The following is a 285,526-nucleotide window of genomic DNA, read 5'->3' as shown; positions in this document are numbered from 1 at the left end:
ATAAACAGAAATGACTCAAGAGACAGAAAATGTGGCTTCATCCACAATAATAAAATAAATTCTGCAGTAAAAACGTCTGCGTTTGAAAAAACTGAGTGTGGTTTTGTTTTTACCTGCACTCAACAAAGGAATTTATTTACTTTCACTTCTGTTGTATCTGAAACTTAAACACCTGCAGAGAAACAACCTGACCGACTGGTCATGTGACATGTTCTCAGGAGTTCTCAGGTGTGTTTTCAGGAGTTTTCAGGTGTGTTTTCAGGAGTTTTCAGCTGTGTTCTCAGGTGTTTGCAGGTGTGTTCTCAGGTGTTTTCAGGAGTTTTCAGGTGTTCTCAGGTGTGCTCTCAGGTATTTTCAGGAGTTTTCAGGAGTTTTCAGGTGTGTTCTCAGGTGTTTTCAGGTGTGTTCTCAGGGGTTTTCAGGTGTGTTCTCAGGTGTTCAGTTATGTTCTCAGGTGTGTTCTCAGGTATTCTCAGGTGTTTTGAGGTGTTCTCAGGTGTTTTCAGGAGTTTTCAGGTGTGTTCTCAGGTGTTTGCAGGTGTGTTCTCGGGTGTTTTCAGGAGTTTTCAGGTGTTCTCAGGTGTGTTCTTAGGTATTTTCAGGAGTTTTCAGGTGTGTTTTCAGGAGTTTTCAGGTGTGTTTAGGTGGTAGGTGTGTTCTCAGGTGTTTTCAGGAGTTTTCAGGTGTTCTCAGGTGTGTTCTTAGGTATTTTCAGGAGTTTCAGGTGTGTTCTCAGGTGTTTTCAGGTGTGTGGAGTTTTCAGGTGTGTTCTCAGGTGTTTCAGTTATGTTCTCAGGTGTGTTCTCAGGTGTTTCCATTTCGTTCTCAGGTGTGTTCTCAAGTGTGTTCTCAGTGTGTTCTTTTCAGGTGTGTTCTCAGGAGTTTTCAGGTGTGTTCTCAGGTGTTTCAGTTATGTTCTCAGGTGTGTTCTCAAGTGTGTTCTCAGGTGTTTTGAGGTGTTTTCAGGTGTTCTCAGGTGTGTTTTCAGGAGTTTTCAGGAGTTTGTGTGTGTGTGTCAGTGTGCATGTGTGTGTGCGTGTGTGTGTGATTACACACGTGTTGGTGACGGCGTCCACAGCTCGTCACCACTCCCAGTGTTCGCGTGTGGAACTATGACCTCTCTTTGTCAGTATTGCTGTTTTGGACGGTGTCCAGTTTAAATAAAGTTTAAAGACATACAAAAGCTGGGAGGAGCCGCTGCCTGCACTCGTTTCTTTCTGTCTTTATTTCTTTCTTTCTCGTAACTTCCTCGTCGTATAAAACAATAGCCGTGCAGATAAAAGCGGCAGTAAAGATCAGAGAGATAAAGAGTCAGACTTTGACTTCAGAGAAGTCGCCACATACTTTCCCTTTAGTTAAGTTAAGGTTAAGTTAAGTTCTGCTTGTCATCACACAGAGAAGGAAAGGAAAGAAAAAGAAGGAGGTAGTGAAAGAAACAAGGTCAGGACTTTCCTGTTTCTCTGTCACCTGTTCACGCACGCACACACACACACGCAAGGAAACTCACTCATTTTTAACCAACAATGATTAATCTTAATCTCAATCTTCATCTGCAGACACGAAGATAAGTGGCTGCAAGTGAGATTAACACAAACACACTAAACCAAACTAGAGTTATTCACCAGGAAGCAGCTGAAGATAAATAAACACCAGAGCTGAAGAGAATGTGATCAGACTGGAGCGACACCGATTCATGTGTTCATGTGTTCATGTGTTTACTGGCTCACAGTGTCACAGCGCATTATTATGGGATATTAAAGGTCATAAAAAGGAGACAAGAGTTAGTGTTTGAGATGATTTATAATCTGAGTTCTGTGTGTGTCAGGAGCAGTAGTTCTCACAGAGTCCTCAGATTAAAGACTCAGATTAAATCTGTCGGGTAATTTTCAGACCGATTCAGATCGGTCTGGTCCTGAATGGCGCAGCATGTTCACAGGAGTCATCGAAGCGTCTCGTGTGTTGTGAAGCGCGTTGCGTCACAGATTCCAGCTTAAACGCCAGAGAACCTGTTTGTGATGTGAGCTCGTGGGATTATAAACAAACACCGTCAGCACTGTGAGAATCTGAAGCAGCTGCTGAAGTTTCTCCACTTCTGATTGACAACTTCACCGCTCGTATCAGTTTCTCTTTCTTCAAATGCCTCTCCTCGTCCAGTGAGGAAACACAGATTATATCTCAGATTATGACGTCAGTGACGTGTCAGGTTTTTTTGTTTTTTTTTTAACCTCAGTTTGGACAAACACAATCAGGATCTTTTTTGTTGTGAAGAAACTTGAAAATGACAAAGCCATAAAGGAACATCTGTTAATCTGATAAAACCCAGATTTAATCTGAGCACCAGCGTGTGACGCAGGGAACTGTTGGACTAGAATGGAAAACAGAAACATGTTTAAACTCCGTCTCCGAAAAACTGAGCCCTGGAATTGAGATGTTTTTTTAAATCCAGTCGGCGAGGATTAACCTCTGTCAGAAACGATGACTCATCACAACACAGACCTCAGAATAATCAGTTTGGCCATTGTTGCGTCCAAAGTCTCATTTGGTCTTGGCCTGCGAGCGTTTCCGTGCCAACCGTGTGTTTTCTTAACCTCGTTTGGCTCAAACTGCTCACAGACACAACGTCTGCGCGCTGTTTGACACTTTCATCATTTCTGCTCTCTTCTAGTTAAAGGTTTCGACATCAGCGGCGGCCGACGGAGCCAAATCCAGGCTTAATCCAGGCTAAATCCAGGCTTCAGTGAGCGACCACGCACAAGCTTCTAACCAGGTTCTGAAGGTGCAGGAACTCTCTGTGCTTTTATGATTCTTTTATGATTCTCTTATGATTCTTTTACGATTCTCTTATGATTCTCTTATGATTCTCTTATGATTCTTTTATGATTCTCTTATGATTCTTTTACGATTCTGCCACCAAACAACAAAGTCTCACTCTGACGAGGTTCATGTCAGGATTAGGATTAACGAGGATGAGGAGGAAGAAAAGGAGGGATGGAAAACAGAAAGTAGAGGGAGAGAAAAGAGAGACTGTATGTGTGTGAGTGTGTCTGTGTGCGTGAGTGAATGAGTGTGTGTGTGTGTGTGAGTGAGTGAATGTGTGTTTTCAGTTATTATCAGTGGCTGTAAATGAGAGCTGACAGAGGAGTGTGTTGTTAGTGTTCACAGTCAAAACACTGATAACACACACACACACACATGCGCGTTCATGTTGTTCATAAGTGGGGCTGATGAATTGATGAAAGAATCTGAAGGAATCAAACGACTCAGCAATTTATGAAGGAAAAAGTGCTGTTTAAACAGTGATGAAAGAGTGAAGTGACTTCAGCTGTTAATCACTTTGACCTTCAGTGAACATGAAGTGAGTGAACGAGTGAATGAATGTTTTCGATATCACAATGTTTTGGAAAGAGTTTTTTTTTTTGTTTTTTTTAAACAAATGACATCATCAGCCGAGCTAAAGAGAAACAGCTGATCAACAGTATTGTGTGTTTGTAACATGGTGAAGCTTTAATAGTCGTCAGAATCCTAACATTAACCACTTTACATCATCATCATTATTATTTTCTTACAAAGACAAAAAGAGTTTAACAAAATAGCTCACTTATTCATACGTTTGTATGACGCATACTTCACTGCTTCATGTGTGTGAAAACATGAAAACTTTTCCAGGAACCGTGAATGAACTCATGTGAGATGTAGACACTCGTTTAGATCTGATTTAAATCTGAATTCTCTGCAGTTTGGATTCATTTCTTCATCAAAGAGAAGTGAATTTCCTTCTTCACGCTCTGTCCTTAACTCCTCCTCCTCCTCCTCCTCCCTCTCTGGTTGCTCCTGCTCACTCAAACCTCTGCTCTCATTCTTGGACTTTATTGTGAAATAACTTAAATTTAAATGTTTCCAAATGCGAAGGTGAAACAGGGAAATATCAGTGAAACGACAGTGAAACGACAGTGAAACGACAGTCAAACAGCAGTGAAACGACAGTGAAAAGCTCTAAACTCACATCATTCTTCTCACACATAATAAAAGAGTCGTACGGAAGTGTCCAACAACAACAACGTATATGAAATATGTGCAGTGTTTTTATTTCAGAATAAAAGTTTTATTGTGGTTGTTAAATTATACACACGAATAGATCATGTGTGTCCACGTTACAAAAACTCAACTTCTAGTCCATGTCATCGATTTATGATTTAATGTGGACATTGATGTAACAACACAACGTCCTCGCTCATATGAGACACATGAGACACATGTCTCCCATCACATAAAAGCTCAACCTCTTCTTCACTTTCTATACATTTATCATCTCAGTGTTTGACTTTACCACTTTAACCACAGTGTGTGTGTGTGTGTGTGCGTGCATGTGTGTGTCTGTGTGTGTGTGACGTTGTACAGGTTTGGTCCAGTGTAAAAGAACCAAACTAAATGAACGTGTGAAACGTTTTGGCCCAATCAAACGAGTCCACCGAACTATCCCGGTGTTTCCTTCACTCATTCATCAGCACTTTATAACCATGTTGACTGAGCACACACACACACACAGCTGTAACCACATTCTAAAGAACATTCCAACGTGAGAACGCAAATATCCTGTTTTCATGTGTCAAGCTGTGTGTGTGTGTGAAACATAAGGTTTCACTCGCATTCTGCGTGAACACATTAATAATCTCCATATTTCTGCTCGTCCAGCTTCACTCTTTCATTTTTCATCATCTTCAAATCTTAAATCTCTCTGACGTGAATTCACCATGTCATCTGACGTGAATTTGCCATGTCAATTGGCAGGAATTAGCCATGTCTTCTGATGTGAAAATTCACCACGTCATTATTTGTCCCGTCATCTGACGTGAATTCACCATGTCATCTGATGTGCATTCGCCACGTCATCTGGCATGAATTCACCATGTCATCTGATGTAAAAATTCACCACATCATCTGACATGAATTCCCCATGTCATCTGATGTGAATTCACCATGTCATCTGACGTGAATTCACCACATCTGATGTGAATTCACCACGTCATCTCACGTGAATTCACCATGTCATCTGATGTAAAAATTCCCCACATCATCTGACATGAATTCCCCCATGTCATCTGACGTGAATTCACCACATCTGATGTGAATTCACTACATCTCACGTGAATTCACCACGTCATCTCACGTGAATTCACCATGTCATCTGATTAGAATTCACAACGCCATCTGGTGTGAATTCACCATGTCATCTGACGTGAAAATTCACCACATTATCTGACGTCAATTCACCACGTCATCTGACGGGAATTCACCACTTCATCTGACGTGAATCCCTCACACCTTAAAAAATACATAGAGATTGAGAAAAGACAGAAATTTAAACGGTCAGATCATCAACACGTTCTGGTGATGAAGCAAACCAAACACTTTAGACACACACACGCACACACACGCACACGCACTCACGCACACACCCACCCACACAAACACGCACGTACACAATGACGCCCTAAAGCTGACTGTAACTCGATTCTGAAATGTGGACGAGGAGCAAAACACACAGTGACCTGCAGAGAGTGTGTGTGTGTGTGTGTGTGCGTGTGTGTGTGTGTGTAATATGCGTGCGTGCTTGTGCGTGTGTGTGTGTGTGTATTTTGGCAGCAAGTTTGCTGTGTGAAGTTTATATTAGTAGTTTCAAATTAAATCTAAATATTAGTGGTGAAGGATTTGATTTTACTCCAAACTGACGACGGTGAACAAACACACACGCGCTCACCTGTGTGTGTGTGTGCGTGTGTGTGTGCGTGTGTGAGGAGGTAAAGGTTCACACCGTCGCTCTGCTCACGTTCTCTGCGACTGAATTTAAAAACACAAAAGAAAGCAGCAAACAACAACAGCTGAGATGATGTCAGGGCCACGTCATGTCATCATGTGGCCTGCGGGTGAAGGTGTGAACACGCTAACAACACGGCTCGTGTTTGAATCTGGCACAGGGAGCGTGTGACGGCGAGAGCAGGAAATAAGTAAATAAATAAATACATTTTAAAAGTTTGACTGTAGAAAAATGACGAAGTTTGAATGTAAACACAACAATGAAACCTGACTCTCCCGCGCCCCCTACAGGCTACAGTGTCATGTCAGCTGCTGCCTTATAGGACTGACATCATGTATGATGACGATGCAGGTTCATCATACAGTAACCAGGTTACCATGGTTACAGGACACTCGAAGCGGCCAGAACCTCAACATCACGTCCTCTCTGTCCTGCAATCTGCTGTCCCGCCATTAGATGTCACTCATTCTCACACACTGGACCTTTAAATCTGTACATTTGATCTCATTCACACGTTTCCATGGAGACGCAGTTGTCCAGTCGTCACAGCAACAGTCGCTGTCTGTAAATTTGACGACAGAGAAATCCAACGCGTGACTACACAAAACCAGAGAACAGAAGGTTTTTAACAAAATAAAAGACAAACACAAGAGGGTTAGGAATCCAGGGGACCACACACACACACACACACACACACACACTGAGTACATTGTTGCCTGTAAGGTTGAGTCACAGCTGTGAACCCAAACAATGATAAAAGAGCAGCTGTCCAAGAAATAGAATTTAAATCACACACACACACACACACACAGAGTTGATAATAAACATAATATTCATGTTCATGTTTCTCATGTTTATCTCTTTATATCGTTTATCAGTTTTATTTTTTAAAGTAAAAGCACTGACGTGTTTGAATGAATGTTATTTTTGTGCCGAGTCGTTAGTTTTATAAAGAAAACCGTTTATGTCACTGCGACAGAGGTCACACCAGAGGTCACACGAGCGCGACAGAGGTCACACCAGAGGTCACACGAGCGCGACAGAGGTCACACCAGAGGTCACACGAGCACGACAGAGGTCACACCGAGGCATGGCAAGAGTCACACTAGAGGTCACCAGAGGTCCTGAGCCACGACCCAGAGGTCACCAGAGAGTCACACCAGAGGGTCTGCAGGCTTGCGACAAAAAGGGAGTCCACACAAGCCTGGCGAGGAGAGGTCACACAATTGGGAGAGTCACGCGTACGCTGAAGATTGCTGAGGTTTCCTCATTTTATACTGTGTAAATTGTGTGTATTATTATTAATGTGGTGTGTGTGTAAGCTGTTTTCATTCAGACTGAGACAAAAAGACAAAAGACACACTGAACAATGAGAATGTGGTAGAAAGAGATCATACACACACACACACACACACACACACACACACACCAGTCTGTTTCCAGAATAAAAATAACTGAGAAGCAGGGAATCCCCCTCACACACACACACGCAGACACACACACACACACAAACACACACACAGCTGTGTGTTTTTGAGAAAAACATTTTTTCCAGTTTGACTTGAACACATTAACAAAAGTCCCGAGTCATTAATGATGTCATCAGCAAACGTCTGTGTCACATATTTAAGACTTTACTTTAACTCTCTGATCTCGTCACAACTCGACAACCAACGTGACTCGACACAAGACACTGACACACACAGTTGTGTTGTCGGTCCACTGCTGCCTCCATCAGTAAATAAAGCGCTCACTCTCCCACACCAAACCCCATAGAGAAAATCAGTGATTTTAACATCACAGCACACACGAGTTGTTGATCCACTGCTGTCTCCGTCACTCAGTCCAAATGTCTTATTTTGTCACTTCGGCATTTGAAATATTTATTTTAGACATTCCTCAGTGACACAAAGTGACCACACGAGGCAGCAGTGGACCAGCAGCTCCTGTGTCCCCGTGAGCTAAAATCACTGGTTTTCTCTATGAGGTTTGGTGTGGGAGAGTGAGCGCTTTACTAACTTCACTGTCCTGTTGGAAACGTCTGTCTCACAGAAAAAGACGTGGACATGCAGCGTCTCAGTCTGACTCTCAACAGACAAAGTTTTCTCTGCAGGTGAGACTTTCATGATAACGACAACAACAACAACAACAACGGTGGATGGAGTTTAGTAAAAGTGGAGACGCTTTAATCCTGTTTCTGTGGATTAAAGTGGATTAAATGAAAGGACAGGAGACGCAGACAGACACCTCTGCTCTCAACAACATCTGTAACATCTGCAACAAATGACTCCAGCATGTTCCTTTATGGATGTCCCTGAACCTGCTGCTGCTTCTGTCTCTGACACTGTCTGACTGTTGTCTCTGACACAGTCTGACTGTTGTCTCTGACTGTTGTCTCTGACACAGTCTGACTGTTGTCTCTGACTGTCTCAGACTATCTCTGACTGTCTCAGACTATCTCTGATTGTCTCTGACTGTCTCAGACTATCTCTGACTGTCTCTGGCTGTTGTCTCAGACTGTCTCTGATTGTCTCTGAATCTCTCAGATTGTCTCTGACTGTTGTCTCAGACTGTCTCTGATTGTCCCAGACTGTCTCTGACTGTTGTTTCAGACTGTCTCTGATTGTCTCTGCTTGTCCTAGACTGTCTCTAACTGTCTCTGATTGTCCCAGACTTTCTCTGACTGTCTGTGACTGTTGTCTCAAAGCTTCATCCTAATTTGTCCCCAGACTGTCTGTGACTGTTGTCTCAAACTGTCCCTGATTGTCCCAGACTGTCTCTGACTGTTGTCTCAGACTGTCCCTGATTGTCCCACACTGTCTCTGACTGTTGTCCCAGACTGTCTCAGATTGTCTCTTGTCTCTCACACAGAACAACTGCCCATAAATGCAGGACACTTGCTGACATCACACTTTAGAAAAGACACGTTTCTGTTTCTGTGCGTAAAACCAAACTTGTCTCCCCCACGCGCGCGCCCACACACACACACACACACACACGGAGGAAGTTTGCAGCTCTTACCTCTGATATGGACATGTTCAGGTAGACAAAGAGTCCGGTGGTGGAGGCGATCTGCAGAACCACCACCACGATCACCACCATGGCCACCCACATCTTTGACGGCGCCTCTTTGCGTCCAGAACCTCTGGGTCCGTCTGTCGGAACCATCATGTACGTGGTGGACTCGCTGCTGACGGATCTGAAGTAATCCTGGTGCTGCTGCTGCTGCTGCTGTGCGCTCAGAGCCATGACATTCCCGACGCATGAGGAGAGCGCAGAGGAAAACCGAACCGACGCACGACTCCCACCGAACAACCGAACAACCGACGGACCGAACAATGAGAATGACCCAGTTAGAGCTCCATGACTTCAACTCCAGCGGGAGAAGAAGAAGAAGAAGAAGAAGAAGGAGTGGAGGAAGAGGAGGAGAAGGAGGAGGTCAGAGAGTGGACGCGTCCATGACTGAAGAAGTGAGGGAGAGTCTGAGGGGCAGGACTAACCTATTCTCTCTCTCTCTGTCTCGCTCTCTCTCTGTCTCGCTCTCTCTCTGTCTCTCTCTCTCTCTGTCTCGCTCTCTCTCTGTCTCGCTCTCTCTCTGTCTCTCTCTCTCTCTCTCTGTGTAAAAGTGTTTTATACAAAACATCATTTTTTCATGATTTAAACAAAGTGAAGTTTCTGCTGAAAATCGTTTTATTGTTGAACATGAACATGTTCAAATCCTCTACACAACATTATAATATATTATGAATAATTACAATGTTATAATATAGTATAATACAATAACACTGTGTTTAGCAAATACAAATAAAAAAACTGTAAAAAAAGGACAAATTTTAAAGGATTGTTTTACATTTTAATTTACTCTGAATAAAAGCTCAAAAATAATATATAAAGGTTAAAGTAATAACGACATTAAAACAAACAAAAACATCTTTAAATTAAAAGAAAAATCAAAATAAAACAAGAGCAGATAATAAAAGAAATGAGTAATAATGTTTTTTGTTTTTACAGATCTTTGTTATTGTTTGTTTGGTGGCGTGTTGTTCTCAGCCTCATCAACAGACGGCGCTGTTGCTTTGTCTTATTTTCGACCGTTTATTAAATTCAAATTCAATCAAAGTCGAATTACTGTTCAGGATTCTTTCATCAAAAAGTCAAGAATTGATTTCCTGCTTCTTAGATAAGAGGATTTACTGCTCTCGTGATAAAACAATGAGGATGATGAGGATGATGATGATGAAACATTATTTCCTCTTAGTCAAACAAAATAAATCCACAGTTTTCTGACAATCAACGGCAGGTTTATTAAATTAAATTAAATTAAATTAAATTAAATTAAATGAAATCATCTATGTTCAGTCACTTCATATTCAAACAAATTAAAAACGAGGATGAATCGTGTTCCTCCTGAACTCTGTGTGGATCTGGGATCGACTGCTTCTGTCTCCACACGTGGCTGAGCTCGTTTATCTCAACTTTGTTCGAGTTCAGTCCGAATTAAATATTTAAAAACGCGTCAGAGCTGTGAGAGGAAAGGAGGGAAGAGGAGAGGAGAGAAGACAATAAGGAGGAGCTGAAGGTTTGTTTAGAGTTGAGTTTTAAACATCTGCCTCCTGGTTCTCCTCCTGGCTTTTCTCCTGGTTCTCCTCCTGGTTCTTCTCCTGTTCTCCTCCTGATTCTTCTCCTGGTTCTTCTCCTGGTTCTTCTGTTCTCCTCCCTGATTCTTCTCCTGGTTCTTCTCCTGGTTCTTCTCCTGGTTCTCCTCTGATTCTTCTCCTGGTTCTCCTCCTGATTCTTCTCCTGGTTCGCCTCCTGGTTCTCCTCCTGGTTTTTCTCCTGGTTCTCTTCCTGATTCTTCTCCTGGTTCTCTCATCTCCTCTCTGGAGGCTGTAGATGTACACGCTTCGCTTCCTGTGGTTGATAGACTTCACACCACGTCATTAACTCACGTCTTTCCAGACCAGAGTCCAGTTTCTTGGTTTACGGACTGAGTTTGCAGTGACCAGCAAACCGCACCCATGACACACAGGACCAGGACCAGCAGCTCCTAAACTGTCCCTTCAAACAAAGTGACTGTAGGAGGAAGATCAAGTACCTGGAAAAGAAAACCATGGACCAGGAACTGTCTCGTACTGTGGAACCTCCCACGTTTAAACCCGCTGGTTTAAATTTAGAAGCGAGGGATGAAAGACGAGTTGTTTCCACTTCCCTCACAGAAGTGTTTATTCTGTACTTGACAGTGTTTTGGTTTTGGACTCAGGTTCTTCCTGGACCACAGTGAAATCTCTTCATGAGGTTTGAAAGAGGACAATATGTTGGAAACAATATGGATCGTTCTGTGACACAGACATTTCAAATTTGTCAAAGGTTTCGTCAAATCACTTTGGTGCTTTTTTTCCTGCTTGAGTCCAAAGTCTTCAGCATCTGTTTGAAATTCACCACAGAAAACGTTCTCCAGAGCTGGAGGACGTGTTTGGCTGTGTTGAAGTCCTACTCCATGTGACGTCCGTCTCTCTGGAGACTAACAAAGCCTGCGGTCAGTTTGGATTTAGAGTGGTTTCAGTGAATTCCAGTTGGGACATGTTCAGACCAAGAAAATATGTCTTTAACTTCCCCCGAAACAAAGAGCAGAAAAGTGGATTATGATGACGACGTTATGTCGAAATCAGAAGGAGCGTGCAGAGACAGAGCGGAAACCCAGGCTCCGTCAGACACAGGTTTAATTGAATCAAATGTTCGGCTCCATATTTGGTTGATGAATAATTACATTTTGTCTTTATGTTGCGTTTCCATGGTAGAGAAACAAAAAAAATAACAACTGCTCTCTCTTTGCTGTCTGTGCAGATTTATGTTCTCAGAGTCGGGCGCCAACGTTGCTCCATAAAACTGACTGATCGCTGTTCAGCAGTCCTGGAACATTGTTCGACACCACACCTGAAGATGGATCGCTGTCACTCCCGAGACAAATGTCTGATCTTTCAGGAAAAATCCACAGCTGCTGCTTCTTTGCTGTTCATGTTCAGAAGTGGAAGCTGCTCACAGGAGTTTGGTCCGGTCACGTTTTCACTGTAAATGTTTCGACGTCGTGTCAGTGGGGATCTGCGTCCACACTAACGCGGCAGATGATCTGCGTCCACACTAATGCGGCAGGTGATCTGCGTCCACACTAACGCGGCAGGTGATCTGCGTCCACACTATGCGGGTGATCTCGTCCACACTGCTTACGACGGAGTCTGCGCACACTCTTGTGACACTAACGCCGCAGGTGATCTGGGCGCTAGCCGACGGGTGATCGCTACAAGCGGCATGTGATCTCGTCCACACTAGCAGCGGTGCGTGATCTGCATCCACACTACGCGGCAGGTGATCTGCGTCCCGTAGCGTGGCAGGTGCATCTGCGTCCGCCAGCGCGGCAGGTGATCGCGTCCGCTCGCGGCATGTGATCTCGCCACACAGCGACGGTAGTGATCTCGCGTCCACACTAGCGCAGCGATCCTCGCACTAAACGGTGCATCTGCGCCTCTAGCTGCAGTTGATCTCGTCCACACTAACGGCAGACGATTGATCCACACTACGGCGCAGCAGATGATCTGCTCCTAAGCGGCGGATGTCTGGTCCCACACTAACGTGGCAGGTGATCTGCGTCCACACTACGTGGCAGTTGATCTCCCACTAACACGGCAGATGATCTGCGTCCACACTAACGTGGCAGGTGATCTGCGTCCACACTAACGCGGCAGGTGATCTGCGTCCACACTAACGTGGCAGATGATCTGCGTCCACACTAAACGAGTTTCATCGAGTGTCTGATCATACGACAAATGAAGTGCTTTTCAAACACGGGACCGCCGTGTGGACGTGTGTTCTCGTCCACATGTGTGATCCTGGCTCTGCACCTCACCGTCTGTCAAACAGATTAAAGACGAGTGAAGGTGGATTACAGCTGTGAGTTTACAGAGAGCGGGAAACCTGCCAAAAACCAAGGCCTTACCATCCACAGGCATCTTCACCAGAAGAATTTAGCGATGGACAGAGTTCAAAGATGATTTGGACTGAATATTTCTATATGAACTATTAGTCTCATAATTGTGACTTTTTATCTCATAATTGTGACTTTTTATCTCATAATTGTGACTTTTAATCTCATAATTGTGACTTTTTAATCTCAGAATTGTGACTTTTTTATCTCAGAATTGTGACTTTTTTATCTCAGAATTGTGACTTTTTTATCTCATAATTGTGACTTTTTATCTCAGAATTGTGACTTTTTATCTCGTAATTGTGACTTTTTATTTCAGAATTGTGACTTTTTATCTCATAATTTCGACTTTTTTATCTCATAATTCAGACTTTTTATCTCATCATTTTTTTTGGGCCTCCATACATTAGAACTTAGTGATGGAGGCAGCAGTGACAGAGAGGAAGAGTTCATGAATGTTTATGCCTCTCTCTGTAATAATCCATCTGCTCCGTTTCCTTAACATTCGTGACTAAATCTGAAATCTAAACACGAAACCTAAGCCCTGATTCTAAATGGAATGGAGCCGCCCTGCATAGTTTATGTTGACACGTCCACACTGACTTTGTCTCCTGTCAAACTCGCTCCATCTGTGGCTCAGACACAAAAGCACACGCCGCATGTTTTTAATGCACAAACACTAGAAAGTAAACATCACTCTGTGTGTGTGTGTGTGTGTGTGTGTGTGAAGTGAGTCCTTGAACAGGGTTTTTTTTTGTGAATAAGTGAATGACACAGTGATGACTCACATGAACAATGAAAGTGCTTTCAAAGCTTTTCTTTAAGTGACTTTTGGTTTCATTTACCGAGTAAATCCGTGATTTAAATTAATGCCATTTATATTTCATGCAGACTGACGTCACAGTGAGTGAGTGAGTGAGTGAGTGAATTAAAATGATAACAGGTCTGTTTTTACTTTCACCTTAAACAAAAAAGACTGAAGAAAAACAAAACTTTCACAATCAGAGCCTTCACTTAAAATAGTTCAGCCTGGAAATACCCGGGAACATTGCTCTTGTGCTGCCATCTATAGGACATGTGAGGAACCTACAGTCTGCTGCTGCCTCCATCGCTAAGTTCAAAGGTCATTTATCACCTTAATTCCACACATTAAATCCTGTTCATTTCAGCTTCATGGATGGAGGAGGAGATGATGGTTTCAGCCAGTCGCTGGGCCAGAAGATGAAGATCGTTGTCATCTTCTATCTTCTCTCCGCCTCTTGACACCCAGTCAATGATGTCAGAGGAGAGAGCCTCGGCAAACGCCTCCATCTTGGCTCCTGCGTCAAGACAATCTCTCGTCAAATCCCCCGCGGACAGTGAGTGGATCAGATGTTCCATTAACGCCAGCCGCGGGTTGACGACCTCGTCCTTGTCCTCCTTCGGGGTCGTCGGAGGAGGTGAGGGCAGGAACACCTTCGCTAGGCCTCCTTTCAGCTGCCTGGCGAAGCTGCGTCTGCTCCTCTGGAGCTCGGGGAGGAGTGGCGTGGTGGGCGGGGCGTCGGGGTAGTCGAGCGACCCCATGACGGGCAGACCTGAGCAGTAGAGCCGAAGGTCACTGGAGGTCTGCAGAACCGCATCTGTTCCCGTGTCCATGTTCAAAAAACCTCCTCCTCTCCCAGATCCGTCCAGTTTCTGGGCCTGAACTTCATCCAGTTTTTCTTCAGCGGATCTTAAACACTGGAAACCGCCAACGCACACTTCCCTCAGAGCGACCGCCATCACTGCTGACGCCAGCTCCTCGGCAAACTTCTCCTGCTCTTCATCACAGCCGGACATCTCAGGTTCTACTGCTTCCATGAAGGACTGGATTATGTCCTCAGCTCTTTTCTGGGCAAACATCTCCAGAGCTTCAGTGTCCGGGGCTTCTCTCCCGGCGAGGTTTTCCAGATCCGCCTCGTTCTCCCTCCAACGTGCGCTCATTTCACGCGTCCGATCCTGTGAGGGTGAGAACAACGATCTCAATAAAACATGAAAGACAAAAAGTGACTGAACATCAACAGCGGAACATCTTCTCTGCAGCTTCAGATGGAAACATGTGACCACAGAGTGTCACCACATGAGCTGTCAGGATGAAACAAACAGGAAGTCCACGTCGCTCAGCAGACATTCGACACAACAGTAAACATCAGACACAGAAAACATACGTTCATATTGTCTCCTTTTTCAAAGAATTCAAACATAAACAACAAATGTAAGGAGTCCACATTTCTGAGTCCACAGGGACAGAAAGTGGCGCCCTCACATGGCCACTTGCCTGTATAGCACGTGTTGTTTCCCTGCGCAGCAGCTCCTGTCCAGGAAACTGAAGCAAATATGAAATTGAAATGAATGAAGTCAGACATCTGCGTCCACTTCACTTCAACCTTGGGCAGAAAAACTGGACGTTTGAAGTTTATTTTCGTGTCCATGAAACCATGAAAACTGCTATTAATGTGAATTAAGACAGAAACTCACACAAGTTCAGACTGTGTCTGATTATTCTGCGGCGGCTGTTTTAGTTTATCAAACATCATCTTGAGGAATCCTGTCACGTGTTTTCGAAAACACTGGATGATTGATGTCAGGGAAAAATGACAACATGGCATTAATCCATGATCTGTGGGATTACATCAACAAAGTCAAGGATTTCCTGCTGGTATTAATATTATAATCGAACTCTTGGAAAGAAGCGTATTTTTCTGTCTTTTGTTTTATTTGAAAATATTTGACCCACAGTTTTATTGGAGTTAATAAAAGACACACACACACACACAGTGATGAATGCTCCTCATTCATAAATCACATTAAAGTTAAAATAACAGCAGTTGAATCCCAATAAACATCAACATGTGATATTTCAATAATGATGATGTATGAAATGAATTCCAAATCAAATCCACTTATCATTCTGTATTTTCAGTTTAACATTTGTGAAACGAGCCGTGCAGCAGGTGAATCTAAACGTTTATGTTTTCATTTTCTATTAGTAGCTATGGGAGTACATGATTATATTAAATGTACATATGAACCTCTGATAACTACATATGTATATATGTATGTATATATATATATATATACAGTATATATATGTATATGACGTTTAAAACTTACCAGTTTGAAAGTGACTGATGTTTGTTCTTTAGTCTGAACTGAAAATGAGTTTATACGGAAACACTTTGATACTCAAGCTCCTCTCACTTCCTGTGTGTGTGTGTGTGTGTGTGCGCGTGTGTCACAGTGTGTGTGTATGTCTATTTCATTTCTGTTTGATACGCATGAAGAAGCGTGTTTTGTTAATTTAATCAGCGACAACAAATGATATAAAATGATCTCATACATGTTCATAAGGTGTTGTAAAAAGTATAAAGATCAACAAAAACATACTTCATTTAATTTCACCTGATGTTCGTTTTTCAACGCCACCGACCAACTGGGCGGAGCCGGTCAGAGAAACCAACGCTCCTTTCAAAACATCCGGCATTGTGAGCGGCTCTGTGATTGGTCCGCGCGGATCAAACTCCAGCCAATCAGAGGAGAGGGCAGCAGATTTGGATTCGCAGCCGAGTCACTGTTGTTTGAGCCTCAGTTTGTGAAACGTCTCGACTTAAAAAAACGGGGTTTTCTTTCATGAAAAACACGAACTACTTCAAACGAGCCCACGCGTGAATTAAAGGTGAGGGGAAACGTTGTGTTCTCAAACGTGTAACGGACCCACGTTGCGGTTACGTCTGCCTTTATTTGAAATGTTTGTGTGTTTTAAACGCTGTCCGCCATTTTGTGTGTGTTTCGTTGCTTGAAACAGAAAACGATGCCTTTAACAACGAGGAGAAAGGTGACGACAGGAAGCAGGATTCCTAAACTCAACTCCACGGAAAACAAGGTGAAACGACACAAACACGCGCGTGTTCGGCACTCTTACGTTAGCGAGAAGAAAGGAGAAACTAAACGCTTAAAATGTGATCAATTCATTTATTTGAATAGCTGTGCAGGAAACGCGTGCATGTGTTCATCACGATAAATAATCGCAATAAGCATGAATCGAGAAAATCATTAGTATTTCACGTGTGTGGCTTGAAAATACTGTTCAGCTGCAACATACAGTCCAGCCACAGGGGGGCGCTAGTTCCATCCCGTGTTATCATGATAATTGTTTTCTCGATTGATCGGTTATTTACTTGTGACCTTTTAAATGTAGGGCTGCAGCTAAGGATTATTGTTAAAGAATAATCTGCCGGGTATTCTCTCGATTAATCTAGTGCTTGTTTGGTCCAGAAAATGAAATGTTGATCAGTGTTTTTTAAACTTCAGACTGACGATGTCCTCAAATGTCTTTGTTTTGTCCACAAAACAAAGACATTGTTATCACCCCGAAAAAAAATCAGATTTAAGAAGCTGAAAAATCAGAAAACTCAAACCGATTCATCAATTATCAAAGTAGTTGATGATTAATTTAGTAATCGATAATTGTTTCAGCCTTAATTAAATGTCGATCAGAAAACCTTGAAATGATAAAATGATTCCGTTTCAACTGATATTGAAATACTTATTTGCATGTAAGTGATCTGGAAAATCAGAGATTGTTTTAATCATGTCATAAAAAAATAAATCAGTTATCAATTATAGTTTTATTGATTAATAATCACTAAATCTGTGCAGCCCCAGTTCAGTAAAAAATATGTCTTAACATTAAGTCTGCAAATAACTATGAAAATAATTGTTGTATATTTTCTGCACATTTTTATTATTTTTTTTTTTAATAGACGGACATGAGCAGTGTGAGGACATGGCTGTAATGTGTGTGTGTGTGTGTGTGTGTGTGTGTGTTGTAGGAGGAAGGTCCACAGGTGAAAAGATCGTCCTCTCCCCCTAAAGGAGCTCCTAAGAAAAGGACCGCGTTCATCGACATCACTAATGTAAGTCCTCTGTTTTATAGGGTTTCTTATGGGTCTCTATCGATAATTATTATAATGAATGTCGGGTATTTAAAGGTAGATGTTTGATTCTGAGATTTGAATCATACACACACACACACACACACACATACCTTTTGATTCTATAGTGACAGTTTTCACAGTTGTGTGTTTGGGAGAGTGAACAGTCTCCTGATCATCGATGAAACGTTTCATTCAGAGATGGAGAAGGTCGTGGTGTTCTGAGTTGTCAGTGTGTGAAGGTGAACGTGTCTAAATACACCATGTGTTCACTCTGTGGATTGTTGGCTTAAATTTAATCTGTGATGCTCGGTTTATAGTCCATGTCGCTAACAAAAGCGTATTGTATTGTGTGATGATAGGCAGTTGTTTTGCTGACGTGTTATTGGCTCTTGAATGAAGGCGTCAGTCTCCAGTCGTCCAGTGTTTTGGCAATTTTTCACCAAACTCGTAACAGGAAAAAAAATGATCTCGTCATTCTGGAGAAAACATTGTGATGAGGTTTTGAGCCAAAAATAAGGATAATATTTATAGAAATGATTTAGCCGCAGACCCGTGTGTCGTGTATAAGACCCACCGCGATAAGTCGCCCTACTTTGAAACGACCGACCTCAACATTCTCAAGGTTTAGATATTGTGGCGGGAAAGTCTGACTGTGGTCAGTGTGACTCACCTGTGTTTGCCTCCACCTGCTCGTCATCTCTCGGCGACAGGCCGTCGCTCTGTGTTTGTCAGAATGTCCGTCCAACAGTGACGGCGACGTCAGGACAGTAAGTGTTTCACTGCACTTATCCACCTTTTTCCATCACTGGTGGGAAACGGATTAACCCCATCACACTCCTGGTGTAACTGGTAACTAACTGCCCACCACTAACCAAAAAGATTCACAGTTTAAAGCTGCTAACAAATGACGTGTGTGTGTATATTAGGGATGTCATCGTGAATCCTGACACCAGAAAGATGGAATTCGCGATTTCACAATTCTTGATGTGAATCTCAACAACACGGTAAAATTAAATGGGAGTTGAGTTAATACCGGTTTAAAATGTGTGCTTTCACAGACCGGGTGGTGACAGTGGTTGACGGAGCATTAGCTTCAACCGGCAGATTCTCAGATGCTTCTGTTTACCTCCTTCTCCTCCTCCTGTGTCGTCATAGTTTTTAAGTGTGAAATAAATCCAGACTTCTGACTACTGCCATCATCAACCAATTCTGGGTCATTTCAAATCAAGAGTTCAACAAGGAACTTAATTAAACACTAAAAAAGGTTCATTGAACTGAATTTAACTTTTGTTTATATTTGAATGTGGAAAAACCAGTGATATTTGGACTCAAAGACCCTGGTCCACGTTAAGTTTTTGTCACAGCTGGATCACATGTCGGTGTTTTTTTACTGTTACTACCTCCCGCCTTGTGTTTGGCGTCGGACCGACGTGATTTCATTTCAAACATTTGGCCGATCTCGCTCTGGAAGAAACTCGACTTTGTTGGGCCGACGTTTGCCGTGGAAGAGCCGACTTTTTGTCAACGTGATTTCTCGTGACATCCCTAAAGTGTGCGTGCACTGACGGGTGAGTGATGGATCATTCCTGGGTTCTGCTGTGGTTCTGCTGTGGTTCTTCTGGTGTAAGTGGGCTCACTGTAGTTCTGCACTGTGGTGTGAACGTTTGTCACCGGGGTGTTTGTTCTTCAGATCAGATCTGACGTGCGACTTAAATCTTTTAGCTCAGTTTAAGAACCAAACACCTTCTTGTAGTCAGACATGATTTAGTGCCATTAAATGCTGTTGGATTGAGCTTTTCTTTTCTTTAATGTGGCTCGGTGTGCGTTTGTCGCGATGATAACGCTGAGCTTTGTTCACAGGCTCATAAAGTTCAGATCAGCCTCCCAGGGAGGAAAAAAGAAGCTTCAAAGAAAACCAGCTCAACTGTGAAGAAACAATCCAACGTGAAAAAGTAACGACCCTTTTTTTTTTTTCTTCCCTCGATTTTTGTGATTTTAATCCACGTCTCTTTCTCCAGTCTGACTTTTCCTCCTCGTCTCCTTCGACAGGTCCCTGTCTGTGAGCTCGGAGGGAACGACCGCCGACAAGGAGAGGAGCGATGACGAGCACAAACTCTGTGAGGAAGAGCCGCAGGGGGATGGAGCAGCTCCAGTAGAAGAGCTGGTGGCTGCGGCGCCCCCTGCTGTCTGTGAAGTGCCAGCACACCTCAAGAGACAAGAGGTAGGCGGTACCTCGTAGTCAGTGACGCTTCTGATGTGGACAAATCACAATAAATCCTTTTTCTCTGTTTTAGATCCCAGCAGAGTTTGACATCGACTCTGAAAACTCTGAGGACAGTTACATGTGTCCCGAGTACGCCAAGGACATCTTTGACTACCTGAAACAGAGAGAAGTGAGTCAAACCAACGCCTTTATGTCACTTTTATTGTCCTCCCCCTAAGCATTTATGATAATCTGATTATAGGTCGAATTTTAGGTTTGGTAAAACAACTCGTTTTCATCTCAACTCTGTTTATCGTCCACAGGAGAAGTTTGTTCTGTCCAACTACATGTGTAAGCAACCCACCCTCAACCCTGAGATGAGAGCCATACTCATCGACTGGTTAGTGGAAGTACAGGTGAGTCAGTGACGCTCATCGACTGGTTAGTAAAAGAACAGGTGAGTCGGTGACGCTCATCGACTGGTTAGTAAAAGAACAGGTGACTCTCACTGACTGGTTAGTAAAAGTACCGGTGATTCATTGACTGGTTAGTAAAAGTACAGGTCACTCATCAACTGGTTAGTAAAAGAACATGTGTCTCATCAACTGGTTAGTGACTCATTGACTGGTTAGTAAAAGAACAGGTGACTCATTGACTGGTTAGTAAAAGAACAGGTGACTCATTGACCGGTTAGTAAAGTACAGGTGAGTCAGTGACACTCATCAACTGGTTAGTGGAAGTACAGGTGACTCAACAACTGGTTAGTAAAAGTACAGGTGACTTATCGACTGGTTAGTAAAAGTACAGGTGACTCTCACTGACTGGTTAGTAAAAGTACAGGTGATTCACTGACCGGTTAGTAAAAGTACAGGTGACTCACTGACTGGTTTGTAAAGTACAGGTGACTTTCACTGACTGGTTAGTAAAAGTACAGGTAGGTGACTTTCACTGACTGGTTAGTAAAAGTACAGGTGATTCATTCACCGGTTAGTAAAGTACAGGTGATTCATTGACGGTTAGTAAAGTACAGGTGATTCATTGACGGTTAGTAAAGAACAGGTGACTCATTGACCGGTTAGTAAAGTACAGGTGATTCATTGAGTAAAGTACTGATTCATTGACTAAAAGAACAGGTGACTCATTGACTGGTTAGTAAAAGTACAGGTGAGTCAGTGACACTCATCAACTGGTTAGTGGAAGTACAGGTGACTCAACTGGTTAGTAAAGTACAGGTGATTCATTGACTGGTTAGTAAAGTACAGGTGATTCATTGACTGGTTAGTAAAAGTACAGGTGATTCATTGACTGGTTAGTAAAAGTACAGGTGACTCACTGACTGGTTGTTTGTGCAGGAGAACTTTGAGCTGTACCACGAGACGCTCTACCTGGCCGTGAAGATGACCGACCACTTCCTGTCGCACACTCCGGTCCACAGAGAGATGCTGCAGCTCGTGGGCTCCACTGCCATGCTCATCGCCTCCAAGTTTGAGGTCCGTCTTATTGTTGAGTCGTCACTTTTTCAGTAACACAGCGACCGTAGTGATCAGTGCCTTTTATTTTATTTTGAAGGATAATTATGACGACTTCCTCCTTTTCGTTCATGTTTGTTTGAAACTTTGTTGCAGGAGCGCAGTCCGCCGTGTCTCGACGACTTCCTGTACATTTGCGACGACGCGTACAAGAGGGAGGAGCTTATCTCCATGGAGGCCAGCATCCTGCAGGCGCTGTCTTTTGACATAAACATTCCCATTCCATATCGCTTCCTACGACGCTACGCTAAGGTGAGCGCGAGTGTTTATGACCGAAAGTTTATAGATTTGTAAATTTCTAAATATTCACACTTGAACGTAAAACGGACAATATTGTGTCTTTTTTTTTTTCCTTTCCTCGTTCATTCTGTTTCCGTTATTATCTGTAATGTTTAAAAACGTCGTCTTCTCTGTTTTTGGTGTAACGTCACAGTGCCACCCACAGGCCTGTCGTATGTAGTACAACTTCCTGAAACGACGGCGTGTTTTTGTGTTTTTTACGGGGGGAACTTTTTGAAAACAGCAAAGAAAAAGGTTGTTTATGTTTCTTTGGTGTGGTGTGAGAGGGGGAGGGGCTAACTGTCAGCGGACAAGAAGCCAGTTCAGAGATGATTTTCTGAAGCGGAACAAAAGTTGACGATACATGGTGCAGTGTTAGTGTGTTACTCCTGTTATTTGTTGTGTCTTCAGCGTGTGTGTGTGTGTGTTCTCTGCAGTGTGTGAACGCGGGCATGGACACTCTGACTCTGGCCCGGTTCTTCTGTGAGATGAGTCTGATGGACATGAACCTGGTTGCAGAGCGAGGCTCTCTGCTGGCGTCGTCCTGCCTGCTGATGGCGCTGGTCACTAAAAGCCTGGGAGGATGGGTACGTCGCCGTCGTTGTCGTCATTCTTAATTTGTTTTTCATCATGAAGCATGTTTAACGTAGAGCGCGAGGAAGAGGACACGGTAAACGTGGTTGTTTTGTTTCTCTGCGGCTTCAGTCTCCGATCCTGCAGTTTCACTCTGGATACCAGACCTCAGATTTAGTCCCAGTGGTCAGGAAAGTGTACGAGATGATGGAGGCTCCTCCTGACGACAAGCTGAGAGCCATCAGGAACAAATACTCTCACAAGTAAGATTTCTATACATTTACATAACATTCAACCTTTCATCATTCATTTCTTTTCTTTCATATTTAAAAATGTATTATATGGTGGATGTGATTGTGTCCATGGTGTGTCTGTTAATCTGTGTCTGTTAGTTTTGTCTTAATCTTGTGTCTGTTAGTCTTGTCTTAATCTTGTGTCTATTGATCTTGTCTGTCAATCTTGTGTCTGTTAATCTGTTGTCAAAGTTCTTTTGTGGAGTTCTGTCTCCTGATTGGACAACGTAGGAAGAGCGTTGACGTGTTTAACACGGATGAGAACTGAGCATGGCTCATAAATGACGTCATGTTTGTTTTAGTCATTTATTATTATTATTATTATTATTATTATTATTATTATTATTACTATTATTATTATTAATAATATATTATAATTTCCATTTTTTTTAATTCCTCAGGGTGTTTTTTGAAGTGGCGTCTCTGCCGTTGGTCAGCGTGGACGTCTTGGACAGAGTTTTGCTTCAGTGAGACGTTGTCGTCCTCAAATGTCCAAAACAATGATTTTGTTGTGTAAATATTGTGTTAATATGTTAATATTTATACATGTAGTCGATCTGTCTTTTATATGTTTGACATGAACGTTTGTTTCCTGGTTTTGATGGAGAAGAATTTTAATGTGGGCATTTTAAAAGTGTGCCAGTCTTTTTTATGTTTGTACCAGGTTAATAATATTTTTAAAATGTTACATTTAACTCCATTTATTTTACAACTTTTTTTGTATGAAAGTTAAAAAAAGAGCATTTTGTGAGCCCGTTCAGTCAGAAAGTGACTTTTATAACTGAAGCGTTTGGTTCATGTTAGTTTTCACTGATGAATTATGGACTGGTCCACACAGGTTTCACTTAGTGTGTGTGTGTGTACAGCGTTTATCATGTTTCGATCATTATTATGTTTCGATCATTATTTGTATAAAAGATGACCTGTGCTATTTTTAAATAGCTGTCATACGTTCTCTTAAAATAAAGATGTGTTTTATATTTCATTTCGTTCACCTTGTTATTCATGAGATAGAGAGATATAGATAGATACGATTTTAAAGTAACTAGAAAACTCAAACTCCAGTTGGTCTTGTGTGAGCTGTAAAGAGGCTGCAGTTACATGACTCGGCCATGAGAGGGCTCTGACGCACCGTGTTCCTCACGTCCAGCTGAGGTTTGAAATGTTCCCTCAGATTTGTGTCTGCAGTGAAACTGCAGCTGCTTTTCCAGGAAAAAAAAAAACCTTCAGTATTTTATCCTCTGATTTAACTGAACTGTGCTCCTGCTGCTCTGTGAGGCTTCAAACTGTGTGTGTGTGTGTGTGTCCATGTCACATTGTTGGACAGTCAATGGACTCAAAGAGACATTAAATAAAAGAGGCTTTAAGACCACGTGAAGAAGTCTGATGATGAAGATGATGGTGATGGTGATGATGAAGATGGTGGTGATATTGTTGGTAATGATGAAGATGATGGTGATAATGGTGAAGCTGATGGTGTTGATGAAGGTAATGGTGATGTAGAAGATGATGGTGATGCTGATGAAGCTGATGGTGTTGATGAAGGTAATGGTGATGTAGAAGATGATGGTGATGATGAAGATGATGAGTCTCAGATATTTACGTCTGCAGCAGAAAGAAAAGCTGATTCCTGCTCAGTCACTTCCTCATATGAAAATGTGTCATTTAAATATAAACATCTCTCTCTGTCTGTCTCTCTCTCGGTCTGTCTGTCTCTCTCAGGAGTTTAACAGAGTTTAGATCTCGTGTCGCCCCGGTGACATTCCCAGGCTGCACATATCCTACATGTCGGTCATTCTCTCTGAACCCCCTGAGAGTGAGCGCTGGTAACTTGACTCCAGTTCCTGGAGAGCACAGTAACCTGTGCACTGACTCTAAAACAGTGACTTCCATTCTAATCAAAGGGATTAATGAGCACAAACAGTCACAGTGTGTTCGTGAGAGAAAAGTCCACCAACATGATTGTTCAGCTCCGAGACTGAAGCAATAAAATGCCACCACAGCTGCAGAATAACAATTAGAGGCTTTGGTTTGCTGCAGGCTGCTTCACTCATCCACCACACACTGCCCAGATTTACAGAGACTTCCTGTTTGTGTTTGAATGTGGAAGAAACAAAGACAATCAAATCACATTTTAAGGACAGAGACACGCGTAAGCATAAACGGACACAAACTGTAGCTGGGAGTGTTTCAGGTTTGTCATTGTTCTTTGTGCCAGGGTTGTTTTTTTGTTTGTGGGCGGGCCTTAGAAAACTGTCTGCTTATTGGCTACTGAGTTTTGGAGCGACCGCTCAATGGACAAAGAACAAATGGATTTGCGTCTTAAAAAGTCTTGTTTGAAATATAAACTTATAACTCTTAAATTGCAAAGTTTAATAAATGAATTATTTTCAATATAATTCATGTAAACTGGATTATTTTTGTTTATATGTATTAACACACCTGGAGTGTGCTCATGAAAAAATGAAGCTATAAAATGTATATAAATTATTTCGGTCCTCATCATACATATCAAATATCATTGAATAATTGTAACGTTTTTGACCCTTAAAGTTTGTGTCACGATGCATCAAAAACATTGATTCGAATGAGGACATTTTTGTCCGTAGGTGTGCTAGGTGTGAGTATTTTAGTTAGCGTTGTTTACAACAGACTAAAAATAAAAAATGCACAATACATTTTTTTTTTAACAATATGCATGAATTGTTGTTGCGTGTTTAAGGGTTAAAAGGCAGCCATTTAAAATGATTAAGTTCCAGCTATTTTGTGACAAAAAAAGCCAGTTTTTATTTTTATGTTTTTTTTATGAGTCCCAGAGTGGACTTGGAGTGAATTGAATTTCCACAGCACATGATGATGAACAGTCACACAGTAACAGGCAATGAATCAATGAGCTAGCATTAAGTAAGCATTCAGACAGCACCGTGCGTTTATTTAAAGTAGGGACGTAACAATGTCACGACACCTTAACAGTCCACAGTATGATGTTTATGGGTAAATGTCAGACGTGGAATAGAAGCAGGACAACTGTACCATGAATTATTGCCAAAATTGATACATAGACGTGTCAGTCTGTCCCAATCTTCAAAGATCTGCTGCCACCTAGTGGTCGGAGGCTTAAACACAAAAGCAAAAACCGATCGATACAATATCAACACAATGAAAACGTTGCAGCGTTGCATCCCATAATCACTAATTCAAGCCCCATCCCATTTCTGATTATAGCAGGTGTGTGTTTGATAGACACGTAAATGTTTCCTCCTCTTCCTCCGTGGACGTACATTCAGACAGTGAATGTCTTGTTTCCTGTCACGCGTGGATCAGTGCGTAGAGCGACAGCAGCAGGACGCCGACGGCGGACACGTGGGAGACGTGGAGGGCGCTGGCCGCGCCGAACACGCTGCCGCCGTCATCGTGCTCTTCGTGGTCGTCGTACATGACCGCGTGACCTGTGGAACACGTGACGGTTAACTTTGCCTCAGGCCGGTTCCACTTCAATCATCACCTCAAACTATTCAAATCATAAATGTTATTCTAAAAAAAATTTTTAATTTCTAACACTGAATGTTTGAAATCAGGCTTTAAATTTTAAAAGCCGTCACATTTCAAGCAGTGATTTATTTTTCAATGTTAAAATAAATTCACTGTAATAGAATTCGATGTCACAGAAAACTCAATCAAAAAAGTTCAATTTGTTTTGACTGAATTTTTTGAGGTTTAATTTTTTACACTGAATTTTTGAGACATCAACATTTTAGACAGATTTTTTGTAATTTAATGTTTTTAGTGAATCGTTGGACTGAATTTATGTAGAATGTCTTTACACTGTATTTTTGAGACATTGAATTTTACGACTGAATTGACATTGAATTTTTTTTACACTGAATTTATTTGAGAATGAACGTCAGTGCTTGAAATTTGAGGGCTTTTAAAATTCAAAGTCTGATTTCAATGCAAAAAAAATGTCAATGTTCAAACTTCAAATTCAAACTCAGATGGCACAGATTTACTTCCGTACGTTTGGTTCAGGATTGACACAGAATACCATCGTCTTGTTCCTTCAGGCTGAAGAGTTGATACTTGACATTTCTCTGTAGGTGATTTTAGGAGCACATAATATTTTACTTACCATAGCCTGAGTCTGACTGACCACCTGAAAGAGACAGAGAGGGAAACGAGCAGAAATTACCTCCATCCTTTAAAATCTTAGTTACAGAATGTAAGGAATGCAAAAAAAAATAAAAGAAAACATTAAAAATATTTAAAACAGTAGTTTTGAAATCAAACAAACAAATGAATCCTGACACATTTTGTCAAAAATAAACAAATGATGTTCAACATGATTTAAAACCGATGTCTTTCGTCTCAACACTTTTCTTCTTCATGGCGATTCACGATGGTTTTAAGTGGAGAAAAAGAAAAGTGTGCGACTGATTTAAGACACTTTGTCCTTTTTCATTTCGTCTTAAAGAAAATCACTGAAAAGCACAGTGAGAGTTTCTTACCCTGGCAGAAGAGAACGAGGGTCAAAGCGACAGCACACAGAATGTGTTTGACGTTCATTTTCACTGTGTCTTCTTCACCTGGACCTGTCTTTGTCTCTGTCTGTCTTCACGTCTGTCTTTATACTGTGCTCCACCCACAGATTCTCACCTTTGTCACCACTGTCCTCCATCAGCGATCTAAACATCACCTTTTCAAAAATATTCACATGCTTTTGTCTGAAAACAAACATCAAGACCAACAGGTTTGTCTGCGGACGCTCGTTCCCTGACATGGCTCAGATATTTCACGTCATAACTGCTGCTGTCAAGAGATTTAAAACATTCACACATTCATTCATTATGATAATTAAGTCCATTCATTGTTTTAATCTCACCTGGAAATAACTTAGAAAAGCCCTCAATTTAAGGTATTTTCATTTAAATTCATTAGTACATTATTGCGGCAGATCAAAGGTTTGTTATATAACAAAAAAAGTGGCTTTAAAAAGTCATTGTATACAAACATTCCAAGCCTAGTAGCCTGTCGACTAGTTCCACGTCTACTTGTACTAACTTGAACTAGTACTACTACTTCTACTAGTTCGCTTTCTGACCCCAAACTGCGCGCGCTCGTCTCTGTGACGTAGCTCTTGAAAGGGTCTTATAACGTTTTGCTTTGCTACGGCTCGCTAAATTGCTAACGTCTTCGCCGCTAGCGTTAGCTGAGTCACAGAGTGCATCTCAGCAGTAGGGGGCGCTCACAGCACAGTGAGATCTGGCTATGTTTCAGTACATGATACAAACACTTCTTTTTTTTAACTCTTAGATAGAAATAAGATATAAAAGTTTTTTCTAGTTTTGTTTTTATTGTTTTAAACCAACATCAATCCTTTCCGTCAATATCAAATATTGATACATTTTTTAAAACTTTTAACTCTTAAGTTTTTGCACATTTTATGGTCTAACCCCCCCCCCACACATACACACAATAAATGAATAATTTTCAGTATCATTCATGTAATCTGGATTATTTTTGTTTATATGTATTAGTATTTTTTGTTGTCATATTTATTGTCATATTTGTTTTTTTATGTCATATTCCATACTCACATGTTAACACACCTGGAGTGTGCTCATAAAGAAATGAAGCTATACATTTTTATAAATTATTTCAGTCCTCATCATACATACAAATTTTTAAAAAGTTTTTAACCCTTATACAGTTTTTGTCACGATGCATCAAAAACAGTGATTCGAATGGGGACTTTTTTGTCCGTAGGTGTGCTAGGTGTAAGTATTTTAGTTAACGTTGTTTACAATAGACTAAAAATAAAAAATGCACAACCTGGCATAAATTTTTTTAACAATATGCATGAAAAAAAATGATACAATACAAAAATGTGACTAGGTGACGTGTTTAAGGGTTAAACGGCAGCCATTTTAAATTATACAATTCCAGCTGTTTTGAGACAAAAATGTATGCTGTGAAATAAAAAAGCCAGTGTTTATGTTTTTATTTTTATGTTTTTATTTTTTGAGTCCTAGAGTATACATATATGGACTTGGGGTGAATTGAATTTCCACAGCACATGATGATGAACAATCACACAGTAACAGGCAATGAATCAGTGAGCTAGCATTAAGTAAGTATTCAGACAGCACTTGTGTAATAATCAGTGAACACAATGACTGATGTCACACACAGGAAGCATCACAGGTGTCCTGTAATCAACCTGATCCACTCATCGTACACAAGACGCCTGAAAATTCACCGTACGTTTATTTAAACGACACCTTAAAAGTCCACAGTATGATGTTTATGGGTAAATGTCAGACGTGGAATAGAAGCAGGACAACTGTACCATGATTTACTGTCAAAACTGATACATAGACGTGTCAGTCTGTCCCAATCTTCAAAGATCTGCTGCCACCTAGTGGTCGGAGGCTTAAACACAAAAGCAAAAACCTCTGGCAGGAATTAATCGATACAATATCAACACAATGAAACGTTGTATTGATATTTTCTCTGCGTAACCTTTTATCTCTTTGTTATTTTGTCATTTTCCAATCATTTGTTGTCTTTTGTGGTGAAAGTGAGGCTGTGGACACTTTCTCTGAACGTCGCCGGGTTTAAATTCACCCTCGCGTCCATAGACGCAAAGGATGATGGGTAGTCATGTGACCGCGGCCTCTGTAGTTGCCGCTCTGCTGCACTTGCAGCTGAAAATAAACTAAATTTAAAGACTTCGTCGTCTCAAAGAACTTTGCGTGATATGATAGCGACAGCGTTGCATCCCATAATCGCTAATTCAAGCCCCATCCCATTTCTGATTATAGCAGGTGTGTGTGTGTGTTTGATAGACACATAAATGTTTCCTCCTCTTCCTCCGTGGACGTACATTCAGACAGTGAATGTTTTGTTTCCTCTCACGCGTGGATCAGTGCGTAGAGCGACAGCAGCAGGACGCCGACGGCGGACACGTGGGAGACGTGGAGGCCGCTGGCCGCGCTGAACACACTGCCATCGTAGTAGCCGCCACTGTGGCCACCGCCATAGTAGTCGTAGTCCGTGGTCGGGTGTGGTCCAGTCGTGTTGTGTGAACCTGTTGAATATGTGACGGTTAACTTTCCCGTTAGAAAAGTCACTCACTTCAAGTGAGGGAGCGTAAAGAACAAGTAAGGAACTTGTTCTTTACGCTCCCTCACTTGTTCTTTGCGCTCTCTCACTTGTTTTTTGCGCTCCCTCACTTGTTCTTTGCACTCTCTCACTTGTTCTGTACGCTCTCTCACTTATTCTTTGCACTCCCTCACTTGTTGTTTGTGCTCCCTCACTTGTTCTTTACGCCTCCCTCACTCACTTGCTTTTCGCCTCACTTCTTCTTTGGCGCCTCTCACTTTCTTCTTTGCTCCCTCACTTATTCTTTGCACTCCCTCACTTGTTCTTTACGCTCCCTCACTCACTTGTTCTTCCTCCCTCACTTGTTCTTTTACGCCCTCACTTCTTCTTTACACTCTCTTCTTCTTTGCACTCTCACTTGTTTTGGCCCTCACTTGTTCTATACACTCCCATCACTTGTTCCTCACTTGCCTTTTCCTTGTTCTTTTGCACTCCTCACTTGTTCTATACACCCCATCACTTGTGCCTCACTTGTTCTTTGCGCCCATCACTTCTTTACGCCCATCACTTGTTCTTTACACTCCCTCACTTGTTCTTACGCTCCCTCACTTGTTCTTACTCCATCACTTGTTCTTTTGCACTCACTTGTTCTTTGCGCTTCCTCACTTATTCTTTTATGCTCCATCACTTGTTCTTTGCACTTCCTCACTTGTTCTTTACACTCCCTCACTCCCTCACTTGTTTTTGGCGCCCTCACTTGCTCTTTACGCTCCATCACTTGTTCTTGCGCCCTCACTTGTTCTTTACGCTCCCTCACTCCCTCACTTGTTCTTTGCGCTCCCTCACTCCCTCACTTGTGAGGTATTATTGTTGTTATTCAACACACACAAGCTGAAGAGTTGATACTTGACATTTCTCTGTAGGTGATTTGAAGAGCACATAATGTTTTACTTACTAAAGTGTGATGATGATTGACCACCTGAAAGACAGACAGACAGAGACGGAGATGAGCAGAAATTACTTCCATCCTTTAGAAACTTAGTTACAGAATGTAAGAAATGCTAAAAAAAAAAAAAAAAGTAGAAGAAAACACTAAAATATTTAAAACAGTAGTTTTGAAAGCAAACGAACAAATGAATCCTGACAAAGTTTTGTCAAAAATAACCGAATGATGTTGAATATGATTATAAATCATGATTTGAACACTTTTCTTCTTCATGGCAATTCATGATTGTTTCAAATGGAGAAAAAGAAAAGTATGTGTTTCAAATCAAACAACGATTTTATCATGTTTCATTTTCAGTGAGAGTTTCTTACCTTGGCAGAAGAGAACAAGGGTCAAAGCGACAGCACACAGAATGTGTTTGACGTTCATTTTCACTGTGTCTTCTTCACCTTGACCTCAAAGCTCTGTCTGTCCTGAGATATCTCTTTGACTGTCTGTCTGTCTGTCTGTCTTCACGACTGTCTTTATACTCCACTCCACCCACAGATTCTCACCTTTGTCACCACTTTCCTTTCATCGGCGATCTAAACATCACCTGATCAAAAATATTCACATGCTTCCGTCTGAGAACAAACATCAAGACCAACAGGTTTGTCTGCAGGGACGCTCTTTGACGCTCTTTCCCTGACATGGCTGAGATATTTGATGTCACAACACACACACACACACACACACATGCAAGCACGCACGCACGCACACACATAGTTTAAAAATGATAATCTGAGCTGGATCAACAGTTGATGAGAGACGAGCCTGAGGACAGCTGCTGATGTCAGTTACCATAGCAACCAGGACCAACCAATACATGATGGAATCATGACACACCAGTTTTTACAGTGACAGTAGTTTTTACAAAGAGTGACACAGTGTTTTTTTTTTACAGTGACACTGTTTTTTTACAGTAACATTGTTTGTTTTTTTTACAGTGACAGTGTTTTTTTTTTACAGTGACAGTGGGTTTTTTTTACAGTGACACTGCGGTTTTTACAATGACAGTGTTGTTTTTACAGTGACACTGTTGTTTTTACAGTGTCACTGCAGTTTTTACAGTGACAGTGGTTTTTTTTACAGTGACACTGTTGTTTTTACAATGACTGTTTTTTACAGTGACACTGCGGTTTTTACAGTGACAGTGTTTTTTTACAGTGACACTGTGGTTTTTACAATGACTGTTTTTTACAGTGACACTGCGGTTTTTACAGTGACAGTGTTTTTTTTACAGTGACAGTGTTTTTTTTACAGTGACAGTGCGGTTTTTACAGTGCCAGTGTTGTTTTTACAGTGACACTGCGGTTTTTAACAGTGCAGTGCCACTGCAGTGCAGTAACTGAGCTGTTCTGCGAGCTGTTAAATAATACTACACGTTTTGTTGAACATTAGATTGTTAATAATAAAAAAAAGTTTCTTTAAAAACACGCACAGTGTCACTGGCAGTCACTGGAAAAGCAGCTAAATAGCGTTGAACCAGTTTGAGGAGCTGAAACAAAGACGCACCCACACAGACAAGATTTGGCAGCAGCTCCGGTGTTTTGACACGGAGACAGAAGCAAAAATGTGAGACTGATTCGTGATGGAATGAATGTGAATCCAGTCCCTCAAACACCGCTTTCACACAAAGGACGTGATGTTTTTTTTGTTTATTTGAGGAACGCGGAAAACAACTCAATGTAAATCAACAGCTGCACTTAGTAATAGTGATTAACAAGAACTTGGAGAGGAAGAATTACGTTTCATATTCTGTCAGGAATTGTATTTTTGCACCGTTAAACACTTTGTTTTGATATATTCCTTATAAATAAAGATCACACTGTAATTTAAATGTCATCATCTTTAAGTTAAAGCACGTTATATATAAATGTAAAGATTCAAGACGGCGCGTGAGAGGATTTATCGTGACCTAATATTCAAAATGCATTCACGTCGGTAAAGGACAGAGTGTGAGATTGGTTTCAATGATACTGATCAACTGATGCAATCGTATGAAAGCTTATATCTACACACACACACACACACACACACACAGCATACATACACAGTGTGTGTGTGATCTTTGTTCTTAGCATCACGGTATTACTTTTGTTTTATTACTATTTTAATTCCTCATATTCAGCAGATTATAAAGTGATTATAAAGTCACAGTCTGTACATTTATCTGCTCGATTAAACGATCGCCTCTCAAACAGAAGCGGTATTGATCTTCTGCAGACTCACACACTGTGTGTGTGTGTGTGTTCAATCCTCATCCTCTGCTGCTTTTACCTCAGGTGTGCGAGGATTATTGTACAAACTCTTTTTTTTCTGGATCACTGAGTCTTACAGGTGACCTGTAATCAGATTAGAAAGCTAACGCGAGGTTTGTGAGGACATTTTGTATCTTTGTATGACATTGTAGCTGGTCCTCACTTTGTGTCACACCTGTTCATGGGATTAAACCTGGGTTTATAGTCAGGTTTTGGTTAATCCCGGGAATGTTGTGTCTATTGTGTCTACACTAAGACTGTACTGTACAAGACTGTGTGTGTGTGTGTGTGTGTGTGTTAATGAATGGAATCATGGAGGCTGCACAGTGAACTTCCACTTACTTTCTTTGTTTCTGTGAGTTTCCACAAAGCAGTGATGACTCATGCAAGTGTGTGTGTGTGTGTGTGTTTGGTATCTAAAGACTCATCAAATGTAAAAGTTCAAACTACTTTCAAACTTTGTTAGTCTCAGGATATTAGTTTTACATCCTGAGAATTTGGAATTTTTGGAACACACACACACAGATTTTCAGATTTACCACAGTGACACAAATTAACCACACGAGGCAGCAGCAGACCCTGCAGCTCATGTGTCTCCGCGAGTAGCAACGCACACTCAACAACTTTGAGACAGATTCACATCTGATAAAGCATCCGTTTTATATTTTAGTGTAAACAGAAGGACACAGTGGTGTGTGTGTGTGTGTGTGTGTGTGTTCCTCTCAGCCACGCTGTGTGTGTGTTCTCAGCTGTAACGCAGTGTGTTCGCCTCAGCTGTACGCTTGTGTGTGTGTGTGTTCCTCACTGCTGTAATGTTGTGTGTGTGTGAGCATTAATTTAAATGTCCGTTCAGCTGTGATTTATTCTCTCAGTTTATCGCTGCAGTGCAGCTCTTTGACTGTGATGTTTAATGTTGCTGAGTCACATTCAGTATAAGATGACACGTCCACACACAACCACAGAAAATCAGTGTCTTCAACCTGTGTTCACTTGAATGGCCACCAGGGGGCGAATCCAGAGGTCATTTGTTTTGCAAGTCTGGATGCTGTTGTGTCAAGGAAGCAGCCTGTGTTGTGTTGTTGTGTTGTTGTTGTGCCGTCGGTGTGTCGTCGTTGTCATAGTTGTGCCTTCGCTGTGCCGTCATTGTGTCGTTGTGTCATCATCATGTCGTCGCTGTGTGGTCGAGGTAGAATAGGGAGGTATATCTTGGGGGTAACACAAGGAGGTAGAACATGGAGGTAGAACGTGGAGGTAGAACAGAGAGGTAAAACATGGAGGTAGAACAGATAGGTAAAACATGGAGGTAGAACACATGGGAGGTAGAACATGGAGGTGTTGAGGATACAGAGGTAAAACATGAGGTAGAAAGAGGTAGAAACAGAGAAAACATGAGGTAGGTGAGAAATGAGTACGGAGGCAAAACATGTGAGTAGAACAGAGAGGTAAAACATGGAGGTAAAACATGGAGGTAGAATATGGAGGTAAAACATGGAGGTAGAACGTAGAGGTAAAACATGGAGGTAGAATATGGAGGTAAAACATGGAGGTAGAATATGGAAGTAAAACATGGAGTTAAAATGTGGAGGTAAAACATGGAGGTAGAACATGGAGGATTCTGTACCAGTAACAAAAACTAAACTGTGGTTACATTTCAGGTTATAATGAAATTCAACAAACTGGACCATTTTTGTCATTTTGATTTAAACGTGATACAAATTAGCTCTTCACGCACACACACACACACACACACACACACACACAGTGTTGTTGTTGGTGTTGGTGACCTCTGGACATACACAGGTCGACAGTGGGCGGGGCTTTACCTGGAAACCGATGTGTCTCGCCAAACTTGTTCCACCAGAGAGAATGACAAAGCGTTACATGAAACAGGTGCAGCAGTCAGGTGTTATCTCACACTCACACACACACACATACATGGTACGGTCTATCAATGTGTGATGATGTTTTGATATAAATGCTTTTGTTGTGATGCAGGACTCAACAGTCACGTTTCATTCATGATAAAATGATCGAATGTCGACGCGAGAAGATAAAACCGGATATAAACTTAGTTTGACACCAAGACGCAATATGACGTTTGTTTTTTTTTTAATTTTCTAAATGGTTCAACAACTAATTTATAAAACGCCGACTCACCAGAAGAGACATTTAAACCTTCGCTGAATTAAATCCAAGTCGTTTAAAAACTGATTTATGATCTTTTTAATCTGATGTAATGAGAAACGAGGGACATGAACGATCCACCGGTGTCGACGCTGATTTCCTTCTCACGCGTAACTGGGATTTTCTGCTTTCAGCGGCTGATTGAAGGATAACTTTGTTTGGTAATAATATTTTCTAACAGCTAACGATACGACGACAGCATTTGTCTTTAGAAATCAACGAGGCAGGAAAAAAAGCCATTTCTACGTGTCTGTGTGTGAGTGTGTGAGTTGCTCCTGACTGCTGTCGCCCGCTCACCTGTGACACTGATGTGGATGAGTCACGCTGGCTGCTCTGTTGTTAATATTCTTCCTGTGACCTGCAGCACAAACACTCACACAAACGGCTCCTCTTCAGTCTTTATCTGAAACATGAGCTCATTTCTCTGTAAGTCCCACTGATTTAAATAGTTCACACTTGGTTTGAAGGTCAGTTTTTCAGTGAGGTTTGGAATAGTCGAGAAGATGTGGATCCGTGTGGTACTGTGTGCTCTTGCAGTCCACTCTCGTAGACTCTCTCGTAGACACTCTCGTAGACACTCTCGTAGACACTCTCGTAGACTCTCTCGCAGACACTTTGGTAGACACTCATAGACGCTCTCGTAGACGCTTTGGTAGACGCTCCCATAGACGCTTTGGTAGACACTCTCGTGGACGCTCTCGTAGCGTCTCTTGTAGCGTCTCTCGTAGCGTCACTCGTAGATGCTCTTGTAGCGTCTCTCGTAGACACTCTCGTAGACGCTCCCATAGACGCTTTGGTGGACACTCACGTAGATGATCTCGTAGATGCTATGGTAGACACTCTCGTGGAAACTCTCGTAGCGTCTCTCGTAGACGCTTTGGTAGACACTCTCGTGGACGCTCTTGTAGCGTCTCTCGTAGCGTCTCTTGTAGATGCTCTTGTAGCGTCTCTCGTAGATGCTCTTGTAGCGTCTCTCGCAGAAGAGGTCGCTCTCGCAGATGAGGACGCCGTCTGTAATTGTCAGTCCTTCAGTTTGCTCGGTCGGTCTAAATTCCAAGTCTTTTCAACATCTATAACATTTGTCCTCAGCTTTAACAGATTCTATTTACTTGTTTTCACATTCTTCACCTGCGGCTGTTTCACAGAAGCACAAACATGAATATCACCATCATCATCATCATCATCATCGTTCATGAACTGCAGGTCAGAGGTCAAAAGTCTTTAAGCAGGAACATTCTTCATCAACGCAGCATTGAACAGAACAAACCCCTGGACTTTGGCTCCTCCCAGTGGTCACATGTAAAAACGACACTTCAGACTCTGCAGCTTTAAGAGGGAATTCAGGAGGTTCAATATCAGCCTGTGAGGCAGTAGCTGGTGACATCCCATAATTATGCGATGTAGGTTCAGAACTCACCCAACACGAGGAGACAAATATTTAAAGTCAGTTTCAAACATTTTAAATGCTTATTTATTGATAAAACCTTGTGGTGCCAAGGCGCTGTTCATAGTCTCAATAATCTCCTTAATCTCCATAATCTCCACGTGATTGTAATGAAAACCTTTACTTTTCCAGCTTGAGAAATCTCTAAAGCGCTTTGGTTCAGAGGATGACTCACCTGTTCTTAAAGATGCGTCGTAAACAGCATCACTGTTCCTCAGACTCCTCCCCCGTCTCGATCGCTCCCAACCGTCTCCCACTTTTCCCCTCGGCTCCTGAACTCGTCTGTATTTTTAGCTTCACTGTCCACCATTTTAAATGTTCCATTACTGTCATGGTTCTTCAGTGCTTTTACGCGCGTGAGTCACCTTTGCTATTATTCTGTTTCTGAAAACCCAATCATGTGCAATCATGTGTGTGTGTGTGTGTGTGGTAGTTAGTGAATAAAAAGGCAGGTACGTGTAGAACAGAGGACGCTCCTGTTTGTGAGCAGATAAACAGCGAGACACACACACACACACACACACACACGGCCTTTCCTTTAATCCAGTGTAGAACCAGATCAATGGAACCAGACTCGCGATGATCGATAGATTTTCATTGATCACTTGTTTCTTCCTCCTCTTCAGTTTCAAGTAAACACTTAAATCCTCAGGAAAACACGTTTGTGACACGTTAAACTTTAAAGTTCAAGCTCAGCGAGTTTTGGGTGCGGCGGCACGTCTCACCTCCTCCTGCTGGTGGCGCTCTCATCAAAGACGCCTCGTATCCATATTTTATTCTTGCTGATTCTTCAGTTGTGAAAAGTCATTTTGTGGAGTCAACGCCGCTGTGTTTTTTATTTCTTACATCTGCCAACTCGTCTCTCTCCATCCACAAAAGTCGTGTGACAACGCTGGCACGACGTTCCGTTCACACAGAGAGAGAGAGAACATTTCCATTTATAACCCGAGAGTGGGAGAACGCTTTTTAATCAAACTCAGCTTCAACTTACAAATATGGAGGAAAAAGATAGAGGAAAAGAGCCAAACAACAACTTTGTTCAACTTTCACTTTCTGAAAGAGGTTTCTTTCGTTCACACAACGTTCACTCGTTCACAGCGTGTCCTTCACCCGCGCGCTACGTTCACTGCTGTAAAAATAATCCACTTTCCTTCTGCATTCATGTGAGTCACAATAAAAGTCATTTACACTCCCTCACTTGTCGTTTACGCTCCCTCACTTATTGTTTACGTTCCCTAACTTGTTGTTTACGCTTAAGTTGCTTCTTACGCCCTCACCCTGTCGCTTTCACGCCTCACTCCTATTGCTTCACGCCTCCCAACTTGCTGTTTACGCCCCTCACCGTCTTCACGCCCTCACCCCTGTCGCCACGCCTCACCTTCTGTCGCCACGCCACCACCGTCGCCACCCTCACCTGTCGCCACGCCCTCACTTGTCTTTACGCCTTTCACTTCAGCTTATGCTCACTAATTGTTTTACGCCCCTCACTCTGTCATTTCACGCCTCACTTCTGTCTTTACGCCGCGCTTCCTCACTTGTCATTTACACTCCCTCACCTCTGTTGCTTACGCTCCTCACTTGTCATTTACACTCCCCTCACTTGTCCTCTTACGCCTCCCCTCACTTGTCATTTAAATCCCCTCACTTGTCTTTTTACGCCCTCACTTGTCATTTACACTCCTCACTTGTCATTTACGCCTCCCCTTTCACTCTGTCATCATTTACGCCCCTCTCTGTCTTTACGCCCTCACCTGTCATTTACACTCCCTCACTGTCATTTATCACGCCCTCCTCACTTGTCATTTACGCCTCCTCACTTGTCATTTACACTCCCTCACCTCTGTTGTTTACACCCTCACTTATTGTTTATGCTCCTCACTTGTCTTTTTACGCCCCTCACTTGTCATTTACGCTCCCTCACTTGTCAATGCTTATGCTCCCCTCACTCTGTCATTTACACTCCCCTCACTTCTGTTGCTTCACGTACCCCTCACCTCATTATTGTTTACATCCCTCATCTTCTATTGCTTACGCCTCCTCACTTGTCTCTTTACGCTTCCCTCACTTGTCACACGCCCCTCACTTGTCTTTACGCCTCCCCTCACTTGTTGTTTACGCCTCCCTCACTTATTGTTTACATCCCCTCACTTATTGTTTACTTCCTCAGGCTGTCTTTACGCCCTCACTTGTTGTTTACGCTCCCTCACTTGTTGTTTACGCTCCCTCACTTGTCGTTTACTTGTTGTTTGCGCTCCCTCACTTATTCTGTTTTTTGTTTGTGGTCCATTGAGCTGTCGCTCAAAAACTGCGTCACCTGGATTTTTAATCCCATTCATTATTTTACTTTCTGAGCCGAGTGCAGAGAAGCAGCTGCTGACATGATCGAGGACGAAGGACGGTGGACACGTTTACATCCCACTCTGTCTCTTTGACTTCCTCTTTTACTTCCTGTCCGCAGTCTTCTGTCTATGTGACTGTCTCGATTGTCTCACGTCGATAATAACGAGCGGCTTTAAGTAAACTGACCTTCTTTCTTTCTTTCTTTCTGCTCAACATCAAACTTTATTTTAACAAATAAATGACTGTGATTCACTCTCATGTGTGTGTGTGTGTGTGTGAGGGGGCTACAGGTGCAGGTACAGGTACACACACACACACACACTCAGTTTAAAAGCAGAGTTGATGCCAAACTCCAGTGAAACAAAGGGCAGACGATGTGTGACGATTTCACAGCTGCTCTCTGTGACACAGACACCGGGAGATGAGATCATCACTCAACATAAACCTGACGTCAAACTTCAGCGTTGATGCCGTTTTTCACACTGTGGGTTTGTGTCACTCTGAGGAAACACACAACCTGTGTTGTTGTCGTTGTTGTTTGTTGTTGTCGTTCAGGCTGGTTCTGTTGCGCCGAAAGTAGAATAAAGAAATCCAGGATATCTGAGAAAGTGAGTTTTAATCTATGCTGTTAAGTTCATCCTGACTTAGATTAAACTGTGACACTGCTGCGACTGTAAGAGATCGTGATTATTTGTGAAATTATTACCGATAGAAATATTATTCTAAAGTGACATTTGTGTTATAGCAGGTCATGGCCAGTAGGGGGTGCTGTAGGGTTTTCTGCATACTGTTACTGAAGAGACGTTAGCCGCATTTCATGTAATTTGATATGAAGTGAAATCACAGTGTGTGTGTGTGTGTTTAGAGGTGAAATGGGTGAAATAAAAGAGAGACAGACACAGAGAGACAGACAGCAACACAGAGACAGACACAGAGAGAGACTGAATGTCAGATATCCGCAGCATCTGGGCACTGATTGGTCTGAAGAAGGTTAATTTGATTTATTCTGCTCATAATGATTCATTACGTGGCTGCAAAAATGATTTATAACAGTCTGCTGTAATTTATCTGCAGTTGATTTATTACATTAGAGCAACAGAAGGAGAAGAATGAGGGAAAAAAGCTAATAAACGTAAATTCTTTTGTATTAAAAACCTGTCCTGTGACATTTATATACGTCCTACACGTGGAATCAAACTATTCTAATAAAACTACTTTTAATACAGTCAGAGACCATGAACCACATGAGTCCACGAAGATCAGGACAGGTCCTTCGTGTCCTGGATCTGGACAGGTCCTTTGTCCAGATTTGAAGACTTAGTTATAGCTGCATGTGATAATTAGATTAGAGAGATGACAATGACAGGGTGAATGACACGTCGTCTAAAGATGAAACCATGAGGAGGATGAGACCAGAGACCAGAGACCAGAGACCAGAGCCCAGAGCCCAGAGACCAGAGCCCAGAGACCAGAGTCCAGAGACCAGAGGCCAGAGAGCGTAAACATGAAGCTGCTGCGTCATCACTTCATTGGAAAAGAAAAGATTAAAAGTGACCAGACATCAGCTGGTTGACTGAATCACACTCTCTGCTGTGGACGGATGAGTGAACACATGAACACATGAACACCTTCTGCTGCACGCATGAGGTGAACGCGGCGTCTGCTGCATCAGTGAACAGCAGCAAGAAAATCAACATCAGAGAGTCAGAGATCGAGACTCGAGGTCTGGACTGGTTACAAAGTTTCAGAACCAACAGAAACAGCGTCAGTCTTTTCACTTCTTCACTTTTTCACTCGTTCATTCACGGAGTCTGAGCAGGATTTGAGCGGTATCTTACGACTGAGTTCATCAGGCAGCCACCGGGGGGCGACACGAATGGTTTGGCTCTGGTTACGCTAGACTGTGACTCTTTGGTTCCTGATGTTGACACGCGTTCAGTGGGATTACAGTGACATAATCTGGCCAAACGAATGTAAACAGATTACATTTACAGATTATGGTCACATGGTCCCGATCAACACATTTGACAGAATCCAAACGAAACACTCTTTAATCCCCGAATGACCAGAAGAGCTGATGACCGGGGGAGATTGAAATTACAGATAAAGCGGCGACATTTCATTTTTTTGTATCAATAATTTAGCTTTTTTTAATCTTGTGACGACCGAGTTATTAAATCAGAATTTTCTCTCTCTGTAAAAGAAGACTGAAAAAACCCCTGCACACTTGTGAGGAGAACAAATGTCCCTCTCCCTCTCTCTCTCCCTCTCTCCCTCTCTCCCTCTCTAAAAGGTGAGTGCTTACTGCAGTTAATTCCATTACTGCAGAGAAACAGCACTCACACAAACAAACGGTGAATCCATTCTGGGTCTCAGTGAGTCTGAGATGAAGGTTTTGATAAAAAAGACAAAAGTCAATAAAAAAAAAATGATTCCCTGAAAAGAGGGGAAAAAAAGAAAAGAAGCTGCGCTGCTGTAAAACATCACTATCTGCTGCAAGTAAATCTGGATTAAAGCCTCCGTCCAAACACCCAGACAGACCATAATTTCAGCTCTGGGACCGTTGCCATGACAACAACAGCATGAGAGCAGCCCCTTTACAAGAAATCGCCGCTTTGTCTTCCATTCACAGAGAAAAGAAGGCGTGTGTTTTTATTGACGTCACTTCATCGTCCTCTCACCTCGACTTCGCTTGGACTGAGAGGTTCCTGCTCAAATCAATGACTGCATGAGTTACGATGAAGGGATGAAGAGGACAGGAGTCGCCACAGCTGCTCAAAACACGCTACACGTTAGCATCCGATTTGACGACGTGATTTATGACGCCGTTCAACTTTATCGTCTCGGTCACCAGTTTCACGTCATTACAGCGTGTGTTTCCACTGTGTTTTCACTGTTTCCACTGTGTTTCCACCATGTTGTCACTGTGTTTCCACTGTGTTTTCATTCTGTATTTCAACGTGTTTCCACCGTGTTTCCACCAGTTTCACCAGCCACTCGTGTTTCCCACCGTGTTTCCACCGTGTTTTCACCGTGCTTACCGTCAACGCCGCCTGCACTGTGTTTTCACTCGTGGCTTCACCATGTTGTCACCGTGAGCCTAATTGTGGTGTCACCGTGTTTTCAATTGCTCAATCGCGTTTTCACTGTGTTTCCACCATGTTATCACCGTGTTTCCACTGTGTTTCCACTGTGTTTCCACTGTGTTTTCACCGTGTTTCCAAGGCGTTATAGTAATCCTTATTATTATATCTATGGCTCTGTGGTCATTTTCGAGGGGGTTAACATGCATAAAAACTCTTGAAACATTGCATTGAGGTCAGGTCTGGCGAAATAGTGATATTTGCATAGTTCCCACTATAGCGCCCCCCTAAGGTGAAAACAGAGGCAAAATTGAGTTCCACCGAATTTTCCGAAATTTGGTGGGAAGATGTTACAGACCAAGATGAAGAAAAAAGTCGACCGTAACCATGGCCTCAACTCAACAGGAAGTTGGCCATTTTGAATTTTGCCCTCCATTTTGGCGACTCCCCGACCTGCGTCCTATCATGACTGCGTGCAGTCCTCGTTGTAAATTCAGGCTTTGAATAAACGTGAATACAACTGAAGTCAACGCTGGAGAGACATCAAGGTCACTTTTGTCCCTCTTCACTTCCTCTACCACGAGGTTTTTCCACTTTTACAAATGAACCGTAAGCAAAGAAGTGCAGTCAGCAGCGAGGCTCTTTAGACACTTCTTTCAGGAAGGTAATTACAAGCTGAGCTTTGGAGCGAAACATTATCCAAAACACTGAGGCTCTCCAGGCAGCGTGGAGAGCAGAGAGGAGGCGCAGCCGCAGGAGGAGACGTAGGTTCACACACTCAGCTCTAATGATTCTTTAAGGAGCAGCAGCTGGAACTGAAGTCAGATTAATGAGTGATGAAAGAAATCACACTCTCAGTCCAGTCGGCACAAAAATCGGCACATTAAAAATTCTAGTAATGTCACAAACACTGAAGTCATCGTTTCGTGACTTCATTATAAACACACTCGTCTTTTAGGGATCAGGTGAAGTGGACGCTCTAAACTGACCGTAGGTGTGAGTGCGACAGTGGACGCTTGGTTGTCTCTGTGATGGACAGGTGATCTGTCCACGTGGGGGATAAAGTGATAGAAGATGAACGGATGAATGGATGGAGGTTCTTTTAACGTGGAGTTTGTGATGATGGTGATGAAGATGATCAGAGAGACAGAGTCAGACAGAGATTCACATACAAACATGTGTTTGTATGTTTTTGGGTGTATAAGTACGTGTGTGTGTGTGTGTGCGTGTGTGTGTGTGTGTGTGTGTGTCAGTCATTCTTCAACAGCCTGCTCATTACTGCAGTGCTGGTGTTTCAGCTACTCATATTTATCTGCTGCTGCAGACGTGACCCCGTGTGTGTGTGTGTGCCCATGTATTGCTGATGTTGTGGGGACCTAAACCTGTTAACACAGTCACATTATGGGGACTTGTCTTCCTTGTGGGGACAAAAATCCAGTTTTTAAGGTGAAGATATGTTTTAAGGTTAGGGTTAGGCTAGTAGTAATTGTGGTTAAGGTTTGAGTGAGTCTCCAGGAAATGAATGTAAGTCAATGCAATGTCCCCTCAAGTCATGAATGTGTGTGTGTGTGTGTGTGTGTGTGTGTGTGTGTGTGCGCCTCGCCATCTGAGATTTGGAATTTCATGATTAGCTTGTGACTGTGGGCAAGGGCATGAGACTGACGTCTGACTAAGCGCGCACACACACACTAAACAAAGCGATATCACCAACCTTAACCATAACCAGTTAATGACTAACTCTACCCTTAATATAACCACAGATAAATCTCACACCTGGTGGACGCGTGAATCTGTTGCATCTGTTTGAATGTTTGACGTTTATATGAAAACAAATGGAGTTACCATGTAATCTGTGATGTAATCTGTGTCTTCACCACCTGGTCGCAGGCTACATTACAGGCCATAGTCCTCCACTGATTGTGGATCTTTCCTGTCCTCGTCTCTCTGTGGACGTGGATCTTTCCTGTCCTCGTCTCTCTGTGGACGTGGATCTTTCCTGTCCTTCTCTCTGTGGACGTAGATCTTTCCTGTCCTCATCTCTCTCTCTGTGTTGATCTTTCCTGTCCTTGTCTCTCTGTGGTGGATCTTTCCTGTCCTCCTCTGTGGACGTGGATCTTTCTCTCCATGGTCTCTCTGTGGATCGTGGATCTTTCCTGTCCTCGTCTCTCTGTGGACGTGGATCTTTTCTGACTGTGGATCTTTCCTGTCCTCGTCTCTCTGTGGGGATCTTCCTGTCTGTGTGGGTTGGATCTTTCCTGTCCTCGTCTCTGTGTCAAAAGTGCAGCAGAGAAATAAATGAGGAGGAGTTTTAATGATAGCAACATGATAAAAGTGACATTTAGTTTAAATGAATAAATTAAGTAAAGTCCCTGGTGAACAAATCAGTGATGTGAAAATCTGACGGATTAAAAAGAGGCGTGGCTTATCACAACACTGATTATTGTTCAGAGGCATCGTGGGTAATAAATGAAGGAATATTAAGGATTAGTCTCTTAGTTACTATTCTTAGTTACATTATGACATACTTTTATTTACTTACTTTCATTTACGTGTTTGTGTGTGTGTGTGTGTGTGTGTGTTTGTGTGTGTGTGTGTGTGTGTGTGTGTCCTATCTTTGAGTTGAGTGGATTAAGCAACCAACACAGGCATTTGGGAAGATTTATTTCTCTCCTGGTTTCATCAACCATCTTTCTGCTCGGTCTCTGTATGCGTGTTAGTGATGATATTGTGTGTGTGTGTGTGTGTGTGTGTGTGCGTGTGTGAAAAATCAGGACATTGTTGTGATAACACACCAACAATATCAACCACACATCTCCTTGTCTCAATAAAAAATAAATAATAAATAAATATTGAAATAAGCAGAGACACATTTTACATTGAAACAATGTCACAAACAAACAAACCCAATAACAAACATATGAACAGTAAAGGTTTAGTAGAAGAAGAAGAGTTGGACAGTTAGGAGACAGGAGGAGACAGTTAGGAAGTCAATCTCTCTCCCCTCACTGTGAGTCTGTTTATGTGGTAACACTGTCCACTGTCCTCTGTCCTGTCTCTTTCAAAACTGTCTTCTTTGATGTCTTCGCCTCGTCTCGTCCTTTTATTTCACCCGTCTTCATGTAGATCAGTGAACATGGGACAAAGCAGATAATGTCTCCAGTAATTCTACAGAGAAGCGTCCTCTCTTCAAGAGACTGATGCGAGACATCGTGCCTGAGATGAAATATTCTGGTCTTCTGTCTTCTGTCCTGGGATTTTTCCTCCTGACACTTTCAGTCAGAGCTGAAATAAAAAAACAGGGGCTTCAGTGGAGTTTTGATCCCACAACAACGTCCGTCTCCTTCACGCTCCGCTGTCCACTCTTCAGACGAGAAGACACAAACAGAGAGAGTGAAGACAGAGAGTGAAGACACAAACAGAGAGAGCGAAGACAAACAGAGACTGGAGACAGAGGAGAAGACACAGGTCTCACATTAATCCCATCTATGATTGTTAATTTGTCTCCAAACTCTTTTTTGTTTGACTTTGAGGAAAATGAGGACAAAAACTCGAAATAGTATTTAAAAGACCTCTTCACACGTGTGGTGGTGATCGTTGGAGACGTTGTTGTTGTTGTTGTTGTTCGTCTCCAGGTGAACACACTCATAATTTTAGTGGATTTACTATCATTAAACATTCAAATATATATATATATAGTAAATATGATGTAGACTGTTGTCGCAGTCCTTTTATACGCTGTCTTTGTTTGAGTTGAAGTGCTGAGTCAGCAGTTTTGTCTTCTTCTTCTGCTCTTTGTCTTTATTTTATCTTCTGCTGTGTTTGTTTATCTCTCCGTAAATTCCTCTGAGTTCACTGTGTGTGTGTGTGCGTGTGTGTGTGTGTCGTCCTAGAAATGTTGCTGTCATAAATCTGGTGAGCGTCTGAAAAGACTCAAAACTCGGTGGTTTCAATTTATTTCACCACTACATTTTATCTGAACTGCACTGACTGGATTATGTAATCTGAACCAGAGATCTGGGTTTAAATACAAGTGTGTGTGTGTGTGTGTCACTGTGTGTGTGTAACATTTATGACACTGAAGGATCAGCATCTTCTTTTCAAATCATCATCATCATCAGGACCGAAACGTCCAAACACAACCTCACACACCAAGTTCATCTGAATTCTCACCAGAGGCGTTTCAATCTCCTCTCGGGCCTCGGGTTAAAGGGGCCCAGGTTCCCACAGTCACACACTGTGTTAGTCACTTCTGAAGCTCATGACCATCATCTGTCCGTCAGAGACTAAATCAAAGCTCTTTGCAGTGTGAAACAAACCGAACAGTAGAATACACTCAATTATAATCTGGTACTGGGATTAACACCCTGGCATTTCTTTCCTGTAGCTCATCCAGTAACTTGTTTCAATGTTGATTCTTCATCATTGTTTTTATTCTATTAATAAAATAGTCCTGATATTGTTGTTGGCAGCAGCCGTCATTGTGCAGACACTTCAGAGATGAATCTGCTCCCAGTTTTCTGAGCCCAACGTTGGCACAAACCAAAGATCCAGACCTGATTTATTCTTTCCTTCTTGGGTTCTTCGGTCTCTTAAATCCAGGTTCAATTGTCCTGATATTCCTGCTCAGATTAGGACTGAAGTCTAAGTCTACCCCTCAAAACCCTCCCTGTATATATCAAATATTCCAGACTTCTTCTTCCAGCGGAAGAATTGTGTTCCTGATGAGTCCCAGATGTGAGCGAGACGTGTTTGGAATGTTGTGTCAAGCCAACAATGGTTCCCCTGATTCCTGTCTCAGCGTGAAATTCCAGTAAATCTATTTGAAGCCCAGTGATGAACAGACGGTAAAAATTATGAACACAAGGTAAAAATTATGAACAGAAGGTAAAAAAAACATGAACAGAAGGTAAAAAAACATGAACAGAAGGTAAAAAAAACATGAACAGACGGTAAAAACAATAAACATACGGTAAAAACAATAAACATACGGTAAAACCATGAACATACGGTAACGGTAAAAAAAACATGAACATACGGTAAAACCATGAACATACTGTAAAAACCATGAACATACAGTAAAAGCAGACATACAGTACAAAAACCATGGTATACTGGTAAAAACCATGAACATCGGTAGCGGTAAAAACATGAACATCGCGGTAAAACCATGAACATACTGTACTTGGTAAAAAACATGAACATACGAGGTAAAAACCATGAACATATGGTAAAAACCATGAACATGGTAAAACCATGAACATATGTACTGTATGATTAAAAACATGAACATACGGTAAAAACCAACGAACATATGGTAAAAGCAAAAACGACATACGGTAAAAACCATGAACATACTGGCGAAGCCGCGAACATACGGTAAAAATCAGCGAACATGCGGTAAAACCATGAACATACAGTAAAAACCATGAACATGGTAAAACCATGAACATGCTGGTAAAACCATGAACATACAGTAAAAACCATGAACATACGGTAAAACCATGACATCTGGTAAAACCATGAACATACTGTAAAACCCCATGAACATCACCGGTAAAGAGCTATGAGCATACAGTAAAACCATGAACATCACGGTGGAAGCAGTGAACATACTATAAAACCATGAACACTTAGCACAGTAAACATGAACATACGGTAAAACGCGAACATACAGTAAAACCATGAACATACGAAAACCATATCACGGTAAAACCATGAACATACGGTAAAAACCATAGTGCTCTGTGGTAAAACGTGAACATACTGTAAAAACCATGAACATACAGTAAAAACCATGAACATCGGGTGGAAACCATGAACATACAGTAAAACCATGAACATACAGTAAAAACCATGAACATACGGTAACAGTAAAAAACCATGAACATACAGTAAAAACCATGAACATACGGTAACAGTAAAAAACCAAACCACAGACTCCATAACAAACGTGTACAGTGAAGCGTTCACCCTGTCACTCCATCACCCTGTCACTCTCTGATTTACTGTCAGTGCTCAGTCGTTTCATTGACCCGCGGTCCTTGAAGGAAGCAATAAAAGTGAAGCGTCCTCTGATGGAAGGAACGCTTCCACACACACACACACACACACACCGACATTAACATATACACAATCTATTCTGGTCTGTACTGTTTTTGTAAAAGAAGAAGAAGAATTTATTTCATCTGATTATAATAATAATAATAATAATGATGTTAATAATAATGTGGAAGTATGTGATATTTTTAACCAGAACCAAATGTTTTAATGTCTGACTTTATTATATTTGTGTAAAGTGACTCACTTTCATTCTCTCTTCTCAGTGTTCCGTACGGCTCCACTCGTGTGTCGGGGAAAAACGTCTGCACATGGAAACATATGGTAAGTCTGCGTGTGTGTGTGTGTGTGTGTGTGTCTGTGTGTCTGTATCAACACATACACATCCCACCAACGTGTGGATGAAAATTCACTCTGTTGTTTTAAAAGAAATCTAAAGCCTACAGCGACAATGACGACGTGCAGTTTCCAGTATCTTCATTGTATTCTGTGTTTCCAGTATCTTCTGTATGTCCAGTATCTTCAGTATCTTCTCCAGTATCTTCTGTATTTCCAGTATCTTCTGTATGTTCAGTATTTTCAGTATCTTCTCCATTCTTCTGTATGTCCAGTATGGCTAAGTATCTTCTCCTGTAAAGGTATCTTTCCTGTATTTCAGTATCTTCTGTATGTCAGTATCTTCAGTATCTTCAGTATCTTCTCATCTTCTGTATTTCCAGTATCTTCTCTAGTATCTTCTGTATTTTGTTATCTTTCTCTAGTATCATATGTTCCAGTATCTTCAGTATCTTCTCCAGTATCTTCTGTATTTCCAGTATCTTCAGTATCTTCTCAGTATCTTCTAACCCTTTCCCGGTATCTTCAGTATCTTCTCCGGTATGTATGAACATTTCAAAGTGTCTTCTGCATGTTCAGTATCTTCAGCATATCTTCTCGGTATCTTATTTCCAGTATCTTCGAGTATCTTCTGTGATACTCTGATGTCTTCTCCAGTATCTCCAGTATTTCCAGTATCTTCAGTATCTTCTGTATTTCCAGTATCTTCAGTATCTTCTGTGTGTTGCTTGTGTAAAAATGGCTGCTTATTGTTGAAGGTAATTCCGTCCCACTCTGTTTAAATGAGGTCGGATAGAACAGCACCATTTTCCTGTCACAGCAATAATGTTTTGTGTGTACGTGCGAAGCCTAAAATGATCATTACAGTCATTTGGGAGTGTTTTTCATAGATCACAGGTTGTCGGTGCAGACTGCACCTTTTCTCCCTGGCAGGTGGTTAATTGTCTCCACCAGGTGCAAATCAGTGTGTGATTAGATAGCTGGAAAAGAAAAGTGAAGGGCTGCGGATTGATTAGAGGTAATCAAAGCCATTTTTATTTCACTCTGTTCACTGACGCTGCCACATGGAGAATTCACTCACTCACACACACAGAAACGTGTGTGAAGCTGGTGATGAATCTGGTGATGAATCGACAGACACGTTTGACTTAAAGGTCCTCTTTAAGACAATATTTAGATTCTTATCTGGTTAATTTGACTGTCAATGTTCGACGCGTTTCATCGGAGACGAGCTGATTAAAAGTCGTCGACTTCTCTGTAAAATGTTAACTAATGTGTTCTAAATGAAGTGAGAAGAACCAGCTTTTCCTCAGAGAATCACATCAGTTTCACGTTAGACTGACTGATTGGATCATTTGCTGGACTAAAAGTAAAGTACAGTAATAAAAGCCAACCTCAGAACTCGTCCTTGACTCTGTGAGGTTCAAAAACGAAACAGTGCGACGTGTCAGGTGAAGTCGTTCGTCTCAGAAATGATGAAACCAACGACTTTGTCCATTTTTAACTTCTTCTCCCGCTGAAGAACGAGCCCGTTTCACGTCCAGACTCTGAGTCACTCCGTCACTCTGCTGCAGTTTTACCCGAAAGACCGAGACGTTTGAGATGAGATTGTTTTTGCCGCTGGAAGGAGGTTAACGGTGCGGGTCATAAAACTGTGTGAGCGCGAAGATGCAGCACAGACACAGAAACTTCCTTCAAAGGCGACAGTCTCTGCTGCTGAATGTCTTCATCTTGAAAAGATCAAGTTCTCACATTCTAAAGTCCAACTGGGGAGAAGCTCTTTAAGTGACTCGTGTTTGAACTGCATCACAGCACGACTTCAATAAATGAATCAATGTTTGTGTGAGTGACTGTTCTGATGTCACAGACTGAGGTTGGTGTTAATGGATGCACTCAGGAGGAGGTTTCTGAGTGGGTCTCACTGCGACGACGTGATGATTCTTCTTCTTCTCAGCTTTGGTTTGTCATAGACAAATAGACAAATCCAACGATCATTCGGTCCTAAATGAATCCATGTTCATGTTTTACTGATCTGACTGAGAAGAGCAGACCATAATAATCAGAGGAGAAAGCGTTCGACGCCGGGTTCCCTTCCCTCCGGTGTCTGTCATAATGTTACATATGAATAAATGAATCAGCATCGTGATGAAAGATTCACCGACTGTTCATTTCACTGTCAGATGTTGAGCGAGTGTTTGTAATTATTGATGTGAGAGAGTGAATCTGTGAAGACTGTGACTCACGGCGAAAGATTCATGTGACATGAATATTTATTTTCATCTCATTCAGGAAGAAATTTCTTCCTCTTTTTGGCGTTTGTTTCTCGTCGTTATGAGATGAAAGAAACGTTTTTATCCTGGAAACAAAAGGAGAGGTTTGATGGAGGAGTTCACTCAGGGTGAGCTGATACGATACTCAGTATCGGTATCAGTATCAATATCTGTATTGGTATCGGTATTGGTATCGGTATTGGTATCGGATATATAATATATAGTAGGAAGTGCCTGATTTGTTCTTTGCATCATGGTTTTTTGTTTGTGGGCGGGCCTTAGGAAGATACCTGCTAATTGGCTTCCTAAGGCCCGCCCACAAACAAAGAACCACAACGCAAAGAACAAATCACGGAAGAACAAGTGTATTTTCAAACAATAGAATACAACATTTTTGAATGACTAAATGGATGTTTTATTTGCTTCTTAAAAAGTCTCGTCCCTGTCACAGTCAGAACACAGCGTCCTCTGCTGGTCAAAGTAACAATAGTCGCGTTGTATCGCCGGTGACGCGTGCTCTTGTGTCGCATGGCGTGACGAAATAGACGAAACATTCTCTGCGGCGCGTGACTGCGTTGGTGACGACGTGACGAACGATCGTGATGGAGAACCAAACTGAAGACACTTTTAAAATTCTGCCTGTCTTCATCTGCAGCGGGAAGACAATCTGAAGCATCTGCACGGACCGAGACGCGAGGGAGACGGAGGCTGAACAACAAGACGACGTGAGACATAAATCCTCTCATTACATTCTGTGTGTTTCACTTTAAAAGACAGGATTCTTCTCTCAAGGCTAATTAATTTCCAAGCTTAGGTGATGATGAGAGTATAATTCCTCTTTGAATTGACAGTATTACAGTCGTGTGTGTGTGTCTCCTCTTGTCCTTCTGTCTTTGTGGGGACTGGTGTGTTTCTTTTTCATATTGTGAGGACATTTCTGGACATTTATTCGTCCGTTCGTACGTCTGGGATTAGCTTGTGTTCACATGAAGTTGTCAATCAGCGCTAACAAGCACCCGTATGAATACACAGGTCATGTATTAGTACAAAGGTCAGATGTATTAGTACACGGGGCATGTATTAGTACTCAGGTCATGTATTAGTACACACGTCATTTATTAGTACACAGGTCTGTTGTATTAGTACACAGGTCTGTTGTATTGGTACAAGGGTCATGTATTAGTACACAGGTCAGATGTATCCAGGCTACCGGGTGTGTATAGTACACAGGTCAGATAATATCAGTACAAAAGTCGTAGCTTATTGTAGTACACAGGTCAGAAGATGTATTGGTACACACAGGTCAGATGTATCAGTACAAGGGTCATGTAGTACGGTCCGAATGTATCAGTACAAAAGGGTCATGTATTAGTACAGGTCAGGAGTAATGATAGTACAGGTCAGATGTATCAGTACAAAAAGGTCGTATGATAGTACATGGGTCAGATGTATCAGTACACAGGTCATCATGTATTAGTACACAGGACAGATGTATCCGTTACAGAGATTAAGTATGTTAGTACACAGGTCAGATGTATCAGTACAAGGGTCATGTATTAGTACACAGGACAGATGTATCAGTACGAGGGTCATGTATTAGTACACAGGTCAGATGTATCAGTACAAGGGTCATGTATTAGTACACAGGTCAGATTGTGGCAATAAAATCATCACTGGTGTTGTTTACGTTTACTGAAGCTTTTCCTGCCAACATGGCGGGGTCATGTGACATGGACATGGACATGGACATCTACAACAACTTCTGAGATGATCCATGTTTGGAGACAAATGTACACATGATTCTGTTGCAGCAGAAAATGGAATATTAACAGATTATTAGGATTATAATAATAATCTGAGTGGCTGTTTCATGAGCAGCTGCAGAAATGTGGAATTTGTGTGTGTGTGTGTGTGTGAGAGAGTGAGAGAGAGCGTGAGAGAGCAGGAGTGGGTCTGCAGTCTCTCTCTCTCTCTGTTATTCGGTGTGTGTGTGTGTGTGTGTGTTTAAACTTCTCTGAATGAAGACGCGTTTTTTTTTTCATCGTCAGAACAAACGAACCTCCGCTGACTATTATTTTTCTGTCTGGACCTTCACGCACGAGGATTCATTCATTCATTCATTCGTTCGTTCGTTCGTTCGTTCGTTCATTGTCTCTGGTCTTGTGTCTCCGCTGTTGGCGCAGGACGCGTCTCTGTGCGCGCGGACAATAATGGACTGCAGGAAGTGTTCTGAGCGTCCGGGTCGGTTTTCTGTCCGCGCGTCCGGAACCAAGTGAGCGAAAGAAGCGGCGCGTGGATCCGAACCTCCACGCAACGCCCGCGCACTGAAGCAGCACGCGGGACTGATTGTGGATGATGGACGTGGATACAGAGGCAGGGACACCGTAGAGGAGGATCTCCACTGGTGAGTGGACATTTTCAGTCTCACGCTGATCCACGAAGGTCACACTGAGCCGAGAAAAGACCACCTGTGTGTGTGTGTGCGCGCGCGCGCGAGAGAGAAAGAGATTTCAAGGAGGATGAGCCGATGGAGGTCAGTATGTGCGCGCGCGCGTGTGTATGAGGTGAAAGTTTATTTGTGTTTATTGTTTGAAGTTTCAACTAAAAACCTCCTTCTTATTTTATGTCCACGTTCAATTTTCTTCCATTTTGTGATGAAATAACGTCACGGCAGTGGATTTTTCCTCGTGAAGAGAATCTGTGGCTTGAGTGACGTGTTCTGTGTGAGTGTGTGTGTGTTCGCGTGCTGTTTACGCGTGTCATTCATAGAGAGAGGGTGTGGCTGCTCGCGTGTCCACCTCTGCTCTTCAGCAGTATATAAATAAAAACCTGCTGCAGCGTGGACTCATCCTGTTGTGTGTGTGTGTGCGCGTGCGTGCGTGCGCGTTCACTCAGTGAAGGTCCCGTTAATTCACTTGTCCTCGGGTCTAAATGTCCAAATGTCCTCGGGACTAAAAGCGTTGAGGACATGTCCAGCTGCTGTTTGACTCACTGATGGAATCTTCAACAGTTTGACACAGACTGAAGTCTCTCAACCACAGGGGGCGGAGCCTCAACACACGCACAGTCGTTCTTAGTCTGCTCCCTCTTTCCCTGTCTCTCTCTTCCTGTCTCTCTCTCTGTCTCTCTCCCTCTCTCCCTGTCTCTTTCTCTGTCTCTCTCCTTCTCTCTCTGTCTGTCTCCGTCTTTCTCTCTGTCTGTCTCTCTCTCTCTTTGTCTTGTCTTCCACTCTCTCTCTCTGTCTGTCTCTCTCGTTGTCTGTCTCGCTCCTCTCTCTGTGTCTCTCTCTCCCTGTCTGTCTCCCCTTCTGTCTCTCTCTGTCTCTCCCCTCTCCCTGTTCTCTGCCTCTCCTCTCCTCTCTCTGTCTGTCTCCGTCTTCTCTGTCTGTCTCTCTCTCTCTCTCTGTCTGTCCTCCGCGTCTGTCTCTGCCTCTCTCCCCTGTCTGTCTCCCCTGGTCTCTTGCTCTGCCTGTGTCTCCCTGTCTGTCTCTCTCTCTCTCCATGTCTGCCTCTCATGTCTGTGTCTCCCTGTTCGAGCCCTCCCCTGTCTCCCTCTCTGTCCCTGTGTCCCCCCCTCTCTCTCTCTCCCTGTCTGTCTCCTTGTCTCTCTCTCTCTGTCTGTCTGTCTCCCTTTGTCTCTCTCTCTGTCTGTGTCTCCCTGTCTCTCTCTCTCCCTGTTTCCCTGTGTGTCTCTCTCCCCCTGCCTGTCTCCACATGAACACATGGTCAGTGCTGAGGTCGAGGGTTCGATTTCCACCCGTGCCCTGGTCTTTATTCACATGAATAATTCAGAACCTACCTTGTTCTTGACGTCCGAGTGAAGGTTGAGGGGTTCGATTCCCGCCTGTGCCCGTCTCATAGACATGACACCTGTGTGCGTCCTGCAGTCCTAAAGGTCGATGAGCTGAAGATGCAATCGTGGTCTGAAAGTGTCACACGTCTGCGTTCAAACCTTCGTCTTTTGATCCATAGAAACACTGAGAGTTTAGCGCCGCGTCCAGCGCTTTGTTCTTTTCTGTCTCGATTGGAAAAACAAGCAAATTGTGGCGGAAAATGGATTTTAAAGTGGAGCGCAGTCTTTCAGGGAATGAGCTTGAACTTTGTGAGGTGATGCTGTTTGGTGCATTTGTATTCATCGATTTTAGCGTCTGTGAGAACGTGTGTGTGTTTGTCTCCAGGCCGTGCTCGTGTTTTGTCCGTCTTTACGAGGACAGCGTGTCTTCATTTGTTGAAAAGGTGACATGAAATCAGTGTGTTTTCCCCTGATCACTGTGTGTTGTTGTGGATATTTAACACTGCAGCGTCTAAGTGTGTGTGTGTGTCATTTACAATCTTCTTCTCTCCGTCTTCTTCTCTCCGTCTTCTTCTCTCCGTCTTGGCTGAGACTCACAGGTTCAGTCATGTGAAACATTCGTCCTTGGATGTGTCAGACAGTCAGATCTTTTTTGACAAGCACAGGAGCTTCATTTTTTTTATATAAAAAAAAACCCAGTGAGTGAATCAATGTCAGCTGCTGTTTGTGGATTTGGAAACAAACTGACGTGATTTACATCGTCTCTGTAAATGAGGACAAGGTTCAAATGTGTAAATCTGTGACTTTTGTGGTTTTTGATTTAAAGCATTTGAGAAATTCATCCAGTGTAAAAAAAAGAAGAGAGCAACTGCTATGAAATCATTACTTTTTAAATGAGATATGAACTTGTTAAATAGTCTGGTTTTCTTAGATCTGTAAATATTGGACATGAATATTTTCAGTCTTTGGAGAAAATGAAACATGTTTGTAGAAGATTGTCTGGAGATTTGTATGAAATTAGATTTGTGTCAATATTTTCAAACAACACAAGCGAGGGAGAGAAAAGAACTAGCGAAGGAGAGCAAAGAACTAGCAGCAAAGAACTAGCAAAGGAGAGCAAAGAACTAGTGAAGTAGAGCAAAAGAGCAAAGAGAAAAAATAACTAGCAAAGGAGAGCAAATAACTGGAGGGAAAGAACTAGCGAGGGAGCGCAGAAGGAGAGCAAAGAACAGGAGCAAATAACTAGTGAGGGACAGCAAATAACTAGCAAAGGAGAGCAAAGAACTAGCAAAGGAGAGCAAAGAACTAGCGAGGGAGAGCAAAGAAGTAGCGAGGGAGCACAAATAACTAGTGAGGGACAGAAGCAAAGGAGAGCAAATAACTAGCAAAGGGAGAGCAAAGAAGTAACTGAGGAGTGCAAATAACTAGAGAGCAAAGAAGTAGCGAGGCGCAAATAACTAGCTAGCAAGGAGAGCAAATAACTAGCTGTAAAGAACTAGTGAAAATAACTAGCAAGGAGCAAATAACTAGTGAGGAGAGCAAAGTACTACTGGAGTGTAAAGAACTAGCGAGGGCAAAGGAGGGAGAGCAAAGAACAAATAACTAGGGAGAGCAAATAACTAGCAAAGAACTAGCGAAGTAGCAAAGAGCAAATAACTAGAGTGTAAAGAACTGAGGAGTGCAAATAACTAGCAAAGAGAGCAAATAACTAGCGAGGCAAAGAACTAGAGGGTGCAAATAACTAGCAAAGGAGAGCAAATAACTAGCGGAGAGCAAAGAACTAGCGAGGGCAAAGAACTAGCAAAAGGAGAGCAAATAACTAGAGGAGTGTAAAGAACTAAGGCAAAACTAGCAAAGAGGAGCAAAGAACTAACAAATAACTATAACTAGCGAGAGGAGAGCAAAGAACAATTAAATAACTAGCAAAGCAAATAACTAGCAAAGCAAATAACTAGCAAAGGAGAGCAAATAACTAGCGAGGGAGCGCAAAGAACAAACATATTTTCAAACAATAAAATATAATATTTTGGAATGATTAAATCGAATCAGTGCGTGAAAAAGTGAATGTTGATTTTTGACAAACTATTGAGTAAATTAAAGGGATAGTTCAGATGTGTCTTCTCCCTTTAACACGTTCAAACGCGCGTTTCTTCGTCACTGAAAGTTTCTCCATCAAAAGAAGTAAAAAAAACTCTGTGATGAACTTGTTTTTATTTTCCTGCGTCACCTCCGCCCTTGATTTACTTTTAGCTTTTGTGTCACTCTAAAGATTTTAAGAGTGAATGCAAAAATACAAACAAAGGAAAAAAGCTGCGATAAAAAGAAAATAGCTGGAGCCTTGAACAGTTTTATGAATCCTTGAAAAAGATTCTTCGCCGCGAGAAAGTGGCAAACAAACGTCACAGGATTTCAATCCAGAGTAGAAAGCAGAGATGGTGTTTAGAGAGTTTGGGTTTAATAAATTCTAATTTAGAATGAACCGTTATGACTTTTCCTCACATTCAAATGTCTTTAAATGTCACGACTCTGTGCAGACACGAGTTTAAGAAAACTCTTCTGTTTGGTTGCCTGACCTCTGACCTCATGACCTCTGGGAAGCCTGACACATAAAAAATTCACCGTTTTTCCAACTGAGACGTTTTGTTGTTTGTTTTTGTTTGTGGGCGGGCCTTAAGCGATGTAAAGACTGTCTGTAAATCTGTTCATTGATTCTTTCGCTACAATCATCGCAACAGCAAACGCTCTGCGCTCGCTTTTCCCCACAGGAAGATGTTCATTCCTGCTGAGAGAAGCTGAAAAATCCCACAGTCCCTGAACGACACGCACTGTACTGTATGACTGTGTGTGTGTGTGTGTGTGTGTGTGTGTGTCACATGACTGTCACTTAACAATGCAGCCATGACGGCAGCGTCACGCTTGTGTGCACACGCAGATGAACGTACGCCAATGTTGTTCCTGCTGTCAGACACACACGCACACACACACGCACACACACACACACACACGTCTCTCAGGTTCCCAGGGAGTTTCCCTCACTGTGTGTGTGTGTGTGTGTGTGTGTGTGTGTGTGTGTGTGTGTGTGTGTGTGTGTTCATACATGCAGATCTTAAGCCCCTCCAGCATTTGACAAATGACATCAGGGAATTGTGGAAATCTCATCCCTGCTTTAACAAAGAGGAGCACACACGCACACACACACACACACACACACAGATAAAATGTTAATAAGCCATGTTTTTATTTAAAAATGATTATTATTTCTACAATAACACAAGTGTTTGTGAATTTACTGAAATTCTTTCCTTGATTCCTCAGTCCTTTCTGCCTAAAGTCCAGCTTCTCCAGCTTCTCCTCTCCCTTCCTCCCTTCCTTCCTTCCTTCCTTCCTTCCTTCCTTTCTTGACTTCAAACCCACTCTCTCCGGTGATCTGTCCGTTCTTTGATTCTTACCTCTTCCTTTCCTCTGCTTGTTCATCTGTCTCTCCTCCTCCTCCTCCTTCGTCTCTTATCCCCCGTTCACATGCAATCCGTCCTTCTCTGCCTCATCTTCCTCGCTTCATCCTGTCCTTTCTGAGCCTTTCTCTCCGCTCACGTCTTCCGCTCATCCTCTTTCTTTTCACCTGCTTTCCTTTTACTCTGTGTCTGTCCACAGTCTGTCCAAAGTCTGTCCACAGTCTGTCCACAGTCTGTCCAGAGTCCAGAGTCTGCTGCTTATTCTACGTTCTCTGCTGTTTGAGTGAATTTCTCCTGAGAAAAGTGAGAAATGAGCAGCAGGTAATTGAAAAGTCTCTTTTATTCGTTCACTATTAGAGAAGCAGGTGTTTAGCTTCGTGCTCACGTGCAACAAGAATATATTAAATCGTCAGCGTCTCACAGCTGACGGTGACTAATGGAGCTGTTCGCCCGCTCTCTGATTCTCTCTCCGACATTGTGATTCCGTACTTTCTTCATTTCCGTGAAGAGAATGTAGAATTTGACGCATCAATCACAACAGCTGATTGTGACGCAGCTGAAAATGAGATAAAAGATCATAAATGAGTTTTGGAAAAGAAAACGTCCAGAATGTCGCCGTCATTAAAATAACATGACATTTACGTGTTGTTTACATCAGAGACAAAAACATGTGTCATAGTTCAGTTTAAACACAAACCAAAACTCCTTGAGCTGAAATGAAAATGAAAGAAAAGGAAGGACAAAGGGAAAAAAGGGCGGTAAAGAAGGAGGTGAAGGATGGACAAAGAAAGGAGGGGAAGAGAAAAGGATGAAGACACAAAGTATCCGAGGTTCATACGATTGACTGTTTTAGGATTGGAAGCACGCACACACACAATCAATGAAACACAACAGACGACGGAGAAATAACGAGAAATGAAAGAAGAGACGCTGAAACAAAACATCAGGCAACGTTTTAACGAACACGGACAGATGCACGGGAAACTTACCAGGGAAAACAAGTCCTGCTTTCTCCTGGTCTGTTCTGGTCTGTTCTTGTTTCTCCTGGTCTGTTTGTTCTGTTTTCTCCTGGTCTGTTCTGCTTTCTCCTGGTCTCTGTTCCTGGTCTGTTCTGCTGTGGTTTCTCCTGGTCTGTTCTGGTTTCTCCTGGTCTGTGCTTGTTGTTTCTCCTGGTCTGTTTTGTTCTGTTTTCTCCTGGTCTGTTCTTTGTTTCTCCTGGTCTGTTCTTGTTTCTCCTGGTCTGTTTGTTCTTGTTTCTTCTGGTCTGTTCTGGTTTCTCTAGTCTGTTCTGGTGTATTGGTTTCTCCTGGTCTGTTCTTGTTTCTCCTGGTTTATTTGTTTCTCCTGGTCTTCTTGTTTCTCCTGGTCTGTTCTTGTTTCTCCTGGTCTGTTCTTGTTTCTCCTAGTCTGTTCTGGTCTGTATTGGTTTCTCCATGCTGTTCTGGTTTCTCCTGGTCTGTTCTGTTTTTCTCCCTGGTCTGTTCTTGTTCTCCTGGTCTGTTCTGGTCTGGAGTGTGTTCTCCCTGGTCTTGTTCTGGTCTGTAGTAGTTTCTCCTGGTCTGTTCTTATTTCTCTGGTCTGGTCTGTTTTCTCTGGTCTGTTCTTGTTTCTCATGGTCTGTTCTGGTCTGTTCTTGTTTCTCCTGGTCTGTTCTGGTCTGTATTGTTTCTCCTGGTCTGTTCTGGTTTCTCCTGGTCTGTTCTGGTTCTCCTGGTCTGTTCTTTATTTCTCCTGGTCTGTTCTGGTTTCTCCTGGTCTGTTCTTGTTTCTCCTGGTCTGTTCTTGTTTCTCCTGGTCTGTTCTGGTTTTTCTCCTGGTCTGTTCTTGTTTCTCCTGGTTTGCTCTCATTGTTTTTTTACTGACACAATCATGTGTCTGATGTTGTCAGTGATCATGACTTCACTGTGTCCTGCTGTGGCACATGACTCTGTTACTCTGTCTCTCTCCTCTCGTCTCCTCTCCTCTCCTCTCCTCTCCCCTCGTCTCCTCTCCTCTCCTCGTCTCCTCCCCTCTCCTCTCCTCACCTCTCTTGTCTCCTCTAGTCTCCTCTGTCTCCTCTCCTTTCCTCTCGTCTCACTCTCCTCTCCTCTCGTCTCCTCGTCTCCTCTCCTCTCCTCTCCTCTCCTCCCTCTCTCACCTCCTCGTCTCCCTCTCCTCTCCCTCCCTCCGTCTCCTCCTCGGTCTCCCCTCGTCTCCTCGTCTCCTAGTCTCCTCCCTCTCGTCTCCTCTCGTCTCCTCTCGGTCTCCCTCTCTCCTCTCCTCTCCTCTCCTCTCTCCCCTCTCGTCTCCTCTCCTCTCGTCTCCCCTCGTCTCCTCTCCCCTCGTCTCCCTCTCCTCTGTCTCTCTCTCCCCTCGTCTCTCTCGTCTCCTCTCGTCTCCTCTCCTCTCCTCTCCTCTCCTCTCCCCTCGTCTCCTCTCCCCTGTCTCCTCTCCCCTCCCATCTCCCTCTCTCCTCTCGTCTCACCTCCCCTCTCCTCTCCTCTGTCTCTCTCCTCTCCTCTCCTCTCGGTCTCGTCTCCTCTCCTCTCCTCTCCTCTTATCTGGATCTCCTCTCCTCTAGCGTCTCCTCTCCCTCTCCTCTCCTCTCGTCCGTCTCCTCCAGTCTCCTCGTCTCCTCCCCTCGTCTCCTCCGTCTCGTCTCCTCTCCCTCTCGCCTCCTCTCGTCTCCTCTCCTCTCTCGTCTCCCTCTCCCCTCGTCTCCTCTCTCCTCGGTCTCCTCTCTCCTCTCTCCTCTCTCTCTCCTCTCCTCTCTCCTCTCCTCTCCTCTCTCCTCCTCGTCTCCTCTCCTCTCCTCTCCTCTCCTCTCGTCTCCTCTCCCTCTCCCTCTCGTCTCCCCTCGTCTCCTCTCCTCTCTCCTCCCTCTCCTCTCGTCTCTCCTCTCCTCTCCTCGTCTCGTCTCTCTCGTCTCCTCTCGTCTCCTCCCCTCTCCTCTCCCTCTCCTCGTCTCCTCTGCGTCTCCCCTCTCCCTCTCCTCTCGTCAGAACAGTAAAATAACGACAGTGAAGGTGTTCATAATAAATGACTTGCATCAGCAGCGTCGACTCACTTCAAAGTCGTCGTCCTCTGCTGCTTTTCATTTATATGGTTGTTTTTTTTTCTTCTCTAAATTTAATTTCACTTTTCTCAGGTTCAAGGACATGTCGTCTCCCTCCCTCTCGTCTCTCTCGTCTCTCTGTCCCTCTGTCTCTGTCTCTGTGTCTGCATGGACGTTATCGCAGCACAGCCTAAAAACCCTGACGTCGCTGATGTTGACATTCGTCCTCTTATCAGTGACGTGTTTGTGCTCGAGCTCACGTTTTGTGTCACTTTCTCTCTGCGGCTTGTTTTGGACGATTAGTCTTATCAGCTGTTTTTGTCCCACACACACACACACACACACGCACACACACACACACACACACACACACACACGCACACTCTCTCTCACGCTCGCTGCTGATAACGTTATTAGACATTTATCAGCAGGATCCTGATGCCGTTTTCTGATGATGAGCCAAAGTGAATTGTGGGGGTCAGGGGTCAGAGGTCAGAGTTGAAGGTCACTCACTGACTTACGAGCACTGTAAAGAAAAAAGGCAATTTTTCAGGTTTGTCTCGACTTGCAGCCGCATTTCAAAGCAAACAGCTGTCGCCACTTGCCGTCCTGTCTTTAGTTCGTCACAGGAAAAAGATCATAGTGCTACACACACACACACACACACACACACACACACACACACACACACACACACACACACACACACAGGGAGAGAGGGTCAAATGAATGAACTAAAAACAAAAACCAAAGGACTCTTCACTTATTCTTCTGTCGTGAAACAAAGCGACTCAAACGCTCCAATCGTGCTTGTGAGAAATTCTGACGTGAGGGAGTGAGACGGTCGTGAACGTTAGTGCGGCGCGAGACACAAGCGATCGAGGAGAGACGAAGGTTTTCACGGAGGGAATCACAGTGAGCAGAGACGAATTTAAAAACTGACAATAATCCTCCTCCACAATCCAGGATCCATATTTTCTATTATCTTCACTTTACTTCTTTTTTACTTTATTTTACTTCTTTTTATTTTACTTCTTTTTGCTTCACTTCTGTTTACTTTATTTTGCTTCATTTTACTTCACTTTATTTCTTTTTTTTACTTCTTTTTACTTCACTTTACCTCATTTTACTTCTCTTTACTTCACTTTGCTTCATTTTACTTCACTTTACTTCTTTTTTACTTTATTTGACTTCTTTTTACTTTATTTTACTTCTTTTTACTTCACTTTATTTCTTTTTTTACTTCATTTTACTTCACTTTACTTCTTTTTTACTTTATTTGACTTCTTTTTACTTCACTTTATTTCTTTTTTTACTTCATTTTACTTCACTTTACTTCATTTTACTTCACTTTATTTCTTTATTTTACTTCTTTTTACTTCACTTTATTTCTTTTTTACTTCTTTTTACTTCTTTTTACTTCATTTTACTTCACTTTACTTATTTTTTACTTTATTTGACTTCTTTTTACTTCACTTTATTTCTTTATTTTACTTCTTTTTACTTCACTTTATTTCTTTTTTTAACTTCTTTTTACTTCACTTTACTTCATTTTACTTCACTTTACTTCTTTTTTACTTTATTTGACTTTTTTTTACTTCATTTTACTTCACTTTGCTTCATTTTACTTCACTTTATTTCTTTTTTTTTTACTTCATTTTACTTCACTTTGCTTCACTTCTTCTTACTTTACTCCACACACTGATGTGAGTAGTTTGTCTCTCGCCCTCTTCACCATATGGACACTCCTGCTGTTGCTCTCTCTCTCTCTCTCTCTCTCTCTCTCTCTCTCTCGTAGTAGACGAGCAGACGGAGGAAGGAAGTGTGAATCCGGGCCACACACACACACACACACACTTCCTCCTTCCTTCTCTTCCTTCCTGCCACGCTTTTCATTTTATTCATTGAAATTCATTTCACGAAAAGTGAGTGCACGTTTCCCTCCAGCCAAGAACATGACTGACTGTGAGGGGGCGGGGCTTCGTGCATGACATCACTGTTGTCGCACACGTGCAACAGAGAGCACAGCGGTGGACGTAAGAACTGTGACCGTTGGCCGTCGCCATGGTAACAGCTGATGCTGACGCCAGTCACATCTGTTACACGCAGAGGGCGTGGCCTAACCCTCAACCGCTGCATTTGAATTCATTTCATGACTCAGCAGTTTGAGAGACTTGGTGTGTGTGTGTGTGTGTGTGTGTGAAGAAGTCTTTTGTTTGTGAGCGGTTTCATCAATATTTCATGTTTTTATTGATTTCAGACGGTTTCTCAGGGAGGAGCTGCAACATCACACCATCACACGGACAAATCACTGATTAATGATGCGATGATTAAGTTAAACTGCCGCTGAAGGTGTGCGATGGTTCACAGAGAGTTAGACAATGGACGGACAGAGAGACAAGGACTGATGGAGACGGAGACAAAGACTGCCTCATTAGAGTTGAAGTCAGTCACTGTCAATGAAATCCAATGCTTCACTTTTAATGGTCCTTCAGACACACACACACACACACACACATAATGTTTATTGACATCTGCACAGTTAGACCATTGATCCAAACACTATTGATCTTTTCTTCTTCTCTGTAAAATGATATGAGTGCCACACTTTAGCCTCACGTCTCACTGTGGTTTACTATGGCGTCACGTTTGTGAAGCACAGAAATGACATTTCGAGGAGAAATGATACGCGAGAAAACGCGATTAAGCGCTGCGATTGGAGACGATACAGCCAATCTAAATTGATATAGTCTCCGACTGGTTGATTTCGTGGCAGATTTGGCAGCGGAGAGATTTGAGAGCGAGCGTGCGGCGGATTGTGAGGGCAGTAAAACTGAGCGAGAGGGCTTATTGTCGCGCGTTAAAATGAACAATTGCAAACATGCAAATACATGTACTGAGCTGAAATTCTGTGCTTGCAAAATGAAATTTTCTGTGCTCAAAATCTCATAAATCTCACTTGTGGTTCTTCAGTAGTTTCTTTACCATGAAAACAATATTTAGAATTACACATTAAATCTCCTTCTGCGTTTGAGTCTACAGTAGATCTGTGTCTGTGTATCCTGCACCGTTATGATTATGGGATGTCAGGAGTCGCAGTGTGTGTTTGTGGATTCTTGGAGCACGAAGTCACAGTGAGCTCTTCTGTTTTGTGAACAGTGTTGTTATTGTGAAGACTTGTGGGCTGTGTCTGCAGTGAAAGAGAAACTTTACAGTGTGTTATTTGGTTTTTACAGCATTGGTAAAAACACACAAACCCATATTTTTATAAAGCGATACATGACGACGGGTTTAACAAAGACAATTCAGGAGTTTGATCTTTTACAGCTACACACACACACACACACCTGTCCTCTCCTACATAAATATTGAGCGCACTTTACCTCACAACCTCCACCCACACACACACGCCAAAGAGAAAACAAACACACACCTACGCTGATTGTTAAATGAGTTTGTGAGAGAAGTCAGTAAAAGAACATGAATCTTCTCTTTCGCGGCGTTACAAAAAAACGCTGACTCAGCATAAATACAAACGGAATATACTGAACATAGTGTATCTGCTGGGAGACGTAAAGCCTGATGCCGTGAGTTCAAGTACCTGTTGCTGTGTTTTTATTTTTAAAAATGTCCTTTAACTTTCATCATGTGTCCACTTTGATGAAACAATTCAAATGAATGCAGGGGATTGGCTTTTGGCCAGTGATGATACTAGCTTATTATTAATGATATTAATAATATTAATGTTAGTATGAATATTAATATCAATAATTATTAACAATAATAATAATAATAATCATTATACGGCACTCTCTCTGAACGATAGCTACTCCACGTTGTTATTGAGTGTAGGAAGGTGGAAGTGGTTTATTTTAAGAGGGAAAACTGACAAACTTTTCTACATTAATTCTACATTAGGACCATTACGTGAATGGGCGATGGAGAGAATTATGGGCTGTGTTTCATTGGAAGTTACTTTTTTGAAAGCAATATCCATAAATATCCAGAGTGCATATGAATGAATGCATGAGATCATTTAATTCTCGGAATGACAAATGAGGTTTTTCCCCAACTGTTCATTTACAGGGAAAAATGTGTTATAATAATAATAATAATAATAATAAATAATAAACAACTAACCTGCAGTAAAATATACATGTGGTGACACATTCATAATACACACACATGCAAATATGCTTTTCTGCCCTAAACACACGCACATATATTAATATTAATATCAATAATAATTATTATGACTAATAATAATACTACTAATAATAATAACAATAATAATAATAACAATAACAACAATTATTATTATAATAATAATAGTAAAAATTATAACAACAATAATAATATAATAATAACAATAATAATAGTACTAATAATAACAACAATAATAATAGTACTAATAATAACAACAATAATAATATAATAATAACAACAATAATAATAACAATAATAATAATAATGATAATAATAATAATAATCATCATTATAAGGCACGGTGGCGGTGCTATGTTGTTATTGACAGTAGTCTCAGAACTTTGTAGCCACAGTTTTGACGAGGCTAAAGTCCAGCGTGACAGAAGGTGAAATCCCGGTGCTACAGTTTGAAGGTGAGATGACAGTTTGCAGCAGTCGGTTGTTATGGAAACAAAGTGCATCGGTGATGACTCTTGTCAAAGAGTCATGAATCAGTGGGAGGATATTTAGTGTTTTTTGGGTCGTTCGCTCGTTTGCTTCTTCCTTCTTCTTGTGGTAGATTTTCAAAAAAGATTTCTGAATCACCGACCGACCCCGGGAGAAATGACGGATATAACTTTTCAGTTTTCAGGAAATTCCACCACAACTACGCACACGATGCACAACAGTTTGGACTCTGTCGCCCACGCCGTCCGATCCCACCCGGAGTAAAGCGATGGCGAGTGCGATGCACATTGATTTATGTATTTCTTGAGCTTGAAAGTTTGCCAAATGGATTTTAATCTCCATTTTTCCCCTGTGGACTCGCTCTGTCTGTCACATTCTCCTTAAGAGACGATTAAAGCGCACAAGCTGTGACGCCGGCGTCGTCTTGATCTCTCACGTGTGTCAGTCACTGCTGATGGTCATTGCGCCGTACGCGGTCGTCGTAGCATGAATGTGGACATGAGTGAAAATGTCTCCGCTCTGTCTCTGAGGCGTCTTTTCTTGTCTTTGTTGTTCTTCCCGTCGACAAACGGGACAAATGACACACGTGTGTGTTGCGTCCTCCTCATTGTGCATGCTGTGTGTGTTTCTGTGTGTGTCACACAGCGCCTGCAATGTGGAGGCTGAGACACGCAGAGACGAGGACGAGTTGTATGAAGATGAGTTTTTTTGTTTTTTTTGCACATGAGCTTCAACCAATTTGAACATTTTTGGTGCCAAAGACTCCGCCTCTCCCCTTTTTGCATCACCTGCTGCAAATGAGTGGATGTGACTTCCTGTGTCTCTCCACATGTGGGCGGTGTCAGTGACAGACCTGTTCCTCTGAAGTGTGAAGCTTCCTCTGCCGCTGCTTATTATTGTGAACCGCAGTGGCATCATGGAGCCGTGGTGACACGACGACTGCGCTAACATCACAGCTCTGCTCATAAGAAGAAGAAAAAAGAAAAAAGAACCACATGGTTATTTGTAGCATTAACTGGAATTATTCAAGCAATTTATTTCCTGGTCTCCCAGGGTTGTTCCTGCTAACACCCACTCAAGTCTGAAGAATAATCCCTGAGCTTGTGTTTCATATCAGATTTAATCCTTAGACTTGTGTTTCATATTAAATTGAAGAGATTAACCCAACACATGCTCAGTGTTTTCTCTGAAATGAGCCTTTTCTTGTTCCCCCCTGATGACAGTAACCGCTTACGTCGCTCATCCCCATGTTTCCTCAGATTTCTCCTCCTCTTCCACGTCTGTCATCCTTCGTTCCACTCACACAGCCAACACCGCATGCTAATTAGCTTAGTGTGGCGCTCGCCGATCCCATGGGAAGTGCCACTGGGTAATTAGCTTGTGGCTAATAACCATAGCAGTGGCACAGTGGAGCCAGAGAGGAGACTCGCGGTCACGTCCACGTGATTGTTTTGTTGTGATGTCAGCGCCTGAATGTTGCGGTGAAGGAGCCGTTTCGCTGACGACCGTTTGCTACTGTAAAGACTGGACATCCCAGCATAATCATTGTTATGAGGACAGACATGCTGTCTCAACACGACAAGACGCACATCAGACAATATGTCAAGACGGTGAATAGATGTTGTTGGAGACACGTTAACAGGCTAATGGGCTAGCGGGCTAATGATGTTGGCAGATCTCCACAGAGACGTTGGGGGTGAATCTCAGACACGTGGACCTCACAGTGAGCAGGAGACGGATTCAAATCACGGACTCAGACTAGATTTACCGAGAGCTATAGCAACATTAACACAGCACTTATTTACATTACAACGGAAGTGTGCTAACAGGAAGTGCTCCTTGGGTTTTCCAGGGAGAGACAGTGGAAGTGATTTCTGTGAAGTTGAATCTCAGAGAAACACAAACACGACTTTCATGGTTGTGTTTGCTTGTTGACACTTCGACTCTCCTCTCATGTTTATGGCTCAGTGCTTGATGTATGGTGTTTTCTCTCCGAACGATAGCTACTCCACGTTGTTATTGAGTGTAGGAAGGTGGAAGTGGTTTATTTTAGGAGGGAAAACTGACAAACTCAGGCAATTCTACATTAGGACCATTACGTGAATGGGCGATGGAGAGAATTATGGGCTGTGTTTCATTGGAAGTTTCTTTTTTGAAAGCAATATCCATAAATATCCAGAGAAAATGAATGCATGAGATCATTTAATTCTCAGAATGACAAATGAGGTTTTTCCCCAACTGTTCATTTTCAGGGAAAAATGTGTTTAAAATAATGAACAACTAACCTGCAGTAAAATATACATGTGGTGACACACACACACACACACACAAATATGCTTTTCTGCCCTAAACACACGCACACGGACAAATTATTCATGTATTCAGAGGAGGCTGACTCATGTTGTGGAAATACTTGTGCAGTGGTCCACTCCACGCTCCATTTAGTGCATGAATGAGTTATTGGCTGTGTAAATGGACAGCGCTGCCACCTTTTTATACAGACAGTGGACAGTGTTTCTCAGCAGAGGCTTCACTCCATTAACCACCGGTTTGACCTCATTACAGCCAAACAAGCCACACAACATGTAATGTCATCTAACGTCATGTAACGAGATGTAACGCAGATGTTATGTAACTTTCCCAAAAGAACAAGTATTTTTTATTTTTTTTTTTTTGCTTTATGTAACGTTGGTAATCAGGTGAGAAGAGAACAAAACGAAAAACCTGCCAGAATCAGGATCAGGAAGTTCAAGAGAAATCGATGAAAATCAGATCTCTAAAGTATTTATCACGTCGGAGATGTCGGACTCCAGACTCATAAGTTTGAGCGGGTTCTGGTTTAGGGAGGATCGGATCTGTGGAACATCATCTTCTACACTTGATTCAGAGTTACTTCTTCAAGCGTCTGTCTCCGGTCGCTGCAGACGTGTGTAAATGCAGATGATCGGCGTACGTGTCGGTCTGTGGACGTCTCAGTCCAGGACTTTCCACTGTGGGCGGTTCCACTGGGAAAATGAGGCGCTAACATTGGCTGTTTGTTCTTAAACACGGACACAAACGTTTCCTCTGGTTTTTTGTCTCGTCCATCTTGATGATGATGATGATGATGATGATGAAGTCTATGCAGCAACAGCAGGACAGAAATGTCCAGATATGTGGACCAAATTGTTTTACATGCATATATCATCCTCTGCAATACTTTGATTTCATTCTTTTTAACTTTCTCTCTCTCTCTCTGTCTCCCTCTCTGTCTCCCTCTCTGTCTCACTCTCTGTCTCTCTCTCTCTCTAACACACTGACACTTGGCAGCAGACTCCACCAGGCAGATTAATTAAATACGCTGTTTCAAAATGGAGACAGAGTGAACAATGTTGAGACTCAAACACACACACACACACTGTGTTGAATGTGGATTCATGTCTCTTACGTACATTTTATGTTTTTATCTTTATTTTTTACTCTAATCTTCCTCTCTTTAGTTTTCCTCCTCTGTCCTCTTCTCTATCTTCTGTCCTCCTTAATCTTCTTCTATCGTCCTTGTCTCCATCTTCTTCTGTTGTCCTTGTCTCCATCTTCTTCTGTCCTCCTTAATCTTCTTCTGTCGTCCTCCTCTCCATCTTCTTCTGTTGTCCTTGTCTCCATCTTCTTCTGTTGTCCTTGTCTCCATCTTCTGTGGTCCGTGTCTCTATCTTCTTCTGTCCTCCTCGTCTCCATCTTCTTCTGTCCTCCTGTCTCCAACTTCTTCTGTCCCCTCCCTCCATCTTCTTCTGTCATCCTCGTCTCCATCTTCTGTCCTTGTCTCCATCTTCTTCTGTCCCTTGTCTTCGCCCTCTGTCTCCATCTTCTTCTGTCCCCCCTCCTCTCCATCTTCTTCTGTCCTCGTCTCCATCTTCTTCTGTCCCCTCCTCTCCATCTTCTTCTGTCCCCTCCTCTCCATCTTCTTCTGTCCCCTCCTCTCCATCTTCTTCTGTCTCGTCTCCATCTTGTTCTGTCCCCTTCCTCTCCATCTTCTTCTGTCCTCCTCGTTCCATCTTCTTCTGTCCTCCTCCCCTCCATCTTCTTCTGTCCCCTCCCCTCTCCATCTTCTTCTGTCCTCCTCCCCTCCATCTTCTTCTGTCCCCTCCTCTCCATCTTCTTCTGCCGCCCTCTCCATCTTCTTCTGTCCCCCTCCTCTCCACCTTCTTCTGTCCCCCTGTCCTCTCCATCTTCTTCTGTCCCCCTCCCCTCCACCTTCTTCTGTCCCCCTCGTCTCCATCTTGCTCTGTCGTCCTCGTCTCCAGCTGAGACTCTCATTAGATTTGAAGACCCTAATGAAAAACAAACAGGATGGAAAACACCTCCCCTCTCTGTCTTTTTCACTGACTCCTCTGTCCTCCTCCTACACTCGTCTCACCTCTGCAGACGCTCTGTCCTTCTCTGCTTTAACACACTGAAATCCACCATTTGGAAAAGAGGATAGAAAAGGGATTGAAAGCAGCTGCAGTTCTGACAAAATGGCTGCAGACAGTCATTTATGGGAGTGTAGAGGTAACAGCAGAATAAAAATTAAAATCTCACACATTTCTGTTCTATTTTGTTTCCTTTTTTTCCCCCTCTCCCTGTTGCATCTCATCAGTTCCTTCCTTATTCCCTTCCTCCCTTCCTTCCTTCCCTCCCTCCTCCCGCATTCCCTCTCTCCTGTCTCTCAGTGGCAGTGAATACTGAATCAGTTGGAGACAGACGGTGCGTGGGGTTTCCCCTGAGGAGGAGTGATAAAAACACACACACACATATGCTCAAGCAAGACAACTCTCTGTCTCTGAGCAGAAGACACACACACACACACACGTGCACACGCACACACACACGCACACACACACACACACATGCATGCTTGGGTGAATTTTGCACTGATAAACTCTGACAGTGTAATTTTCTTTATCGAAATGTGCAGCTTCTTCAAACATGACTTGAAACCAGGAAGAGTCTCAGATGAGATAAATGTAAATCACACACACACACACACACACACAGTGCAGCCTGTTTGTCTTTAATCACACGTCTAAAGATTGGAGTGTTTTTCTCTGACCTTCTCTGTCCGAGACACATTTCATATTGTCTTTAAATATCCGGGAAACAATGAATTGTTTTGCGTTTCATGTCTTAAAAACGTCTTATTTCACAAACCCCCACAGATTACGGCTCGGTCGTCTCCATTTGTGCGAACTGTCTGCCGCAAGTGCAGAAGACATTTTGTGTTTTACGTGAGAGAACGTGGACATTGAGCGCAGTCTTTGAGACGCTCCTCATCACGTCTGTCCTTTTACACAGAGACAAAAGACATAGATTTGTCTTATTGATGTCGTGGGTCAATACATTTATACTGAGCTGGACCTGCAAACAAATGTCTCTCTGTCTTCTTTCTCGCTCTCTCACTTTACATAAACACCCACATGGAATACGCTTGAATACTCTGTCTCTCCTGTCTCATTGTCTCTCTGTCTCTCTGTCTCTCCACTCTTCACTGACTCATTCAGCCACTTCTCACTTTCAATCTGAATTTATTCATATTTGTGTTGTCATTTGAGTCACAAACACCAACTCAGTCACATTCAGGAAACAGACACAGCTGGTTGAACGTGATGATGTCAGTCGTGATGATGCTGAATATATAATATATAATATATGTATATATATATACATGTTTCTTTATGTAAAACGAAACGTCCACACGTCTGCCATTTCTGAAAATGTCAGCAAAAAAAAACATCAACCGGTGAAAAATGTAATTCACTATGTTGTGAATAAGATGCAAATATGGTCAACACCATGTTCACGTGTGAAGGCATCGATACATCAACGTGCACAACGTAACCTTTGTTAGATTCCCTGAAGCAAAGTCTATACGGTTTCATGTGTAATCTATACTGTAGTCTAACACACACACACACTCACACACACACACACATACGTCAGTTCAGGACAGTTCTGGTCAGTTCTGGTCAGTTAAAGTCAGTTCTGGACTGATCAGGATTTTCTGGACATGAAAACGATGATAAAAGTTGTTTCTGTGTTCATGTGTTCACATGAGCGGGGACTTAAACGAAGATACGCGCCATTTAATCCGTTCATCGATGGCTCAGGTCGCGTCGTGGACTCTGTGTCGACACATTGACACTATAGAGACTTTAGATTATAGATTACCGTAGATCATACTATGTATTTGTGTGGCGTTTCTGCTGAGTCAGCAGCTCTCCGCAGATCCTTTAATCATGACTTTGCATTTAAGTGATTTAGCACAGTATTGATTTAGCATTGATGATTTAAATGATGAGGAGTGATCACTGCAGCGTGAGCGTGTAATCAGCAGAGAGCTTCTGCAGTGGAATTAAGTGTTTGCACACGGACCTTGTCAGGACCAGTAGTCCTCATGGAGACCAAAACCTGGTGGTGCTAATGAGGCAGAACCTCATAGTAGTGTGTGTGGCCACATTCATCACAAGGTCATGGCTATTATTGACCTGATTTCCTCATATTCCTCAGTCACAAGCGATTAAAACACAGTCCCAGTCATATGCACGTCTGCAAACATGATATTTATGGATTGGATTCCGAATTCTACAAATGTCCCTTGAACAAATCTTGGCAACAGCTCTGGAAGTCGCTCCCTCCCTCTGGCCGTTCGCCAGGCACCGACTGTGCTGTGGGTTAAATCAGTGCTGAAGCGACACTCGTTCCCGCAGGTTTTTGCCACCTGATGTTTGTTCGTTAGTGTTTCTGTTCCGATTCGTCTTTTTTTTTTTCTACAGGCGCCCTATAGGTCAAACTTATTGTTGTTGTTATTATTATCTGTGATTTGCTGAAATGTTACAATAACAGTGAACTTTAAGGCTGGGGGTTTCGTCTTTGTCAATGATCCTTCAAGGATGGATGGATGGATGGATGGATGGAGGTCAAACATGCTTGAGACACAGTTACAGTCCTGTGTATTTTAATGTGTTTGGTGGATTGAGAGAACTCGGTCAGTGTGGACGTCAGTGTGGACATCAGCTGGCCAGCTCATGCTCTGGTTTCCAGGTGATTTTTTCATTTAAAAATAACCCAAAGTCTCTGAATCCATCTACGTCACAGAGAACGGATTATTTGACATGAAGGACGCACATGGTGAGGACAGAACATGGTGAGGACAGAACATGGTGAGGACAGAACCTGAGGACAGAACAGGGTGAGAACAGAACAGGAGGACAGAACTGGAGGACAGATCATGAGGACAGAACACGAGGGCAGATCATGGTGAGGACAGAACAGGTCCTGGCTTCTTTCTCTTCCTCTCAGATACAAACACACATGTATCCATTTTGATCTGCTCGTCTGTTCTCAGCTAAAAGAAGAGGAAACACAGAAAGTGCCGCGCTTTAATTCGGCCCCTGCTTTCAGCTGCCAAGGTCACCTTGAGCAGGAAGTTAATGTGATTGAAATGTTCATTGTGATGGATTATCTTCTGTTGCTCTGCACGTTTGTGTGGTTGTGTCTTGAAATCAAAGGAGGAAGAAGAAAAAACACTGGTATGCTCCTTTAATTCCCTGAAAGTGACAGCACCAACACTCAGGTTATTCATTATGTATATCATGTGACTTCAGCCTGAACTTGCTTTTCTATGATTAAATGATGCCATATATGATCAATTATAGAAAAGGGTTTTTTTTTCCCTCAAAGTAAAGAAGTTTTTACATCAAACTAATAAAGTCTCTACGGACCGGGGGTCAAACTTGAAATCTCAAAACGGACTTTTCTAGATTTGCCACTTTAATCTCATAAATCTCGACTTTTTCAAGAGATTTGCCACTTTAATCTCACAAATCTGCGACTTTTTCCTCGTGATTTGCCAATCTCATAAATCTGCAACTTTTGCTCTCAAATCTGTGATTTTGATTTTTAAATCTCATAAATCTCGACTTTTTCTGGTAGATTTGCCACTTTAAATCTCATAAATCTCTGACTTTTTCTTGTAGATTTGCCACTTTAAATCTCATAAATCTGCACTTTTCTTGGATTTTAAATCATAAATTGCGACTTTTTCTGGTAGATTTGCACTTTAAATCTCATAAATCTGCAACTTTTTTCTTGTAGATTTGCCACTTTAAATCTCATAAATCTGCGACTTTTTTCTTGTAGATTTGCAAATTTATATCTCATAAATCTTTTTTCTTGTAGATTTGCCACTTTTAATCTCATAAATCTCAACTTTTTTCTTGTAGATTTGCCTCTTTAAATCTTATAAATCTAGACTTTTCTAGATTTGCCGCTTAAATCTCTAAATCTGCACTTTTTCTTGTAGATTTGCCACTTTAAAATCTCAACTTTTTTTTTCTTAGATTTGCCACTTTTAATCTCATAAATCTGCGACTTTTTCTGATTTGCCACTTTAATCTCAAATCTTATTTTTCTCCACTTTAAATCTCATAAATCTGTGACTTTTTCTTGTAGATTTGCCACTTTAAATCTCATAAATCTGCGACTTTTTTCTTGTAGATTTGCAAATTTATATCTCATAAATCTCGACTTTTTCTTGTAGATTTGCCACTTTTAATCTCATAAATTTTTTCTTGTAGATTTGCCTCTTTAAATCTCATAAATCGCTTTTTCTCGATTTGCCACTTTAAATCTCATAAATCTGCGACTTTTTTCTTGTAGATTTGCCACTTTAAATCTCATAAATCTCGACTTTTTCAGATTTGCAAATCTAAATCTCATAAATCTCGACTTTTTCTTGTAGATTTGCCACTTTTAATCTCATAAATCTGTAACTTTTTTCGTAGATTTGCCACTTTAAATCTCATAAATCTACGACTTTTTCTGTTGCCACTTTAAATCTCATAAATCTACTTTGAGATTTGCAAATCTAAATCTCATAAATCTGCGACTTTTTTCTTGTAGATTTGCCACTTTTAATCTCATAAATCTTTTTCCCACTTTAAATGTAGATTTGCAAATTTCTCTTTTTCTTAGATTTGCCACTTTTAATCTCATAAATCTGACTTTTTCAACTAAATTTTTCTGGTAGCACTTTAAATCTCAAGAGACTTTTTCTGGTAGATTTGCCAAAATCTCAACTTTTTTCTCGAATATTACCCCCCTTTTTTCCCCATACTTGGCGGCCACTTTTAATCTCATAAATCTGTGACTTTTTTCTGGTAGATTTGCCACTTTAAATCTCATAAATCTGCAACTTTTTTCTCGTAAATATTACCCCCTCCCCCGCTTCCGTGATTTTTTTCCCCATACTTGGCCGTAATACGCCGTCGTAAGTCTCAGACGTTATGAAAACAAAATCAAACTGTTTTCATAACTCAAACACAAACACAACGCCAAAATGTGGCGTTGTGTTGTGACACGTTTTTGAATCTGCTTTAACGTTATCAACAACACAAAGCCTTCGCTGCAGCCAGGCAGAGATCTGATGATTATTCACATTTATTTGGAAATCCATTTCAGACCTTGTGTGAATGTGAAGCTGAGATAATCTGTCCTTCATGGAAAAAATGTTGACTTGCAAATGTTTGCTCTGAACTTGAAAGTGGCTAGCTTCTCTGTGGCCTTTGTCAAATGTAGCTCTTTTTAAATAGATGATATCAACCACACAAGGTCCCTTCATGCTGTAGGTTCATGGAGTTAGCCTTAGGACGCTGCCTGCTGATGGAACACAAAAACAACTCACCAATTCTCCTGCTCCTAAAACATCCAGGCAGTCTGTCAAACACTGCCCTCTACAGTTCATATAAAAATATAATAGATGCATTCAAAAAAAACACATCTAATGTAAAGTCAATGCATCAGTGATAATATCTTTTAGAATTTTAGGTAGCTTTAGTTTTGTTATGGGTTAGGGTTAGAGGTTAAATATTTGATGTAACGTGAGGTTTCTTCTTCTTCTTTCAAATATAAATTCTTCAGATTGAAATAATATGTTCTGTTGAGAATGAGTGGTCCTGACTTAGTGAGACAACGTGTGGACGACAAACAGAAGACACAGCCTTGACTGTTGAGACCCAGTCTGTGTGTTTACTGTGATGGACAGTAGACAAATGTCCTCAGAGACACCAGGAGCACAGGTGAACTAACGCCCGTCAGGGTTCGTTTACAGCGAGGACAGAGATGTTGTTAATAATCAGAATAATAATGGCATTGGCTCTGGATCTGGATCCTGCAGACCTGGAGTCACAGGTTTGTTTACAGCGAGGACAGAGGTGTTGTTAATAATCAGAATAATAATGGCATCGGCTCTGGATCTGGATCCTGCAGACCTGGAGTCACAGCCACGTGTGACACTAAATATAAACACTGTTAATTGACATTCTTTGTTTCCGTTTCAGCTGAAAAAGCACAAGCAACATTTTGGACACGTCACCAGTCTGGAGACTCCACAATCTGCTAACACCAAGGGTGAGTTCACCAGGTCACACACACACACACAGTTACAGCTGCTCACGTGTTGTCTTCCTGCAGCATTTCCTCTCCAAACATCCATCTTTTGTGCCTTCTGTCACACACACACACACACGCACCGTCTTTGTTTACTTGTCTTGTTCTCAGTCGTTCCCGTCGACTTTGTCTTCTTCACATTAATTAAGTCACTTGTTTGTTCTTTGTGCGGCTTGGACAAAAAAAAAAGAAAAAAGTGCCGACTCATGTGTTGACATTCAGAGCTCAGTGCAAACATTGTTGTTGTTTGGTTACATCGCCACGGACACAAGACGAGATGCTAACTGCTCATTTTTAGAAGAAAATGATTCTTCCTCACCCTCTGCTCTGGAGGATCTTCTCTTTGTCTCTCTGTCTCTTTGTCTCTGTGTGTCAATGTAAGTGAATGTGTGTGTGTGTGTGAGAGAGAAATTGATTAAAGAATGTAGAAACATAAATGATGCATGATGATCTGAACAGTCTGTTCTCTGTGACAATGAAATATAAACCAAACTGCAAATTATGTAACAAGTTATTGTCACAACTATTTCATTAGATTTTTGAAACTAAGGACGAGGAACGTCCAAGGACAAGACTGAGCTTCAGACATTTGATCAAATCTCCTGAAGTCTGTTCACTGACGCTGAGATAAGATCTGTTACAGCAGGAAAAATCAAAGAATAAATACATAATATAATCGTTTCACTACTGATATATATAATCTTTTAATCTGTGAAACCACGAGTGAGTGGTTACAGAAGCTGAAATCCAGCTATTTATGGCGTATATGATACATACAGTAACACACAGGAGTTCGATGGTGTATATACATACACACAGAAGCAGAGAGTGAAGGAGGACGGACGTAACGACGTGTGACCAGTGTAGCGTTTCCATCACATAAAGCAGAGACACTTAAGTTAAGTCGTTAAAAACCTTGTTTCCTCGGGAATCGATTAGTGCTGATGAGGATCTCCCCGCTGCTTTTACTGTCTGTTATTTCCTCTCGTCTAACCACTCTGTCCGTCAGTGTCTCCGCTTTAGGACAAACAAAGTGCAAGATAATTGAATAACGTGAAAAGAAAATCTGGGGGAAATATAATAATAATGTAGATCTGGACTTTTATGTCAACAGAAATGACTATTTTGATGTTTGACGACAGATAATTCCTTCAGGGGGTTTATGTCCATTTCGTCTTCTATGTTTAAATTATGGATACATGTATACATGGATACCAGTGCTGGGTATCACGTATGATGCAATTCTCACATTTGTATTTGTGAAAAAAAAACTACTCCAAAACTACTCTGATCATAAATGCACTTTACAACACTGGATTATTACATACACGCATTTACAACACTGGATTATTACATACATGCATTTACAACACTGGATTATTCCATACATGCATTTACAACACTGGATTATTACATACATGCATTTACAACACTGGATTATTCCATACATACATTTACAACACTGGATTATTACATTTACAACAATGGATTATTACACATGCATTTACAACACTGGATTATTACGTACATGCATTTACACATTTACAACACTGGATTATTACATACATGCATTTACAACACTGGATTATTACATACATGCATTTACAACACTGGATTATTACATACATGCATTTACAACACTGGATTATTCCATACATGCATTTACAACACTGTATTATTACATGAATGCATTTACAACACTGGATTATTACATACATACATGCATACATACATACATTTACAACACTGGATTATTACATTTACAACACTGGATTATTACATAGATTATAAAGGTGCGCTGTTTGATGACATGTTCACTGTTAAATAACGTTTGATAATTAAACCTTCACATGATCACGTCCTCCGACGTTCATTTACTGTTTTTAGAGACTCTGTCCTTTTACATCAGACTTCCACACACACACACACACACACACACACACACACACACACACACACACACACAGAAGACTTATGAGGAGAAGAAAGTGGAACGAGTGGGAGGAGGATGAGTGGAACCATGTGTGTGTGAGTGTAGATGTTCACAAATGTGTATGTGGGCAGTTTTTAACTCTACTCTTCATCAGGGGACGTCGGTGGATACTAAACAAAAGAGCACACACACATACAGAGAGAGAATTCCTGACATGTTCTTGACGTGCCTTTGTTATAAAATCTAAAGCTGCAGAAACTCACGAGGGAAAGTTTATTGTGAGCTTCTTTGTCATTAGTGTCATGTTGAATGTAAGTTAGTGAGGAGCGACTGTGTGACTTTATGAGAGTGTTTTTTATGTGCGAGTGTTGAAGCATATGTGCGGGGTTTATCACGTCTTCCATCTCATTAGTTTTAGCGCTTTTGCTCAAAGACGCGTTAACCTTGACGAGGACACGCGCGGCCACATTTTCATAATTAGTGTTTTATGCTCCGCCGTCACATCATGCACACTCGTGTCGAGATCACAGAGAGTGAATCATGACGAAAAGCTGCTCACGTTTGTCCACCGCGTGGCGACAAAAAAAACAATAATGAGTTTTTTTACATTTACGCATTTACAACACTGGATTATTACATACAGAACATGCATTTACAACACTGGATTATTACATACAGAACATGCATTTACAACACTGGATTATTACATACATGCATTTACAACGCTGAATTATTACATTTACGACACTGGATTATTACATACACACATTTACAACACTGGATTATTACATAAAACATGACACATGATTCAATTTTCATGATTGGTTTGATTGTCAGGAGGAGGATGGAATTATTATATAATTATTATAAAGTATCTTCCAAAACAAACTGTGGGGGGTTGGGTTGGCACACATTTTAATCTGGAGGCAGATCAAAATTTAGGTTTAGTTAAAAAACTAACTATTAAGGGTAATTCTTTTACATACATATATATATATATATATATACTGTATATACAGTATACTTTATATGTGTGTGTGTGCGCTCACTTTAGCATGTCACACTTAAATCCTTGAAGACACACTTTTACTTTTCTTGTTAACACAAAGTCATCTTGAACGTGAACCTTTTGAGACTGAAGTGGCGTTCACGTATATTTCTGTGTATTATGTAAATCCAATTTTTTTTCATCTTTTATTCTGGAGTCACAGACTTTGATGAATAAACTCTTCTTCACTCACTCGATGAATGATAAAGTCATTTTTATATAGCGTTGCTTTCAGAGGAGAATCAGCGACTTATAACGACTGAAGTGTTTGAGGAATAATAGACTGAATTAACGTCCTAATTCATTTGTATATACACACACTCACTTCATTTGTCTATACACACACTCACTTCATTTGTATATGGGCCATTCTACCGAATTCGTGCAAATTGCTGTCCCACAATAAAAAAACTATTTAACAAAACAATTAAGAATTCAGACCTTCAATATTTACTAAGATTATGTTATGATCTAGTTAAACACAAGACTGTAACTATTTAGTAATTAAGCTAAATATATACAAAATCATCATTTATGCTACCTTCCTAGGTACTTTCTATTGGGAAGTAGTTGTCCCAATCTCTAAGCCCTAAATTTCAATCCATGAAAATAATACTTAAAAGAATTTTGTCATTTTTTCCAATGGTGTATTTTAAAATATATGTTTGGTTTCTTTTAAACAGAATGTAAAACATTTAGATTCATTTTGAAGTTTTTTTTTAAATTACAAAACATGCTTTAAAAAATGCTGTCCCACACTTTCATGTCACAACCGTAACACGAGTTGTTTTACCACATGGGTGGAGCCTGGTTTTAGTCACACCCCAGAATTTCTGACCAAGAAATGACACTGCATCCCTGTCCCTCATGGCTGCATGGTGAGATATTACCTCTCATAATTTTTAAGTAAATGGGCTCCAAAGTCTGAAAATCAGCATGTTGCATTAATAATTGTCACAACCGTACACATATTATCTGCAAGTAAATACACTTTTGGGGGCTCAAAACAAAATATTATGTTTTGTTGTGTGTACAACTGTTCAAACATCTGTTCCTAGCCATTTACTTGTTAGCATGTTTGAGTTATGCTAGGAATTAGCTAAAAATGTCACAACCGTAACAGTCACAACCGTAACAAATTGTAACGTTACGGTTGTGACATAATCATTATGGTAGTGACAACATGTAATGTTCCACATATTTAAGGACATTTTTCATCATTATTATTACATTATACTCTTAAAACATAATAATAATAATAATAATAATAATATTGTTATTATATTTGATTTGTAAAGCACATTTCATTCTTAAGAATCTCAGAGTGCTAAATAATGTTTGATATGAGAAGGAAAGAAGGAAAGAGAACAAAACTAGAAACAAAAGAAAGGCGGAAAGATCAAATCTATCAGTGATTTATCTGACAGGGAGCAAAGGAAGGTCAGAAGATCATGGCGAAAAAGACAGCAACATCACAGGCTATTGGTGAAAAGTCAAAGAGAGATGGAGAGATTGTGCACAACTTCCACGCCACCTCCCACACCCTCTGCCACGCCTTCTCCTATGCCGCCTTACCTTCCACGCACTTCTAGTGAGACTGTTACTCCACACACTTCTAGTGAGACTAATAAGAGACGTTGGAATGCGTGACCACAGAAAAATAAACTTGAATGGAAGAAAGAAAAATATAGAAAACGGTGCCATAGATTGTGCGTGAGGCCAGAGAAGTCAAACTGTTCCGCAAGAACAAAAACTCAGAAGGAAGTATGGAAGCACAGAGTTCCTGTGCATATCAGAAAGACCCTTCTTTTTCATAACACACTCATGCACAATTTGCAGAAAAAAATACAAGTCTGCCAATTATAAAGAGAAACATGGATTAAGACGTGCATTGACAAGCAGGTTGCTCAGAAAATACTATCTTGTTTCTATGCTCAGAGAAACACTAGGCAGCTCCCACAGGCAGCTCTCAACACGACTGCAGACAACCCACATCTAAAGTTCACATATCAGAGACATAACATTTGTGTTTGTAAAATTCACATTAAAAGGCAGGTTATGAGTTAATATTAAGCAATAAGGTTGAGGGGATATAATACAACCTTGCAAACAAAATACTGTGGTCACAAGCAAAACAGTGCAGTCACTACCGTAACAGTGCGGTCACTACCGTAACACTGAATGTTTTGTAAAATAAAATAAGAATTGAGTCATTAAATAACATTTTATGATAACTATTGGTTAAATATACATTCAATGTAATAACTAATGAACTCTGAGATCTCTATGATCAGTGTAATTCATTTTACAAAAAAGATTGCATTTAAATTTTGATGAGTCTTAGAAAATAAACTTTGAAATTTGATAAAAAAATTATTTTAATTGATTTAGTTGTAAAACCCTTCATAATAAATTACTAAAATTATTCTTTAGAGGGTGTATGGACACACAATATTAACAGATTAATATAATGGTTTTTATTGCAGTGTGTTGCTGTGTTACGGTAGTGACAAATTTCAGGAGTTGAAAAACATTTCAAGAACAGGCAGACATTAATATATGAAATTTGACTGCGCCTTTACTAGATATGTACCATTGAAATATGGTACAATATATGTATGGACGAGGTTTTTGGAAAAAAACAACTTTTGAAAATGTGTTTCCAACTCTGGACTTTGCACGAATTCGGTACACACACTCACTTCATTTGTATATACACACACTCACTTCATTTGCGTATACACACACTCACTTCATTTGCGTATACACACACTCACTTGATTATACACACACTCACTTCATTTGTGTATACACACACTCACTTCATTTGTATATACACACACTCACTTCATTTGTATATGCACACACTCACTCACTCACTCACTCACTCCTAATTCATTTGTATATAAAGCCAAAAATGCAGACACAGATTTGCTCAAAATTAAAATTGGCTATAAACATTCTCTTTATTCTTTTTCTGCATCTATATTTGTCGACTCAGACTTTTATCTTATCAAAAAAGTAACTTACAGATCAAAGTTTATTTAACAGGAAGGAAAATTGGATTCAAGAGAAGGAAAGTCTCACACACACACACACATACACAGATGGGGGCGGGATTACCACTGTATCTTGTCGTTAATGTATTTTTTTAAATCATTCGACACAGACTCAACTTTGACACTTTGACCCGCCCCCCCGTCTCTCTTTCCCTCGTCTCTCTTCAGGCAGATGGACGACGCTGATCCCTCGCTCTGGAGGTGTGGAGAGAGAGAGAGGGAGGAGCGAGAGAACGAGAGCATGAGACCATGGATGAGTCACTGAAAAGGTGAGTAAAGTCTTTCTTTCTTTCTTTACACAGATTATGTGACTGTGTGTCGTTATGAGGATTAAATCAGACGGTGGGGGGAAAAAAGGAGAAGAAGACAAAAGTTAAATTCCCTTTAATCTCTCTCTCTCTCTCTCTCTCTCTGTCTATCGCAATCTCTTTATCTGTCAAAGCTTTTCTCCATGTAACCTTCCACCTCTGTCTCTCCATCCTCCTCCTCCTCCTCCTCTCTCTTCATGCTCTCTCTCTCTCTCTCTCTCTCTCTGGCTGTGATGTGTTGTGGTATCACAGCACTTATGTGGTTCACCTGCAGAGCCTCTTCAGTGTCCGTGAACAACGTTAATGCTCTCACTGAGTGACTGAGTGAAGGTCTGACCTGAACACGTGACACACAAACACACATGAAGACACGTACACAGAGAAATAGAGTATAGAGTTGGATCGCGTCGTAATAGTTCAGCGAAGCCGAACAGAGAAGAAATTCAGAGCAGACATTTTATTATTGTGCTTTTATAAGTGAAACTCTCACACACACACACACACACACACACACACACACACACACACACAGTTGTGTTTATTATTAAACCTTCACCGGCACATCAATGCGCTCTGAAATATCAGAGGTTTTTATCTTGTTGCACCTAGCCTGCTTAAGATGTCCTCTGCACCACACACACACACACACACACTGCGCGCAACATAAACACACACACACACACACAGTGATTCTTCCAACTCTCCTTGAAGACATTTATGAGGTGTTAAATCACTAAGCTGTCTGAGGTGGTGGGTTAAATGGAGGACAAGCTGAGTTGTCATAAATAAGTCTGAACACCCATACACACACAGCATAGCCACACAACACTTACACCACCTTGCCTTTTTACACACAGCCACACACACACACCACCTGGCCCTTTTACACTCCACACACACACCACCACACAGCACGCACACACACCCAGCACACAACACACACAGCACACACAACACACACACAGCCACAGCACACACACAGCACACAACACACACCAGCACACACAACACACACCTTGCATACACCGCGCCCACCACACATGCCTTTTTCCCAGCACACCCCAACACACAACTGCAGCACACACACCACACACACCACCACACACACACAGCCTGCTGGCTGCCCCACACACACACACAGCACACACAACACACACCACACACACACACAGCGGATGGATGCGTTACGCTTTAACAAACACCGCGAAGCCACAGCCATGCACAGCACAGACGGGCCATACGCCTTTTACGCCCCACACACATGAACGCACACACATACACGGTAGCGCATACACCAGCACCGCGGGCCTTTTACGCCTTACATGGGCGCATGCACCGCAGCACACTGCAGCACACACACACACACGGCAAGCACACATTTAAACAGACCAAACAAAGTCTTTTCAATTCCAATCTTAGTCCTAAACTCAGTTCCTCAGAAACGAGGTTCTGCCACATTAGGACCAGGTTTTGTTATCTTCATGACAGGAAAAAACAACAAATACAAGACGACACACAACCGTGTGTAAATGACGATAGCTTATGACAGCGATGGTGATTCTCTGAACATTTATTGGACATGAATTCATCTGGAATAATAATGAGGCTGGAAAGATCAAAGTCAGATTATACACAGGACACAAAGGGGAGGATGATGAAAGTGTGATTTATTTATTTTTTTTAACCAGTAGTAATTATCTGATCTTTTCCACAGAACAAAGTGATCGTCAACTCTGACCCCGACGAGGAGAAAAATCCCTTTTCAAACACGTCGGATCCAACAAACGTCACCTGGGAAATTCCAGGACAAATTCAGATACTGACTCTAAATTGGAGCCGATGGATTCACCGGGCGCCCGTGGTGGATATGGAGGAGTTGATGTTCAGCTCTTTATCTGGGACGCTTAGCGCCTTTGGAACCAGACGTCAACAAACAACACGGGATGTTTTGTCTCATCGGGAACCTGAAGAACTTGTGTGTCCAATTAACTGACGACTGGCAAGAAATGGTACTTTAGTAGAATTCAACTGCAGGTCATTTGTTCCCTGTTTGTTGTCCTTCCCTTTTCTAACACTTAAACCATCGCTGGTGCAAGTAAAACCGGAGGATTCAGCTCCGGTGTGGTTTTTGGGATGAGAGGGCCAGTGAGATCCCTTCTGGGCGGGTTCAGCTCCAGCACCACCACCTCCTCCTCCTCCCTGGAGGCTGGCGGCCAGATGTCTTGGCCAAGCAACAGCCCCCTGGACCTCAACCAAACCCTGCCGTGGGGGAGCGTCGGAGGTGGTGGAGCGGCGGCGGCGGTCATGAGCGCAGGTGTGGAGAATTTCACCCAAGAGTCTGTCATCAGAGAAGTGATCAAAGAGAAAAACTGGCCGGCGCTGCTCATCCTCATCATCATTGCGCTGACGATCGGCGGCAACATCCTTGTCATCCTGGCGGTGTCGCTGGAAAAAAAACTCCAAAATGCCACTAACTTCTTTCTGAGGTCGCTGGCCGTGGCGGACATGCTCGTCGGCATCCTGGTGATGCCGATCTCCCTGATCAACATCCTCTACGGTGAGTCGCGCGGACACAGAACGTCGCCGAGCGCTCGGTAGTTCACGCGGACGTTACGTGGATAGTGTCGTGTTCGTATTTTGAGATATGAGAGGAAACTTCTAGACAGTGAAAGGGTTTATTGTCGAAGTGAAGAACACAGCGAAGACATGTCAGCGAATCAGAGTAAGCCACGCCCAGTTTGGAGTCATTGTCTCAGATATGGCGCCCACGTCTCTCCGGGGCGCTCTGTCTCAGTGACTCTCCCATTTGGGTTAGTTTTGCCGAAGCTTGGTGGGAAGGTGTTACGGACCAAGACGGACAAAACAAGTCGACTGGTACCGTGGCCTAAACTTAACAGGAAGTCAATGGAATGTAAAGTACAAATACATCAAGTAGAATTTTCACATATCTGTACTTTACTTTGTTATTTATATTTCTGGCAACTTTTACTTTTACTCCGCTACATTTCCCTTGTTTACTCGTTACTACAGAATAAGAGGTGGTGACATAATGCCTGTTTGTTGTCGCTAGTTGTTTTTAGCCGCTCAGCTCTTTAACTTCTACCAAAGTCGTTTTCCGGTAAGATACTTTTGCTCAAGTATCGCTTTCAAGTACTTTATACAAGACTGCTATCATGACTACTTTTTCCTGGTTTAATAGTTATCATCAGCCACACACTGTTTAAAAACGGACCCTTTAATTGTATCAAACTTCATGTGTTTTACCACTAAGTTGTGTTGTGTGGACATACACAGTTTGTCAGGTTAGTTTTTATCGAAATCCACAAAGTGATGACAGTCACCGTTTGTTCTCATGTTACATAATGATGCTGCGCAGCGTCTTATCTGCTAATTGAAACAGACGTTTCCCTTTAATCCTCGGCCAATATTTAAAGAATGCTCACTGCAAATATCTTCGGATCTTGAACGTCCACCCACTCCCCGGTCGCTGCCAGCTCACGGTCACATGCGCCATCCTTTCTTTTGCTTTCACGTTTATTACTGGGAAGAATTGTTGCTTCCCCGGGACGTTTGCGCTCTCGTATTTCGTGACTGCCTCGAAAACCGGCGGATGCCAACTTTATAATTGCAGTATCACACCATTTATCAGCTGCTGTTGTTGCTTTTACGATATCATGCCAGGAATCTGCACGGACGCCCACGTTAGCTTAATAGGATGGTGGGTTGTTACATTGTGGGCTTCATGTTGAGATAATTTTTCAATGTTGTGTTAACACATTTAAATAAATAAGAGGTTGTGTTCCTCTTACAGTTCTGCCAAGTCTCTGCATCCAAAGGAAATCTACATTTCCTACAGTCATTGTCGGCATGAAAAAAGTGAACTCAGTTAATATGATTTTCTGCAGTTATAGATGATCTGTAGAGTTATAGATGATCTGTAGAGTTATATATGATCTGTAGAGTTATAGACGATCTGCAGAGTTATAGATGACCTGTAGAGTCATAGATGATCTGCTGAGTTATAGATGATCTGCTGAGTTATAGATGATCTGTAGAGTTATAGATGATCTGTAAAGTTATAGATGATCTGCAGAGTTATGGATGATCTGTAGAGTTATAGATGACCTGTAGAGTTATATATGATCTGTAGAGTTATAGATGATCTGTTATGGATGATCTGTAGAGTTATAGATGTAGAGTTATAGATGATCTGTAGAGTTATAGATGATCTGTAGAGTTATATATGATCTGTAGAGTTATAGATGAAATGTAGAGTTATAGATGATCTGTAGAGTCATAGATGACCTGTAGAGTCATAGATGATCTGCTGAGTTATAGATGATCTGCTGAGTTATAGATGATCTGATGAGAGTTATAGATGATCTGTAGAGTTATGGATGATCTGTAGAGTTATATATGATCTGTAGAGTTATATATGATCTGTAGAGTTATAGATGATCTGTAGAGTTATGGATGATCTGTAGAGTTATAGATATAGCATGCATGCATGTTTCTGTATGAATGGGTGAATGTAGGTTTAGGGCAAAGTCATTTAGAATATTGGAAACATTAATGAGTTCCACATCAACATGAACAATAATCAGTATCCATCACTGATGGTGAAAGTCATTTGTTGATCCACGACGTCCTTGTTTGAGTGTTATTTATCCAGCAAACACGGATACATCACATCGCCGCCATGTCGTAATCTACAGGAACACAAACTAATCCCGTCCTCGTGTCGTGTTGCCGGTGCTCAAACTGGAGATTTCACATTTATGGACGCATCATTTCTTCCCTTCCTTTTTATTTGAGGGAATTTATTCCCTTTGCCTTGAGCTTTGATGTAAAAGAGTGGATTAAAGTTCAGTCAAATGTCTGTACGGCTGTATTTAAATCTGTAAACCCGCCCCTCCCTCTCCCTCTCCCTCTCCCTCTCTCTCTCTCTCTCTCTGTGTCCATGCAGATTACGCCTGGCCTCTGCCCAGTTGTCTGTGTCCGATCTGGATCTACCTGGATGTCCTGTTCTCCACCGCCTCCATCATGCACCTCTGCGCCATCTCCCTGGACCGATACGTTGCCATACGCAACCCCATCGAGCACAGCCGCTTCAACTCCAGAACCAAAGCCATGATGAAGATCGCCGCCGTTTGGACCATATCTATAGGTGAGAGCGCAGGATGTGGAACAGAACCCTGAAGCGTTCTTTACTGAGTTCACTCCCGACTGTTGAAAGTTGGCTTCAAGATAGACACAATGTCTCCTCTACATCATTCATTCATTCATTCATTCACGGATTCTCAAACATTCAGGTGGAATGTTTACATTTCTTGCAGTTGAATTCATCTGCCTTTGATCTCTCTCTCTCTTCTTGTGTGTGTGTGTGTGTGTGTGTGTGTGTTGTTGATCATTAGGTCCGGATTTAGCTTGTAATGGCGGCTCGGTCAGCAGCTGTGCAGGAGGAAATGACGAGCTTTGATCTTAAGTCAATTACACCGTCGCAGACTTTTGTGTCTTTAATACTAGTTTACTTGTGTCATTGATAACTAGTTTACTTGTGTCAGCCATTGATACAAGTTTACTTGTGTCATTGATACAAGTTTACTTGTGTCAGTCATTTATGCTAGTTTACTTGTGTCTTCAGTACTAGTTTACTTGTGTGAGCGATACTTACTTCTGGGGAGGGGCAGAACAGCTGATCACATTGTGACAATACATTAACGAGAAACCCTCAAATGTCCTTGTCGCTATATATATGTATATACACACACATATATATATATATATATATATATACATATATGTATACATATGGTATATATATGTAACCCTAACCCTAACCCATGTACACATACTCATATATATATATGTACAGTATATGTATAAATATAAATATATATATATATATATATATATATATATATATATATATATATATATGTACATGTATATGTATATATACACACACACTGTTTCACATATATACATTAATGGTAAAAGATTGTCCCGTCCTCTGTTGTTGACTCCAGGTGTCTCCATGCCAATCCCTGTCATCGGCCTCCACAATGAGGACAAGGTCTTCGTCAACGGCAGCTGTGTCCTCAATGAGGAACGCTTTATGCTGATTGGCTCCTTTGTGGCCTTCTTCATCCCACTGGTCATAATGGTGGTGACGTACTGCCTCACCATACAGGTGCACTTATCTTCTTACTTACCACTCACAAACTCAAAAACTTAAAACTCATCTCCATCTTCTTCTTCTTCTTCTTCTTCATCATTAACTCTGCAGGTGCTCCAGAGGCAGGCCACTGTCTTCCTGTATGAGGCAAAGTCTTCCTCCCAGCAGCCTTTGCACACACCAGTAATGACAAACACGTTGCAGCCTCCATCCAGCACCTTCCACCTTCCTCAGATCAACACACCAGACTCACAAGGTAAACACACACTCTGACTGTGAATTTACAGCCAATCATCTACAACAACACTAGTTTACTTGTGTCTTTGATACTAGTTGTGAGTTATACTAATTATGTTTACGCGTGTGAGTTACATTACATTACATGTCATTTAGCAGACGCTTTTATCCAAAGCGACTTACAAAAGTGAGTTATACTAGTTTACTTGTGTGAGTTATACTAGTTTACGCGTGTGAGTTATACTAATTATGTTTACGCGTGTGAGTTATACTAGTTAAGTATGTTTACTTGTGTCATTTATACTAGTTATGTTTACGCGTGTGAGTTATACTAGTTATTTTTACTTGTGTGAGTTATACTGGTTAACTTGTGTGAGTTATACTAGTTATGTTTACTTGTGTCATTTATACTAGTTATGTTTACTTGTGTCATTTATACTAGTTTACATGTGTGGTTATACTAGTTTACTTGTGTGCGTTATAGTAGTTATGTTTACTTGTGTGAGTTATACTAGTTATGTTATGTTATTTATTTATTTTAGTTTTATTTATACTAGTTTACTTGTGTCATTAATGCTATTTTAATTGTGTATTGCATACTAGATTACTTGTGTGAGTTATACTAGTTATGTTTACTATGTTTAACTGTCATTAATACGAGTTTACTTGTGTCATTAATACGAGTTTACTTGTGTCATTAATACTAGTTTACTTTGTGAGTAATACTTGTTATGTTTACTTGTGTCAGTTATACTATTTTTCTTGTATGAGTTATACTAGTTTACTTGTTTTATTTATACTAGATTACTTGTGTCAGTAATGGCCTTTTTTCAAACCCCGTAATAGTCAGTTGTAGTAATATTGGTGGTGAACACCACTCTTGCTCCTCCCACAGAGTTGAAGCCTCCGCCCCCTCAGAGCAGACGAAACACCCTGAGCTGTCTGAAAGGGGTGGAGCCGAGCATGTTGCTCAGCGCCTCCACGTCAGACAGCATAAGCATCATTCCCAGCTCTGAGGCGGCGTCTCAGCTCAGCTCACCAGCCACGGGGCCGGGGCGAAGTGACACGGCGGGTTGCCACGGGCGACGGGGGATGATGCAGGCCATAAAGAACGAGAGGCGAGCGTCCAAGGTGAGACGGGGCAGAGTGGATGAGGTTTACATGAAGAACTGAGTCTGCAGTGGTTTTACTCGTCATGTTGTTTGAGCTTAAATCAGGGTATGAGCTTAAATCAGGGTATGATCGTAAATCAGGGTATGAGCTTAAGTCAGGGTATGAGCTTAAATCAGGGTATGATCGTAAATCAGGGTATGAGCTTAAATCAGGGTCATCAGTCATCATCTAACCGCTTTATCCTCCACCAGAGGGTCGCGGGGGGTGCTGTGCCAATCTCAGCTACATCGGGCGATAGGCGGGGTACACCGTGGACAGTTCGCCAGTCCATCGCATGATCGTAAATCAGAGTATGAGCTTAAATCAGGGTATGATCTTAAATCAGGGTATGAGCTTAAATCAGGGTATGATCTTGAATCAGGGTATGAGCTTATATCAGGTATGATCTTGAATCAGGGTATGAGCTTAAATCAGGGTATGATCGTAAATCAGGGTATGAGCTTAAATCAGGGTATGAGCTTAAATCAGGGTATGATCGTAAATCAGGTTATGATCGTAAATCAGGGTATGATCTTAAATCAGGGTATGAGTTTAAATCAGGAGCTTGAATCACTTGTTTTGTCTTGTGCTCTCAGGTTCTGGGAATCGTCTTCTTCCTCTTCCTCATCATGTGGTGCCCGTTCTTCATCACAAACGTCACGTTCGTGCTGTGCAGAGGCTCCTGCAACGAGTCACTGCTCAACGACCTGCTCAATGTCTTTGTGTGGGTGGGTTACATCTCGTCTGGGGTCAACCCTCTGGTCTACACCCTCTTCAATAAGACTTACCGGAGAGCGTTCTCCAGCTACATCAGGTGCCAGTACCAGACGGGGACAAAAGCTGCCGGACAGAGCTGCAAAACGCTCCTCGTCCCGCAGCCGTGTCCGTCGCATGCCGTGACCCCGCTGCTGATGGGAGGTCACGGGAAAGCGGCCGTGGACCGCAACAGTAACTGTCGCAATGGCAGCAGGGGGGACAACGGGAGACTGACAGTAGACCCGGAGGACACGACGGACGACGGCACGCAGATCGGGACAGTGTCGCAGAGCCTCTCTGAATCCCACGTCGGCGCGCTGTCGGAGGCGGAGCCAGAGACGGAGGTGGAGCAGGAGCTGTCGCTCATCGGCTCCAGAGAGCACACGAGCAGCGTGTGACGGGGGCCGAGAGGAGGAAGCTGTGAGTGACGTAAACCTGCAGGAGACGGAGTTGTTGAGAAAGGACAAGTTTCACTGGAGAAGCAGCATTTACACCGTTAAGCAGAGAAATCAATGAAAAAATGTTTTCCCCCTGGTTACAAATGGATGAATTCTGCATGTCACTGAACCCTCTGTGTTATAACCTGGTGATGGAGTCAAGTGGGTCCAACCACACAGATCCCCACGGTCCAAGAGTCAAAATGCAGTCTGAGCTCTTGTGTGGATTCTCTTACAGCCAGAATGAACCATTTCACAGAGGAGGGGAGGAAATCCTTCCCCGGGTCTGCTGAGGAAAAACCCAAGATCAATGTGCCAAGATCAGTGGCCTCTGATAGACTCACAGTGCCATCTAGTGGTCACACGAGTGAAGAACATAGCACAGACGCCAACAAAAAGCTCCTGCTTCCTTTTTCTTTCTTTTTTTTTTTTTAACTTAAAGTTAAGTTTTGAATCAAAATAAAATCTCACATTTTTATAGGAAAGAAAAAAGGAAATGAAAAATATCTGGGCTTCATTATCATCGGCGACTTATTTTTAACCGTTAAACGATGACAATTATTTCGCTTTCATGAAACAATCAAACAAATCACCAGGCTCAGACTTCAAATTAGACACATTTAAAGCAACACAATGTCGGATTTCTGCCTTCTAATGATGTCGAAACGGCTCCTGGGACGGATTTGTGCGATGAGCCTATTGTAATCCCTCAGATTATTATTCTATCCGTGGTTTTACGGTCATTAATGACCGTAACCATGGCCTCAACTCAACAGGAAGTTGCAACCCTCTGCGTCTGGGCGAATTTCGACCATTCGCCACAGAACGTATGACTTTTGGCGTGCGTTGAGTTCCACCGAATTTCCCGAAACTTGTTGCGAAGATGTTATCGACCAAGACGAACAAAAAAGTCAACCAGAAGTAACCATGGCCTCAACTTAACAGGAAGTCCAAAGGCCATTTGGAATCCTGGCTTCCATGTTGGCGATTTGAGCTCGACACATCGAGACACGTCGAGAGGTTTTGTGGATTCAAAAGTGACGTCAGGGAGCTGCTGCGCGGGGAGGCGAGGAGTCCTAGTTATTTACTGTTTAGACAAGGTTTACACAGTGATTAATAAGTTACATAGTCCAGGTTTATCATGGTTACTTTGTTTCTGACATCTTGTCTCGTTACCGTGGCAATACTGTTTCCTGACTGTAGGGGGACGCTGACACCTAATCCTACATTGTGTTGCTTTAAATCACCACAAATAAAAAATATGCATAAAAGACGCAGATTGTTTGTCTTTATACGAACACGCGGCTCGAGTCGCTGTGTGAACATATCACAGGAATGGATTTACATATCAGAGTATTCACAGCAGATTAAATCCCCGCCCTTTAGGATTCAGCGTGTCTCTGAAATGAAACAAGGAAACTGTTTTTGAGTTACCTCGTGTACTTTTTTTTGTATTATTTAAAGCAGAATTCAGTTTTTCTTCCTTCGCACACGTCGACGTCCGTGGAGCCGATAATCAAACATCTTGACGTTGATACAGTAACAGACAGAAGCTTCATTCATTCATTCATATTAATATTTCATAACAGTGTAATCGACATAGACCAGATCAGTTTTTTATTACATTTGAGGATTTTCCACAAAAAAAACGCATCCCAAAGACAAAATCTCCCGTCTCTACGCCATGAATCCATAAAGAAATGTTTTCTATGCATTGAACACTGAGGGACCGTCTGCAAATGAAAAGAACACAAAAAACACAACTCCATGGAAATTGCAATATGTTTTTTAAATATTTATATATATATAGATATATAAATGATGGAGTCTGAAAACCTGAGTATTAAGTTGTTATTCTTTATCTATTTTTATTTCATTTTTAACAGAGGTGCATTAAAGAGTCTTCCCAGCTTTTTCTTTTTTTTTTATCAAAGTAAATAAATATAATCTCCGTAGCCAAAATACAAAACACCTGAATGTATTTTAAACTTTTTACCCGTGACCACTTGCGTCAAGGTCAGAGGTCAGATGCCTGAGTTCTGCTTCCACACACGTGGAGACACTTTTGTATAACTGACGTACTCATGAATATGCATGTTTGAAGTTTTTGTTCTGAAATAAACCCGAGGTTTGAAGAGGAGAAAAAAAACAAACACACAAAGCAATCGACGAAAACAATAGCAACATAAAAATGCAGGAGCCACAGACAGACCATAATAGCAACGAAGAATAACTCTATGTTTGGTTGACATTGGTTCAGTCATGTTTCTTTAATCATGTCTGGGAAAACTCGACTGAACGTGTCGATCCTTTGTTTGTTCCGCTTCATCATCATTGTTTCAAATTTTACGGGAATTTTCTTTATTTTTGACGACGCGACGGAGACGTAAAAAAAACGTGCGTGAAGACGAATAAAGTCGATGATTAAAGCTTTAAATCAGGATATAAAGTTGGGGGAAAAACAGTTTCTTCTAAAGAGACGAAAACCAAAGATGCCGTAAAACTAGAATTATATTTGTGTCAATATTTTCAAACAATAAACAACTTAAAATATTGATTTAATCATTCAAAAATATTGTATTTTATTGTTTGAAGATGCACTTGTTCTTTGCCCTCCCTCACTTGTTCTTTACACTCCCTAATTTGCTCTTTACACCCCTTCACTTGTTCTTTACACTCCCTAATTTGTTCTTTACACTCCCTAACTTTTTCTTTACGCTCCCTCATTTGTTCTTTACGCTCCCTTGCGTGTGAGTTCCAGACAAACAGCGACTCCAAGACGGTGACGTCCATTCAGCTCAGTCACTCCAAAACTCAGTAGCCAATCAGCAGCCAGCTTCCTAAGACCCGCCTACAATAAAAAAACATGGTGCCAAAATACAACAAGTGTATTTTATTTTATTTGCTTCTTAAAAAGTGTTGACACAAATCTAATTCCACCCGAAACTAAGTACGATTGTTTGATGAAACAAAAGTCATCCATGACTATAATATATACATTATATATTTTTCACGTAAAGAAACAAAGTTCTCTTCACGTCATCGTGGTCTTATTTCTCCAGGAGAAACAGGTTTGTTGAGGAGTTTGTTGAACTCCATCTTTAAACCAGCAAACACGTGTCGATGCCTGTTTGTTTCTTGGCTCTTGTGGATTAATGAACTTTTTACGTGTTGAACCCTCTTCTGTTCTGCAGTGGCTGTTTGTTTGTTTTCAAATACCATCTTAATTGTGAATGTTTGTCTCTAAAATAGTAATAATAGAGTTTATAGGATTATGCCCTCTTCCACACAATGTATATTTTCTTTTCTTTTTTTCTCTGTGTGATGCTGCTATGTATTTATTAAAATATTACTCTAATTTGCAGACAAATTACTTATTTGTATAAAAACCATCATTTTCTCCAGGTTGTTCTGGATCTTCTGAAGACACGTGGAGCAGTGGTGAGGAGTTCCTTCATAATAAATGAATTCACGGCTGTATTTGAACTGAATATTTAAATAAAATATGTTTATTTTAATCAGGCGATCATTTGCAAAGTTCCCCATGTGCGACAATCTTATTGCATCCAGCTCATTCAACGGGACCTGGTGACATCAGCACCATGGACAGCGACAGTCATAGAGCAGCAGGTGAGAAGCGTGAAGCAGCAGCGACACCATGTGGTGTAACTGGAGTATGACAAGCGGACAATTAGTGACGGTGGATTTGACCTCTAACCACACACACACACACACACTCACTCACTCACACACACACACACACATAAAATGTGAAGCATCTCCGATTCATGATGCTCGATGCAGTGTTTCGTGGCCTCGGAAATCCCCGGACATGTTCGTAGAGCTTCGGTTGCGCATGCGTGGTTACACCTCTTTCCCTGGTCTCGCTGGTTTGAAACATTTGTCAACTTCGCAAGAAAAGTAGCGCGAGAAAAGGATGGAAAACACTCTGTGGTCAAATTAAAATCACTCTGACTGAATATCAGACATTCATGTGTTCATTAATGTTTGACAGATTATAATAAGGCAACACGTGTGTTTCATTTCCGCCACAACACAATGAAGAATCAACACATCGTAGCAGAGTAGATGTAAATCAGTAAATATAAGATAAAAAAAACACGTCTATTTTGTTTCCCCGTGAAAATCGACTTTGGACATTTATTTTGAAATGCAGGGCGGAAGTGTTCTTTGCTCGGAGCAGGACGCAGCTCGACGCTCGTCAGTTCCACGGACGCTACCGTGGAAACAACCTCAATCTAATCCACAGCTGCGCCGCGCTCAAGGCCCACATTTCTTCTTTTCAAAGGCTTTCCGTCTCCTCCTCCATCATCCATCCACCCGTTCATCCGTTCATCCACCCACCTGTGCTCCACCGAACATGGGGCTGAAATAAAATGCGAAGCCGCGGCGGAAGAAAAGGAGCATTAAAATCAACGAAAGACGCAGAAAAAAAAGACAGAGAAGGACGAAGGTGAGTGCGTTTACGTGTGTGTGTGTGTGTGCGTGCATGTGTTTGTTATTGTTACTGCATCGTAAACGCACGCGCGCACAAACCACACTGGCGGATCTGCGTGTTTTTTTTTTTAATTAGAGCCTAATTCATCTCCAGGCGTGGACTCCAGACACACACACACACACACACACACGCGCGCACTCCGCGAACACCGTCGTCGCAGATTACTATGACGTGATCATGTTAAAATGTTACCTGTGTGTGTGTGTGTGTGTGTGTGTGTGTTCAGCTCTGCGTCAATGACTCGTTCTTTATTTGATGGTTAATTATATCAATGTTCATGGACGTGAATTCCTGTGAAGCGTGTGTCGATATACATACACATATATACCTTTGTGTGTGTAGATATATATACTTATATGTGTATATATACATATATACAATAAATGTGTATATACTGTATACATGGATCGTTTTTTACCTCTTCATGTCTCGATCTCTTTTATAACATTTGCTTAATTGAGCTGCTTTTGCTTTTAGACACAGATAATATATGTGTGATGATTCACAGCAATAATCACATTTAACTCTGATGAACTTTTTAGATTATAAACAGTATAATATGTAATAAATATTATATAATAATATTGATCCGTCAAACTCGACTATCTACTCATACTGATATCGATTTCACAAACTTGAGAATCCACTGATACCAATATCATAAACTCGAGTATCTACTGATACCAATACCGATATCGCAAACTTGAATATGTACTGATACCGATATGACAAACTTGATATCGGTATCTATTGATACCGATATCGCAAACTCAAATATGTACTGATATTGGTGTCACAAACTCTAGGATCTACTGATACTGATATTAGTCTGATTCAGTCATTTCGGACATTTGTGCTGAGTCATTTCAAAGACACAAATCTCCAACTGTGTAACAAATAAGAAGAAATAAACCGATGAAACATGACTCAGCTAAAATGCTTTTGCTGATTTTCACCAACACTGATTCACATCCCTAGCAACAACACACACACACACAGTAACGCTTGTGTGTCTTTATCAGGAGAGAGTAAGAGACACATCATGTGAACCTCTAAAGATGGACTGTAGCTCTGGTCTCCTGCACTGACATCGTTCACTGTTTAGTCTGTCGCTGTGTTTTTATATGAAGCCAAAGCACAAGTGTTTATTCCACACATTCTGTCCATTTATAATACACACACGCACATCTGTACGTCATAATACACACATCTGTACGTCATTATACACACACACACACACATCTGCCATATTATACACATCTGCGTCATAATACACACGCACATCTGTAATATCTCTGTACATCATACACACACATTGCACATCATAATACACACACATCTATGCGTCATAATACACACATCTGTACGTCATAATACACATCATGCGTCATTACACACACACACATCTGTATCGTCATTATACACACACACATCTGTATGCGTCATTATACACACATCTATGCGTCATAATACACACATCTATGCGTCATAATACACACATATGCGTCATAATAAACACATATGCGTCATTATACACACATATGCGTCATAATACACACATCTGTCGTCATCATCTCGCCACGTCATAATACACACATAATACACATCTGCGTACGTCATAATACACACATCTGTACGCACATCTGTACATCACTATACACATCTGTATGTCATACACACACACACTGTACGTATTCATCACACATGTACGTCATAATACACATCTGTACATCATAATACACACATCTGTCATAATACACACACATCTGTACATCACTATACACACATCTGTATGTCATAATACATAATACACATCATGCGTCATAATACACACATCTGCGTCATAATACACACACCTGTTTAATGCGTCGTACATCTGTACATCATAATACACACATCTGTACGTCATAATACACACATCTGTACGTCATAATACACACACCTGTACGTCATTATACACACATTTTAATGAGTGTATATACACAGTATGATGTAGGAGAGTGAGTGAGTGAGTGAGTGAGTGGAATATTTCATGTGTCATTCTAATAATTCTATTAAAAGGCATTTTTTGAGACTTGTTGAGGACACCAGCAGAGAAGCAGAAGAAAGCAATCAGAACGTTGTCATGGAAACCTGACAGGGAACCCACTCTGCTGCATGAAAGTGGAGAAGACATTTTAAAGCAGTATGAAGAGGACGAACGGACGAGCCTTTGAAAGACGGCTGTAGTATAAACTTTAAATTCTGATTTACTTGATTTAAATATCTGACTTCTGAGATCGTTTGTTACTTAAGATTTGACATTTGGACGCCATCATAGATCACAGTGTTTCTACAGACGAGCAGAATGTTTTTTTTTTGTTGTTTTGAAGAAGAAGAAGACGCTTGATACACAAATCAATGACAATGTCCTCGTATTCATTTCTGCTATTCCAGATTATTTACAACAGTCTGCAGCCTCACTCTCAGTCGTGATCAGAAAAACAATGCATTTATCATGAAAAGTACATTTCTGTTCCATCTCACTTTATTCCCAGTAAACAGGTCAGTGTGTGTGCGCGTGTGTGTGTGTGTGTGTGTGTGTGTGTGTGGACAATGCTCATGCTTCTCCCTCACAATTAAATGTGTCAACCTCAGCGCAATTTCAACACACACGCACACACACAGACCACGGACATCAGGACGTGGACACATTAACGCTGAGCTGTGAGGACAGAGATGTGTCACAGTGTCCCAGATTCTCTGTCCCAGTTCAAAGTGCGGAGAGGATGAAGAATCCAGAACAGTCTGGATCTGGTTAAAGGACATTTTTATTTATGAAACTAAAGCTGTAGTAGTATGAACAAGCACAAACAACAGCAATGATTTATTGATGATTGATTTATTAAAGGTGACATTGTATCGCACATATATGTTAGTTATGGAGGTTGACTTACAAATATTAACTTGTTTTCATGGTTAAAAAACGTCTTATTCGCTGCAAACGAGCCGATGGAAATATCTCCTCACTGTCAGCCGTGCTGTTTCAGACCAAAGTCACGCCCCCAGAACGCAGACTGTGTTGTGATTGGCCAGCCAACGAGAGCTTCCCCACTGTCCTGTGATTGGCCAGGTACCTGGAAGTGACGTAATCAGCGCGTCAGCTCTCAGCGCTGCGTCTCAGCAGCTACAACCAGAGTCCTTGGCCGTTTCTCAATATCCATACTTGTGCGTACTTGTGCGTACTTGTGCGTACTTGCGTACTCCCGTACTTGTGAAAACGTCATCAGCCTCAGTCCAAGTGTTGTTCCAATTCTCAAGTAAGCAAACAGCGAGGACGGTTCTCAAACCCGGAAGTGTTCTCGCTCCGCCCATGTTTACCAAGTATGCATCGGAGGTGACTTAAGCGTACTTGGGATGGCCATGTATCCCAGAATACATTTCGGCGGAGCATAGCAGCAGATAATAGAAATATAAATCTGAAATAAATATTTTTCTGTGTCCCGGAACAAAGTTTTAAGATCATTTGAGGCGAGAAATGAGTCTTTTAGAATTCAAATACGTGGTTTGTGTATGAACATATGACGTATTTATAGTTTGGCAGCGACGTTTGTCGGAGGTGATCAGCTCCACCTCTGTGGGCGCTCGGCGCTCACTGTGCCCGGCACAGAGCAAAGCAAGTACATACTTGCTAACTTGAGTATTGAGAAACGGCCCTGCTTCTTCTTCAGTGTTCTACAGTGTCTGCTTCTTCTTCTTCTTCTTCTGCGCTTGAATGTGCACAACCGGATGTGCCCGGACTTAGCCCGCACCAGGAGGAGCTGCAGTGGTGAGAGGAGTGGTGAGGTTTACTGATGACATCATCAGTAAACGGAAGTGCCCAGGAAAACAATCAAACCCTATTTTCTCAGCAGTGGCTGAACTGTTTGTTCTGAAACTTGACGCAGATAAACACACAAAACCTTCCGGTCTATGTCGCCTTTAATAATTTATTGATGATTTATCGATAATTTATTGATGATTTATCGATAATTTATTGATGATTTATTGATAATTTATTGATGATTTATTGATAATTTGTCGATTATTTATTGATGATTTATTAATAATTTATTGATGATTTATTGATACTTTGTCAATTATTTATTGATGATTTATTAATTATTCATTGATGATTTATCAATGATTGTTGATGATTTATTGATGAAAGCAGAGAGAGGGAAAACATTAAGGAAAGTGTGCAGGACGCTGAGGATGAAAAGTAGACTTTACACATTACTCTCTGTCTCTCTCTCTCTCTCGCTGTCTCTCTCTCTCTCTGTCTCTCTGTCTCTCTCTCTTGCTGTCTCTCTGTCTCTCCAGTTCATTAACTCTGTGTAGAAAAGCTTTTCTGGCTCATTTCACTCTTGGCTCGTCGTCTATGCCACGTTGACATTAAGCAGCACAGTGACGCTGTCTCTGTCCTCTGAGTCTATCTCTCTGTCCTCTCTGTCTTCCCTGTCTCTGTCCTCTTTGTTTCTGTAGTCAGGACGTTTGTCTCTAATGTTTACACGGGACATTTTGGATGTGATGTCACTTCCTGTCCCGTGTCCTGTGTCCAGGCGTAGAGCAGCATGCCGCTGGTGAAGAGGAACATCGAGCCGAGGCACCTGTGCCGCGGGGCGCTGCCCGATGGAGTGACCAGTGAGCTGGAGTGTGTGACCAACAGCACGCTGGCAGCCATCATCAAGCAGCTGGGCAGCCTGAGTGAGTGACTCACCATCAGGAGACAAGAACTTCAAGTGTGACTGAAGTTCAAGAAGTTAGTTAGTTAGTTAGTTAGTTAGACAGAGAGAGACTCCAGTGGTCAGAGGACAGGGAACCTCACATGGGAAGAGTCTGGACTGAAGGATTGTTTTGTGCAGAGAATCCAGAGAAAGACTTTTTATGGTGATGGTGATGATGATGGTGATGATGATGGTGATGACATAGACATGACAAAGTGTGTAACTGTCGACATGTTGTGATGATGGACCAAAAAATGAACATGGACGTGTTCCATTTATGAGATAAATGTTTGTGTGTGTGTGTGTGTGTAGGTCGTCATGCGGAGGACATATTTGGTGAACTCTTTAATGAGGCCAACAGCTTCTACCTGAGGATGAGCGGTCTACAGGAGAGAGTGGACCAGCTGGCTGTGAAAGTCACACAACTCGACTCCACCGTGGAAGAGGGTGAGGACAGTGTGTGTGTGTTTGTGTGTGTGTCGTACACCCTCCCTGTATCACCTGTAACTCTCCGTCCTTCCTCCCGTTTGCTCCCAGTCTCCCTGCAGGACATCAACATGAGGAAGGCCTTTAAGAGCAGTACCATTCAGGACCAGCAGGTGGTGTCGCGAACTTCAGTCCCCAACCCCGTGGTGGAGATGTACCATCGCTGCGACAAACCTCCCCCGCTCAACATCCTCAGTCCGTACAGGTGAGCAGTGTCGTCCTTTAGTCATGTTTTCTTTGTAAAAGCGTAGTAAAACATTGTTTGTTTGTTTGATTGTTTGTTTGTTTTGTTTTGTCCACGCAGAGATGACAAGAGGGACGCTCTGAAGTTTTACACCGACCCCTCGTACTTTTTCAACCTGTGGAAAGAGAAGATGCTGCAGGCCACCGAGGACAAACGCAAAGAGAAGAGACGGCAGAAGGTGCGTGTGTGTGTGTGTGTACTGCATATGTTCACAGTGTTTGTATGTGAGTGTCTTTGTATTGATGTACGTGAAATGCATTCATCTGCTGCCTGTATCTGCTCGTCTGTTCATTTCCTTTCTATTTTTATTTTATGCAAATATTTCACGGTACGACTTCCTGTCCCTGTGCTCACTGTGGAGCTTTGCTTTGTTGTGTAGCTGGTGATCGATACAGCAGCAGCTGGGCAGGTTTGAACACTCTGACAACACATGAGTGACTATGAGGACATACATGGAAGTAGATACTACTAAGTATACTATTTTATTGTTTGAAAATACACTTGTTCTTTGCGCTCCCTTATTTGTTCTTTGCGCTCCCTTATTCTTGCGCCTTATTTGTTCTTTGTGCTCCCTTATTTGTTTTTTGTGCTCCCGTATTTGTTCTTTGCACTCCTTTTCGCTCTTTTTGCGCCCCTTATTCATTTTTTGCACTCCCTTATTTGTACTTTGCACTCACGTGTTCTTTGCGCTCCCTTATTCATTTTTTGCACTCCCTCATTTGTGCTTTGCACTCACTCACTTGTTCTTTTTCCTTATTCATTTTTTGCACTCCCTCATTTGTACTTTGCACTCACTCACTTGTTCTTTTGCACTCCCTTATTTGTTGTTTGCGCTCCCTTATTTGTTTTTTACACTCTCTTATTTGTACTTTGCACTCACTCACTTGTTCTTTGCGCTCCCTTATTCATTTTTTGCACTCCCATATTTGTACTTTGCACTCACTCACGTTCTTTGCACTTATTAATTTTGCACTTTATTTGTACTTTGCACTCACTCATTAATTTTGCACTCCTTATTTGTACTTTGCACTCACTCACTTGTTTGCACCTCTTATTTGTACTTTGCACTCACTCACTTGTTTTTTGCACTCCCTTATTTGTTCTTTGCACTCACTCACTTGTTTTTTGCACTCCCTTATTTGTTGTTTGCGCTCCCTTATTTGTTTTTTGCGCTCCCTTATTTGTTCTTTGTGCTCCTTGATTTGTTCTTTGCGCCATGGTTTTTTTTTTTGTGGGCGGGCCTTAAGAAGCTGCCTATCCAGCATCAGCAGACAGCTTCCTAAGGCCCGCCCACAAACAAAAAACCAAGTGTATATTCAAACAATAAAATACAATGTTTTTGAACGATTAAATCGATATTTCATTTGCTTTGAGAAAAGTGTCGTTTGAACATATTGACACAAGTCTAATTCCATAGATCCTGATGTGATATCACAGCTGTTCTAGCGCAGTCTTGTCTTGAAGCAGCTCCAGAATAAAATGTTTAAAAACATTTTTTTTAAAGTTTAGTATCTCCTGTGATCTGTCGGGTAAAGACACAGGTGTTTCACACTGTTGTCTCTCAGCACATTTGAACACTCTTTTCATTCTGGATAGTTGATGTCACTTCTAAAGTACAATGTCAATGTCTTTATTCACTAATGTTAATCTTACAAAGTCCAAAGTTTCCTCTCATCTGAACCTTTTCGTTAAACATGTCCAAATACAGATGGACTTTCAATATATTAAAGTTATACGTGATACATTTTCTTTTCCTTACGATGACGACGTGGTTATTGTACGTGGATCATTTTGAAACATTGTTACAGACAGACTTTTTCTCTTTCACGTTTACTGAAAACCTCTGAACATCTGCTGTTGTATTTTGTTTTTAACGGCGATCACATTTCTCTCTGTTCCATCCTCCTTCAACCTGGAAACGCCATCAAAGATAATAAAAAAAGTAGTTTTCACAAAGCTTTAAGAGGATAAACAGATCTTCTCCGGATTTTCTTTCTCTCCTTCTCCCACACACACCCCACCTCCTCCTCCTCCTCCTCTTCCTCTGCTCAGTCTAACACAGCAGCTTGTTTTTCTCCCATGTTTCCATAGGGCTGTGCTGCCCACCCCGACAGGCCCCACTCCAGACAGGCCCCACCCAGGAGCCCCCTGTCCATCTCTGTAAGACAAACCCCCCCCACTACCACACACATTAGACATTAAGCATTTTTTAAAGCACATTAACACAGGTACGACTCATTCCTATACACACACTTCCCTCTGTTTGTCTCATGCGTGTCACGTTTGTTTGCAACCGTTTTTTATTCCCTCTCTTTGTTTAGTTTGTTCTCAGTTTTGATGTCCACTCAGTGTGTGTGTGTGTGTGTGTCGGTGCTGTGTGTGTGCATGTGTGTGTGTGGCAGGTATTAATTTTACCCCACGCTGAAGAAGCTGATGACGTGTAAACCTTTGCCCCCTTTTACACGAGAGGAATGAAATAGAAGTCAGAAGTGGTTTTTCCCTTGTTGTCCATCTGTCTCTATAAATGTGTCCATGTCTGTCCGTCTGTGTTCCAGGAGCAGCAGAAGCAGGTTGAAGATCCGGGCAGAGAGGTGAAGAAGGTCTGTGGTGATTTATTGTACAATTATTTCACATTTAAGAAGCTGAAAAAATCAGAAAACTTGGTTCAATTCCTTAAAAAACACTAACTCACAATACTAAAAAAAGGGTACGACCATGCCGTGTCAACTACTTGTCCTACTTGGCACCACTTTTTGTGAATTGTGAAACCTTTCTGTCCTTTAAAGGTGCGCAAGGCTCGTAATCGGCGTCAGGAGTGGAACGTTTTGGCCTACGATAAAGAGTTCAGACCGGACGCGAGGCTCACGCCCTCACCTTACCATGGCATGTCCTCAGAAGGCTCCCTGTCCCCAGATAGCAGGTATAAACACGCACACACACACACGCTGGTTTTGTGAACTTTACACTAACCCTAAGACCAGGTCTTAATCCTTAGAAAAACATTGTTAACATTAGAAATCCAGAGGATTCACATTGCAGTTTATATAATCATACAATTTCTAAATATACGTATTGTTTTCTTTTAAAAAATAACAAAATATGTAATCATAAAAAATAAAATGGTGAATAAGAACATCGTTTAAAATACTCATGAATCCATTTTGTCAATAAAAAAAACACTGTGTCACAGTTTTAGATTACAGCTCTTTGTTGCCCTCTTCTGGTGAAGGCAAGTTTCACACGGTAACAAGTTCTATTGAAAAGTGGAAAAGTGCAATGTCGTCACCTCAGAACCGTTTCCAAAGACAGGAAGTCCGAAAACATATTTCACTCACATTATGGGACTCGTATTGTTCCTCCTCCCACAGATCAATGGCGTCGGACTCCTACCCAGCCAGCCCCAACCACCCCTCCACCCAGACCCCCAGCGCCGCCCACCTCGCTGACCACCACGCCAGGGATCACCTCAGCGCCACGGCACAGACTCAGTCGCTGGACCGCGGCCTCAGGCCGGCCAATCAGCCTCCCGGGCCTGGAGGGCCTGCGGCGGCGGGGAGGAACGTGGCGTCCCTGGGTCGGACCCCCTCTGGACACGGGGTCCCGGCTGGTGGAGACTCGACCGTAAACGGGCCGAGGCAGCAGTTAGTGAAGGATTACCGGGCTGGACACGGGTAGGTTTCACCCCGGCGTTATCTCCCGCCTGTGCTTATGTGTTAACGCTCAACAAATCCTTTCTCCTTCTCTCCGACTAGTGGTCAACCCTCCACCATACCGGAGTACTACATCCCACCGGCCCCGCCCCCGCCACCTCCGACCATCCCCTCCGCACAAACGGCGTTTGACTCCACCACGTCTCCGCCTTCAGCTGCCGCCGCCGCCGCCGCTGCTGCGTCCGCCGTGCCCCCAAACTCCGCCGCCCTCTCCCGCCCTTACTCCCCGTCTCCTCCTCCTCCCCCGGCCAACTACGTGCCGTCTCCCTCTCACCCGCCGTCAGGCGCGCCGCCCGCTGCTCCCCCGCCGCCACCGCCTGGAGCGCCCGCTGGACACCTGGTGCACTCGCCGCCTCCGCACGCCGCCATGGGCCAGCAGGCGACCGGCGACGCGCCACCCATGACGAGGAAGTCCACCATGATCGGGATGATCCCAATGAGCGACGCCCGCTCCGACCTGCTGGCCGCCATACGTAGAGGTACTAAGGGGGTGTCAGTTTTCCTCCACGATCCCACGTTTGAACTTATCGTAATTTAAAATTAAGACTGCTTTAGAGACAGAAGTTTGAGTCACTGCTTTTCACTGATGTCTGATTGTCCATGTAGACTTTTATCAAAAGACAGCGGACCAGTAACGAACGTCACTGTCATTTCCTCCTTCTATCTCGTCAGGTATCCAGCTGAGGAAGGTCCAGGAGCAGAGGGAGCAGGAGGCGAAGAGGGAGCCCGTGGGCAACGACGTGGCCACGATCTTGTCGCGCCGCATCGCCGTGGAGTACAGCGAGTCCGACGACGACTCCGAGCTCGACGAGAACGAGTGGTCCGACTAACAAAGAAAAAGAAAAAAGAAAAAACAAAACTGGGCTGTGAACGATTGTGAACGCTGTGGTGATGATGAACGGGTTACTTTAATCACTGATGCATCGTTACATTGACGAACATCCTCCACGCCACCTGCCTCTCTGAATATTAAGCACTTCAACTGACGACACTCATTTATTAGAGCGCTCTCCCACCTCCGTCCACTCGTATTTAACCACTCACTAAATGCACCGAGCTCTTTCTCTGCACAGGTTCTGACTTTTAAAGTGTAGGCAGGCGAGGCCCCCGCTCGGTGAACGAGTGAATGAGAGTGGGCTCATGTGTTTACAAAACACATGATATAGCATAAGGTAAAAAAAAAAAAAAAGAAAAGTTAATTATCGTGCAATCTTGACGTAAATGCCAAATGTTGTGAAACAAGTCGTGGACATTCAGGGAAAAGAGACGTTTTAGCGGGAGATGGCTCCACTTGGCAGGGCTGCGACTGTGTTTAAAACGAGCGCACTCTCCTGGTGCGTGGTTGCGCGAATACAATAGAATTAGCTCCTCCAAAGATGCAAACATGCGGCTAATTAATTATACGCACGTCAAAAAGAAAGAAAGAAAGAAAGAAAGAAGCTGCAGACGAAACAATCCACACAAAAAAATGATATATTTTTTAGATTATTCAGTGGTTTATATTTAGCAAGTATAATCAATGTATAAAGATCACAAGTCGTACAATGTCCAACGTCCTGTCGGTGAGGACGCGTAATACAAATGCCAACCACCAGGATTAAGCTGGTTTGAAAGACAAACACCAGCGTCGTCAAGAGTTTAGCGATGAAATCGTTCAAATCTGCAGCCTCCAAATGTCGGAATTGAACATAAGATTTAAGCGAGTCGAGCTTTTGCTGTAGTGATTTTCTCATGACTTCACATATGTGACGTGCTGTGGTATTGATTGATTTGTATTTATTTAAGTGAGAGGCGCTTTCCACACAAAGCATTCTGCTTCAGGGTCAAAGGTTAAAGCCTAACAACCTGTCTGTGGTGACTGTGGTAGTTTTTTTTTTTTTTAAACTGTGGAGTGAACACATGAAATGGCAAAATAATACATAAGAGTAAGAGAAACATGCGTCAGTAAAATATGATAAAACCTCAGTATGAGCGGATTGAAGTGTTTTTACAATGTGTTTTTATTTTTTGAAATGTGCTATATATATTATTTATAGTTGTCGCTACTCTCAAGGCCAGGATTAGGGTACAAGATTATGGAATTAGATGTGTGTCAATGTAGCAAACAGCGCTTTTTAAGAGCAAATAAAGCTAATAAAAAAAAAATCAATTTCATTATTCAAAAAAATTGGTATTTTATTGTTTAAAAAAAATACACTTGTTCTTTGCGCTCCCTCACGAGTTCCAGACGAGTTCCAGTCTATTGAGCTGTCACTCCAGCTACCTAAGGCCCACCCACAACCAAAAAACAAATAAGGGTAGCGCAAAGAACAAGTGTATTTTCAAACCATAAAATACAATATGAGCAGGTGTTTGAAAATATTGACACAAATCTAATTCCAGACAAGAGAGACATTGGTTGGACGATAATCTCAACTTTTTCCCCCTCCATAAATCCACCGTCAAGCCAAAGCAAAGATCGCACAACTGGATTCAAAAATCGTCATCCGTTTCATTTATTTCATACGTTGCAGCTAACCTTGTTTTTTTTTTTTCTTTCCCACAATAATAGTAAACATTCTGTAAAGTGGAGTGTTTCTAATCCAGCCTGTAATCCAGCCTGGAGCACTGCAGCTAATGCTAATGTCTCAGCTGTATTTAAGATGAAAATGCTCAGTGCTTCTATTTTCATTGTAATAATTAACTTTAGCTTTCATTTGTTAATTAGTGCTGGAACAGTTCAAGCTCATATTCGGTTTACATTCAAAGTGGAGCAGATTATAACATATTCTTTGTTCTGGTGGGTGAAAAAAAAGAAAAGTCAAAGACATATAAGTATATATGTTTGCATTGAATTACAAATGCAACACATATTGTATTTCCTTCAACGCTGTCTCTGTTATGGCTGAAAGGTTAATCACATATTTTTAACAATATTCAGCTTGTGATCGTAGATGTTTGTTTATTTCCGTGTGTCTTGCTAACGTATGAATCCGGTTATGGACCTTTTGATATTGCAACAGTCAAAAATGTAGATAAAACAAGTTTTTACCAAACATGTCTGAAAGACATTTGACCAGCAAAATCCCCCGTTTGTGTTTTCCTGGATTATTTGAACCCACAACAATGACTCCGGCTGTGTCTAATGTGAGAGACTCATATTACTGGGTAGTTGTCGGTTATTTTTTGGTGGATTACTGAAAAAAATACACTTGTATTCATGGATATTATTCCTGAATTTAAAAGAAAGCACATATGGACCAGAGAACATCAATATATATATATATATATATATATATATATATATATATATATACAGTATATATCCAATACTCAAAAATACAGCCAGCATCTTTCTGGATTTAAGCACTTAATGGCCTTTGAGTGTCCCCGAATGTAAACTAGTGACTGTGAAATACTTTTGTCTTGTTGGATGTGACAATAAAAACACGTGGTCCGTATTTCACAACTGCAAGTACTTGTCCACATGATATGCCAAATTTGGTGAGACGAAATAAACCTTGTTTTATATATATTTAAAAATAGAAATTCAGAGATGAAAAAAAACAACAACCATCCCTTATGTATCTATGGCTACTGACTTGTGTTTTTCTGTGTTGAAAATGTGAGAAATGAATTATAATGTATGGAGTTTTGTTATGAGGCAGCCTGTCGAGTTAAAAAAAACAACAAAAAATACATTTGAAGTAATATAACCTGAATAATGGAACACAATAAAACTCTGTATTGCACACTAAGACCAACTGTAAGCAAGTATGCATGTAACTATAGACAATAAATGGTGAATATAAATCCTGTGTTTTCTGTATGTTCCTGCGTTACATAATACCACAGGTGGAAAGAGTACTGAAATATTTTACTCAAGTAAAAGTACCACTATTTTGATAACATTCTACTTTTGTACAAGTAAAAGTATTGGTCTAAAATGTACTTGAGTTCATGTAAAAAAGTAACTTGTTTAAAGTAAATTTACTCTTTTTATACTTTTTTTAAAACAAGGTTCTTTCTTGTGTTGTGCAAAAAAGGACAAGGGGACACAAATGTTTGAATTGTTTTTCCTGTCCTTGTCACTCACCACCTGTCATCATCATTCACCTGTCCTCATCGTTCACCTGTCTTCATCATTCACCTGTCTTCATCGTTCACCTGTCTTCATCATTCACCTGTCCTCACTGTTTACCTGTCCTCATCACTCACCACCTCATTTATCTTCCACTGTATTGCCTTCTTTAACTTTATTAACATCATTTGGACACGACAACACAAGAAGAGAAAGTTTAGACCACGACATTTAATGAAATAAACGACATATCTAATATTACTTACGTAACACGAGCACTTTTGACGTTTTGTATTTTATTTTGAAATTCTTTCCGTCCTTACCCGTCGGATACGACTTCACTTCCGGTTGCAGTTTGTACCCACACCTGCTCGTCGTTAGTCGCGCACTCTTGTTGTATTAACTTGTGTTTGTTGTGTTTCGCCTTCACCACCTGTATCGCGACCACAGGTAAGTCCAGCCACAGTGAAATAACTTTTGTATTTGACACCGGACACAGTCACAACCTCGTTTTAGACGCTTTTAAAAAAAAGATAGTAGGACTCACAGTCAGTGGCGGAGCTAGACTTTTATCTGTGGGGTGGCCAAGGCTTTTTCAGGGACTCCACTGACGATGACAATGATTGTGTTTCTCTAACAATCAATTGCAATCAGAGTCTGTTGAAAATGAATATTTAAGCAAATATTACAGCTTAATATGTACTTACTTTACAGGGCATATAGATCACTGTAGATGTATGTTTTAATATTAAAACTTTGTTGACAAGCCAGCTAGCATGAATCAGCTAGCTGGCTCATTGTCTGCTAGTTTTATTCCTCTAAAATCATTGGAGGAATAAACACATAAATATAAGCAGCAACCCAAACTAAAGGTAGATGTGGACCAGCGGCCACTGTTTGAACTGATGGAGCTCTTCAATCAGCTCACTTTCTGAATAAATATCTAGACTTCTGGGTCGGCGAGCTAATGGAAGTACATTAGAAATGTGTTTGGAATCATGAGCGCAACAAGTGTACCATGTTTGGTTAAAATCAGAGCAACTACATGCGACTTAGACACGATGGAAAAAATCCCAGATTTTGCATTTAATGTCATTTTCCCCATCTGACGACTTTTGTCTTACATTGACCCAACTTCTGGGGGCGCTATAGAGCCCTGGGGCTACGAACGGGTTTCTGCCGTATGCCACTATTGCATGTTTCGCCGACCTGACCTCCAGGTCAAATTTCAAGAGTTTCTGTACACGTTAACCCCCTCAAAAATGAGCAGCGAAAACAATACTTATACCTGAATATCTGAAATTTGACAGCCATTTCCTATTTTTTCCACTTTTTTTCCAGCGTGTTTTCATACATAAATTGATCCACGTGTGTCGTGACTATCAATGGGAGTCACAAGTACATCAAAGTGTTATTGAAGTGCAGCATAGTTTAAAAATGTTATGTTTTTTTTCCCAGCGTTTGTCACACGCCCACCACTGTCAACATGCTCGGTTCCAGGTTCCTGCTGTTGTGGGTTTTGGCAGCGTAGAGGAGGAACCAGCTGGTGCTGTTTCGGTTTGGGAACAGGAGAGGAGACATTTCGAGACACAGATGGTGACACAACAGAGAGACAGAGACACACACAGAGAGACAGAGAGAGAGAGAGGTGAGTGGAAAATTCATTGAACACAAATGTTACCCATGTAACCCTGAGAGGATATTTGTGACTTAATCATTTCAAACATTCTGCAATAAAAACTCCATTTAAATACAAAAGTAAACAGGATTTGTCCGACGAAAAGGATGAAACTGTGCCTGGATCGAGACACAACCCTTGTTCTCTGGCTCAGTATATGTTAAAAAAAAAAGAAGTTAAATTAAGTGTTTGTCAAACCTGGAAATAATGAGGTTAAGAAGCTAAAACCATCAGAAAATCTTGCTGACGACAGTTGACGATTAATTTAGTAATTGATGTGTGTGCGTGCTTCAGTTTTACATGTCTTCACTTTACAGTACTTGCCTCTGGCCTCATGGTGGAGCTCTATCATCTCCTTGTAGAGGAAAGGAGAGTAACACACACTAACCACAGAACCTGTATATCATCATATCATGCACACACACACACACAAACAAAAATGTGTCTTTTTCCCTCCTCTCACTTTGTCTCTCGCTCTTCTGTGGTTGTGTTGTGTTGTTGTGGAATCAGGAAGTGGTTTAATAATAATATATATAATGTATATATATATATATATATACATATATATGTATACATATATGTATACATGTATATATATATGTGTGTATATATATATATATATGTATGTGTGTGTGTGTATATATATATACACAATGTGTCGTGATGCAATATCATAAATACATCTTATATAAATCCAAAGTTGTTGTTTTCGTCCAAAAACGATCTGAATGATGTCTTTGTCACATGGAGCAAAGAAACCGGGAAAATAATCACATTTACAAAGCGGAAATATTTGAAAACCTGCTTTTTATTTCCATCGAAAATAGTTGGCGATCCATCCATCCACCGTATCACATACAGAGCTGAAACAATTACTCGGTTTGAAGCTTATTTTCATGATGAAAACAAGGTTTCGCATTGTTTCAGCTTCTTAAATGTGAATATTTTCTTTGCTCCGTAGAAACAGAGAAATCATTAAAAAAGTGAATCATTTTGGTTTGTGGACAAAAACATCCTCACTTCACCATAATATGAACACGAACACGTATATAAATCACAAATGTCGTCTTTATTTGGCAAATTATTCTCCACTTGTGTTGGCTTTATTTTTTCTCTCTCACTTATTTACATTGATATGAAAAATAAATCTTTCTCGTTTTTTTCTTCTTTTTTTTTTTTTACATTCAACATTTACAAGTGCAACGTGTAACATTTTCCATCCCATAAAGTGCATTTTGTACTCGAGATCATCGCCGCCCCATGTTTTCACAAAGACAAGAGAGACAGTGATAGAACGTACAGGACGAAATAAAAAGATGATTTAGTTTTTTTTCTGACATCACAGTATCATCTTCATCATCATCATCATCATAAACACTTATTTAATCAATGCATAAAACAATTGTATGAAGGCCGTACTTGGTCCGATACAAAATTAGCTCTGTCATGGATTTTTTTTTTTTTTCATTTCCTTCATTGAAAATATTTGCACGACTGAATTGTTTAGTAGTTTAGGGACAAAAAGCGTAGCTTTGCCTAGCCTAGCCTGATTGATGGGGGTTCTTACTCGACTGGGCTGAAGTCCAGGCTCGAGTCGCCAACCCTGAACCCTGATTTGACTGATTTTATGTAAACGCTTGTGCTGAGAAAAGAGCAAAAACGGAGGGGAGGAGAAATTTAGAGATGCACCGAAATGAAAATTTGAGAGCGCACTATTCATTGTTGTCAACCTCTTTGTGTAGAAGACACTTCAGTGCTGCAAATAAGGGAATAACGTCTCTTTAGTTGGCTGCTCAAAGGGAGCGAGAAGAGAGAGAGAGAGAGAGAGAATGTTCTCTGGTGTAGTGACGTGATTGTCGTGTTGTATGCGGCCAAGTTTCACTTTTGCCCAGAGGGACTTTCCACCGCTGTTCCACCGTGTACTCACATCTTTGGTGATCCAAACTGATCTAAGCGGGAATAGACCTCCGCCTATGGCAGAGGATAAAGCGGTAGAAAATGGATGGGTGGATGTTTTCGGTCGCCTCATTTTTCGGTGCATCTCTAGTGAAATTCTTTCCTCCTCTCTTTCCATTCTTGTACCTGCTATTTTTAGACCGAGCCTGGTCGGCTTTATTCCTGCAGGCCAAGGATAGCAGAGTGTTAGATGAAAGGAAGGAAGGAAGGAAGAAAGAAAGAATGGAGGGAGGGGGGGAAAATGAAGGGAAAAAGGATGGTGATATGTGAAAGAAAAAGAGATTTGTCTGTCACGACGATGTGCAGGAGGAGGAGGAGGAGTGAGAAAGCGGAAAAACAACCTGCTTCCATCGTCACGACTCAAAGTGACGTCACGTGCAGTCTGACTGTGCAGCGCTGTCTTACACAACGCTGCTCGAGCGGCGTCACCCCCGTCCCTCTGTTGTCTTTCATCGCCGCAATTCAAGCGGGAACAGAAATCACCGCATCACGTCTCATTTTCCACAGCAAGAAAAACCAAAGTTACAGGGTTTGGGGTCAGTCGCGTGGATTCAGAAACACACACAAACCTAATAAGTACACTACATTTGAAAAGTATGGCTCTCTCTCTCTCGCTCAGCATCTCTGACACAATCGTTTTTTTTCTCTCTCTTTTTCCTCGCAAAAGTAATGTTTGACTTTTATTTATAGGAAGCAGCGGCGGCGGCGTGCTGTGACTCATACCCTGACGAAAGTTACAAAAATAACATTATTTTACAGCAGCGTGTAAGAAAAATAATGCACACTCTATTTATTGTTGTTGTTTTTTTTTCTTTCTCTCTTTCTTTCCCTTTTGTGTGAAGTGATGGACAAAGTCAGTTTGCATGGGTCTGTGTTTGCAGTTAGTTCATTTTAAACGACGGTGGTTGATTACAAATGGCTATGATTCCAGCACACACACACACACAGTGAGTGGTCATTTCCCCCGCGCTGCAGGACACATGACTGAGTTTAGTGGTGTATTCACAGGTGATGTTACTCGTTTATTATGTTATTCGGATGGCGCAGGACCGTCTCGGTGAGGGATACTGGATTGCAACACTTTTTGGTTTCACTCGTTCATGATTTTCTTCTTCTTGCGTTTTTTTTTTCCTCTCTGAGAAATAAGTGTCCGTAAATTTTGCCCAAAAATTTAGCCCAAATAAGAACAGATTTTGTTTAGTTTATAGTTAATGAACGCTAAACCGTTAAGATATGACAAAATAACTGCTACATCCGTGTCAGGGTGGTGTTAAGTGAACAGTGTAGCCTAGTTTCCAGCCTCCTCCTCCTCCTCCTCCTCCTCACAGTGAGTGTTCCCAGGGTAGCAGTGCTCTGCAGTGGCGCTGTCCTTGGTGCTGAATTCAGCTCTCTTTCTCTCTCTCTCCCCCCTCTCTCTCTCTCTCTCACACTCTCTCTCAGCGTCACAGCAGGGGAGGGGGGGGTGATTTCGTGGGAGGGGGTGCGGCTCAGAAACTTGTTTTTTTTTCTCCAGCAGGGGGCGGATTTTATTCCCACACACACACACACACAAGGACAAGCAAACGTCGACCTAAATATGGAAAACCCACTCCAGGTGTCTGCCTATGCATTATGACACGGGCAGATTAGATTAGATTAGATCGGATTGGGACGATGTATGATTGACCTTTTTTTTTTTTTTCTTAAACGACAACCTTTACACAACCGTCGTCATTCTCTCACTCACTGTCTATAAATAAACGGCTGCAAATGTAGTTCACTAGATCATCGTCGCCGTAACGTAGCTCCACGTCTTTGTCAAAACACAACCATCGTGAAATCATGTACCTTGTCGTTATTATTATTATTATAACAAATATTATTATTATAATAATAAGACCACTTCACTCCCTCTGATTGCATAACCACACCGTGTTCCCCAAGCTGAGGTCCTGTGGAGAAATCATCATACTCGCATATGTGCTACCCAGGACCCAGTTGGCAAACTTATCAAACACCACTGTTGGTTTTCTTCAAGCGGACAGGACATGGTCTTGAATTAGCTTTATCTCTTTGTCCTCCCTTCTCCCTGTGGACCAGGCGAGGTATTTGCCACCAGGAATGCCGTTACTTGGCTGTAACCTTCCAACCTTTCGCCGGTTTTCTGTCACGCCAAACAAAAAACTATTTCCTGCGCTACACGTCACTGGAAGTCCTGGGTCTGAGGGAAAGGTTGGAAGGGATGCACCCGCAGCACGCCATCCACAGCGACTTCTGGATGTCCGGGTTCCGGAACGCGTAGATGATGGGGTTGATCACGGAGCAGCAGGTCGCCGGGAGCACCGTGGCGTAGGTGTATATCACAGGGTAGCTGGAGTCCGCCACGATGGAGTACATGGCAAACGGCAGCCAGCACACCCCGAAGGCACACAGGATGGCCGACAGCGTGGAGACACCTTTGGTGGTGGAGATGGCCACGAACTGGTGCTGCACCGCGATCTGCTGCGCGTGGCGGAAGGCAATCTTGCAGATCTGAAGGTAGAGCTGCATCATTAGTGCAAAGACCAGGAGGAAGGTGACCGCCAGCGCCACGGCATTGTTCTTGGTCACGGGGCGGCAAACGCTGCACGCGGACTCGTCTCTCAAGCAGTTCCAGCCGAGCGCGGGCAGCAGGCCGAGCGCGAGACACGACACCCAGATGCACGCCACCATCACGTAGGTGAAGGTGACTGTCCGCTCGGTGTGGTAAGTCAGGGCGTTGTACAGCGACAAGTAGCGGTCCACCGTGATGGCGAGAATGTTCAGGACGGACGCCGAGAAGGCCGAGATGAGGAGTCCGACTGACAGCAGCATCACAAACTCCACCGAGTTGTCCACCATGTACGTGAAGACAAAGTTCAAGATGAGGCCGAGGCCCGCGAACAGGTCTGCCACTGCCAGCGATCCGATCAGGATGAACATGGGGGCCCGCAGTGTGGGCGTGTAGAACAGCACGGCGATCACCAGAGCGTTCTCGCAGGAGATGAGCGTCCCGGTCACGCACAGCGCAATATCCCAGGGGCTGACTTCCTGGACAGCCACGACGGTGGTCGCCGGCTGCAGGTCGGGTATCAGAGTTCGCGCGACGGGCTCCACGGAGGAGTTGGACGGATCTTCGCCGAGGTTCCAGGTGGAGTCGAACGGGTCGAGGGGGGACGAGCTGTTGAGGCCGCCGCCGTCGCCGCCACCACCGCTCATGGCTTTTGCTGCGGCCAGAGAGAAAATCATGGCTGGAGAGATGAGAAGGAAGCAAGCAAGGAAGGGAAGGAAGGAAGGAAGGAAGGAAAATGAGGTGCATGACAACAACATTGTAATCAAAGAAAGTCGATGACAATGATCATTGTGTGTTTTTGAACAGTTTGATTGAAAACGAATTAAGAGCAAGTGGAGGATGATGGTGAAGGTCAATGATCGCACAATTGAAACTCAAACATGACAAAAAAGAGCCAAGAGGACAAGAGGAGGAGCAGCAGAGACAGGTTTATGAACGAAAGGATGAGGAAGAGCAGGGCGTGAACAAGGGGATAAAACACGGGATAAAGTGACTGTAACATCTGTCTCCGTTCTTCAAAAAGCAAAGACAATGTTTCACACCCATTCGCTCCTTTATCTGTTATTTAATCACAGAATCAACTGGACACTGACGTCACCGGCTGCTCTGACGCTGCACACTGACACCGATGAGCAGTTTCAGGTGTGTAAACAACACCGACGCCATAGATGGATGGATGGATTTTCGTCTTGAAAACAACGCAGCAGAGTATGAATGGAACAAAACAAAACAAAAAAACATGTGACGGAAAACAAAGACGCCACATTCCGACCTAAATGATGCCTCACTGACGAGGAGCGCGTCACTTTCCACTCAATCAAAAACAATAATTCATAATAAATTCTATTTTTAGATCATTTCTAAAAACAGCGCGTGACGTCCTTGGACATGGCTGCGCGGTGGTAGCTGGTATCCGCTGGTGGCGCGTGCTCAGGCGTGCGTGCGTTCAAGAACTTCTGTTGATTTGGATTCTAATCCAAACATTAAAGTGTCGCGCACGCAGACACAAAAATAAAAGCAGCGCTGGGCTAATTTTAGCTCAGTCAGCTGTGGCTGCCAGAGCGCGCGCGCGCGCCAAAACGATGTGGAGCTTCATTCACAAAAAACCTCCCCCTCTCTCCCACTTCCACCCACCTCCACCTCCCCGACACACCCCTCCTCCCTCACCGCTCCGCCTTATTCTTCATCCGTCTCCGTCCTTGTCTCGCACTCTCGTGCACGCACACGTGCACACCGCATCAGTGACTGCAAACGACCGATGGAAGGTCAGCAGCAGCGGGGGAGAAGATCCACGTCACTGCGGTATCACGAGCTCGTGCAGCCCGCGAGCATCTGCCTGTTTAATTTAACCACAACCGAGCGACGTGTCACGAGCTGGTTGTGTGTGTGCGCTCGTGCGCGCGTGCATGTTTTAGCAGAATTAACAAGAGCATATTACCGTCACTTTAATTGAGCTGCAGCAGTGCAGTGTCTGATCCAGCGCGCGCCACACGCACACAGAGGACCACGCCACAGAGAGAGGAAACAAAGATGATCTTACCAGCGCCTTGATGTTCTTCTTCCTCCTGCAGGAACCTCTCTCTTCTCCTCTTAAAGTCCACTTCACATAAATGTCCACGTCTTCTTCTTCTTCTTCTTCTTCTCCTCTCTCACTCTCCCTGATCAGCAGCGCGCGCCACAGTCCTCGGTTGGCATGGTTATTAGCCTTCTGTCGGCAGCTCCGTCCACGCGCTGCGCATCCTCTGCTCCTCATTGGAGGCGCTTGTCATTCTCCTCGCCTGACGTCACACATCTCCGCTCCTCCGGTCACCGTCATCACGGGCCGTGTGTGTGTGCGTGAGAATCACGGCGAGAATATAATGAGCAAAATTTATGTTTTTTTTTTTGTTTGTTTTTTTTAACCTGTGTCATTTTTTATTATTTTTATTTTTCATATATTTAATATTGCTCTTTTTTGTCGCTCGCGCGCGCTTTGTGTGTTCCCGTGTATGTATGTGTGTGTGGCAGGCAAAGCAGCTATGGAGATGGCTGTATGGTGGTTATGCAATCTCGCAGCGCTGCGGGGTATCCTACTGCATTACTCACGCGCACGCACGCACGCACACACACACACAGCAGTAACAGTGTTTTATTTGTGATATGTGTGACATGAGATTCATCATGAGATTCAATTAATCGTCAACTATTTTAATAATTGACTAATCGTTTGGAAGCTTTTTTTTCAAACAAGATTTCCGATGAACGTCATTTCTTTTTTAAAGTTTTCTCATTGACCAAATGATTCACTAGATTAATCGTGAACACAATCGTCAGTTGCAGCTCTGAATCCAAATAATCTATATCTAACGTTACATATTTACAATTATTCTGTCAGATGTGGACGGGGAAAACTTGGGGAACAAGTTCCAGACATGGTGTCTGTTTTTATAGATATAATTCAGTTTTGTTTTCAAATAAAGTGCCTTGCCAACATTACAGTGGCTGTATTTACTTGAGAGGGTTTGTAATAACAATAATAATAATAATGCACATGTTAATAAGCTGAGGTGTACATAGGAGCATCATAAATCAACCTGGAGCATAATATTTGGAAACTAGTATTTCTACTGTACAGTGAACGATGCTACACCACAGTAGTATAGTATAATAGTATTGATTATATAGTGTTGTCAGTTGATATTTTCAGTAGATTTAGTTCGTTATAATTGAATAAAATCAGCATTTTCCTTCATTTAGTGTATTGTGTGTTTGTATGCTGCCCCAATTTACACCAAAACAATAGAGTTCACTGGCGTTTTTTTATAAAGAGATAAAAGTGAATATTGAGCAGAATTAATTCAACCCGTTGGTCTGGCCCTCAACAATATTTTACGTCTCTCATGTGGGAGTCTCTTGGGGAAATAATTGCCCACCCCTGGCTTAGAGGGCTGTGGTCTACTCAGCATTGAGTCTCTCTCTCTGGAGTGGTGGTCCTGAGTTTGTGGATCCAAATCCTTTAAGCCCTCTTTCTCTGCCTGCAGGTCCAGCGTTCTCCAGGCCCGGAGACGATGAGATGCTTGGGGCGGAATGCAGTCGAAAATGGTCGACCAGAGGAGTATAACGTCTGCCCTCCCCAATGTTGTAGGGGTGTGGTCTCAGCTGGGTGAGTACGAGGTGTATGCTTTCGCCAATGTGGCGATTATATAGACGACATTGCTACTGCTGAGGGAGAAGGACTGGGCTCTGTTGATTGGGATGGTTGATGTTGTAATCTGGAACAGTTGTGTTGTGTGTGGTTAGGCGAGATTAAAGGCCCAGGCCGCGTCCTCCACACAAACGCGATGACAAATAAGAGGGACAACCAGTTTAGGATTGGAATATAATTTAAATTTAAACATTATGATTTGGGATTGAGGTCCAATCAGATTTGGTTTAGGTAGAAATTGGTTAGGGTTAGGATTAGAATTCAGGGTCAGGGCTGAATAGAGAATATAATCAGGGTTAGGGCTTGAGGTCAAATTAGGTTAAGAGTGGAGCTAAGGAGGAAACTGGTTCCAATTTGTCTTTAAAAAACATGTGCGGTGCTGAAATGTTGGCCTTCACTGAATAATCCTGCAGGTTCCTATATTCCTCCTGTAGGCAGCAACAATATGATGATTTTTGAGTATTTAAGAGTCCTAAATATTAGTATAAAAACTCTAATAATTTAGTTGCAGATCATGGAATAATTGGTTATTATTGGGAGAAGCGAGGAGGCCCCAAAATGGGGCTTGGTCTGATTGAAAATCCGGACTTTCGAAAGTGGTGGTGTCAAAGGAAATCGTACCGAGGTCAAGTTGAATGTAGCTTTAAGCCATGTTCAGAAGGTGTAGTGAATCGTCCAAGCTACGCATGTCCAGACCCACATGTCATCCAAGAACCTGACATAATGATAAAGTGGCTTTTTGGAGCAGGTGTGTCGTGCTGATTGTTCTGTTTTTAATGTTCCTGAATGTCAGTACAGAGGCTATCTACATCCACAGTGAACAGAAAGGAGTCCGGAGGAAAGGATAGTTGTTTTAATTCATGTAGGCACACTCACTCAGTACAGGGACGTGTCCTTTGCCACAAGGTGGCGCCAGAGTCCTTCCTATTAAAGTTGAAGTAAATTTACCAAACATCACGTGTATATGACTTCCCCCTTGACAGTCAACAGGTGTCTTGTTTAAATGGTTAAATAGATACTTTTCCCTCTTAACCACACCCCTCAACAAAAGATGGTTACATGTAAGTCACTAACATTCATTCCATGCATACCTACGATCACAGTGAAAGACATAGCGTGTGTCCCTCTTGTGTACATTCTACCACAATAATAATAATAAAAAAAAACACCAAATGTTGTACCTGCTCTGTTCTTGAGCATCATTAACCGTTTTTGTAACCGAGCATTTTGGCTGCTTTTATTCCCCTTACTATGTTTGAACATACAATATGTACAGAGCGTATAAGATGTGGAGTGTCTTACATCCTTTTAAGCACAACGTTGGCATTCTGATGAAAAAAAAAAAAACCCACACATTTCAGCAACTATGTAAACACACCTGAGCAAAAAGTACTGTATTAATGTTTAAAATCTGATTTTAATGTGTGATATTTGGAAATACGTCACAGTTCCACTTGAAAAGGAAAGAAAAACGGGTCTAATTTTGTGACTTCTGCACAATTATTGCCGCTTTATATAAAATGAATCATAACTTTGACTCGACAAACACATAAGAAGGTGAACCCCACACACACACATTTTTTTAAAGCCTGAATATGTGACCCACAAACACACCCCCCAGGATGTCCAGGAGTTGTATATTATTGCCAAGGCAATTTATCATGGGTGCACTACGGGTTAACCCCAGTGCCACTTTTTAAGCGTTAGAAAAGCTTGGTACCCTCTGTGTTGTTGTAGGTAAGCGCATGTTTTGCAGGCGTGTGTTGTACCAAATACTGCCCTTTCAACTTTATACTTTTTTGTCCATTCAAAGTATTTCATATATTCAGTATCATTTCGGTCGAGGTAAAGTAGCCTGTCTGCCAGCTGCTTTGCTGTGGGGAAGTCATCGACATGAATGAAAGAATCACCTGGGACATTGTCCTCATAGTTTTGCCTCGGAGGGCCCAGAGTAACGGGTACAGTTCCTAAGTTCATAGCGTTGAAGAACTTCTCTGAAATGTAGTCTTTGTGCACAGAGTTTTCAAAGGCCAGGTAAAATTTACAACTGGGTACAATGTGATTATATTCTTTACGATCGATTCGTTGTCTAAAAGCTCGTCCATAAACAGTTATATTCACATGTTTTTTCAATTCATTGTAGAACTGAACTCTTCTGAATCGCTCATTCCAGTGGCTCACAATCCAACAGACCAGCTTGTCCTTTGGTGGCACTTGGAAAGTCTCCTCTCCAGATGCTCGTGGCTCCAAATGTCCATAAGGCACAGAGATGTTTGAATCCAGGTGATAACTGCAGGTCAAGTTGAATAATTCATCAATGTGAGATACTTGCTGTGAGTTTGTTGGTGACTCCATGTTAAACCACACCCACTTCTGGAACCAGGGACGAGGATTTTTTGGCAAGTTGCCCCATCTGATGTCCCTGTGGTGGATGAGAACACCATGGGCTTCATCATAGCGTGACTTGTTCGCCGTCAAGACGCATCTTTTGAAATTGTGTCTGTCGCACTTGAGATCAAACCTAGCACCAAACGGCCAGAACCAGACCAAGACAACAGTGTCGGGCTCAGTGTCCTCCTGGATCTTCTGGACGTCAGTTGGGGCGATCTGCGGCTCTGAAGAACAGTTGGGGTTTGATCTCTGCTCCACTGCGTCCACTGGACACTGACAAGAGTGGTCACCTCTCTCCGTGTGAACGGCAAAAGTGGGGAAGTTGACATCAGGCTTGTAATACATGAAGAAAAGTCCAGCGAAACACAACACCATGATGCAGCTGAAGACAAACATGCGCATGGAAGTCGTCTGACCGACTGTGAGGAGCATGATTCACCTGTGGAGAGAAAAAAGATGTAACTAATGAATTGTGTGACACGTTTGTGTAAGATTTTAAAAGCTTGCCATTTTTTTCATTCATTCATTCATCTTCTACCACTTTATCCTCCACATGAGGGTCGCAGGGGGCACTGGTGCCAATCCCAGCTGTAGGCGGTGACGTTGCCTCACACATAACTGACTACACGGGTTCAGCTTCAGAGATGCCTCGTCATGGTATATTGCAAATACTCATTCAAATTAGGGATGCACGATATATCGGCATTAATATTGGTATCGGCCGATGGTCGTCATTTTTTAACATATCGGCATCGGTCCAATGAGTAAAACTGCGCCGATTTTAACAACCGATGTTTATACCCGTCTAATTGCTGTTTGTGTATGTGTGTCGGGAAGGGGAGGCTATGCGGCATTTGTTTGGGCATATGACACCGTCAGTGACGCAAGCGCAGCACAAGGTGTGTGTGTGGGTGTGTGTGTGGGTGTGTGTGTTTGTGGGTGTGTGTTGAGGAGAGAGAATGTCAGCGGTGTGGGCGATTTTTCAGGGTGTCAATAGAAGATACGCAAAAAGCATTATGCAACACTTGCAAAGTCGAGGTAATGCGCGGAGGGTTCCGCGTCAAGTCATTCAATACCACAAATTTGATTATGTCATTTGAAAAACCGCCACCCTGAAGTACACAAACAACAGCAGGAAGCTAACGCTAGTAACATTAGGCAGCAGACAAAAAAGAAAGCAGCGTAGCTGGGACTCGACCAAAGGAAGACATTGGCCAGGGCAATAACGATCAAGGTAATGGAAATGATTGCTCTTGACGACCAGCCCAGGGTTCCGACGGTTGATAGCGCATATTGAACCCCGCAACAACCTGCCAAGTCGGCGCTACTTTTCCGATGTTTTGCAATCTAATAAATATCTGGTTGCCATGAATACTGGCAAGTTTGATAAAGTATTTTAACATGTTTTTTTTTATTATGGCAGCTCTTAGTAGAGCTTGTCAGGTATTGTTTCTCATATCTGTTGTGTAGTTTTATTGTGAAGGGAAGTGGCGCGGTTGTTGTTGCCGGGAGGAAGGGTTGTTGACTTTATTTACGTACCCAGTATAGACGCCCTTATCTCGGTTACAGTAACTTTGGCAGGGTATTATTTTTATTTATGTTCATGTTTGTAATTTATGATCCAAACTTTCTCACAGGAGTTTAGTGAGTTGAGGGAGTTAAACTGTACTTTAATTTAGTTACACACTTGCTACAAGTGGTAAAGGTTTCTAAAAACCTTTACTTGTAGTTGGTTACTTGTGTCTTATGTGACCTTGTTATTTGGAGGTAAAACATGTTTTGAAAACAAAGGAAGACATTCAAAGTCTTCATTCTGTACAAACTTTTATCATCTCAGAAACTATTTTTTTAAAACATATATCGATATCGGTAGATATCGGTTATCGGCCATAGCAGCAATATTAATATCGGTGGAAATAGTCATATCGGTGCATCCCTAATTCAAATCATCTGTCACTTCTGTAAGTTTTGCAAATGTGTGTGTGGAGCAGTGGTAAGCGAGGAGCTTGTTTGCAAAAACTAATCTCCACTAGACTTAAACATATCGACTTTTTAACTAAGTTAAAGTAAAATATTTATATTGGGCTACTTGTGCATTCCGTCAGTCCATAGTTACTTAGTAGCATAGTTTTTTTTCCAGATATCCTGGACAATTAGATAGCACTGAAACATACGTGAGATTTTAGCCAGAAATAGGAACCAAAATTCTCACCTTGATGAAGTGAGACGCTGCAGCATTCAGTGAGTCCTCTTCCCCCGTTCTGTGACTGACAGATAATGGGTCATCCTCGATGAAACTTTTATTTGATACAAACCCACGACTGTGGTTGGCGTGTTCAACCAGTTTTTCAGTTATGTCCTTAGCCACACCTTTGGAACGCAAATACTGATGTGGTTCAGGAAAATAAAGCCTTACCTGGGCTTTTTTCCCACAGTGGCTGTGGTGTTGAGCATCCAGCTCAGGTATGATGTGACCTGCAGTCCCAGGATTTTGTAGCTGTCAGCCCTCTCCACCTCAGTCCCTTTGATGAGCGAGGTTTCTTCCTGAAATCGGTGATTATCTCTTTGGTTTTGTCCGTGTTGAGGATGAGGTCGATCTCCTCATTCGCCAGGGTCCTGTACCCCGACTCGTCCCCCCCCCTTAATGAGCCCCAGGATGGTGGTATCATCAGCATATTTAATGATGATGATGGTGGTGCCCTGACACAGTCATGAGTGTACAGGGTGAAGAGTTTGGGGCTGAGGCAGCAACCCTGTGGGGGACCCTGTGTCTGACTCCGCAGACACCCGTCCTCCCACACTCACCACCTGTGGTCTTTCTGTCTGGAAGTCCAGAATCCAATAACAGGTGGGAGTAGGGACAGGATCAGCTTGCCCGTGCAGATGGTGTTGAACGCAGAACTGTAGTCCAGGAAGAGCACCCTGGCATATGTTCTGCTACTTTCCAGGTGCTGCAGGGCAACGTAGTTGGGGTCAAAGAGTCCAAATTGACTGCGCTCTCTCAGCTGTAGTAAGGTCATTTAATGCTGGAAATCATTTATCATCTATCATTTCGAGCTGTGAAAGGAGGACAAGAATCACGTCGTTTGAGCACCACTTTCTTCATCACAAACGCCAGATCAGCTGAGATGCAGTGTTACTTTTGGCAGCTACTAAGACTTCTTCTTTGTCTTTAGATGAAAGAGTTGAAAATTAGTTTTAGTTATTTTGGGCATTTGATTAATAGTTAAAGTAAAAATCAGTTCCTGAGCCTGAGTCAGCGGTTCGAGGAACAAGTTCCAGACTGATCAGCAGGCGGCTTCTTAAGGCCCACCCACAAACAAAAAAACCACAGCGCAAAGAACTAGTGAGGGAGCGCAAAAGAACTAGTGAGGGAGCGAGGGAGCGCAAAGAACTAGCAAGGGAGTGCAAAAGAACTAGTGAGGGAGCGAGGGAGCGCATAGAACTAGCAAGGGAGCGCAAAGAACGAGTGAGGGAGCGCAAATAACGAGTGTATTTTCAAACAATAAAATACAATGTTTTTGAATGATTGAATCCATTTTTTTTGCTTCTTAAAAAGTGTTGTTTGAAAATATTAGAGCTGCAACTACCGATTATTTTCATAATCGATTAATCTGCCGATAATTTTCTCAAATAATCGATTAATCGCCTGGTATTCAGAATATCAGGAAACCTTAAAAAATTTGTCAAGCGCGGTGTTCGAGCTTGACGAAAACCTGGAAGTGATGATGTTCTCAAATGTCTTGTTTTGTCCCCAAACCAAAATGATTGATTTTAATGATTTCTTTGTGATCCGGAGCAAAGACAGAGACAGAAAATATTCACATTTAAGAAGCTTAAACAATCGGAAATCTGGTTTTAATCATGAAAAAAAAGCATCAAACCAATTATTCAATTATCAAAAGATTAATTTTAGTGATCAATTAAGACAGCCGCTCTGTGGAACTGTTAATCTACAATAAACTGGGCTTTGAACCGCACATTGATGCTGTATGTAAAAATAAAAGCACACATATGTGTTTTTATGACCACGTTTTACTGAATCTGTTCTAACCTTGTCCTTTATCTGCAGCAACATTGCCGGAACAGTCCTGAACAATCTCGCCAACCTCTATCAGTTCAGGTGTTTAAGAAGAAAGAAAGAAAGAGGCAACATAGATCTTAGCAGGCAGGGCGGTCCGGGCGCTCGCTCACACATTAACATCAAGTTAATGTGTGACCGAGCTCTGTCAACCAAATTGCTTCCTTGTGGAACAATAAAAAATGAAGATACCACGCAACTTGAACCTTGAATGTTTGTGTTGTGTTTTAAAGACATACCCTGCTTTTAAATGAGTGCCGTAAAGCAGGATTTCGTAGTCCTCTTTTGTGGCATTATACGTTGTTGTGCCATCAACACAAAGCCACAGACGGATTTTATGATTGTATTTGCAAATGAAACACTACGGCTCACCTGTGTTTGCTTCCGCCCTCCTACCTTATCACCTGTCACAATAACCTTTCCCCACATCCTGGCACTGTGTTCGACACACTCACGCTCAGACACATCGTTGTGTGTGCATTTAAAGGATCTGGATCAGAGGGAGTGTAAAGGTGCACGGTTGTCAAGGTGAGACTGCAGTCAACGTTTCTTCACAAAAGTACTGAACAAAGCTATGAATAAACTTAATAATTCCATGTTCCAGAGACTGAAAAGCTGTTCTTGAAACGAAAGGTTGGGCAATACATATGTTTTTCAGAGCAAAGTGGAAATCACTGTTATTTCTTTTTTATTTCTGCTGTTTTTTCGTTACCTTCTGTGATACTTTACCATTTATTTTTTTGCTCTTTTGAGATTTGCTAATGTATTCCTTAAATGTTATAAATTCATTTCCGTCACTATAGTTACACGCCCTCCCTGTGTTGTGTCAAAGGTTTCTTTTTATTAACACAGAAAAACTTACCACTGTTTACCCTTCAGAACGCTAAATCTGTAAATGAAAAGCACCAAAATAAGCAGATGACACTGAATTCAATTACATTTGAAATGTGCTTGTCCATTGGAGAGAAGACAAAAGACAAATGAGTGATTACAGGTTCTGTCTGCACTTGTTTTCTCTCCACAGGTGAATCATGTCCCTCGCAGGCGGTCAGATGACTTTCTTGCCCAAGTGTGTCTTCAGCTGCATCATGGTGTTGTGTTTCGCTGGACTTTTCTTCATGTATTACAAGCCTCATATCAACTTCCCCACTTTTACCGCTCACACGGAGAGAGGTGACCACTCTTGTCAGTGTCCAGTGGACGCAGTGGAGCAGAGATCGAACCCCAACTGTTCCTCCGAGCCGCAGATCGACCCAACTGTCGTCCAGAAGACCCAGGAGGACGCTGAGCCCGACACTGTGGTCTTGGTCTGGTTCTGGCCGTTTGGCTTTCAGTTTGATCTCAGCTGCGACACATACAACGTCAAAAGATGCCTCTTGACGGCGGACAAGTCTCTCTATGATGAAGCCCATGGTGTTCTCATCCACCACAGGGACATCAGAGGGGACAACTTGCCAAAAGATCCTCGTCCCTGGTTCCAGAAGTGGGTGTGGTTTAACATGGAGTCACCAGCAAACACACAGCAAGTCCCTCACATTGATGAATTATTCAACTTGACCTGCAGTTATCGCCTGGATTCAAACATCCCTGTGCCTTATGGACATTTGGAGCCACGAGCATCTGGAGAGGAGACTTTCCAAGTGCCACCAAAGGACAAGCTGGTCTGTTGGATTGTGAGCAACTGGAACCCAAATCATAGACGAGTTCAGTTCTACAATGAATTGAAAAAACATGTGAATATAACTGTTTATGGGAAAGCTTTTGGAAAACCAGTCAATAGTGAAGAATATAATCACATTGTGTCCAGTTGTAAATTTTACCTGTCCTTTGAAAACTCTGTGTACAAAGACTACATTACAGAGAAGTTGTATCGCCCTCTGATGTTAGGAGCTTTACCCGTTACTCTGGGCCCTACAAGGCAAAACTATGAGGACCATGTCCCAGGTGATTCTTTCATTCATGTCCATGACTTCCCCACAGCAAAGCAGCTGGCAGACAGGCTACTTTACCTCGACCGAGATGATACTGAATATATGAAATACTTTGACTGGACAAAAAGGTATCAAACTAAACTGTCGGCGCTTGGTCAAGATCACGCCTGCGAAACATGTCGCTTCTTACAACAACACGGAAGGTACCAAGCTTTTCGAAATCTTAAAAAGTGGTACTGGGCTTAGAAAAAAAGTCAAAGCCAAAGCAGTCGTCCCTCCCCGTGATTTCACGTCAAGTCCCAAGTGCAAATCACGATGCAAGTGTGTATGTGTTATGTGCTGTTTTCCTCTGTGTGGTGGTGATTTGCACTCCAGGGCCACCGTACCTTTATTTCTACACACAACACCTCAGTTGAACAAATACATAAATAAAATAAATAAATGGCCAGTATGTATATATATATATATATATTTATATATATATATATACATATATATATATATGTATATCATATGAAATAATGGTCAAATATGCGCTGTTGTATTTACATTTCAGTGAATGTTTGCTTCAACTCCATGTATATCTACCTCAACACCTCTCCTCTGTGCCCCATTTTCCCTTTCACCCCAACCTGTCTAGGCTGGTCAGATGGCCGCAACATCTTTGAGTCTGGTTCTTCCCGTTAAAAGGGACTTTTTTTGTTTGTTTATTTTCTTCTCTCCACTGATGCTTAAATGTTGGAATTTGGCGCTCTACAAATAAAATTGATTTGAATTGAACTAAACGACGAGTTCGTTTGGAATCGTTTGTTTATCACAGGCCGCCTGGCTTCAGTTGTTCTCAACGCGACATCAGCGAGCGAGCGAGTCGGTGACCGGACAAATGCGGTAAACCTTGTTATTTCCAGGGAAGCCCAGCTTCTCTGGGCGAGATGACGTGTGATGATTGGAGAACCTGTTAGAAAGGCGAAAAAAAACACTTTACGATCGCCGGCATTGTAAAAATATAAATGACACAGGGGACGTTTGTTTTCCGTCTCAGTGCCGTGCAGTGTTTGCAAAGTGAACTGGAGAAACAGTTATCGGCCCACTGTGTGTTATTTGACGTTTGTTCATATTGTAATCTGTTACCTGCTCTAACCGCGTAAATGATTGTCGTGGACATCCTGGTACAATATTTGACAATCGCACCCACCCAAGGGAAGGGTTCTGAGTTCTGAGAAGATGGGTTGTCTTTGGCTCTGAATTCATTTGAATTTTATTTAAACGGTCATGGAGAAACGACAGAGAAGCAGACGAGGCTGCCGGGCAGCACATGAGAGAAAGCATCATCTTCCTCTTGACTTGAGTGTAAAAACAGCCAACCTTTGGAGAGGATCCCTCCACCCATTTCCACTCCCACTGCCACCAGCTGCTCACCTGATTCCACTCACTCTCAATCAAGACCAAGCTTTTATCAACGGCCCGTTGCCGTAGTTTGTCTCACAATGACACGGGCCTAGTGTGACGTGGTACTGCGTCTCAGATCCACGCCTAAGGTTACAAGCAAAAAAAAAAAAAAAAGGTGAGTTCCTGTGATTGTATTGATTGATTATCTCTTGATTGTGCCTGTATGCCCCGACCAGTTTAGACAATATTGATGTTAATGAAATGCAGTTTTGCCTCAGACTCAGAGTAAGGGTTTACAATTGTGTGTCATGTTCATCTTCAGGCCTTAAAGAACGTGTTGTTGAGTTTTTTTTTGTTTTTTTTTTAGTCGTGCAGAAGTTCCAAAATGAGCCAAGCATCTTTGAACTGTGACGTATTTCACTAATTTAACAAATTCAATCCGATTTCTTTTAAAGATTTTGAGATAGATTTACTTCTTGCTCAGGTGTGTGTGTGTGTGTGTGTGCGTGTGTGCGTGTGTGTGTGTAGCTGCCCCCTGAAACTGCACAGTATTATTCCTATAACCAAAACTGGTCAGACGAGACAAAGACCATAATCTTAGCAGCTGCCAAAAGTAACCACAGATCTGACCAAAGATGGTGTAGTTAAGAAAACGATTAATCAAGGCAAATTACGTGATTCCTGTCATCCTTTATCAGATCTCACTGATAGATTTCCTGGTGGTGATGAAAAGGAGCCTGAATCCAGCCGCACGAAGGCTTTAGGACAAGTGCGTTCAAATACCATTGGTGCGCGTTGGCGTTCAAATCCAACACCGGGATTGTGGAAATCGGTGAGTCCAGGCTCTATGTTCAGGTCCTCCAAAAATCATTTTGAGAGACTTGCACCCTCCGCCGTTGAGCGGCTCGTCTTTCAACTTGAAGGTTGTGGGTTCCGAAGGTTCGGGCTCCGCTAGTCTACGCGCCGATGTGTCCTTGGGCGAGACCCTGAACCCCACATGCTGCACATAGATGAAAGTTTGAGCTGTTAGTCATTAACCCGGTTGAACTCAACTGTGTTTGCTCTCTTTATGTAAAACGGCTAAAATGTGTTAGCCTCATCACATCCCATTGTAAATGATCGTTCTGTATTATATCCTGGTAAAGTAACTGTCACTCATTCTCAGCCTCACAGAAAGAGACGAGGACTCACAGGAGCTGGATCAGAGGCAGCCTCTTTGCTTTTCGGCGTTTTTTTGTCTTCAAGGTGAGAATTTTGTGTCCTCTTTTCTTTCCGACGCTCTGCTTAATTCATCTGTATTTAACACGTCTTCACCTCACCCTCGGTCTTGAGCCAGCATTTCCATTTTCTTTCTTTATGGCACTTTAATATTTGAACGGCCCGCAGTAACCTTTATGGGTGGCAGCCGTGTCGCAAATGATCAAGAATCTGCCAAAAACTGCAGCTTTTCAGAATTGCGAAGATGTTGAGAGTATTTGTGAGGACCTGTTTGCAGTCCACCTGCGCTGCCTATGCCACGCTATCTTATCTGAACCGACAGCTTGTGCATGTGCTTGTGTGTTGGATGGTAAAAACTGTCCTGTGTGTGTGATCTTCTGTCCCTGCAGAGGTGAGCCATGTCGTGTCCGTGCAGCCAGACGACTCTCCTGCGCAGGGTCGCCCTCCGCTGCGTCGTGGTGTCGTGTTTCGCCGGATTCTTCTTCATGTATTACAAGCCCGACATCAGCTTCCCCAGTTTTGACGTCTACATGAAGAGGGACAATCGCTCAAAGCAGCACGCCAACGCGACGGACGTCCAGGAGGACGCTGAGCCCGAAACTGTTGTGTTAATCTGGATGTGGCCGTTTGGCTTTAAGCTTAATCTCAGCTGCGACACATACAACGTCAAAAGATGCGTCTTGACGGCGGACAAGTCTCTCTATGATAAAGCCCATGGCGTTCTCATCCACCACAGGGACATCAGAGGAGACAACTTGCCAAAAGATCCTCGTCCCTGGTTCCAAAAGTGGGTGTGGTTTAACATGGAGTCACCTTCGAACTCGCACGATATCCCTCACATCGACGAGTTATTCAACTTGACCTGCAATTACCGCCTGGATTCAAACATCCCTGTGCCTTATGGACATCTGGAGCCACGAGCATCCGGAGAGGAGACTTTCCAAGTGCCCCCAAAGGACAAGCTGGTCTGTTGGATTGTGAGCAACTGGCACGTGCAATTCCGAAGAGTTCAGTTCTACAACGAGTTGAAGAAACACGTGAACATCTCCGTTTACGGGAAAGCCTTCGAGCAGCCCACGAGCGAGGAAGAATACGATCGCATCGTGTCCGGATGTAAATTTTACCTGTCCTTAGAAAACTCTGTGCACCAAGACTACATTTCAGACAAGTTGTACCGCCCTATGATTTTGGGAACCGTGCCCATTACTCTGGGGCCCCCGAGGCAAAACTACGAGGACCACGTCCCAGCAGACTCTTTCATTCACGTCGAGGACTTCCGCACAGCAAAGCACCTGGCAGAGCGGCTGCTCGACCTCGACCGAGATGATGACGAGTATATGAGATACTTTGACTGGAGGAAGAGGTTTGACGTTACGAGGGCAGACTTCGGTCGAACACACGCCTGCAGAACATGCACGTACCTGCAAAGAAACAGAGGCTACCAAGCTTGTCGGAATCTTAAAGAGTGGTTCTGGGGTTAATGCTGCAGGGTTTGCTACTGATGCTCAGAGGGGTTCTTCTGTCGGACGGATTTTTGTTGAAATGACCAAATGTGTTGACTCTGTATTTGTTCATTGTGGTGGAATAATGCGCTTACTAATAAAGTGGCGGGACTGGCACTCGTCTAATTCAAGTTACCTTTTTTCATTTTCATTTGTACACAGTTTTAGTTCACGAGGGACAATTTCTTTGGGTTTAGACACTTTTATTTTGAGCGCAGACGGTGTTTGCAGTCTGCCCCTTGAAACTGTGCCGTATTTTTACTTGCGTCTAAAATAACTAAAAGTTTTATCATCTATCATTTACTCATCTAAAGGCAAAGAAGAAATCCTATGGTCCCAGCTCGGTTTAGGTTAGTTTTCCACGACTGAAACTGCCGTTTTGCACGTGACACACAAACGAGTGACTTGTAAAGCACTTGTTTTCAGTGTAACCGAGTCATTGGAATCACTTCATTAAAACTATTTGATCAGCACTTCCTCCTTGCTCCGGAGGGCTGACTCCGCCTGACAGTCACTGGACTGAAATACAGCGGCAGTGGTTTATTTAACCAGACTCCTCTGTCAAATATTGACCTTTTAGACATTTCCCGTTAAATGTTGGCGATTAAGCCTTAAGTTTTTAAGGATGGTCTAGTCTTTTTCGCTGAGCAACAGGTCGGCTTGGTTCTCTTGTCGCGCATAGTATCGCCTTGGCTCGCTTGAAACCTCGCCAGATGAGGTACTAAAAAAAAAAAAAAAGTACCAGTATTATGCCAGTGGAAAGGCAACTTAATTATGGCAATTGATGTGATTCCTGTCATCCTTTCAAAGATCTGAATGATACATTTCCAGCGTTTAATGACAACGGCAGTCGTCTGTGAGGAGCATGATTTCACCTGTGGAGAATGGACAAGCACACTTTAAGTACCATGTGACTTTTTAACATATTGTTTTGAGAGTGCTTCATGAGTTATTTGCGTTAAAGGGTTGCCGTTTATTTAATGACGAACATTGTTATTCTTTTCATTGTCAAATGTCAACATTTCACAAACGGAGGTTGTAACCACAGTGAAGGAAAGTTACTAACATATACAGTACAGCGTTGTTTTCGTCAGCGACGGCGCTGTTATATCGTTGACGCCCCCTTGTTTTTTTCTTTCCGTGGCGATAACGAGACGAGATGAACATGGGTCTTTGATGACGAAAAAACATGACGAGACTTTGTCAGTAATCTCCAATAGTTATTGACTTAAATGAAGTTGTTGTACAACACACGCCTGCAGAACATGCTCTTACCTACAACAACACAGAGGGTACGAGGCTTCTCGGAGTCTTAAAGAGTGGTTCTGGGGTTAATGTGAAACAGATTTAATGTCACCTCATGTGCAAGTAGAAGGGAGTTGACATGTCGTGTGTTTGTCAGAGTGTTTGGCTTCTTTTCATGGTGGTGGAATGTACCCTCTAATAAAGTGGTAGGACTGGTAGCAGGTTTTGGTGTCACTCCAGCAACCCAAAAGGTGTGGAGATGACGAGAAGCACACGTTTTGTTTTTTGTTATCATGAAGTCAACGTGTCATTTGTGCAAGGGACTAATCTTGTTTTTGGTTTGTGGTTCAGGGAAAACGATTGATGCAACAATTTGAACAGAAGCCCTTTGACTGTCAGTGTTAGCCTGAAAATTGCACTCAATATGAAGTTATAATTATTTTTTTCAATGTTTTAATACGTCTACATTTTTACAGATTAATTTAGCATCATGATTTGTTTTATTGTGGACTATATACACGCACATGCTAACCATCCTACCAAGAGATCCTGTGTTTCGCTCATGTACGTTAAACCCCACAGCAGCAGTTTTTAGCGCCACTTTGTTTTTTAGCTCCTCCCCTTTCGAAATGATATCGTTGACGGCCTTTTTTTTTTCGTGACGATGACGAGACGGTGACGAGATGAACATGGGTCTTTGATGACGCAAAAACATGACGAGACTTTTCAGTAATCTGCAATAGTTATTGACTTAAATGAAGTTAAACTAAAAAACTATCACATGACCAAAATGTGACTAAAACTAATAAGCATTTTGTCTGCCAGCAATGACGCTGCTACAGTACCTTGTTTTTTTAAATTCTAAAAACAAAGGTGGTAACAAAGAAAGTGCCGTTGTTTTTTTTTTAGAAAAGCGATGCGAGGTTTCCAACATGGAAGGAAATAAATAGTTTAAAAGAGTAAAAAAGTAATAGACTGTGTGAGCTCCATGGAGTTGTTAGTGATGCCTGAGAGGGTTTCTCACAGTTTACAAAAGATCTTACTCCGTAAAGCGATTATTCAGAATAATCCCAGTATATTATGAAACAAGTCTGCTAGAACATACATAAGAATGTACTGAGGTGTAAAAAAAAAAGAAAAGGACAAATATTAAAAGCAAACAATGGAATTTGTAACGATGATCCTTTCATCAAATATCACCACACACACATTTAAGTGACTGCTACACTTCCTGGTACTGCTGCTATAATCTCACCCACCATCAGAGAAAGGGAATAGGACATTTTTATGCTTCTTCTTCATGGTGAGAGTGTTGGTTCTTTTTCATTCCTCAGTCCATTCTTATGTATGTTGTTGCAGACTTGTTTCACCCTATACTGGGATTAAAAAAATAAAAATAAATACTGTGTAGTCTGAATAATGCAGAATAAGATCTTGTGTAAACTCTGTGTGAAACCCTCTCAGGTATCACGAACAGCTCCACGGAGCTCACACACTCTATGTGACAAAGACTTTTTTTGGAAACTTCCCATTGCTTTACTAAAAATATAAAATGTCCATTACAACAGACGTAAGATGTTGTGAAGATCACTGCACTTTCTTTGTTACCACCTTTTGTTTTTCAGAATAATAATAATTAAAAAAATGGTTTCACTAAATGTCACAAATTCTGTCAAAGTCCTGGATGTGTCGGTACTGGTACTGTACTGTGGTTACAACCTCTGTCTGTGGTTCTTTTCATTGTCACGTTAAATAAATGGCAACACTTTCAATCTACATGTTAAAAAGTCACATCGTACTCAAAGCTCTGCTTGTCCGTTCTCCACAGGTGAATCATGCTCCTCACAGGCGGTCAGACGACTTCCATGCGCACGTTTGTCTTCAGCTGCATCGTGGTGTTGTGTTTCGCTGGACTTTTCTTCATGTATTACAAGCCTCATATCAACTTCCCCACTTTTGCCGTTCACACGGAGAGAAGTAACCACTCTTGTCAGTGTCCAGTGGACGCAGTGGAGCAGAGATCGAACCCCAACTGTTCTTCAGAGCCGCAGATCGCCCCAACTGTCGTCCAGAAGATCCAGGAGGACGCTGAGCCCGACACTGTTGTCTTGGTCTGGTTCTGGCCGTTTGGCTTTAAGATTAATCTCAACTGCGACACACACAACGTCAAAGGATGCCTCTTGACGGCGAACAAGTCTCGCTATGATGAAGCCCATGGTGTTCTCATCCACCACAGGGACATCAGACGGGACAACTTGCCAAAAGATCCTCGTCCCTGGTTCCAGAAGTGGGTGTGGTTTAACATGGAGTCACCAACAAACACACAGCAAGTCCCTCACATTGATGAATTATTTAACTTGACCAGCAGTTATCGCCTGGAGTCAAACATCCCTGTGCCTTATGGACATTTGGAGCCACGAGCATCTGGAGAGGAGACTTTCCAAGTGCCACCAAAGGACAAGCTGGTCTGTTGGATTGTGAGCCACTGGAACCCACATCTTATAAGAGTTCAGTTCTACAATGAATTGAAAAAACATGTGAATATAACTGTTTATGGACGAGCTTTTAGAAAGCCCACAACTAAAGAAGAATATGATCCCATTGTATCTCGTTGTAAATTTTACCTGGCCTTTGAAAACTCTGTGCACAAAGACTACATTTCAGAGAAGTTGTATCGCCCTCTGATGTTAGGAACTTTACCTGTTACTCTGGGCCCCACAAGGCAAAACTATGAGGACCATGTCCCGGGTGATTCTTTCATTCATGTCCATGACTTCCCCACAGCAAAGCAGCTGGCAGACAGGCTACTTTACCTCGACCGAAATGATACTGAATATATGAAATACTTTGACTGGACAAAAAAGTATAAAGTTAAATGTTCACAGTTTGGTACAACACACGCCTGCGGAACATGCTCTTACCTACAACAACACAGAGGGTACGAGGCTTCTCGGAATCTTAAAGAGTGGTTCTGGGGTTAATGTGAAACAGATTTAATGTCACCTCATGCGCAAGTAGAAGGGAGTTGACATCGCGTGTGTTTGTCAGAGTGTTTGGCTTCTTTTCATGGTGGTGGAATGTACCCTCTAAAGTGGTAGGACTAGTAGCAGGTTTTGGTGTCACTCCAGCAACCCAAAAGGTGTGGAGATGACGAGAAGCACACGTTTTGTTTTTTGTTATCATGAAGTCAACGTGTCATTTGTGCAAGGGACTAATCTGGTTTTTGGTTTGTGGTTCAGGGAAAACGATATATGCAACAATTTGAGCAGAAGCCCTTTGACTGTCAGTGTGTACCTCCCTGCGCTCCGTTGGGTCAACGTTAGTTAGCCTGAAAATTGCACTCAATATGAAGTTATAATTATTTTTTTCAATGTTTTAATACGTCTACATTTTTACAGATTAATTTAGCATCATGATTTGTTTTATTGTGGACTAGATACACGCACATGCTAACCATCCTACTAAGAGATCCTGTGTTTTTGCAGAACATCTGTACCAAGTTTCGCTCATGTACGTTAGACCCCACAGCAGACGTTTTTGGCGCCACTTTGTTTTTTTAGCTCCTCCCCTTTCCACTTTGCCACGCTTTTACAGCGAACGACTTTTCAGACGTAGCTTTATACCGGGATTGATGCGGTCCTGGAAATCCGTGAGTTTTGGGCTATGTTCAGGCCCTCCAAAAATGCGATCATTTGGAGGAATCAGTTTGAGAGACTTGCATGCTCCGCCGTTGAGCGAGTCGTCTTTCAACTTGAAGGTTGTGGGTTCCAAAAGTCCGGCCTCCGCTAGTCTACGCGCCGATGTGTCCTTGGGCAAGTCACTGAACCCCACATGCTGCACATGGTTGAAAGTTTGAGCGGTCATGGAGACTAGAAAAGCGCTTTTATAAATACAGACCATTTACCTTTAGTAGAGTTAATTGGGAAAAACCCGGTTTGAACTCAACTGTGTTTGCTCTTCATGTAAAACGTATGAAATGTGTCAACCTCATCCGCAGATGTTGGCGATTAAACCACGTTTTTAAGGACGGTGTCGTCTTTTTCACTGAGCTACAGTTCGGCATTGTTCCGCTCGATTCTCTTGTCGCGCATGGCATCGCCTCGGCTTGCTTGGAACCTCGCCAGAGCAGGTACTAAAAAAAAAAAAAGAAAAAAGTATCAGGTACTCTGCCAGTGGAAATGCAACTTAACTGTGCCGAGTGATTCATTATGGCAAATGATGTGATTCCTGTCTTCCTTTCACAGCTCTAAATGATAGATTTCCAGCATTTCATGACAACCGGGGTTGTCAGTTGAAGCCCGAATCCACAGTTTATGCCACCTTTCAGTGGATTTCGATTAACAATGATCATTAAAATGACATCTTGCGGTGCCGGGCGACTCAGGCGAGACGAGCCGGTGGAAAAAAGGCAACCAGTGCGAAATCCAGAGAAATGGGCGGGTCAGGAAGAGCAGAGGGGTGTAAAAAAAAAAAGAAAAAAAGAACAAATATGAGGATGACTGAAAAAGCGCACACAATGGATTTGTAACGATGTTCCTTTCAAAAAGAAGTTGTTTTTGTTTTTAAGGTAAAGTCTTTGTCCTTGCACTATTCATGTCTTGTGTGTACAGTTGGGGTTAGTGATGCATCTTCATCGTGTAAAACAAACGTGTAGTTCATAGAGCGCTCGGGGAACAAACCTGACAATCCTGTTTTTCATCAAGATATGTTCTGCCCAACAACCTGTTACACTTCCTGTTACTGCTGCCACAATCACGCCCAGCATCAGAGAAAGGAATTAGGACATTTGTTTGCTTCTGTACGATCCGGATCAGCCGAAACTTTTCCTTTTGTTCCTCTTTTTTCTTCTTCATGGTGAGTGTGTTGGTTCATTTTCATTCCCCAGTACATTCTTATGTATGTTGTAGCAGACTTGTTTCACCCTATACTGGGATTAAAAAGAAATACTGTGTAAACTCTGTGTAAACTCTCAGGTATCACTAACACACACACACTCTATGAGACGAAGACTTTGTTTTTGGAAACTTTGCATTGCTTTACTAAAAATATAAAATCTTTCTTTGTTACCACCTTTGATTTTCAGAATTTAAACTAGGAAAAAAGGTTTTCACTAAATGTCACAAATTCTGTCAAAGTCCTGTATGTGTCGGTACTGGTACTGTACTGTGGTTACAACCTCTGTGGTTCTTTTCATTGTCACGTTAAATAAATGGCAACACTTTCAATCTACATGTTGAAAAGTCACATCGTCCTTAAAGCTCTGCTTGTCCATTCTCCACAGGTGAATCATGCTCCTCACAGGCGGTCAGACGACTTCCATGCGCACGTGTGTCTTCAGCTGCATCATGGTGTTGTGTTTCGCTGGACTTTTCTTCATGTATTACAAGCCTCATATCAACTTCCCCACTTTTGCCGTTTACACGGAGAGAAGTAACCACTCTTGTGAGTGTCCAGTGGACGCAGTGGAGCAGAGATCAAACCCCAACTGTTCCTCCGAGCCGCAGATCGCCCCAACTGTTGTCCAGAAGATCCAGGAGGACGCTGAGCCCGACACTGTGGTCTTGGTCTGGTTCTGGCCGTTTGGTGCTAGGTTTGATCTCAGCTGCGACACATACAACATCAAAAGATGCGTCTTGACGGCGGACAAGTCTCTCTATGATGAAGCCCATGGTGTTCTCATCCACCACAGGGACATCAGACGGGACAACTTGCCAAAAGATCCTCGTCCCTGGTTCCAGAAGTGGGTGTGGTTTAACATGGAGGCACCAACAAACGCACAACAAGTCCCTCACATTGATGAATTATTCAACTTGACCAGCAGTTATCGCCTGGAGTCAAACATCCCTGTGCCTTATGGACATTTGGAGCCACGAGCATCTGGAGAGGAGACTTTCCAAGTGCCACCAAAGGACAAGCTGGTCTGTTGGATTGTGAGCAACTGGAACCCAAATCATAGACGAGTTCAGTTCTACAGTGAATTGAAAAAACATGTGAATATAACTGTTTATGGACGAGCTTTTGGAAAACCAGTCAATGGTGAAGAATATAATCACATTGTATCTCGTTGTAAATTTTACCTGTCCTTTGAAAACTCTGTGCACAAAGACTACATTTCAGAGAAGTTGTATCACCCTCTGATGTTAGGAACTATACCTGTTACTCTGGGCCCCACAAGGCAAAACTATGAGGACCATGTCCCAGGTGATTCTTTCATTCATGTCCATGACTTCCCCACAGCAAAGCAGCTGGCAGACAGGCTACTTTACCTCGACCGAGATGATACTGAATATATGAAATACTTTGACTGGACAAAAAAGTATAAAGTTGAAAGGGCAGCGTTTGGTACAACACACGCCTGCAGAACATGCGCTTACCTACAACAACACAGAGGGTACGAGGCTTCTCGGAATCTTAAAGAGTGGTTCTGGGGTTAATGTGAAACAGATTTAATGTCACCTCATGTGCAAGTAGAAGGGAGTTGACATGGCATGGTAAGACTGGTACCCAAAAGGTGTGGAGATGTACATATATATATATATATGCAAATATATGCAAAATAACTGCGCCGTCCTGTGCCGAGGTGTGTCGAGCCGGTGGATGAACAAACGTGTATTTCACAGAGCGTTCAGGAAAGAACACGCCCGACCCGACAATTACATTTCTGTTCCACTCCCTGGAAACATGGAAACACAAAAGACATTAAAAGATAATTATAACTTCATAATGATTGTCATTTTCAGATGATGTAACCTGAACCCAATGGAGAGCAGGGAGGTACAAAATAAAATGAAAAGGTTTCATTGTTTATTTCTTCTCATTTGTGGGCCTGTCGTACTTATTTTTGTACTTTTTTACTTTACTTTTCTTCCACCAAACGCCACGTGTTACGGACGAATCCGTCAAAGTACCGGAAGTAAACAAGCCGCCATTGCTGCGGTGGCGTCATAAGAAGTGTACTTTTCTACTTTTACCTGCACTTTTTATGCGACAATAATTACCACAACAATGTCTAGGAAGTCGGGAAGAACCTGTACAACCTTTACCTCATGAAGAGTGCCCCCTGTCTGCGGCCGTGCGGAGGACCGCGGCGTTTCGTCAGAAGTATTAACTGAGCGGACTTTGTTCCCAACAGCGCGACCACTTTTGGTTAACACTCGCAATCTCAATCTCACAATGAATAGCATGCGGCTGCCTCGCTTAACACAATGAAAAAGTAATGCCAGCTAAGCTAACTTCGCTTCGCTAGCTCACGTTAGGCGCCTCTATCAAGGCTGCCGTGGTCGCACAGAGTAAATGAACTCAATGTGGTGTTACTGTGTAAGTTGCTCTAACTAGGGCAACCTAATGACCACAATGTAAACATCAAGTAGCTGAGTTAATCAGAGGTGGAGGTAAATAATTACAACTACTGTACTCATGTTACTGTAATTCATCGTGGAGTACTCGTACTTTTTTGAGTTTTTCTGTAATTTTACAGTAATTTGCCATCTGCTTAGTTACTTTAAAAATCCTAATTTGCTACCGAGTAGGCCGACAATTTCAATTAATATCCAGATTTAAAAAAATGAGAGATTAATTGATTATGATCTGTAATTAATTAATCAAATGAATGTCTTTTTTTAATCTCACCTGAAAACTGCTGAGAAAAGCCCTTAACTTCATTTAAATTCATTATTACTGCAGATCAAAAGATTGATATACAACAAAAAAGGGGCTTTATAAAGTCATTTATTGTTTGAACAAACGTCAACAGATGCAGCTGTGTCCTTTGTCAAACTCCAAATTACTAGAAAACGCAAATAAAAGAAAACATCGGTCGGTCACGGACTTGCTCATACGCGGGGTGTTCTCCTCCAGTTTAGTTTGGCAAAGAGCTTCGCTGCGGCTCGCCAAAGTGCTAACGTCTTCACTGCTAGCGTTAGCTGTGGCCGCACTCGCGACTGGTGCTAGGCTAAACTTGAGCGATCAACGCGATAAAAACATAACCCGCTAAATACGACTGTAATTACTCAATCGCAATTAGCATGATCATTTGATTCAATCTGTACGTAGGTGCCAAACACGGAGTTCTACATTAACCCCAGAACCACTCTTTAAGATTCCGAGAAGCCTCGTACCCTCTGTGTTGTTGTAGGTAAGCGCATGTTTTGCAGGCGTGTGTTGTACCAAACGCTGCCCTTTCAACTTTATACTTTTTTGTCCAGTCAAAGTATTTCATATATTCAGTATCATTTCGGTCGAGGTAAAGTAGCCTGTCTGCCAGCTGCTTTGCTGTGGGGAAGTCATGGACATGAATGAAAGAATCACCCGGGACATGGTCCTCATAGTTTTGCCTTGTAGGGCCCAGAGTAACAGGTATAGTTCCTAACATCAGAGGGCGATACAACTTGTCGGAAATATAATCTTTGTGCACAGAGTTTTCAAAGGCCAGGTAAAATTTACAACTGGATACAATGTGATCATATTCTTCTTCAGACGTGGGCTTTCCAAAAGCTCCTCCATAAACAGTTATATTCACATGTTTTTTCAATTCATTGTAGAACTGAACTCTTATAAGATTTGGGTTCCAGTTGCTCACAATCCAACAGACCAGCTTGTCCTTTGGTGGCACTTGGAAAGTCTCCTCTCCAGATGCTCGTGGCTCCAAATGTCCATAAGGCACAGGGATGTTTGACTCCAGGCGATAACTGCAGGTCAAGTTGAATAATTCATCAATGTGAGGGACTTGCTGTGTGTTTGTTGGTGACTCCATGTTAAACCACACCCACTTCTGGAACCAGGGACGAGGATCTTTTGGCAAGTTGTCCCCTCTGATGTCCCTGTGGTGGATGAGAACACCATGGGCTTCATCATAGAGAGACTTGTCCGCCGTCAAGACGCATCTTTTGAAATTGTGTGCGTCGCAGTTGAGATTAAGCTTAAAGCCAAACGGCCACATCCAGATTAACACAACAGTGTCGGGCTCAGCGTCCTCCTGGACGTCCGTCGCATTGGCGTGCTGCTTTGAGCGATTGTCCCTCTTCATGTCGACGTCAAAACTGGGGAAGCTGATGTCGGGCTTGTAATACACGAAGAAGAAACCGGCGAAACGCGACACCACGACGCAGCAGAGGGCGACCCTGCGCAGGAGAGTCGTCTGGCTGCACGGACACGACATGGCTCACCTCTGCAGGGACAGAAGATCACACACACAGGACAGTTTTTACCATCCAACACACAAGCACATGCACAAGCCACCCATAAAGGTTACTGCGGGCCGTTCAAATATTAAAGTGCCATAAAGAAAGAAAATGGAAATGCTGGCTCAAGACCGAGGGTGAGGTGAAGACGTGTTAAATACAGATGAATTAAGCAGACATCGGTGACACGCATGCCAGTGGAAATTGAACCAAAATAAACTTTTAATAATGTTTTAATGAAGACAAATAAAGACCTGGGGAAGTGTGATGTCTTTTAAGATACTTTCTAATGCATATGCAAATGTTATTTTAAGCACGTATTATACTGTTCAAATTTCAAGTGTAACGGCTTCACCCTGAGGGGACGAGGTCACATTTGAGACTGCGATGAGATGACACACTTACATAAACAAGGTTTTAGTCGGAAAGAAAAGAGGACGCAAAATTCTTACCTTGAAGACAAAAACCCCCCAAAAACCTAAAACGCTCCCTCTGATCCAGCTCCTGTGAGTCCTCGTCCCTTTGTACCAGGATATCATACAAAACAATCATTTACTAGGGGATGTGATGAGGCTGATGCATTTTATACGCTTTGCATGACGAGAGCGAAGGTTTTTCCGATTAATTCTGACTCACATGACCTTTGGAACGCAAGCGACGGCCAGCTGTCATGAATCTGCATGTATAAAAGCACTTTTATAGCCTTGACGACCGCTCTTCAAGTTGAAAGACAACTCGCTCAACCGCGGAGCGTGCAAGTCTGTGGCATAAACTGTGGATTCGGGCTTCAACTTACATCATTGAGAGCTGTGAAAGGATGACAAGGATCACGTCATTTGCCAGGATTTATCGCCAGTTTCTTCATCACACCATCTTTGGTCAGATCTGCAGTTACTTTTGTCAGCTGCTAAGATTTCGTCTTTGTCTTTTTGTTCTTTTTTCGGCGTTAATTGTGATTGATAATTAAAGTAACTAAATAATTGAATACTGTGCAGTTTCAGGAGGCAGACAGTTTTATTTTCATCACCATCGTTTTGCAGATTGCACTCAGACCCTGCTCCAATCTTAACCGCCCCCATGTGCCTTGCTTGTTGTTAAACAAATCAACAAATCTTGCGTCAACCACCTGACCTAACCCTGAACAAAAAACTTAACTCTGGCTCTTTCACTTAAGTACATAGCAGTACGTCATACAGTAAATGACGTATACTTTAAAAGATCGTTGTACTTTTACTCAACTATCCCTTTTCAGTACTTCATGACACTAATACGTAGGTACACTGTTTTTTAGGTTGTTGAAAGGGTTTGGGTTAGTGTTAGTTAGAGAGGGAATGTATCATCCAAAATATCATATCATACAAAAATGACTTGGTGAATTACACCAATTCATTGAAGGCTGTTAAAGAAATGAGACAAAAGGTGGGCCTCCCTTAATCTCCACACCTTTAGGTTTTCTGGCGTGACACCACAACCAGGTACCAGTCCTACCACTTTATTAGAGGGTATATTCCACCACCGTGCCAAGAACTGTGACATTAAATCTGTTTCACATTAACCCCAGAACCACTCTTTAAGATTCCGAGAAGCCTCGTACCCTCTGTGTTGTTGTCGGTAAGCGCATGTTTTGCAGGCGTGTGTTGTACCAAACGCTGCCCTTTCAACTTTATACTTTTTTGTCCAGTCAAAGTATTTCATATATTCAGTATCATCTCGGTCGAGGTAAAGTAGCCTGTCTGCCAGCTGCTTTGCTGTGGGGAAGTCATGGACATGAATGAAAGAATCACCTGGGACATGGTCCTCATAGTTTTGCCTTGTAGGGCCCAGAGTAACAGGTATAGTTCCTAACATCAGAGGGCGATACAACTTCTCTGAAATGTAGTACTATGGGTACAACTGGGTACTATGTGATTATATTGTTCACCATTGACTGGTTTTCCAAAAGCTCGTCCATAAACAGTTATATTCACATGTTTTTTCAATTCACTGTAGAACTGAACTCTTGTAAGATTTGGGTTCCAGTGGCTCACAATCCAACAGACCAGCTTGTCCTTTGGTGGCACTTGGAAAGTCTCCTCTCCAGATGCTCGTGGCTCCAAATGTCCATAAGGCACGGGGATGTTTGACTCCAGGCGATAACTGCAGGTCAAGTTGAATAATTCATCAATGTGAGGGACTTGCTGTGTGTTTGTTGGTGACTCCATGTTATACCACACCCACTTCTGGAACCAGGGACGAGGATCTTTTGGCAAGTTGTCCCGTGTAGATGGCACTTTTAACAAAAGGTGACCTTTCTCTCAGGGTTAGGTGTGAGTGTAATATTAGTAGCTGGTGAGGTTTGGCTGTCCTGGTGCAAACCATACTAACAGGAAGTGGAGCAGAATAAATGTTGTTTGTCTTTAAAGAAATTTACTTTTAAATGACTTGTATTAAAAAAAAAAATCATACTTGTACTTTTACTCAACTATCTCTTTTCGGTACTTCATGACACTAATATTTAGATACAGAGGTGGAGAGTAATGACTTTACTGTAATTGAGTAGGTTTTTTGTGTATGTGTGCTTTTGAAAATGTGTAATTTTACTTTTACAGTGAGTGATGAGGACAAGAGAGTGATGAGGACAGGTGTGTGATGAGGACAGGAGAGTGATGATGACAGGAGAGTGATGAGGACAGGTGCATGATAAGGACATGATGACCAGAGACAGGTGAGTGATGATGAGGAGAGTGATGAGGACAGGTAAGGACAGGTGATGATGACAGAGGAGTGTGATGAGGACATGAGGACAGGTGGAGTGATGAGGAGGACAGGAGTGATGAGGACAGGTGTGTGATGAGGACAGAGTGATGGTGATGAGGACAGGTGATGAGGACAGATGTGTGTGTGATGAGGACAGGAGAGTGGGTGTGGTGTGATGAGGACAGGAGAGTGATGAGGACAGGTGTGTGATGAGGACAGGTGAGTGATGAGGACAGGTGAGTGATGAGGACAGGTGAGTGAATAAGTGTTAGTTCAGCACACTTATGTTATGCCCCTGTTTTGCAGATTACACTCAGACCCTGCTCAAATCTTAACCGCCCCCATGTGCCTTGCTTGCAGTGTTCACCTTCTGCCAGCAGGTGACCCCACAGGACTACAAGGACCAGTGTGAGGCAGCCATGCTGGAGGGCCTCAAACAGCTCCTCTGCGACCTTTTTTGCAGCAAGAGCATGTCCGTCAAGCAGAGGAGGAAGCTGCTGAAAGGTTTTGAAAAGCACCACCTTCTGACACAAACGGCACACAGGTTTGATTTTTAACGTCTGCTTGATAATGTCAGGCTTCGATTGAGTCAGACTCTGTGTTCATGATTGAAAAAAGTCTTTATTGACAAAAACAAAGTCCCATTGAACAATGTAGCAATCGCAATGGCTTCTGTTCAACTTGTTGCATCGACACTTGCACTGATTGCATGTTTACTTCATGATAACAAAGACAAACACATCTACTTGCACATGAGGTGACATTAAATCTGTTTCACATTAACCCCAGAACCACTCTTTAAGATTCCGAGAAGCCTCGTACCCTCTGTGTTGTTGTAGGTAAGCGCATGTTTTGCAGGCGTGTGTTGTACCAAACACTGCCCTTTTAACTTTATACTTTTTTGTCCAGTCAAAGTATTTCTTGTATTCAGTATCATTTCGGTCGAGGTAAAGTAGCCTGTCTGCCAGCTGCTTTGCTGTGGGGAAGTCATGGACATGAATGAAAGAATCACCCGGGACATGGTCCTCATAGTTTTGCCTTGTGGGGCCCAGAGTAACAGGTATAGTTCCTAACATCAGAGGGCGATACAACTTCTCTGAAATGTAGTCTTTGTGCACAGAGTTTTCAAAGGCCAGGTAAAATTTACAACGAGATACAATGGGATCATATTCTTCTTTAGTTGTGGGCTTTCTAAAAGCTCGTCCATAAACAGTTATATTCACATGTTTTTTCAATTCATTGTAGAACTGAACTCTTATAAGATGTGGGTTCCAGTGGCTCACAATCCAACAGACCAGCTTGTCCTTTGGTGGCACTTGGAAAGTCTCCTCTCCAGATGCTCGTGGCTCCAAATGTCCATAAGGCACAGGGATGTTTGACTCCAGGCGATAACTGCAGGTCAAGTTGAATAATTCATCAATGTGAGGGACTTGCTGTGTGTTTGTTGGTGACTCCATATTATACCACACCCACTTCTGGAACCAGGGACGAGGATCTTTTGGCAAGTTGTCCCGTCTGATGTCCCTGTGGTGGATGAGAACACCATGGGCTTCATCATAGCGAGACTTGTCCGCCGTCAAGACGCATCCTTTGAAATTGTGTGTGTCGCAGTTGAGATTAATCTTAGCACCAAACGGCCAGAACCAGACCAAGACAACAGTGTCGGGCTCAGCGTCCTCCTGGATCTTCTGGACGTCAGTTGGGTCGATCTGCGGCTCGGAGGAACAGTTGGGGTTCGATCTCTGCTCCACTGCGTCCACTGGACACTGACAAGAGTGGTTACTTCTCTCCGTGTAAACGGCAAAAGTTGGGAAGTTGACATCAGGCTTGTAATACATGAAGAAAAGTCCAGCGAAACACAACACCATGATGCAGCTGAAGACAAACGTGCGCATGGAAGTCGTCTGACCGCCTGTGAGGAGCATGATTCACCTGTGGAGAACGGACAAGCAGAGTTCATTGACTTGTTTCAGTTTATATGAGTTTGTCGTATTAATTTAACGTGGCAGTGGAACCTTTTTTTTTATTATTCTAAAAACAAAGGTGGTAACAAAGGAAGTGCAGTGATTTTCACTCAGCTCTCAAAAATGTGTTCATCAACAGCTTACGTCTCTTGTAATGGACATTTCTTATTCTAGTAAAGCAATAATGAAGTTTCCAACATGAGCGTTTTAAAGCATGTTAAGTTTTAAAACACAGGAGTAAAAGTTGGAAACTCTTCATACTAAAGTACAATAAATGACATAAACTTTCTGACTTTAAATTAAGCAATATTTTAGAAAGTTTTTTGTGTGCTTGTGCTTTTTAAAGTAAGTTTTACTTACTTTTACATCGGGAATAACTGCACTTCACTACGTGTGAAATCACACCCGTTACTGGGTGACAGATAATCTTGCCGTGAAAGTTGCTAAACAGGCTTCAGCGCCAAGGGCAGACTCGTTGATCCTGTTTTTATGACAAAACAAAGAGAGCTCGAGAGCTTGTGGATCCACTGTGATCTGTATGTTGTGTAAATGGTCAACATTTGCAAAAGATACATCATTAAATGTAAAACAAGCAGGAAACATTTATTATGCTATTATTTTAGATCAAATTGCATTGTATGTGACCCCTGGTCCAAGCTAAAGAGAAGAATCAGACACGCCCACAAGTGTGTGTGTGTGTGTGTGTGTGTGTGTGTGTGTGTGTGAGAGAGAGAGGGCATTTTTTATTTTTAGAAATTTTTTTTAAATCTTAAAACACAAGAGTAATGTAATTGTTAGTGATCTCTGCAGAGGGTTTACAGTTTACAAAAAATCTTCCTCTGAAAAGGCGTTATTCAGACTACACAGCACATTCTACAGTTAGACATTCTAATTTAATAAAGATCAATACCACTTTTGAATCTGTACTATTAAATATCAAAATCTGTTTTAATAAATAATCTCATTGACATTGGTATTGATGTACACAAAGAAGATTACCTTAGTTTAAATGAGTCGCTATTTACTCACATTTAATTGTACAATAATGAATTAAAAACAGCTACAGCCGGTGCCTGTCTGATAATAATATCAATACATTCAAACAGACAGTGCAACCTTTATTTATTTCTGAAGGTACCTATTATATATATGTATATATATATATATATATATATATATATATATATATATGTATATATATATATATATATATATATATATATATATGTATATATATATATATATATATATGTATATATATATATGTATATATATATATATATATGTATATATAAATATATATACATATATATGTATATTCATATATACATATATATAGTTAAAATCCAAATAGAGTGAAATAAGTCTGCGACAACATACTTTTTGAACAAATGAACAAACCATCTCACCGCGAAGAAGAAAAATGCCGAGAAAAAAAAAAAGAGAGAAGAAGAAACGTTTCCTCTGATTTCCTCTGAAGATCGTGTGGAAGACACACTGACCAAAATGTGTCCTCTTTTCTTTCTCTGAGGGGGGGTGTGAGTGTTATAGTAGCAGGAAGGAACAGTGATTTAAGAGTCTGTGTCGTCAGGTGAGTTTTCTTTTGGGGAGGGGGGAAGGAAGGTGGACTTCTAAAAGTTAAGTATATACTTTACAAATATCATACATTTTCTGGTATGATATTTGTACTTTTGCTCAAGTATCCCTTTTTGGTACTTCATACAAGACTGGGTGACACTAAATACTTATAATGTTGTTGTTTTTTTTACATTTTTTATTTCTTTTTGTGGTATAGGCAAAAAACTGTTTCTCCTTTCCTTGTCCAGGCAAAGGTGCACCTTACATTCCTCACAGTATTTTTCTCTCTTATTCTTATATTCTTATTCTTCTAAATACACACTTACACACCCAAAACATTGGGTTGGTATAGCATACAGCGATTCTGATTTCAGCGGAACTGTTGTTGCGAAAAATGGCATTTCGGTCAATAATCATTGTAATTAGATCATCGAAATAGTGTGTGACGGTATTGTTGAAGACATGTTGTGGATTAGGTCACAAAACGTGACATGAATTTTTAAGTGTGTGCTCTACTTGAGTATCAAGTGTGGCTGAACCTGTTTTGTAAAAATGCTAGTCTATTGAATGGCCCTACCTCTAGCCCAAGGGCCCTGAATTTTTCAAATATACAGGGAGCCACTGCAGAGGGGCCGAAGAGGAGAACCCTGGACTAGTAAGTCTGTGACAATGCTTTTGGCTCCAAATGCCCATAAGGCACAGGAAAGCGTCCTCCTGGATCTTCTGGATGTTAGTTGGGTTGATCTGGAATTTGTTACATTTAGTCAAAAAACGCTTGAGGGAAAACGTGAGCAATCCAACTAAAACATTTGTTGTACTTTGTTGTAAATTATAAGTTATATATAATTCCATTTTTTTATTCCAAATGGGGGAAATGAACTGTACAATCCGTCTGCTACGACATACACAAGAGTGTACTGATTATCGCCTGTAGGAGGCAGTAGTGCACAGCTCGTTCATGCACGAAGAAGACGTAGGCAAACGTGATGACGTCACACAGAGCGCTCAAAATGGCGGTCGATTTGACTCCGCGATTCAGACGGTTGAACAGCCAAACTAGAAGTTTTCGGGAAAACATACAGCACGGTACAGTACAAGTAAAATGACTAATTGTGGCTTGTTTTTTTTAAGTCGGATAATATCCTTTAAAGCCACGTCACCACACGGTTCTCGGTTCTGCGGGTTTTATGACAGCGGTGACGGGTCAGTGTATGAGCCCGCACCACCGTTGTGTTCATAGGTTATGTGTTTAGGAGGTTTAATAAGTCAGAATATGGCAACGTGGGGTATTTAGATAAGATATCACTGCAGTAGTGAGTAATATAACAACTCATTTGAAAACAACTAGACCAAATCACATGTAAAATTACTGAAGTGACAGGTTTACATGGAAAGTAAAGGTACTTTACTGGTACACGTTACTCGGAATCAGGACTGAAAGTAATCGTTTTCAAATTGGATTTGGACACAATGCAATTGGCAATTCGCAAATGCTGCAGTTTATTGCTGGTTTTAATCAGCGCTGCAACTAATCGATTATTTTCGCGATTAATCGAGTAATGGTCCATCAGTGTTTGTCAAACCTAGAAATGATGACGTTCTCGAATGTCTTGTATTGTTCACTTTTAATGATTTCTTTGTTGTAAGAAGCTGAAACAATCATACGTCTTGTTTTAATCATTGTTTCAGGGCTAGTTTTAATTATTTAATGTTCTATGCTAACCTATACGCACTGTATATACCTATATACATATGTATGTGTGCATATATATACATATATGTGTATATATATACATATGTATGTGTGTATATATATACATATATGTATGTATATATATATGCATATATGTGTATATATGTATGTGTGTGTGTATATGTATGTATGTATATATATGTATGTATGTATGTGTATATATATATATATATATATACATATGTTTATTTATATATATTTATATGGATGTATATATGTATATATTTTGGGCTGTGGCTACTGTGATTATTTAAAATAAAATAATACAAATCATAATAAAAAAACCAAGAAACCACTGGAATAAATAAATAGGGCAACGGTGTTTCTTAATCCGTAAGGCAGATGTGATGTCATTCATTTGTCATTTTGTCGTGTCTCATAGGATTTTCAGGCCCCTTTGGTGCCACCCAGCTGTGGCACAACATCATCCAGGCCCTGCAAACCCAGGTGGAGGTGCGCCGCTGTAGGCGCCACCTACGTGTTCATGCCGAGTGTTTCACTGGCTCGGACGCCGTGGACGCTGTGCTCAGTTATTTGATGCAGAACGTGGTGTTTTGCGCGAGTGAAGTATCTCGCCTCAAAGCTGCCCGACTCTGCCAGGCTCTGATGGAGGCGAAGGTGTTTGAGCCAGTTGGCACAAAGCTGTTTTGTAGAGACAAGGAAGTGGCCTTTGAGGACAACAGCTCGAGCCTCTACCGCTTTCTGGAATGTAAAGTGTTGCCTGGATCTTCCGCGACGGACTGCAATAGTGTGACAGAAAATGTGCCGCCGGAGGAGTTTGGGATTAAGAGACGGAAGAGCTCCAGGTTGCTTTTGGGGACCTTTTTCCAAAATACAAAATCTGTTCATTTTGAATTTTGTTAACCTTTGAACAAGGGATGTCCTGATTATTAATTATCTGCTGATCCCGAGTCTCAATCCCATACTTGTCTTTCCCCTACATAACAGGCCGCTGTCAGTAAAATAAAGAATATTTCTGACAAATTTTTGGACAAGAAGAAGAACAGATTCCTCTATCTTCTGTCTGGTCTGCTGCTGCCACCGCGAGGCTACAAGTCCCGCTGGGAGAGGGCGTGTGTGTGCAGGGCAGAGAGGACAGAGCAGATCACAACGAGGCGCAAATATGACCAATTATATCAAACAAAGGTGATTTTAAATAAACACCCCTGGGGTAAATGCCTGGGGTATTCCAATCTCCGATCAGATAACATGTGCCCAGATTGACTCCGACTGGATTACTTAATTATGATCGGGACATCCCTCATTTTTACAGTGTTCATTATTCATACTGTGTTATTTACATGTTTAACTGGCAGCCATATAATTACACCCTTCTCCACAGACACAAACTGGTTTGATACTGTATTGAAGCACTTGGGCTTATAATCAAACCTAGTAATTAATTATTTTTTCTTTTTAATGAAGACAACATTTTTGTATTCTGCAGGCTGAATGAACTGAGAACGATCTCCAATCCACTTGCTGTCGGGCCGTCAGATTCGAGGGTTGAGAGGCTGCTGAAGACCGTCAACCTGCGCCCGCGTGTTTCACCAGCTTCAAACGCAGCCGCGACTTCTTACGCCTTTCTATCTAAAGCTGGTGAGACGAGAACTCTGTAGTTCTATGTTGCTCACAAGTCTTTTTTTCTGTATTCAGTACATGGGTACTTGTGAGAATTATCCCACAACATTTTCATTCTTTCAGTCGTGGGTGAGGTTTGGAAGCAGCACACGCTGCTGCAGCTGCTGCAGATCGTAGAGTTACCCATGCTGGACTGCATCCTGACCTCTCCTGCCCGAGTTCAGCCTCAGGCCTGTAGAGCTCTCCTGAACACCCAGGACCTGGTTTTCTCCAACATGTGCCTGGAGAGAGAGCTGCCCGATGCCCTTAACCTGCCCCAGTCAGTGCTGTAAATAATTATGTTAAAGCTTTTCATGCTTTGGACAAAATAGATCTGGCAAAAATGAATTTTGGCCAAAAGTTATCTTTTGTTCTCCCCCTTTGATCTCAGGTTGGATGGCTGGCTGTCGGCTGCAGCAGACTGCCTGGAGCTCTTCCCTGACCAGCTGATTGTGTTTGCAGGGGAACAGCTCAGCCAACGCAGTGGTGCCTCTGTGGGGGATGGAAATGCAGAGCAGACGGCAAACCAAAAGAGACTTCTCTTTGACATTATTTCCAAGTATTACAGTGGACAGGAGAAAGCCCCCCTTCTCTCAGGACGCTACCTAGATATCCATGTGGCAATCCTGAATCTACTTGGTAAGACTCACTCATGGATGTTCTGCTTTATCATCTGTTTTTGGGGTGCATAAACTAACTCCCCACTTGAGATTTGTGTGGATTATTTTTTTCTAAATGAGAACACGATTTACAAAGTTGAGGCCATTAACTCCTTTAACACACAAAAAAAAGAAAGTTTACTAATGTTATAAATCAAGTGAAAAGCAGCCTCGTTCTCTCATAGACACCCGTAGCTTTCATATGTAGCTTTTTTGTGCACCGCTATACACAGTCTATGCTTATATCATCTTAAAATGTAGAAGATTACTTTACATTATGTCCTGGCTTATTTTCTGAACTGACCACGTCTTCTTCTTCCTTTCAAGATGGAGGAAAGGTGCAGGATGCCATTAAAGCCTCACAGTTGTGTTTGCGGCTACTGGAGCCAAACGTGAGGGATGAGCTGCGGAGATTATTGGCCTTCATGGCCATAGCAGCTGACCCGGGTTCCTGTCGTCTGCAGAAACAAGTAACTCGTCTTCATCAGCGCCTTCTTGTACCCATACTTATTACACAGCCTTATTACGGAGTATTGTTCAGAGGTTCAACACAAATTGAACGCGTCTGATTCCTTCTTACGACAATGTTTTGTCTAAGAGCTAGAGCAGCGAGAATGTCGTTAAATTGCATGCTGTGCTTATCTGTGACGATCTGAGGAGACTTTGGACTGTATAAGATTGGATGCAGTGTTTGGGGGGGCAAAACAAACTCGTTATGAAGCCTCTGGATTTGGACAATACTTGGTGTCCACTCCTACACTCCTAGGTTTTCCCTAGAGATGGGAACCTGATCTACAAAAGATGTTCTAGTTAAGAAGTGAAACTAAAAACAACACTCTCTACGGCTCTTAAGTATATTATATATTTTTTTTCATTGCAGATTGAAAACAGGGCCTTGGTCTGCCGCACGTTTCTCAAGGCAATTGTGCAGAATCAAGAGCTGAGTCGATCCCAGAGTGAAACCCTGGCTCTTTTTCTCACGGACAACCACACCGAGCTCTTCATGGTACACGTCCGTTATCTCGCAATCGCTGCAAACTGTGAGGCGCGTGATTCTCGTTAGCTGGACTTTACCTTCGCCTGTTCTTGTCCAACACAGACCCCTGCATCTCTCATCGAAGCCGTGAGGAGAACGCTGGGGAACATGCAGCAGGGAAGAGACCCCGATTCACTTCCCAGTAAGTAAAATACACTATGAATATAAGTGCACACACCGACGGTTAACTAACGAGCCAGACGTTTTACATATTTACAGAATTGTACATGAAATGTGACAATTTTTGCGAATACTGTCTTTAAGTCAGGATTTTGATGACAATTGAGCCCCAAAATGAGCTCATGTTGTCACCTGATCTGCAACAAAAATGCACTTGCACTACCCTGAATAAAAGAACACAATTTAATCATTACAATTGAATGAATGTTAAAAACTAGTCATGACATGAACTTCTTATCCTTGTATTAGTAAATATTTTGAAGGCATCTTTATCTTGTTTTAAAAATCTTGAGTTGAGAGTTGAGAGCATGGATTTTCTCCTCCCACATATCCAAAAAATTGCAGAGGGTAATTTGACTTTTGCCCTGCGCTTGTGTCAGCTGGGATTGGCACCAGCAGCCCCGAGACTCTCATGCGGAGGATAAAAGCGGCAGAACTTAATGAATGAAGGTTCAGCCCTGAACCTGGACAGTGGTATCCATCTGCAGACTGCAAGAAAGGGGGCGGGACGGGAAGCAGGGGGTGAAACTTAAAAGTTGTCCAAATCCGTTTTAGTTCAGCACACTTGTGTTATGCCCCTGTGTTTTGCAGATTGCACTGCTCAAATCTTAACCGCCCCCATGTGCCTTGCTTGCAGTGTTCACCTTCTGCCAGCAGGTGACTCCACAGGACTACGAGGACCAGTGTGAGGCAGCCACCCTGGAGAGCCTCAAACAGCTCCTTTGCGACGTTTCGTCCAGCGAGAGCGTGTCCGTCAAGCAGAGGAGGAAGCTGCTCAGAGATTTTGAAAAGCACCACCCGGTGGTTTTCCTCCAGTATTGCTCCAGCACCTTCTGAAATGGGCGGCACACGGGTTTGATTTTTCAGGTCAGGCTTCGATTGGGTACAGCGCTTACACTGAGGCATACTAATATTGCAAAGCACAACATTAAATGGTGGTTTTGTAATTTGGGATACTGTTAAACTGGTCCACTGCTAATTCTTTTCATCCAATCCAGTGTGTAACAGATATAGATGTATAATTTAAGTGACTGCCTGAATGCAGCTGTCTCTACAATACACATACATTGTGTTGCTGCAGCTTTATTATGTTTGAGAGACACTTTTTGTTGTAGTAATTGGTTTAAACTGTAGTTGTGACTGGTTTTGCACTAGTTGGTCAACAATTCATCATTATCATCATCGGCGGCGATACTAAACCCACTTGTTTAAATGGGTTTTTTTGACCGGTGGGGAAGTAGGAAATGGGTGGGAGGGAGATGTTGACCTGGAGAAGCTGAAATGGTTAGTTTTTGTTTGTTTTCTCTTGTACACTGGTGACACTGATTTTTAAAAAAAATTTTGGTTTGGAATTTTTTGTTGAAATGAAACGGTATTAGAGCGGAAAGTCATCTTCGCTCAATTGATTTTCCTGAAACCACTCTGTTTGGAGCACAGATGGTGGAATGATGGATGCCTTGCAGGTGTATTTGCATGATCCATTTGAGCTGTTTAAGGGTCAATGGGTGCTTTGTTAATGACTGCGTTTGTCAAAAGTGATACTGTGCACTCAGCTTGGGCATTAGTGTTTAATCAATTTGATCATTGATCAGTAACGATATTCTAGCAGCCATTTTGTTGTTGTTTTCAGTGGACTGTACTGTGTACTGTGTGCTGCTGAGAAATCCCAACACTAATGAAGCTAAATGAATTTTAAATTTGTAGTGAGGAAACACAAACGTGTAATTTACAAGTAAATGTGTGTGTTAGGCAACTCAGGTTAATATGCACTATTCTAATTTCATGGATATTTAACTGTAACTAACTGAAGCGGTGTATGATGTAACGTGAAAGGGGGGCACGATTAAAACAAAAAGCCACTATTTTAAAGGGACAAAACCTCAGTGAATTTTAATTAACGTACGTTAGAATGCACTTTATAATGTAAAGAATGCCTTATTTTCTGGTCTAATAAAAATGCATCGTGTCTTAAAACTAAAATGGTTGCGATCATTCAGTTTTCTTTAGTGCATCAGTTTCCTCTGAACTTAATTATATCCTACAAATCTGATATTGTGTTGCTGTGCTAGACATTGTAGTATATGGTATATAATTTGACTAGTGATACAAACACAAAAAAGACACTGCAAAATTTAAAAACAACAATGTACATAGCCACACATGGGTCACAAGTTGTTGTAAATAATCCCTGGGTGAAAAATCCTGAAATTAGATGTAAGTATTCTGAATTTAAAGGGAAAATATGAATATAAATGTGCACTTAAAGCAGACACAATGTGCCAGCATCCATATCGATGTGCAAACAATAAAAACAAACAAAGAATAATGCTAATATTGGAGTTAGTTACATCCAACACTCCATTTTAGATGGATTACTATTTGCCACAATAGTCAATAACAATGAACAACAGGCCTAGTATTAGTCACTTAATAAATAACTAGTGTTATTTATAAAGCAGTAGCACGCTTCTAGTTAGAGGCCTATAACATACACACTAAACTTAATAAATAAATCTTGAATAATCCTGAAGTAATGTTAAGTGGCAAATATCTGAGAGACTGTTGGCGATTAATAGTTAAAAAAGAGTCTTGTTCGGCGAAGGAAACCGTCAGATGACGTCGACGCACCTGACGCCATTGAAAAACCCGGAAGTGGGCTAATTCGTTGACTAGCGCACTGAGCTAACTCACTTCGTATGCTACTGGAAGACATGGGGGCTGTGTTTAACAGCCAACACTGACAGCACCTGCTTCTGGAAGTCCGCACACTGTCGGGAGAACACTTGACTGCTATTTTCATCCAACGGTAAGAGTCTGTACACTGTATCGCACTGTCGGAAGGATTAAGACAACAAGGGGCAACTGTGCACCTACGTATTGCTGGCTAGTTAGCCTGGCTAGGCAACGACACCGTGGACTGTTTGTTTAAAAACGCATTTTACAGTTTCACGGCGGTGTTGTCAGCGCTTTGGGCGACACTGGCAAGTTGGAGGCTTCATTGGAGGATGTAGTTTGGGCTGCTGTTGGCGACACAGTCATTGTGTTGTGCAAGTGTTTTGCTAGTATCCGGTACAGGCTAAACAAGACGAGTAACTTCATCATAAAACATAACATATAAAAACGCGTAAGTACGAAGCTAAGATGTGGGTTTCCTTTCAAGCGCGGGCGGAACGTAAAGAAAATACCAGCTATACAGTTGTTTTTATCGTACATAATGAATCGTCAACTATTTAAATAATCGGTTAATTGGTTCGAAGCTTTTTTTCATGAACACGCTTCTTAAATGTGAATATTTTATTTTTTTCTTTGCTCCACATAACAATGACATCATTAAAACAAAACAAAAACACTGATCAACATTTTTTTTATAACGTTTTCTTACATTTTATGGACCAAACAATGACTCGATTAATTGTGAAAATAATTGACAGATTTATAATTGTTTGTTGCGGCTCTATCTCTCACACAGTTTACCTCTGCCTACTGTTTGGTCACTTTTACAAACGTTATCACACAGCACTCCTTGAAGCTGTTGACTTTGATTTTATTAAGTGTAAGAGCTGACATGTGTGATTGTCTTTTTCTGATGATATATTCTGTATTTGCACATTTTTTCACATATCTAATAATACTTAACATTGATTTAATTTGTCTTAAAGTTTGGGTTTCGTGCTGCTTGATGGGGTCTCAGGTTCTCATGGTTGTATTCTGTATTATAATGTTTGTATCTGTAAAGCACTTTTTGTTTATAAGAGTGCAGTCTTGCCTTTACAGCATGACCCAGTCAGAACAAGGGCCTTTCTGCATGGTGTTTGCATGTTCTCCCCCCATGTGCCTTCTCCAGTTTCCTCCCACAGTACAAAACATGCAGCTTCCACAGAGGAATATTTACTAAATCACATATTATGTTCATAGGTCCTTTTGGCAAATTTTGATTGCTTGCCTTTTGTATTCATCACAAAGTAAACACATAGCAGTGACACAGTTACGTCACAGTGTTGACGAATGAATAGTGTTTATCCACTCACTGGCGAGTAAATCATTACAGAAATCATGTTAGTCTCTCTTTGAATTAAGCATGTTTTGGTTTTGCTGAGCTACTGGATGTGGCTTTTAGAACACATGTGAAAGCTTACGTTCACGTATAAAGTGACTCAAATACCTAATACCTAAATAATCCTAATTTATAGACTGCATATTTTAACGTACACCATACTTTTGCAATTCCACAATAGAATTGGTAGTTGTGGCAATAAATCCATACATTATTCATACACATGGATTCTCACTAACATGACTGATCAGGTCAGGCAGTAACAAGAACTGACTCATTTGAATCTGGTGCCTAACATTAGATATGCAGAATGCACGAAACATGAATGATGCAAACTGTTCAGTGTCCATCTGGGTTTATAAAATAATGACATAGTGCAGAGCGTATTTTAGTCTTATTTCTGTGTCCTGAAATCAACATCAAAATACTGTTCTAATCTTACTGAAGACAAATAAAACAAACAATGAAGAGGCTGTGGCCTGTCAGTCATCTTCTTTTGTCAGACTTCCCTTTTTTTACATGCTTTCATGTAAAGCTAAAGTACTTCATAAGAGAGTCTCACTGTGGTGTGCATAAATATATCCTGAGTCATTCCATAAGTCTCGTGGCAGATATCTGGGTGCATATTCTCTTCAGCACAACTCAGATGCTGGTTGATGTGCAGATTTTATAGCAAGTGCAACACAGTGTGTGTGACTAATGAATTGTTTAAGGCCTTTTGCCAGACTGAATCAGGTTGAGGCCACAGCTGTCTCATATAGTGATACCAAAAACTCTTTTTCTATTTTTACTTGTCCCCTGAGTTGAATGTATTTTTCTGTCCCCAGGTGCCAGGTCAGGCCTGAACATGGAGTCCATGCTGAACAAGCTAAAAAGCACTGTCACTAAAGTGACAGCAGATGTCACCAGCGCCGTCATGGGCAACCCGGTGACACGTGAGTTTGAGGTTGGACGACATATCGCCAGTGGGGGTCCTGGCCTGTGCTGGAGAATCTACAATGGCACCAAGAAGTCCACCAAGCAGGTGCATCTTAAAATCCACCAATCTGAATTAAAGTTCAGACTGGAGTAACGAGAGAAATGACTGTGATGATGAAGATGGCTTAATCTCTGTCGTCTTTGCTTCCTCCAGGAAGTGGCAGTGTTTGTGTTTGATAAGAAGATGGTCGACAAGTATCAGAAGTTTGAGAAGGACCAAATCATTGATTCGCTGAAAAAAGGAGTGCAACAGCTGACCAGACTGCGTCACCCGCGTCTCCTGACTGTGCAGCATCCTCTGGAAGAGTCACGGTGAGTAACACACACACACACACACACTGAATGAGTCACCACCCAGATGAAAAGCAAGCACTTGGCAGGTTTTGCTCGTGGCAATGTCCTCGATCACCGCCGTATGTTTAAAGAGCAAGCCAACAAGTAAAGATAAATGTATTTTATGTTTCTCGTGTGTTGACCACAGAGACTGCCTGGCATTCTGTACAGAGCCGGTGTTTGCGAGCCTGTCCAATGTGCTGGGCCAGTGGGACAACCTGCCCTGCCCCGTGCCCAACGACATCAAGGAGTACAAGCTCTTCGACGTGGAGATCAAATATGGCTTGCTACAGGTAAGAGTGCACCGAGGTTATTTTATATCGTAAATGAATTAAACACGGTATCGAGTGGACATTTTAATCGTGTGTCCAACACCTCCCCCTGGAAAAAAAAATAATTTGACACGATTAAAAGACACGGTGAAACAAGAAAAACGACAATAAAGTGACAAAATGGGTATTTATTTATTTATTTTTTAACCTTCTGTGTCATCTAAAATGCACTGTAAGACAGGCATTGCACTTTTACTGCTGTACTTGAGGGTTTGTTCATCAAATAACCTTTCATTTCTCTAAGGATATATTACCATGTAGTTAACTTCTGGATGTCCTGGGTGGATTCACATGCTGTTGTTTGTCAAAGCCAGTTTAACCAGCCTGGAGTCCACGCCTCGCCTTTAAGTGTCTTTCCCTTTTTGTCTTATCAACGACGTCAACCACAGTGTATCTCATCTTACAGTAGTTAAAGGATGTTTATTTTATATTATATGCCCATACAATGGAAAATGCTTTTCTCAGCAGCCACGTTCTAAATTTCCTCCTTGACATTTTCTCTCGTCAGATGTCTGAGGGAATGGCCTTTCTCCACAGTGGGGTGAAAATGGTTCATGGAAACCTGTGTCTAGAGAACATCATCCTCAACAAGAGTGGCGCATGGAAGATCATGGGCTTTGACTTTAGCATCTCCTCCACGAACCCCACAGAAGCTGAGGTGTGTTGAAGGTTCACCGCCCTTCACCAAAATGGAGGCGTCGCAGTAAATTGTCACATCTTGACATTCTCGTTGTCTCCTTCTCCTCCTCCTCCTCCTTCAGCCTAAGTACACGTGTAAAGAATGGGAGCCCAACCTTCCGCCCCTCTGCCTCCCCAACCCTGAATACCTGGCCCCTGAGTATATCCTGTCCGTCAGCTGCGACTCTGCCTCTGACATGTACTCGCTGGGTGTTGTCATGCACGCTATCTTCAACGAGGGCAAGCCTGTTTTCCAAGTCAGCAAACATGACATATTTAAGAGCTTCAGCAGGCAGCTGGACCAGGTAAGTGGACGTGTGCCAAATGTGGATGCAAGACAAATGAATAATTCAAATCTGAAGACTTCCTGTTTGACCCCTTGCTGCCACTGCTTAGCCCTCATACCCCTTGCATGTGGCGGGTTCGTCTGATTCTTTCTGGGGAATCAGCGACCCTCCTGTGGAGGATAAATCGGTAGAAAAGGGATTATGGCTGGATAAATGGGGATTTTTCAGGGGCACACTTCCAAACCAAAGTAACCAGCTAAAAAAATGGTTAGCATGTTGTGTAGCTACTGTATGCTTACCCCAACAGAAATTGTTGTCTTTTGTCACCAGTAGTCCCAGGCGTTGAAGTCATTTTCTGATTAATAATGCCTTTAGTCCACGATGGGTGACAACAAGTTAAATTTTGAATCTTGGTCTTGAAGGGGTTTCTCCTTTTGTAGACTTAGGGGAGAATGAGAAATGGGATTGGGCCTTTTTGTGTGAGTTATTTCTTTCTTTCTGCTCTTTTTCAATCTTAGCTGAGCACCATGAGTCCAGCTGTGCTAAACAAAATCCCAGAGGATGTGCGGGAGCACGTCAAAATGCTGCTAAGTGTCACGCCCAACGTCCGTCCTGATGCTGACCAGATGACCAAGGTTTGAAATAGTAATTATTGTATTAAGCAATTTTGTCTCGCTGCGTTTCTTATTCTCCATGTTTTGTTTTTTCCCCCCCCGTGCACGGCAGATGCCATTTTTTGACGACGTGGGTGCCGTGACTCTTCAGTACTTTGACTCCCTCTTCCAAAGAGACAACCTTCAGAAGTCTCAGTTCTTTAAAGGCCTCCCCAAAGTGCTGCCCAAACTGCCTAAGGTAAAGGAAATTCTTTATAATTTTTAATAATTTTTTCCCGGATTCCGACACTATTATCAAACAAGGTGCAATGCGTTTGTTTTTTTTATTAACTGTTAACTGTTTTAAGTGCTCTTCACAACACTACAGTCGTCTGGTGTGTGTCTTTAGCTCATCCCTGTTTCCCCTTTTTTCGCAGAGAGTGGTGGTTTATCGAATCTTGCCGGCGTTGACCTCCGAGTTTGTCAACCCGGACATGGTTCCCTTTGTGCTGCCTAACGTGCTGCTGATCGCCGAGGACTGCACGAAGGAGGAGTACGTCCGTCTCATCTTGCCTGACCTCACGCCCGTTTTCAAGCAGCAAGAGCCAGTTCAGGTAGGAACACACAATACGCCCTCGATGTCTGACTCCAGCTGGTTGTACAAGAGGCTGTTTCTGTTTGAATTTGTCAATGCATGAAATTCTCTGCTTGGACTGGTTATTTTCATCAAGCTTGTTTCCTTCTCTGTATTTTTCTTCCCATGCCTCCTCAGGCTAGTAATATGGTGAGTGGTCTCTATTGTGCATAGGCTCCATTCACATCCACTGTGTGTGTGTGTGTGTGTACATGTTGCGACTAAAAATCACAGCCGGTACGTTTCCATGCACGGTGACAGCGGTTGTGGCTCGATACTTTGACGTTCGCCCATGTTTCTTGTCGGCCTGATCTTTTATTTCTGGGTCAAAACCAGTTGATCATGGCCAATTTGACTCATATTATCAGAGTTTAGTAAGACTCGAATGTCATGTAAACGTACCGAGTCTCTCCGCTCACTTCCATTTACCACCTTACTCACAAGCACAGAATAGACGAGTGTTCTCTTGCTTCTAACTTGGTTCTTTCTTCATTGTGCAGATCCTGCTGATCTTCCTGCAGAAGATGGACCTGCTGCTGACCAAAACACCCGAAGGGGACATCAAGAACAGTGTGTTGCCTATGGTCTACAGGGCTCTGGAAGCTCCCTCTGTACAGATCCAGGTACAGGAGGAAAAATAAAAGTGTACTTAGTCCTTACTTTTATACAACCAAGCCAGTTATAAACCAGGATCAAGAAAACTGACCATGGTGGCAAAGTTGTCTAATGCTTTAGATATCACATACTGTACATATAATGATTATTTTGGCAGTCCTTGGAACATACATTCTTTTGTGACCTTCCTTAGGAGCTGTGCCTGAACATCATTCCGACGTTTGCCAACCTGATTGACTACCCGTCCATGAAGAACTCCCTCATCCCCAAAATCAAATCGGCCTGCCTCCAGACCTCCTCATTAGCTGTGAGTCTTCTCTCTGAGCGACGACTTTGCTTCTCCAGTTTCTTTCACTTTTTTTGTCCTCACTTTGGTTTTCGTGTCTATCGTATAGGTGCGAGTGAACTCTCTGGTGTGTCTGGGGAAAATCCTGGAGTATCTCGACAAGTGGTTTGTCATCGACGAGATCCTGCCCTTCCTGCAACAGATCCCCTCAAGAGAACCAGCAGTCCTCATGGGCATTCTGGGTAAGGAGGTTGGACACTGTTGCTTCTAAAGGCCACAACTTGACGATCAGCTGTGAACAAAAAGCTCTGTTTAACACTTCTTTACAGTTTGAGTCCTCTGTTGCCTCTATTAGTTGAGCTGCCTCTTGTTTTCTTTGCTAATGACTGGTTATTTGCTTACTCTCTCGCTCTCTCTCTCAATTAAGGAATCTACAAATGCACGTACAGCCACAAGAAGCTGGGCATTCCCAAAGAGAACCTCGCTTCCAAGACCCTGCCCCACCTGGTCTCTCTGAGTATAGACAACAACCTCAACCTGAATCAGGTGTCATACCCGCGCACACACACACACATACAGTACATGTTTCGATTCAGATTATCGAAATCTGTGTAAAGCACCGTTCTTAAAGCGTAGAATTGACCTTTTCTACGTTTCAGTTTAACTCATTCATGGTGGTTATACGGGACATGCTGAGTCGCATGGAGGCTGAGCACAAGACCAAGCTGGAGCAGCTGCACATCATGCAGGAGCAGCAGAGGTCTGTGTGTCTGACTCTGATGTATTCACTGAGATGATTAGTCTCGTTGTCGTTCCTTGTGTTAAATGCCTTTCATTCAAAACAGGAGCATAAACATTACAAACTCAGGGAACCAATCAGAGGAAACCAAGAGCCCACCAAGCTCTGGCAGCCAGGTGAGCGACTCAGAAATCTAATTACTGTCAAAGATGCTTTTAAAAGATGCTGACAAATTGAAAACGCTCTCGTTGTCTGTAGATTGATGATATCTTCGGCAGCACGGGGGTTAACGGGAAAGAGAACGGGTCTGCGGCGACCGCCTCGCAGCCTAATCGAGTATGAAAGCTTTCACCTTGTTGCTCATTTGTTGAACACACTTCACTTTTGTTCATGGTCTCCTCCCTTTTGTCAAATCCCTCCAGATGTCGCTGACTTTAGAGGAGAAACAGAGGTTGGCCAAGGAGCAGGAGCAAGCAGTCAAACTGAGGAACCAGCAACCGTTAGCACCACAGACGATCAAACCGGCCGCCTCCACCAACTCTCAGGTAAAAACTGGGCGGCTGTTGATGTGATTTAGTGATTATTTTCCCAATTATTCCATTGATATTTTGGGTTGTGTTGGTAGTAAACTACTTCACTGCAGTTACAAGCCTAATCGCCAACGCTTTTCCCTGTCATTGCAGACTAAGGATCTGACCAGTAGCCTTCTCAGCAGCATGACATCCCTAAACAACCTATCCATGGCCAACACTGCACGACCAGCTCCGGCGCAGGGCACCACCATCGCTGCCTTCCCCACCTCCGGCCCCATGGTTGGCTCTATGGGCGCCCCAGTCTCCAATGGCTTCAATCCACCCATGGGCTTCCAGGCGGCGGGCATGGGGATGGGCATGCGGGCCGCTGGCCCCGGCCTCTACGGCGGCATGGCCACCACCAGCAGCACGCCAAACTTTGGCACAATCTCACAGAACCACGCGTCCGTGGGACAGACACACAGAGCCCCGGACATGTCGGCCTTGGACAATCTTTTTACATCCAGCAAACCCAAAGTCACCCTCAACCAACTGGGTCCCGCAGCGACGCCTGGAGCCAATTCCCCGTGGCTCAGTCAGTATGGTTCAGGCCAGAACCCTCAGACTCAGATGCAGGGGGTGGGAGGGGCGCCCGCCGCTGGGTTTGGGATGCAAGCGAACCCCTTTTTCAGCCCGCAGAACTTTTCCCAACCTGCCGCGGCCCCCCCGAATATGAAACACGGCGCGTCCGTCAACAGTGACCTGAAAGACTTGTTTGGCTAAGTCGAACTAAAAAGACGCCAGTTTCATGTCTGTTGTTTTAATACCTTTTGGACAGAAGAGCCTCGAGTTCTCACAGAAAGAAAAGATTTATTGAATGTGAAGATGTGAAAAATCCTTTCAACGATTGTCGCCGTCTGTGTTTTTAAATCGGGTTCAAAATTTGACTCTCGCTCACATTCTGCTGCACTTATATTTCCGTATTTCCATATTTCCATCTGCGATTAACCGGAGAGACAGAAATGTTTGCGTCTGGAACTTCTTCTATACTGTGTTCTTTTAAATGCTGGGCGTTTCCCTATCTGAACGTAGTATCTCTTATCCTTGCAGCAAGATTATTTCTTGGGTTTGTTCTTAGTTAAACAAATAGTTTTGATAGTTTTTTTTTTTTCCCCCTTAACCCTCAAAAGTTATGTTTTTCCGTGGACGTCGACGTGACTATGATTGTTCAGCCCTAATCCGAACAGATTTGCTTGAAAACAAAACAAATAACAGCATACACCAAAACAAAGGTGGACAGCGAAGCGGACGACCCCTCTGCAGTCCGTCTCCATGGTAACTGTGTCTCTAAATCTGTTTGTCGCTCGTTTTCCATTGCGATATTATAGACTGTGCATACAAAGGTTTGAAATTTGAACGCAGTCTCCGGGTTAGAAAATGGAAGCGACCAGGCTTGCTGTTAGAAAGATACCAGTTGTCAGTCGTGCTCGTATCTGCTGTTTTTCGTCTTCTGCTTTGCTCTAAATGGGGACACGTCTTACAAAAGTGGACACGTTTGATGGAGAAAAGCTGGAACTTGGAGAATGAGACCATCATTTCCTCAGGAAAATGTCGGCGGACATTTATAAATCAAGTGGGAAGAGGAAGAAGAAGCTTATTTTCCCGTAGACTTCCATTCAAACTTCACTGTTCTTTTTTTCAGCAGAGTCGCCCCCTGGTGGCTATTTCTGTATTCTTACGTCCAGATTCTCCTGGAAAAGTTGCGAAGTAGAAGACTATGAAGACTAATGTTTTACATCTGTCTGTTTAGGAAGTCTATGGTAAAAAGAAAAAAAACGGCGAAAATGTGATATTTGCATAGTTCACGGACCTGCGCGTTGCTCAAGGACTCTATGGCGCCCTCCCCCCCCCCAAGGTGAAAACAGAGGCAAAATTGAATTTGACCGAATTTTGCGAAACTTGGTGGGAAGGTGTTATAGACCAAGACGAACAAAAAAGTCGATCGCAACCATGGCCACAACGCAACGGGAAGTCAGCCATTTGGGATTTTGGCGATTTGCACCCTATGTAAATGAGCAAACTCGTCCAAACGCGTTTGTCGTACATAAAAAAAAAAATAATTTCAGAAATAATTCCAGTTTCAGAAAGTGACGCCGGTCAGTTCGCAAATCTCAATGCTGAACAACAGGAATTGATTTCGCAGCCTTGTTTGACGTTTAAGCGACAGTTTGTTGACCTTTTCTAAAGATGCAGTATGAGTGACTTGCGTGGCTGATGGTGGGTTAGAATGTGTGGGGAATTCTGTCCGTGCCGAGATGCTGACAGCGATACGGCGGGCGGAGAAACGTTTGCATGTCGTCGCCGTTTCTGTTGGAAGGAGATCTTTTGTTTTCATTTCAGCACCTTTCTTTCGGCTGTCACGGGGACCAGCGCTGGCAACACATTGTGAAGTGTAAATATTTAGTCTGTTTATTTAAATTCTATTGCCCTGTGAGGACCTGTGCATTTGTTTTTTTACAATGTTCTGGCGACAATGGTTAAGAGGCCTTAGGTGAGTCATGTGCAATAATCCTTGTTGGTAGATTTTGATTGGCATCCCTTCATCTCCGCTAACCTACGGAAACTTTATACGTCTTGCTGATTTTTGACAAGTTTAACGTCTTTTATTGGTCCTTCGTCTTCAGCAGCATGGCTGTGTTAAGCTTTTGTCATGTTGCAGTTTTTGGTCATACAGGAAACCATGTAATCTGGTCATTATTGTTCGTAGATCAACGCGCACCGTTGCACATTTTAATTTTCTTTGGAGTACAGTACCCTGGCAGAACCCCAAAGCAGAAAACAAAATTCTTATTCTTCTACAGACTTGTTTGTATACTACTTCTGTCTTCTGTGTGTTGTGTGTGTGGCCTGTGTTTTGTGTGTTGAGGTGCTCGTCTCTGCAGGGGGTTGAATCTGTACATATAAAGCAAAGTACACAATCTAATACTGGACTCTATTTCACTTGAATTTGGAAGAGGTGAAAAGAGGTAAGTGCACTGATGACAAACCAGTATCTTAATAAGGCAATGTAATAATGTGAAAAACAGTGTAATACAGCCATAAATCTGTAAAATCTCCATATTTCTGGAGTGAAAGTGCCTGAAACTTGACATGGTGACGGTGAGGGAGGCCAGTAAGATCATATAAATGACATAAATTCAAGATCATTTTGATTATATGCTCGTATGATCTCGTCAAAAGCAGTTAATCTCAATCTAAACAAATAACTTTCTTTTTAAAAAAAAATGCCATGTCACCTCATATTATAACTAAAAATAATATCTGTCATAAGGTTTATACAACATATATTGCCTTCCTTTTTGATTACAGCACTCTAAATATACTACTTTACATTATTTTCTTAAGCTTATAGGTTAAACTGGAGCTTGGGATTTACTTTGTTTAAAATACTTTGACTTGTTTAAGTGTTTGATCACGTATTCATATTTTCTTTTTTAAAAAATGAAACGTTTACGATCAAAACAACTATTTTGTAAAGCCCTCCCGAACGCTGGAGGGCGACAGTGAGCTGCTTCTGACACTGGCGCGTCCTGATAACAAGCGGCGAGGACCCTTAAAAGACATGAGAAGAAGAATGTAGGTTCCTCTGGAATATGAACGACCTACGAAGGACACGTAAAAAGGCCTAAACCTAAATTAAAAAGCCTTATTTTGGGCAAAATGGAAACCCGGGACCACGACTACACCGGCACCACTTATAATAATGTCAGCTCCGCGGACAATACATATAAAAGTGAGTATAAACGTCACAAGACAAGGGATATTGATGTTTTAATGAAGCTCAGTAGCTTAGGCACCTAGCAAGTGGGCTAGGCAGGTAACAGGAGGTTCAACGACATTAGCAGTGCTGCCTGTGTAGTTTGTAGGGTTATTTTGTGAACTGTGAGGCAGCAGACTAAACTTGGTGAAACAAAACTAAAAGTAAACCAACAATTCAGTGCAACACAACATTTGTTGTAAAGTGTAAAGCCTACATGTTTGGATATGAAGTAGAAACAAGCAAATTGAATGCAATTCTGATGTTAAAAATAGCCACTGTAGACATGACATGTCCTCTGAAATCTAGGTATTAAATACTGAGTTTATGTAATTGTTAATAAAATATGTCTATAATAACTAGACAAATCATTAAATTGTAAATATCAATCTGATATGTAAATACACATTTGCATATCAAACACAGATTGATATTTCTGACAAATCTACAGATGAAAATTAAATATAGATATTAGTTGCAGCCCAAGTCTGCAGTTTATTTTCTTTAAATTGCTTGTGTTTTTATTTGTGACTGATTTTTTAACCAAATATCAAAAATATGAAAAGTGTGAGTGCATTTTTATTTTTTCCTCTTATTTCTCTCTCTCAGTGACTTCTAAAGAAACCGAAGACTTTGTGAAGCTCAGGGTTTTGAACGATAACCTCTTCTCTGGTAAAAGAAACACTACCATGACGGCATGGAGGTACGTCATTAAGTCATTAAGCAGCTTCAACATGCTTCAGTGTTGAAACGTGGTTGTTTACAAATGTTTTTACTAGCTTACCGAGTGTTTGTTTTCTCATGTGTCGTCTTTTGTCTTTAATTATACGCTATAATTCGATATATTATACGTTTTGTAACCACACATGAGTGAAGTAGTAAAATTCAATGGTAAATGACAAAGATGTTTGGATCATATTTGCAGAGCAATCCTCAAGCAAATGGGATTACAACACAAGATGACCCACCGTCAAGCGTCCAAAAAGTGGGAAAACCTGAGAAAGAAACACAAAGTATTGCTACTTTTGACTGTTTGCACATTCAAAAAAACCTTCTGACAGGTTTTGTTCTGATGTAATGACATGATCTCTGTCCCCTCAGGAGCTGAAGAACCCTCCAGATGGGGTGACGGTGTTCCCCAAAATGTGGCGTCATTTTAGACTGATGGATGAAGCCATATTGCGGCTGGAAGGTAGTGCCCATTTGCTTAATGGTTTAACCCACAATAAAGACAAATCTATCTTCTTACCCTTCTCCAAACCGAAGAAGAGGACGCTGTCAACATTGTACCCTGCAACCTCCGTAGAAGAGGGGCCCGAAATAGAAGTTACACTGAGTGGAGATGACGAGGAGGTCTCGCAGGAAAGACGCCAGGACATGAATCGCGTCATGCAAGAGGTGGAGGACGAGTGGAACGTCATGGAGAGTGAAAAACGGGTGATTAAAAGGGAAAAAGGGTTGATTGAAAGAGAGCGGCTGGTGCTGCAGAGGGAGAGGGCGGTGCTGGATCGGGAGGCGGCCACTCTGGAGCGAGACCGAGCCTCGTTGGAGCGAGAGAAGGTGACATTTGAGCGGGAGAAGGACGGGTTGGAGAAGGAGAGGGTGATGGTGGAGAGGGACAGGGATGATTTGCGCAGAGAGCGCCAGGCTTTGGAACGCGAGAAAGCCAGACTGGAGAGACTTTTTATTCCGAAAGGCATCGCAGAGGTTGCCGAACACGGCGGCAAAGACGCCCATGTTGTGGACATGAACAGGAAGGAGCGGTTCCTGTATTTGTTTGAAAAACTTGTTGAAGACTTTTAAGAGAATCACAAAGTAGTGTTTTAAAGGTCCATTGTGTAAGAAATAGTGACATCTAAGGGTGAGACTGTGGACTGTAACACCCTCATTTACCTTAGGGTTTCAGGGATCTATGGTGGCCTTCACATACCAGAGACACACACTTTGTCATTTTGGGCTGCGGTAGAAACAAGGTGGCACAAGATGGCTGAATCCCATAGACTATATGTGGTAAATGAAAATGGATGTAATCTTCTGGAGATTTGACCAATACCATGAAATAAATTACTTTAATCAACCTAAAATTAGTTTGAGACATTGTCTCAGGGAAAAAAGCTGATTTTGTCAGGTGAGAATTAAAAGCTTATTTTCCCCGCAGAATTTTATTCAAACCGAGTTATTTTTGCTATTAGCGGAGTCTATCCCTAGTGGCCTCACTATTAGACTACATCAATTTTAATATATGTAGTCAGTGCGGCCTCTGTAAAGCGAGACCCTGGCCGCCAAAGTGATTATACACTTACACAAACCTATTTTTTGGCTAGTTAATTCAATTTATGCCAAGAAAAACCACCCTATGTGGTACACATTGGACCAAAACGTTAATCTGCATAAACAGAAGCAGCTTAAAATCCACAGTAATACGTGCACCTATGAGTTGTCAATGAAAACGTTGAGCCACTCTTGGTTCAGAGAGGTCTTCAAAACAACTTTATTCACTTGTGGTTATTCCATACAGAGCACACAACAGCAAGCTATTAGCATTATTTTTAACCCCATCCACAATCAAAATCAACAGCAACCCCCTCCCCCCTAGTCTTTGGTATATGGTTAAAACATCACTTCTTGAAATGTGATCTACCAAATATTACAGTTCATGTAAAAAAAAAAAGAAAGAAAATTTCTTCAGAATATATATTTTTTATATTACAGTACAGACTTTACAACAAGTGACTTTATTTAAATGCTTCTTTTATTGCATTAGATATTCCATTTACCTTCCATTAAGCTCCAGCTTCAACAGGTTTATGCCAGTAAATATTGAATTTTCCTAAAGTGTTAGAATTGTCGTTAATATTAATATAACCCCATTTCATTTTTACAAAACAAACAATATTACTTTGCCATTACATGTTTTGGAGGATCTTTTAATAAACTGGTTTCTCTGAATTCCACAGATTTCTTTGTGGAACAATTTGACCTTTTGGCAAAGTTCACGTGTGTGCGTGTGTATGTGTATATGTATGTGTGTGTAGATTGGTTTTGTCGTTGTTGGCGAGGCAATAATGTGTATGTATGATTGTGTCATCGCCGTGCACAGTTCAGAAGTTGGAACAACAGGGCTAGCAAAGGGGCCTTAGCTTAGGTGTGTATGTGCTTGGTGATCACCGCAGTCTGACCCCTAACTGACTTCTTTGTGGAACACATTTCCACACAAACTTAGACTGACCTGAAGTACACAACGACAGCAGCACGAGTGACAGGTGAAATCTGCTGGAAATCGACTGAACAAGATGGTTTACATGTCCTTGTGTGTGTGTGTGTGTGTGTGTGTGTGTGTGTGTGTGGTCTCTTGTGCCAATATGTACAAGGAAATGTGTGCATGTGGTTGCATTCGTGCAAGAATGTGTAAGAGTGTGTGTCCGCGTTGTGGTTAAATGAGATTCCCGATGGGTATACGGGGCAGGCAGATGTAAGCCTGCGGGGTCCTGCTGAGGTTGATGGGGTTTCCGTCCAGACGGATGTCCTCCAGTGCGTTCCTGATGTAGTTGAAGTCTTTCAGGTTGCAGAACGTGTCCTCGTGCATCATTTGAATATTGTTCCGCTGTGTGAGGAGACAGGAGGACTTGAGATCAGTTTATCGACCACTGTCAGATAGAGCTCCAACTAACGATTCTTTTCATAATTGATTAATCTGTCGTTTATTTTCTCGATTAATCGATTGGTCCAGAAATATCTGAAAACCTGAAAAAAATGTTGATCGGTGTTCGTCACACCTGGAAATGATGATGTTCTCAAATGTCTTGTTTTGTCCACAAACCAAAATGATTCACTTTTACTGATTTGTTTGTTATCCAGAGCAAAGAAATGAAGAAAATATTCACATTTAAGAAGCTTAAACAATCGGAAATCTTGTTTTGATCATGAAAAAAGCTTCAAACTGACTAATCGATTGTCAAAATAGTTGTCAATTAATTTAGTAATCGATTAATTGTTTCAGCTCTACTGTCAGACAAAAGGAACCCCGACTCTAGGCCATGCTTGGGCCATACGAAAAACCAAAAACCGCCGTGCACTTATACAGGACCTGTAACTATGGGTTAGAGATTTAATCCCACAAATGCGATGATTCTAACCGTTCTCTCCTCGGTGTTAGCCAGTATGAGGCAGATGTACTATACCTGTAGGTGTAGGGATCGCAGGCTCTCTGGTAGAGGCACGGGGATGTAGTCCATGTGGTTGTCTGTCAGGTAGAGGTACTGCAGGCTCGACATGTCCTGGAAACAATGAAGAGAAAACGGAGCGATACATGTCACGTAATTTGAATTCTTAACACATTTGAAGCTAATCTGAGTACAAGATCATGGATAACGGTCATCAGCTTTGTCGGGTTTGGGTTTACAGACCCACGGGCCGGGCCGGGTCAGGTGGGGTTGTAATATTCATGATTACGAGTAAAAGTGCACATACTTTGAACGCCTCTCCGTGAATGCCCTTGGTGCCGATGTTGTTGTGGCTGGCGTCAATCAGGCTCATGGTCCCTGGGAGGGCGGGCAACTGTGAGATGTGGTTTTCTCGGAGCACCAGCTCCCCCAGCTCGGGCAGACCCAAAAATGCTCCGTCGTCGATGCGTGTTATCTCGTTGGCAGTTAAGTCGATTCTCTTCAGCTTGTCTAAAGGGAAGCAGGGAAAACAACACTGCGAGACACTTGATGCCGACGGTCAGACGAACGGAGGTGGAGTAATGCTGTACACCAATCCCTTTGTCTTAATATGCAAATTCATCTTGATTTCAAGTGGGAAACATACTCATGGAGGCGAAGTCGGACTTGTTGATCTTGGTTATTCTGTTGTAACGCGCATAGAAGTGAGTGGTGTCTTTGGGGAGAGGTGGAACACTATCCAGCTTCAAGTCGTCGCAGTAGACTGAACCACCAAGGCACGTGCACAGCAAGCAAGTGGGCATACCTGTGACATGCATAGAAAAAGAAGAGAGGGAGTGAGAGTGAGGTGTGGAAAAACAGAAGGCAGAGTGGATCGTAATCTGTGGAATAAGCCTCAACCCCTTTCAGGGGGGTCTGTCTGTCGGTCACATTCAGGATACCAAGTGGTACCGTGGTTTCCCGCGATACCCCTCGGGAATCTGTCCCTTGTTGTTCTTTACTGACCTGATCTGTCAACCACAGGCTCATCAGGCTCATCGGGTTCATCGGGTTCGGGCAATTCAGAGCTCACTGACCCTTCTACACTGCCAGTACCCTCCTGAGGGGTTTCTGGTGTAGTCGGAATCAGCCCCTCCTCTTGTTAGAGACAAGATCAGGTGTTAAAAGAAACAGGTTAGATAAGCACGGACATGGAACAGGAAGTCCGGCAATCAGTGGCCCACTGTTTGCCACAGAGATGAGTTAAATACAGTACAGTATATTATCAGTTTCACACTGTTAATATATCATGTTTTAGTTGATGAATGGAGGCTGAATGAAAATGTCTGTTGAAAATATGATTGTTAGAAAAGAACGAACACATAATTCCAAATAGATTTGACAGTTAGAGTTTCAGTTGCCCCCATGAACCACGTTTATGTCAAAGTACTTGTACTGACCAACTCAATTATTGCTAAAATAAAAAATGAAAGTTTTACAATTCGGGAGCCAGCAAATTGTGTCCCTTCCTGAACATTGCCCCCACCACCCTCCTTAATACTGACCTTTATCAATGTCAGGGACCAGAATTACATCAGGTAACTGGGCGTCTGCTGAGCCTGAGATACCAGAAGTACCCGAGGCTCCGGAGACATCTACATCTCCAGAGACTCCAGTATCACCTGAGGCCCCTGAGATTCCTCCTGAGAAATCCCCAGAAGCACCCGATGCCTCCTGAGGGATTGTGTCGGGAATGAGGGGCAGCTCCTCCTCTTGTTAGAGCCAAAGGGTTGGGTTAGATGACACAAAGTTAGGAGTTTATGGGGTGAAAGAGACAATCAACCAATTAAACAATCAGTCACAGTCACACTTAACGTGAGACGGTGTGTTAGACAGACTAAACAAACACAATGTCATTTAGTAAGATCAACATTTAACTACATTTAAAAAGGGATGCAGTTGAATGGACATTTAAGACAACAAATAAACATAAATCACAATTAGTTTTTTTTTTTTTAAATCAAGAAATGGTGTTGCCACCAGATTCTGCTCAGTAAAAGTACTAACCTCCAGATAACAAAGTTATGCCAGAGTCCCCAGACTCACCAGAGGCCCCAGAGACCCCAGAGCTTCCGGAGGCCCCTGAGATCAAGAGATCTCCAGAGAACCCAGAACCAGACTGGTCCCCAGACTCTCCAGAGCCCAGGGGGAGTTCAATGGAAACCTCAGCACCTCCAGAACTAATGTCCCCAGAGGCTCCTGAACTTGTGGATCCCAGGGTATCCCCAGATCCTGAGACACCTCCAGATCCCCAGAGATCCCCAGATATCAAGACATCCCCAGACAACAAGAACTCTCCAGATCCCCCAGAGCTGAAGACCTCCTCAGAGGCTCCAGAGATGAGGATAATGTCACTAGAATCCCCAGAACCCCCCGAGTACCCGGAGACCCCAGAGACCAGGAGATCTACTGAGCCTCCAGACCCTCCAAACCCAGAAGCCCCAGAAGCTCTCGAGGCCCCAGACCCTATGGAACCCCCAAAATCCCCGGATACATGAAGAATGTCGATGGGCATCAGACGCAGCTCCACCTCTTGTTAGAGACAAGATTAGGTATTAATAAAAAGACAGACACAAATCCAGTGGATCATTAATCTGGGTTGGATTTCACAGTGATGATGATTAGGTTCAGCAGAAGTTGACAAATGGACACATTTAAACATTCAAAGCTATTTAAATGGAAGGCATGCACATGGAGATGCAGAAAACGACTTATCAGGATGGATTAGTGTTTCTTTTGTTTTGAGTGGTTTTGTTTATTATGGGTAATACTGCTTTCATGAGTCCACCAGCCCCACGAAGAGCAAGGTCAAACTGAGGACGTGTGTGAGGTGAATTCATATTTATGTGCTTTTTCAGACCTTTTTGTGTGTCTGGGCCCATGAGAACCCCAGATCCCCCTGAACCCTGAGGGACGAGCTTGTGTTCTAGGGGCAACTCCTCCTCCTCCTCCTCCTCCTCTTGTTCCTCCAACGAGGCCTCGGGTACAGGGTAACTATAATCAGGTGGGGCCAGTGTTCCAATCTCTATCTGAGGGAAAGACGGTAGCAGTGAGTCAAAAATGAACCTGCAGAAGAGATCCTGGATCCAAAAGAGAGAACCTGGCCTTTTAGTTACAAAAAATAGTCAAATTAAACTCATTCTGTACTTCCTGATCCTGAATGGTCATTTTTGAGACATTAGAAAACACAGGTAAACACAGCTAGACTACTTTATTCCAAAATAAAAATACCAACATTTGGTAAGCTCTAATATACCATCCACACAAAATAATTAAGTCAAATTTCAGTGTAGTAGTATGATGATTTTTTTTTATTCACAGTTGAATAAAGAATCAGAAGAAAATAGAAAGAAGAATATACAGAGAACTGGCTCCTCCTTATTAAACTGAAGTTAATGATATAGTCTGTCATCTCAAGTCTTTTCGGGAACATTTGTACGCTGCATCCACAGTACAGGTTTCAGCTTGAGCAGGCCAGGGTTTCCCAATCCTGATCCTCGGGGGATACCTGAACCTGCATGTTTTAGATGTTGCCCTGCTCTCACACACCTGAGCTCGTCATCGAGGTCTGCAGAGGCCTGATAATGAGCCATTCAATTGAATCAGGTGTGCAACCTCTAAAACACACGCAGGACGGGGGCCTCTGTTCCCAAACGTCAGTCAAAAGGGTGAGACCAGCACGGACCCATCCCTCCACAAATCGCAGCAAACCTTCCTTTCTCCACCACTAGATGACAGCAAAGTGTTTGGATTGAAGTCACTGAGGCTGAAGGACAAACTCTGATGCTCCATCCACCGCCACACACCAACCACGGTAGTATCAGATCAATGATGGATAATACTTTGGTGGAACTGCTCAACATTCACAAACGTCTTAATCTTTGTAAATTAAGAGTTAGTGAAGTGAAAGACAGACAAGCTGCACAGGGTACTTCCACATAAATAACTTACTAAAAGTTAGCAGTTTTGTTTACCCTTTAAATTTCATTCTTGGGGATCATTTAGAAGACAACTCAGTGCCCTGAGTTCCTTTTGTTGAAAGACTCAGACACATCCATCTCACGTTTACTGCTACTGCCCTTTCCTCTTTTGATGTTTTTGGTGCTTGACGGTGCTGCAGTTCTATCATTGTCCAGACGAGGGCAACAAACCTCCACACTCTACCTCAGGTAATACCTGACACTTGCTCACGCCCAACAAGCCTGACTCAGTCCTGCAGAGAGGGAATGGTCCTTGTGGAACCAAGACACACATGGTAGCTGCAAGAATGCATTTTTTAGTCAAAAAAGTGATCAGATACCAGAAAGCCAAGAGGTAAAAGTAAATGATTACATCTAGAAAAATAAAGGCAAACTATGAAGAACCTAAAGAGCTGAATAGAAAAAGTAATGCAATAGCATGAAATCTGGTAATGAAGAGATATTTAGCAGTGAATCTGACATTTTAAAGCTTGGCAGCTACATCGTTTGGGATACAACAAGGTAGGCCTTTGAAATGTGTTGTACAGAGTTAGCTCCCTGCAGCTCTCCCCTTCACTCCCCCCCAAAGCAAACATTTACACCCGAGGGAGAAGAAGAGGCGAAAAAAGCTGGCCACTAAAAATATAGAGAGAAATAATCTGGAAAGAGCATGGGAATCCAGAGAGCAGAGGGAGCGATGCCGAACCCAAATGATGTTGTTGCTATATATGTTGTGGGCATGTCAATCATAAAATGGTTAATTTTGAGAGTTAATTAGTGAGCCTTAGATATGCAAGTCGGCAGATTTTGTTTGGACGGGGCACAGGTCGCTGTTTCCACTCTCCAGTGAAGCTAAGTTAAGCTAAACGGCAGCAGCTATAGCTTCACAGGCCATTTCCACCAAGTGGTACGGTTTGATTCAGTTCGGCGCACGGTGACCAAAAAACTTGATCCGTGCCATTCCACTTTTTGCCGCTCTTCTGCCGGGGGAACTTAGCAAAGTGGGGCAAGACACACAGGCAACAAGGGCAACGGATGTGCCTTTTTTTTAAAAATATATCACCTCATGGTGAGCACTGAAGGCTGTTTGTGTTTCTTTATTAATGATTAATGAACGTCAACGTGCAGCAGTTGGTTAACCACACTTACGCAGCTGACGCGGCCATTGCCATCTGGCCTCCAACACCATACTGCGGTGTTTTCATTTGGAGTTTTGTCCAGCGACTTCAATTATTCAAGGGTGCAATTTGCAGTGGACTAAACTTGTGAGAAAACGATGAAAGACACACTGAGGACACGCCTCAGTAAATCAAAGCGTCTGCGGAGGCTTCTGAAATGCAGCCGCCTGAAGACGAGACAAGACTTTGCATAATGTAACATCATAGATGAGCCTTCGCTCCTCTGAAAAAAAGAGGCAAGCCTCGAGGAGAGACGTACGAACAAAGAGCTGGAGATGGAAAGTAAAGACTCGGCATTCCAGAGGCATGGAGCTCATCACTGCTTAATTTCCCTCCTGACGCCTGACAGTGTGAATGAAATCCATTTTAATCTTCAGTCTCTATAAACAGCTAGTCTATGTGAAGATCTGCCATCTTACCTTTAACTATGCCGTAGACAAAACAAAAGTGATCATTACTCAAATGTGTTCGGGACTGCGCTTGCTCTAATTACTGTTTCTCATCTTCCTGCTCTCAAAAAATGTCACTTCCCGGCTCGTTCAACGGAGAGAGAGAGAGAGACTTAGTTAAAGCCAGTCCCTTGTAACGCACGGCAACGTTCCCACAGTGAGCACTCGTGTTATAACAGCGGCACAACCTTTGCACAGCAGAATTAATGCACTTCAATTTTGGCGCGAGGCCGACATCTGCTCATGCATATCTGCTAAAGCTGCCCTGGATTGTGGAATAGGTCTTGGATAACAGCAGTGGTGTGAGTACACTCCACATCAGGTTTCACTTAAGTCACTGGTGCAGAGGAAACATGCTGAAAGTCCTGTGCGGATGATGCCAGTCGCTTATTTCCTTGTGCCACCTTGACGTTGCTCTGGCTCATTAATCATAAATCTGGCCGTTTGAGCATGCACTGCAGGTTTGGCACATCGATCGCTCCTAATGAAAGTGTGTTTAAGGCACTTTTCTGAATCAACTCTTCAAGTACGATGCCACTTTTTCACAAACATCTGTTGTGCAGAGCAGAATCTGGATAGAATATTACAACAACAAAAATCCCAGAGGGCACAGCTGCATGGCTTTTTTTTTGGCTCATTTCCTCTGGGCAACACATTTCTAGTAAAGACTAACAGCAGGTTACAATGACAGAGGAATCATTTCATTGTCGCCATCTTGCTTCCAGCTCTTTGACATCCACTCGCTGAAGCTATGTGGAGATATTATCAGTGTGGGAAAATACAGCAGACGATGCTCCGTTGAAACTAATATAGACCATTTTTTTGTGATAAAATACCACTGATGCGTCAATCCTGTTTGATTCCATGGATGAAAGCTTGAATCTACTTGAATTTACCCCAAAATGGCTCCCGTTGGTATCTGCTCCCTGAACCATTTGACCTCAATTTAAAACCAGGCAGGTTCACCATTATTACACAGTCACTGTTAGCATCTGTGAAACCTGGAAGGAAACCTGGATTTTGGATGAATTTTGGTAGTGTTATCGTGACAAGGTTTACAGAAATCAGTACAAAACTATGCCAAGCCGTTGCAGTGACTATTGGTTGTTATAAATGTTAACTTGGGGTTAAGTTCTTGCCCATGGACACATTAGCATGTAGACTAGAAGAGCTGGGGTAAGACCCACGGAGTCACAGCTATCTGTTTTAAGTACATTCTCACCTCTTTTTTTGCTCTGTTTTTGGTGTCCACCATCCAAATACCATTGGACATAGTCACCTGGTTTCCTCCTGAAGCCAGCCAGGAAGTTAAAATATATAGAATAGCCACAAAGAAGTTTGTTTGAATGGAAGTCCATTGAAAACAAATAGCTTATTTCTTTTAACACCAGTAAACATTTTCTTGAGGATGTAATGGTCTCCGGTGCTAGTTTCAGAGAAGAAAAAAATAACATAAAGTAGGAGCCCGATTGCTGTACATTGCAGTTTGGAACAATAAAGCCCTCGATCAGGGCAGGCTTGTGTTTCCACTGAGAACAGTACTTGGTAGGCGGTGTGTGACATACGTAGCGTGACGTTGTTCTGGGGCGCCGACAACGATCATTGACAATCGACACAATGCAACACAACAGACATCAACACAACGGAGACTTTTTTGGGTTTTTTTCTGCTCAGTTTGTGGCTGTTTGTCTCAACAAGACATCCAGGTCTGTATGAGAATAGACTGCAGGCGTTGATGAAACACCAGTCGCGAGAGAGTGATGCTTTTGTGGGTCTAGCTCCACCCATTTCTCTGGTGCACCTAGGGAAGGGTACTGAATAATGGTAATGCAAAATCTTGAGGCCTCAAAATGGGAGTTCCGATCCCCACAGGTGACAGTGGCCAAATATAAATATCAACATGCTATTACCCTTGAAATCACAAATACATTCACAGTAAATCACTTATATTCCCTTAAACCCAAATGGTTTTCGATCTATACATTTTCTTACCTGAGGATCATCAATTGTCAGCCCATCTTCATAGTCGTAGATATCCTGGTTCTCCACATTTAAGTTGTCTAGATCCACATCGTAGTTGGCGCCGTCGTACGAGTCCAGGTCCACTTGTCGGGAAAATCTGGGGCTGGCCACCACTGCTTTGAGGACCAGGAGTCCCAACATGAGCCGCACGAGCATCCTCATCGTCCACCTGGACACGCACAGTTACTTGTTATTTGTCGTATGCAGCTGTCAAGTCATTTCATTCCATAGTTCTACACAACGTGTAGGTGCCTTTCAACAGGACATTGTCCTTCATGATTTCGAGGGAGAAAATCTCTATACATACACAGCTACAGACCAGGCCTTGACTTTGGGTGACGTCGTAAAGGTCAGTGACTTCATTACAGAGGTGCAGACAGCTAGAGAGGTCACAGTATGAGAGTCAGATGCTCGCGGCTCCAAGGCACGGCCATCTTAGCTTAACTCTATCCCGTGTCCTGTTAAAAGTCAGCTGATGTGATGAGGAACAATGGGAATGTTTCAGTGATGCTTTTGTGTTTAAAATAACAGATCTCCTTGCCGTCTTTGGTTGTGGCTTCTGAAAAGGTTTTGGTCCGAATTGTGTGGCTACTTTCAGTGTGTGGACATCAACTATGTTGGTGCAGGTTGTCAGTCATCCAGGTCTTCTTCAGCAGTTGGCTGGAGGCGACTCAACCCAAGCAAGTCCAGTCGCCTACAGTGTCAACGTCTGAAGAACCCCCCTGAAATCAGTGTCCTTCTTTTGGTTTGTGCATGAAAAAAATACTTGAATGGATGGAGGCACATAAAAGCTTTCAGGGAGGTAGAAAAGTTCATGAATCAATAAGAGGCGTAAATGCGAGTTCTGCAAATAAAAGCGGACGTTTAGAAATCGTGACACTGAAAACTCTTCTGGAAAAAAAACTGCAGAAACTGCACACGGTGCAGGCGAGTGGAGGAATGTGTGAAACCCGACATTCCTCCACTTAGGACAGCAGCATCAGCTGGGACTCCACATTCTTCTGTAGTAACATGGACTTGTGTTCCACCCACTACTGAAACAAAGCTTTAAAGATTTGATGGAAACCTACATAGTTTCTCGTCTCCTAAGCTTAATGAGGCTGATGTAGTTCATAAATGCGAATAAGTGTGTTTAATTACCACGTAATTAGCTATCGTCTTTAACGTCAGACTTGGGAATCAATGGTCTTACAGTGGAGGAATGTTATAGCACGTCCGTGGCAGGTGTCGTCGCAAAGGCTGAGTCCTCTAGGCCTGGGCAGAGAAATGGAGAGCGAGGGAAGATAGAGAGAGAGACTGAGAGAGAGAGAGTGAGGTGGACAAGATGTTGGCCCTCAGGGTTAGATGGAGCGAGTGAGGAAAAGACTTGAGTGGGAGAAAGAGAGCAAGAGAGAGAGACAGGTCTCTCAGCTCGCTCGACCCCTCGCCCCTTTACAGAGGGGCTTTATGAGGCCGCTGCATGTCTCAGCACTCACACTCCAAATTCCACCGAGGTTTGTGGACAGGATGGCAGTGAGTTACTGCTGCAAGGAAACGCTTCATTCAGTGCAGTGACACACACACACACACACACACACACACATCCTCTCACAGACACACACTGTCTCAGCACACCTATCTTTTCTGGGGATTGAGCTGCTATTTTAGGACGAGGAGAGATATACTTAAGCGTTATTTACTTAAATCTATTTTATATATGAATCAATCATCTTGATTTTTTTGCAGCGACTTAAAAAGTCAACTTTCTGTCATGAGGCTTTGGAATCCAGCATGGCTACACTGAAAAGACGGACTATGCTAAAGACAGAGGTGCGCTTTTATTCGGTCCATCACAGTGTGCAGTGTGTGTGTGTGTGTGTGGAAACTATGTATGTTTGTATGTGAGCGTAGCCTCCGGACTACCTCTGTGTTATGTTTGGCTCCACGTCGGGCATTCCTGATATCCAGCGACTCTAAGCCACAGAAAACAAAACTTCCCAAACAAACATCCCGGTGCGACTGCGAAGCCGGTGCGTTTGCATCACAACGAGGGGGCATTTAATTTAAAAAAAAAAGAAAAAGCACCTGACGAAAATCAGTCGGTGAATAAAATCAAATATGCAACGTGTCATTTTCCGACAGGTTGAGTTAAAAATCTAAGTTAAATTTGAAGACATCGTTTTAAGCAAAATTGGCAAAAAAATGCAACACTGTCGTCAAACAAATCTAACAATCACCTTCCGGACACTGACACCTGACTCACATCTAACAAGGCTCCTAAAAGCAACAGTCAACATCTTGCAATCACCAAATGAGTGAATAAATGACCACAGAGACATCATAATATAAGAAATGAGTTAGCCTACAGCTCCAGTGCAAAGCCGGAGAAGCGGTACTAAAACTCAGCATCACAGAGTGTAGATCGCTCCAGGAACACTTACCTCTGTCTCCTGCTTTCCCGAATGGTCCCGTCTGCCGTGATGGAGATGCTGAGGGCTCCGGGACTTGGCCAATGGTGAGGGGTCGCACAGGGTGCCTTGAAGAGGGAGGGTATGTGTGTGAAGTGTGTGAAAGGTGTGTGTGTGTGTGTGTGTAGGTCTGCGTGCTCTGGCAGACCTGAGTGCCCTGCCGTTTATGTGTGAAGGTAGGCACTGAGACTGATTGGACCTGAGCAGATTGCTTTTGGTCACTGGGAGTGCACCCACCCTGCACTGAGCACCCGCATGCACGGCCTTGTCAAACACACACAGACACCAGACACAGAGAGCCCCACACACACACCGCCTCAGTGACTTACTAACCTTTAAATCCCCTACAAGAGTATCCTTTATTTTTTTAGATTGAGTGTGGCTCAATCAGCTTGGGATATTTGTAAGGCTTTTCCCGGTGTGAAACTTTGGCATGTGTTGCTTTCATGTATGGGGGGGATCCACTGGGCCCTTGAACACAATGGGATCTCTGTGAGGAGCCTGTGTTAGCATGGTGCTGAGAGGAAGTCCCAGCTTGGAGGAAGGCCTCTGCCCTCCCTCTTGGTCGAAGCTGCTCCCTCTTTTTTTGCACCGTTGTGGACAAGCTTGTGGGATCTGCGCTTGGAGCGAGGCACATGGTTCTTTTTTATCTAGCAATGAGATCGTCGGTTATAAGTGTCCATTGATAAAAGACTGGAATAGGACAGACAGGAAGCTCGTGGGTAGCTCCACTGTGTAAAGTGGGTCACAGTTGGCCCCAACAACTCCGTCTCAATCTGCCCACCTCTCCCTCTCACTCCTATGGTAACTTTAAACCCTTTGATGAGTGAGGGGAAAGAAACTGCCCCAAAATTGTTCTGCACCTGCCACACAAGCTGGGATTTATATTTTTTTCCCCCGAATGCCTTGACGCAATGAATGATACCCACTGTGTATGACAGAGTGCATTGTACCAAGTCTGAGAATTCATTTGGTATTATTACACCGGGCCTTATCAGCAGCAACATGGCTTGTAGAAGGAAGCATCATCGTTTCATTTTCTATGCTCTATGCCTTATTTATATGATATGTGCGAACAAGACAGAAGCACACATTTTTCATTTTCTTAAACTTTATTCAAATTGAAGACGAGTACATTTTCATCTCTTGCTTATCCTTATCCTGCTCATTTGAATCAGGAACGGAAAAGAGTGTTGGCCTTCGTATGTGTAGAATAATGACCTTTTACTCAAACGAATTTAAATAAAAAATAAATTACCTACAGCACATGTATATGCTTGTAGAACTTAGTCTCCGTCTAAAGTTAAGAACACAAGACCAAGTCTACAGATGAACTAAAAAATCCCTGTCATACCCACAGTTCCCTGCATATAAGAAAGTCTCCCACACAACAAAAACAAAAAATATATGTATATCCACATGCCATGAATACAGATTTCTCCCTGCGTCTTTCATGCTATTTTACACTAGACATTGGTTCACAACTCTCTCACAACTCTCGCAGATGATAAGGCACAAGTGGTCAGCAGATTTCAGCCTCGGATAAATGATCTAATCTGTCACTTCCTAAAGGAAAGGGTTCCTGTTTCCTGGAACACAACAATAAAAACAAGTTGATGCCAACTGGTGTCACATAGTTTCACAAACATGCAAATATTAATCACGTCAACGTTTCCAATCTATGGTTTCACAAGTGTCCTTTTTTCCCACACCAGCATCCACGTTGCTTGCTTGATTTGATTTTCCTCTCTTTCCTTAGATGACGATGGACCTAAGGAGACGGAAGCAGAGGATGATGTCCCTCGAAATGGGCGGCTTAATCTCTCGTTGCCGTCCAGTCTGAGGTAGCGCAATTGAGGAACACTTTCATTGACAGAGTCATCAATGGTGTCGACTGAGACGGGACAGATGTTGGAGCCATTCACGCCTGTAGAAAACCAAAGGGGAATCAAGGTCACAAGGCTTATAGTACCATCTCAGAAGACCGCTGTGAAACCTAATTCCGTTCAACAAACCGAAACAGTAATCAGTGTTTTGGGGAAAATGCCACAGACTTACCTTTGATCATGTTGTGGTCCAGGAGAAGATGTTCAAGGCCTGCGGGAATCATGGGCACCTCAGTCAGCTGGTTATGGGACAGTTGCAAGTCCAAAATACTGGAGACATTAAACACATTTTTTGGAACTCCACTGCTGCCAAGCTTGTTGTGATTGAGCCTCAGAAATGCCACTTTAGGCAAACCTTTAAAATAGCCAATTGGGATCTTCTCGATGTTGTTGCCATCGAGGAAAAGCTGTGTCATGGTGGGCGGTAACCCTAGAGGCATGCTCGTCAGCTGGTTCTTGGCCAGGTTGATTTGCACCAGGTTGTTCAGACCCTTCAGGCTCACCTCAGTCACCGCATCATCCATGAGCTTGTTTCCCTGGAGGTCCAGGAGGTTTAGCTTATCCAGACCAATGAAGACTCCGGCAGGGATGTTGGAGATACGATTGCGAGAGACTCGTAGATGCTCTAGGCTGGCTGGCAGCGGCGATGGCACAGAAGACAAGAGGTTGTCGTCCATATACAGGTGCACGAGGTGAGGCATTGCATTCAGCACACCTTCTTCCACTCCTTCACTTGTGATTTTGTTGCGGTTTAGGTTCAGCCAGCGGAGCTGTGTGGCATTACGCAGGGCATCAGCTGACAGCACTTCTATTAAATTGTTCTGCAAGTAGAGATACCAGGTATTTGTAGGGATTTTGGGGATGCTCTTCAGACCTTTATTGTCACAGTAGATGGCACGGGGGAAGTTGGGGGGACAGGTACACTCTTGAGGGCAGGCTTGGATCTGGGCCATATATTCTTCGTAGGTCATGTCTTGGCTGATAACTGAACCAACAAAGCACAAGATGCAGAGAAGACCCAAGGGGAGTGCCATTTTTCTATCCAGTCTATAATAGAAAGGAAGAAAAAGAAATATTATTGTGGATGGTATCATTTGAACGCTCCATATCCCAGGCAAAATAGATCACACAAGATAATATCTTGATTGGGGAATTCGGAATGAGAGAAATACTGTAACTGGTGGCCCACACAACTGTTTGTACTTGGGAATGTGTCTCATTTGTAATTCTACTAAATAACTCGTTTGGTAGAACCTATCATTATCACAATTGCAACTTCAACAGTTGAGTTAGTGTTCACAAATGCAAACAGGGGCTCAAAGTAGGTCACAACAAATGTAATTGGATTTCAAACAGATCAAAGACGACTGGTCTTTCTGGGTCACTAATCTGTCTGCTAGCGACAGGTAAAGCTCTTAAGACAGGACGTAGCCTCGGGTCAGCTTTAATTGCATTAGGACAGCCTTAAAGTTCTGACTTGAAGACTTTGCATGTCAGTTAAAAGAAGTGCACACCACTCAAAACTCTTGTGCACTTTGGTTTTGTACAGCTGATGCAAATAGAATTGCAGACTTTATGCTTAAATACAAGCTCACACACCTTTGAGCTGTGCATTGCAGAGAATGGGGTAAAGCAGGAAAAGTGAACCCGATTTAAAGAAGACAGACCAAAAAATAAAAGGAGAAAGGGCCAAATTCACAAGTTGTGTCTATGATATTCTATCCACCATCATGTCAAGCCTCCATTTGATTTCCGTCAGCTGCCATCTGGTGCGTGTTTAGATTTTTGATTCTCTCCACATTTTGTCTGGAACTCATTTTCAGTCAGGCCATAATTTTCCACGAATGGGCACACTTCAAAGGCACAAAGCAACATATCTGTGCTGCGAGATGGGCCCATGTTTTCTTCTTGTATATGGGTCAAAGCTTCTTAACCCAACATTGAGTGTGAGGTCCCACACGAATGGTGCAAGCCTGATTCATGCTAGCACAAACACAAATCCCTGTCACTAAAGTTCCTCAACAAATGTCCCACCAATATCAACTCTGCCAAATCAATCGGCCTTTGAGAACCCCAACTTACCTTAAATGTAGGAAGTTCCCTCTCCGTCCTCCTTTCCCTCTGCAAGTTACCAAGTGTTGTCGCGAGTGATGAGGCTGCGCCTCTCACCTGTATTTGTACCACGAGCCTGTCCATGCAGTATGTGACGGCCTATCAATCTTGATGACAACAAAGCTTCTTTTGGCCAATCAGAAGCTGTTAAAACCAAAGGTCATTATCCCAAGGTGTAGTGCACTAAGCCTAACGGACTAATGCAAGCCCGTGTCTTCTTTGTTGGCCGACTACCACATGTACAAACCTCCCTCTCTTGGTCACATGCTTGATCATGTTTTAACGCCTCCCTCAAATCCGTAAGTCCTTGCTAACATTTATGTCTTAGTGCTAATTTTGTGCTGTTGCTGTCTGCAGTGCGATTGGGATTGGTTATTCTCCCAGACTGAGCAAATGATCATATGTTTTACAGAGCTTAAAACAGAGTTAACGCAGTGTGTAAAAAGTACACAAATGTCAATCACTGTAAGAGTGGAATCAGGTGGAGGTCATGTGGCCTTTCTGCAACTGTAGCCCGTAAGCACATGATCGCTACAACATTCGCTAATGCTAAATGCTAATGATAAATAGGTAAACCTGTGACTGTAAATAGTACCAGTAGCATCATCATGTTGCAGTTGAAGGTGATATGAAACTGGTATGGAGCAGTTCTCTCGAGGTAGCTCATGATAAAGCAAGTGCAGTGCAGTATTTTGTAACTAAATATTTGACACTTAACATGGTGGGTTTTTTTTATGGCCAAGTCTATAGATTGTGATGAATTTAACAAAACATTTTCTCTAGACATGAGAGATAATGTGTTATTGGCGGGAGGTCAGACTTAATCTCTGGGGATTTTCTGCATGCTAGTGAAACTAATTGCAGTAGCTAGCTAGCATCAGCGCCAGTGACCTTTCAACGTGGCCATGAGCTTGTGCTCATTTCCAGCAGTGACGGCAAAGGCTTGCATGCGGGAGGATAATCCTTTGCTAACTTGTGTGAGGACAGAGGCAAACACATGATCAGCCATGCGAGGCCATTAGAGCTCCGCCAGTGTTTGCCAAAGTGCTTTTGTGAACGGTGCGTAATCTGACGCAGCCAGACGCTATCTCTGTGACATCTATAGGGACTGTGCGTCAAAGACAAATAGCTGTGTCATTTTTTTTTTGCAAATGAATCTGCACACTTTCATTTATGAATCTTATTGTTATTGGTCTTAGTTTACTGTTTTATTTGTCACACTGCTGAGGCTTTTGACCTCACATTATGTTAAACAGCCAGACAGTAATCACTGGAATAATTGCACTAAGCCTCCACGCAGCCTCTTTATTACCACTGGTTTAACAGCCTTGTAAGCTTTGTGGATTAAATTCACTCAAATTGCCAGTTATTGCAACTCATGGGCGCATGTGTCTTTTTTTTGCACGCATTTAAAGTGAGAGTAATCAACAGTTGTACTAAACTATGCATCATTTTGTTTTAATCAGCTGAAAATTGCTTGTGGATTGTATATAACTCTTTTCCATTTTCACACACAAGTGGAAAACCCTTCCAATCGCATTACAAAAATAACAATAATCATTAATAAAGTGTATGATTATTTACAATGTATTGTCCCAGCTGCTGAGATTAATGAGTTGAACATATATAACTGCAAACAAATGTTGCTGGCAGCATTCTGACAGACAAAAGAGAAAGCACATGCGGAGGAATATGATAATGCTAATTTCCTGCCAGGAGCTTTGTATCTGAGCCAGCAATGTTAATTACACCACGGGTTGTACTTGCACTTTTTTTCTTTTTTCTTTTCAGGATTGGAGTCCAATTGATGGCTTTGCTGAAATCCACTTCATGACTTTGAAACATTTGGAAGAGTTAGCACGGCTTACTGCATCCAGTGATGAGACAGTGACTGTGTTTATGGGTAAGTAAGTATTGTCTGGGTGAAGAAAAAAACAAAACATGTCTGGCAGTAACGGTGACTTTCCAAGATGTGTGTCATTTGGAAACCCAAAACCACTGTTTTTTTTCCCTCCCTTGGTTCACCGATTCCCACGTGTAACCCAAAATTTCACAAAAATGTTGATCTGGATATTAATTATAAGCACTGTAATTCATAAAATAAAACAAGACTTACAAGAAAACAAGAAAAATGATAATTGAAATCATCGTAATGGGAACATTTACATTTTAACCTGCCAAAACCTTCCCATATTTGCACTTCAAACACAATCAAACAGATATGAATAAAGAAAGATAAGGCAAGATCTTTACCTGCGTCTCCAACTGGTTTTTGATGACTGTCCACAGCTTCAGTGGCTCTGCTTTGGTTGAGACAGAAGAAACCCAGCTGGTCTTGCTGTCTGAGTTACCCAAGGCTGCACCTTGGACATATAGGCTCCTGCTTGAAAATGAGAGGATGGAGGATGTGTTGTTGTTGCTAGGAGAGCAATTGTGTCTCGGTTGGGATGTCCTTTCAGGGTTTGTGCCAGCCCAGCAATTTTTTTCTGTGTCTTTTTTTGTCATGAGTGTGCTGTCAGGGGTTAAAGTGCTTCCCTCCCCACCCTAATTCTCCATTTGGTCTCTATTTAAGGGGCTTGGTCTTCACCCATCGCTCCAGGGGACAAGAGCATGACCTGTTTACTGGCTCGTTGACGTTAACAGGCCTTGGCTGTGTTTATAAGACTGTCAGGTCAGGTTAGAGAGCACTTGAACATTCACACCCAACTTTTTACAGGAGAATCCGTCCCACTCCATCTTCCTTTTTTTTAACAACCCATGTCTTCCTGTTGTAGTTCTTTTTCCTGTCATGACAACCAGAGATCATTTTGACTGACATCACTCTCTCTTCCACTTGAACTCCTTTCCAGAAACACATTTACAATCCTATGCCGTCTACTGTGGTTAAGCTGGAGATTTAAACGTGTCTGGAAGCAAAAGTCAAACTTTGTTTTGTTTGTAGTGACTCATGCATGACACACCATGGACAGTTATAATCCCAATAAACCTACTAAGGAGACATCCATTCATTTGACGGATAGAAGAATGTGTGCATCGGAGGTTTGTTGAGCATGTTGGTAATAAGTTTGTTAATCAAAAACGAGACGATAAAACAAATGGAACAGATGGTTGGTTCCCAAAGTATTAATACTTAGGATGTTCTTCAGTCTTCAGGGATTTCCAAGAAGACCCGGGTTCAAGCACCAGTTGGAACAAGGGCCTTTCGTCATGGAGTTGCATGCATGTTCTCCCCATGTGTGCATGGGTTTTTTTATGGGTTCTCCAGCTTCCTCCCACAGTCCAAAAACATCCAATATGGACACTCAGTGTGAATGGCTGAATGGTTGTTTGTCTCTATATGTGGTCCTGCAATGGACTGGTGAACTGTCCAGGGTGTACCTTGCCTATCACCTCCAAAAACATTATTCGTATTGATCAATCAAACCTCCACAGCACTAGTGTTTGGTGAAACTGAACTCATTCATTGTCTTCAGCTTTATCCTCCACATTAGGGTTGCAGGGAGTCGATCCCATGCTAAAACAGGGCACATGGTGGGGAGCACCCTGGACAGTTTACCAGTCCATCACAGGACCAACACACGGAGACAAACAACCACTGACTGCTTTGTCCCTAAAGTTTGTTGTAGAGGGAAAATACAAAGTAGGAAGGAGAATCCATCCATCCATTTTCTACAGCTTTAGCCTCAGCTGACATAGGGCCCATAGGTCACACCCTGGACAGATCGGCAGGCCATCGCAGGGCCACATAGACACACAACCATTCACTCTCACACCTACGATCAATTTAGAGTGTCCAATTTACCTAATCACTGTATTGCATGCTTTTGGACTGTGGGAGGAAGCCGAAGTTTGTTGAGTTAAAATTTTTGTAGGACCAGATCGGGGACAGGGGACATGAGATAATGACATAGATGCGGAATATGAATAAAAACAGAAAAAGGGGGACAGAACAGCTGGAGACGGTCTGGACTGAAAGATGGCCTTTATGGGTTCAGCTGCCAGACTGCAACAGCTGATTATACTTTCACCGTCCTGAGCAAGAGGATGTGAAGCTTAAGGCTCTATAAAGGACTTTATTGTCTAGACACGGGGCAGCAGAAACTTTGCTTTGCTCTGGATTTAAATGAGGGCCACTCGTGGGGGAAGACGAGGAAATTGAGATTGGGAACAGGTACACGTGTGACCATGTAAAAACATGTCAAATGGGAAAAAGGGGATTAGAATAAACGTGTAGCGTGTTGTAATAGCAATGGCAGTGACTCGGGGGCTATTAGTTTTACCTCCTGGCTCGTATCACACTGACCCAAGCAACAGTATGACCAATTTTTACAGCGTATGGCTTTTAAAATGACCTTCTATTAGTTAATGACAGATAGACAGACAAAAGACAGACAGACAGCTGACTCTCATTTGAAAAGTAGGTCGAATCTCATGAATAGCCGACTTGAACAGCAGGTTCACGTTACAGACACCTTGCCAAGATAACATTGGACATCTGGAAACTATTTTACGGAATAATTACTCGCCACAAATCTAATCAGCTAACCGACTGACTTTGAAATAGCGTCTGTTTGAATAAGGGAACTCTAACTAATACTCTAACAAGAATCAGAAACAGATCCTGCACGTTTGTCGCACATCAGCCGGGATTAGTAGTGCTGTCGTGTTGTTTATGTACAGTTCTGCAAAAGCAGAACAAGTGAATGTCAAGTACATATTAACATTTATTTGTTTTGACAGGATCCATAGATCTATGTCAAGCAACTCCTCACCCATTGTATTTGTAAAAGATTTTTACAAGGTCACCAAAGATCCTGAGAGGAGATGATATAGTTGGATTACAGCCATAAAAAAACAAGCTTGAAGCACCCACAGAAGTCCGGCTCCACTTGTTTAGTGATCACTTCATATCAGGTACAGAATCCAAGGCATACTTACCTAGTAAATGTCCTTATTTAACATCCTTCAATGTGATTTTGCACAGACGAGCTTACAATAGCATACAGGTTAGCATGCAGCATGATCACGGGTCAGTATGTTTAAATGCACAGTTTAATCGAGCTACGGTCGCAGTCCGACTAAGTCAGGCATCCGGACAACTTGCCAAATCTGAGTATACATGCGGAGGGGAAAATCGATTTATTGGCCGCGTATGTCTGACTCCGCCTCTGTACAGTAGGTGGCACTGTAGCTCTCTATGAGCAAGTGTGTAATGAATCCGTTTCCGGTCGAACCTTACGTCACAGAAAAACAAATGGCAAACGGCAAGATGGATCGTGCTATTCTGTATGTTTCGTACCTGCTGTACATGTTAATCGTGATATAAATTAGAGGGAGCATGGATCGTGTGGTTGCTGTGTTGTCCGAAGAAAGACACCGCTGCGTCGTCTCCTTCTACTTCCGGGTCAAAGACTGTCCGGCTCCAGTCTGACTAAGCGTATACATGCAGGAGTAATCGGACTATGAATCGCATTATCCAGGTATGTTAGTCCGACTACGACTAGCTCAATTTTAGTCAGACTAACATGTTTACGTGTCATTAAAAAACAAGTTATTGTCTTACTTTGAACACTTTTAACTTTATGACACCCTCCCAGTGATGACAATGCTGCCTTTAGTATGCAGTTGAATATTTGTCACAAAGCCGGATTGTGTCCATTTGTCTCCCTCCAGGCTTTTCTCAGCTTTCAGGGACTCTCCGGAGTAAGATGAGGAAAGGTTTATCAGATAGTTGAAGACGGAGGAATATAGCACGTGTGGAATAATGTCTGCTCCAGCTGTTTCCAGACTCACAGAGAGCACCCCGGGGACGCTATGGAGGTCACTTATAATCAGTCTGTCAAGTTTTGGCGATAAATTGCCACATCTCTATGGATCCAGAGTGCACAGTGAACTCTGACAGCTTGAAACCGGCACTGGCGTATTCATTTTTAGAAGAAACGTCTCCTGCCAAAATGGCAGGATAATGAAAAGTATGAGTCAAGTGACATCCGGAGCTCTAAATTTCTGTCATTTCCAGCTGTTACTTTTCCTTATTGTCTCGGGGAAAGATAAGAAATAAGATTAGAAAAGAAAAGATGATTTAATCCTTTCCAGAAAACCCTCAACCCTCAGCTTTTCATGGCCCCTAGAAAATAAATCCAAAGGCATCCTCTATTGATGACTGCAAAATTTGGTCCAGGTGTAGTAGCCATTATTGCCATGACCTCTGAACGTTGACCCCTGGATTCTTGGATGTGTAGTTTCTGTCTTATTTTGGAGTTTTCCCTCCCTGTGTGTTTTGCTTTTGTTATTTTTACTTCCTTTGTTGTCTCTGCATCCTGTCCTGATGTGGTTCACCTGTGTTTTATCACTTCCACCTGTGTGTGAGAATCCCTGCTTCCCTGGTCTCTTTGCTCCCCAGTCCTTTTGTTGGTTTGTCTGTTTGTGTTTCTATGTCGTTTGGTCCATGTTCCTGGTCCCTGTGTAGCATTTTTTTTGTGTTTAGTTTCTAACTTTGCTTATTTATTAAAGCCTTTTATTTAACCCAAATAATACTGTTAATACCCCACAGTGACGCTATGATAATAATTATTTTTAAAGCATGTGCAGAAACCAAAAGGAATGTTTTTTGACTTCTTCATTCACCACAAACGTGTGTGTTTTGAGAATTTCCTGCTGTGGCTACAAAACTTTTATTGATTCTGAAAGATAATGAAAAGCAGACTTTTTTAGAATCCACAGGCATCCTCTGTTGATGTAGACACAATTTAATCCAGGTTAGAAGCCATTATGAACCAATTATAAACTACTACATAAGTATATTGTGTGTGTTTTTTGAGAGTAATAACAAATGTAATCAAAAGGAATTTGAAAAAAACAAAACAATATGCCAAACACCTCACTGCAATTCCATAATAATAATTATTCTTAAATGTTTTGAAACTTGGTGTACAAACCAAAAGGAATGCATTGGTTTTTATGGTTTTTCTTTCAATCTGGCACGTCGTAAAACTCACATTTCTCTGACTTCTCCAATTACCACAAGACTGAAAACCCTGAAGATTTCCCTGGAGCATCCAAAACAACTGAGAAAAGTAATGATTATTTATGCAGGAAATAACCAAAACATTGTAATGAACTTGCACACAATGTTCCTTAAACAGCTGGCTCAACATTTGCTGCGAAAGAAAAAACGTTGAATGAATGATTTACAGAGATGTCGTTTATTACTTTTAACCACAAATGTTAGAAATATGCAGACTAAACTGTATCCTGCTGGAAACACTAAGACAGTCCTGTCTTAAAGAAATATTAACTTAGGCTCCACCAACCAAATAAAATACAATCATAGATTATTTGCGGTTTTTGTTTGAGACAGTTGAAAGTGTGGATTTAAATCCTGCATCCAGGCCTGGCACTTCTTGTTTCATGTTCTTGTTTTTCACTCAACAATGATGATAGTGTTTTTATATGTAAATGAGCGACTGTGGAGACACAAAGTCAAAACTGTTAAATAAAAAATTGCCACTTACAGGACCACAATGGCGGGGTGCCTTGAAAACAGCTGAGTCATAGACGTTTATTCAGTCATTCAAGCTTTGGATGTACCCTGCATTTCAAAAAACAGTGAAAACTAATGTATAACCTGAACCCAAATCCCAATCTCATGAATTACAGCATCAGCATGTTAATATGTCAAGCTAGCAACTGTGTTTAGCTAGCGTCGACATGACACTTTGTAATTTCCGGTTTAACAGGAAGTTTATTTTGAAAGTCTGTATCTGAGTACGAAGAAAACGGTGACAACGGAGTTCAGAGGAGAATAAACGTTGCAAGATTACGAGATCGCACATTTAACAGATAACAGTTAAGAGACAACAAGGTAAATGTCGTTTTGTGTCTTTTATTTAATGGCTAGCTATGTGAACGTTTGTACCTGCTAGCTTACTCAGTGACGAAGATCCATGTGCTATCACTGCTATGCTATTTGAAATGCTAATGTTGTGATTTATCTGCCTCAATTTTTGTCTAGCTCTTACAAGATCAATTAAACTTTTTGACCGTCAGTAATGGCTTCCCCTTTCTTTGACTTGATGCTACAGCAGGTTTAAAAAGCGATATCATACAAGTATTTTGGAAACATCGTTTATTCAGCTGTTTGTTGTTTTTTTTGGTTTCCCAACAACAAATTCCATTCGTAGTTACTGGGACATCACGATAAAATGACAAATTAAACTCAAATGACATAGAAAAAAGGACATAAAGCCAAACACTGGGACTATGCTGCCACGTTGACCTTGTGTTAATCCCTTATGGTAAACAGCAACGTAACAATGAGAGCACCTTAACTGCAAAAAGCTGTAGTTTATTATCAAAGAATGGTATTGAACGCATGCAAATGTATACAAATCAGCAATGTGCATGACAGTGGACAGTTAAGAATTAAGCAACATGAAGAAACTATTTTTTTTTATTGGTGATTTCTGTAAAAAAGAAGAAGGAATGCAGACATTTCTAAAAACCCAAAAGGCTGCAGAAATATGTAAATCCCAATTCAGTTTTTTTTTCCCTTTATTGTACTAGGATTTTATAAGCCTACATAAATACATAGGTTTATGAATTCAAAAATGACATTCAGTGTGACATCATGTCACATTTGCATTAAGACGTTGAGTATAAAGTAAAAAACAAAGACAGACACACAAAAATGAACACTGAAAATGAAGATACGGAAAGTTTGACTGCAATGTAAACTGCTATTTTACAATTTGACCACAATTCCTCACGTAGGGATTATGCAGTATGCAATCCTTACTTGCTGATCCTTTGCACAGCAATGGATTAATTACTGTACCCATATCCTATTTTAAGTGCCAAACAATGAATACACAAGACAGACGACAGACGGACACTACAACTGAAATGAGACAATGGAGAACATTAGCTACTGCTTACTCCATGATGTCTGCATCAGATGTAATCGTATGCAAGTATGGAATGTTTAAAGTGTGTGTCGAATCGAAGCACATGTATAATCTCTCTTCATACATTTTAATTTACATTTTTTCAATCTCCACAGTTAGACAAAATACTCAGCCAGACAAATTGCTCGACTGGTGAATTTAACAATCTGTTTTATGTGAGAACATTCTCAAATGTATGAATTGTATCTCAAATTAGCCCAGTTTTAAGACATGTGCATATTTAGTATTCAAAGATGCCACAAAAACCCCACGGGGATGTTTGTCAGAGGTGCTGGGACACGTCAGTAATTCAAAAATGTATTATGTTATGACATTGAAATCCACAAGGCATTAGGATGAGCTGTGTCATGACAGGAAGGTCGTAGATTTTTGACGGAGGCTTCCTATTCAAACATGATATCTGGATTTTGGCGCAGGCACTGGGAGTAATCGACTGGGAAGTTGCTGGATGTGACGTTGTTGGCATCCAGACGCAGATGCTTCAGATGGGAGTAGTTACTGGGTCCAATGTACTTGCAGAAACTTGACAGATCGATCTCTGCAGAGGATCAAAATGGAGAAAAAGTTATGGCTATGGTAGAGAAACAGAATACTTTTTTCAACTACTTTTAAACCCCCTCGTGCTGAGAGTTTCAGGTGCAATGTTGTTCATCGTGATGTGAGTGACGTGTACGCTGTGTCTTTGCGTTGACGTTCTTTGTCATTCGATTGCATGACACATTTTAATTGTGTTCTGTGAGAAAGCAAAGGTCTGTTAGGGTTTGTGCAACGCAAATTTTATCATCTGGCAATTTACGCGCTGGTCCACGGGGACCCTACAAAAGATGATGGTAACCATGGAAACTTCCTCGAGATAATATAAGGACGTCCACTGGAACCTACATGTGAACTCAGTGCTCAAAGAATACCGGGAAACACAAACGAGGCTGACTTTCTACTACGAAAACAGAATGCTAGCTCATGTGCTCATCCATGGAATGCTGGGATGACACAGACCCTCGTTTATGTAGTGTAATGTAGTGCCACTCACTGTTGATCTCGTTGGCCTGGAGGTAGAGTTGCTCAAGCTGCTCGTGGATCTCAGGGATGGACTTCAGCTTGTTGAAAGACAGGTCCAACTCCACCAGAGATGACACATTGAAAACTCCAGAGGGGATCCCAGAGTCCACCAGCTTGTTGTGGGAGATCCTCAGGTACTGCAGTGAGGGAAGCTTGTTGAGGTATCCAGTCCCAACACTTTCAATGTCGTTGTAGTCAGCATACAGGATTTCCAGTGAACTGGGGACACCAGCTGGCAGCTTCTTCAGCTTGTTGTGGCTCACATCGAGGGACATCAGCTTCTTCGATCCTTTGAATGCCCCTGCAATGGCTTCAGAGGTGAGGTGATTGTGCTGAAGACTGATGAAGGTCAAATTTTCTTTGTCAGACAAGAGTCCAGAAGGGAACTTGGTCAACTTGTTGTGCATCATTTTCAGCTCATCAAGGGATTTTGAGGGAGGGATGATGGGCTCTGTGAGGTTGTTGTAGCTGAAGAAAAGTTTCTCCAGGGCAGACAGCTTGTCGATCGTTCCCTTTTCGATCTTACCGTTGGTGATCTGGTTGTTGTCAAGTACGAGCCAGCGAAGTTCAGCAGTGACATTATCAAACACTCCAGCCTTGATCTCTTCAATCTGGTTGTTCTGGAGGTAAAGGTACTTGATCCCGGTCGGGACAACAGGAACAAACTTGAGCTTGCGGCTGTCACAGTACATGGCAGAGGGGAAAGTCACTGGGCAGTCGCATTCCTGATGACAGTTGGGCCCTGAGGGTCCTAGCACGGAGACAGGCTGGTAGTCGTAGTCATAATACTGGCACAGGGCCACACTGACCAGTATGGCCAATAGAGGAACGTGTAGAGTACACATGGCTCTCCTGGAGATCCAATAGACAGAAAGGAAGGTGAAGCAGAATGATTAGAACTTGCATTCAAAGTGAGAATCAAACTGTTAATCTGAAAAATGACATTTGGTTAACCAGCAAACATTAGAATGTTTATAGTGCATAGTTGCATTAAAATGAAAACCTTTTGGTTTTTGTAGCTTTAGTGCAAGCCACACATATGTGTGTACTTTAGGTGAGGGCCTTTAGCGCTGCCATGTTTCGACAGCACATTTTGGTGTGGAACTTTACCATGTAGAAGAAGAAGAATGGCTCCAACCAAATAAACTACAAGCATAAACCAATGAAGAAACAGAAGGAACTGGCAGAGAGAGTGGAGAGAGTTGTGAAAGAGTGTTTACATCCTTTCTTGTACGTAAAGGCCACCATCGTTTCCTGATGTGTTTGGAAAAGGGGGAGTTTGTTGTACTCTACGACTGGACCTTTAAACCAATGCAACCAAGTTGGAGTTTGTGGTTTTGGGTTTGAAATATAACCTGCTCGGTGATAAAGAATTATTTTTTCTTGGTGTACAGCCTTTTTTTCATCAATCATTTTGTCAATCCTGCCAGACACCCAGTGGGTTAGATTAAATTAAATGTCAGCGTGCACAACGTTACATACTTAATGTATCAATTTATATGATCAGTCACTGTTAGAAAAAAAAAAGAGAGAAATGGAAAACGTCTTTGAACCAGGATTTAAAAAGATGTCAGTCCTGCCCCCAATGCGAATCATAGCCAACTGCCACACCCACTCTCCAGAGTGCGTTTGTATATAATCAATCAAGAGTTCACGTCAACCGACTGGACACCAGTGACTCCGAGATTCCTGGATTCAGTTTTCAGTTTCAAGCCACATCATTGATTCAAACTGCAGCAGCAGCACTTCATCTATCATCTGGATACATAAACCAGCAATGGGAGCAGTAATGCGATGCAGATGTTTCAAGAATACTAGGAATATACAGTATATATACGGGATTAAGGATTTACTAGAGAATTTAAATGTTTGTTTTATTTGGGGTTAGGGTGGTATAAATAAATCTGTAAACTAGGTGATTTCTGTTCTTTGTTAGGTTTATAAATAACCAACCAAACATAAAGTAAGAGTGACTAAGAGACAATGCAACACCAGAATGATGAATTCCAGATCCGTGAAAAATGCAGACACACACTGGATCCAAGTGAAACAGATTACTTTCCAAAGGCTGAAGTAACCAATGTTAAAAAGTCACCCTATTCCAATAAACATATGCACAATCAAGTCTAATCACGCCGTGCTCTTCGTTCAATATGCAAACTATTAAACTTATTACTCGTTCCATGCACTGATATTCTAATCTGCTCTGTTGGAGCACAAGACCGTGACCAAAGCGCCAGCTGTGACAGCTGATAATCCCATCCAGGAAAACAGAAATAAAGAGGAATAGTCAAACAGGAAATCACAAAGCCTCGCCACCATATGCAAGCTTACCTGTGCTTCTCTCTTTGCGTGTGTGGTGTGGGGTGGAGGGCCAGTAGGTTAGAACAGTGTGGTCAAAAGCTGGAGGTCTCTGGAGGAAAACACAGAGGGAAAGAAGGAGAGAAGGGGAGGAGAGAGAGCGCGAGAGAGAGGGGTAGACAGAGAGAAAGAGAGGGGAAAAAAGAGGAGGGGGTGGAGAGAGGGCCTCTCCTTCCTGGAGTTATTCAAGTCATCATATAAATTGAAGATGACATCATTATTAATGTTTGGCGGTGGAGCATCTTCCAAAAACAGTGGTCAACTAACCGTGAGCAGGTGCAACAGGACGTACGGAAACTGCACCGCGAAAACAACATTTGTATCACGGTGGCAACTTTTCCACCATTTCTGACCTTTGCAAATCAACCGTACTCTCATACGCTGCGTTGAACGTCTTCCCAACACTCGTCACAAACAAAGTGTTTGCAAGGCCACCTTTTGGAAGTGGGTCGCTGCGTGCACACATGCGCGCCCGCATGGAAAAGTCGGAGGAGCTGTGTCTGGGAAAATGATGCCTGGCTGCCGTGTAACCCAGACACCGGAGATGATGGAGACTGAATTCAAATGTGCTGCTCGAGCTGTGAACGGCTTTGGAAAATCTGACAAAACGGTTACAAGACGGCCAGAGACGACTTGCATAACACTTGACGCAGACTTGTTTTTTTTTTGTTTTTTTTGTTTTCGAACAAAGGAATGGCACTGTAAGCGGAGAAAGGCCATTTACAGCAGATCCAATCAATCATATGTGTTTTTCAGTCTTGCAACCCCATACCCCCCACACCCCACCCCACCCACATGTTCTTTAAAGTCTGTTTTCCTCTACGGTGTGAGAATAGGTAGACAAAATGTTTATAATGGGAGAAAAGTGGGAGAAAAATGGCCAAATGTTTCCTCCATTTGCCCGGTGGACATCCGTCATGCCGCCGGGGTCATGCTGAGCATTGACTCCTGGGTTGAATTGGTCGCGGTGCGGTCTGTTACTCTACTCACATACCACACTGAGAGACCATCTTGTGGAAAACCTTCATTCTTCACATTCTAATTCAAACTCTTCGACATGCTAGAGAATAGCGTGGCCCACGGCTTCTTCTTTTACTCCCACACCAGATAACCATTTTAGCAACCACTCCCAGAATCACTTCACTCTTTCATTTGAAAAGTCATTTCACCCATTTCGATTAGTTATTGTTGAATTAAAAACAAGTTTGTGAGTCACTTGGTCGCCCTCGCCTTCCAGCTTTATCCTAGATACATAGATAGATTGACTGGATTATGCGTGTTACACTCAAGAAGGCTAGACCCAGGCTAAACTCTGTACCATCTGCCCGATGGTTAACATACTCCATACTGACATTGCAGAACATGGGATTCTCTTATGTTGGAATACATGCTGCTCAAAGATGGACAGGAGACTTTATTTACATCGCATTGCATTGGATTGCATTGGCTCTAGAGGCTGCAGAGAGGCTCCCAAACCCCACAGACATCCCATAGCGTCTAATGACACCCTCCAACATAAAACATGATTGTATGATTGCATCCATACAGGCGCTGTCTCTGCAAAAGAAATAAAATAAAATGCAATCCCTCGTGGCGTCGTAAAACAAACCAATCAACATGTGTGTTCCAAGTAAACATGCTGCCAGCGTGTACAGCCAAACGTTGTAGGATCAGAGATTAGCTCGACTACTTTCTTTTTTCCGGGTGGTTTGCTAATCAGGTGGTCTGTGTCACACCAATTCCCAAATTGACCGACCGTGATGCCGGTGTTTAACCCACATTCGGGGACAGAGCTCACAAAATTGAAGAGGAAATAGGAAAGTGGGGGGGGTTAAGGGTAACATTTGGCATTTACTGACCCAAATGTTCTACATCTGTTAGCTCTTTGTAGCCACATTCTCTGTATCCCAACTGAATTTTGACCCACTTAATGACTCACTAGTTCTTTTTCTTTCTGTCTCTGTACTTCGAGCACAGACAATTCTTTCTATCATGAGAAGTTTGTAGAAATGTCTCCATCTTTGAACGCTCACGGGTTTCTCGTCTCGTGGTAAGCCCGATTCTTTCGAGAGGATTGTTTTGTTTTCATGCAAATGGTCTTGAATCTTCCAACCTTTCACACAAACCCCAAACGGCACAGATTCTTGGATTATAAATCAGGATCCACGCTTGCCAAGTGGCTAAGCCTTAGCTTCCATTTTATTTATGCTTTGTTCGCCCTCTTGTTTGCTTGAGTCTTACACCACAGGACTTTCTATGTCAACCTGACAACTCATGTTGGAAAACAGAAACCAGATGTGTGTAACCTCTGTGTTACATAACGCGTCACAACATATGGCTCATGTCCTTCATGTTGATACCACCTTTTTTTTTTTTGACCTGCTCATGTAGATACTACACTACTACACTTTTTTTAAATTAGTTTTGGCCTCTTATTACAATTTTGCTCCCAGGAATAATTGGTTAAACAGGCTAATTGTCTTTCATTAATGACGACATTGTCGTTGTAATACAGTGGACAAACCCCTCAGATGGAGCAACCATCTGCTCCGTTGTTCCAGACACAGATCCTTCGTCAGCAATTTCTCCTTAAAAATATTTATTTCCTTGGGGTTGGTGTGTTTCTTTTACCCCTGTTACAGGCAGTGTTTTTGTGTGAACCCAGACTTAAGCTGTTCCAGATTGTTCATACAGTGGAGGCTGGAAAGCAAACATTCTGCAATTTTGCTTAGTCACCGGTGCTCCTCCATGAATGTCTTAATGTCCATCTTGTGCTCTCACATCTCTTCCGTTAAACCAGACGGCAGACGTTGGCGCTCTACCTTTCTTTCCTAAAGCTTTGGTTTTATTTTTAACAGTAACTTTCCTCCCGCAGTGACGCCAAGTTAGGTTTTATAGTTTAATATTACACAATGTTTTGCGTTGAATTTGACCAGCAACTCGTCAAGAAGTAAGAATATGCCGCTGTGGACGTTGAACCAATCATATAATTTAGTCCACATTCGTGAACATGACATACCAGGCATGGGACCATACCACTTTTTTGTGTCCGATATGATACCAATATCACAAATTTGACCATCTACCGATACCAATATTAGTCCGATATCGTCATTTTAGACCATTAAGATTTATGAGCTATGAAGTTTGTGAAGAAACAAACGGTCCAAACATGACTCAGCTAAAATGCTTTTGCTGATGTGATATAGGATATAGGATTTTTTAGATTGTATTGGTTTTTATATTTATATCTATCCGATATCCGATCCAGTGATTTTGACCAGTATCGGACACAATACTGACACTGATTCTCTAACCCTCGACCCTGCGTCTCGGCAGCGAAGGGAAAGAGTTAGAGTTAGCGCTACCGTTGTTGGGTCCCAACAACGGTAGAAACATCTGAAACGTCTGGCCCTGCTGACCTGAGACCTCGGAGTCCGGGTGTAAAGCTGTAGCAGGTCAGAGATGTCAGGAGGAGCTTGACCATGCAAGGCTCTAAAAGTTAGGGTCGTTATTCAAAAGGTAACGTGGGAAAGCAAAATCGGACCGGCTGAATGTCGCAACCAGTCTAGCGGAGACCATTAGGGGTGAAAATTCACCGGTCATAAGTGAAGGGAGGCTAAAAGAGGCATGGTGTGCGCTACCATGTGTGCGTTCCAGTTAAGAAGCCTTGGGTTAGGGTTCTGGACGACCTTTCAGAAGAAGCGAAAGGACCTTTGTGCTGTTGCATTAGAGGAAAGAAGGTTCATTTGTAAGTAATTATCACTTCAACACTGTTTGATGCTATATATCATCAGCACAAAGGTGGTAAGACACATCATAACCTCTCAAAACATGCAGGACGATGACGACCAGGATTGGGGAAACACTGGTTTATATCAAATCTCGGGAAGCAGACGAGATTGTGTGGAAGTTGAAGCTCAAACGTCTTGAACTACAACGAAATGACAAATGACATTGTTTGTGGATGCTACTGCACTGATAGAGATGCACAGTGTTGTCAGTCTGCCCTGATCACCATGCAGTCAGCTGATAACGAGGAGCACCTGGCCTGCGTTAAGTTCAGGTGTTTTCAGACTTGTGTGTCACAGATAAAAAGGGCAGACGCTTCAAAGCGCTGGGGTCAGGAGTTTGGGGTCTGGTTTTAATCCTGTGTTCTGTTAAATTCTGGTCTGGTTTGCTTGTTTTAAAATGTGCATTAGTGGGTTAGTTAGTGGTAGAACACTGGACTGCTTTAATGTTTCTCTCTTTTGTTTGAACGCTTTAAAGCTGTCATCGCCATCCCATGTTATCTTCAGTGGCTCTTTGTTATCAGTGTTTCTACTTTGTTTTTAAGGGGAAAACTACCAAGCTTTGGCGTTTGCATTAGAGACTGAGAAGTCCATCTCATTTAACCCATAAACAACAACAACAACAACAACAATAAACACCAAAATATGAGCGTTTAATTGTAAAGGAAGGATTTTATTGTGTTTATCTTGCCTTATAGTTATATCTACGGGGGAATTATTTACACTTAAAAGTCAATCAGTTTTGCTAGTGGGTGGAAACAAGAAGCCTAATAAGGATTGAGGCCAGGAAAAAGCTCCTTGTGTACCCTTAAGCTGGATTTATAGGCAGAAATGAAACATGCTACCCTTACGCATGTTTATATAAGTGAATAGTTGCTTTAAAATAAAAGCAGAGGCTATAACACAGGCCACCGTAGTTCCTTGACACACACGGGAGAGCGAGGAGTGAGCGGAGGTTTGTCACAATTTGCAGTCTCACTACTTCTGGCTAGTTCTTACACTCTGGGCCTTATTTTTACTTTTTAAGTAAAAACACCCCAATCCTTGTGAATGGACACCAAAGAGCAATGATGTTCATTATGCAGTTCAGTGCATCGTCTTCCCTACAACACGCCGCACATGAGCATGAACCGCCTGCGACACTCGTGCACAGATCTAAGCAGGCATATTAGCAGACGGAGGATATTCTTGGATGTCTTGGCACGCACACACAGAGGCTTCTAATAAAATCTCAGACATCACCCAGACAGACTGACACCACCTCCTGTTCCTACCATGTGCTCGTGTGGCGAGCGCTGCACTTAAGAGATGCTCATCCACGGGGACGACGATAAGGACAAGTGATTCCCTCACATGTCGCTGCTGTTTCTAGAATCACAGATCTGTGTTGACACGTCACTCACTTGAGATCGTCTTGCATTTGCAGGAGTAAAGTCAGGATTTGCAGCCGTGAAGTTTTGCAGCACTGAAGGAGCTCGGGTTACTTTGCTTGCATAAGTGTCACAAGGCGGCCAGTGAACCCACAAACACACTCGTGTGTGTGTGTGTGTGTGTGTGTGTGTGTGTGTGTGTGTGTGAAAATCTCATGCATTAACACGTAAATATTGGCCGCGAGCCTAAAGCAACAGCTCTAAGTGCTGATAGTCGCGATGGAAGATGGATGATGAGATGGAGTTGCATCTGTGTTGGCAGGGAAAATGCAGACAGTGTTGTACTGACAACGGCCACATGGGGGCAACAGACTGAAGTACAATCGCGCCTGCTGTGTCGGTGCTGGGATGGCAGCCAGAGGTTTAACACTTGTGCTTTTCAGTCTGTCCTTGTCTCAAAATAAACACGTAGATAGATAAATAAACAAATAAAAGAGGCATTAAATCAGGCCAGAATCATTTTTCTGTTTTTAATAAAAGTGTTTCTTCAAATCGGACAATTAATGCCAGTGTTAGATTCATTATATCATCTTTTATTTGTGTGTTGTTGTGTTTTCCAGCCCAAAGTCTCCATTTTAAGTCGAATTTCTCATTTCCGTTGTTGCTGAAATCACTGCTGCTTATGGACTTTTGATGCTAGGTGAATTATTAGGCTCTATACAATACGAAATCTCGATGATTAAGATTTACGACGTGTTTCAGGAGCGGGAGTCTCAACCACTTCACGTCTCCAGGGAGCTCTGCTTTTTTTTTTTTTTTTTCTTCCTCCTCCTTAAACCAAAATATCTCCATTACAGTCACGTCAATGACTGAAGGACCATAAATCACTGAAATGGTGCTTATGCAAATATTTGTCTTTCCCCTTCACGCCAACACCACAGAACCCATCGATATGAATTAGACTTAATGTGGCATGGATGGCTCAGTGGTTGACATTGTCGCCTCGCAGCAACGAGGCTTATTATTATTATTATTATTGTTGTTATTATTATTATTATTATTATTATTATTATTATTATTATTGTTGTTGTTGTTGAAGCAGTGCATGCACACAGTCCCGCTGAGACTGTGGAGTTTGCATATTCTCCCCGTGTCTGCGCTGTTTGCTCTGCGAGCTCGAGTTTTGCAGCCAACAAACCATAGACGTGTGGGACCTGAGAGACACATGAATGCAGTTGTCTGTCCATATATGTGTGTGTGTGTGTGTGTGTATATGCAGGTGAGAGAGAGAAAGCACTATAATTGCATACAGTACATCCTGTAAAGGACCTGTCCAAAGTGTATCCTGACTCTCTAGTTAGTTTTTAGAGTGATTCAATAACGAGAGTCTGCCACCGATTTCATTCACAACTGTCGCTTGTATATAAAAAGATGCCGGAATCGAACCCCTTTTTTTTTTTCTCCACTCATTTCAGAGGACAAAAACGACGTGGGCGTGAACATCTGCAGCGTGACTCATTGTTACCAGATGTGAAATCCGTTTGCCGCTGCTCTGACCCCCTTTACATGAATGTCCACTGATGTGACATTTAATTCTCACCTCCAGTCCCTTTTCTATACCTCCTTCCTCTTCTTGCATTATGTATAAAATACAAGTTCTGGTCATGACATCCATCAAAAACCCGCTACTGTTTCCATTAGTATTTTTATTTTGTTCAGGACACCGTAGCTGGAGCCCCTGCTCCTTTGTGGGGTTGGGGAGAAAAAAGAAAGAGGAACACCTTTTTATTTTTGCTGATATATTAAGTCTGGCGCTTATGATAAGTGCTTGTGCCTTTTAAGTGAAGAGAGTTTTTTTTTATACAGCATTTATATACAGCGTCTATACATACAACATCTATACCACTGTGGGCGCGATGGGCATGCCGGTCCAAAGAAAACACCCTCCAAGTTTGCTGTACTTTTTGAAACAAAACAAACAATAACAAAAAAATAAAATAGAAGGCAAAGAGCAGGGAAACATCGAGAGAGACGAACATACACACAGGCATTAACAAGAGATTCCAGAAAAAGCACCAAATTGAAAGAACAAAAAATAACAGCATGCATATAAATCTTTGGGAATGGCCTCTGTTTTAAAACATACATGGTTTATTCTATATTTTCAGAAGCTATTTTAATCCTTTTTTTTTTTTTCTTTTAAAAGAAACAACATACACAGGAACAGGGCAACAGGATGGAATGTGATGGAAGAAAAAAACATCCAGAACTGAGAAGCACAACACAATGAAAGAGATCACAATGTGATAGAAGTCGTCACGGTTGCCTTTTATCTCTACTTGAATCGAGCACAATACAAATAGAAAACTCGTGGGGGGCGGGGGGTTCGTTCATGGAGTGCAGCGTGGCAATCGCACACTCTAAACGCTATTCCTAGTACACACAGGTAACATCTAGTACATTCTCTTGTACCGCAGCTGTTAAAAGGCATTTGTAAAAACACAAGTTGACCCCGTCGCTGCCTGCTCTACAGGCCAGTCAGTCCTACAATGGATAAAAGGTCATAAGAGGTGGGATTATCACATGAATATGTCATATTCCACATAGAAATCTTTCTTTTTCTTTTTTTTTTTTTGGTCAGGGTTTCACGTCCGAAGTTCAATTTATCCGTTGCATGTTTTTTTTTTGTTTTTTTTTCCTGCACGTAATTGTGCAAAACGAAGGCTAAACTGGTCCTATAATTACTGTGCTGTGAGTGAGAGCATCACCATCGTACGCCGGTGTTTGCCGTAAGCTGTGTGTGTGTGTGTGTGTGTGTGTGTGCTACTGTCGCACCAACCTCGAAGCTAAATAGTGAAATTGATATGTTTCAAGGTCCATGTCCACTAAAAAATATGATGTGTGTCAATGAGATTTTCTTTTTTTGGGGGGGAGGGAGGGGGGAGGCAGTGTTGGTGGGGGTGGGTGGTCAAACACGCACGCTTACAAAACTTTCACACACTCGTTCACAAACACACACACGGTCTTTGCGGAGGCGCGCCGCCGGGGGACGCTCTACTTCTTCCTGTAGTTGCCGAGCTGGATGGCGGAGCGGTCGAAGACGCAGCGGAAGGTGATCGGCTGAACCTCCCAGTACGGCACGGGGTTGCTGAACAGGCTGATGCCAGAGTACATCGCCTTCTTGGTGTTGAAGCCGGGAGGACAGAAGTCCTCTGTTCCCACGGCGGCAATCTTGTTGGCGTGGAGGTAGACCACCTAGAGGGAGAGGGATTGAAATCATAACAATGTTTAGTCACGGCAATAATTAAAGTCATTCTGAAAATAGAGCCCATAGAGGAGGACGATACGACGCATGTTTGACTACACACAGAGGAAAAGGAAAATGATATAACCCTCCGCTACACTAGGTGGCGATATACCCTGCCTCAAAAACACTATATTTTATTGTTTGAAAATACACTTGCTCTTTGCGCTCCCTCATTTGTTCTCTACGCTCCCTCACTTGTCATTTGCGCTGTGGTTTGTTTGTTTGTGGGCGGGCCTTAGGAAGCTGCCTGCTGATTGGCCACTGAGTTTTGGAGTGACAGCTCCAAAAAACCTCATGTATGAACTTACAAAATATTATATTCTGTGAGCTGGAACAACATTAATGTGATTTATCCCGTGGGTTAGGAGCTGTGGATACATGCAGTCATAATTTAACTTTGAGTAGTTTGATTTAGTACAATATCAGTAGGACTAACGTGTTTACTTGTATTTTATAGGAAACCTAACATTATAGTTTGTTTTGTTTTTTTCTTATTTTATTATGCAAACACGTGTGTTTGTAGAACATCTTACAGCACTTAAGAAGGGCACGACAACAAGGCAACAAATTCAGTGAAGAAGACACCGCGAAGCCAGCGGATCCAAAACCCTCAATTAGGCACATCATAACGAATAACATTTGTCATGTTATCCGATTTGAATTACACCAAAAACAAGTTTGTAAGAAACAAAGACGAAGAACATGACTCTTGTGAGTACATTTAAATAATCCTGCACTCATAAATCTAGTATACCACTTGAATAAAGGTATACAAGACACCAGGAAGGGTTTGTTTACACTTCTGCCTCTACAAACAAACTAAGTGAATCCAGGTGAGAATTTGGGTTGACTTGTAATCGGGTAAATGTGAAATGCAGCAAAGTAAACTCTCCCAATATGGTTTACATCAGAGACAATGAGCTGTGTGTGTGATCGCACCGCGGGAGAATGAACTATGTGATTTGAGCGAGTTAATTTGCTGGAACGAGATGCTGATCCTGTGACACGAGGACTGTACCTGGATGTACTTGTGGTCGGGCAAACCAGGAGGAACGCTGGTCATGATATTGTTGTCCAGGTGCAGCTCGCGCAGGTGGGGCACGTTAGCCAGGGTGCCGTTCTCCACGGAGCTGATCTCATTGTAGCTCAGACCCAGTCTGCAACGAGAGTCAGCCGCTTGTTTAGGAACAAAAGCACAAAAACGAGACTGCGACTTCTTCAGCTTTGGAAAATAACAAACACAAAATCAAGTCATAACAAAGCCCTCTCTGCTCTCGCCGTGGCATCTTTGGCGTAATCTGAACAGTGATCCGATAAACACAACGCAACATAGTTTGATAAACAAAAACAGTTATTTTGACTATCCGAAACCTATTGTTTAGGTTTCAGGGTTTCTGATACAGAGACACCAGAACTGGCAACCAGAGGCATGTCAATCCACATAATAAACACATGCAAAGCATGAGAAACTCAGATAAGAAACATGAAATGCTGAAGCAATATGCCAATATGAATCGTGACAAGATGGAGGAATTTACAGCCATCTCAGTAACAATGACACCTAAGAGATGTTTGGCAACTTAATTTTATGCATGTTATTCAAAACATATACACATATCCTGTTGAGGGACCAGAAAAAAAACTCCCGCAACCCATCTGTGGGTCCCGACCCAGTCTTTGGGAATCACTGAACAAACAAGGGAACAGAGCCAGTGGCTCGACCACAGCTACTCTTAGTATTAGCAGTGCAAATTCATCAGAAGATTTATTGTGATCGTCAAATGACAAGGTTAGTGTTTCGAAAAAGGAGGATTAAAATCTCTAGTACTTAGCCAGGTTCTTCAGGCCTTTGAGGCTGCCAGATGTCACCTTGCTGATCTTGTTTCCGTCCAGGTGGAGCTCAGAAAGAGAGCTAGGCAGACCTGGCAACCCACAAGTTGAACATTATCATAAATACCTCAAGACTCACCACGTAAATAGATTGCATGCAAAGGCGTTTCCTCTTAGGCGTCATTTCGCGACATACACATCGACATCTTCTCAAAGTGTTTTCGTTCATTTTGGAGCGACAGAAGCGCGCACTTTTCAAGATAAGTCGCCAAGCTGCGAACCTTTGGGGATGTCTGTGATGTTGGTGTCTGCGATGCGAATGTAGGAGACTCTCTTCAGGTCAGCGAAAGCACCGGCTTCAATGCCGGCACTCTTCAGAGGGTTGGATCCGAGCTCTGAATGAAAAAAAGAAGAGAAACTTAAGATCACAGGAAGATAAAGAGAGACAGAGAGAAATAACAGCAGTATTGGATCACTTCTATGAGGTTTATTCCCCTCCTGGTCTGTTACGGGAACATGGGAGTCACAAGTAAACAAAGTCTTGGGCAAGAGAATGGCTTGTGTTTACAAATGAGATTCCACACCAGATTCTCCAATTTGTTACAATGGGACCATAATTCTCATATCCTTGAATTTTAAGTGACTGAATCCACTTTTAGTTTAAACTATGCCAAAAAACGATTTGTGAAAAGGGAAGTAAACAGTTTTCAGATAGTTGATCAACACTGAGCAAAGCCGTATACTCTATGTCCAAGTGCTGAAACAGTGCAGCATGTCATGTACGTGTCACATTGGCACAAGATCACTTTTTGATCAAATAGTTGCAGGAAATAGTCAGCGCCAAGACCAAAACTAAGGAACCAGCCACGGCATTTGAATTCCCATTGGTTACGGTCCTATTTGTGCTCCCCTTTGAGTTGAAAGAAGAAAGAGGCACAACGAGGCACTTAAAACATCTTTCGGATGCGTTAGAACGAGACATCTTCTGAGCACATGTCCGTTGTAATGGCCCTAAAACGTCAACTTGGATCAAAAGAGACTGAACCAAATTTAAAGAAAAGGCTATGTGAAGCTTTTCCCTGTTATTCAGAGGCATTTTAAGCTGTCGCCTCTGCCGTTCCCCTCCCAGTGTTTGGCACTACTCAAATAAACAAATCAGCATGTTTTTGGAGTTCATACCCATGACGATGACATGGGACATGCCCTGGAAGGAGGCCTTCTTGATCTTAGTGATGGCGTTCTCGTGGATGCGCAGCTCCTGCAGGCTCTTGGGCATGTTGGCCGGCATATCCTTGAGCATGTTCTTAGACAGGTAGAGGCGCTGCAACTTGGTCAGAGGGCTGAGGGCCTTGGCGTGGATGACTGTTATTTTGTTGTTCACCAGGATCAGAGCCTAAAATCGAGGGAGAGATTAGATAACAATATCCTTACAGCACTGACTTGGGAGCAAAACTGAACTAACAAAAAACAGTTTTTCCAGCACCACGTGTTGGTGGTCAATGAACTGCTGCATGATTGGTATGCTCACACTCACAGGGGCTCACCACAGCCGTAGCGAGCATCCTGGTCTCCGGCCAAAACAGTGGACGCTGCAGTGCTTTACTTACCGACAAGAAGCACTCAAACAAGGTAATTCAAACAACACTCGAGCCTTGCTCGATGACGGTCACTTTCCTCTTTGGCCAAATGTGCTGCGGTTGATGAAAGTTTATTTTTATTTTCCAGTTGCAGTCCGTGTTGTGCTGGGAGTCAGTCATTTGTTGATATTAGCAGACTCCATTTCAACCCAAACAACAACTCATTTTCTTCTCGCTACTTGCTGCTTCGGTAGCAGTGGTTGGAAGTTGGCCACTGATGTTTACCTGAGGCATACGGTAGCGTGCATAACATCATGGAGCAAATCCCTCACAATTCCTACATCATGGATCATTGGCAGGTTCATCATCTGCCCTGCTGCACTGGTGATGAGTGGTGCCCTGAAGGCCAGCACGTGGCCGGTGGGCAGATCTACTGGAGCGGCTACAGAACCTGGTGTTCCCATTTATATTCCACAATGAGGCATTACAAGAACCAGGAGGAGACCCACGCAGAGGCAGAACAGAGTGGACCTTCACGTATGCAATAAATGGTGTCCATATCCCAGGTCTGGAAGGCCCCAACTCGTCCTTCTCAGCAGGTACAATAGAACAAAACCACCAACTCACTACTGCTTCTCATCTGCGGGCAGAAGGTCCCAAGCCGCAGGCCTCGCCCACATCCTACTGCCTGCGGCTGCAAAACAGCAACAAGTCGGTAATGGGATGCTCAGCTCAGAGTTGAGACCTGCCAGACTCAGAGGATGGATCTGCCATTCTTCTTTCTGTCCATCAACAGCTCTCCTCCTGATTCTCCCTTCTTTTCACTTGCGGATTTAGATGAGAACAGTGAACCAGTGATGAACCACTCTAGAGTTTACTTGCAAGTGGTCTGAGACCACCTTTTGGTCTACATCAGATGTCTGACCCAAACAACCACTACTTAAGGGATAAACGCACCAGGGTTCCATTCAACCACACTAAACAAGGCTGATGAGAACCACACCCTTACTCTCATGTGGATTACTCTGAAGTACTGGGACTGTAAAATATGTGTACTTCTCAAAAATGAGACATATTGAGCCCAGCAGCTGTTAGATACTGCAACCAGGAGCCTACTCTGTCGAGATGGAGGGTGAGGTCTGGCGCCGCCATGACTTACAGTATCTCTAATGCATTTTTCAAAGGAATTTTTACTCCCGCTGTTCCTGTCTTGTGTAAGCAAGCTGATGTTAGGTATGTGGTCCATTCCACTCAGGAGGACTGTTGCATTACAGCGAAAACAGCTCTGACTGTCAGACAGAGGTATTTACTGCGAGCATGATAGCTACAGGAGTTTAGAGGTTAGCACGCGCGTGTGTGTGTGTGTGTGTATAAGGCCAGTGGGTGAATAGTTTCCATGCACCTGGAGACTGGGGCATGTGGAGGTGATGGGAATCCCTGTCTCTGGATGGGAAGTGGGGTGAGGGTGTTGTGTAAGATCTGAGGGAGGAGGAGGAGGAGGAAGAAAGATCTCTGGTGGAAGGCCGTGTGGGCTTATTGATTAGATTTTACTGTGTGTGCTGCAAAGTGTGAGTCAGTGTTTTGGCAACGCCTCATCACAGCTGGTTATTATCTGTGGACACACACAGACACATTATACTACAAATATGCTGTACCTCCTCCCTTCATGTAGAAGAGGGGTTGTAGTGAGTGTGATGGTTATGTTGCCAGTAAACGGATGGACGTGAAAAACATCTCTTACATGCAGTCCTTTGAGGTTCTTGAAGTCGTTCTCCTTGATCTCAGTAATCTTGTTGTTCTGCAGGTCCAACAGGGTGGTGTCATCAGGGATGTCCCCGGGAACTGCCTTCAGACCTGGTGGACAATTTTGTACAACAGTCTTTAAGTAGATGTGGGCCACAGCCATGAAAACCATTAGAGTGGTGTATGATGGAAAAATGGGGTTTGATGTGAAGTGGTGACAGCGCTGTTTCAGGGGATGAGTGGCTAACCACATTCTGACCGTAGCAAGAAATGGACACAAAATGGTATGCAGAAAATGTTCCATTCAACAAATCACAGTAACATCAGAAATAATAAAGTGTGTTTATTGCAAAAGTGTAAAGTAAAAAGTTTGGGATTGCCAAACTGCATTGTGGGTCCACTGCGTGTATAGCAAAAAAAAAATTGAGGAATGTTAATCTTTTCAAGATTTGGTGCGAGTGCCGGCCAAGTTTATGCTTTCAAGCTCAAACACACCGTCCAAACGGAGCTATCGGACAAGACTGTGTTTCTTGTTTGTAGGTTAGAGTGCACTCATGATGGGTGACACACCGCTAACTGCCAACAGCCACGTACATCACCGGCATACCTGAGTGTGCCGTAACTGTCTCCTGCTTTTAGGATTGGGTTTCTTGGTAAGCGGCTCCGTTCTAACATGAAATCAAATCAATCAAAATGTCCAAAAGTGGGCTGGACAATATTAGAGAAGACCACCCCTACAATGTTCTTAACCCGAGAACACTAAGTTGCATGGGTCCTTGGGTACCTTCATGCTGTTTACTGACAAAAGTAGGAGTGTTTCCCTGACCCCATCACTGTGTTCGGGTGATTTTCACCCGACGTTGGTGATAGAGGGTAATATTTTTTTAGGCTGTACCTTCACCAGACAAGGCTCACATGTATATACACATATATATATGTATATATGTGTATATATATATATATATGTGTGTGTATATATATATATATATATGTATATGTGTGTGTGAATGTGTGTATATATATATATATATATATATATATATATATATATATATATATATATATATATATATATATATATATATATATAAAATTTAAAAAGAAATCAAAGCAAAGAACATATAGAGATTTTAAATGAAGTACTTGGAGACTCTTAAGTCTACTCAAGGACCAACTGTTATGTAGTCCAAGAAAGTCCATCCTGGAAGTGCAGGAGAAGGAGTTTAATAGCATTTACACTGAAATAACAGGGTCTGCTTACAGAGGACCATGCTACATAAAGTCTCAATGACGGGAACTTGATGCAGAGTTGGTTTTATAGTGACATTCTTCATGAACCAATTTACTGTTGTGCCCTGTGGAACATATGGTTAAAAAAAAGAAAAAAGGACCTCAAAACTAATTTCCTTTTGGGGGGGACTCTAAGGTACCATCGCGATTTAAGATGACACATGTTTTTTGAAGGAGGCCAGACATTTTTCTTCTCTGTGTATGCGTGGTGAGACAAATAAAACACACACACACACACACACACACTTAAGATTTATAATGCGCAGTTTACATTTCAGAGGAAGAGGCGTGGGGTAAACTGTTTAACAACGGAGCTCAGATCCCTCATTGCCTCTCCGCATACATGCAGCACATTACAAACTGTATGTCTGGACAAAAAAAAAAGGTTGTGATGATTTCACCCAAACATTGCGTCCAGCTAGGTTTTAGCTTTAGCTGTCGACTTTCCCAGCTCTGCATGTGGACGAGCCACAAACCATCACAGCTGTTTGTGGTCGCCGCCGTCATTACAGCACCACACAACGTACCTCTATCTGTGTATGCTGCAAATTCTTTCTTATTGTTCTTCTCCCGGGCCCGACTTTCTCAGCCTTTTCCCGCTGCAATTTGGAATATTCTATTCTTTTTTTTCTTTTCTTTGCTAATCTGTTCTCCATTTTTGTGGCAACGCAAAACCACACAACTGGAATCGCCTGTAGCACACTTTGTTCTCACCATTGTACACAGTTTAAATGGGTCTGTAAAACTGGGTCTATTGTCACCCAAACTACAGGACCTGATGTAGCAGTTTCTTTCGCAAAAATTGTAAAAATGATTGAAATATCCAGGACTGGGACTTTAAATCTTGCCCCAATGGTCAGCATTAATCAATCTGCTTCAGACTGGACTAGGCCGGTCTGGACTGGACTCCTATCAGCTCCTCCTGACAGTGTTATGTAATATCCTGCCTGTGCACGTCTGGGAAAAACATGTTAATGTGGCTGTGTCGCCAAAGGCCTGATCGTCTCACGCGTTAGTTTTTCGAGTATGTCTGGACTTTTTGGTTGGTGGCGTGAGAGAGTGAGAGAGAGAGTGAGTGAGTGAGTGAGTGGATGTGACTGTGTGATTTGGTGATTGTGCCATCTCAAATTACACAGAGGAACTGTAAATGTAACAACAACACATTTTAAACTTCTTCCTGGAAGTTTTTTTTTGTTGTCTAAATTGGGGGTGGCGCTGATAATGAGCAGACTCCTTCTGTCTTGACCAGGCCTGTGTGTGTGTGTGTGTGTGTGTGTGAGTTCAAATATATACAGGTCTGAATCATGTGTGTGTGTGTGTGTGTGTGCGTGCATGCCAGCAGGTCTGGGGAGCAGATGAAGGCTTGGGGCCAACCCTGCTAACGCCGGAGTCGAAGACCCAGCCAATGAGCTTCATCTCGGGGGGGGGAAAGTGCTGCTGCTGCTGCTGGTGCTGGTGGGGCCCCAGCTGCAGCACTGATGTAATGGAACCAGTGTTTTTTTTCTATCTTTCTCCAACTGTTTGTGTTTTTGTCTCTTGACTGTTAGCTACCTGTCCATCTGCCGGCATCATGTTTACTTCTAACGCTGTTTCTCGTCCTGTGATTCATTTCCTTTTCACCAGATCCCCTTTAGCCTGATAACTGAAAGTGGTTCTAAGTAGTCTCTCTTCATTTTGTCCCTCATCTGTTTCAGTGAAGCCGTGGCCCCTCCCATCGCAAACAAACAGCCGAGCCGAGCGTTTTTTTTTTTTATGTAATACACAAGAATAAATGAGGTCAAAGGCTTTTTTTTCCTGTGGCAAACTTTGCGAGATGACTCAAGCACTTTTAATTGCTATACATCAGATTGAACAAACAGAGCTGATAAACTCCAGATACTGACGATGACACTGAGTAAACTGTTGTGACTGCGCCCGGGACAAAGTGCTGACAAATTCTTGCCTGAGGGGAAGAAAAAAAAACTATTTTCAACGTCTGAGGTGCAAGGATTTGTTTAAGCGTCACCATTGTTTAAGGGAAAGGAGAAAAAAAAAAGCCTTTCTGCCCACAGTGAGGAAATAATGTGACCGTTAACGAGGAAGTGGAATACGGGACTCACATCTGCGAGCGTTTAACTTATCAACATTTGTGTCATGTTCTCTGGGAGACTCTGTAACACAACACACCGACCGATGACCCCGTGGGTTTGGGTTGGGTGGTGGAGACAGACCGGCTCGTAAACTCTGTCACTTAAAAAACCCACAAATGTCACTCACCACAGTAAAAGTATCGCAGACGCTGCCTGACCGGAAGACAGTGGACATTTTGGACTTGTTCGTCTTTTCATTAAAGGCTTTCAATGCGAAAAATTTGTTACTCTAACTATCTCTAAGGAGGATAATGTGACGAAGAAGACGGGTCTGTTCTCACCGAGGTCAGAGCACTGGATCACACGGAGGTGGCACTGGCATCTGAATGGGCACTTGGGTCCCTCGGGCATGGCGGGCACGGTTAAGTCTGGAATCAAGCCCGATCCCGGCTCATCCTCCAACATGAAGTCCAGGAAGCCGGATTGGCGGAAGGGCAGGGCCCAGCAGGCGGTGACCAGGAGCAGAGAGAGACAGGCCGACCTCATGGTGCCGCAGTGCAAGCAGTGGAGCCTGGAGGACGAGAGGACACAGTTTAAACGTTTGGCCTGGAGACACCGTCTTCCAAAATAGTCCGTGTAACTATCTGTTTGTGATTTAATGTTATAATCTCACAAAAGTACAAGGAGGATAGGTTTTCAGCGTGGCAGGGGTTCAAAGAGAGCGCAGAACATCAGACGCCAGGTGACGTCCCCGAGAGGCAGAGGTCGACGGTGAAGGTCAGAGGTGAAGGAGATGAACGATTGGGTCAAACAGTTTAGTGAAGCGAGCGGTTAACTGTTGATGTTGTGCAGAAGGAGGAAGACCGAAATCCCGTATACACAAACAAAAAAGAATAGAATTGTATTGTCTGGAACTGGAGGAACATTTTCTTTGGGTCAAGATTAAGGATATAAAGATACATTTATAAGCAACAAAGAGTCGTAATAGAAGCTGAAAACCTGCTTCTGGTCTCTATAATACATGTAAAGCCGATATTTTGTAACTTCTGTCCCAAATCACTGGAGCTACTTTCCTTTAAGAGTCCCCCAGTAATGTTTCCACTTCAAACTACCTTAGCCACAGCGAAAGGAAAACAACACAAGCGGCTGAAACGAGGAACATCTGCGTTAGCTTTCACAGGCGCACACACACACGGGAGACATTTTCATGGCTGTAGGCTACTGCATTTTCTAATTCTGCGGTAATGAATCACAGCGATCGTGTGTTTGCCAAGAACTTCACCGTGTCATTGTGTTTGTGTGTGTGTGTGTGTGTCGGGAAAGTACAACAAAGTTGCATGAATCCTGTGTCATTGCTTCCTTTAACCGTCTGTTTTCAAAGACACAGCCTCTCTCTCTCTCTCTCTCTTATTCAAATCCAGTGCGGACATCCACGAAGACTCCTTGACCTTTTACACACACACACACACACTGAGTCTCAAAGACCTAGCAATCTGCTTGTCAAGCGTAAAGCCAAAAGTTGCTCCTTCCTTCTTGGTGCCACAATAATTGAAGGGCGGATTTTTATCCGCGGCTGCTAACAAATGATTTGGGAGAAGCTGGTCTGCAGCAGCCGTCCTTGACCTGAACATTATGACCCGGGATGATGAAACTGACCCAAAAGCCAGTCGAGTTGAAAGAGACTCTTGGACTGTGTGGACGTTGTTGTATCTGAGGGTCGACTTTGCCGTTATTTGTATCAGCGCGTATCTTTTGAAGGGTGTCGTAAAAAAAACCCTTTGCTTTCATACGGGTGGCCTCCACGAGTGAGGAGAGACACTGTTCTGTGGTGTTTGAGAGAGAAGGCGAGAAAAATGGATGTGCTGATGTAGTGTTATCCAGGTTTAAGGTTACATGAGGTCATGTGGACCGCGGCCCGTGAACGACTCTCAACACGCTCTGTAATTAGAGTCAACGGCCACCGCTGTGACACACTGTACAGCTTCAATCCCAGTGGTTACAGTGCTTGAATACAGTATGACCAAACTTGAAATCGCTTCAGTTGAGAAGAGCCTCGCGTTGGACGGGATATCTGTTGCCTCTTTAATGTGTTCTGTTTCTGTTGCTAAGACGTGGAGGAAAAAAAAAGCTTGAAAAACACACTCGACGGGATGATTTCATGCGCCGTCACGTGGACGCGATGTTTAATGTTGAGACGTTTTTTTTCCCCACTTAAAAACAGGTCTTAACATACAGTGGATCCAGAGGACATGTTGTTCTTGTCTTCAACACACTGAGTCATCTTGGCCGCGCGAGAGCGTCTTATCTCACCGCGGCTGAAAGCGCGGTCCAGTGTAAACCTTGTTTGCAGATTTGGCAGCGATGTTCCGCCGCTGCAGCACTGTAAAGCTCTCTCGGGTCATCCAGTCTTTCACTGGTGCCTTTGTGATGGTTCATTTTTAATCCTCTGCAGATGCCAGAAGGGTTTGGGCTCGTCCTGTAGCTTAATTGCATTTAGCATTGCACTTTGCCAAGAATTTGAACGTCCGTTTATCAAACTTTTCACGGCGGTGCTGATGTTGGTGAACTTCTCACATCCTGCACATAGAGCCAAAGCCTATGTCTGCGAGCTCTGCGGAACAACAAACAGGTTTCACTCGTGATTACTGACCCTTATCTCCCTGCTTTGATCGGTGACCGCAGGCACATGAGCAGATATACACGTGTGCGTTGGTGTAGACCGTCAGATGGCCCTCCATATGTCCGGCCTCCGATCCATCAATCATGTCCAGACATTTTTCAGCAGCTTTTCATGCGAGCCAGACAGGCAAGACGAAGAATGGCTTTTAAATGTGCAGAGACAAGCGTTACAACTATATATTATGGCGTGTTTTCGATTGGAAAAGTCCGGTTCGGTACGTGATTTTTTTTTGCGGAATAGTACCCAACCCTTCCCTTGGGGTACCAGAGTAATGGTACAGTTCGGCAGGAGCTAAACCCCCCGACAGTCAGCTGTTTGGGCGACAGAAAAAGCGACACTCCTTGCGACCGGCTTGACGTCTTGTTTTGACAAACAGTCACAACTAGAGAAGACAAAAAAAAGCTGCTGGATGTCCTCCTTTGTTGTCTATTGTGTCGCGTTCTACATATCTTACTGAGCAGCTGTTGGGCACAGCACGCGCCCCATCTACCAAGTAAAGGTACTGGTACAAATGTTGTTTTATGTGTAACCGCAGCTGCAGAACAAACTAAGTGGAACGAAAACAACAGAGTCTGGAGACTTTGGATTAGCATCATCAGAGAGGTGAAATAAGGCATCATCCGAGGTCTGTGGGGCAAACGGAAAGGTCAAATCCAAAACTCAGCAGTCGTGGTCCAACGTGAAAACACATAAATTCAAAGATCCTCACAGCTCAGCTCCCAGCAGGCGAGAACCTCTGAAGACGATGCGTGAGGCAACCTGCCGGGCCCCAGGCTCTCGGTTCTTTCATTAGCAGTCTGCTCTGATGTGTCCACAGGCCCCTGAAGGATGACCTTCTGTGAACACACAACATACATAGGCTCCTAAAGCAACACACTTGTGTGTGTGTGTGTGCACACATAAAGCCAGAGGGGCTGACAACACAGCATGCAGGAACATGAATGGACCATGCATCTATCAGCATTTCAAATCCTTGTCAAGAAGATTCAGCTTCCTGGGATCATTTACCACCCCATTCCCATTGGTATAAAAAACGTTTAATACCAGTTTTGTATCAAATTTGGCTGTGATTGGCCTGAGAAACCACACTAATTTCTTCTTTGGCTGCTTCATTTTTGGCAGCAATGCAACTTCTAGCAATATTTCTGGTGCAACGCTACGACATGCATTCATCGTTCCTGCTTAAAAATCTTTGAGTTTTGATGAGGGGCTGAGGTAAAAGACACAAAATTGGCACTGCAGTCCATTGTCTTGTTGTTTTCTTTGTTGGAAAACTACTTTTGTTTTGGGTGCATTTGTTGGTATAACATTTCGTGCACAGGATTAAAAGAAAACACCACAGGCGATTCACACTCGGTTATTAAAAAAATCCAGCAGAGACTCACACATTTTAGTGGGAAAAATTGACTGAACATAAAAAATCTGATGTTAAAATAGGTCAGAATACATGAGTCCGCTCAGGGTTGCTTCAGTCAGAGAATTATGACAAGTGGACCTACACTAATCAGGGAATTTGGCAATAAGGGCTTCACAACCGAGTTCTCCATTTATTTTAAATTGTCGTTGCAGAAGCACCACAACAGAAGAGGCGATGACACATCTGATGAATCTGGCCTTTTTTACACATTTGACCAAAAGTCACATTGGACGTTTGGGAAATTCTACAATTTTGGTGAACCGGGAAACGCTGGTTTGAGACTGAATGAAGTCACGGGCAGATGTGTCAAACTCAAGTCTGTATTTCCAAAGATTAACATTCCCCCCAAAAAGGATAGGTGGTGAATCACACTCTGACCGATTCTATCTTCATCTCTTCGTGTCTCTGAAACCTGCGATTAATCATCTCTGTCTCGTCTGACGAGGGAGGGGGAAAAAAAAAAGGGATGGAGGTTGACATTTCCTGTGGTGCGGCGGCATCCCTGTCAATTCTCCTGTCGCCCTCTTTTGTCTCATCCCTCTCTTTTCTCCCCCCACCCCCTCCCCAAGTCTGGCCCCAGCATTACTAATGATTCCCAGACAGGAAGCAGGGCTCGCATGAGGGAGTAAAGTGATTTTCCCTCCTTTTGCTTTTGTCACTTTCTCCTTTTCTATCACAGCCCAATTTTCAACCCTTTTCTTTTTTTTTCGATGACACAACTCCACAACTCTTTTATTCGTTAAGAAATACCTGAGCCGAGAGTGGTAACGCCATGGAGACAACGCAAACAGACACCCACTACCGTCCCGCTCGACCACTACCTCCCCCATCCCCATCTATCTCTTCAGCTCTGCAGCCCGCCTGTCAGCAGTGAATCACTGTAAGGTATTTACAAGGCCACAGGACATTTAAAACACGTGTGGCCCTTTTTAACCTACCAGCAAACGAATATGAGCCTCCCTCCCACGTGGCTGCATAAACACATGCTTGGGCACATACGCCTGATTGATAACAAAGCTGAAAGTGCACTCTCTAATGGATTTCTGCCTTTAGTCGTGGTCTCGGGAGTCAGTGGTCATTACTTTCTACTCATGTCAGATACATCAGGGGATTTTGTGAGCGAGTGTGTGTGTGTGCGTCTGAAACTATGCACTGACACAGCCAACAAACAATTCTAGAGCCAAAACATTCTTTGTATTAGGGGTTAGGCCAACTCTTGTCTGGAAAAGAGCCGTCCGTGCTCCCATGTGTGCATGCACGGGGAGGTTTTTTGGCTTCAAGAAAGCCCCAAGGCTCTTTGAACACAATCAATTTTTTTTGCAGCAACAAAAAAAAAGTGTTTCAAAAAAGTGTCCGAGCCCTTAGCTATTACTAAAACATCATCCCGGGGCCCTGCCGAGAGCATACTTTCTGTTGTTTGGAGCCATAGCATGAGAAAAAGAGCGAGTGGTTAAAGCCACATTTCAGCTGTTCCATGAGAGGAGCTGTCGGCCTGCCATCAACCTCAGTCCCATTATCAACAGTCTGCGCGCAGCAGCAGCACAGACGTGGACAAACTGCCCAACCTTTTCTCCTTTCTTCTCTTTCCATCTCCTCCCAATTAAAGCGCTCTCTCTCTCTCTCTCTCCCCCTCTCCCTCCTTCCCTCCCATAGCTCATGGCATTTCTCTTTCTCTGTCTGACCCCTGAAACTTTGGCCAGAGAGACTGACATGTGGAACTTTCTGCTATTCCTGTGAGCAAAAGGGGCCTTCATGGCTGATATCCACTCAATTCCATTGTTCTGTGGTGCTTTTTGACCCAGAGAGCTGAAGTCCAGATGGAAAAAATGCAGCCCCTGAGTGCAAATCTGGGCCTTGTCTCCTCCCAAGCCTCCATTTGCTCAGTCCTGGTTTCAAATGCTAAACATCTGCTCTGCTGAACTCTAAAATATGAAGTCCTGAGGTACTTATGTTGCTCTGAGTGTATATTTCTTTTTTTATTTACTCCATCTTGTTTCCCTTAGTTCAGTCCACTCACTATATTTCAGTGCAGCTGAACCTTATTAGGTTTTTTTTTTTCCCCTCCTGGCAAAAAAGGATGTAATGAGTTAGTTGTGTTGGAGTTGTGGGATGGGTGGCTTTACCGGGAAGCCTTCAGACCTCTCTTTGATAGAAGAAGCCGTATCATTACAGGATTAATGGCGCTGTGTGTTGCCAGGTACGGCTTTTCTGAAAATCCTCCTCTTCAAAAGTCCCTCACTTAAAGTTGCCCCTAGCAATTTTTGGGTGCCGTTCCGCTCCTGAGAAAACACAACAGTCAACGCCACCGCGGGCAGGGGAAGGGTTCACGCTGTCACTGAGAAGGGAGCAGACAGATAAGACACAGGGGCCTGGTTCTGCAATCTGAACACACTACTGGAATGGAAAGTGTCAGCAGCAGCAGCAGCAGCAGCAGCAGAAAACGGCTTTTTCCAAGCGATGGGGTTGAGTCAACACAGAGAAAAGCCTCGTTGTCGGGGAGAGAAAACATTTCTGCCTCGTCTTAACCACATTTCTTTGTGTCCCAACATATTTCGAAACTATAACCTGAGGATCTGCAAGAAAGAATCAGTGATGGACACATACATTTGGCAGAGGATTGAGGACCAGCATCAACACCACCACCACCACCACCACCTCCACCACACCCCCTTCCCCAGCCGCTGCTCTTTTCAGTGAGTTGTATGCAGATTGGACTGGAAACAATTAAGTCCACTCATCACAAAGCCAAGAGTGTTGTGGGAACAAGACCTGGCAACATATTTGGAATATAATACAACACAGACTCACTCTCACTCACTCACTCACTCACACGAAAGCTGAACAAAGTAAACGCAGCACAAAACATGAAGCAGTGAATCAAACGTCTTACACAAAATGATAGACGGGCACACGTGTATTTTTAATGAATGGAAGAACATCATCAGCGTATGATGTGTGAAAAATAATCAATAAAGACATTTCTCATGGATGCAGGAAGTCACAATCAAGAAAAGAATCAACCACCCTCTCTGTGTCTCTCTTTTAAAATAAGCCCAAAGTGGAAACCCCTGCTCCTTTCCCTCAAACCTCACTGATACCCCCACACTTCTATCTCCCCCCCCCACAAGATAAAGGTATGACCTACCTGTTCTCAGTTAAAGTGAGACAAAGAGAGCAGAAGTGGGGCGAGATGAGCTTGACTCCCAAAATCCAGCCGAGTGGGGGGATGAGACTGTGAAGTGGCTGCGAGGGCCTATGGGGTAATTGGACTCGGAGCACGCTCAGCCAAGATCAAGCAGGTGTGCTCTGTCACAACAAGGGGAGGAGAGAGAGGGCGAGAGAGGAAGGGAAACAGAAGGGGGAGAGAGAGGAGAGAGGAGAGAGAGACAGAAGGAGGGAGGGGTCCAAGCGTTGAGCTCCTCTCAGGACCGAAACAATTGGTGGAGGACTTCCCCGGTTCTTGCTGTGCGTGTTCCAAAAACAGCTAGAAATGGAGAAGGGAGGGAGAGAGAGAGAGTGTGTGTGTGTGTGTGCAGGGAAAGGGAGACAGGGAGAGGGAAGGGAAAAAGGGGAGAAAAGAAACAAGGAGAGAGAAGAAAGAAGCAGAGAGTTAAAGGCAAAGAGCAACGATTGGGCAGGCAGCCACCCTCACTGTGACATCTGGTAATGATAGGTCCTGTGTGGAGTGGAGAGCTGAGAACTCTGCACACTAACTCTTCCTTCTCTCTCTCTCTCTCTCTCTCTCTCTGTGTGTGTGTGTGTGTGTGTCATTCATTCTCTTTAAGACTCTAACAAACACACACACACACACACACTGATCTATTACCTCACCCTAAACTTAATCATTAAAAATGAATGCCCGACGTTAACTCTCACATTAACCCCTCACTAAACCTGTCCTCCCTCTGAAATCTGAGGATTTATGGGAACTTTTGTTTAACCCTTTCCATCTCTTTCAAGATGTGTATGTTTTGATATATGGATCACAATTTCATTTTCCATATGAATTATTTAATAGATCCATATGTGTGCGTCCCGACAGTTTAATCAGTTAAGTTTAAAAAAAGACCTTAAGATATTTGAAACATATTGTATTTTGTCACATCATGACAGCATCCTGTTGTTTTTGGGTTGTTGTTGTTTTTTTGACATCTCAGCCGTCTAAATGTTCACTCTCTGGTGGACGATGAGCTGCCAGATTCAGACCCTCAGCTGCGCAAGAGGAAAAGTCCCTGGATCGCCGATTGAATGTATCATAGAAGTCGTTAATAATACACGTATAGAAAGTTCACCAATATTCATATTATTCCACGTTTTATTGTCTACCGCCAGAGCCAATCCCAGGTGACCTAGGCGAAAAAAAGCAGAGGCACACCGTGGACAGACAACCATCGACTGTCACGCTCACACCTGCTTGTTTTGGGACTAAAGGACCGTGGAGAAAACACACGGAAAGTGGAAATGGACCTGGATCTAATCGACATGTGGGTCGGAGGGAAAGCCGACCTTATTTTATCGTCGCGACTGGGTGGCATCACGTGTTTATGGAGACGCGTGTGTCATGTCTCAAGTTTGTCCATTACCTAATGTCTCAGTTGCATGTGGTCAGTTTTTCTCTGAGTCTCGTCCTTGATCTACTTTCTCGTTGTTTCTTAGAAACCAGAAATCGGGATTCCTCCGTAAACTATATCTCATCTGTATCTGAGATGATGTAGTTTGGAGACGCGTGATCCTCAACGGCGGTTATGAAGCGTCTTTAGCTGCAAATTTGTTCTATAAAACAGTCCATGTTTGGCTTTTCTACGCCAACGCAGAAACTTAGGACGCCTGTGCTCACTCCTGCCTTTCCCAAATGTGTCAGGAATCTATGGTGGCCCTCACGCACCAAAAAGGATGTAGACGCTCTTTCACATCTCTCTCCACGCTGCCATCTCCTCCTCCTCCTTCTTCTCCTCTATTTGCCTTGTAAGCTTCAAAACGAGAGACGCGTGCTCTGGCGTGTTTGTCCATCTTGCTGTAGAAACACGGCGGCCCTCGTCCAAAGATCGTATGAAAACCAAATGATTTGAATTGTAAAAGTAGTTGTTTACGTATACAGACAGAGTTACGAGTAGTATATAAGCCCTCCCCAGAGGGAAAGGCACCTGTCACACCTGCTGTAACTTTCATCCTTGCTGATTGTTTCCAGTCAAATTTGTGTCTCATCACTCGTTTACTGATCCCTTGATTTTGGTCCCAATCATTGGATGACTCTCAGTACTCTCCGTCTTCTGCTCTTTATCTCCGAGGCTAAAAGGGATCAGATAGCAGAGGAGCAGGTTTCATCCTGTCTGACTTTGCCCTCTCGCTCGGCTGTCGTCTTTGGCAGGAGGCAAAGGACAGACTTCATTTGTTGGAGGCCTCAGATGTTAATATTGTCCGTCTTGATCAGAAGGAGAAGGGTGTTTTTCCCATTTTTTTGCAGACAGTAGTGACCTAAGCTGATTGTAATCCTTGACAGACCCAAATTGAGTCAACAGAACAGAGATGAGGAAAAAGGTCAGGAGGACAGGAGAATTACAGCATGATGTGAAGCCCTGGACAAAGCCAGGTGTTAAAATGCAAAAGCTGAGCTCATACCTGGAGCATTTTTTCAGTAATGAAAATGGAAAAAGTCGGAAAAACACGTCTGCGTCTTTCAATCTGTGGGAGATGATGGAACGCAGGTTCCCTTATTTTAGAGGTACATGTGGAGTTTTAACCTCTTACCCCTCTGGCTACTGGGTGGCCTTTCCAAAAAAACCTTTGGAGAAAACTGAATCCTAGAGCTGAAATTAAGGTCTTATCTCCCTCAGGCAAACCAAAGCAGAGTATGATTATGGCGTATCAAAAGAGTGCCTTGTTACAAACGTATTAATTAAAAAGGTAGCTGCTGTCGTTGCAGTCGGGTGTTAATATCCCACCACAGAGACAAGAGGAGAGAGGCAGTCATTTCTAAAGGACAATAAAGGCTGTGATAGGATCAAGAATGATAGCTTAAAAGGAAGTCATAGCAACGGAAACTGATCAAATTGTGAGGTAAACGGGAGCAGAGTCCCATAAATTTACTTTTTTAAAAGTGGGATTTCAGGTATGTTTGGAAGAGAAATGGTTTTAAAGAAGGGTCAGATCAGGTGATAACCTCATCGGACGTCTTGGCCTGAAGTGAAAAAGTGTGATTTCGACATTTACGAGTCTGGGTGCAGTGGAAGGTCCTGAAGCCTTGAACTTGCTTCTCGTTCCAGTAAGTTAACGGCTTCATATAAGAAAGAAGAAGATTTGAAACATGTTTTTTTACAGGTACGTGACATATTGCGACTTCTGTGACGTTGGTTTGCATGTTCAGACATGTTCAACTCTTTGAAGTGTCTCAACACACACACACATGGTTTTGTGTAGACGACAGTATGTGTCAAGTATGGGGTGTGGCCTAGCTTTACACTTACACACAACAGCACGACCCCGGTTCTCTTAAACCTGGAGTGGAACCTTAAGTAGTTGCCAACGATCACAGAATTTGACAGACAGTCAATGCCATTTTTTTTGTTCTGTAAAAACAATTGAATTGAGAAAATGTTTCCCAATTTCTCCTCGGTTCAATGTCACATTTTCCGAGCTGAGAACAACTGAAAACTCCACCCACAGCCGCTCACACGCACACACTCTGCGCCTGCCGTGGAACACAATTATCGAGCAGAAACAAACGAATCCTTTAAGGCGCATTAAAATCAGGGGAAATGATGTGCGTGATCTTTAACACGAGACACATGTTTGTTACATCTTTTCATTTGGGCTTTTGAAGTTTGAAAGATGGAAGTTAGCTCAACGGAGGGCGTGGCCCTCTGCTAAAGAGACGTAGCCTCGGGCGACGTCTCGATGAACAAGGTGATGAAATATTTGACCCTTTTTTCCTTTCCTTTTCTTTGTTGTTGCTGTATTTCATCTTTCTGCATGCGTGAGTCATAACATCCAAATATAGCGGACGTTTCACGGGAAGCGTGCAGTTGTGAGAGCGAGGCCTGAAGTACAGCGGGTTGCACAGATTGTTCCATTCCAATTCAATTCCAATTCTTTCCGGGCTTTTCTTTTCCTTTTCTTTTCTGCCCTAACGTTGTTGCAACTGTCTCGTTTGGATTCAACAAGCTAGCGTAAGCTGACGGGTACGCGCATGGGCGGAGGGGAGGGGCTGATGGCAGTTTGATTGATGCTTCGCGGTCCAATTCATTAGTGATCGGATGGTGTTTTTACAGCCCTGTCTGCTCCACAGGTGACTGAATTTGCTCATTTTTGGTGTGACAATGCATTAATTGATCAAAGTAAAGAAAATGATCTCCCACCTTACGTTTAAGTCTTGTGGGCGAGGATTTTTTACATTTTAAAAAATAACACCTTGTTCATGGGCCTAAACATGTTCATTTCATGAGCCAAGTTTTCTCCCCAAGTGTTAAAAAGTTTTCAGATGACTATAGACTATAAAAGACTATAAAAAAAGTGATGTATAATATAATTATATTTTAGCATTAAAATATCATAAAAAATGATTTTTGATCATTACCACTGCTGTTAATTTAGGCAACATACTATCAAACTATTTTTTTTTAGGTAAATAAACTATAAAATCAAGAAAAAATAATGTTTGTAAAACTAAATTTGAAAATCCATGTACAACAATAATAATTATATTTTAGCATTAATTCTTTTGTTGTTTTTTTTTATCATCACAGCTTCTACATACTGGTGTATTAACCATTACAGAAACATAAAGAATGATATCTTTTTTGTTGACCAGAGATCACAGGTTTTGTTTGGTAATCAGGAACTATTGAGTTCACCTGTGTTCTTCCACACCTGAGGACAATCAGCCCGGCAGGAGGAGCATAAAGGCGGCTTGGTGAGTCCTTGCTCACTTGGGTTTTGAGTCTCCAGGGGGTTGAATGTCTGTGTTTTGTCTTTAAAATGTGAATGTGTTCATGTATCACTTAGAGATGGAATTAGGTGTTTGTTCCTACCACTGCCTTTTTAAACAAGTCAGTCCATTTGTTGTTAGTTTTGTCAGGTTTTTCCAAACTGTGAGCACCGATCTCAGCTGTGCGTGACTTTGTTACAGGTGTGGTAACTCCTTAAAGAAGCCACTGAAACAAAACAAAAATCCCCTTAAAACACATTCAAGCAATGCTTTGATGAATGAAATACAGACTTAGGTCTTGGTCTTGACTTGGTGGCGTTCACATCAAAATAAACCCCCCTCTCTACATTCTGTAACGCGACCGCAGGGGCGACCCACAGAGTCAAAACCCCAGTCATGTTCTCACATTCCGACAATCATTCCTCGCGGTCCGCGAGGCGGCTAACTACAGTTTGCCATAATGAGTTAAAAGTTGCGTTGATGAGGCGCCCTTGATGTGGCGGCAGTTACCGGGGTCGAAGAGATGGACTGAGAATGTGTAAAACTGTGAAGCCACATGGTACAAGACAGTGTCGCGACCCACCCACGTCACATTCATGGAAAAAAGCCACAAAATTAGCATCCTAGCATGCTTTTGTTAATGGTTTCAAAATGTAGTGTGTTGGGAGAAATGAAGTTGGCACAAAAACGCAACAGCTCTTAAGTTTGAGTTGATCTTAAATTTAAGATCAATTTGTTTTGATCAACAAATGTTTAAATGCACTTATTGTAAGTCGTTTTGGATGAAAGCGTCTGCCAAATGTAATGTAATCATTTAAAAACATCACTTTAAAGTATTAGATCCTAATAAAGAGCCCTTGAGCAATGCACAGGTTCGGGAACTATGCAAGAGTTTTATGCACATTAACCCCCTCAAAAAAACTATGGATAGAATAATAATCTGAAGGATTACAATAGGTTCCTCGCACAAATTCCTGCCAGGAGCCGTTTTGGCCCCTGCCACTCGTTGCTTGGGCCCTAGCATTAAAAAACATAATTTTGCTTCAAGAGTTTCTACATACTGGTGTATTAACCATTAAACATAACATAAAAAAAAAAGATTTTGATATTCACCAATGCTGTTAATTTAGGATAACTGCATGGTGTCGCAATGTAACTGCGATTTAAAATGCCTGCATTACATTACAGCTTCAAAGCAAATGGTCTGCGTTCATGGAATTCTTGCACAAAGACCGGTTTTGTCCATCCGTCATACGCTCGTCATTCTCACGGACACAAAAAAAAAACAAACCAACGGAAGCCTTTGCACAAATCCCAGCGCAGCCTCTTAAGTCATTTAGCAGCTGAGAGGTGGAGGAGCTTTGTCATTCCCGTCTCTGACTGGAGTATCTCATCCGTGATGGACAAAACAGACCCTCCACACACACACACACACAAATAAATGCAGAGCAAAGGCACCAGAGATGGCAGTGACAGGCTGACAATCAGGTTCTGGGCCAGAGCTACTGTGGGAAATGACCTTGTTTGGGCCAATCAGTGGGAGACTGTGTGGTGATACTTCATTCATATGATAATGGCTCCAGAGCAAATCCTGTCCGTTTGCTGCACTGTTTACGCAAAGTTGGCCACACACACACAGACACACACACACACACACACACGAGAAAAGCCATTTTTATGTTTTTGGAGTGAGCGTTTTTTTTTTTTAAACACTGAAGGCCACACTGTTCCCGTTTGCAGCCATTTATCATTCAACGCTTGACCCCCGAGGATGAGACCCTGCAGTAACATGGAGGCTGAATATGCGGCGCGTTGTCATCCTAACACAAACGCACAAGCACACAAACGTCTTCTTCTTCTTCTTAAAGGAGGAGACTCGTTTACGATTCCTCCGCGGCCCCCACATGGCTCTGGGAAAATACAAAACAAAAAAAAATCACTCCCTCAAGTAGTGTTTTGGTATAAACGTGGCCATTCAAGGCCAGGCAGGACTTCTTGTCTCCATGGCGACAGACTCCTTGGTGGAAAGCTAAGTGTAAAAAAAAAAAAAGGGGAGTGGGGGGGTAACACTTCACAAGCAGCCAAGTTTTTACATGGCACCCTGTAATAAAGGAGCGGGATCTGGTGAAGTATCAGCAAACACAGCTGCCTGGTGGTTTGAGCCGTGTCGCATTAAAACATTAATTCATCAGGAAAAGAAGCAAAAGGATCACATTTTTGTGAGGGTGACGAGTTAATGTCCTCTTCTTCTCCGCATCATGAAACCATTGAGTCCCCCCGTTTCACAGTAAACGCCCGGTCAAACACAGCTGCTGGCCTTTAAAGAGCTGATTTAGTGTGATTGCATGGTTTTAAAAATGGGGGGTGGGATTTAGCAACATTTTTACAGTGTAAGAAACTTTTGCGTGAAACTACAGCTAGCAGCGAGTTAGCCTAGCGTCACGCAAAGACCGGACGCAATAGGCGGGGCTGCCAACTCTCGCGCAGTCAGCCAAGCACACGCCCTACTCACCTCTGATTGGCTGATTTCCAAAATTGCGGGAAAAGACAGCCGACACTTTGTTGTCGGCGCCGGGTCCCGTACCCGGGAACATGAGTGGATATTTTACGACGGCTTTCTGCACATGTGCAGCGCTACATAACTACGTTAGCATTTTTTCTGGTTTACGTACGGATCATTTCTACCTACTTTTGGGGCCAGGTTTTTTTTTTGTTTTTTTTTTTTAATGACTCAATTATTCGGGACAATGTCATCATTAGCCACTTCACATCTCGCAAACCCAATTTCCAGGAAAGTGGGCGGGGACACTTTGAGTATTTCCCTTGTCATTTTCACGCCCCGGTGCCCAAAGTGTGTCGATGGCAAATGCATTTCTTGTCCATAATTGTGCTCGTGGGCGTGCGCTGGTCTTAAAATGAGGCGTGGTTGGGCGCATAGTTGCATCCATTGAGCAACAAAAACCTGGTTTAAAGTCTACAGCACAGTATTTTCCACGCTTTTCAATCGACAGAGAAAGTAAGACAATCTGCAAAAAGTGCATAAAAAAACTAAATTTCTACTACTGCAAAATAATCCAAACCTACCAGTGCGACTGTAAGAGTTAATGTGGGAATAATCCAGTTGGCATTTTCTGAAGTTCAGTAAGTGCACAGTAGGTTTTTCTTTGGTTTTTCTTTTTTCCTCACTCTTGTTTTCTGGATTTTTTTGGAAGCTGAATTCCATATATGCACTTTGGTCTGTCGACAGTGAGTGACAGTGGGAGGCGGAGCTGCCTGCAGTGCCTGCACAGCTGTGATTGTGTGACGAGCAGGGAGTTGAAATGGCATCGTAGTGTCGTGTTAATGAGGCCGCCCGCGTCACACATTAGCAGACGTGTTTGACAGCGTCAACAGGAGGCTCTCGGGTCTTGTTAATGTGAGGAAATCACATCACAGGACCTCCCACTGATGAATGTAAGCACACAGTGCACACAATTTAACACAAAAGAAGGATTTTAAGGATTAAGCACTTTTATTTTCTTAAAAAAGGTTTAAAAGTGACAGATATTGTGAAAGGCGCGTTCATGTTTAATCATGTAATGACTTTAATTGTCGTGGAATCTGAACCAAACAACACTTTTATTTTCCCAACAAGTTAACAATCTGTGCTGCTGTCACAAACGCAGCACTTTCACAGTGGAGAAGCGTAATTCTGGCCTCGTGTTCGCCGGTCGTCGGAGTGACTTCACTAATCTCCTGCATGAGTTTTCTCGTGGGCACTCTTTCCCTCCCTTTCCACTCGAGTCTGTTTCTGCTTTACTGGGCCGAGGTGATCGGCCAAGAGCTTCGCTCGACTGCCAACAGAACCCGAGCGTGATCCTCCCAGAGCTGTTTGCGTTTACACAGAAACTATGATGCGTTGGGCCGCCGAGCTTTTCAATGAAACGCCCTTTTGAGCGCCCACATATCTACATTTTCCCTCGGTCTCATAATTATGTGTCCTGGAAAGTGTATTATTGCAAAGTGTGCTGCATTTACAGATGATGATCCTCACGCTCTGTACCTGCCAACCACTACACGAAAGCTTTAGGATCGCTCAACTCTGGAAGATCTATAGTTCTATGATGCATGTGCCGTAACACAGTGTGCACGTGAATTAACAAATCAGCACAAAGCATCAGTGTAAACATGACGGAAATGGCACAATTGCTACTCGTCGTCCGATTTGCAGGTAACAAGAGACAAGAAACGTAGCTTAGCTTAGTTTAGCTGGCTCTTCTCTGTCCAAAGCAAACACAACAAAAAGCAAGCTAACTAGCTGCTAGCTGTAGTTTCATGCTAGGTGTACAAAATATGTGGTCATTTCAAAAACAAATCTTCAAGTGGCCCATTTCTACTTGTTTCCTCTCTCATTAACATTGACTGGGTTTTATAAGAACATTAGCCTAGCTTAGCTTAGCTGGCTCTCCTCTGTCCAAAGCAAACACAACAAAAAGCACCTTTTAATGGCTTTTGACCTGTACATTTAACTACTTTTTTGACACTATGGCAACCACAGGAGATGTCACTGTGCCAGCACATGATCCTCCATAAAGAGCCTATTGTGTCCAGTCTTTACATGAAGCTAAGCTAACTAGCTGCTAGCTGTAGTTTCATGAAAATATGTGTTCTTTTCAAAAAAGAAATCTTCCAATTGGCCTATTTCCACTTCAGCGTGTTCATTTTAAACTACTGTACGTTTCTGTGGGAAAATGAGGTTGAATTTAATTTAATTATGTTCACTGGATGTGAGATTTGAATCAAAAACCACACCGAGATACTTTTCCGCACCTCATTTGTTATTATTCACATTAGCGTACATGCATTTTGTGTGCTATCAGTGATAAACCAGTAGTTCTTTCTTCACCATGTCAGCAAAGAGGAGTTTCCTGTGTGATTTCTCACAGTACAACCCCCCCCGCCCAAATGATGTTATTTCATCAAAAAATCAATTTAATTTATCTCGACGTAGCAAATACAGCAAACAATGGAAAGCGCAGAGTCAGCATCTTATGATGGCACAACGGGGAATCCACACAAACGGGTGGAAATGTGTCAAAAACACTCGTGTTGTCAATCAAATAAAAATGCCAATGAACTTGTGATTTTTTTTTTTTCCCTTGTGGGATAAAAAAAATGAAAATAAAAACGGACAAATGTACACATACGGAATGATAAAGATTCTGCTGACAGTACATTTTTACCTCATGGTGTCCGGATGATCGCTAATGTCGATCATGTGAGAGTTGTGCAGAAAAATAATGATTCCAAGGACAAATGATGTCAGAAATATGCAACGTTTGGCTCGAGTCATGGTCACAAATCAAAAATAACAGAAACTCTAGGGTGAAACGTTATTAATATTAATTGATTCATAACTCAAACTAAAAAAAAAAAGACTTATGCACTTGCACGTGTGATAAACAATTTAGCGAAGCCAGTGTTTTCATTAGGTGCAGATTTACCGCGGTTTTAAACTGGAATTACGGCGAAACCTTAAGAGCACTTGAGTGGAAACATGCACGAGCTGTAAAACTAGTGATGCCTTCACCAGGTGATCCAAAGCTCCCGGGTGCCGTTTGGCTGAATGCGTCTGACCTGGGAAAGACATTACGAGCCAAACGCACCGCCGTGGCATCGTTAGCGCAGCGTGGCAGAGACAATCGACCTCTAACAAGGGCTGGTTTGTGTCCGATTGACACATACGTCTGACTAATGTGGTGATGACATGAGGTAAGAGACCGTTAAGTGGAAAAGGAGAGTAAATAAATGGTGACGTGTCCAGTCTGGTCACATTTTTTTTTATCCTTACACAAAAATACAGCGCTCGTTCGGTTGTGAGGCACAGGACGCCGGCTTGTAAACAAGCTAGCGGGCACCACGTGCAACTGCCATATTTCCATAATCCAAACGCAGCAGGAGAGCGGCGAAGGAAAGTTATTGTTTGTGCAAGTCAATGAACAGCTGGGAAACGGAGCTGAAATATAAATATTGTTGGTATCATGGAAAATGGCACAATATCTGCCCCCAAGTCATTCGTCGAGATTCGGCGTTCTCATCATTTCCATGTTGGTCCCTGAACGTCAACGGAATTAAAAACATGTTGTTTTTAATCAGGATTTACATGGATTTAAGTAGAATAATTCAGCCTTTAGTCAGACTTTCTGTTTCCACATGAAGTAGATTTCTTCGTCCCTCAGTCTCTGACAATGACGAAGGCCTGTGGTGAGAAATCGCTGCAACTTAAATGAAAGAGTCTAAAAAAGTATGAATAGTGTCACAGGCTTGTATGCAGTGAAACATGAAGCAACGACAAGCAATTAGCTTAGCTTAGCTTAGCTGGCTTTCCTCTGTGAACCTGTAGATTTCACTACTTTGTCTCTTTTTTTGACACTGCCAGCACACGATCCTGCATAAAGAGCCTATTGTGTCCAGTCGTTATACAAAGCTAAGCTAACTAGCTGCTGGCTGCAGTTTAATGCTAACTGTACAAAATAGGCGTTCTTTTGCAAAAAGAAAGTGGCCCGTTTCTACTCATTTTCTCTCTCATTATCATTGAATGGGTTTTATAAGGACATTAGCTTAGCTTAGCTTAACTGGCGCTCCTCCGTCCAACGTAAACACAACAAACAAAGCACCTTTTCATGGTCTGTGACCTGTAGATTTAACTACTTTGTCTCTTTTTTGGACACCATGAGGTTGACAACCAGGCAACCAGAGAAATCGTCCGAGTGGCCTGTTTCTCATGTTCTCTGTCATTAACATTGACTGGGTTTAATAAGAACATCACAGAGGCTTGAGGGGAGACTTGCAAAGCAGCTCTGCCTCCAGTTTTCTCCAAGTTTTAATCCACTGTACTTTTCAAAAGGGTTTTGTTGTTTTTCCACTCTGTTATTGCTCCAGGTAGATTCAAAATCACGGATGCAGTCGAGACTTTTATGGACGCAGTCAGGCTTTATTTGGCTTTTACCTTCCAGTTACAGTGGGACTCATGGCTGACTAAGTGTTCCCACTTGGTTATTACAAACAGACCACTGCAGGCCATATTGATTATTATCACTGACTCTGTATTTTACTGGAAAATCCCCGCCGACAACATGGGAACTGTCTCAACAGCTGACTCCTACAGGGGAGTATCATCAAATAAAGACCATTGCAATTGTTAGCACTGTATGGCTGACCAACTGACCGACACAGTCTCCCTAATAAACCACTGCCGTGTCTTGGCCACACCCTGTTTTGGCAGAAACTGTGTTGTGTGGGTGTTTACGGTCAAAGAGAACGTCAGCCATGAATTTGCGCCAAAGCGTTGGTTCTGATTGAACTCCCTTCATCACACCAAACACCTTCTTTGTATTATGCCGGAAGCCTGTTTTCCAGACAGACGGCACTGTTTGTGTCCCGTCCACATTTATCATTTGACTTGCCAGAGGAGAAGAAGCCCAACGTCCCTTTTCCGTTTATTTCTTCATGGTGTGTGGCAGGAACAGTATGCGACTCTGCGGAAGAGAGTGAAGGAAAACACCCAGGACGCGCAGGTCTCTGTTATTTACTTCTTGAATGTGAATAAAATAAATCTTCTATAGTTTATTTCTTCGCAGGGCAACTGTGATGGAAGTGTGTATAGGTGAGCGCACATTCCTTGCATCGAATACCACGCTTCCAACACTTTCACTCCCAGTGACTCAGTGATATCATAGCACAAGTATGAAGCCGTATCTCGATCTCCTGCTGCACATGCGAGCGTATGCGTTTGAGAATTCCACAACTCGCAGGAGGTGGATACAGGCGCGGTGACCGCGCTGTCGACGGTCAGAGTAGACGATGGAAACTTGCTCTCCAGCTCATGTAATGTGGAAGACACATGTTGACTTCAAAACAGTGATGTATACTCCTCTGGAGGAGAAGTGAAAGTGTTTTTTTTTCTACAGGAAGGGAGTAGCAGGATGGGGCAGAACAAGAGGATCAGCAGACGGGGGGGAGAAGAGTGTTGTTGAAACCAATTAGGTGTTGGCCACATCTGTTCTCCTCTCGACTCGTCCTAATTCATCTGTGGTCAGTGGCAGAGCAGCTTTTGCATGGAACGGATAAGATGTGGTCAGACGTTTTTTTTCTCTCCAGCGTTCTCATGACGCGCTCCAAGAACGCCTCGGCCCGCTCCAAAAACTTTAAACAGTCCATGTGTATTCCAGTGTAAAATGGAATTTAATATTCTTGTACTGGCCGTTTGTGGCGGTGTATGGCAGCGAGTCCGAGCGGCCGAGCCAACGACGAAGATTACTTACTCACTGAGTGCAGCATATCTGATCCAGAACTTCAGCCTGACTGGTTGAATCTGGATATTTCACGTCTCCTTCGAAAAGACCAGCGGGTCAGAGACATCGTTGAGTTTCTCTTGGACCGGGCGGCGTTTACTCTAGAGTCTGCATCCCATTCTTTCCACATACCTCCACACTTTCACGTCCAAGTTTGCATGGCGTTTCGGTGTCTATCCTGTCTGCTACTGATGGGAAAGACAACCGCACGGAAACAGACGCCCGGCCGCGATGTTTCCACCGCGTACACACGCGCGTCCGCGTCTGTGGCAGCGCGAGACGTTCACCGAGGCCGCGATACACTTGTCCGTATAAAGAAAAATGTCTTTTTTGAGACATTTGAGACAACCTCTTAATGTTTGGACTTAAGTCACAATCGAGGAGACTCGACGAGCCACACGGCATGAGATGTGGTGCGTTTGTTTCCATCATCCTGACATGCGTGTTTTAGACGAGAGGAAAGTTGGATGATATTTAAAGGTCCAGTGTGTGTGTGTGTGTGTGTGTGTGTGTGTGTGTGTGTGTGTGTGTGTGTGTGTGTGTGTGTGTGTGTGTGTGTGTGTGTGTGTGTGTGTGTGTGTGCCAATCCCATCTGACATAGGACTATGTCCAATTAACCTCTGCATGTTTTTGGACTGGGCCACACGGGTTGGTGTAGTGGTTAGCACAAGAAGACCCGGGTTTGAGCCCCGCTTGGAACAAGGGCCTTCCTGCATGGGTTAATGTTACCCTGTGCACTTAAGCTATCCATCGCCTCGGACACATTAAAGTATTTTAAGACACAAAACCAGCTGGAGTGCATAGTGAACAACAATATAAAGTTATTCTACAAAGCTGCTTCGGTTGAAATGCCAAATAATTGATGTGTGAATAGGAGAAAAAATGAAAATGAAAGTCATTCTTACACCAAGTATTCTAACTGCGAAAATGTTCATCAACACTAGGGGGCATCGTACTCGGGCTGTTGTTATTGTAATAACTCTGAAAGAGTCCTCAAACTTTGACAATGCATATTTTACTGTGTAAATTGGACACTCTAAATTTGACCCCCGGCTATCGGGGAACCCACACACACTCAGGGACGGACGACCTGTGGATCGTTGCACAGCTGCAGTGTTTGGCACCAGGTCACTGTTTCATTATAGCTGGCACAAATAAATCCATAAATCATGTTAACGAGCATGAGTTCTAGAGGGAGTCTGTTTCGTAAGAGCTTTTGATTCAGAAATCGGGCATCTTACTTTGCTATTTATAGTATATTAAGAGACAGTAGAAATCACCCATGTAACTTGTCCACCTTATCTTGTCAGGATCGCAGGATCGCATTCCAGACAATTTAGAGTCTCCAATTAACCTCAAACCAATCTGCATGTCTTTGGATTGTGAGAGGAAGCTGCAGTAAACACACACACACACACACACACACACACACACACACACACACACACACAGAAAGAAAGTGGTTTTTGTGAAATTCCAACCAAAAACCTTCTTCCTGTGAGGCAGCACCGTGCCACCCAGAGACTCGACATGAAGAGAAAACATTTATTATGAAGGATTAAATATTGAAATGAAATTTCAACCTCATATCCAGTCTTTATTCTTTTTTTTTTACAAATAAAATATGGCCATGAATGATCGTTTGATATCACAACTCGGCCACATCTGTTTTCTGTCTGCCACTTGAAGAGCTTGAAGAGTCACAGAAAGTGTACCGCGTCGCTGCCAAAGCGTTGCTTCACTCTGCTGACGCAGCACAGCAAAGATGCTTCTTTCCTTTTTTTCCCCCCCCCTTTTCTTTTGACGAGAGACACCAGGATATGTGTCGGTGTCAGAAAATGTGGAACTTGGCGTTTTAAAGCAGATTAAAGCGGGAGAGGAAGAAACAAAACATAAATCTAATCTAAGAGAACATTGTTACAGTGCACTGCTGTGATTTGAAGTATGGGGGCAATGTCCATCCATCCATCTTCTACCACTCGTGAGGATCATTGGTCACTATTTTACCAGTTATGCATTACTTTTAATTGGTTTTCAGAGCGGGTTTGTGCGTTTTTAGTATAGTTTTATGTAACATGGGGTCACAAAGATCATTTTTAATGGCAGTGTAACCAAATCTGAGCCACAACACGAGTGAATAAAACATCAGGAGTCAGATGAATGCATGCGTCTGTTTGTTGCTCTGATTTCAAAGCAGCTCTTTACTTTATGTGAATGATGTGTGATCAATAAAATGGCAATAAATAATACATGACGATAAGACTGAAGCTGTGGGCCCTACAATATCTGACCGAGGGCCACTATTGGCCCGCGGGCCGGACTTTGGACACGTCTGACTTGGATGAACCAACTATTAACGCAATTATTTACATGGCATTGTGCACAAAAACGCACTCCTTGTGTCCGGACCTCCCTTTCAGCAGCTTCCTAACCTCCTTCCCTCCTTCCCTCCTCCCTCACTGCTACGTACCTGCTGCGATCAGAGAACGAAATCACCTCTAATTTGCCACCACGTTGCCAGTGAGACAAATTCATTTTTTTTATGGCCGTCAAATTAGAGGCAAAACAGGAAGTGGCAGCTTCCTGTGCTGTAATTTGCTGATGCTGTTGCTTAGGTCCTGACTTGAGGGAAGATCTCTCAAGTGTTCTTCTTCATCTAATTCTTTTTTTTTTTTGTTTTTAAATGACTCAGCTGGGTTTTTGTTCACCCTCAGTACCGACTGGCATCGGAATAAAAATGGCAAACGGAGGGAACGACCGCTTAGGTAACGTCTGCAGCTCAGCACAGAAACGGCCTGTGTTCCAGTTGTCGGGCAAAACAGGAACAACCCTTAATTATTTACTTTAAAAGCCCATTTTCTTTTTTACTTTCACTGTCTCTTTATGCCACTATTTTTAGTCTCCCCCCGTTAAACACTTTTGTTATTAGCGACCCAGTTTCTCTCATGCAAACCTGTCTAGACGAGTGTTACAGCACAACAACACAGAGGAAGTGCTTCCTGTCGTCACCTAGTTTTATAGTATTTGGAATCGGAACCGTGAGAGAAGCGACAGTCTGCGTACACTTCATTAAACAATTAAAAAGAACTCCTCAGTGGTAGTTATTAGAAAGATGGACTAGCTCCAAGTGGGAATGCTGTAAAAGTGCTGTGTGGTTGTTGTTTTCATTCGTGTTTAAGGCGACACCTGAAGGCCTAAGGGTGTGTTTTTTTGTGTGTGTGTGTGTTCGTGTAAAGCCAGGAATTTCCAGGAAGTGAATGAGAAACATTAACCTTTTGACTCTTTTGTGGATCAAAAAAAGGGAATAAAGTCGAGTTCCATAAAGCTCATGCTGATGAAGACACAGCTCACAAACTCATTCCTGAGGTTACATGAAGGGATAGGTGTTTTAATTTTTGTGCGGATCGTTCCCGACAGGGCGAGCAGTCTATCCTAAATCAGCTGCGGCGTGGTTTTAATGAGGCAGCAGCAAATGACTGGGTAAGCTAAGTACAGGGCCAGAGATCCAGAGCAGCAAGAGGCGAAATTTAAGATGGGAATTTTCAGGCAAGATCTAATTTGTGCGTGAATAAATACTCATTTGGTTATAGGGGACCGCTAAATGTGTAAAAAAAGGGGGAATGAATTCAGACCGATGAGTATTATAAATATTTCACTGCTGGGACATTTTACCGTGTGGAATGTGGAGAATTCTCAACACCAGAGGAAATCTGTGTTCCAGGACACCGTAGACGGGTTTATTTATGACCACATTATGTGCTAGGGTAATCTTATCAAATTGCATAAATATGGACTTTTATAAATCATTTATAGCATGTGAATCGTAAAATCTGCAGGGGCCCCGAAGCGCAACCCTGTGGGACACCCCCCAAATTTTCCTCCCATTTAATCCTTTTAATACGGACAATTTAAAATGGAAATCGCCAGTGATTTTATGCAAAAAAATCATCTAAAATGTGACTATTTGATTCAGATATCTTAAGCTATGGAAGCCGTACTTGTTCCTGCAGATTTTTGCCACCTGATTGTTTGTTTGTTTGGTGTCTTTCCTCTATTAATTCCTTTCAAATGGCAACGTCTCACACCAAATGTGAATGAGGAGATATTGACCAAAATCAATCAATAAATAATAATAAGATTAAAAAACTTATTTACTAACTTGTACTTATTGATTCCAGGAGTACTCTAACTTGAAATGTGACAAATCTGTGGTAAATCCCTTTTCCTCTGGAAGCAGTTTGGTTCATAGAAAGCTGATTAAAGTGCATTTGAGATTGCAGACCAACACCGAGGGAACTCTTTACTTGCCATATTTGCACAAAACGAGGTCACTCACAGGCCCCCTGGTGGAGGTCAGAGCATGTGCACTGTGTGTGTGTGTGTGTTGACAGGGCTGCACCACAGGTCTTCTTTTAAGTGTGTGAGAAGATTTGAGTCTGAAGAGATTTACAACAGCGCAGCTTTTCTTTCTGCACAAGTATGTGATGATACAGAAACTGAATTATTGCTCCCGTAAGTGTGTGTGTGTGTGTGTGTGTTGTCAGTGTGAGTCCAGACCAGGATCAGATGATGGACCTTGTGTATGTATGTAAGAATGTATGTGTGTGTGAGGTTGTGTGTGTGTGTGTGGAGGTCCCTCTGGCTCCCATGGTTTCTCTCGATATCCCCTCCTCCCTCCCTCCCTCCCTCTCTCTCTCTCTCCCCTCCCTCTTTTGCTTCTAACCTCCTCAGTCTCACCCCCGTCCTCTCGGCTCAACTCAACTCAAGCGCCACCTCCCTCCCGCACATGCAATAGCAGTCTTGCTCAGAAAACTGAGGCAGGTTAACCCTTTGTCAGGATTCCACCGTATGTACTGTGTGTCCGAGTGAGGCCACAGTGGTGACAGTTTAGGTTTAAGGTATATTTGATGGGTTTTAGTGTTTGAATTATAGGAGGTGAGTGCAGTCAGATCCAGATCTAGATCCAGATCTAGGTGTGGGTTCCTTGAAGAAGAATATCTGCAGCTCATTAAACTCTTCAATATTCAACTTACGAGCTGCCGGCGACTTTATAGATGTAGTGGAGATGGACAACTTTCCAGCTCCATCCAGCTGCATTTTTTTTTGCAACAAAAGCATCCAAGAATCATAAATATGAGAATTGGACCGACAACTGAGAAGCACCACAGTTGGGTGTGGTTTTAATATCCTGTTCCCTCCAGTTATAATCCCCTCCATTTCTTTTCGGGATTCTTCCCTGCTTATTGAAGTGTGGATCACACCAGTTTTGGAAAAGTCTTAACTTAAGACACTTCTTTTATATCTCGTCATATTGTCACGTCCAGATGGGCGACGCACAACAACAGGCTCTCCTGAGAGAGCGCGGCAGTAAACAAGAGCCTACAAACAAACAAACAGTCTCGGTATCAAGGCTGCGTCCACGGCACAGGATACACAGACGAACACAAATAAATCCAACCATCTGCCAAACGACTTAAATGAGCACATGGGTTCAGACAGACTCTGTCAAGGGAGGGAGGGAGGGAGGGAGCGCCTCGCATGATGATTATTGTGTGTGTGTGTGTGTGTGTCGGTCCCACGCATGCACGCTTGTGCACCAGACGACAAGTGTGCAAACAGGTACCGCACACCCTGAGCCACCGTGTGTGCATATGTCCACACGACCTCCAGCAAGCATAAGAAGAAGAAGAGGGAGACAGAAAAAGGAGGAGGCTGCAGAGATTGTGGAGGAGCGCAGGTAGACGTGAGGTGTTGCGATAATGGGTGAGGGTCCTGCTGGACCGTAGGGAGGTGCTGGTGAGCTCCCTCGCCCAGTCGAAGCTCTTCCCTTCTGGACACGCACCGAGCCCGGTGGAGCCTGGACCCATCCTTGAAGCCCTTCCTCCTCCCCCTTCGCTCTCTCTTCGTCTTCGTTGCACCCCCTCTTCCTCCTCCTCCTCCTCCTCCTCCTCCTGGCACTCCCTCTCGTCCCCCTCCTCCTGCTCTTCTTCCAGGCCTTATGGGTGCAGTGCCACGCGCTGAGTGAACTTATTAGACTGCAGCAAAAAGAGAAAAGTGGAGGGGGGGGAAAGAAAAGCACCTCCACGTGGGCAAACGCCTTTTTCTCCTCTTTTGCTTTTTTTCACCTCAAATCACTGTCTCTTTTTGTTTTTACCCAGACTTCTTCTCAAGTTATTGCAAAAGAACTCCATACATTTGTCTTTAATGCTTCACACTTGTGTGTGTGTGTGTGTGGGGTGGTGCACACATTTCTCCATTTCCTGACTGGTGTGAGGAAGCCTTAAATATAACCTTCTTCTCCCCACAAAGATAAACTTCCCGACGCATATGCATTTTCAAGTGTTTGCCGACTGGAAACAAGTCAGACTCACGTTCTTGAGCGCTCTCCTTTTACTTACACACACACACACACACACACACACACACACAGCCTTCGTGACAACAGATTCCTTATAGCTTATTGCCATCTAGTGGCGTATTTTGTCACCAACACGTCATAGATATAGAGAATATTTGATCATTTTATAGTAACTCAGTGTAAATTGAAAGCCCTTTATTGTAACTTTACAGACCTTAATGCTATAATAATGCTATAAAGTATTATTCCTGTCATAAAACAGGACTTAAATGTACAATTGTATCGTGATTTATCACAGGTACACCCTGTGAAATGATCGTGTGACTGTGAAATCCTGGATATGTCTTTCAGATGCCCATTTTTCAAATGATTTTGGGGTATCAAAGTTTCAGAAATAAGAGAAAGTCTTTAATTCCCCTACACGTTGGACTATACAATTGATTTTAACCCAGTAAAGCGTGTTTATCACAGGAGTAATAATAATAATAATATAACTGAGTAAAAACAGAGAATTCACTTTTTTTCAAATTTAATTCCTATATGAATGCAATCTTTCTTTCACAAGGTGATTAGAGCTGCGATCAGTTTTTGGCAACCGAAAAACTATTATTCGTAGTATTTCATTGGTTTTATTGTCCATTTATTAAACGATGAGCTGCAATCTGACCCTCAAACATGAAATGAAGTCATTCTGAGGAAGTCACGAGGCATTGTTTGACCAGGGAAGACATTTAACTGAGAAAAATGACTTGATATGAATATAATCTCTCAAATATGGGGGTGGAGTGGCTCAGTGGTTAAGACCCTACCTTGTGTACCAAAGACATCATGGTCGCAAGTTCGATTCCACCCCTGGCTAATTGTGCTTGATTCCATTGTAAGTCGCTTTGGATAAAAGCGTCTGCTAAATGACATGTAATGTAATGTAATGTAAAAATATAAAGTTAAGAATAATAATTCAGTCACAAGGCAACTGAAAAACTGCATTGCACTTGTTGTAATGTCCCTTTTCATATGTATTCCAGTGAGTTAAACTGGCTAAAATGTAATAAATTAAGTCATATTGAGGATGAAGAAGGTGACACAAGGGTGAGGCCTGGACAGAACACGGTTCATTTCATTTTATTAATAATAAATACAGTAAAAATGTTACTCTCTCTCAGTAGAAGTGCACCACCTGGAATCCCCGTAAACATGTGAACGCCTGAGCGTCCAGCTTCCCCATGTCAATGAAATTGTGTTGCAGCTGCACGTGTACGAGTCGGCTGGGACTCCCACTTTTCTCGCCCCAGCAGAACGCATCGCGAGGCACAGCCTGGATCTTGTTGTGCGCCAGAGCGACCGAGCGCAGACCCCGTGGCAGCTGCCTGGGCACGTGGAGCAAGGTGTTGTGGCCCAGGTCCAACTGGTGCAGGATCGGTAACGTCCTGAAAGCACCGAGTGCAACTCTGGAGATCGTGTTCCTCGCCAGGCCCAAGTGTTCTAGGTTTTTCATGTTGCTGAATGCTGCTTTCTTTATTGAGGAGATGAAGTTTCCTTTGAGATTTAGAGTTTTTAGGGAGCTTGGAAGGTGTCGAGGAACTTGCTTCAGTTTGTTCCCTTCCAAGTTGAGGCTTTCTAAGAGGGTAGCGTTCAGGAGCGAATCCCTGACGAGGCCTTTGTTCGTGAGTGCGTTTGCACTCAGATCTAACACCAGCAGCTCTGCTGTACCGTCGAAGGCTCCACCACGAAACTGCTCGATGTGATTCCCCTTGAGATACAGCTCCTTGACGGACAGCGGCAGACCCAGAGGAACCTGCGTCAGCTGGTTGTGATTCAGGTTCAAGGTGCGCAGTTGACGCAGAGGAGACAACACCGCGTCGGGAAGAGACTCGGACTCACTCCCCAGGCTGTTGTTGCTGAGGCTGAGAACCAAAAGGCCGGGACACTGGGCCCAGGCCGCCTCAGACATCACCGCCAAATGGTTATCGTCGAGGCGAAGCTCCTCCAGGGAAGCGGGAAGGTCCGTTGGCACACCTTCCAGGAGGTTCCTCTCCAGGTAGAGGCGCTTCAACGCTGGGACACCCTCAAAGGCTCCCTCGATGGCACCGTCTGTGAGCAGATTGTTGCTCAGGACCAGGAACTCCATGGAAACGTATTGACTGAGCAGGTCCGGCTGGATGCTGTCGATATGGTTATTCATGAGCAGGATGTAGCGGGAATTGTAGGGAATACCGTAAGGAACTTTGTCCACACCTTTGTCGGAGCACTGGACCACTCTGAAACACAGGGGCTACATTTGTTACAATCAAACGTCTGGGACATTTAAAACCATTTTCAAAAGAGATCATAAAATGCTGATGAAGACAATCAGCTGCACACGACACTCTCTCTCTCTCTCTCTGTGTTTTGGAATTGAAAAGTTCCCCTTGAAAATGGTCAGAAGTGAATTCTACTGCTCAAAATAAGTTTGAGATATACGCTTCTTGTCCTGTATACACACCAACGCTTCCTCAGTCAGATCTGATAGTATTGCTTGACAGAGCCTGTAATAACCCATTTAAAGCTGCAGTGTGTAACTTATAAAGTGATGGTCACAGGAGGGAAGGCAGCGGCATGAAGGCCTTAGTGTACTTCCACACCGAAGTGTGTCGACCCTGGTCTGCTCGTGTGTCAGGGTCCTGTAGTATCTGACTTCACCATCGGGTGGCGGCACAAGTCTGCACACAGGGACCCAACACGCTCTTTCTGCACGGTTCCCAAATCTGGGCCTACCATGGCCCGAACAGCTGGTTAAGCAAGACTTGCAGCAAACGTTATTATCCCTGGTTCTCTGAAACACAGAGTCGTTCTTTCACAAAATTCTTCTCTTACCTCCCATAGCAGGCACACTCAGGTGGACAGTAATTGTCCATGAAGTAAGGAAAGTATGCAGGCGCGGTGACCTCCTCCTTCCTCTGGGTTTCACTGGCATTTTTCCTTTTCTTTTCCTTGGACTTTTTGCCACCTCTGTTGATTTTCGTTGGCCCCGTTGAGGGCGTTTTGGCAGCTGTCGGTCGCGGTTGCTCTGAAGGTTTGGGCCCTTGCGGTCGGGGAGGAGATGCTCCGGTGTCATTTTCCCCCGGTTTATTGGATTTGGGCCGGTCAGTGGGCTGTGTCGTGTTTGGTTCATGTGTAAACCTGACCCGTTTAGCTGTTGAGTCCGGCGTAGGATTTGGCTCCTCGCTGCTCGACTCTTTGAAGACCAACTGTGCTGCGTTTGGTGTTGGTGTTGCTGTGTGCGCGCTGGCAGCAAATGTACTCCCCGCTTGAACAACAGTGTTTATTTCTTGTGCCTCATGCGTGGTGTTTAGTTCGCTCCGCACAGGTTTAAACCATATTTTTTGGTCAATTCCTTCTTCTAAATGTGGGCCAGCCTTTGAGTCCGGTCGATTCTGCCCGCGGTGATGGCCAGGAGTCTGCAACACCTCAAAGAGGACGTCTTCAAGCAGCGAGACGGACCTCACCTCGCCAGGAACTGCTGTTGAGACTGCCGGGCTGGGTAGGGTGACAGCAGGAGGAAATGACTGAGGACTAACCGAGGTGTGAGAGCTGGGAGGGAGAGGGGAGACTGGAAGAAGAACTTGTGTGTCTGTAACTAGAATGCGTGCAGGGACGTGATGGTGCTCTCGAGGAGGGGGAGGCAAAGTGGGAGGATTTTGAGAGCGGGTGATAATTTGAATTGTCGCAGCCATCTTTGTCTCCGTCCCTACTTGAGCAGAGGATGTTCTTGACAAAGGAACTTGTGCGTGATCCTCATTTTCTCTTTCTATCCCTTCATTATGTCTTGCATATTTAATGTCCTCCCCCTTCTCTGCCATTTCGTCTCCTAAAATGGTCTTTTCATCCTCATAAGTGTCTCCTCTTGTCTCATAAAGACTAATCCCTGCAACGAGCTCGCTTTCTCTCTCCTCTTGTCTCAGCTTCTCATATTTTTCATCTTCTTGTTGCCTCGAATTAGGACTCCACTTTTTGGTGGTATCTGAGTGTATTGTTGAAGTTCTTGGTGAAACCAGATCCAGACCATCCTCTCGTTTCTCTCCCTCCCTTAAAATAGCACTTTGAGAAAATGTCTCAATTCTCTCCTCGCGTCCTCTGACGTCTTCGCCGTCTCCTCCTCTCTCCGCCACAGTCCTGACAGGTCTCCTCGCGGGGTTCGTCTCCAGACTCATCTCCTGCTTGTCCGTGTTTCCTCCGTGTTCCCTCTCCTCGGCTAAAATAGAAACGTCTCTCAGTCCAGACTGGTGCGTTCTCTGTGCGACGCCTGCTCCTGAAGGACAAAACAAGGACAAAGAAAACCCAATTCCTTTTTAGGTGTTTTTTCCCAAAAATACAAATCACGCTGAAGACTGAAGTAACTTGTGTCACAGTTTCCTTTTGAAAGGCCCATTAAATCATTGACATGTGAGTGTTTATGACCTCTTAATGGTTGTAAAGTCAAACTGTGGGACTTACTTGGCTGCAACGTGTGTGAATATCCAGGAACTGTGCAGAACAAGAGCAGGAGTACGAGCGCTTCCATTTTATCTAGAGGCAAATGTGGGGGAAATGCAATGGATTAGAACGTCTTTTAAATGCATGACACGGGAACCTGTTTTAGCACCTTGATACGTCGTCATTCTGTCTATTAATAGAAGAAGTGTCTTAAAATGTACATTTGAATTGAAATAAACCAGCAGTTTATTAAATGTTACTCTGATTAACAAAATGTACATATATGTACGCATGTATACAGATTGATGAACAATAATAAAGATGGAATGAATCACCTATGCTTAATCTAAACGACGTAAACCGTGCTTAATCCACATTTTATGAACTATAAAACACATTTGTGTGTATGTGCAGTAGATGCAAAAGAACTGTACTTTGTTGCATTTATGACATTTAAGAAGTGCAAAAAGACAACTTTTGTCATTTCTTTGGAGTAAAACTTTGAAATAAGTTTGGATTTTATATAGTTTATGCTTGAGAAAACCTGCTGTGGTTTCAAATGTCTATTTCTTTATGTACACATGACTTCCCGAAACATTGAAAACACTTTTATCTCTCACGTTGAGCCACCGCAGACAGACTCCTGCTCTATCTATAAGGCAACGGCTACCATTTCCATAACTCCTAGCTTCACATTAGCATCTGTATATGTTCACAATAAGCCGCAGACATTTCCTTGACAATACAGCAGCTTGATTTACGAGAGCAGTGCTTACCTACGAGCCTTGAGCCTCCTCCTCCTCCTCGCGTGTCGGAGTTCTTGAATGAATCACTTGTTATCCCCCTCGAGCCTTCACCTGTCCCTCTGCGTGGACGGAGATGGCCCCCCAAACAGAAATGTGGCCAACCTTTGAACCACCATTCATGCCTTTAACGGGTGCGTTTTCAGTGGCTGAGCCATAGTTGACGCTCCTCAGATGCTCCTGCACGTGGAGGAGAATTCTCACACTTACCCTCAACGTCACAGGAGTACGAGGGATCAATAGCAGGAAAGGGGAGGAGGAGGAGGAGGACGAGGGGGGGGACTTTCAGGAGACGGGTCAAAGGTGACCGTTGCTTTTATCACACAGGTTACTGTTTGCTCCGCTCAGAGGAGGCACATTAGCATCCAAGTGGTCGAGTGACAAGTTGCCCCTGGAAAATGCTTAACCTTTGACCCCCTTTGCTAATGCGTCTCAGGGTTCCTGGTGCTAATGTGTAACTTTGGGGACGTCTCTTCTACTCTGTGTTGTTATTTTCCTACTGATTTAAACGTCCAATGTGTTCAGATTTTACATCCTGGAGCAGACGTCGCCATGTTTTTAACGGGCAAACTACTACAGCTTCTTCTACAGTAGATGTTGCTGATAGTATTGCTTGACACTGCCTGTCTTGAGATTGATATTTTCCCTGGAAAAAAAAAACCAAAAAATACTAAACAAAGGTTTTGAGTACAAACAAATTGCTTTGTCTGATGTAACATTTATGACACAAAGATGTTCTAGGAGAAAGAAAAGAGTAACTTTTAATTCTATAAGAACTCTGTAACGTTTAAACGACTCACAAACACGAAGAAGTGTCCATAAAAAAAAAACACTTGTTGTTCCCACCCGCCCCAGCACTGCTGCTGTATACACACAAACGCACCCTCAACCAGGTCTGATACTGTCAGGTTACACCGTTTCTATTCACACAAGGTCAACACAAACGTAAAAAATGTGCAGTATCATAGTCTGGTTTAGTTTCATTTAAAAGCACGACGTCCATAGAACTGTTTTCAAAAAATGGAATCTTCAGAGAAAATCAAAATAAAGCTCTGAATCTGAAGTCACTCTAATTTAGAAAAATGGAAAATGCATGAATTTATCAAAAGAAAACGCAAACAAATAATCACTTAATTGTTATCTTTGAAGTTAAAATTGTGGACACTGAAACAGGAATGTTTTTTAATATACCTTTTTTTGGTATTTTCTTTTATTGCTAGTGCATTTATTGCTTGCTATGGGCTTAAATACATATCTAACTCATCATTTTGTCAAGTGTGGAAGTGTAAATGTATGAAAGTCACGTTTTAAAGCATGAAACACAAAGCTATATATACAAAAATAGAAATCAGACTGAGCTTCTCAGAGATGTAGTACCTGCTCTTGGCCACGGGGAGGCAGCACATACTCACGCATGACTGCACTGAGATTCCCTGAGAGCAAACAGAGCAGAGGCATCAGTGTGTGTTGTTTGTGTCTGTGGCCAAAATCGTTCTTCAGAACCATGACGACGACGACAACAACAACAGCAGCAGCATGAATAGTGAATGACAGTAAAATGCCTCTGACTGAACGGGAAACCCACAAAGAAAAGAAATCGGAGCAGGAGCCTTTTAACAACTCGCGCTGTGGCATCTCATTTCCTGTCAAAGGTGACGTAATGTGCAGAAGAGGAGGTGAGAGAGGCAGTGATAATGGAGGAGGAGGAGGATGTGAGATGGGGGTTGTTTTTTGTTTTTTTTATTATACCTGCACCTGTTGAGGGATAAAAATAACAGGCTATTTCAATATACACACACCTGCTGTGTATGCATGTAGTGAATGTGTGAGATTTTTATTCTCTCTCTCGGTTTATCAGTGTCTCAGGAGTTAATCGCTCAGGTTTATCATCTCTTGAGTCCTGTATTTGCTGCTGCTGTCCTCACAGGACAAATAATGACCTCCGTGGTGAAGAGGAGGAATCTAAAGGCCTCACAGTTGAGTGTGGAATTTGTGTGATCCTAAATGAGTCTAAGGCTTTAAAGATGGTTTAAAAATGCATAAATAATGCTCTGGATGCGCCTCGTCGTCCTCATTAATCCGGCATTAGAGCGCGACAACAGCCATGAACACTCGCTGTCGTTTTCACAACAGAAATCCATGTTTCTCGTCAGTTGTTGTTCTCTAAATCTATGAAAAGGGGAGTTTACTGTAACTGAATGTTTACATGATACGTGTCTTTAGGGGATGTTAGCACTCTATTTACACATAAATGCCACATTGACTGTGTTTTCCATGATAAAAAAAATGCAAACATGGAGTCGGCGACTAATTCAAACATCGGTAACATGGAGAAGCTAAACGTTCAATGTGATTGGATTGTTTGACATTGTTTTTTTTATTTACAGATTCATTTTACATCATAAATAAATGTTTTATTGTCAACAAATGTACCGTACCTCCATCAAAACAAACACTTTTATTTTGAAATTCCATCAAATATCATCACATATTGACACCCTTGATTTAAAGCAGCCACATCAACAAATCATGTTTGTAGTTAGTGGTAACGGTGCAATTTCAGTGTTTGTGTGCTGCGGCCACTGCAGAGCGTCTGCTGCGCTCTGAGGCAGGTTATTTTAATTGGACAGATAACTGATGACAGCATAAACGCCGCTTGCCCTGGAGCTTTTTTTTTTCTTCTTTTCTGGAGGAACACACACACACACACACACACACACAATCTGATTTACCATAAACAGACTAAACGTCAATATTATGAACCTGGAGGGCGTAAAAAGAAAAAACCCATGAAGGGCGGACGAGTGTGAGGAGAGGGAAAAAAACCCTGCCCCCACCAATCTATTCCATCTGCTCGGAGTCTGCCTGCTGCTGCAGTGGTGGCGGTGGTGGCGGCAGGGTTAACAAGGTCAAAGGTTGTAGGTCACAGACTGTGATCAATTTGTTGGCTAAGAGCATCGGGCACACACGTGTGTGTGTGTGTGTGGTGACGGACAGCACACGGTGGAAATGGACTTGAGAACATAATTTCCTCATCATTTTGCACGGCCACACCTTCACTTTGGGTGTTTACACTGTAAACAAACGCACTGTCCTAATATATGTGAAAAACTGGGTCAAAAAATGCTGACATGCATCTTCTAATGTGCAGTAATTGCACGGTGTTGCTGCTTTCTAGCGGAGGAAGAGAGATGCTGTACTCCTGCAGTGGGACTATAACCATTAAAGTGGTTAAATAAACGTGATATGTGATTTATAACTTAAAAGCTTGAATGCTACAGATTGTTTGATTCAATCAGAATGAAAAGGATTCTCTGCGTTCCTGGACACTTTATCATTCTGATATGTTTCAGTAAATTGAATGATCGTTATCGTGATTTACAAAGATTTAAATTATGTACTTTATTATCATTATCACCTAAAGTCCAAAGTTACTTTTCTTCTACGGCCGTTGCTGTGAATACATTATGCAGTCTGGTATCAGTCAAGTGAGGACAGACTAATCATTGACAAATACTGCCTGACCTGTTCAAACAGAGACAGTGTCACACAAGGGTAATATTATATTTCAAGATAAACTTTATTTACATAGCAACTTTTTTTTCCTACTTTGCTTACTTTGCTTTTCTTTCGTCCAAATGTTTTTTTTCCCGCCCCCTCCATTCTAAGCGCTGTTGTCTTAACCCTGTCTAGGATAACGCCACCAAATTAAACTTGCGTTTTTGTATAAGGACGGAGTTCGTGTGCGTGTCGGCGGGTGCACAAAGGGGAAGGGAAGCTGGGACAGAAATATGAATTTTGAGCAGAATTCTATCAATGAATTAACAGAGCACAACCTAAAAGAATGTATATATACTGTACACTTTTGCACGATTATCTGAATCCCCCATTTATAACCGCAAACCCGCCAATGTGAACCTGACTCTTTAAAATGAATGGAAGATGACTCTGTGATTTATCGCCCCGTTACACGAAAGCGGAAAACGCACCCGTGATTAATTGAGAAACCTAAAGTACAACCTTTGTGTCCGACACGGCAACCTTTCTCTGTGTCGTTTAGCTCATTACTGAGATTTGGACGCGTCCTAAATGCGCTCGTGCTCGCTGCAGGAACTTAGGCGCACACACGTGTTTGAGGCCGACGGTTTCTAGGGGCGACAACGAAATCCATTTAGCACTTTCCCGCCTTCAGCGCGGAGACGCATGAAAGCGTCTGACATTCGGTCGTCTCAGCGGACCACTGTAGCAGAGCGGCTCCCATTGTCCTGCAAATGACTCCATTGTTACTCCAGAATGACTCATATGTTGCCACGATCTCTATTTAGAGCATAATGATGATACTCCCCTGTGTGAGTGTGTGTGTGCTGCTTTATGAGGACCAAAGAAACATATAAACCAGGACATTTTGGCTGGTTCTCACTGCTTTTTTTAAGGGTTTTTTCAGGGTCGAGTCTTGGTTTTAGGGTTAGGCGTTTAGTTGTGATGGTTAACGGGCTTGGGTATGCATTATGTCTATGACAGTCCTCACTGTGAATGCTGTGCAAATGTGTATGTGTGTGTGTTTAACCAGTGACTATTGCTATCAGCTCACCATATGACACATGACGCAAGTGCCAGCTTGGCATATTCCAGTTGATCCAGAGTTCTGGCACACTAGGGTCGAGCGTCCCTGGCTGAATAATGGTCTGGCTCTTTCACTGATGGTTCTGAACGCTTGATTGGAAACTTCATTCACTCCAAACATGCCCTTAATTTATCCCGAACACACTGTAAGAAAACAAAAGAACAAAAACATACTCACATATGAATAATCTCCCTTTAACTCCTCTTTAGCCCTTGTAATGTTATTTCAGACTACTAGAACTAAACTGCTAACTAAACATGTTGTTTTTTTATTGTAGTAAACAATTTAATATGTGTCTCTTTAAATGATAGCAGAACAGCATCCGTGAAAATGTGTCATTGAAAATGCCTTTTTGCGTAAGAGATGTGGCTATTGTTCCTTTTTGTTTTTGGGGATTTGCACTTCCAGGCCACCGTAGCTGCGTAGACGCTAGTGATAATAATGCTACTAGCATAACATTCACATAAACACAGAACTCTATAAAGTACTAATCGACTTTAAAGAAAAACAACTAAAAACACGCACAATATAAAATAAAACACTAACCTTGTGTCGTCGTCAACCAGTTGCTAAACTAAACTCCTTTGTACTTTATTTGCGCTATATTTATCCACGTATTTTCTACTTCCGGTATTTTACCCTTTCAAAATAAAAGCGTCGCTTATGAACAGGCGAAACTACCACAGTAAGGATCACTTACACACTATTAAAACCAACCACCTTGTCTCCTTTGGTTTTATTCCACATGGACATGGCTGTTTTTATGATATTTGTTGCTTCTACAGTCACATCGTAAAAGCATCAAGGTATGTGGCTCGAAACAAAATGTACAGGGTTTATATAACGTTGTTATTGTTTCAGCAGAACACGCAGGGACACGATGAACAAACAATGTTTTGCTGCTGGGTGACGTGGGTCATTAAGGCCTGAGTTAACAATTCACCAGATCTATTAGGTAATCCGTCACAGGCTGAGGAGTGCCGAGGTCAGAGCGCCACATTTATTCGTTAATTCATTAATTCATTTATTTATCTTTGTTTATTCTCTCACTTGTGATTGCCCCTTTCAGAACAGCATAAAAGCATCGACTGATGTCATTTCTATTAAAAGTAATACTAATATTTGTTTGTCAATATCTCTGTAACATCTACTCGATGTTACAGAGAAATCAAAGCATCTTTTAGTTCATTCATTTTTATTTTTTTCTGGTCCACAGCATTTCTGTATGTTTTCTGCCCGGCAACTAATTACAGTTTTTGACAGTAATTTACATTGGAGATGCTGAAGCAGCAACATGTCACACTGCAGTTATAGTGTACGTATAAACCAAAAACAACCCAGACAAAAACAAAAGGAACATTTACGTTCATCACATGTTCAGGAAACACAACTGCAAAGTTTCTCACGTCTCAAATCAAAATAAGTCTGTGATGTGAAAGAACTCTTTGATTATTCTGAAAAACTTTGTATAAATCATACTTAAAATGAATACTTTCAGTCGTCTGACATGACACTCAGATAACTTCTATAGTTCTGTGTGTGTGTGTGTGTGTGTGTGTGTGTGGTCATGCATGGTGGTGGGGGGGCCCCCCCCTTGTTATTATGTCCTGCTGCTCTACAATAGAACAGCTGTGCTGAGTCTCCAGCAGCCGCTTCCAAAGAAGGCACGGGCTGCCTGGCAACTGGCCTCCCATTGGCCAACTTTCCACTTGCCTCTGGCCAATCGCACGCGCCGCACACTGAGGAAGTGAATGGGGGAGAAAAACACAACAGAGAGAACTGTGAGAAAGTTTGCCATGGCGAGAAAAAAAAAAAAAAAAGATTGAGGAAGCCGAGTGTGGGGTCGTAGAAACTCGTTGTAATTAGAAGCAAACATGTTTAAAAGCTCCTGTAATGTGTCATTAATTATGACCTTTATATATATATATATATATCTGTGCTACTCATGTTGACCTCTCGAGTGTAGTTTTCTACACTTCTATCTCAAAAACTTCATAAACTCAGTAAAAAGTCACATTGGATTCTTTAAGCCACGTTATCGAGTCGTTTTGAGTGACAACAACAACAAGAAAAAAAATGGTGACTGGGTCTATTGTTGTTTTCACAGGCTGAGACATGCCGCTGCACAAACCTGCCTTTCCACGGGCTTTGAGTGGGCTCTGCTTACTGGGGGGATTTGAGTCACATCTCCGGGGAATAATGGGTGTTTGTTTTACAGCGGCCGTGACGCATGTGGTTGCTAGATGTGAGCTCGGCAGACGAGAAAAGTGCTGGGGACCTGTTGTGGGTGATAAACAAGTGTGTGTGTGTGTAGGTGAGTGGGTGGGTGCTGGGCTTGTATACATCCTGTAATTAACAGTCAAAGCAACGGGCAGATCTCTATAAGAACGTTCAACAACACATGCATGTCTAGTCCTTCTCTCCCCGACGACAACAACACTTTTCACACAATTTCTCCTCCAAAACGACGCGACCTGGTTGAGAAGTTTAGGCCTTTAAGATGCGGTGAGAAATGCTGATTTAAAAAAGGAAAAAAGAAGAAACCAACATGTGCCAAACACTCCTGTAATTGCTGACAGAGACACAAGAGACAAACACATGGAATGAAAACACACCCAGGCACACACACACACACACACGGATCAACAATCATCAGTCAATGATCTAAACGTGTCATAACTCTGACCACCAGGGGCAGCACAACATCACAATTCTCACAGTAACGCACACAGACCAACTGCAACACTGTCAACTTTTATTTTACTGAATAGAAACGCTGCAAAATTGAAGCTGCAGTGCAAAGTGTGTTATTATTCCGTGTCAGCATGTGAATTTAACAATTTAGGCCCCTAAAAATTAAGGCCTTTTAGCTTTAAAATCACTAACAATTGCCTTGCCTACTTTTTTTTGCAAAGTAAAGCAAAACTAGCCATTGACTAATATTACCTCAGGCCTGCGGGACTGCAGCTGAAAAGGTAAATAATGACATTTATATTTACTCGTTTATACTTCCAGGCCACCGTAGCTTCACCGTGATGCTAATAATAATGCTACTAGCATAACATTCACATGAACAGGGAACTAACCTACGTTAAAAGTACTAACCGACGTTTAAAACACACACAACATAAAATAAAACATAGACTGACCTTGTGTCGTCATCAACCAGGTGCTAAAACAAACTTCTTTGCGCTTAGTTTGTGCTAAATTTATGCACGTACTTTTGTACTTCCGGTATTTTACCCTTTCAAAATAAAAGTGTCGCTTATGGACAGACGAAACTACTAAAGTAAAGAATGTACTGTACATCATTAAAACAAATCCAAAAACCAAATGGATGCTTTTATGATTATGAGAGTTGTTGCTTCTGCAGTCACATATCATAAAAAGCATCAAATGTGGGTGGAAACATCTGTACAGGATTTATATAAATTAATGAAAAACTAAGGCATTTTAAAACCACTTATAAAGTTAAGTGCCTTGACTTTTTTTTCAGTTAGTGACTAATAAAATAATGACATTTATATTTACGTGTTTACCCAAGTATATCGGGTCTTCATTTGGAACATGGAGCACAGTTTTGTTTTGGCTCTGTTCTCCCACACAGTGACACACTCGGTTAATCGTCATGTATCTTGATGAGTCGTCTTATTTTGTAATGACAACCCCTGGAGCCTGAGGTCATAACAGGCACTAACTGTAAAGTCACCACAGGTGTTGAGGCGGGCGATGGCCGGGAAGCGCCGGCAAGCTGCCATAAAACTCAAGTAGTCACATTGGTGTTAACGGGGTACTTTTATTCTGCTTTAGATTAGATTAGATTTGCACTTATGTCTCGCTTCCTTTGTCGCAGTGCTCGTGCTTAGCTGTTGCTGTCGTCGTGCACCATGTTTTACTGTGGCTCCATCAGCACAGCTCAAAGACACACACTCAACACATGTTAATGAAATCATGATTGGGTTCCTAAAGTTTAATTTATCATACCAATTTTTCTGCAATTTAAAATGTATTTTCAAAACTGAAGATTAAACTGTGTGCTTATTTTAACCATAAAAGGGCCAGAAACTGTCCTGTGAGTAAGTGCTTTAGCCCGTTTTTCCAGTTATTTACAAATGACTGCGTGTTAAAGTAGTGTATTGGCAATTTAAGATGAAGGAAAACAAAAAGTTTTATTTAGAAAAACAATCTGTAGTTGTACATTTTTGATTTTGTGTGTTAAATTTGACAACATATTTAAAATAACATGTTTGAGTTTTTGTCTCAATGTCTCAAAAAATGGAAAATTATATACAGGTGTTTTTCCAACTCTCCTCTCTGGTGACAAAGACGTTGATTGTGATGTTTCCCTGCTCCAACACAGCTGATTCAAATAGTCCACTCATCAGTGAGCTCTGCAGACGCCTGATAATGACCTAAAACACGCAGGCCAGTGGGTCCTCATGACCAGGATTGACAAATCCTGTTTTATAGAAGCTCACCAGGTGTGAACTGCTCCTAGCTGCTTTTGTACGCGTCAAAAATCGCCTCATCTCGTTGTGTAGCGCTGCTCAAATCAATGATGAGCACATCTCCTTCTCCGTGTGTGTGTGTGTGTGTGTGTGAAAACAGCTCTGCACTATACTATATGCCTCCCAGACAGTCCCAGGCTTAATCCATAGAGTCCAGTTCTGGATTACCATGTCTGCTCCACCCGCCGCCACCGCATTATGGACAGGATTATGTGAACTGTAAGTATCACACACAAGGACACCAACGCCCTCCGAAACACGCCAGACGTCTCCCTGTTTTTTTCTTTGAAAACAGTGATCACACCTGTCATTTCCTCAGGATCAGATCCACTCAAAACAAACAAAGCATTCGGGCTGATTTCCTCTCATCTGACAGGACGGGTGGGCGGGCGGGGGGGAGGGGGAAACACGGCAAATATCAAAAGTACATTGTGTTTTGTTTGCTGCATGAGAACATGTTGCCATAGTGATCATGATACCTTGATATCTTGGTGCAAGTACTTCTGCTCGAGCAGATGGTTTCAATTCAGCCAGTGTTTTTGAATGGCGTGACTGAATGAGAGGGAGAGGAGAGAATGTGTGAATTTCTATCACACATCCACAACTGAAGACAACTGTGTGTGTGTGTGTGTGTTGTTGATGGCTGTGAATGGAGATGAAAGCCTCATTAGCAGATGGTTCAGAAACTGTTTCTGGAGCTTCAGCAAGAACCTTCATTAGCCGTGTGATCTCCGATGACCTTAGTTTTCTTCTCGTATCCACACAAGAACATGCCAAGCCCACTAATGTGGTCTCCCCTCTCTTCGTGAGCTTCTTTCCTCTGACGGGAAACAAGCAGACGAGGAATGAACCAACAAAATGCTTTTCAGACTTTGACAATAGGTCGGAAAGATGCGCCGACATGTGCTGCGCGCTTGTGTAACCACTGTGACATCAGCCACTGCTTTTCTGAACGGCCATTTTGGAGCCTTGGCTCAAGTGTTTTTCCCACTGTCAGCGAACCGCACCACGACCCGTGTTTTCTGGTGGACCTGAGTTCGGATGAGCGTCCACACCTGCCCAAATGAAGCTAGGACTATTAGAGTAAACAAACTCTGGTGTGAAAGCGAACTTCGATGCATGCAACGCACAAACTGAACGCTCAAACGCCAACTTTGACCACTGATAACCCTGCGAGCGTGAGCTGACCTATGGTCACAGGGTCTCTCTAAACTGTGAGAGCAAGTTCTCAAAACCCAACCCTGAAACAACGAGCCCGGCCCAACCAGCGTCAGACAGGCTCCCGTATTTGAACGTCAGCGTAAAACCACAAATGTGCACCCAGCACTTCCTTTTCCAGTTTTCTTATTAGCGCTACGTGTATTTTCCAGCCGGTTGAGTTCAGCCTCGCCATTATCTTTAGGCCCAGCGCTCCACAGAAAGTGGATGATGAGTGGTTTTGTGTAAATGATCCAGACTTAAACAGTGATTAACATCCCTGGTGAAAGACTCAGTGGCCCAGACAAATTCCCAGGAAGCTCAGAAGAAGCTTTGCCAACCCCTTCAGTCTGCAGGCTCATGCAAACCTCTGCAGGCAATAGACATTAAAGGGCAATGTCTTATTCTATAATTAGACAGTGCCGAGGAAAACATTGAAAATAATGAGGAGTCTGTGTGTGGAAAAAGTGGATGTATGCAAATGAGGCTAAAACCTCATCCTCTCGAGCTGCGGCAGCAGGAGGACGCGCGGTCACTTTGATGGAAGCTAATGCTGATGCTAATCAAACCGGATTCAAAATGCATGTTTGTTTTTTTAATGCCGAGCAGTTGAATACGCGGCCTGTGTGTACGGCGAGCAGCAGACTCTCCGGGCCTCAGAGAGGGAGGCCTTGTTTACCAAAGAGTCCCGAGAGCAGATCTCGGCCAATTACTGTCCAAGGGAATCATCAGCGTGATTTGTGAAATTGACAGTGATCAAGGCTCACACACAAAATTCTTAGCAGAGGGGAGAGGGCAGTTCTGAAAAGGATAGAGCTGGGTGTCATCCGCATAGCGGTGGAACGAGATGTTACATTTTCTGAAAATATGGCCGAGGGGAAGGAGATTGATAATAAATAGCAGGGGCCCCAGGACAGAGCCCTGGGGAACACCACACAGTTCCTCATAGTTCGGTATCAGTATCAAACACAAAAAAGTGGACTCATCCCATCCCTAGTACAGATACTTGTGAAAATAATCCTCTGAAATACTGATTCAGCTTCTTCTCAGGCTCTAAAATGCACTTGAAAATGAGTGTCAGTGTAAAATTTGATCCTGTGCCGGCATCATTTTCTTCATCCACGTCCCTGTAACGTCACCTCTGACTGTTCCTTTCTGTGTTGTAACGTCTTATAGATTAAGTAAATGAATAGATTAAATAAATCTTAAAATATTCAAGCAAAGTACAAATAATAAGAACATTTTGCACTTTGTGACGCCCCCCACTTCTGGGTCTGCGTGCACTCATTTCCCAACAGAAGACACAAAGTCTTCAGCTGCGTCCTGTGGAGGACTAACTCCGCGCCAAAAACCGAAGAATTCCAGTCCATAATCCACATTCTTGCGGGGAAGATTTGCTTTGTTTTGACTAATAAAATCGTACTTAATCCGGTGGGACACTGGCGCTTTGAGCGGAGCTCAGCGTAATCCGGGCAACATATTGACAGAAGGTATTACGCTCTGGTTGCATGATCTCTGCAACACTGGCAAATAAAGCAGAGCACAGTGTGTTATTAATGTATACATAAGCCACACAGGTATGTCCAGGCAGCAGGAAACTAACCCCACCCCGGTTGATTTCACTGCCTCCTGGAATAATAAAGCAATAACTGGTCAGCGTCAGTGCTGGAAAGGTCAAGCTGATGTGCAAACATCTAAATGTGCCATGTTTGCTTCATATATAACCGTGTTTAATCATTTGTTTGTCTTGTTTCTGTCACTTGATTTACGAGCCTTTTCCATCAAGCGCTCCCAGACGTCGACTGTGTCACTCCTGATTTTGGCTTTCTGTAGATTTTAACTAGCTTGTTCTTTCTGTGCTTCTTCTTCTTTTTTTAAATTTGAAATTGTTCAACCTCCTGAGGCCACGTCTTTACGTTTCGCTGTTCACCGTTTGACCCCCGGGGTTCGCAAAAAAACAGAGTTTGCACGTTTGTTCGCCCGCGCGTGTGTGAGTTGGGTTTCTTGTTTTTTTTTTTCTTGTCTTTTCTGGAACTAAAGCAAAAAGTAGCTTACTTTATACTGTTTTCTTGCTAATGCCACTGTGTAATTCCATTTCCATTTGTGTGAACACACTGAATTGGTAAATAAAAGGGCTATTTCATAAAAAGTCCCATATTTGCTTGCGATTTACATGTGCGTCAAGCTCACAGGTGACGAGCCCTTTCCGTTATCTTATCGTTATTTGTACTCCCATAAACTTTGGACACTGTAGAGTCAAACATTGTGAGGATTAATTTACTGTGTGTGTGTGTGTGTGTCTGACCCAATTAACACACACACACACACACAGGATCAGCCTGAATAAAAGCACTGTCCCTAACCTTAACTCTAACTAGTTAATGTCCAACCCTAAATGTAACCAGCTCCTCACCACGAGGTCACAATTTGTGCCGGAAAAGCTCCAGCAAACACACACACACACACACACACATTGTCAACAAGTGTTTTTCACGGTGTGTTCGCAACGACAAGCGCGTCATTAAAGCGCGTATTTGATGCAGGCCGAGCAGGAACATCGTGTCCTCGTGTCAGAACACTGACAACAGACAGAGACACGTTATGTACAGAGAGTTGGCCGTACAGGGAGTTCACATGTGTGTGTGTGTGTGTGAAACGTGATGATGAGAGAAAGTGAAAAATGAACGCTGGCAGGCTCCACTGACTAAACGCTGGAGCATCAGTGTTGTTTGCCTGCTGTGTAAACAGCAAACTTGACCGCACTCTGGATAATAGATAATATTGTATGGAGCCGTGGCTTCTATTATTAAAAGTGTGCATCGCGTCCATCTGTTCCGAGCAGCTCCAGACGGAGGGGGAAAGAACATTTTTGTTTTTAGGAGACTGAGGTTGTGTGCAAAGAATGATTTATACAAATTCCATGAAAGTTACAGAGACAGTGGAGGTAACACGCGATGCACCTGTGGCCTCCTCCGCAGTGTTAACCCTTTCTTTGCCTATTTTAACCATAAAAGGGCCAGAAAATGTCCTATGAGGCAGTGCTTTTGCCCATTTTTTCCATAATAACTGTCAGTATATGGCGGTTATTTACAATTTACCGCGACTTAAAATAGTGTATTAAAAATTTCAAATGAAGAAAAACAAAACGTTTTATTGAGAAAATCACTGTAGTGTCGTATTTGAAATTTGAACCATATAAAACATATTTAAAATAACATTATTCTGTCTCAATGTGCAAAAAGAGGCCAAAAAAAGGACAAAGACGCTGATTCGCCGGCTTCCTGCAACAGCGAGAGTGAAATGACCACACTAACCACAACTATCGCAACTTCGCCGCTAACGTGCCGGCTGCGATCCGCTCGGTGTTAAACGGTTAAAGGCAGTAAGTTTAAGGACTAAAGGGCCCTTAACTAGCTTACTGCTGCACTTCTGTTCAAACTCAGTGAACCTGACAGCGGGGGACAAACAACAACGTGTCACGTGTGTGTTTGTGTAACTCACTCAAAACCACAATTTCATTACTTACTTTCATTCACTTACAGTTTAATATTAATGGAGTCACAGGTTTGAATTCTATTTACCCCCCCTAAAAAAAAGCAAAGCCCCAAAATGTACTAACTGAGTGATGAAGTCTTAAAATATCTTCAGGCACCACATCATTGTAACATTAAAAACAGTTTCACTGATCTGCTTTTTGTTTTTGTTTAGTTTTATCTTCTTTTTCTTTCCTTTTTTTAATATAAAATTGATTAAAGCCTCGAGTCGTATTCTTTTTTACATTTCACCACTGACCTGAATAACCTGACATGACATTAATAAGAATCACAGATTATGCAACATCCAGTCCTGCTGAAGGTCACCACCTGTGTGTGTGTGTGTGTGTGTCAATTAATCCAAACAGCCTTAAAATTGTATTTCATCCCAGCTTTTCTTTTCTTTTCTTTTTTCATGCTGACAAGGTGACATTTGATTTTTCCGATTTTTGACCTTTGCATATTTGGTCCTCAGGGACAAACCGTTTCCAGTGAACTCACGCAGAGACACAGCGTCCCTGAGGACAGAGAGCTTGAGGACACCTCTACTACTGTGTGGCGTTTTAGCCATTTATTATTCATTTTAGGGAAAATTCTGTTCAACAAACAAATATGCCTTGTCCTATGTTGACATTTGACCTGCGATGTCACACAAAAATAAGAGACAGGAAGAAGCCAGTTTGTTTTTGATAGATGATTTATGAACGAATCCGTGCTTTCATTTCATTTTGGTATGTAGCCTATTTGTACCACATAAAATGTTATAACTAGCTAACTGCAGCTAACGATTATGTTCATAATCGAGCATAAAATCATTAAATGTTGATCAGTGATGATTTCTTTGTTACATGGAGCAAAGAAGCAAAGAAAAATGATCCCATTTAAGAAGCTAAAACGATCATAAATCTTGTTTTAATCGTGAAAAAACCCTCAAACCGATAACTCGATCATCAAAATAGTTGACGATTCATTTAGTAATCGATCACTAATCAATTATTCGAGTGTTTGTTTCAGCCCTAGCTAGAACGCAGAAGTGAAAATAGGATGCTGTTGTGTGTGTTTATACCCCAAGCTCCTAACTGTAGCATGCTAACACATTTGCTTGTTAGCTTGCTAAGTCTACCTTGGTGTGTTTTGCTGACGCAGTTTTATTTCTCTAATATTTGTGGGATCATTGTGTGTGTTGATGTGCGTTACATGTAAACAGATCAGCATTTTATTTTACCACATAAAATGTTCAAACTCTTTTAGTTGTCGCAAGCTAAATAGCGCGAGCATTTAAAAGAAAACGACGTAGTCTTCTGGTTCTCCCAAGGATGCGAATGCAGAAGTGAAAACATGATGTTGTTCAGTGTGTTTATAATTACGCCATTAAAACCCTAGAATACTAGAAGTTGTAATTAGCTAAATGCCCTAAGTATTCTCATGCTAGCCCCTGGCCATAGCATGTTAACACATTGGCTTGTTAGCTTGCTAAGGCTTGCTTACATGTTGGTTTATACATTGCTGGTACAATTTTATTCCTTTAATATTTGTCTGTGGGATAAAGTTGATTTAATATCACATGTATTTGTCATCAATGGCTTATCCTAGCTTATCCACAATATATTCTATTTTCCATCATCATTTAGCTGGAGGTCGCGCTGCAGGTGACGATTCCCTGTTGTTTTACACACTGGAGGTTTTGTAACACTTTAAATAATGCACGGGTGAAATCTGTGATAGCTTGTATGTCACCTGCTTTCTCGCTGTTTCTGTCTCGGGCAACCGGTGTCATGGTAGCGATGATAATTCCCTCTGTATACCAGGAGAGCAGCACTGGCTCTGGTGTCTTCAACACGACGCTGACGTGTGCGCGGCGCAGCGCGTTTACCTCATCGCTGACGCCGTCTGCAGAAGCCAGAGGGCTGCTGTCATGTTGTTGCCATGACATCTGGAGGAAGGGATTCTGGTGTGCTCGGAGCAAATAAAAGGCTAAGTGGGTGTTGAACGGAAAGAAACACACTCTCATAAACGCACATAATAGGGACACACACAGACACGTAGTGCGTGTAGAGACCAGATCTCTCTCAGACCCGATCGCATCGTCTTCCGGTCCAACTTTGAGTCAAAACCACATTCCTGGTCTGTCTTTGCAGGAGTTTTCAGATCAGATTCAGATCTCATGCATTCTGTCAGTAAATATTTCATCGTGAGTGTGTGTGTGTGCGTGTGCGCGTGTGGGGGGGGGAGGTTATGGAAATGCTGTGCTGAGAAAAAAGTGTTGCATAAACATGTTTCTGTGGCCTGAAATAGAACATAAAGCCAAAGCCATGGAGACCTGGGTGTCAGAATGAAGGAATCCAAGAAGGAGTCGATCCAGTGTTTCACGAATCGCACGCTAACATGAAATTCTGAAGAGGTTTTGTGCGACACCTTCAATCAATTCGGAAACATCTTTAAACACAAACATGCATTCCCACAAGAGGAAAATAGGATGAACAAAGCAGGGAAAACTGCAGGAAAAGCAGGAAATCATAAATGAACACAGCTCACTTCCTGGGAACAAACCCACAGCACACAAACACACACGATTTCGACCCCCTTGTTTGAAGCTCAGTGGGTCGTGATGCGATTAATGTGCTGTTGTGTAACTGATGTCAGGTGGTGGTTGCCATGGCAACCTGTGCCCAGACCACCACCTTTGAGAAGAACATACTTGTGCCACTTGTGACCTCTGCCGAACCCGTTTATTCACTCTCATTCACTCTTCACAGCTTTGGACTGTGCTCACGTCTGATTTGTTGGAATTTGAGTGAAATGTTCCATCCTGTCGTTCCTCCTCATTTCGATCCAACATCGCTCGCTCATCAAAGCTCTTCGCTCTTCTTCCCGTGTTTATTTTAATATTTCTTTTTTTGCTGCGAGGAATTCCTCGGGCAACAATGGATGTTTAACTGGCTGCACGTGAAAGTGTCAGGTCTATTTTGACTCTCCTGCACATGCAAACACTTGTGAGAAAACAAATGGCTTCTGCTCATGTGCTTCTGGCCTATTGTTCACCAGACCGAAGACAATCTGCCCCGGTAATCAGCTGCTGTCTTGCTCGATCGACCCTCAGGCTTGGCGTGGTGCTTACGCGCTGGGCTATTTGTACGAGGAAGCTTCAGGTTGGAACCAGAATGGAACCAAATGGCCTGTTTTGTGATGTCGAGCAGGAGAAAACTTGGACTCCGTTCTAACAGCATTGATTAGCTCCTTTTTTTTTTTTATTGTTGAGACAAACGTTGGCTCAGGCCGCTCTCGTTTCACTTCATCTCTTTATTGATTTTGAAAAGACTCGGAGTCGGCGCCGACCGACGGGTTTCAGCAACTGAAGGCGACTGAACGCATCAGACGAGTCTACGAGAGCGACTCTAAGAAATCAAGGAAGAATTGGACGGTATGGGTGAAGTCATTCCCGCTACTTCCTGTTGTCTGCTGACGCTATGTCCTCTGTCCCGCCTGCTCTTTGTCATTGGCTGTTGGCGACATGTGACTCTAAAACACTCTGGGACGGGTCTGTTAACCCTCAGATTTCTGTGCCTACCCGCCAATGTCCATGACTGTCCCCAACTCTGCCCAACTGTGAATTGGGCAGAAATCCCACAGATTTGGAATTCCACAGCATTTTCCAGAAACTGGACGCCAAGTGGATCTCCAGAATTGTTCTGATGTGTGTGGAAAAATGACAACATCTTTGGCTCTTTGCCTCCACCAGTACCCATAAAAAGACGGGCATAAAGAAAGTGATTAACACACATTTTCCCTCACACTTTTGGGATTTGTGTTCACCGTTATTTATCTTGTTTAACGGCTCAGAGCGTCACGTGAAATGGAAAGTGTGAGTGCGCAACAGTGTGGAAGGAAAAACTCTACCTGAGCTAAAGTTTCCATTGTAGCCGCTTGCTTTTCTGCAGGAACGGCACATTTTTGTTTTTCCGTCAGCCGTTAGGTTCACGGGACTTTCTTTCATTCTTCTCGCAGACGTCTGTCGGATAAAAAATCCTCCTTTTTACTTTGGGGAAGTGAAATCAGAGGAAGGAAGAGCAGTTCTGAAACATGACAGGAGGAGTTGCGCCTCATCAGTGAATGCAAATGTCACCCTTGTGCACAGCCTCAGGTGCGGTTGTGACGCTGGAACTAATCCACAGGATTTACTACGCCTCCCACCTCCGCCTTCCCCCGTCCTCTCCTGTCTCCCGTCCCCAACACTTCCTCACTCATCCTCTCACCTCCTCACACTCCTCCTTCCCTCGTCCTCTCACCTATGGCTCCACGAGCAGACTCACACTTGGGTCCTAACGGTCAAAGCAGACGCCACCGAGCCGCTTTGTGGGTCGCGGCGTTGACCTCGGGAGGACGGCGCTGCTATGGCAACAGTGTCGGAGGCACGTGGAGTTACTTTGTCCGACCTTCATCCACAGACACAGAGGAAGCTGTTTGACCATATTCTTCTTCTTCTTCTTCATCTTCACAATCACTGTTGAAAGGTTTGTCACAAAGGCGACGGTCAATAAAGTGAGCGCGTGATCAAACGAGGCGGTCCTGTTTGTTTCTCTGAAGGCCCTCAAAGCTTAATTGTTTAACCGTCTCAGTGTGTTATGCTTGAAAGTGATTTTAAGACATTTATGTTGCTGCAAAAACACAGGTATTTCTGCGCCGCTCTCGTTCCCCCTCGGCCGCCGCCTGCCTCATCACAGGTTAGCGGATCGGAGTTGGACTCCTGCGTCACAGAGGACTGGATCCATCCTGGTAGCAACAGCAGAGATTTTGAGTGGCGTTACCAAGGTGACCGATCACCGTGTCATCGGAGATGGGAGATATAGAGTGTGTGCACTGCAGCTGCTGCTGCTGAGAGGTGAACGTGAGGCCAGCGACAAACTTCTGACCGTCTGACCCGGCCGACGTTTGAGCCACTTTTTAATTGCATTTGGCCTTACGACCGCCGTGTGAGCGTGTGTTTTTGAACGTTCACACACAGAGAGAAGACGCCTCACCAGAGCAGCAGCATGCACGCACAAGGGCACTCTAACTCTTATTTACATGCATGCGTTCACACGAGGCCACATTGTCCACACACACACACACACACATTACTCTGCCCAGATACTGTATAATGAATAATTCATTCATTTATTTATTTATTTGAAAATGTGTTTGAAATGTTTTCAAGGGAGAGAAACCAAAAACAAACGAGATGTAAATAAAAATACTTTGATATGTAAAATAAAAACAAATAATTTAATAGTTTTTAAAAAAGGCGTGACATGAGCACAGACGGACTGTCCTGACTTCCAGAGCAGTCAGGAGTGAGGATAATTGAATCTAGAAAAACAGAAATCTAGAAATCGAATCAACTACCCACATATGAGTTTGTGCAAGTGTATAATCGCTTTAAATTTTTTATAGCTTTGCAATAAACTTTAAGTTTCCTGGTCCTGGGAACTGAGTTTCCTCACTCCAACGCACCTGATTTAAACAAACAGCTCGTAATGAGGCTTGGTGATGGCTGAGCATTTGGTGTGTTGGAGCAGGGAAACATCTAAAACATGCAGGGGAGTGGGCCCCCTGGATCGGGACTGGGAAACCCTGTTTTCCCCTGCATGGTCTTGCTCCCTCCGACACACCTGATCCAAATACTCGTCACCGAGCTCTGCAAACATCCCGTTTGTTTGAATCAGGTGTGTTGGAGCGGGGGAAACATCTAAACTATGTAGGACAGGGTTCTTCGAAGACCAGGATTGAGAAACACTGGATGTATACTATGCTACTAAAGTATACTAAAGTACTACAAAAGAACCACAGTAGTGGAGTAGAAAGCACTAATATTGTCGTGTTATGATGACTGTTACCTCGACATACTCTCTTTATCTATGTCATTTCTATCTTATACTTTGTAATATTTATTGTTTTATACATTAAATAGCCACCAACGTAGTATATGGGAGGGGGACAGCAGCGTTACCTCACCCCAGCTGAAGGTTTCTTCTCCTCTGGTCAAGACGTTTCTGAGAGGGGTGCCGAGGTTTTTGAGGGCGTATCGTAGCTGCTCTGTGGCGGTCCTGTGAGCACCAGAGATGCATAAAGTACTAGAGACCAAGACTTGAGTAGAAATACAAGCACTCTATTAAAAAAAGTGAACACTGCAGCGTGTCAGGAACCGCGGGTTGCTAGCTACTTAGCTAGCGCTTACTGATAGCTCAAGCTGGGGTGCCATTTGTGTATCTTCGAACTCTTTTACGCCCACAAATGAACGGCTAACAACGCGGCACGTGAAGAATGTGGAGAATTCTTTGAGGACACTTCATAAAGCGCGTTCAAGACCACAAACGAGACACCTAGCGACGGCTCGTACGGAAAAAAGAAGAAGAAGTGGTCAACATTTTCGGTAAATGTCAGAGCGCGGTTGATAATTCAGAACACCGACCAGCACTTTATTCTGAGGTCGTACTGAAATCTGTCAACCACGTCTGTGGGACGTGATCGGGGTTTTTCCACATGACTGAATACGGACTCCAACATAACAGGCACCAGGCGGCGTGAAGTGCTGCAGGACACGAGACACACGCATGACCCCGTCTGACCTCATTTTTTCAGTTTCCAGTGTGTGAAAGTGTGCGTCTGAAGTGGGGGGAGGGGGGGAGGGGGGTTTGTAGACAGACATACATTAGTGATGGAGCTCGCTCTGGAGTTCCATGCGTCCGACATAATGGCACAAGCGGCGTTCTCTAAAAGCTATTTCACCGAGCAAACAGTATGTGAGAAAATACAGCGTGAACAACTCCGGTGATGATGTTTTTGCCCTTGTGCGAAACCTTGTTTACTTTTTTTTTTACTTACTCCTTCTGGATGGACGCCATAATGAAATCCCTAACCACAGAATCCCGTCCTGACCTTGTCCGTCCTTGTCTGCTGGAGCAGAGACGGGAGAAGGGGAAGAGGCGTCTCGAGAAAGGCGGAGACAAGAAGAAGATGCGACGACATGGCGGCGAAGGACGGCTTGTCTTTGTCGAACCGTCGTCTTAGAGATTCTTATGTTCTTATATTTAAAAAAATAGGATTCAGTGTCAAACGTTTAATCAAATGTCCAACGTCTGTTTTAATCAAACCCAGATTTAAATTTCACTTATCAGGCAAATATCTTTCTTTTTTAAGTGAGAAGCCCAAGATAAGATAAGATAAGACACGATTAGTACTTTATTAGTCCTGCAAATGACAGTAAAGATAAAGGTTATAAATAATAAACGTGCATTTCCACACATGTTAAAGTAAAATAAGACTATAAATCATTAAAACAGAATGTGGATGTAAAGTATAAAAAAAACAGTAGAAAATTTGAATTAAACTATATTTAAATATAATATAAATATAAATATAAATATAAATAATATAATATAATATAATATAATATAATATAATATAATATAATATAATATAAATATAAATAATATAAAATTATATAATAATACATAATATAAATATAGATTTGTCAGTATCAAATATCAAGGTCCAAAATAATTCCACCTTTCTACAAGAACGTGCTTTTCCAGCAGCGTTTAAACTCCGTTTTTCGAGGAAAAAGAAAAGCCGTCCAGATCCAGTATGTAGGTCACAGGTAATCAGCTGCCATTGGATGCACCTGTGTTTTCCCACAGCTGTGCGGCTGTGAGGTGATAAAAGCAGGGAGACAGTTGTGTCGCTGCTTCCAGAGAGTCAGCACCTTCAGCTGGCTCTCTGCTGGGGTTTTGGGTTTTTGTTTTGAATGAATATGTCTTTGCTCCTTTATGCCATTTGTTAGAGGGTTGTTAAGTTTGTGGGAAGTTTGTGACCCGAGGTTCAGGTTTTATTTCCGTGTTTGTGTGTCTCTCTACACTTGGGCCATGAAAGCCTCCTCCGTACTCCGTGTTCCAAACCCACATTTCATTCTCCTTCGTCACCAGCAGCATGTGCAGTTGTGTATTTAGTTGAATATCCGCACGCATGACGTCAAATATGAAATATTTAAATGTCTTAATATTCCCCCACGCCACGTTTCAGTTCACCTCCCTCTTTACTCTATTCCTCGTGCCTGTGATTTAGTGAACCATTTCGGGTCAAGGGCTGCGTTAAAAAGGCAGCGCTGGCCGGGGACAGTGGACCTCGGGTCAGAGGTACGGCACTGTGAGCCTCCTCCTCCTCCTCCTCCTCATAATAATAATAAGACACACACGAGCACAGAGGGCGACCAATACATCTTCATAAAGTGAACACGCCACTGTGAATTTCTGGAACGTATTGAATGAGCAAAGTGCTTCTCTGCCTCTTCAATATTCATGGTGATGGAGATGGAAAGGGGCAAAAGGGGGGGGGGCTGTGTTAACCAGCACACACACCACATTGTTAAGTGTAGTGTGTGTGTGTGTGTGGACTCTCATTTCCAATCCTTTAAAAAAAAACCTACAGAACATGTGATTTATGTCACATTATCTCCAGCGAGGAGGCTTGTTTTAGTTTTTGGATGATTGTGTCAGTCCAACATAACATGAAAGGAGAGAACAGATCTGGATGGAATTCTCTGGGGGATGTAGTTTATGTTCCATGGAAGTTTTTTTTTTTTTAGGCCATATCCACACGGGAAAGAAAAGAAGTTTCCCTTGACAACGTTTTCCTCATTTGTTCTTTTTTAAAAAAAGGCTTTCTGTAAACACAACAGTGTAGTGTGTATGCCCGTATGTGGCGCTGTAACCCTGCCTCAGATGTGCACCAAAAAACGGAAGCTAGCTGGGTTAACGGTATACTCGGTATACTCGCACATAAAAACACGTCACTTCCATGTGGACTGAAACAAACTGCTATTAAACTCGTTCTTGTGCGTATTTACCCGTTTTTAATTATTAACCCCGGGAAGACGGGCACGTGTGTTGACACAACGAAAGGGCAAAATAAGCAGGATTTGGGGCGTGGCCGTGTGAGCAAAGGGGGCGTAGCCATAACTGACTATTTCACATTTTGTCACCCAGGATCCTCATGGGTAATAGCGTGGGATTAAGAAGGCGAAATCCCAGCATGCCGAGTGAGAAAATATTCAAATCTTCTTTTCCTCCAGACAGAGGATGAGCAGAGGTGTGTGTGTGTGTGTGTGTGTGTGTGACTGTCTTTCAGGACACACTGTATCCACAAACACACGAGCTGTGAGCCTCTCGGGGTCTTGTGTGAGTGAGCGTACTGTATCCATCTGCCCCATCATCATCATCATCATCATCTCTCTCCTCCCCTTGCTCCGTTTGCCTCCTTTCATCTCCAGGTGGGCCCACTACAGCCCCACCTCGCGCATGTTTATTAAAGCTTCCTTAAAGTGATGCGACCTTCACGTGCCCTTCAGTTTCCATGGCAGCGAGCAGGCAGATTGTTGTTAAGCGGCTTAATCAAAGCCCCCCCCGCTGATTGATTTCTTCCAAACATTAGAAAGCGCGGTGTGATATCTTTTCATTATAAAATGTAAGACTGATTTGTCAGGAATGTGGGACAAGAAAAACACGGAGGTTTAATTCAGTTTGTTAAGAGAAAAGCATTTTAAGGTCTAAAAACATGACAATTAGTCTCCGATGTGCCATTACACTGAATCAACATCAGTAAATTCTAAATTTACACATTTTTGCCCAGATTCAGATTGCGGCAACAAGACCTGGGGTTTGAGGGTCTTTCTGCATGGACTTTGCATGTTGGTGGGTTTTCTCCGGCTTCTTCCCACCGTCCAAAAAACATGCAATTATGTAAATTGGACACTTTAATTGACCGTAGGATTGAAAGTGAATGGTCGTTGGTCTCTGTATGTGACCCCAGCCTATCGCCCTACGTCAGGAGACTCATCTGGTGCATTGGTTTGTGCTTTTAAAAGTGTTCCTGGTTTAAAAGTCGAGTGTCGGTTCATTCCGACGACACTGATCGCTCTGAAAGACTATTTTTGGGAGGTTTTTTTTAATCCATAATCCATAAACAACACAACACAGACGTCCACAGTGAGTGTTTGGCGGCAGACGGTGCGGGGAGTCGGGGATCAGACAGACGATCAGGAACGGATTAAGAAGATATCGATATAGGATTAACACACACTTAAGAAGGTGGTGGCTATCTGACCTTTTTGTCCTCTACTTTTTTTAAAAAACTAAACAAAATGAAAGGTCCACGGTGTAAGAAAGAGTGACATGGATGTCACGGGTGACAGCGTTGTCTTACGTGATTTTCGTATTCCCGTAACAGCCGCCACGTTAAGTTTTCTATGGGACGGCACAGAATATAGTTGGATTATTTTGTTTTTAAACGACAGTGATTGGACAAACGTCACTTCCAGGGAAGCTCGGCTTCCACGATAGTGTATGAGGGGGCTTGTGTTATTTACTCGGCGATGTATCGCCCACAAAACACTACTATAGCATTTTAGTTTTACATAACTTATCGCGTTTCTTTGTTCTAGTTGTTTTTGCAGAAAAAAATGAATAAAAACCAAAACAAAGACTCCGTAAAAACACCCCACTAGGGCTTTCCTCTGTTATCTCCTGTCTAGCCTCTCGCTAATAGCTCCTGGGTCGGGGACTTAGCATAATCAATTACAAAATGAGCGCTCGCCCCTCCTTTCCCTCCACACTCCTCCTCTTTGTCTGCCTCCATCCATCCCTTCACTGTATCCAGAACAGATGACTGAACGCCACGCTCTCTTCTCTCTTTTCTTTTTTTTCTTCTCACGCTGGGTTTGCGTCCGCGCGCGCGGCAGACTGCAGCGACATCGTGGCATTTCAGCTGCCCTTTGTCCGCGCGCCGCTGTGAGATGGCGATAAAAGATGCAACAAGCTCGGCGTAACAGTTCAACCTTTCAGGAGCCGGGGGGGGGAGGGGGAGGAAGAGGGTGAGGAGGGATGGAAAAAAAGTCAAAGTGCTTCAAAAGCTCAGTGGAGCGAAGGAGGGGGGAGAAACTGGAGGGGGGTAGAAGATGAGGACATGAGTGGGAGGCAGTGATGTAAGAACACAAAGGTTGTTTATGTGCAGGTAAAGGTGTTTGTCTTGATTATAGCCACTTTTTGTTTTAAACAACATGAGGTTTTGTTGTGATGAACCTCTGTTTCCATGATACATTAGCGTGTGTGTGTGTGTGTGTGTGTGTATAAACATATGACAAAGAATCCTTAGGAAATTGTTCTCATGCTGAGGGATATTTTGTTTGATTTTCTCCATTCTCCTATAATTTTTTACATTTAAAGTCACCTTTTATGATTGTTTCGCTTGACCGTAGCTTCCAGATGTGTTAACATTTTTGAAGCTGTAACATGGTTTCGAATCAAGGGAAAAAAAAAATGTTTTTGATGACCTTTGACCACTTCCTGTGAATTTTACATAAAAAAACCCCTAAGCTCAGTGAGCTCATCATTCTTTCAAAATAAACTTTCTATTTGGTTTATTCTGCCATTCAGGGCATCGTCTTTTATCATCAGTGTGATATTCTGCGACGCTGAGCTGTGGATTATCATCCGACAGGCTGTTTTAAGAATGTGTGGATGTCTATGAATGGAAACGGCTGAATGATGTCATCTGCTGTCACTTACACGGGTGTGTGTGTGTGTGTGTGTGTGTGTGTGTGTCTTCATGAAGATAGTAAAGATAGTAAGAGAATCCACTCTGGGCTCTGTAATGTGGAGGAAGCAGAACCAATCAATGGCAGTGTGTTTACTCACTGTGTGTGTGTGTGTGTGTGTGTGAGCTTGTGCAGCAGGCGGTAATTAAAGCAATTAACACAACTGCACAACAGTCACATCTGTGGCTTGTCCCACACACACACACACACAGCAGCAGCATCCACAAAATGGCTGCTGACATCATTGGCGATCATATCAAAAGATGGACGTTGGTGTTGGGACACACGGTGGAGCAGTGGCGCGCACGGATGGGATGCCTCGCTCTGCTCTGTGGAGTTTTCATGTTTTTCTCCACCCGTAGGTGGATCTATCGACCTGGCAACCCGTCCAGGTTGTACCTCGCCTTTTGGCCTAGCTGTAAAAACCTGTAAAAATAAGACTTCAGTGTTTAAGTAAGAGCACGTTCACACCAGCCGCTCCTTCAAGTGAACCAAACGCAGGAAGCGGACTGCGACGCAGGGCATTGTGGGTACAACACAGCGCAAAACAAACGCGTGCGTCAAACGAACGCCGGGAGAAATGGCGGAGGCGGAGTTATTGTGGCAGGAAACAGAAGTTGTGCTGCATTAACCAACAGATGAGTTTTCTTGTTAAATAGTTCTTGATGCTAGCGCCGCCCTCAGGCGAGGAGGGGAACTACGTTATTTAATTTTATTTTTTTTTAACTAAAGCGTGAAAGCAAAACCTAAGAGTTAAATAATAGAGAAATAAATCTTCCATACAAATCTCCACCAACTGAAACTTTCAGAAAAGTTGCAGGTCCTGTTCCAGTTTAATCCCGTTTAAATCTCCTGATGTGTGTGGTTTCAGTGGTGAGCAAAGACGGAGACGCCCACGTTTGCTTCTTGACTCGACGACCTGTGGAGTGAGAGTGAAGCTCTCCGCTTGACGCTTTATAGGAAATAACTATTTATTCACCGCGAAAGGAATCTGTTGTTTTTCACCGGGTTTATTTTACAGTACAATAAAGTGGGAAGGGGACAGTAATTCATCCATTCATACCTAACACTAGAAAGTTTATGTAACGCAAGGTCTTTTGTTGTATCATTTTTTATTATTATAATAATAATAATATACTCTAAAGTGGACATCTCTCATTGTCTCTGTGTTATTTACAGTTTGAAGCAAGTGACCCTCGCGTTCAGCGTTATATAATAACACACATTGTGCGGCCTTATGTAAACAGCTCTCCTGCTGCTGCTCTTGCACTGACTCACTCCTGCTCAAACCTGTGCTTTGTGGGCGGCGGTTTGTTGTTGTTGTTGTTGTTGTTGTTGTTGTTGTTGTTGTTGTTATTATTACGTCACAATGGCAGCAACGACCTCGGATAAACCACGGCGACCACATGTGGCCGCAGCGTGACAAAGAAGCCCGATTTTGATGTCAGAAAAGACAAATACACGCCTTTTTTTAAATTTTGTCTCCATGTCCTTCAGTTCTCTCTGCATGTGTCCCTCTGTCCTCACGCTGAGGTCACAGATGTATATGAGGGACTCTTTGAAGGATTTGCATGGGTGGGTGGAGGGCCTTTGGGTGAACGCCTTGGGCAAAGAGTGGCTTTTTTAAGGTATGGTGGCTCACTGTGGAACAAAAGAGAAAGAAGAGTCACACCCAGTCAGGTGTTCTTTTTGTTGCTGTTGTTTTCATGTGCTAACTTTGCAGGGATTAGACACCAGAGGCGAGTCATGCTTCAGACGCAGGCAGAGCAGACGAACGTGGCGCTCGCCGGGGTCTGCATTGTTATTAACGCTGATGCGCTCACTTTAAATCCTCCTTTAGCGCGACGTGATAAGCGAAACCATTGCAGGAGCCACCTAATACAGTTTTGGGAGCGTACCACTCGCATACTTTTTCAGTTGGAGTACAGTTTCACATTTGTGTGTAAACAGTCCCAGGGGCAGATTAGCTCCTGAAGTTTCCGTGTTTTGTGTCAACAACAACTCTTTGTGAGGTACATGTCTTATTTGCATTAGCGCCCGAATCATGACATAGATTATCTCAAGGTTGTTAGTACTTACACATCCTGGGTTTACCTGGTCATTTCTGTGTGAAAGAGGCTTAATAAGATGATTTTTGATGATTTGAATACATTTGTTGTTCGTTAAACATCCCCCCCCCCACCCACCGCCGCAGCACAGCCTCTGAACACGACGTGCATTTCCTCACGTCTCTATGGCAACTCTGCACCGTGATGGTTCAATCTCTCTGTCAGGGGTTAAAAACCCGCAGTAATGGGGCCATCAATCCTCATAGTGGAACTTTGGGAGGAGGAGGGAGGGAAAGAGAACTTGATCCACACACACTCACACCTGTGTGAGAATAAATGAGGCCCCCCCCACCCCCGTCCTCACTGTCTGTCGCTAATATGGATGAAGGAGCTACTCGGAGACTTGACGACCCTCATTTCCACACCAATGGAGGGCGTCCGATACAGCTGCAGCTGATGAAATGCATTACCGGGAGATGCAACTGTCCCCCTCGCAGATGATGCCACCCACACAACAAAGGCTGCCAGCGATGAAAGGACAATCACAGGGACACCTGTTTCCCCACCGCATCTACAAAGGACGAGGAGAAAAGAAGCCGCGTGTTCACCCGGTTCTAGGATAATAAGTTTGCCATTTCCTGAAACGGCGACGCAATTTTTCAATCTGCAAGACCTTCAAAATGGCTTACTTCCTGTTGAGTGGAGGACATGGTCTCCATTGTTTTGCTGTGACAGTTTTTGTCTTTCTCTGTCCGTGCGTCACCTTAGAGGGCGCTATTGAGCCATTTTCTCCCACTTTTACACACTTTTCCCTGGAAAGATTTTAGCCAGACTTGTGCGCCAATTGTCGACAAACGTTTGGAACCACTGTGTGAGCACTCGGGGCCCTAAGAACTAAAAAGAAATGTGATATGCTTTTATATGCACATACATTAAAGGGCCACATGGTTCCTGTATGTTATTATGCTGATGTGCTCATCTTTCCATGTGTTTGTTGCTGTATGTGTCCTTATACGCGTGTGTTGTGCTCACTGCTCCATATGGTCAGCAGGTTGGTCGGTCCAGGAACAGTCCATTATGTGGTGATTTGGCAGAGCCCACGCTGTTACTCCGCGCTCCTCGTTTCTTTCCCTTCACGCTCCTGCACCGATGATGTGGCGTGTACGGCTTCGCTGTTTTGTTTAGGAGTGATCAACCGCAGTTTCTGCGTGTGTGTGCGCACGTGTGTGTGTCTTCAGAGCAGACATATGGGCACAGAGACGGCCACCGGCCAGACTGGCTCAGGTTGCTGTTACCGCCTGGAACTCAGCGGATGCCGTATCTGCGCCGGCCGAGGGACAAGATTAAAGCAGACGCACTGAAACGGATAAAAATGAGAAACAAATTATTATCTCACTTAAGAAGGACACACGAGTGCAGGGTGCTTGCATTTACGTGTGTGTGACAGATGTACAGGCCGATCGGTGGAAGTGGGTCATCTCTCTGTGGGGCAGGAGAGCAACAACAAATGGAACCGTGTCCTGTCAAAAGGACACCCCCCGCTGTTTATCTTTATCTGCACAAATGTTTTCACTAATTCCACAGCGAGCGAGAGGTTGGAAGACACGTCGCTGTCCTCGGACAAGATTGCTCTATTTCATGAGATTGGAGAAAAGCATTGACAAGTAAACATTTCTGTGCGTGTGTGTGTGTTTACATGCGAGGATAATGGGGGTTGTGAGGTGAAAGATCAAGCCGCTGTCTCGTCTTTTGTCCTTCTGCTTGGTCGCATTACATTTCATGTGACCTAGCCATTAGCCATTAGCTGTCTACATGTATCGCATACAGCGCTGAGCGAATGTAAACAAAGACGGGGGCTAAATCCAACACTCGCACCGCAGGAGTGAAGGTCATAACTCACTCCTGTCGCAGGTGGTCGTTCTGACCCGTGGTGTTAATTGAGCCACAGATGCAAAAATACATTTAAATCTGGGGTTTTAGAGGATTTTTCACCACTGAGAGTGGGGGAATAAGGAGGCGGGGCAAACCCCCATACCCCAACATGGGGTTCTAAGATGGCTGCCACTCGCGTCAGTAGTTCAACCACTCACTTTAAGTCAGTAAACGCTTAACTTTGCTGTTTTTGTGATGGACTGATACCGCTAACAATGGCTCGCCCAAGGTGCGCTTGTTTTTGTTTCCGAACTCAGAGGTGACGCCACGCCCAGTTCCGACTTCCGACCTGCGATGTAAATGGAACACGCCATTAACTCGTCCAGTAAGTGTAAGGGCGGACCGTTATCCGATCTGCCAAAACCACTTCGGGAGGCGGTCCGACAAATCTGAGCAGCGCTGGTGTGCGATCACAGCTAATGCGACTGCTTTCGCCGGTTCTCCGTTTGTGATCGGAAAGTAACGAGGAGTCCAGACAATAGCACGACTTAACGTGCCATGACCACTGTTGTTGTTGTCGTCGTTGTTGTTGTTGTGTCAGTGCACAGAGGGGGAGGCAACGATCTGGCTGTGGACACTGGAGACGCATGTTAATACCAGGTGTAAAGGAGGCCTAAGATGCTCTTTCTGGTCCTTTTTCCTGTTTTATTGGCATTCAGCGATCAATTCATCACACATTGTGGTAAATGCCGGCTCCGGCTCGCACCCCCCCAACCCCCCCTTCCCTTTGTGACGCACGCTATTCCTTTGTTGTGCTGCACAGAGTGGATGTGCACGCTGAGCGTCCTTCAAGCTTTTCAGAGAAGTACAGAAGTGTCCAGCGAGGCCCTTCTTATTAGGAAATGACAGGAAATGAATGAAGACGACGGGAAACAAGCATAAATGTAACACCTGAAGCACACACACACACACAATAACAGACGTGTACTGTTTCTACTCACTTCTGTGTTTTTATTCCCACAATCTTTTAACAGTAAGTAAATAAAGCTGATGATAATAATACGAAGCGTTCAAAACAGAAATACAGATAACAATGGAATTAAAAGCAATAGATTGCCAGGATTTGTTGAAAATCCAGCAATGATAGCACAGTGCAATCAATCAATCCTGCTAATGTGTGTAAAATTGTAATGAATTGATCTGTTAAATGTTTGGGTCTTCTCTCGTGGTGATTAGAAGGCTGTTTACTCGAGCCGGGACGGGGGGGTGCGGGGTGCCTATATTATGGTTGAGTGGACGTGTAGAGGTGAGGGCTGTCCAGAAGACCGCCGGTGCCAGAAACACACTGTGGATGGACTGCCGTTAGCCCAGAAGCCCCCACTCCACAGTAGCTGTGCCAAAACCACACACACACACACACACACACACACACAGCCAAGCACTGGGATGATGGACTGTGCCAGAATCACCCCCGGGGGGGAGGGTACATTAACTAATTGCTCAGCGCAGCTTAGCGCGAGAGAGAGAGAGACGAGTTGGACATAAAGACTGAGGAGAGAGAGACAGACATGATGATAAAATGAAAAGAGTGGTCGCAGTGATGGACGGACACAAAAGCGGTGGGGACGGACGGACGGACGGACGGACAGACGGACAGGGGGCTTGTTTACATGGGCACGGGCCCATCGCGGCATTAGGACTCAGGCCAGCAGGAGCAGGACAATGGAGCAGGCTGCAAGGCTGTGTGTGTCTGTGTGTGTGTGTGTGTGTTGTTCAGTGTGTGGCATCTGGGACAATGGGCCAGTGGAGCTTTGAAGGATGGGGGGGTGGGATTATAGGTCAGGCCAAAGGGAGAAGGACAAGTGATTGGGAGTTACGGGGGAGGAAAAGAAGTGAAGAAATAATAATGAGAGAGCGGCGGTGGGGCAGAGAGGCTGTGATTGGAAACACAACACAACACAACATACACACACACACACACACACACAACCAGACATTAAAAACACACCGGCTGTTCCTTCAGGCCTCAGATCTGTGCCCCTCCCATCTTTGCCCGCATGCCGCCCAGAATCGGCCAAACAAGTGTTACATATTGTTGCCGGCGGTTACGCAGAATGCCCCGGCTTTGGCTACGTTTGTGAGGTTGCGAGCGCTTCTCCTGAGGTATCTATGGTGATGAGGGAAAAAGACTGTGTGTGTGGAGGAGGGGGTACTTTCCAAAGGCACAGAAGCGCAGGTGTTGGAATCCTCCCGCACACTATTTCTCCTCTCTTTTGTTTTTGTTGTTGTGTTTGTGGTTTCTTTTGTCTTTGGCAGCCTGTGAAACCAAAGTCGGGAGGAAAACCACAACAACATTTGAGTGTGTGGAGTTCAACCGAACCTGAACTCACCACAAATCTATTTATCTCCAAAGGATGCAATGAAGATACTGATGCTTCACGTGTGTTCACGGAAGTGTAAAAACTAGGAGTACTTCATTTCAAGGCCATCATTAAATCTTGATTATTGAGTTGGAGTGTGTTGATTGCTGAGGAAGATGGAGGAGGATCATTGTCATTTCCTTGAATCCTCTCCTCACGTGTGGACACTCTGTACAGACACACTTCCTCTCTTTTCTCTCCTCTGGTAGTTCCCCCTCTTTTTCTTTGAGTGTGTGTGTGTGCTGCACGATTAGCCTGCGAAAGACGACCACAAATGCTTCAAACCAGTTCTCCGTGAGTCTGAGCTCGCGCTGAAATAGCGTTGATCTTTTCTATGCTGCAGTGGTGATGACACAACTGCGATGTTCGCAAGTATGAGCTGTGGGTTAAAGCATTTATACAGGAATACTGTAGTAGAAACTAGTGACTACGTTTTTTTTATGTAATGTTTCTGTAAGATAAGACCAGAGACCCTCTGGTCTTGGTCTCGGTTTAGGGCGGTCACAGGAGGAGACGTCCGGTGCGAGAGTCAAAGCCGAACAATGCCGAACTGCAGACGTGTTAAATAGACTTAATAATCCTTAAAAAACGTGGGTTAATCTCCAACAATGACCAGGGAAATGCCTAAAATCTCAATATTTAACAGAGGAGTCTGGCGTAGAGACTTTGCCGTATTTTCATGCACGGTTTCACCACTGATGAGATGTGTTTTCATGGCCTTAAATAACACACACACACGTAAAAACCCTGCCGTTACATAACATCATGGTACAGGATCCAGATGCTGCATCACACGCACAGGCCATAGGTCAAAGGTCACACTGAGTAAACAGGTGTCAGACAAACATTTTCCACCAACAGACCAAACAGAAAAACTCCAAGTAAATATAATGAAGTCTGACACTGACAAACGAAAAGTTAACAGGATATGAGTGGACGTGAGTCATGTGTTTGACGCAGAACAGTTACGCCATGAGGCCGGAGGCGTGACGCCGGTTGCCACGACAACGACGGAACCAACAGTCACTTTTTGAATTATGAATTTCTCTGTGTGACGTCAAGCACATTTCCATGATTGCATAATTGACCGAAAACAAGAGAGCACACCACCAACCGGACTGGAAAGTGGACCATGGATAAAAAAAAACAATGCACTGTTTTTGTTAAGGAAGTTTATTTTTGTTTTTCCACTTGAAAACATTCACTACAAAGATGTTTTCTGAGTTTCAGAACAATAGTTTCCTTAGTAAACTTACACAAACGTCTTCTGTTTATCTCTAATAATCTAAAAACTAGTCGTCCCATGCCTGTAACCGGTTTATATGCGGCTCCGGTCCGTGACAGCACAGATGTCTGAGCTGAAAACCTTCACCGGGGAGGTGTTCAAAGCCACCGAGGCCGAACAAACCGATGAAAGTCGACCTTTCTTTGTGATTGAGCGACGGATGGAAGGAGACGAGAGAGAGAGCGCTGTGACTCTCTCTCTCTCTTTCTCTCTCTCTCTCTGACAGCTGAGGCCGTTTGTGGAAACCCCAAGAAACAGGAGATGGGAGGGGCTTTTCAAACACGAGGAGGAGGAGGTCTTCAGGCACAACAGGTGACGGCTTTGCCCCGACCGTGCTATCAGATCTGCTATCTGCCGGCGCCGTGGCTGTGTCAGGCTTTTCTCCTTTTATCACGTCAGGGAACAAAACCGAGAAAGTTCTATATGTGTCTCTGGAGTGTGGACTAAATGTCACGAGAAAAAAAACAACTTAAGACTTGGCAAGAAAGTGAGAGACAAAGAATTAGCTTAAGTTGGAAGGAGGCCGCGGGGTGTTGTTGACATGCAGGGTGGGTGTCCATGCCTCATTGTCTGCCCCCATCTGTCTGGCTTTATCTCTACTTCCCCCCGGCAGCTTCCCCACCTCGTCCTTCCTGCTCCTCCTCCACACACCCTCCATTGTACTTTGGTCAGCCTCTCCTTCGAGCTTCCATCCATGGCAACTGGTGGCATTGTTCACATGCACGGGGGCACATATGTGCATCTGCTGAAACCTCATATTTGATGCATGTATCATCAAATATAACCCCCCGAGCTACTGCAGGGTCGTACATGATGATAACAGATGATTGTTTTCATGATTTGTCGTGATTTTGAGACGAGGAAAAAACCTCACAGATGCAGCAAAGGAAGGTTTAGTGTTTCTCTTTTTAACAGACTTTGTTGTTACTAGAACAACTAGAGCAGGAATGCTGCTCTTTAGAGAGGGGAAAACGTCTAAAAACACATCTGTTGAGTCGGTTTGTAACAAGCGACGGAGAGAGAGAGAGAGAGAGAGAGAGACAGACAGAGAGAGAGAGAGAGACAGAGGGTGAAGGAAGAAGTACACATCAAACATGTGCGTGCGCACGCACACACACACTCTCACTAAACACAAGGCCATTGTGAAATACGCTGTATGTTTGCAGGCAATCGTGCTCTGAGTCACGTCGTCAGCCTGTCTGTCTGTCTGTGTGACTGACAGACAGGCACAAATGCAGGGAACAGGGAACTTAGTGTGTGTGTGTGTGTGTGTGTGTGTGTGTGCGTCTCCAACACAACAAGCTCCATTCACAGCAGCCTGTTCGTCGCCATATTTAGAAGATGTGAAAGAAACTAACTCGTATCTATCAAACTTTCTAGACAACACTGAACATGTAACTGCTTTTTAAACGCCACGTAACTAAACGTGCCTCTTTGTTTACATTATTCAGCAGCGTAAGGTCATCGCTGAGAAGACGAGTGAGCAAAAGCAGTATTATAGTATATTTTAAACGTGTGTAGCTCTAAACATCAAGACTTTTCAGTTACCCGTTAGCCTTCAGTGGCTAACCTGCCGCCGTCGTTGTCGTCGCTCCTGGTTTAACAGCTTCAAATCATTTCATTTCCCTGTTCTTTCTAATCATTTACTTGAGCGAGTTTGAATAATAACAAGTCAAATGCAATGTATTGATTATGACAGAATCACTGTGTCGTGACGTTATCGCAGGGTTTTAGCTAGCGCGTTGCAGCGTAGCGGCCCGCTGTGCTATAATTTGCGGGCATTACGCAAAATAGAGGAACTAACGCCCTCAACGTTGCGCGTCAGTGTCGATACCGTGCCGCCTTCCTTGCTGTATCGTGTCACGTCGGTCGAGTTAGCAAGTTCAGGTAGCCGCCGATTCCCACTCGTACTTTTGATTATCAGCGTAGAACAAGAACAGCGGAAGTCTGTCGAACAACAACAACAACAACAACGGCAACGTTACGCCATTTCAGAGCGGCGAGAGAAGAGTCGTGGCGTGGAAATAACAAACGCCACGCATAGCATCGCATTCCGTGCCACACACAACGTTTCTCACGCTGAGTAGTGAAAGAACTCACCGCACATGAGTTAGTCATCCGTGAATCGATGACACAAAGGCAGTTTGCTCTGCGTGGAATTGAATTAGCGACCCATTAGCCAAACAGAAAATAGCATTTCTTGTAGAAGGCGGAGGAATGCTGTGGATGCGTGTATCGTGTAAACAGACGTGATATAAAATCAACATAATGAGACTTTAATGTAACGATGCGGGAGTAAGAACCCGTAATATACACACGTTACGCTATCGTCCAGCACAAATAAACTACAGTTGTGTCCATTTTTTGACTGATTGTGTGCGTTTGTCGTCCACGTGGCTCACCCACTCACCCACTCACTCACACATTCACCATCTGACATCCACCCATGCAATAATTTAATAGAGTCAAGAAGTAGGCCATATGCTTGCAGTCACAATCAAAGGCTGCTTTCATGCTGGAGCGAGCCACTGCAGTTTACATGGCACATGTGCACCAGTTCCATCCTTACAGTGGAAAGAGGGACGAACGGAGACGAGCAGCAATAAACCAAAACAGGAACGTTCTACGTCAAGCTGCCGCCAAGTCGCACGAAAGCTAACTTAATAACGGTTAATGTTTTCAGTGGATGAGGGGGAAAAAAAAACTCTGGGTCAAATTCAGAACACATCGTTCAAAGATATCATTTTGTCAGATGTTTCCGGGAGAAGCCAAAAATAATGGCTGCATTCTTTTGGGATCTCGGTGCACCCTGGAACTCACGCCGGGTTTTGGCAAACGCCAACGATGGCAGGATGTAGGACTCGGGGCCACAGCTGTTTTTACAGACCACTGAGCATAGTCATAAAAAAAAATACACAGCATGTCGACAGAGAGAGGTCAGAAGATTCCGTGGCTTTTCACAGACACGCAGCCCGGGTTGTTTGTGTGAGCGAGAGATTAGGAAAAAGAAGAGGAGGTAGCAGATGTTTACCTTTTATGAGAGGTATAAAGGAGTTGAGTCCGTCTACCCACACGCTCCGTAACGTGCTTTCATGTTCGCTGTGAAGTGGGGCAGTGGAGCGCGCCGTTAAAAAGCATTACATTAAGGGAAGTGTGCATGTGCCGCACCGTGCTCTGCACATGTGTGGCTGCACGTACCATGTGTGTCTGCGGGGTACGAAGCTGCTGTTATTGTTGTGTTTTCATTCACGCGCTCACCAACACACGGCAAAAGACGGCTTCCTGCTCTGTCTTCTGCATGTGTGTGTGTGTGTGTGTGTGTGTGTGACATAAGTAGGCCAACCGAGAACACATGGCAGCGCTGGAATGCGTGGCATGGGTCCAACCCATTCCAGCGGAGCCGGCGCTAAATAGCCCTCGAAGTGGTCCGAACACAGACGGAGGGGTTGTAGCACATACCTCCACACAACCACTCCCCCAACAGCTGCAAAGGAGGCGGGGCGGGAGGGGTGGGGATAATGTGTGTGTGTGTGTGTGTGTGTGTGCTTGTTTTTGTCACCTCATGACATTTCCTGTCTTAAACAATGACCCTGTTGGGGACCAAAACCTGGTCCTAAGGAGGCAGAATGTCATTCCTGACATTCTGGTGAGTGTCAGTGTTGGTTTGGTTCAGGTTTAAAAACGGAGGTCAACACAGAGTCCTGAAGAGGACAGCAGCTCAAACCTGTGTGTGTGTGTGTGTGTGTGTGTGTGTGTCCGTCTAAGCCCTCACCAGTGATTGATGAAATGTCCCCGTCTTTGTGTCTGTGTCCGTCGCCCACTCTGTCAAAGTTCTGCTGCAAGAGACGGCAGAAATACGAGACGTTGACAATGACTCGGTGAGTCGGTTATTAATCGGTCTGCGTGTTCTTTAAGGAATTAAAACGACTTTTCTGACCGTTTCAGCGTCTTAAATGTGGACATTCTCTTCGTTTTTAAGTGTGTCATGGGATGTAGATACAGTAGGAGGGAGGGGGGGCAGTATTTTCAAGTTTAAAGTTGTCCTCAGATGGAGACTGGCAGGGGAAATTGAGATGTTCATGATGCTGTGAGACAGAATTTCAAAGTAAAAGTTCTTGATGTGTGTACTTCACAATAAAAACAGTGGTGATTAAAACATCACCCTGCTGGCAGCACAGTGGTGGGCGATTGGAGGGCCACATGTGGCCCGCAGGCCGCCAGTTTGACACCCCTGACTAGGATCAGTCAGTTGTGGTCGGTTACCTTTATTTTTTAGGAGATTCTGAAGTTCAAGAAGCCAAACTAAAGTTTTATATCGCGATCATACACATACAGATATACTTATGGGTCGTGCGTTACCAAGGGACCGTAGAACAAAAGCTTTTTTTTATCATGTGTCCTTTTCCATGTTGTGTGTAATGAGTCACATATTAGTCCCACACAGGGAAATTAGTTTGTTACAGTTACTCATTAAGCTGCCACTCTTATGTAGGTCACGCATGTGTGTGTGTGTGTGTGTTTATCGTCCAGAACACATCAGAACCACGGACACGGACTTCACTCAGCGCGGACCGGACCTGTGTTACACTTTAGCCTCGGCTGTTTTTACGGTGTCGCGAGCCTGTCAACAACAAACTTGTGTGAAACACGGTTATTTTGATGCTTTTTTGATCCAGGTTTTATTTGCTGGTTTTAGTGGTTTTGGTAGATCCGTGTGTGCGTGTGCGTGTGCGTGTGTGTGTGTGTGTGTGTGTGTTCTTACACAGCTGTGGTAGCGGTGAAGAAAAGGTGCAGCATTTCCTGTTCAGCTGTTTTTCTAACTTGTTCTTCTCAGTAAATCCCCTCTCACCCCGCGTTCTCAGTTAAACTCCTTCCTCTGACTATTCTTTCAGCTCTTTGTCTCGTTCGCGCCACGTTTCACCCACTGACTTCACCTCCGTTCCTCAATCTCTCCCCTTTTTATCCCGCCGTCTCATCTCTAATAAACCCTAATTCCCGATCCCGCACTTCCTTTCATCTTCGGGTTTCGTCTCTCGCTGGCTAATGACATCTTCCCGTCACTGTAAACAGGAAACAGCTGAGGTGTTGTTCCTGCTGTCGGTTTCTCAGAAAACTTAACCAAAACCCATGATAACAAAGCCGGGCCTTTGCGCGTGGCGTGTTTACAGAGCAACAGGGGCTTTAAATGAGCGCATGCTGTCGGGTTTTTAGGTTTCAGTTTTGCCGAAAGCGACTTTACTGCCAATTCGCAGTATTCAGAATTTGTACGCGTTGCAACAGCAGCTCAAAGGTAACACAGAGTTTAGGAGAAGTACAAGAATGTTGTTGTTGTTGTTGTGAAATGGCTGCTGTGTCACAACGCCTCTCAGCGGGGGAATTTTCTCCTCTCGTCAGCAGAAAGTCACTGGCTAGTGATGCAAGTGACCTTCAGTGTGTGTGTGTGTGTGTGCACAGCCACGTCTGTTCATGTGAGTTCACTGGTCGAGGAGCGGGGTGAAGTGGGAGACTTTACAGACCCTTCAAAAGGAGGTTATTTAGGGGCAGGAACTCAGTACGTGCACAGTTTAAACTCCACTGAGTCGCGCTGTGGTTAGTACATTAGATTAGATTGTGGTCGCTGTGTCGTCCAATGAAAAAAAGAAAGAAACAAACACTGCGGGAACTGAAGG

At 42.9% G+C, this 285,526-nt stretch overlaps 20 protein-coding genes and 3 long non-coding RNA genes across 33 annotated transcripts in view; 12 read left to right on the top strand and 11 right to left on the bottom strand.

Annotated features, from left to right (window-relative positions):
• Positions 1–9,307, bottom strand: part of tnfsf10l (TNF superfamily member 10, like) — a 24,676-nt gene extending 15,369 nt beyond the window's left edge. Inside the window, exon 1 of the mRNA XM_044021443.1 lies at positions 8,837–9,307. Coding sequence (XP_043877378.1) covers positions 8,837–9,064 — 228 coding nt within the window. The 5' untranslated portion in view covers positions 9,065–9,307. The remainder of the gene's footprint in view (positions 1–8,836) is intronic.
• The window catches only part of LOC122766516, a 26,216-nt gene extending 14,206 nt beyond the window's left edge, over positions 1–12,010 (top strand). The window contains exons 3-4 of the long non-coding RNA XR_006360078.1: positions 2,666–2,776; positions 11,660–12,010. This is a non-coding gene — a long non-coding RNA (uncharacterized LOC122766516). The remainder of the gene's footprint in view (positions 1–2,665; positions 2,777–11,659) is intronic.
• A 1,730-nt stretch (positions 12,011–13,740) lies between these two features.
• Positions 13,741–15,974, bottom strand: si:dkey-171c9.3. Its single transcript, XM_044022281.1, has 3 exons — positions 15,927–15,974; positions 15,091–15,138; positions 13,741–14,771 (listed from the first exon to the last, which is right to left on the bottom strand). Exon 3 carries the CDS (start codon positions 14,754–14,756, stop codon positions 13,944–13,946), a length of 813 nt encoding a protein of 270 aa, XP_043878216.1. The 5' UTR covers positions 14,757–14,771; positions 15,091–15,138; positions 15,927–15,974; the 3' UTR covers positions 13,741–13,943.
• Positions 15,975–16,277: 303 nt separating this feature from the next.
• Positions 16,278–23,611, top strand: ccnb3 (cyclin B3). The gene is made up of 12 exons (XM_044022280.1): positions 16,278–16,488; positions 16,618–16,695; positions 17,645–17,728; positions 19,610–19,701; positions 19,799–19,970; positions 20,044–20,142; positions 20,276–20,368; positions 21,305–21,442; positions 21,578–21,733; positions 22,198–22,347; positions 22,466–22,596; positions 23,028–23,611. The coding sequence occupies exons 2-12, from the start codon at positions 16,624–16,626 to the stop codon at positions 23,095–23,097; spliced, it is 1,257 nt and encodes a 418-aa protein (XP_043878215.1). The 5' UTR covers positions 16,278–16,488; positions 16,618–16,623; the 3' UTR covers positions 23,098–23,611.
• A 1,920-nt stretch (positions 23,612–25,531) lies between these two features.
• Positions 25,532–31,319, bottom strand: LOC122765789. Its single transcript, XR_006360006.1, has 4 exons — positions 31,123–31,319; positions 27,132–27,209; positions 26,756–26,779; positions 25,532–26,075 (listed from the first exon to the last, which is right to left on the bottom strand). It is a non-coding gene; the product is annotated as an uncharacterized LOC122765789 (long non-coding RNA).
• A 21,488-nt stretch (positions 31,320–52,807) lies between these two features.
• Positions 52,808–91,646, top strand: htr2cl1 (5-hydroxytryptamine (serotonin) receptor 2C, G protein-coupled-like 1). 3 transcript variants are annotated; one of them, XM_044020197.1, is made up of 9 exons: positions 52,808–53,091; positions 75,971–76,040; positions 82,288–82,388; positions 84,142–84,984; positions 87,394–87,594; positions 88,457–88,620; positions 88,717–88,861; positions 89,738–89,973; positions 90,591–91,646. In XM_044020197.1, the coding sequence occupies exons 4-9, from the start codon at positions 84,561–84,563 to the stop codon at positions 91,146–91,148; spliced, it is 1,728 nt and encodes a 575-aa protein (XP_043876132.1). In that variant the 5' UTR covers positions 52,808–53,091; positions 75,971–76,040; positions 82,288–82,388; positions 84,142–84,560; the 3' UTR covers positions 91,149–91,646. The 3 variants fall into 3 exon arrangements, with proteins under 3 accessions (XP_043876132.1, XP_043876134.1, XP_043876133.1); XM_044020199.1 differs by having other exon boundaries at positions 52,818–53,091; positions 82,292–82,388; XM_044020198.1 differs by lacking the exon at positions 52,808–53,091 and having other exon boundaries at positions 75,376–76,040.
• A 3,732-nt stretch (positions 91,647–95,378) lies between these two features.
• Positions 95,379–108,683, top strand: zgc:109889 (uncharacterized protein LOC553542 homolog). Of its 2 annotated transcripts, XM_044022155.1 has the most exons (11): positions 95,379–95,661; positions 100,287–100,431; positions 100,764–100,898; positions 100,989–101,142; positions 101,242–101,359; positions 103,273–103,341; positions 103,737–103,781; positions 103,968–104,101; positions 104,550–104,852; positions 104,934–105,370; positions 105,564–108,683. In XM_044022155.1, the coding sequence occupies exons 2-11, from the start codon at positions 100,299–100,301 to the stop codon at positions 105,719–105,721; spliced, it is 1,686 nt and encodes a 561-aa protein (XP_043878090.1). In that variant the 5' UTR covers positions 95,379–95,661; positions 100,287–100,298; the 3' UTR covers positions 105,722–108,683. The 2 variants fall into 2 exon arrangements, with proteins under 2 accessions (XP_043878090.1, XP_043878091.1); XM_044022156.1 differs by lacking the exon at positions 103,273–103,341.
• Positions 108,684–113,998: 5,315 nt separating this feature from the next.
• Positions 113,999–116,831, bottom strand: gpr185b (G protein-coupled receptor 185 b). Its single transcript, XM_044020997.1, has 2 exons — positions 116,823–116,831; positions 113,999–115,833 (listed from the first exon to the last, which is right to left on the bottom strand). Exon 2 carries the CDS (start codon positions 115,829–115,831, stop codon positions 114,761–114,763), a length of 1,071 nt encoding a protein of 356 aa, XP_043876932.1. The 5' UTR covers positions 115,832–115,833; positions 116,823–116,831; the 3' UTR covers positions 113,999–114,760.
• A 3,498-nt stretch (positions 116,832–120,329) lies between these two features.
• LOC122766268 (4-galactosyl-N-acetylglucosaminide 3-alpha-L-fucosyltransferase 9-like) lies at positions 120,330–142,317 on the bottom strand. Of its 2 annotated transcripts, XM_044020988.1 has the most exons (3): positions 142,228–142,317; positions 141,201–141,762; positions 120,330–121,046 (listed from the first exon to the last, which is right to left on the bottom strand). In XM_044020988.1, the coding sequence occupies exons 2-3, from the start codon at positions 141,751–141,753 to the stop codon at positions 120,517–120,519; spliced, it is 1,083 nt and encodes a 360-aa protein (XP_043876923.1). In that variant the 5' UTR covers positions 141,754–141,762; positions 142,228–142,317; the 3' UTR covers positions 120,330–120,516. The 2 variants fall into 2 exon arrangements, with proteins under 2 accessions (XP_043876923.1, XP_043876922.1); XM_044020987.1 differs by lacking the exons at positions 141,201–141,762; positions 142,228–142,317 and adding an exon at positions 123,443–123,793 and having other exon boundaries at positions 120,330–121,669.
• LOC122766270 (4-galactosyl-N-acetylglucosaminide 3-alpha-L-fucosyltransferase 9-like) lies at positions 125,576–127,704 on the top strand. Its single transcript, XM_044020991.1, has 2 exons — positions 125,576–125,839; positions 126,336–127,704. The coding sequence occupies exon 2, from the start codon at positions 126,343–126,345 to the stop codon at positions 127,486–127,488; it is 1,146 nt and encodes a 381-aa protein (XP_043876926.1). The 5' UTR covers positions 125,576–125,839; positions 126,336–126,342; the 3' UTR covers positions 127,489–127,704.
• On the top strand, positions 128,648–131,482 carry LOC122766273 (4-galactosyl-N-acetylglucosaminide 3-alpha-L-fucosyltransferase 9-like). Its single transcript, XM_044020996.1, has 4 exons — positions 128,648–128,806; positions 129,330–129,463; positions 129,797–129,876; positions 130,239–131,482. Exon 4 carries the CDS (start codon positions 130,248–130,250, stop codon positions 131,328–131,330), a length of 1,083 nt encoding a protein of 360 aa, XP_043876931.1. The 5' UTR covers positions 128,648–128,806; positions 129,330–129,463; positions 129,797–129,876; positions 130,239–130,247; the 3' UTR covers positions 131,331–131,482.
• On the top strand, positions 133,865–135,588 carry LOC122766271 (4-galactosyl-N-acetylglucosaminide 3-alpha-L-fucosyltransferase 9-like). The gene is made up of 2 exons (XM_044020992.1): positions 133,865–133,899; positions 134,425–135,588. Exon 2 carries the CDS (start codon positions 134,432–134,434, stop codon positions 135,575–135,577), a length of 1,146 nt encoding a protein of 381 aa, XP_043876927.1. The 5' UTR covers positions 133,865–133,899; positions 134,425–134,431; the 3' UTR covers positions 135,578–135,588.
• LOC122766269 (4-galactosyl-N-acetylglucosaminide 3-alpha-L-fucosyltransferase 9-like) lies at positions 137,878–139,401 on the top strand. The gene has a single exon (XM_044020990.1). The coding sequence runs from the start codon at positions 137,885–137,887 to the stop codon at positions 139,028–139,030; it is 1,146 nt and encodes a 381-aa protein (XP_043876925.1). The 5' UTR covers positions 137,878–137,884; the 3' UTR covers positions 139,031–139,401.
• Positions 142,318–145,277: 2,960 nt separating the features above from the next.
• On the bottom strand, positions 145,278–147,993 carry LOC122766272 (4-galactosyl-N-acetylglucosaminide 3-alpha-L-fucosyltransferase 9-like). Of its 3 annotated transcripts, none has more exons than XM_044020994.1 (2): positions 147,856–147,993; positions 145,278–146,443 (listed from the first exon to the last, which is right to left on the bottom strand). In XM_044020994.1, the coding sequence occupies exon 2, from the start codon at positions 146,434–146,436 to the stop codon at positions 145,291–145,293; it is 1,146 nt and encodes a 381-aa protein (XP_043876929.1). In that variant the 5' UTR covers positions 146,437–146,443; positions 147,856–147,993; the 3' UTR covers positions 145,278–145,290. The 3 variants fall into 3 exon arrangements, with proteins under 3 accessions (XP_043876929.1, XP_043876928.1, XP_043876930.1); XM_044020993.1 differs by having other exon boundaries at positions 147,885–147,993; XM_044020995.1 differs by lacking the exon at positions 147,856–147,993 and adding an exon at positions 146,836–146,903.
• Positions 147,994–149,058: 1,065 nt separating this feature from the next.
• Positions 149,059–155,281, top strand: depdc4 (DEP domain containing 4). Of its 2 annotated transcripts, none has more exons than XM_044020232.1 (9): positions 149,059–149,139; positions 150,189–150,612; positions 151,254–151,405; positions 151,511–151,706; positions 151,818–152,065; positions 152,413–152,555; positions 152,966–153,091; positions 153,185–153,263; positions 153,939–155,281. In XM_044020232.1, exons 1-9 carry the CDS (start codon positions 149,064–149,066, stop codon positions 154,136–154,138), a joined length of 1,644 nt encoding a protein of 547 aa, XP_043876167.1. In that variant the 5' UTR covers positions 149,059–149,063; the 3' UTR covers positions 154,139–155,281. The 2 variants fall into 2 exon arrangements, with proteins under 2 accessions (XP_043876167.1, XP_043876166.1); XM_044020231.1 differs by having other exon boundaries at positions 151,511–151,715.
• A 664-nt stretch (positions 155,282–155,945) lies between these two features.
• Positions 155,946–166,325, top strand: scyl2 (SCY1 like pseudokinase 2). 2 transcript variants are annotated; one of them, XM_044022206.1, is made up of 19 exons: positions 155,946–156,107; positions 158,183–158,379; positions 158,488–158,645; positions 158,815–158,959; positions 159,507–159,656; positions 159,760–159,981; positions 160,482–160,598; positions 160,690–160,815; positions 160,994–161,170; positions 161,329–161,340; positions 161,691–161,813; positions 161,999–162,112; positions 162,201–162,333; positions 162,519–162,637; positions 162,751–162,851; positions 162,937–163,006; positions 163,089–163,166; positions 163,253–163,375; positions 163,514–166,325. In XM_044022206.1, exons 2-19 carry the CDS (start codon positions 158,203–158,205, stop codon positions 164,123–164,125), a joined length of 2,757 nt encoding a protein of 918 aa, XP_043878141.1. In that variant the 5' UTR covers positions 155,946–156,107; positions 158,183–158,202; the 3' UTR covers positions 164,126–166,325. The 2 variants fall into 2 exon arrangements, with proteins under 2 accessions (XP_043878141.1, XP_043878142.1); XM_044022207.1 differs by lacking the exon at positions 161,329–161,340.
• A 594-nt stretch (positions 166,326–166,919) lies between these two features.
• On the top strand, positions 166,920–170,108 carry si:dkeyp-38g8.5 (uncharacterized protein LOC568385 homolog). Of its 2 annotated transcripts, XM_044021918.1 has the most exons (4): positions 166,921–167,135; positions 167,769–167,862; positions 168,085–168,172; positions 168,261–170,108. In XM_044021918.1, exons 1-4 carry the CDS (start codon positions 167,063–167,065, stop codon positions 168,960–168,962), a joined length of 957 nt encoding a protein of 318 aa, XP_043877853.1. In that variant the 5' UTR covers positions 166,921–167,062; the 3' UTR covers positions 168,963–170,108. The 2 variants fall into 2 exon arrangements, with proteins under 2 accessions (XP_043877855.1, XP_043877853.1); XM_044021920.1 differs by lacking the exon at positions 168,085–168,172 and having other exon boundaries at positions 166,920–167,135.
• Positions 170,109–170,470: 362 nt separating this feature from the next.
• Positions 170,471–181,600, bottom strand: epyc (epiphycan). The gene is made up of 10 exons (XM_044021914.1): positions 181,390–181,600; positions 178,940–179,138; positions 174,222–174,390; positions 173,369–173,893; positions 172,867–173,073; positions 172,328–172,459; positions 171,969–172,127; positions 171,630–171,832; positions 171,341–171,436; positions 170,471–170,763 (listed from the first exon to the last, which is right to left on the bottom strand). Exons 2-10 carry the CDS (start codon positions 179,129–179,131, stop codon positions 170,593–170,595), a joined length of 1,854 nt encoding a protein of 617 aa, XP_043877849.1. The 5' UTR covers positions 179,132–179,138; positions 181,390–181,600; the 3' UTR covers positions 170,471–170,592.
• Positions 180,268–204,305, top strand: LOC122766765. The gene is made up of 3 exons (XR_006360106.1): positions 180,268–180,279; positions 196,418–196,423; positions 204,252–204,305. It is a non-coding gene; the product is annotated as an uncharacterized LOC122766765 (long non-coding RNA).
• kera (keratocan) lies at positions 183,100–185,527 on the bottom strand. Its single transcript, XM_044021916.1, is given in 4 exon segments — positions 183,100–183,240; positions 183,243–183,343; positions 183,475–184,349; positions 185,385–185,527. Coding segments are annotated over 3 exon segments (1,032 nt in total). The 5' UTR covers positions 184,337–184,349; positions 185,385–185,527; the 3' UTR covers positions 183,100–183,171.
• lum (lumican) lies at positions 193,528–197,877 on the bottom strand. Its single transcript, XM_044021917.1, has 3 exons — positions 197,774–197,877; positions 195,411–196,291; positions 193,528–194,918 (listed from the first exon to the last, which is right to left on the bottom strand). The coding sequence occupies exons 2-3, from the start codon at positions 196,282–196,284 to the stop codon at positions 194,764–194,766; spliced, it is 1,029 nt and encodes a 342-aa protein (XP_043877852.1). The 5' UTR covers positions 196,285–196,291; positions 197,774–197,877; the 3' UTR covers positions 193,528–194,763.
• A 342-nt stretch (positions 204,306–204,647) lies between the features above and the next one.
• On the bottom strand, positions 204,648–222,383 carry dcn (decorin). Its single transcript, XM_044021915.1, has 8 exons — positions 222,020–222,383; positions 215,119–215,348; positions 211,417–211,529; positions 209,278–209,491; positions 208,380–208,493; positions 208,097–208,190; positions 207,287–207,425; positions 204,648–206,216 (listed from the first exon to the last, which is right to left on the bottom strand). Exons 2-8 carry the CDS (start codon positions 215,321–215,323, stop codon positions 206,016–206,018), a joined length of 1,080 nt encoding a protein of 359 aa, XP_043877850.1. The 5' UTR covers positions 215,324–215,348; positions 222,020–222,383; the 3' UTR covers positions 204,648–206,015.
• A 20,264-nt stretch (positions 222,384–242,647) lies between these two features.
• LOC122765989 (extracellular matrix protein 2) lies at positions 242,648–251,418 on the bottom strand. Of its 2 annotated transcripts, none has more exons than XM_044020544.1 (4): positions 251,336–251,418; positions 245,963–246,034; positions 244,343–245,777; positions 242,648–243,747 (listed from the first exon to the last, which is right to left on the bottom strand). In XM_044020544.1, exons 1-4 carry the CDS (start codon positions 251,367–251,369, stop codon positions 242,649–242,651), a joined length of 2,640 nt encoding a protein of 879 aa, XP_043876479.1. In that variant the 5' UTR covers positions 251,370–251,418; the 3' UTR covers position 242,648. The 2 variants fall into 2 exon arrangements, with proteins under 2 accessions (XP_043876479.1, XP_043876480.1); XM_044020545.1 differs by lacking the exon at positions 251,336–251,418 and adding an exon at positions 246,718–246,896.
• Between the last annotated feature and the right edge of the window lie 34,108 nt (positions 251,419–285,526).

This window comes from Solea senegalensis, linkage group LG3 (genome assembly GCF_019176455.1).
Source record: "Solea senegalensis isolate Sse05_10M linkage group LG3, IFAPA_SoseM_1, whole genome shotgun sequence".
Lineage (NCBI taxonomy): Eukaryota > Metazoa > Chordata > Actinopteri > Pleuronectiformes > Soleidae > Solea > Solea senegalensis.
Note: the sequence above shows the minus strand (reverse complement) of the source record. Positions and strands in the feature narration are given on the sequence as shown.

Bases quoted from the DNA above. Each gene is read 5' to 3' on its own strand.
- si:dkey-171c9.3 (XM_044022281.1), bottom strand. From the start codon at position 14,756: ATGAGCGCACGTTGGAGGGAGAACGAGGCGGATCTGGAAAACCTCGCC.
- ccnb3 (XM_044022280.1), top strand. From the start codon at position 16,624: ATGCCTTTAACAACGAGGAGAAAGGTGACGACAGGAAGCAGGATTCCT. The intron at 17,729-19,609 runs GTAAGTCCTCTG...CTTTGTTCACAG, and splicing joins CGTTCATCGACATCACTAAT to GCTCATAAAGTTCAGATCAG. The intron at 21,734-22,197 runs GTGAGCGCGAGT...TGTTCTCTGCAG, and splicing joins TCCTACGACGCTACGCTAAG to TGTGTGAACGCGGGCATGGA.
- htr2cl1 (XM_044020197.1), top strand. From the start codon at position 84,561: ATGAGAGGGCCAGTGAGATCCCTTCTGGGCGGGTTCAGCTCCAGCACC. The intron at 88,621-88,716 runs GTGCACTTATCT...TTAACTCTGCAG, and splicing joins CGTACTGCCTCACCATACAG to GTGCTCCAGAGGCAGGCCAC. The intron at 89,974-90,590 runs GTGAGACGGGGC...TTGTGCTCTCAG, and splicing joins ACGAGAGGCGAGCGTCCAAG to GTTCTGGGAATCGTCTTCTT.
- zgc:109889 (XM_044022155.1), top strand. From the start codon at position 100,299: ATGCCGCTGGTGAAGAGGAACATCGAGCCGAGGCACCTGTGCCGCGGG. The intron at 100,899-100,988 runs GTGAGGACAGTG...GTTTGCTCCCAG, and splicing joins CGACTCCACCGTGGAAGAGG to TCTCCCTGCAGGACATCAAC. The intron at 101,360-103,272 runs GTGCGTGTGTGT...ATGTTTCCATAG, and splicing joins AAGAGAAGAGACGGCAGAAG to GGCTGTGCTGCCCACCCCGA.
- gpr185b (XM_044020997.1), bottom strand. From the start codon at position 115,831: ATGATTTTCTCTCTGGCCGCAGCAAAAGCCATGAGCGGTGGTGGCGGC.
- LOC122766268 (XM_044020987.1), bottom strand. From the start codon at position 121,662: ATGCTCCTCACAGTCGGTCAGACGACTTCCATGCGCATGTTTGTCTTC.
- LOC122766270 (XM_044020991.1), top strand. From the start codon at position 126,343: ATGTCCCTCGCAGGCGGTCAGATGACTTTCTTGCCCAAGTGTGTCTTC.
- LOC122766273 (XM_044020996.1), top strand. From the start codon at position 130,248: ATGTCGTGTCCGTGCAGCCAGACGACTCTCCTGCGCAGGGTCGCCCTC.
- LOC122766271 (XM_044020992.1), top strand. From the start codon at position 134,432: ATGCTCCTCACAGGCGGTCAGACGACTTCCATGCGCACGTTTGTCTTC.
- LOC122766269 (XM_044020990.1), top strand. From the start codon at position 137,885: ATGCTCCTCACAGGCGGTCAGACGACTTCCATGCGCACGTGTGTCTTC.
- LOC122766272 (XM_044020994.1), bottom strand. From the start codon at position 146,436: ATGCTCCTCACAGGCGGTCAGACGACTTCCATGCGCACGTTTGTCTTC.
- depdc4 (XM_044020231.1), top strand. From the start codon at position 149,064: ATGGCGGTCGATTTGACTCCGCGATTCAGACGGTTGAACAGCCAAACT. The intron at 149,140-150,188 runs GTACAGTACAAG...CGTGTCTCATAG, and splicing joins TCGGGAAAACATACAGCACG to GATTTTCAGGCCCCTTTGGT. The intron at 153,092-153,184 runs GTACACGTCCGT...TGTCCAACACAG, and splicing joins ACCACACCGAGCTCTTCATG to ACCCCTGCATCTCTCATCGA.
- scyl2 (XM_044022206.1), top strand. From the start codon at position 158,203: ATGGAGTCCATGCTGAACAAGCTAAAAAGCACTGTCACTAAAGTGACA. The intron at 162,638-162,750 runs GTGTCATACCCG...TCTACGTTTCAG, and splicing joins ACAACCTCAACCTGAATCAG to TTTAACTCATTCATGGTGGT. The intron at 162,852-162,936 runs GTCTGTGTGTCT...CATTCAAAACAG, and splicing joins ATCATGCAGGAGCAGCAGAG to GAGCATAAACATTACAAACT.
- si:dkeyp-38g8.5 (XM_044021918.1), top strand. From the start codon at position 167,063: ATGGAAACCCGGGACCACGACTACACCGGCACCACTTATAATAATGTC. The intron at 167,136-167,768 runs GTGAGTATAAAC...TCTCTCTCTCAG, and splicing joins CGCGGACAATACATATAAAA to TGACTTCTAAAGAAACCGAA. The intron at 167,863-168,084 runs GTACGTCATTAA...TCATATTTGCAG, and splicing joins ACTACCATGACGGCATGGAG to AGCAATCCTCAAGCAAATGG.
- epyc (XM_044021914.1), bottom strand. From the start codon at position 179,131: ATGAGGATGCTCGTGCGGCTCATGTTGGGACTCCTGGTCCTCAAAGCA. The intron at 174,391-178,939 runs GTAAGAAAATGT...TCTTTCCCTCAG, and splicing joins TGACAATTGATGATCCTCAG to ATAGAGATTGGAACACTGGC. The intron at 171,437-171,629 runs GTATGTGCACTT...CATTGTTTCCAG, and splicing joins TTCACGGAGAGGCGTTCAAA to GACATGTCGAGCCTGCAGTA.
- lum (XM_044021917.1), bottom strand. From the start codon at position 196,284: ATGTGTACTCTACACGTTCCTCTATTGGCCATACTGGTCAGTGTGGCC. The intron at 194,919-195,410 runs GTGAGTGGCACT...GATCCTCTGCAG, and splicing joins CCAGGCCAACGAGATCAACA to AGATCGATCTGTCAAGTTTC.
- dcn (XM_044021915.1), bottom strand. From the start codon at position 215,323: ATGAGGTCGGCCTGTCTCTCTCTGCTCCTGGTCACCGCCTGCTGGGCC. The intron at 209,492-211,416 runs GTAAGAGATGTT...CCTCGATTTTAG, and splicing joins AGAACCTCAAAGGACTGCAT to GCTCTGATCCTGGTGAACAA. The intron at 206,217-207,286 runs GTACAGTCCTCG...CTCTCCCTCTAG, and splicing joins CCGACCACAAGTACATCCAG to GTGGTCTACCTCCACGCCAA.
- LOC122765989 (XM_044020544.1), bottom strand. From the start codon at position 251,369: ATGCCAAGCTGGCACTTGCGTCATGTGTCATATG. The intron at 246,035-251,335 runs GTGAGCTGATAG...ATTTGCCTCTAG, and splicing joins CTTGCGTCATGTGTCATATG to ATAAAATGGAAGCGCTCGTA. The intron at 245,778-245,962 runs GTAAGTCCCACA...TTTGTCCTTCAG, and splicing joins TTCACACACGTTGCAGCCAA to GAGCAGGCGTCGCACAGAGA.